This window comes from Phyllostomus hastatus, unplaced genomic scaffold, assembly GCF_019186645.2.
Source record: "Phyllostomus hastatus isolate PE091 unplaced genomic scaffold, TTU_PhHast_1.1 phas_contig_210, whole genome shotgun sequence".
Classification (NCBI taxonomy): Eukaryota; Metazoa; Chordata; class Mammalia; order Chiroptera; family Phyllostomidae; genus Phyllostomus; species Phyllostomus hastatus.
In genome coordinates, this window is record NW_025333737.1 from 35433572 (window position 1) to 35707267 (window position 273696).

Below are 273696 nucleotides of genomic sequence, written 5' to 3' on the forward strand. Positions count from 1 at the left end.
TGCCCCCCCGGGTGTGAGAGTGAGTAACCTGAGTGCGTCTCCTACTCTTTTCACGCCAGGCCCTGTCACCTCCAAGCACTTTAACGGTTTGGGCCAAAATGACAGAACTCCGATATGCAGTCCAGGTTGTCCTGGGCCATCAATAGGGACACTAGTCACAGCGAGTGCACCTGTGAGCCCCCCTGCACGTCCTCTCCCTGGGAGGAGCTGTGACTCTGGCCTCCTTTCGTCAGAGCCCCTTTCAGGAGGTTAAGGTAGAGGGAGGGGGGATCCAACACCACGGACTGAAGTCCCGTCGGTTATGGGACGTCCTGTGTTTTCCTAACTTTGCTGCCTACCTCTCCCCAAGAAGCTGGGGACGAAGGGAGTTGCAGTGTTACTACTACTACTACTACTGGGACAATTTAAGGATCCTCTGGGTGGAAGATTAATACCCAGTCACACAGGACGGTGATCTTGCTGAAGAAATCCTCGTGCTGGAGAAAAGCTACTGTGAACAAGTGGAAACACTACGTCCGGGACCAGGGGCAAGCAGGCAGGCAGTGTGTCAAGCACAAATCACGCACGCCCAATTTCCTGATTAGTTTATTTCCCCCAATCCACTTTCTTCAGTCCTGCTTTCAAGCCAGGGCCCGGGTGGGGGCAGTAGCGCATTCAGCAGAAAGCTTAGAAGGGTTCTACCCCGCTTTAAAAATACCTTTGCTTAAAGACACATATATCCAGTGATTAGCAATTAATATGTGAAAACATTAACTACTTAGTAGTTAAATTCTACAAATTATCAAAAGTTACGGCCCACTGGGACCAGCAGAGTAGCAAGGGGAAGACACACTACATTTCAGTTTTTTTTCTGAATGCTTAACAGGCCTCTTTCAATGGTAATTGCACTTATAACACATTCGTTTTTTCATTTAATCTCCGAAAACTGTTCATTTTTTTTCTTCATTTATAAAGAGGAAAAGGGCCAATCAATCATCTGCCCGACAGTTCTGATTCGATACAGATCCTGCGCAGATCCGTGTGACAGGCGGGCGAGAGGGGGACACGGCTGCTCCCCGGAGCGGGGCGACCTCGCCGCTGGGCGTCACAGCTTGGACTGCAGCGGCTTCAGGTACTTATAGTAGGACTCGTGGACCTGCGGGGGAGGGGGAGAGGCAGTAGTGAGTGGCACGGAGCTCGCGGTGCAGAAGAGCATCCTGTCAACCAAGAAATTATCAGGACCCTTCCTAGATGCTCATCCAAAGAAATCGAAGAGGTGAAAACATTGAACTGAGCCAACTGGGAAAATCTGGACATGGAGTAGTTCATGATATTAAAGAATTACTGCCCTAGCTGGCGTAGCTCAGTGGGTTGAGCGCGGGCTGCGAACCAAAGCATCGAAGGTTCGATTCCCAGTCAGGGCACATGCCTGGGTTGCAGGGCACGACCCCCAGCAACCACATGTTGATGTTTCTCTCTCTCTCTCTCTCTCTCTCTCTCTCTCTCTCTCTCCCCCCTTCCCTCCCTAAAAATAAATAAATTAAAAAAAAAAAAAGAATTATTAATGTGTGTAGGTCTGAGAATGGCATTGTAGTTATGCTTCTAAAAAGAGCCCTTATCTTTTAGAGATACATACTGAAATGTCCATGGATAAGATGATCCTGGATTTGTTTCAAAATAACCCTCGGGAGGAGAGGGTGGGTGGGGCTGCGGACAGGCGCTGAAGCCTGAGACGGGCTCATGGAGCTGCGCCTCGGCGTCCTGAGTGTGCCTCTGTAGAACATGCCAGCCCGCCACCAGTCCCGGAAATGAAGCACCTGCTCACGGAGGGAACGCCCCAGGCCCCTTGTGCGCCCACCGCCTGAACTGAGGGACCGGCTGAGGCGAGCTTTCACAGCCAGACCATGCTCAGAGGTCCTTCCTGTCTTAGTATCCTAATCGAGACTTTAAAAGGTAAAAGAAAAGGCATTGTTCTCTACCTCTGTTTTGTTCAGCGGGGAGGACTTGGCCCACTCGAACAAGTTCTCATACACATTCCCATCATAGCGGCCGAGCACGGAGCCCAGCGACACGTCCTGGAAATCAAACGCATCGACCAAAGCAACAGCATCCGGGCGGATGACGGTCAGCAGCTCCCTGATGCGCTGGTGCACCTGGGTGACCTGAGCGTCTGTCAGGATGCTCTCCTGGAAGAAGCGAGACAAGCAAAGGATGCACGCACGTCTGCGCAGGCGTGGGCGCGACTCGGCTCACAGGCGTGCTGTGACATTCGAATAAAGAAAGCTAATTCCGAGCCCTGGCTGGCGTAGCTCAGTGGATGGAGCGCAGGCTGCGAACCAAAGTGTCGCAGGTTCGATGATTCCCAGCCAGGGCACATGCCTGGGTTGCAGGCCATGACCCCCAGCAACCGCACATTGATGTTTCTATCTCTCTCTCTCTCTCCCTCCCTTCCCTCTCTAAAAATAAAAATAAATAAAATGTAAAAAAAAAAAAGAATTTACTTTATTAAAAAAAAAGAAAGCTAATTCCTCATAACCCGTACCCCTGTTTTCCATACAAACAGCTATAAACCTACTACAACTGCAAACCACCCCTGTACCTAGACAGACAGACAGATTACACGCAGGCGCACTTGTAAAGCAGACCGATTATTTTTCTACCAAAAAAACAAAACTTCAACTTAGGAAAACACTGACCTGAAGAAAATCGCCTGCTTTCTGGCTGATTCCATACAGGGAATACAAGAGACACAAATTCCTTAAGACAGTCTGGAGGGATTTATCTTGGATTTTGAGGAGCTGCTCTGTAAAGAGCTTAACTACCACGTAATGGCAATGGGCCTGGAGGAGAGAAAGCAGCAGAACGTGAGACCTTTGACAAAGATCCTCCGTGCAGCGACAGGGTTTCTGCCCCCCGCCCCCCAAATCGAGGGCGGGCGGCGGCGGGTGGCGTGCAGACAGGGAGACGGCTAGGGCCGGCTACCGACCTCACTTGCTCGCACGAGGTCGATGGAGGTCAGGTTCCAGGCCACTTCCTTGCTTTCTCTGCGACTCACTTCAGTCTGAAGGTTTTTCGCAGCGATTTCCACTAACCTGTTAGCGGAGAAAGAAAGCTGAAGCCGGGAGGAAATGCGCAGTGGGGCTCACGCCTCCCTCTTCCACCAGCAGGCCCGCGCCCGAGGCCCCCCGCGGCGGCCGCTCCAGCCCCGGGGGGAGCTCACCTGGCTGCACGGAGCTTGTACACCTCCGTGAGGCCGTCGGGGCTGCTGATGTCCGCCGAGGCTGGCCAGACTGCCACCTGCTGTGGCTGGATGCGCTGGCTGGGCAGGTCGTTCAGGTAGGACACCATGCCACACACCAGCTTCCCCGACTGCACCTGCTCGTAACTTTTCATCAGGAACCTAAAAACCATGGGTACACGTGCTCTCAGTAACTCAGCTTCTTGTAAAAAGGAAATACAGCCATCTCCAAAAGGCTTTCGGTGATGACAGACGTCCCACCCTCGCTCGCCGGATCACAGGGTGCAACAGTGGGTCACGGCAGGAGGCGAGACGGCGTCTTTAGGAACGAGCGTCACGTGCAGAGGAGACGCGGCGACAGGAGCCGAGGCGAAGGGCTCGAACAGTCTCACCAACAGGTAACGGCAATCCCGAACCGAGACCCTCACCTGGCCGTCTGCAGCATCATGACGGTGTTCTCCCCCTCGAAGGTGCAGGTCGGGGTGAAGGTGACGTAAATGTTGGGGAGCCCGCTGCAGTGCGAGTAGCCGTGCCCGCCGCAGGCCATCCGACAGGCCTCGATGGCGGCGTTCGCGGTCCAGCTGGTGAAGGCCTTCAGCCCGGCGGTGAGCGCGTGAAGCTGGGGGGACGGGGAGCCCGGGTGGTCAGGGCGCCTGCGCGCCGACAGGCCGCGTCACCACGGGGAACCCGGACCCCTCCGCCGGTGCGGCGCGCACTCTCGAAACCGCCGGCCACGCACCTAACGGCAGCAGCACGGCCACCGCACACACCCCACTGAACCAGCCTCCTTGGCAAGGAGCCACCCTGGTGCTCCCTGGATTAACAGACGACCCACACGGCACAGCGCCTCTGCAACTTGAAGACAAAACGCACTCGCCCTCGTACCTAGTCCACTTTCAATCGGAAAAATCTCCGGGTCTTTGAGACCCAGACTACAGAGGCTGTTCAAGAAGCCCCAGGGTGTCGTTCCCTCTGGGCACCACCTGCAGGCAGGCGCGAAAGAGCAGGGCGCCCGCAGGGCACCGGGGCCCCAGGCGTACCTCGGGCAGCTCGCTCAGGTCGCCGTGGCCGATGTCTTCGTTGATCCGATGGTAGGTCTCCTTCATGTACGCGCCCACGAAGTGCAAGGCGTAGGCGGTGGCCAGCAGTGGGAAGAGTTTGTACTGCTGGGTCTGGAAATCCAGAATCTGTGGCTCTGGTTCACTAACGGATACACACACACACACACACACACACAAAGAGAGAGAGAGAGAGAAAAGAAAAAGAAAATTAAACACAGGAACAGAACTCACTCTGTGCCAGGGTCTAGTCTGCGCACGTTGACATATTAACTCATTCAATCCTCCAAGACCCTGCCGGCACTCATGCAGCCAGCGAGGGGCAGATCCTCGGTCCCCAGCGAGGCTACCTGGCTGCAGAAGATGCTTTTAACCACCTCACCAAGCTGTCTCGGGTGGACAGACGTTTCTAGCTGCGAAGTTCATATCTGTCTTTGTCTTTCCAGTGTGACTAAGGAAACTCTATTTTGTGGCAATTACTTAGAAAATCAACGTTAGTTAACTTTATAGGAAGAAGATAATGTTTGTTTTTTTTTTATTTAAAGATTTTACTTATTTATTTTTAGAGGGAGGGGAGGAGAGAAACATAGGTTGCCTCTCGCACGCCCTGAACGGGGGACCTGGCCCACAACCCAGGCACGTGCCCTGACTGGGAATTGAACCGGTGACCTTTCAGTTCACAGACTGGCGCTCAATTTACTGAGCCACACTAGCCAGGGCAGAAGGCAATGTTAAAAATATCTAACCCACTAGCTAGATGGCTGAATACACTATTTATATATTTTTACTACCATTATGGAGAAGACCCAATGCATAAAGTTAAATATCTAAAGACTAAGATCTGCTCTTGTCAATGTCTTTACTCCTTCTTTAAGAGAAAAAGGGTTGCCCTGGCTGGGTAGCTCAGTTGGTTAGAATGTCATCCTGATACACCAAGGTTGTGGGTTCGATCCCCAGTTAAGGCTTTAAAAACAAAACAAAACAAAAAGAGTAAAAACGTTATCAGGGAGTCACGCCCAAGTGAGAGGCAGTAGTAGGAATGAACTGCGGGCACGAACACAACAGGGAATCAAGTTTAATGTCATTGCCCTGGCTTCTGTGACTCCGTGGATCGAGCACTGGCCTGGAGGACTGAGATGTCACCTGTTCGATTCCCAGTCAGGGCACACGCCTGGGTTGCAGGCCATTCCCCAGTTTGGTGGTGTGCAAGAAGCAACCGATCGACATTTCTCTCACATATTGATGTTTCTCCCTTTCTCCTTCCCTTCCCCACTAACAAACAAACAAAACCTTTAAAAAGAAAAGGTAAAAAGATAGACACGTACTTCTTTAAAAAATAAGTTTAACGTTACTTTTACCGTGCCCAATTTGTAGTTGCAATGTTTTGAACATTTCACGTATAGAGCTCAAATAATATTACTGTGTTCTTAGAAGGTTGAAAATAAGAAGGTGGCATTCTCACCTTTCCACCTATGAAAAGGAAGCCTAGGTTCTAAGCAGCAGACCCAGCACACTGCCACCTTAGCTGACTCTGCAGCCAGTGCGTCTTCCCTACGCCGTGTCTGGGCAATTGATATTTGAGTGGGCGCCAAGCCGGGTCTCCAGTAATGCGCCCACCGCAGACCCCACCCTCACCTGGGCTTGATTTCAGACTGGCGCCGCACGGCGCTGTAGCGGATGGCGATGGTACACGCCTTGGCCAGGGCGCGAGCAGACTCCCCCACGAGGAAGGACCTAACAAACACCATGGTCCCGTAGGTCAGCTTGTTGCTCACGGGTTTCACGTAGGTGCCATCAGGCTTCACCTGGAGAAAGGACACGGGACTGATGCTTCTTCCTTCCGTGAAACCCGCGACACCGTTCAGGCCAGTGGCTCTCAGAGTGTGGTCGCCAGAGCAGCAGCACTGGTTTTGCCCCGGAACTCGTCGGAAATATAGAACCTCAGTCCTGCCTTGACCGGCGTGGCTCGGTGCGTTGGGCATCATCCCGCAAAGCAAAAGGTCGCTGGTTCAATTCCAGACCAGGGCACATGCCTGCGTGGCAGGTGTGGCCCCCAGTCGGGGCGTGGACGGGAGGCAGCCGATCTGTGTTTCTCCCTCCCTTCCCCTCTCTAAAAGTAAATAAATAAAATCTTAAAAAAAAAAAAATCTCAGTTCCCACACTGACCTATTCAATTAGAAACTGAGGGCCAAGAAATCTGGGTGTCAGCCAACCCTCCAGGCGACTCTGACGCGCCCTGGAGTGTGAGGGGGCCGGTCTGGCAGACTAGACTGTGCTCTCTGTTCCCGCCAACGGCCTCCAGTTTCATCGTAAAAGAAGCATCAGAGGTAAAACTACGCTATGACCTTCCAGAGACAGACCCTCCTGACCCCGGGGGTACCAGCAGCCTCAGCAACCCCCGAGCTGGACACCCCTGCCCCCGCCCGTGTGCTGACATACCTGGGCGTACTTCATCAGCATGTTTTCCCTGGGGATTCGGTAATGGTCCATCTTCAGGTAGCCATTATCCATCTCGTCATAGCCAAATTTGGGGCCAATGTCGCCAACGGTGATGCCTACCTCAGCAGAAAGGAAAGCCACCAGGCGTTTACGCTCAGGAACCCCCAGCTGTCCCCACTCCCCTTCAGTTGTGTGTGGTGTGTTTCGCAGGAGAAAAGCGCTGGGTTTCAGTTTTCTCCCCAATGTCATCGGGACGATTCTAACCTGGCAGAGGCTTGTGGGTCCCGATTTCTCGAAGGGGCACAATGAAGGCATGCAATCCATAGCACTTCCCCTTGGTGTAGAGCTGGGCAAGCACTATCGCATGATTTGAAGTCTTGCCAACTGCAGCGTCGAAGAAACGAGAGAGAGAAGTGAGCAACCATCCTCCGTGTTCAAAGGACAGGAGCGAAAGAAGGGGGAAGAACGTCCGTGAACCAGAACACGGGCCTCCACCCGTAAAGGGCGCGTGGAGAGCCGGTCTCAGGGCAGCGCCACGCCCTGCTTCCAGGAGCGAGTCCACCTGAGCGGGCAGGTACTGAAACTCGTGGGCTGTGGGTGGAGCGATCCTGATGGGGTAACTACCCAGATACCGGTACGTTCCAGGTGTGCCGCAGGCTGATTCGGCAGCCACCCGTTTGAAAAGACAGCTCTGCTTTCTTCCCTATTCATTTACAGAACATAGTTACAGGGTAGCCATAAGAACATCACTTCCTTAAGGGGGTGCTTTCCAAAAACAGTAGCGACAAGCCACATGGGGCTATTTACATTTAAATTAATTATAATTAACTAAAAGATTCCCTGGTCAGCTAGCTACACTTCCAGCACTCAGCAGGTGTGCACGGCCAGCGGCCCCATGCTGGGCGGCAGAGGGGAGCACGTGCCCACCGCCGCGGAGGGGTCTGTGCGCCGGAGCTGCTCGGGGAGATTTGGGTCAGTACACCCAGAAACACCTGTCTTCTCTGAGCACGCTAGTTTTTTCTCATGAAGACGTAATGGTGCAATTAAAATACACAATGTGAGTAGCAAACTCCTTCAAGCGCTAACTAACATCATCCAAAATATAAACCCTAAGACAATGACTCAGGAGGCAAGATATTAAATAAGTTCCGTGTCAAACTTACTCTCACAATAAAAATTTGAAAATAACTCAAGCATTTTCAGTATGGAAATGACTGACCTAACAGGGAATACAGTTACTTTAGATGGCGACAGTGGGAACTTGCTAAGACACAGAAACGTGCGGACGAAAACCAAGGAAAGCGAGGGAGACCGCTGTCCTTCTGCGCCTTGTCAAACGTACCAATACCCGGAACACGGACCACGAGGGACCGTGAGACGCCGAATAGCTTAGAACGGTTTAACCCCTGTAAAATCATATTCTCACATGAGCTCCACATCCTAAACGTGATCTTATAATGAATCTGCAACAATCCAAAACGGGAAGAAGATTCACTTACGTCCACCAGGCCACCACTTGATGGAGGTCACAGTCGGGCTATTGAGGATAAACTCCTGGGTTTCAGGGTCGTACGTGGCTGTGGTTTCCAAGCCTCGAAGATGAGTTCCTAAGGAAATGAATTACATTTACTTCAGGAAATAGACTATGGGAGAAAGTAGGTACAGGGGGTAAAGGCGCCTGTCCAGTTCTTTAAGGCAGGGGTGTCAAACTCATTTGCACCGGGGACCCCATCAGCCTCTTGGTGGCCTTCAAAGGGCCGAATAATTTTAGGACTGTATACATGTCACTACTCCTTAACCGTTAAGGAGCTGAAATTACATTCGGCCCTTTGAGGGCCACCGTGAGGCTGACGTGGCCCCCAGTGAAAAGAGGTTTGACACCCCTGCCTAAAGGTCCAACGTCTCACAGAATAACACAATCTGACAACAGTGAAATGTTTTTAGATGAGCCACAAATGGCTGAACTAAGATCCATAATTTCCTGTCCTTATGTCAGGTAATATTTACTTAGATCAAGCAAAAGAACATGGGACGGCAACTTAGAATCACAGTTTCACAAGATCACAGGACACGAATTTCGCAGGAACGTTAACTGCCCTTTTAAACCGTCCCTAAGTTGTGAGCATGCCAATTTGAACCCCTCCGATTGTGTCTGCCACACCCACGACAAGAATAAGACAGCGTGTGACGGGGGAAACTCCAGGGAAAGGCCTTGTAAACGGAGAATTTATTGCAGATTGGTTGCCAGAAGGGAAAACAAGATCTTAAAAAGGTGTGACTACGGCAGGGGAAAAGACCTGGAACGGTGACTTTGTCCAGGCTGGTGGGTGTTTATCGAAGAGGGGCGGGGAGTCGTGTTTTAAATTCCAACACAGATCCCACTGAACACTCAAGCTCTGAAACCAGGTGGAAACAGACCAGGCCCATTCAAGTGTAACCAACAACCTGCCCCAGGTGGGAGTCCAGGAAACAGACACTTAGACTCCTTTCACAAAAGAAGCAGTTTTTTAAGAAAACAAGACACCGTTCCCAGAACAGATTATGACAGAATGTTTTTAAATGCACAGACGAAGCATTTAAAATGGCATTCCACTGAGTCTTGAAAACCCTGTAGAGCACTGTTCAGCACCAGAGCTAAAAGCCAAAGCAGCTGTGAAATGAGGATGAAGGCCCAGAGAGGGAAGGAGCGAATGGCAAATACCCATTAGACCAGCTGACCTGAAACTTCCGGGGAGAAAAGGAGGGGCCAAAGCAGGTGAATGGCAGGCACAGACACGAATTCGGAACAGGCCGAGGAGGGCAGGAGGGGGGCGGGAAGAGAAAAGGTGGTGCACACAGATGGGGGCCCACGGCCTGCGGGCGCGGCTCAGCTCCCCTTCCTGAACTCCGGCTGAGCCACCTGCAGAGCTTGACTGCCTTGACTGACTCGGGCACAGAATCACTTCCAGGTATAAAATGCAGCGTATTGTGGCCCAATAAGCCCCTCATTTCCCACCAGCAAATCAAAGAGCACACAGACTGTGAATCTGTATTTCTCCTGCAACTGCTGCAAGTTCCCTAACGGATCAGCAGGGAGGGTACTCAGAGGGTGACGAAGGAAAAGGATGGGGTCGGGTTCCGTACGCACGCACGTTCTACGCAACCTCGGGCGCTCGGAAAGCCACTTAGTAAGGCCTCGCTTGTACTTGACCTTCTGAAGGGGAAGCGATTTGTTTTTTAAAATCAGCATGTATCTCGATAACGGAACCTTTCGTTTTCACTGACCAAAGCAACGTTTCTGCCAAGACTTGCGTGTTGAGGAACCTGGCTTCCGCAGAGAAGCCGCATTTAAACAGCTCACGCGCGGCTCGCGGCACTGCCCTCGCGAACCCGCGGCGGGCGCTCCGTGCGTGCTAAGTAAGCCCGCAGCGCCCCGCCCGACCCAGAAGGCAGACCGAATGCACCGTACCATGACCCATCTCTGTCTGGGCGTAAGTGCCAATGATCTCCAAGTTCCAGGCGGGCATGAAGAAGCGCTCCTGCTGTTCCGGAGTCGCCTGGTGGAGCAGGGTGGGCAGGAACATGCCCAAGTGGAGATCCAGAGGCGACGGCCCTCGGTGCACAAAGCTTCGAAGGAATACCAAAGGCAGGGCGTGAGAGATCAGCAGTGTGGACAGACAGAGCAAGGGAAGAAAAAAAACCCACAAACCTCTGTAAGGACGGGTTACCTGGGTTGACTTTACCACATACGGGAGCACTGACCCTTTCTGTATTACTTTATACTTCTCAGCCTTTTCCGTTTTGTTTTGTTTTTGTTTTTGAGCGGGCACAGAGTATTGTCGCACACTCCTCATCTCTAAAACAATCCAGTTTGGCAGAGCGGGGCTGCCGATTCCGAAGCCCGTGCAGCCAAAAACCATGCGAGCAAGGCAGAGGGTTCCAGGCTTGCCACGAAATCAAAGGAAATGAAAATCTAAAGAGGCTGCAGGGAATGCAGAATTTCGGCTGAACAACACTTCCCTGCGACCAGCGGCCGAGACAGGGCACAGGAGCTGGCTGGGACCTCTTCCGGCCGCGGACGTCCGGCCCGGACCCACCTTCCTCCACGAACTCTGGCCATTTCATTCCGGCTCATCATAAATATCTAGTCACGTGCCTTTGGGACAACTTAATACAAAAACTGACAGTGCTCTTCACCCCAATACATTTTAGAAATTAAAAAGACATGCAATTTCTAGTGAAGACCACAGTAACTACAAATCATAGATTTATGCCTAACAAGCTCTCCATTACAACTTATTGGACTTGTCACTAATGATAATAAGCATCTTAGTAGTCACTTTAATTCCACTTTCTAAAATCATTCTGTCCTATTTAAAATCTGCAGGTGCCTTAGACTTCTGTGTGAGTGTCTTTAATAGGAAATAGATTTGCATGCCTTCTATATGCCCTTGTATTTTTTTATCTTTTATTTTTTAGAATATTTTATTTATTTTTAGAGAGAGGGGGAGGGAAGGAGAAAGAGAGGGGGGGAAATATCAATGTGTGGTTGCCTCCCTCAAATGCCCCCAACCAAGGACCTGGCCTGCAACCCAGGCATGTGCCCCGAGTGGGAATCGAACCAGCAACCCTTTGGCTCACAGGCCTGCACTCAATCCACCGAGCCACACCAGCAGCCAGGGCTGCCCTTGTATTTTTTATGTCACTTGTATTCTATTGAGCTTGCAGCTTTAAGTCAATCAACTCTACATTACTCTTACTCTTCAATTACTCTTAGAAACACTTGTTTCAAGATCTTCCCATCTGTCCCGTATGAGGTGAGGAAGAACATGAGGAAGGCCCACTGCTCAGTCAAAGGCCAACCCAGCCTGTCTTCCAGCTGGGGGGCTGTGCTCTCAGCTAGCCAATCACCAATCACATTAAAAAACAAAACAAAACAAAACAAAACAAAGAATGTGCAACTGACTTATTTTACAAAGAAATCAAGACTGAGATGAGTTAGATGCCTGCAAGACAGTAAGACCATGGCAAAAGAAGGACAAGAACTTGACCGCCCAGCCCTGGCCGGGTAGCTCAGGTGGTTAGAGCATTGTCCCACCACGCCAACGTTGTAGGTCCCCTCCCAGCTTCTCCCCCACCCCCGCCATCAGGGCACACACAAGAATCAAGTCATGAGTGCATAAATAAGTACAACAAATTGATGTTTGTCTCTCTCTCTCTAAAAAAAAAAAAAAAAAGAAAGAAAGAAAAAAAGATTCGTCGCCTGGTCACATCGCCTCATCTGCTGCCACTGGGCCGAGGACAGCAGAGACCTGCCAGACCCGGGCTGCCCCGGGAAGCGCCGGTCCGTCGGGACCACGGGCGGAAACTGGATGAAAGGTCCAGGGCACGGCTCCAGGCTACTGCTGCAACTTCCTACGAATCTGTGATCATGTCAGAATACAAAGTTAAAGCAAAATACATTTGTGGGACAACAGAGTGCCTTTCACTCACACTTGGGAATGCCAATGGTCCCATTTTTAAAAGGATGGTAACTAGGGTGAAAAAGAAATGTACACCTAGGACCCGAAAAGAGAGAAAACTCGTTGAACTAGGACTGAAAACTGCGGCCTGGGCCCGCCCAGCCACGTCCAGCACCGATAATCCGCATTACTAGAAACCGACGTGGCGCCCGGTGACGGGAAGGCCACTGGACACAGCCATCAGACACGCGGGAGGCGCGGCGGCAGTGTGTGGCCCTAGGGAATAGTACCAGGGGTCGACCGCACAATACACGCAGTAGGGCAGAGGTGAAACCACTACAGTCAGAAACTGTTTTGAGACTGAAGAATGTTTTCAGGAGAAAAACGTCTCTGTGACTAAGATTATTCAGAAGTGGATGGAATTTAGATATGTCACAAGGAGAAAGCGACCTAGATAATTTTTTGACTTAAACATTTGTTGTAACAAGTTAGTTATGTAAAGATTCTATATTATGCCCTGGCTGGTGTGGCTCAGTGGACTGAGTGCTGGCCTGCAAACAAAGGGTCGCTGGTTGGATTCCCAGTCAGGGCACATGCCTTGTTACAGGCCAGGTCCCCAGGAGGGGGCGCCACGTGAGAGGCAACCACACATTGATGTTTCTCTCCCTGTCTTTCTCCCTCCCTTTACCTCTCTCTAAAAATAAATCTTAAAAAAAGATTCTACATTAGTATTAATTGATTTTACAATGACAAAGCACCAGCATGTTACTTGGGGAAGAGCTAGAGTGAATTCTTCCCAAACCACGGCACCGAAGGCCTCCCCGGGCTTGCTTTCTGGGTGGCGCGGGGCCGCAGAGGCTGCCCGTCAATGCCGCAGACGTGATTCGGTTAGTGATGGATGAGAAAGGAAGAAACAAAAGTAAAGCCATCACGAACACCTGATTTTAGAAAAGCTGTAAGCTGTTAAGAAAAAAATCATCACTGCATTCTTATGCATTAAAGCCCCTTCAGGTAGAAACCCCACCGAGGAGTTTTACAAAAGCAGGGTCCAGCAGCAGTAAGGCTTGCCTGAGTGTGGTCGGTAGGGTGTGCGAGGGTCTCGCACGAGGTGGACAGCAATCTGAATCTGAAAGCTTCACCTAAAATGTCCTATGGTGGGCTTGAGTGTGATATTGTTATGCCACAGAATTACATGCTTATGATTTCGTAATAAAGGATTTTATTTAATAAAAAAGGGGCATTACTTGTGCCAGACCCTAGATTTAAAATGTGTTAAGTAACAGGATGTTAAAGATTTAATTAGGAAAAAATATATACCTAGTAGGATAAATAAAAGAATACAGGAAAGAAATAGCTAATTCTTGGCTGAAAGGACCATAAAGTTAATACTTCCCAAGAAAACAAAAGGATTTAATGGAATATGGATTCTAAATTCCTGTAGAGTATATTTTACGACCTGACAAACTGAGATCAGAACTCGTCTGGAAGAATAAGTATGCAAGAAAACCAAATACTTGTATCTTGAAATGTCACAATAGTAGGCTTCTCCTATCAGATTGTAAATCTTACTTATCAGATCTTATCAGATCTTACTAAGTAACAATGAGCCCAAGTTTATGATGATAGGAGAAAGCCAAAGGAAGAAACAAATCATTGCAATATATTTAAGATTCCAGAAATAAATGGAAACTATTATAACACTCCACGGGGAGCTAGAAAGAACATAAGAATGGAAAATAGGCTAATCGTTAAGAAACATAAAAACAGTATGGGATTCATTCATCACTCTGCAGCACACACAAGTCAAGGCATTGAAACATGTGTCAAACAGAACTGGTAGGAAACAGAAAACTTACACCTACTCAGAGAAGGATGTGTTAAATACATACAACCAAAATGTTTAAAGAAACAGAAGCCAATAAAAAAATTGGAAGGATAAAACATAATCATATATGATCAACATTCATATTCCATTTAATCAGCACTCAAAGGAAAAAAACTAATTTTACAAGATTTTCCAGTTTTATACAAGATGCAGATAGTAAACCAAAACATGCAATAATATCCAGGCTTGCTAGCATTGGAAAATTAAAACTCTTAACTCTTAGACAGTACTACCGTAGCAAAACCAAATTAGAGTAACCACGTGCATGGGGCCATGGAAATGCGTGTATGCTAACAGTCGCTGAATATGTTAGAAGCTGGGTCTGTGTTTCAGGAAAAGCCTTGAACTATGCAACGCAAGCTATAAGATGTTCATTTCCTTCCATGCACTAATTCCTTTCTGAGACATTCTAAAGACATAACCCTAGAGAACACGGTTGTTTTTCTTTTAATTTTTTAAAAAAGATTTTATTTATTTATTTTTAGAGAGGGAAGGGAGGGAGAAAGAGAGAGAGAGAAAGAGAGAGAAACATCAATGTGTGGTTGCTGGGGGTCGTGGCCTTCAACCCAGGCATGTGCCCTGACTGGGAATCGAACCTGCGACGCTTTGGTTCACAGCCCGCGCTCAATCCACCGAGCTGCGCCAGCCAGGGCAGAACACAGTTTTTGTAAGAAGTTGATATTGTTATTTATAAGAGTGGGGAAATCAGAGTAGCCCGGATACTGGGAGCAGGTCTCACGGGAACCCCGACAACAGCAAAGAGGCTCACCCCGGAAAAGTAGGGGAGCAGGAGACGGCGCAGTGAGGCTACAGGGGCAGGAAGATCAGCGACTTCCGAAGTCAAGTTCACCATTTTTCAAGTTTCAGAGGAAGGAAGGTGCTTTATTTCATATTTGCATATTAGTGATGGGAATTTGCAAAGATACTGCGCCGCCTTCAAAGACGATCACTATGTACTGTATAAGCTCCATTTTCCTTAATGTTAATAACATCAGTAACAACACACATGGGAAGAACCACCAAGTGACCAAAACTCGGAATGATCACAGGTCTGTAAAGACCACACACGCTTACTACCTGCTTTGTGGCCTGGGGCAGGATGACTAACGCTGGACCACGCTCTCGGCTGTCCCTTCAACAGCCAACCCCAGGGACAGGGCGCCTTCCTGGGCCCTGACCTTGGCCTCTGATTAAGGCTCACAGACCCACACACCAGGTGTCAGAATGTGCACGCCCATGCGGACAGGTGCGCTGAGAGGACGGGAGACAATCCAGAGGCAGTGACGGGATCTGAGGATTCCTGAGGATCCTGGAATGAGCATGAGCAAGCACTACAGAGTCCCTTTGCTGCTCAGGGGCTACCCAGAGGCAAGAGTCCCAGCCTTGCCCTGGCGCGGAGCTCAGTCGGTTAAAGCTTCCTCCCAAAACGCCAAGGTTGCGGGTTCGACGTCCAGTCAGGCCACATACAAGAACCAACCAATGAATGCACACATTAATGGAAAAACAAATCAATAAACAATAAGAAAATTAAAAAAAAAAAACAGACTTTTAGGGAAAAAAAGAATCCCTGATTCAAAGTTACAGCCAATGCTGTGAGAACACTTTAGATAATAAAATAACTTCCAAAGGCTCAGAATTTAAATAGTCCAACCTTCATCCTGAACCAGCTGCTCTACTGCCGGCCCCTGCGACGTTTAGGACGTTCTATGTCCTCTGTCCAGGGCTGCGCTGGCACACGGGGGCACTCTCTGACAAACTGACCGCTTCCCCGGGAGGGAACGGCCGCGGAGGACGCAGAACCCACGGCAACGCGCTGGCGAGGTTCCAGCGGAAAACGAGACCCCGCCTGGCCACGCTGTTCTCTGAAGCTGCGACCTCCACCCTCCCACCCCACGGCGCACGCACACTCATTACTGAGGTGCCTCGGCACACCGAAAAAATGTATTTTTTGCTGACTTGACAAAAAATAGTTATATTTTTATTTTCATTTAATCTTTGTTGTATTGTTTCCCATTACCATTAATCCCCGACACCCTCCTCCCCCCAGGTATATTTTTAATTCATTCACACTGGAGGGTTATTGTGTCGGTGGTGATTGTTGTTGTTTGTTTGTTTTTGGACAATTGAAGGGGAAAGAGGTCAATGTCCATGACTTGGCAGGTGTTACGTGTTTTAAATATTCCTGTGGCACACCGGTTGAAAATCTCTGCTCTAAAGTAAACTGTAGAAATTCAGACAAAGTTGGCTCAAACACCAGAAAATATCCAAAAACCAGAAGCAACGGGGAAAGACAGCTCCAACATGCAAACTCGCCCAGAGCAACCCAGGACCTTCAGTCCAAGTTCTGGACTCCGCAAGCCAGTGAAGGTCACGTCTCTACCTCTCCCTTTCTTCCTTCAAAACTTAGGGCAAATACATATATTTTGAACGTACTTTACAAAGAGGGGCAGAAAGATTATGCCAATGAGAGACACACACCAGACCCACTCAGAACCCCAAAGCTATTTCAAGACATTCTCTCTCTCTCTTCCCTCCCACCCCGGCGGCCGCCCTCCTCCCAGACAGAAAGACTGTGTAAATGTGATTTTCCTTCTCTGGGGACTCTTTCCTTCAGGCTCGTCATTGCAACACTGCCCTGCAGCTCCGGTCCTGGGTGTTCGACGAGGTGTTCAGAACACCGCAAGCCAGAGTCTGCAGCCCCGCCAGGGGTTACGACGAAAGGCATTTCCTTAAACCAAGCCACAAATCAAAATGCACCAAATCGAACACAAAAACGGAACTTTCCCGATCCCTGCATCCTTCCCCGTTTCCCTTACTTTCCTCTCCTCTATCTACATAACAGAAGCCACATAATTAGGACTGAGACTGAGCAGCAGGAATGCAAGACACACAAACCCGCCGATGGCCTCGTCCACGAAAACAAACTTACTTCACATCGAGACCGGACGCAAACTTTTCAAGTAGCCAGGCTTTTGTAGGAACAATTTAACCAAGAAGTATTTGTAACGCAAAGTCCACGGACGTGTACAGAGAAGATGTAGAAAGGAAACAAAGAGAATCGTAACTTTTCCCGAACCACCTTATAAGCCCACTGGTGGGCAAAGAAAGGGTAAGACAGCGAACCACTCGCACCCTCTGCCTCCATCAAAACCCACTGCTAACTTCACGGAAGCAGAGGCATCACCGGATGCAGAGGCGTCAATTCTCTCAGGAATTGCCAAAAAAGACTCATAATTTGACACAAGCACAACGGGGCACTTTGGCACATTTCAAAATGGGCGTATGGGAGCAAAGGCAGGTAACAAGAAAACACATTTCAGGCCAGAGTCTGGGACCCATTGACGGGGCGCTGCTGCGCGGGACAAGGAGCTGAATTCTAAGATTGAACAATTAAAAAAAAATAAATTCTTAAATGTGCAGCAGCAGGAAAAAAAAAATCCAACGCCAGGAGTCGTCTGTTCATGGAAGTCCTGAGGGGGGTGACCCACGACCGCCGGGTGTGGACTAACCGTGGCCCAGCTCCGTCTGGGCGTAGGTGCCAATTATCTCGAATCCTCGGGCGGGAGCCAGCCATTTCTCCTGCTGAGCACGGGTGGCCTGATTCAGCAAGGTGGGAATAAACATGGAGAAATGGACGGACACGGGTTCCACAAAATTGATCTTACGGACGCTACAGGAGAGAAAAGAGAAGGGTCTCAGCCTCACTCCGGACACTGCGCTCTACCGCCCCCTCCTGCCGGGCGACGGGGCCTTCAGGACGGAGGTTAGGGAAACTCAAGCCCCTCTCCTGTGAAATTAAATGTACACTGGACCATTTCACCACTTCAGAAGCCAGCAGCAGAATCTGCCCCTTGTCACTTCGGGGCCAGAACTCGTCTTTAAGTCTGTACTTTTTCCAGGAAGCAAATTCTACTTTCATTTTAGCCTAAAAACACCTTTTTGCTTTTGGTTTTGTTGGTTAGATTTTTTTTTTTTTGGAGTGTGTCTTTATTTTTTGCTTTATTTTCAGGTTTTGTTTTAAAAAAGTCAAAAGAATTCCATAGAACACCTGTTTGTAGCTCTGTTAGCAAGAGCTCCTAAAGAATAATACAGGAAGGAGACGTGATTGGGGTGGTGAGCACACCACACAATGTGCAGACAGTGTCTCATAGAACTGTACACCTGAACCCTACATAATTTTATTAACCCAAGTCACCCCAATACATTCAGTTAAAAAATCAAAATAATTTGTAAGCCCTGGCTGGCGTAGCTCAGTGGATTGAGCGCGGGCTGTGAACCAAAGTGTTGCGGGTTCGATTCCCAGTCAGGCCACATACCTGGGTTGCAGGACACGGCCCCCAGCAACCGCACATTGATAGTTCTCTCTCTCTCTTTCTCCCTCCCTTCCCTCTCTAAAAATAAATAAATAAAATCTTTTAAAAATAATAATTTGTTAATTTTTCCTGTATGGTGTCTATTTTAAAAACAGAGTTCTTTTAAAGACACATAATAAAATATCACAAATGCAAACAAGGGCAGGAAGAATAGAAACGGTTTTTCCTGGGCGACCGAGGCCGGCCCCCAGGCGGCAAATGGGTGTGCCAGGCCGGAGCACAGAGGGGTCGGAGGCAGCGTGACCGCGTTGCCCATTTACCGCCGATGGTCTCTACACCATCCCTCTGCGTTAGGGAACTCTAATCATTGGGACATTCAGTCTTCAACTATTTTCTTCTACTAAAACAGAATTTGGGAAATAGTCAAAACAGAAAGGACGCGGGCAGCCTTGGTGGCTGTGCTGCACGGTAGATACACAGGGGTCCACTCTGTTCCATCCACCCACCCGTCGAAGGGCGTGAGGTACAACGTAAGGGATGCCCGTGGGCTCTCAAGGGATGAAGAAGAGGGGGCGGGCCCCCCCACAGTGTATCCGGGTCTGCACACCAAGCAGAGCGTGGATAATGCAAGGACAGAGGGGGTACGCTGCCAATTCACGTTCGCCGGGGCTCTGAAATCGCCCCCCCACGTTTGCTTAGGGTGGCAGGCCGCCTTTCAGCAGCGCCAGGACTGCCCCGAACACCCACGGAACGGCTGGCCAGCCACCGCCGAAGTTCTAGGGTTTTGACAGCAGCATCAGGTGTTCGCTGAAACTGAGTGCCGGGAGGGGGAGGAGGAGCGTGAGTGATCAGGAGAGGTGAGCTGCTTCCCCAGTAACTCGGGCGAGCGGCTCTTGGCTGCGGCCGCCCTGCAGCACAGCACCGTACTTCCCAAAACACACCACCCCGGCCCCCCCCGAAGGGGGGCCCGCGCCCAAGGAGCAGCTGAGCACAGGAGTCCTTCTCAGAGGCGCCACGGCACCCCCCCATACCCCCATCTCACCAAAAGAGGTAACGGGCCTACAGGAGTTTCCGAGAAATACAAGCAGGCATGCAGGCGCTAAACGTGGTGGAAACGGAAGACACCCCGACTTCCACGAGGGAGCCGAGGCTCTGGGTTTATGAGGTGACACGGGCACAAGGTAACTCGAGGACCCGGGGAGGGGAAAAGATGTGACACAAAGGAAAGACGGCCCAATGTTTACGCTCTTCAGAACAAACTGAGATTTCGTTTTGAGGCCACTTGAAAATCCACTCAAGAACAAAGTCGGAGCGCTTGTTTCTAAGTTACGTTTTATCCTTCCTGAAGACACTCTGCAAGAAACTGGCTTTAAAGGCCTAAGAAGGGCTGGTTCTCATTAGAATTTTAAATGAACCCTGGCTGGTGTGGCTCGGTGGATTGAGCACCAGCCTTCAAACCAAAGGGCTGCCGGTTCGATTCCCAGTCAGAGCACATGCCTGGGGTGCAGGCCAGGTCCCCAGTGGGGAGCACATGAGAGGCAACTACACACTGATGTTTCTTGCCTCCCCTTTCTCCCTCCCTTCTGTCTCTCTAAAAATAAATAAATAAAATCTTGAAGAAAAAATTTTTTAAATTAGTCTCAAGAACATTTAGTTTTTTCAATAGGAAACAATATTAATTAACAGACAAAATTACAGGAAAGGAGATCAGGAAAATAACTTTTATGTTTTCTCAACAGCAAGGTCTTCTTTTTTTTTCTTCAAGGACTGAAAAGTTCTTTTGTTGCTCAAGTTGAGAAATTTCAAAGTACTTTACTAGTATTTAGTCAACTTCAAAACCCTCTCACGCCCTGGCTGGCGTAGCTCAGTGGATTGAGTGCGGGCTGCGAACCAAAGCATCGCAGGTTCGATTCCCAGCCAGGGTACATTCCTGGGTTGCAGGCCATGACCCCCAGCAACCGCACATTGATGTTTCTCTCTCTCTCTCTGTCTCCCTCCCTTCCCTCTCTGAAAATAAATAAATAAAATCTTTAAAAAAAAAAAAAAACCCTCTCACGAGAGAGCTGTGTTTGGATGGGAGAAATGGATGTTCAAGAGACCAGCAAATGCTCAAGATCCTCAGACAGAGAAAAATGACTGTTTTCTACCACGTCTAGCACGTCCCCACCCCAATGTTAGCATTTAAGAAATCTGATGTACCTCATCATTTAGGCTATGCCCTAGTTAACTTTCTTAATGTCTATGAAACACGGGCGGGAGCTTCCACTGACAGGAGGCTTAGGCTTGATGGCACTCATACATTGCCAAGGTTACCTTCCATGCCCTTCTCTTAACCGAAGTCCATCTCCCTGTCCTGTTCCACAGATATTGGAAGGATGTCAAAGCGGGTATTGAAGGTCTACCTTATGAAACAACTGGCTGGTGTCCACTCAACTTTGACCCCCGTAAAGGACTTTGTTCTATTTCCTTGTGACTTCGAATGAGCCTGGTCACCCCCCCCCCCACAGATAATGACATCTGCTAACCAACTCTGAACGACATTGCATCAACCATGTTAAAAGCAAAACAAAATAAATCCCTTTTTGAATCATTTTTAGGAATAAAATCTTACTAGTAATTTTAAGGTTTGCAAACCCAACTGGGATTACTCAGAGACATTAATCCAGGAGTTGCTCAACCTCAGCCATTTTCAACAGGTCCACAGAAAGAATTTTTAAAACATGCAATATTTATGCAATTGTTTAGTCAGGGGTCACTGACCTCTTTTCCCTTAGACTGTCAAATAATAAAAAAAAAAAAGCCAACACAGTAACAGCTATCTGGTATGAATGACTTAAAATTATACCTTTTTTTTGTTAGATCGACAAAATATAAGTTTTTTTTGGCGTGCTGCTGAATTTTAGTAATTAGTTTACGTGTGCCATGAGAAGAAAAATATTAAAAATTGCTGCTCTACTTCCATATTCCCACAGCCACGAGTTACAAACTTTAAAAAAAAAAAAAAAAAGAGCTGGTAGCTCAGTGGAGTGAGCGTGGACTGTGAACCAAAGGGTCGCCAGTTTGATTCCCAGCTGAAGCACATGCCTGGGTTGCGGGCCGGGTCCCCAGTAGGGACACACAAGAGGCAACCACACATTGATATTTCTCTCCCTCTCTTTCTCCTTCCCTTCTCCTCTCTATAAAAATAAAGCAATAAAATCTTTTTAAAAGTTTGGAAGTTATTAAGTACTCTGATTTGGGCTACCAAAAATAAATTAACTGGATTTTTATAACTAGAATGGAAGGGAATGCAGAGGGTCGTGCTAAGGGCCAAAGTAAATTCTTTCATCTTGACAACGATAACCAGGTAAAGCTGAAATTACCAGAAACCGAAGGCACTAGAGGCAGTAGCAGTTTGGGAGGGGGACCATCGCTACATAAAGGCAGAACTTCTAATGTGTTCCATTTTTTTTCTTGGCTCTTGAGTATACACAATGCGTATCATTTAATCTTTATTAATGAAAATACTGGAGTTCTAAAAAAATGTTTATTTAAGCCCTGGCTGGCGTAGCTCAGTGGACTGAGTGCGGGCTGCGAACCAAAGCATTGCAGGTTCGATTCCCAGCCAGGGCACATGCCTGGGTTGCAGGCCATGACCCCCAGCAACCGCACATTGATGTTTCTCTCTCTCTATCTCCCTCCCTTCCCTCTCTAAAAATAAATAAATAAAATCTTTAAAAAAATGTTTATTTAGATAAAGGCCCAAACTAAGGGCGTCTTCTTCCAATTAAGACACGAGACTGCTGACTAAAGGTCAGAAAACTGTTCTTGAACAACGATTAAAATAAAATTAGAGGAAAAAAAAAAAGAAACGAGGCTGCTGTGGTGACTGTGGGGGAGAGTCAGGGGGAAAGCAGAGGGAGGATAAATGGTGATGGAAAAAATAAAATGAAGTAAATAAAATAAAATAAAATAAAATACAAAAACAGGACTGTATAGTTGAAACCTATATGATCCCATTAACCAATGTCACCGCAATAAAGTTAATACAAAATAAAAATGTCAAAAAAAAAAACAAAACCCAAGACCCAACAGCAACAAAAATAACAGATGGCCTGAAAAAAGGAAGCACTCCCCGGCACGGGGCCGGTGGGATGTCTTCCCGGGTCTCACGGGCACTGGAGGGCCCCGAAAACTCTGCCGCCGCCGGATTGGACAATGCCGCGTTCTTAGAACACTTCCTGCCCATTCTGAGAGTCCACTAACGAACGTTCTTCTTCGTCCGTCCCCTATGCTCCCTTCTCTAAAACTCAAGATCTACGCCATCGTACCGAAACGTTATTGATCCAAAACCCTTAAATATTTACATTTTGAAAACTCCTCCTGAATTCCGCTTCTAAATGTAGCAGGCTGCCTTCCTGCACAGAGCAAAGGCATTCTGAATTTAAATCACCCCGAGTTGAGATGCCTGGCCGGAAAACCTGTACGGTCCTTCAGAATGAAAATCGCAAGGTCTCCAACCCATTGCCAGCATGCTGCAGTGTCATCCCGCTAAAGGGCTTACGTGCATACAACAGTGAACGTTACTTTCCATACACGTAACTTTCAAGGGGCATGAAAACGTGCCGGCTGGAGACCTCGAGTGCCAGCCAAGCACGATAACACTGCACACCGCGGATTTCAAGTTGGAGCTTGGACCACCGATAAAAAAAAAAGGTCGTCTACGCTTGGGCATACGCACTTTTTAAACCACATGATCTCGTCGGGGTCTGAGATGCCGAACTCCCTGATCTTCTTCACCAAGGTGGCACTCTTCTTGACAGCCACCTCGAACCGCTGGCTGCGCGTGAGGAAGTTCAAGTCCTCGTGCTGGAAGTCGGGGTCGTTCAGAATCAGGTTCTCTGGAGGCGATTAAAGGGCACAGAGAGGAAGACGGAAATTCTGGTCTCGGTTACGCCTCCCTGAATCACAGCACGGGTCCCCGCTCCAGACGGGCACCCCCACCCCCCTCAGAGAACACCCCCAGAATTGGGGATCGCTGCGCCCCGAAAGCTGGGCCACAGCCTAAGGCCTATGCCCTACAGCAGCCGCAGGCTGCGCATCCAGGGAGCCTGGCTGCGGGAAGGAGGGAGGCCCTGCCGCCGCCCTCACCGATCTCTCGGCGGCGCCGGGTGTTCTGCGCACCGCCGTCCAGGATGTGCGTGAGCAGATCGGGGTTGAAACTGGCGGCGGCCCGCTCCCGGCGCAGGTCCGGATTCATCGTGACGGCCAGCGGAGGCGGCGGAGGACGAGACGGAGGCGACGAAGGGTGTCCGTAGCCGGAGTGCCGACCCGACTGGAGGACCGGCCCAGACCCCGCGCGAGGCCCCGCCCCCGGCCCGCCCCTTCTCCGGCGCCGCGGCCAGTCGGCGAGCGGAAGACCTTGAACCTAGTGGCGGCGGCGCTCGCGTGGTCGCAGTGACCCCGCCGACCACCGAGAAGGCCGGTCCCCAGCCCTCGGCCAGGGGAGCCCTAGAGCGAACGCCCCGGCCCCCACGCCGCGGAGCTGTCTCCGGAAAAAGCTCAAGAAACTGGCCGGAGGTGCGGGGAGACGGGGACGCTAGGGGCTCTCGGTGAGTCGCCCCTCCCTGGTCACGTGATCACACGGGGCAGAAAAGGGAAGCCCAGGGCCGCGGGGACGCCCGGACACGGTGGCCGGGGTTGGGAAGGGGCGGGACGAAGATAGGGGAACGTGCGCCTGCGCCTTGGGGCTCGCCGGTCCGCCTCCCTATCGGGGGTCAAGGGGTGAGGCATCCGGGAAGGAGCCTTTGCTAGGGGAAGTCGTAGGATTTCCCCCAACATTCCCACCTTGGATTAAGAAAGGACGACGACGAGACCAGCACTGGGGAGAGGCTCCAGTTATATTTTGTTAAACTGATGGCGTCTCTGCTGCCAGAAGCGTGGGCGGCTTGGGGCTGGGTGCAGGATTGCGGGTGCGCCCCTCGATTGATGGGGTGGGCGCGGATTTACAATGAGACCGAGGTAGCCCTGTGCGTATACCTTTATTTGCCCAATCATCTTCGTCGTCATCAAAGTTGTAAGGTTTACAAACCTGGTTGGTACAGGAAGACTTGTAATAAAAAAAAACAAAAGGTCCCCATCCTCAGAAACAGCCACTGTTAATTAGTTGTGCTCTTAGTTGTGATTCCTAAAAAATTTTGAAAATACTTAAATGCTTTTATTTGTTCCTTTTCGTTAGTTTTTGACTTCATCCCATTATAATAAAGTACACTATTACCATCCCCCTTACATCTCCCTTACTTTTGTAACTTTAATCAAGACACTTAATCCATTTAAAAACAAAAAACAAAAAAACAAAACTTGTCGTAGTAAGGAATGGCCAAACTTGTAGAGAATTTTTATGAGCGTTTATTTGAGTCAAAGTGACGCCGTATTTGGGGAAGCAAGATCTCAGCTGCCCCAGACAGTCACAGTTTTGCAGCACATGAAATTGGGGAGAAAACAAAGATTACGTGGAGGTGGGAAAAGGCGAGGAGGCATCCGATTACAGACGAGGTAACCGGACTGCACTCTGTGGAGGCTGGCTGTGCTTGTTTCAAAGGTGTGTTGACCCAGATGCACTAGAACAGGACAGGGCTGGCTTAGACCCTTTCTCTAACCAAGTTAAAGGTGAGGTCACTGTCCGTAGAACCTTCCCCCCACCCGCTCCACAAAACTATACATTTAATTCTGTGTTCTTTTCCGTACTGGGAGTAGGGTAAGATGAATGAGGCATTCACTCCAACACAAAAATTTAAGCAAGTGCCAAAAAGTTAGCCAAGGTTAATAGTATTTTAATTTGACTTTTTTTAAAAAAATCAAAACTCATGCAGGAAAAATCTACAATGAATAAAATACCAAAAATTTAAACCTAGAGTAGGTCATTATTACCCTTTTTCCTCCAAGTTATTAGAATGTTACAGAGGCAGTAGGCCCCCGGAGTTTGGGAGCCAGAAAGGCAGAGGCGACTCCCTTGAGGGGAAGAAGTGGGGGGAAGGGAAAGACACTGATGATTTGCTCAAGCTCCAGTGTACCTGGGGGGAGGCCCTGTTACTGATGCCGTATTGTTTGGCTACTGTGTTAAGATTGTGTTCCCCTGGTCAAAAGCTGGCTCAGGCTCTGACCAGCGTGGCTTAGTTGGTTGGCAATGGTCCTGCAAAGTGAACAGCCTCTGGTTGATTACTGGTCAGGGCACATGCCTGAATTGCAGGTTCAGTCCCCTGGTCGGGGTGCTTTTGACATTGAGGCAACCCATCAATGTTTCTCTCCCTCTCTATCTAGCCCCCTCTCTCCTCTCTCTCTTATTTATTTAAAAATAAATAAACAAAATCTTTTTAAAAATTAACTGTCTTAACCCTACAAACTGTCTTAACATCGCGTCTCAGGCCGCCCTTTTTCACGTATTCCAGTTCGATAGCAGTTTTCCACCTGCACTGTCACTTAAGCCCATCAATTGTAACGAAAGCCAAAAAAGCTTTACCTCCCAGTGCATCATATCCAGGAGGTGCATGGAGGTTGTGTTTGCGAAGTTTCTTCGCTGACAAGTGGACCCTTTTTCTCTTTGTAATTAATTATTCTGTGGGGAGTTATGTAAATATCCTGTTTGTCATCAACTTGATTAGCACCCACGAGTGATTCTTCTCTGATGTTTTCCTCCGGTGATTGGAACACTTTTCCCTTTTTATTGAATGTAACGGGGTGACACTTGTTAACAGAACAGTGCAGTGTCCAGTGCGCGACCCTACAACACGCCATCCGCACCCCGTGTCGTGTGTTCACCGCGCCCCACGCTGAGTCTCCGCCTGCCACCACGTGTCCCCCCACACCCTCCTGCACCTCCTTCTCCCCACCCCCATGAACTTTTAAACACATAGGAACATAACCCTTTTATTTGCTTACGTAAAAGTCATGTAGTTGAGATCACGTGTAAACTTTCTAAACCCCATGGGATAGAACCCTTTGAGGCCATAGTTCAAATCATGCTCTATAACTCAAAGTTCTCAGGTTGAAGATTGTGCAATACAGGCTTACAGAGAATGGGAACTTGTAAGAGATTAATGAGTTGCTTCTCGCTTGGTGAAATGTGCAAGGGTGCGTGGGAGCCTGCTGCCCTCAGAGGGCGTGGAAGCTCCATGCCCCTTCCCTCATGCTCGCCCTCCGCATCTCTGCCCTCCGGCTGTTCCTGAATTCTGTCCTTTCACGGCAAACCAGTACTCCAGTCTAATTGTGGTGTGGTAAACATACAGTCCTGATTCTTGTCTTCGAGAAAGAAACTCACCTTTCTGGTGGTGAGACCTCCCCATGACGACACGCCTCTCGCTAAGGATCGCCTTCGTCCGTCTCCAGAGGAGAAGAGGAGATACAAGGCGAGGCCCCTGGTGCTGAGCCCCACTTCTCACCTGGTGAGAAGGAAATGCCCGGGATACTGTGACGTCGCCGCCACCTCTCGCTGTGCGCAAATGCAAAGGGCGGTCGTCCTGTGTGCTGGCTGCCCCCCCCCCCATGCTCTGCCAGCCTGCAGGGGGACAAGCGAGGCGAGGCTGCCGGGAGGCTGCTCAGAAGGAGGTGCACTAAAGCACCCCAAATCAAGATGAACGGGAGATTCATGCCACTAAACAACGTTTGGATTAAAATGAAAAGAAAAGAAAAAAGAAAACCTAAAGCTGATCAAAGCTATGAGGAGCCTGGTTACAGGCGCCACTTCTCCCACCCCCGGTCCCACCGCAGAAGTCTCGGCAACGGCTTCAGAAAACAGTGAGAGCCGCGGTCAGAAGGGTTCACCGTCCTTCCTGCACAGCACTTTCAAACTTCCCATTTCTTAAAAAGAAGCCTATTTGTCTCCTTCCTACCAGGGATTTCTCTCCCAGAAGCACCTGGGGAAGTGAAAAGGGCAAGGCCCCTGATGCATGGGCGGCGCTATTAGTCAGACTTCTAAGGAGATTAGCTGGAATCCGCGGAGTCCCAAGAGCAGCTTGTCCTGGCGTGTCTTCTCGGAAACCTTTGGCTGTGTGATAATGGGCAGTAATGGCCTATGGAGCCGGCTGGGCTTATCTTAATAAACGCAGAGCAACTTTTGTTTGAAAAACAAATTGAGGTTAAATGTATGTGTATGCCCCCCAAAGAGTCAACTCTACTGCACGATAATTTTAAAAATTAAAAATAAATGTAATGGCATTGTTCCTTATCGCTTAGCTTATAATATACATGGTGCTCGGGAGGGGAGAAATTACCCTAAAAAAGATTCTAAAATTTCAGCTTTTTGCAAGGTTGGACGGGATGGTCCCTATCATCCCAACCAGGAAGCACAGCAACCTCTTGGCAGTCCTGGAGGGTTTTTTTGTTTTACTTTTTGCTTCTCTCTCATGCCGGAGATGACCAGGGGCTCTGCCTCCCGGCAGCACCCTGCAGTGCGTGTGCACTCCGGGGAGGGGACTGGACCTTGGCCGGCGGCTCCTGCAGCGCGAGCCAGGTGCACCCCGGACACACACCGTGCTGGTTGACCGTGACCTGTGGACCATGACACCCCCGCCCTCGTCGGGAGGCTGCAACCAGTTGTGCCAGATGCTCGGTTACATTCCTCTTCTGGGCGAGGGCTGTGTCGCCTGGTTTCTGCAAGGATCTTACTTGGGATTATTTCATTACCATTTTCTTTGTTCGCGTCTCCACGTTCTCGTTCTGTCAGGAAATTGTCTAAGGTTCTCACCTGGGATGAACCTATCAGGATGCCTTTGTCACTGAGTAATTCTTGCTGAATCCCCACCTTGCTAACATTCTACACGAGGCTTCTCATGTTACAGAGTTGTTCTCTCGCTCTCTCTCTCTCACACACACACACACAGAAAGGTACATATCATATGTACGTGCCTGCTCCTTCTTTTCCTGAGTATATCTTGGAGATCTTGCCGTATGAGTGTGTATAATGCCTCATTTTAAAAAAAGCCTATGAGGAAAAATACAATAAATAGTAAATAAAATAAAATAAGCCTGAGTGTTCCATTGCATTGTTATGACATCACGTACCTAGCCTTCTCTTTCTCTGTTTAAAAAATTATAACAAAAACTTGTAACCCCAGACTAACCATGATAACAACAGCAGACAAATCCAAATTAAAAGTCCTACTACAAAGTACCTGGCCAAGGTACCTCAATTTGCTCAAGGTCATAAAGAAACAAGGGAAGTCTGAGTCCGAGGGGACACAACGACTGAGTGTGATGTGTGTCCTGGGGGGACTCGGACAGGACAGGACATGAGGGGAAACGAAGGAGACCTCGATGCAGTATGGAGCCGCGTTAGTAATGATGTCTGTACGGGTTCTTCAGTTCTGACCAGTGTGGGTCACCTTAATGTAAAATGTTACAGGAAAAACTGGGTACATAGGAATTCTCTGTACCATCTTTACAGGTTTTTTAAAAGAAATAAATCTAAAGTTTCTTTTACAAAACACGAAGACTCCCTCTATGTACAGCTCCGAAAGAACGTCGAGATGCGGTCGTGCAGAAGCCGGTGCAGAACGGCGTGCACCCGTAGCCACAGGGGAGCACACGGCGTGAAGTCCACGCTGCTCGCCGGTCTCTGCGCGTCGTGTGCGAGCTCCTCGCTGTGATGGCAGGGTCGGTGGTCATGACGGAGAGCGCAGGCTGCCACTTGCCCTTTGGCGGGGCCCCTGCTTCGGGGGCCCTGGGAGGGAAGGGCTGCGCAGGGGTTGGAGTAGGGACAGCTCTTCTCCGCTGTGTGAAGGCACGCCCTATCAAAAAAATACTGTTAATTTTATACCACCGCCCACTGGCACTAGCCTTCCAGGCGCTGCGGGTCTCCGGCGTCTTCTGCTAATCTCCACCCCGTTGTCTGCTTGGTTTGTCAGAAAGCTTCAAAAACCCCATCCACCCCAGCTCCTCGCAGGCAGGAGCCAATGACGCTGCCCAAGCCTGGGGTCTACTACTTCCCCTGGGAGGTCCGAGCCGGCCAAGTTCCCGACGGGGGCGCCCTGAGGACGTTCGGCAGGTGAGAACGGTTCTTTCTTCACAGGGTGGGGGGGATCGTTAACTGACCCCCCGCCCCAGAAACGACTGAAAATAGTTTATCATTTTGTCTAATTTTTTAAATGCTAAAAACTTCATATGCCATCACTGTAAAAAATGTAGACAACCCATAAAGCAAGCACAAATCACCTGTGGTCCCACTGCTCAACCACCACTGCTAGCCTTTTGGTGATTGCAGACTTTTCCACGTGTGTGGGTATGTACACATGTGCAAGTAGGGGGCTATGTGTACACGCTATACATGCACACACGTGTATGCTGCATAAGTCATGTGTTGCTGTGTAACAAATCACCCCCAAATTTAGTGGCTGAAGATGGTAATGAAAGCTTGTCATAGTTACTACAGGTCAGGACCTTGGGAGAGCGCTGGTGGGGTGCTCTGGGCTCAGACTCACTCGTGAGGCTGCAGCTACGATGGCGGCCAGGGCGGCTCACACTGACGGCCGCCCTGGGCCTGCGGGGGTCTGCCCGCAGGGCGACTACCCACGTTTGGCGAGAAGGCTCAGGCCCTCGCGGTGCAGGTTCTCCTCGGGGCTGTTTGCAGATCCTCACCACACGGCCGCCTCCCCTGGAAGGAGCGACCCAACAGGGACAGCGAGAGAGCGCCACAGTGCCTTCCTTCTACGGCCCCACCGTGGAGGTCGCTCCCTGTCATTTCTGCGAGATCCTGTTGGCTACACGGGCCACTGCCAGTCAGGGTGTTCGGGACTACCCAGGGACGCAAGTGCCAGGAGGAAAGGATCACGGGGGGGGGCTCTCTTGGAGACACGTGTGCATGCGTGTAGAAACCTCCTCACCGCGATGAGACCGTGTCGCATTACTGGATGGCACCGTTTACTCACTTACTTACTTGGATACGGCAGACCTGGCCCCACGCCTCGCGCACAGATCTGTGTCACCACTTTAAACAGATCCACTTTACGTCATGGCACAGATCTATCAACCTTACTTACCGTAACTGTAATCTATTCACTTAACCAAACGGTGTTGACTTTCAATAAGGACATTAACATGTCTGAGTGCGGAAAGGACAGTTATTTCAGCCAATGTCGCTGGACGACAAATGCTGTCTCATTTCTTTCTCCTGCAATGGAGTACTACCGCGCAACGGGAAAGACCGGAGTACTGGTCTACCCGACAACATCAAGGGTCTGAAAACCTCATCCACAGAGACCCAAAACATGGGTGGGGGATGGGGAGACTGACTTCAGAGGGGCACAAGGGAACTTCAGGGGGGCGACAGAAATGTACTCAGTCTTACTGGGGCGGTGGTTACACTGAGCGTGCATTTTTGTCCAGACTCACTGCACAGGTGTCTTTTCACGCATGGGATTTGTACCCCAGCACTCCAGACTGGAACGGTTTTTCGGATTTGTTGCCACCGTTTTTATTTTGTCTGACCCGAGTGTGGCTGACCACCATCCCTTGGATTTACTGGCCTCCCCACACCTGGTGCGCGTTGTGGTGGCTGTGTCTGCCGACAGAAACGATTGCATTTTCCCCGGCTGCCAGGTTGTGCCTCTACGACGTGACCCAGTCCCGAGCGACCCTGACGGCCCAGCGCGGGTCTGAGCAGCACCAGGTCCGCGTCTGCACCAGGCTGGTGGAGCCGTTCCAAGCCCAGGTGGGCTCCCTGTACACGGTCCTGGGGGAGCTCGAGCACCAGAAGGGTAAGCTGGGGCCTCTCACACGCACTCGTTCACGCCGGCTCCCGAGTGGAGACTCGGTTAGGACTGGGCCTGGTGTCTGACCCAATGGGAGTCCCTCACTGGGGTTAACATTCCTTCCACATCAGCCCACAAGTTCAGGGACTCATGGGAAACAGATGACGGGGCTCTCAGCTAATCTGCCACAGGGAGCTGAGAAAGAGTGGAGAGAAGCCATTAACTTCTGAAGGCCTACAACGTCCAAACCTGGTACCTGGTACCTGGTACCTGGTACCGGCTTTTTGAAACTGCCCACCAGCTCTTGATCTGACCGTCATTCTTGCTAGTTCGTAGATGAGAAAACCAAGGCTCAGAGAGGCTGGGGCTGAAGGGACCACGCCGGAAGTCGGGGGGGGGGCGGGGGGAGCTAGAACACGGTGCAAGCAGCGAAAGCAACCGGGAAGCATCCCTGGCACTGAGAGACGGAGGCTGCTCTTGAACGCCCGGGTCCTCGGGGCCCTCCCTCCCGGGAGCACGCGCACGCCCTTCCTCTGAGGCCTGCATCTCCTAAACTCGAAGGGTCCCCGAGAGACTTGCAGCCAGGGGAGCAGCAGCAACTTGTCCTGGGCTGACCCCCTGAACCGTCTCCAGCACCCCTTTTCTCCGACTTTCCGGGGACCCGCAGCCGCCCCGCCTCAGCTTGTGTCTTTCCTGTAACCTCGTCAGAGAGTCAGAGCAGCCCAGGCCCTGTCACCTTTCCACCTTTCACTGTCCCCGGCCCTGACAGATGTGCTCTCAAAGTCAGAAAGAGAGGGAGGGAGGAAGAGGGAAAGAAAGAAAGAAAACTCCAAGGACTCACATTCTCTGCCTCCTGTCCGGCTGCCCCTGCACCATTTTCCCTTCATATGGGTCACATTACATAACGTTGGATCTGGCTGTTTTGGCTTAATGTTATATCATAGGCATCTCCTCATGTCTTCAAAACTTTTCTAGGTAGAATGTTTAATGGCTGCATAGTATTTTATAGATCAGATGTGTGTTCTAATTCATACAACCATCGGACATTTACATTGTTTCAATTTTTTGCTTTTATGGATGCACTATACATTGATTATTGGTTAAAGCAGTTACAGGAAATTTGGTTGGCGGAATATTATGCAGCCATCAAAAGGACATTTTAAATTTCTATTGACGTAAAAAGAGTTTCACAATAACTTATTAAGAAAACGCTTACAAAATAATAATGTGTATCATGTGATCCCATTTTTGCTTAATATATTTTTACAAAAATGTAAGTTTTTTACATTTCACACATAAAATTTTGAAACATTATTTCCCAAAATGTTAATAGTTGTTTCTGGGTGGTAGGACTGTGGGATTCTTTATACACTTTATAGTGAAAATGTATTGCTTTTTATAGCTAGAGAAGGGGAATCTTTTTTTAAAGATTTTATTTATTTATTTCTAGAGAGGGAAGGGAGGGAGAAAGAGAGAGAGAAACATCAATGTGCGGTTGCTGGGGGTCATGCCCTGCAACCCAGGCATGTGCCCTGGCTGGGAATCGAACCCATGACACTGGTTCACACCCCGCGCTCAATCCACTGAGCTATGCCAGCCAGGGCTGAGAAGGGGAATTTTTAAAAAACCTATATATCTAGATATATATTTAAAATATTGCAGTTAATATCCTCATACACTAAACTTTGCTGTTTTCTGATCATTTCTTTAGGGTAGTTCCCTAAAAGTAGAATTCCTACATTAAAACACGTAAACGTTTATGGTTCTCGATTTCTACCACCAACTTCCTTTCCGGAAGTCGCAGTGATCTTAACTCTGGGTGAAATGCACTGGGAAAAAAGTAATTAAGCGGTGCTCACTTTAATTATGTTTGATTTAGTACAAGTTCATCTCTATTCAGGCTTACGCCTTGGCGTTCACCGAGTCCCTGCCATCCACATGGGCTTGGCAGGCACCCGGAGGAGGGACGGGCCCGGGCCCAAGGGCCCGCACAGGAAGGGCGGCCGGTGCCCGCTCTGGCTGCGGCCCAGTCCCTCCGAGGTTTTCCCTTGCCTTTCCCCCCCGGCCTCCCGGGAGCTCGGGAGCTCCAGCCGCCTGGTGTCCGCACCCGAGGCTGACTGCTAACGCAGGGAGGGGGTGAAACGAAGACGGGACAGCAGGCCGGGACAAGGCAGGACCTGGAGTGGACATTTAGAATCATTTGTAGGAAGAAGAATGGAAGAAACTTCCCAGTATAAATCTGACCCATATTTTTTAAATGTAACGTTTTTATCTCAAACGTACACCGCTGCCGAGTGGTAGAGATCGCGTCCTCGCGGCCATGGTCCAGGTTCAGCGTGACCCGCGCCCCGCTGTGCGGCGTCTCCACGCCTGCGTTTATCTTGCCGGTGTGTTTTAATGCTAATACAAGACATCGCCTCATTCTACTCATGCACACCTCACTGTGACTCTCTGACGCCCCCACAGTCACGCCCAGCAGAATTTTAATAGCTACTTCTTCATATGTGCTAATGCCTTGTTCACGTTTACGACCCCCCAGTTGCCTTAGAAAGAAGGAAGGAAAGGTGAGTTTCCACGCTTGGCTGGCTTAGATCAGGGCCCCGAAGTCCATACATCACGTTTGGGTCACGTGTCTCCACTCTCTGTCCACCTCTGACGGTTCTGTCTTCCTTCTCTCTCTCCTTTTTAAAATGCTGGTTATTGGAGAACAGTCGTTTGTTCTATAGAATTGGCTGGAATTTCCTGGAATCGGGGGCTTCCTTATTCTTTCCTCCTGGTTGCCATAACGTACACCTGTTGCCCCTTCCCGTGCCTTTCTCCTGCCTCTCTCTGTCTGGATTGTATTTGAGGGAAACCAAATGGTTGATGAGGGAAAGTTCTTTGGGAAAGAGTCACAGTGAGTAAATGCAGGAGAGACCATTACGTTTGAAAGTCACCTCTTTCAAAGCCCTGGGGAAAGACCAAGTCCAAGCAACCACCGGTGTCACCAGCTGCTCCTCGCTGGGGCTGGGCGGGGACCCACCAGTGCCCGGGCCTGCCCGGCCCATCCATCCAGTGACGAGGCAGGCGACCGGTCTGCCGTGAGACCCACGCACGGGCAGGTGCACAGAGCCGCGCTGGAGTGTTCTGGCCAAAAAGGGAACACCTGAGCCCACACCCTCCCTCAGACCAGGCCGCTTTCTCCCTGGGCTCTGGCTAGTTTACCGATGCCATGTTAACCTTTTTTTTTGTTGTTCCTTAAAAAAACGTTCCCCACGTTTCTAGAAGTCATACATGCTCATCATTTGCAACTGCCACAAGGAAAGAAAGGCGACCGTGGGGAGGCAGGGACAGAGCACGGGCTGTGCGTGGAAGTGGCCACCCCACCCCCTGCCTGGGCAGGGGGGGTGTGTGGCTGGCCCCCCCGGTCGGGTCCAAACTCCTGTGGGGACAGGGAGGCCAACCAGACACGGGTCATGGCCCGCGCCGGGACGCCGGCGCTGCCAGGTCACCTGCCTGGAGTGTGCACACTGAGAGCTGGCTGCGGAGGTGGAGGCGGTGAAGAAATGCCAGCTCTGTGTCGAAACACGCCGGCTGTGTCACCTTCTTTGGGCGCCGTCCAAAGGCCCCAGGGCTTTCTGTCCAGATACTCAAGTATCGGGGCGCAGCCTCTCCCCACTCTTCCCCAGGGTTCCTAGTAGAATTCGCCTCCAGGCTGGAGACGACTTGCCAGGGCCCGGGGCTGCCCTGGAACTCTCGCCGTGAAGCCCAGACGGGCCAGCCCTCTGGTCTGCTCCAGGGCCCCGCCGTCTCCTCCCCCGTGGGTCCTCCTGTTGTGTCCTCCGGACCTTCCCTCCTACATGCCCGAGCCTCCTCTGCGTGTTTTTACCTTCGCCAGGACCTGCCCGAAGCCTGCCCCCTCCCCGGGCCCGCAGTTCCCCCACCCGCCCTCGCACGCAGAGGCCCGGTCAGCTCCCCGAGCCGCACACCCCACAGAGGTGGCGCCCGAATCCCGCCGGCTTCTCCGGTTTGTCGTTGCACGCCCTTCCCCGCGACCTCTGCGGGCGACCGGTTCTGCCACCGTGTGACCCGTCCCGCCTCTGCCTCCGTCTGTCACCCACAGCTGCTCCCCGAAGCAGCTGCCGCCCTTCTGTCCCCTCTCCGCCCCGCGGACTCGGGGCTCCTCCGTCTTCTCCCATCTTCTCTCATCTTCTCTCTCCTGTTCCCTTTCCTCCCCTCCTGCTGGACCCGCCTATCATTTCAGCGACGTTCCCGGCAGAAGTTTCAAGCCCCTGCCCTCCCTCAGTCCTGCCTGATTAAACCCCAACCTCCCCGACTCCGCACAGCTGTCAGACGCCCACCTGCTAGGCCAGGCCCTACTGGCTCACCCGCCTGTCCCTTCCTGCGAACTGCCTCACCTCCCGCGTCCCAGGGGAGACTGGGGCCGCCGCAGCAGTCCGTCCTCCGACACTTGTCTGCGCCCACGCCCGTCAGCAGCTCCCCCGCCCCAGTCTGGGGCGGAGAAGGGTCCCTGCAGCCCGAGGTGCCCCCGGAGTGTGACTCCGATCCGTGGCCTGCCCTCCGCGGGTCTCTGCTCTCTCAGACGAGCCCTTCACCTACTACCACCGGTCCCTCCCTCACAGCGCATAAAGCACTGGGGCCTCTTCCATTTTAAAATAACGATAATGAGCCCTGGCTGGTGTAGCTCAGTGGATTGAACGTGGGCCTGCAAACCAAAGGGTCGCTGGTTCGATTCCCAGTCAGGGCACATGCCTGGGTTGCAGGCCAGGTCCCCAATTGGGGGCGCATGAAAGGCAACCACACACCGATGTTTCTCTCCCTCTTTCTCCTTCCTCTCTCTCTAAAAACAAATAAATAAAAACTTTAAAAAAAACACACAAGCATCTAAAAAGTAAAAAAAGAAAAAGAAAATAACAATAATGATGGTAGCTGATACCAGGCGGCACCCAGGGAGGCCAAGGGAGCCTCATCTCCATCCAGGCCCTTGTCACGGAACAAGCAAGAATCCAGGAGCACGACAGGAAGGGTTAGTGACGCGCCGTGAACTTATTAAAGCGACAGGACGCATTAGAGACGTGAGCGCAGGTGACCTCGGAGAACGAGACGTGCCCGTGAGTCTGGGTGGGAGGTTTCTATTAAACATGGGCTTCGGACGCTGGTGGGTGACCGCCGGTGTGGCTCACAATTTTTTTGGTTTAGTGTCCCAGGTTCGATTCCCAGTCAGGGCACATGCCTGGGTTGCAGGCCATGGCCCCCAGCAACTGCACATTGATGTTTCTCTCTCTCTCTCTCTCCCCCACTTCCTTCCCTCCCTAAAAATAAATAAAATCTTTAAAAAAATTTTTTTGTTTTAAGACTTTTAAAAAAGATTTAAAAGAATAAATAAATAAAATCTTAAAAAAAATTTTTTTGTTTTAAGATTTTTTTTTAAAGATTTATTTTTAGAGAGGGAAGGGACAGAGATAGAGAGAGAGAGAGAGAAACATCAATGTGCAGTTGCTGGGGGCCATGGCCTGCAACCCAGGCATGTGCCCTGACTGGGAATCGAACCTGCGATGCTTTGGTTCGCAGCCCACGCTCAATCCACTGAGCTACGCCAGCCAGGGCAGATTTTTTTTTTTTGTCCTCTGAATTACAAGAAATTGAGGAGGGGATGGCAGGGGAACAGGTGGCACCTGTGATGCTCCGGCCAAGACAGAGAAAGGGAGGGGCACGGCGGGAGGCCTCTGTCCCCCGTTCCGGCCTGCCTGCCTCAGAAGTAACAAGAACGTCGCGCTGTGCGCTCTGTGCCGGCAGAGCCCAGACCCCCCTTCCCTCCGCAGTCACGCGTCCTAAAAGGCCTGTTCTCCCGATCGGCCCCGCACTGGGGTCAACAGGAGCCAGTGACACACGGGGGACCTCACGTTTCAAACAAACACGTTTGAACCTAATCCTCCCGTGTTGAAGGCTGGTACCTACACAGTCCCATGCCCTGAACTCCGCCCAGGCCACGTTAGGTCAGTAAAGGGGCCCGGACGACAAGGAGCGCTGGGCACGGACTCTGTCTAACCGGGGGGCCTCTCTCTCTCTAAACTGCGTCACAGGAGGACAGGATGACGTCCTAGAATGCTGAGCGTAGTCATGGGAGTGCATAAAAGGGCAGGTGATAGACACCTACTTCTCTGCAGGTGGCAAAGGACAGCCAACAGGCAGTGATCAATGAACTTGGTAATAACAACAGCGAGGGGGCCTGTGGTCTTAGCTCTGGTGGGGTCGGGGGCAGTTCCTGGACTGCAAAGGTGTGTCACCATCATAGATGCAAACAGAAAACAGGCTCAGTCAAGATAGAGACTAGCCTTTGTTAAGGAAACATACCGCGCCTAGAATTGGCCGCGAACGCCCTTAGTTCCTGGGTTTTCTTTTCAGACCATCCTTTGTGGTTACTCTAGGGCTGTGAGTTTGTAAGGCTGCCGCGCAGGCCGCCCCTGAGCTGGTCAGGTTAACGTGTGGCCTCTCTCCTTCCACAGAAGCACGGACCCGGGCAAACCCCAGGTGTCCTTTCTGTTTGGTGTCACTTGCACCTTGGCAAACCTTTCCGTCAGGTCACCACAGCAGCTGCTCCAAGCCCCCTGAGCCCCTGGTCCGGGGTGGGGTGACTTGCCCCTCCCCGGGACCAAACTCTCCCCCTTGGGTTAATTAAATAGGGTGGTTTCTTTGCCCTGGTTTCCATTGCCAGAGGGTCCCAGGATGCCCCCCCTTGGTACAAATGGAACACTGGGATGGCCACTGAGACCCCTGCGCAAGCCCGGGCACTTGGGCCTGCAGAGGAGGTGGCAGGACTCAAGATGACGAGGGAGGGAGGTGGAAGGTACCTCTCTCTGGCCCTTCTCCCTGGAGAAGCGGGATTTTCAGGGTACCCTCTAAGCCCCAGACTCGTGCCTGTAGTGCATGGGGGGCCCAAGTGGACAAATCGCCGGTGCCGCATGTGCTTTGCCAAACTCATCCCGTCAAAACGCAGGACTGAGCTCTGGCCTGGTGGCTCGGCCGGTTAGAGCATCATCCCGTACACCACCGAAACGTTGCGGGTTCGATCCCCGGCCAGGGTGCTTACAGGAGGCAACCGATTGACGTTTCTCCCTCCCACCCCAAATCAATAAACATATCCTTGGAATAAACATGGGTGTTCAGACAAAGAAACTGAGGACTGAGAACAGGTGGGGGGCGGGGAGAACAGCTGTACCAACCCCCAGCCCCGGCAGCGGCAGCCAGCTAGCGTCTTGGTGTTTGTGTCTTTCAGACGGCGGTTCCGTGGTGAAGGCGCGAGTGCTGACTTGCGTGGAAGGCATGAATCTCGCGCTGTTAGAACAAGCCATCGGAGAGCAGAGGGCCTACCTGGGGGAGAGGGACGGCCGCCCGTAACAACGGGAGGCTTCCGGGGACCCTCCCCCACCCCGCGCCCGCGGTGAGCGGCGAGTCCGCTGCTGCGACGGAGGAGGCAGAGAAGACGCAGGGACTTACCCCGGGGATGGCCGTTTTCTGGAGCCTGACCCCACTCGCCCAGGAGAGCACAGGAGGCCGAGCGCCCGGCACCGCGGACTGGGGGCCTCGTGGGGGCGGGGAGGGTTCCCGAAGGTCCTCGGAATAAAGGCCGGCGAGACCTCGCCGCGTGCGCACGTGGTGCAGCGCCCGCCGCGGCCGGGAGGGGGAGCCGCGGAGCCGGCGGCCGCGCGCCGAGGCCGGCGCGGCGCGGGGCTTCTGGTGACTTCTCGGCGCGGGGCCTGAGGGGAGCGGGCCGGGGCGCCGAGTCCAGGTGGGGGCGCGGGACGCGGGGCGCCGGACGCCGCCGAGGCTCTGCCGTCAGGGAGGGCCGAGGCCCTGGCGGCCTGTGGCGGGACGGTGGCTCCGGAAACCCTCGCTGAGCCCGGACTTAGTGTGGCGCCCCCGCCCCCCGGCTGCCCCTCCGGGCAGCTCCGGGCCCCGGACCCCGGCCGCCGGCGCAGAGGCGGGCTGAGCCCGAGAAGTTGGGGCTCTCCTGCGCCCCGTAGCGGGGACCTTGCTGGCGGGGGCTGTGCAGCCCCAGACGGGGGTCCCGGGGCGGGGGGCGGGAGCGCGGGCCGGAGGGGCGGGGCCTGGGGGCTGCGAGGGGCGGGGCCTGGGGCGGGGGTCGGAGCGCGGGGGCGAGCGCCGGGCGCCGTCTGTTTCCCGGGCAGCCGCGCGGACATGGACGTGTTCCAGAAGGTGGAGAAGATCGGAGAGGGCACCTACGGGGTGGTCTATAAGGCCAAGAACAAGGAGACGGGCCAGCTCGTGGCCCTCAAGAAGATCAGGCTGGATCTGTGAGTGCTGGGCCGGCCCCTGAGACGCCCCGGCCGCCCCGTCCACCTTCCTTCTCAGGGTGTCACGTTCAGCTCGTGTGCCGAACGCTGCCCAGTTACACGCGGGTGGCCGCACAGGTCACCGGTCCTCCCGCCACCCAGGCCCCGCCTTGGGCCCCCGGTGGGGGTCAGTGTGCTCCGAAGGAGCCCAGTGCTGAGGGATGGGCCGTCCTGAGGGGATACGGAGCACGGGCGACTCCTCCCGGGGCAAAAGCACCCTCCTTGGCTTCCCGCCTCCACTGCTGTGTCCTCCCTTCCCGCAGGGAGACGGAGGGGGTCCCAAGCACCGCCATCAGGGAGATCTCCCTGCTCAAAGAGCTTAAGCACCCCAACATCGTCAGGTGAGGGGGGGAAGGAGGCGGGGAAGCTGGGCCTGCCCCAGGTGCCCCGGGAGCCGCATCCTGACCCGCGTCCCCGGCCAGGCTGCTGGACGTGGTGCACAACGAGAAGAAGCTGTATCTGGTCTTTGAGTTCCTGAGCCAGGACCTGAAGAAGTTCATGGACTCCACCCCGGTCTCTGAGCTGCCCCTGCACTTGGTCAAGGTACCGAGGGGAACGCAGCGCAGGGAGGACGCCCCGCGGCCGGCCTGTCCTCCAGCCCTGCTCACCCGGCCCCTCTCCCGCTGGCTGTTGCAGAGTTACCTCTTCCAGCTGCTGCAGGGGGTGAGCTTCTGCCACTCACACCGGGTCATCCACCGGGACCTGAAGCCCCAGAACCTGCTCATCAACGAGCTGGGCGCCATCAAGCTGGCTGACTTCGGACTGGCCCGGGCCTTCGGGGTGCCCCTGCGCACCTACACCCACGAGGTGCCATGGGACCGAGGGGAAAGCAGGGTAGCTGAGGCGGAGTCGCCCGTGTCCTCAGCTGCCCCAAGTGATGCGTCTCCTCATCCCCACAGGTGGTGACGCTCTGGTATCGCGCCCCCGAGATCCTCTTGGGCAGCAAGTTCTACTCGACAGCCGTCGACATCTGGAGCATCGGTTGCATCTTTGCAGAGATGGTGGGGGGCAGGGTCCTGCTGGGGTACGGCGGGGGTGGGGGTGGGGCTCTGATTCCCCTGTTGGAGGGGGATTAAGGGGCTGGCTGAAGGACGGAGGAGTGGGGCCTGAGTCCCGAAAGGCTGGGATTCTTCGCATAGCCTTGGGATGGGTCTCGGAGGTGCCTCCCCGGTCTGGCCTCTCATCTGGAATTGGATTCCCAGCGATGGGGGGGGGGGGGTCCCCACACACCTCCTCCTCTTCCCTGCCCCAGATGACCTGCAAAGCTCTGTTTCCTGGCGACTCTGAGATCGACCAGCTCTTTCGCATCTTCCGGACCCTGGGGACGCCCAGTGAAGCCATGTGGCCCGGAGTCACTCAGCTGCCCGACTATAAGGGCAGCTTCCCCAAGTGGACCAAGAAGGGGCTGGAGGACGTCGTGCCCAATCTGGAGCCGGAGGGCCAGGACCTGCTCATGGTAGGTCCAGGCAGGCGGCCAGGCCAGGGCAAGAGGGGCCACCTGGCTCCCGCTGCTGCCGCTCCCACCAGGAGCACCCCTTTTGTGAGCCGGTGTCTCATGTCACCCCGACTCCTTCCGAGTCCAGGCTGGTCTCTCTTCTGACCGCTGCGCACAGCCTGTCCTGGCGCCTGCTGGTGGCTCCGCCTGGAGACCTCGCCCGCCATAAGTCCCATGTTCACCCTCCCTGTTAAACCATCTGCTCCAGTTAGCCCTGTGCTGTGACTCTTGCCCTTTTTCCCTAAGTTGCTGTGTGTTTGGGGTAATTTCCCCTGCGGTCATTATTACCCCATCTTCCTGCAAGCTTGTCCAGGCGGGGACCACAGCTGCCCCCGCGTCAGTATTCCCCACAGCACCTCCCACGGTGGTCGCTCCCCCACAAGGCCAGTCCCGGCCCCCTGGGCCCCCGCCGCAGTCCTTGCTCTCACCCCTCCTGTCGCCCCGCCTTGGTCCCTTGGGCTGGCCCGGACCAGGGTGCCCCCAAAGACTCAGAGACACGTTTCTCCCTTTGATCCGGTGTTGATCGGAGGACGGCTGGGCAGTGTGTTCACCTTCGGGCTGCGCGCCCGGCTTTCCAGCCGTCTGTGTGTGTTTGCCAGCCCGGCCAGCAGGGCGGCACAGACTCCCGAGCAAGGCTTTCAGGAGGTGGGGGGGTCCCTCCACAGCCTGGCTGGGAACCCACCCACAGATGTGCTCCCTGGCCGGTTTGGCCCCTGCCCAGGGAAGCATCTGTCTCGACTCGAGGTTGGCCGGGGCCTGGAAACCTCGGTGAGGAGGGGAGGGACTGACCCGGCCTCGGGAGCCTGCAGCGCCCCCCCCCCCCCCCCCGTGACTCAGCAGGGCTGGGCCGGAGCTGAGCCCCGGTCTCCACGTCCCAGCAGCACCCAGAACTGGCCCCTGAGCTGGGGGGCGGCGGCTTTGTGCAGCTCTGGGCCCGAGGCCAGCAGTCTGGGGTTCGGGGGCCCCAGACGGGGTTCACCTGGGACTGTACTTCCTCTCCCTACGCTGGCCACACCGGGGCCTCCACACCTCCTTCCTCTTCCTCCTTCCTTCACAGCAACTGCTGCGGTACGACCCCAGCCAGCGGATCTCGGCCAAGGGCGCCCTCGCGCATCCGTACTTCGTGTCCGCCAAGACCCCCCGGGCCCCCCACCAGTGCGCGCTGGAGCATTTGTGCCGCTGAGCGCGTGTGAGGCCACCACCCTCGAGCCTCCCCGCAGCTGCTGCCCCGGCCGCCTGCTCACCAGCTGTCCAAGAAAGGAAACGTCTAGGGAGAGAGCAGAGCTCTAAGGAGTTTGGCCTCAGCCACCAGGGAGCTGAGTTTGGGTTAGTCCTGCTGACAAGTTAGCGAGTTGCTGTGTTGTTCGTGGGGTTCGACCGTGCCGGTTCAAGATGGGGGTACAGAAGCTCTGGGTACGAGGGGCATGTTAGAGGCGGGGTCTCCTGGCACTGGGGCAACCGCTGGAGGATGGAGGAGAACGCCACCCAGCAGAGCCCTACTCTGCGGGAAAGGGTGCCCCCTGCTGGCCTCGTTGGGTTTAAAATGTTTTGGAGAAGAGTTGATTTCCAGTTGGAGTCCTCAGTTGAAAGAGAGGGGACGTTTCCCTGTTTCCAGGAGAGGTGGGGGTGCGTGTCGCTGTTCTGGGTAGTTGTCAGCTAGGACACGCTCACGTTTGTTTGTCTCAGGCCTTAAGAACAGGAAATAAAAGTGATGCATTGAGTTTTCCCGTGGTGTTCTGTCGGGGGCACGCCAGGGACTCGCCGTCCTCCATCCCCTTCCATGACTGGCCAGCACGTCCCCTCTCCCTGAATCAAAGGGGCCTCACCCTCGGAGAGCCCCCGGTTCCCATGGGGCCCAGGGGGCACGCTCAGTCCCCACCCGGGCAGTGGTGTCCCTGGTGCTCGTGCCCCAGACAAATTCACTCCACATCAGCGGTCCCCAGTGGGTGTGGTTGGGGGGGCAGGGGGTGGAGGGGGCAGAGGGCGGGACAGGAGGTGAGCTCGGGCGCTATGCATCGCTTGGTCACTTGCTCCCTCCTGCTGCTCGCCTTCTGCTGTGGGGCTGGGGACCCCCGCTGTGCACCCCCAACAGTGAACGACAGGTGGGAGAATGCGTTTATTGGAAGTGCTGGGCTGGGGGGGGGAACAGATCTGCTGGTCTCTGGGTGGTCTGGGGATAGACCCGACTCCACAGTTAGGGGAGGGACCCGACACCATGCATGCTGAGTGACAGGACAGGGATCAGACGGCGGAAGACCCACGCCCCGGACTGGGCCGCTCTGGGGTGAGGGGTGCATGCCTCCTACCCCCACCCCTCACGTGGGGGGCTCCTGGGACTCCTCGGCCCCCTCAGCGCAGCGCGCGCGGCACGGTGGGGGAGGCCGAGCGGAAGCAGCGGTAGCCCTCCAGCGCAGCCGGGAGGAGCAGCAGGCCGCTCAGCGGGTCTCTCCGGCAGCGTGCCATGGCCTCCTTGTAGCTCAGCCGCTCCTTGGAGATGGGGTCTGTCAGCTCCTTCTCGTAGCTGGACTCGTCCCGCAGGAGCTGGGCCAGCTCCTCGCTGATCATCCCGGAGAGCACGGCCTGCGGGATGGGGATGCGGCCCGTCCTCTTGGGGTCGATGAGCCCGCCGGTCAGGTGCTGCACCAGCAGGTGCGGGAGCACGCTCTCCCGGGGCATCCAGCCCTTCTGCACGGCCTCGCCCACCGACAGCCTCTTCCTGGTGACGGGGTCCTCGATGCCGGTGAAGGCCTTCTGGGCGTTGAGCAGCCTCTGCGTGGAGGTGTTCTCGATCAGGCCCCTCTCCATGGCCTTGTGCACGGAGTAGCGCTCCCGGCTGAGGAGGTCCACGATGCCGCCCGTGGCCGCCTGGGCCTCCAGCAGCTTCTGCCCGGTGATGGGGTCCAGCATGTTCTTGGCCATGGCCGTCTTGATGGTGCACTTGTTGTCTGTGGTCGTGTCGTAGACGCCGGCGATGGGGAAGCTGTCGTCGCCGAGCCCCAGGGGGAAGCCGGGGGAGAAGAAACAGGTGTGCTTCTGGGCGGCCGGGGAGACAGCCGGGGACTTGGAGATGATGGAGCCGATGGAGAGCGAGGAGCAGGGCTTGGTCTCCCCGGCCACGAGCAGGGCGAACTCGGAGATGGACAGCTGGCCCTCCTTGTAGAGATGGTACTCCTCCTTGGAGATGCGGCGGCAGCGCAGGGCGGCCTCGATGGAGTACTGCTTCCCGCTCTTGCGGTCCAGGAGCACCGACTCCTCCCCGCAGGGGCCCGAGGTGGTGACCTCCTCCCAGTCGCACTCGAGCTCCTGCAGCTGGAGGTACTGGGCTCGATCGATGACGCCCCTCTTGTAGGCCTCGTACGGGGACATGTCCTTCCCCGTGTCGGGCTCCAGGATGGAGATCTTGGTGGAGAGGTTGGTCTCCCGCGTCTGGGTCTCCTGGTTGAGCTCCTCCCGGCTCACCTTGGTGTGCAGATCCCGGAGGGTCCTCTCCTTCTTGTGGATCTGGTCCTTCTCCTGGAGGATGGCCACCTTGAGCTGCGAGAGCTCCTGGCCCTGCTGGGTGGCCTTGTTCCGCTCGCTCTCCGTCTTCTGGCTGAGCAGCTTCACCTCCTCCTGCAGCTGCAGCACCTTCTGCTGCTTCTGCCTCTCCAGCTCCCGCAGGTCCTGCTGCAGCTGCCTGCACTCCTGGCTGGCCTGGTTCCGGGCCTTCTGGAGCTCGGCCTCCTCCCGGGTCCAGGTCCTGCTCAGCGCTTCGGCCTTGTCGATCCGCTCCCGGAGGCGCTGCGCCTCCTCCTCGCGGCCCTTGCGGCCCGCGCGCTCCCGGCTGAGCATCTCCCACAGCCGGGACCGCTCGCCCTCCAGCACGCGGTCCTTCTCCACCCTGATCACTTCCTTGTAGATGGTCTTCTCCTGCGATTTGGTTTGCTGGAGGATGTCGATCTGCACCTGCAGGTTCTTGCACTCGCGATGCAGCTCCGTCACCCGGGCCTTCTCCCGGTCCAGGTCCTGCCGCAGGGCCTCCGTGGACTTCTCCAGCTCCGGGTCCTTCTCCGTCTTGACCACCTCCTCCATGATGATCTTCTCCTGCACCGCAGGGGGCCGCTTCTCCAGCTCCTGGATTCGCAAGGTCAGCCGCCGCAGCTCCTTCTCCACGGCCAGCTTCTTGTCGCGGTCCTCCTGGAAGCTGAGCAGGCCCTCCTTCTCCTCCACGCTGGCCAGCAGCTGCTGCACCTCCCGCTCCAGCTGCCGCCGCTGGCCCACCTCCTCGTCCAGGCTCCGGCTCAGCCGCCCGTGCTCCTCGTGGAGCTTCGGGTCCTTCTGGGTGACCACCACCTCCCGCACCACCACCTTCTCCTCGGGCCGCCGCCTCTCCAGCAGCAGGTACTTGTTCTGCAGCTCGTAGACCTCGCCCTCGGTGGCCCGCCGCTTCTGGGTCGCCTCCCGCACCTCCTGGCGGAGCCGCTCGGCCTCCTTCTCCAGGACTGGGTCCTTCTCGTGGCGCACCACCTCCTTGCTCACCGTCTTGGTCTCCACCTTGGACCGCTCTCGCCTCCACTCGTCGCGCTCCCCCTGCAGCCGGATGCGCTGCTCCTGGGCCCGCCCGCCGGTGTTGACCAGCTCGTTGAGCTGGGCCTTCAGGCGGTCGATCTCCCTCAGCACCTCCGGGTTCCTCTCGTGCTTGACCACCTCCTGCGTCACCTCCTTGTACTCCACCACGGGCTTCTGGGCCCTCAGGACCGCCAGGTCGGGCAGCAGCCTCTCCACCTCCTCCTCCACGCCGCTCCTCTTGGCGGCCGTCCTCTGCAGCTCGGCCCTGAGCCGCGCGATCTCGCGCTCGGTCTCCGGGTCCACCTGGAAGGTCTCGTGCACACGCTCCTGCAGCTCCACCTTGGGCTTCTGCTTCTCCGCCGCGCTGTGCTTGTCCCGCAGCTCCTGCAGCTCCTTGGCCAGCGTCGCGTTCTTACTCCGCTCCCCTTCCAGGAGGCTCCGCAGCCTGGACGCCTCCTTGAGGAGGCCCGGGTCCTGCTCCACCTTCTTCGCCTCCTTCACGATCACCTTGGGCTGCACGGTGCTGATCTCCCGCTCCAGGTCCCGGATGCGCGCCTGCAGCCGGGCCACGGCTTCGTCCGCCCGCTGCCTCTGCGCGGTGTCCTCCTCGATCTGCAGCCGCAGGGCCCGGGCGGCCTTGACCATTTCCAGGTCCTTCTCCACCTTGACCACTTCCTTCACCACAACCCTCTCCTTCACGTCCGCCTCCTTTCGCTCCAGGGCCAGCAGCTCCTTCTTCAGCTGCTCCAGCCGGGCCGTGACGGCGGTGTTCTCCCCCCGCAGGTGCTGGAGCTCGCTGCTGAGCCGGGCCGCCTGGCTGTCCAGGCCGGGGTCCTTCTCTATCTGGGTCACCTCCTTGGTCAGCAGATGGGGCTGCATGGCCTTCCTCTGGCTCTCCAGCTGGACGACCTTCTGGGCCGCCGCCTCCAGCTCTGCCTGCAGGCTGGCCCGCTTCCTGCCCTCGTCCTCCACCTGGGACTTCACCCTGGACAGGCTGCTCTCCAGCTGGGGGTCCCGGTAAAACTCCACCACTTCCTTCTCCTCCAGCCTCTCCACGGGCCGCTGGGTCCTCAGCCGCAGCAGCTGGTTCCTCTGCTCCTCCAGCTCGCGCTGCACCTGGGCCACCCGTTGTCTCTCCTCCTCCAGCTGGGACTTCAGGGCCTCTGACTCCCTTCCTGCTGGGGCGGGGCTCTCAGACCCCTGCTGTGCACTGTGGGTCGCCCGGATGTCCTCACTGAGCTCCTTCTGCGGAGGGAGAGGGAGAAGGGCGGAGTACTGGGGAGGAGAAGAAGCAAAGGAGCCCCATTCCTCCTCCCACTCGAGACCAGAGACACCCCCTGCTTCCTGAGACCCCTCCCAGTAGGTTTTGGGAGTTGGAGCTGAGGACCTGAGACGCTGGGGTACAGGATTTTGAGAGGACCCTTGAGTCCCACGATGTTAGGATGCAAGACAGGGCTCAGGCCGAGTTTGCACAGAAACGTACAAATAGGACAGGTGTGGCCTTCCAACCTGTCCCCCTTCCCCTTCCATTCGGGCTCCCCAAAATGGGCCCACGCCCCTCTGGGGGATGCTGGAGTAGTCCTCTGGGCAGGACAAGCTGGCAAGTCCCTTGGTCAGCCACCAAGAGTCACGGAGAGCCTCCGGCTCCCAGTCTCCCGGGGAGGACGACCCCTGGGTCCTAAGGCAGAAGGCTCTGAGGGGTCGCCCCCCCCAGGGGACTGACTGCCCAGTGGCTAAGCCGTGGACTCCCTGAGTGGCGTCTCCAGGATCTTACTCTGAGATGGAGACCGGCCTCTGAGGGCCGCTGGGGAGGGCGAGCAGGGGGAGGCAGAACCCCGGGGCTGCGGGTGGTGGGGCAGGGAAAGGCAGACGGCCCCCTCCGCCATGGGGCTGGCTGCCTTGTGCGCGAACGGAGGGGGCACCCCTCCCCCCCACCATACCTTCTCCAGCAGCTTCCTGGCAAACTCCAGTTGGCGCAGCTGCTGCTGGTGCACAGCCACAGCCTTGGTGTAGGCTTCCGTCAGCTGCTGCTCCTGGAGAGGCCAGAGGGGGGTGCGCAGGACGCCACGGTCAGCTCCCGCCTCAGAGGCCCCAGAGCCGGTGCCTCACCGGGTCCCGTCTCACCTGGGCCTGGATGCTCTCCTGCAGGGGAGCCACTCGGGGTCTCTTGGGGGCTGGCCCTGCCTGGGTGGGCTCCAGGGAGCAGCGGTAGGTGTCTGCCTGCAGCTCGTAGTCCTGAGCGGGGAGGAAAGGATGGCAGGCTGGTCGGTGGTCGGTGAGGGAGAGCAGGGACTCACAGGGGCAGGGAGGGAGGGCGGACGGGTGACGAGGGACCCGCCGAAGGAGACGGCTCACCTGGAGGGCCTCCTGCAGGTCCTGGGCGACGCGGGACACCGTGGCCCTGTCCCGCTCCCGGCCCTCGATCTCCTGCAGCAGCCTCTGCGTGGGGCAGGCGAGAGTCGGGGGTCGGGCTAACACTGCTCACCACTCACCGGGGCCTCCGGGGCCCCAGGCGGGGGCAGGGAGGGTTCGATGGGAAGCTGCCCCTTGACCCATCACGGCCTCGGCTTGGGACATGTCACCCTCGCTACCTGGCCACCCTGTCTACTCCGCGGGCCTCGGCTGAGACATTGACTCCCTCCGGGCTGCTTGCCCTGACCCCACACGCATCCTGCCATGGGCTCCCACGGCCCTCCAGCTCCTCCTCCAAGCGCTTGGCAGCATCATGGCCCATGACACGCCCGTCTCCCACCAGCCTGAGCCGCCCGAGGGCCCAGACCCTGGTTCAGGGCCAGTGCGTCGTGGGGGCCTGGCAGGTCCGAGGACGCGGGTGCAGGAGGAGTTGGAACACCGCGAGCATGGAGCCCGCTGCCCAGGGCAGACCAGACAGCGCCGGCCTAGCCGGTTTGTGGAGCCTTGTGGGTGTGGAGTCGGTCGTCTGAGCTGTAAGGCCTTTTAGCACACTGGCCACTAGGGGGCCACAGGCGCCCAGGCGGCTCTCCCTGGGGGAGGGGCTGCCAGGGAGGGGGGTGTGGCCTGACCTGCCCGCAGGTCGCTTGCATCCCCAGCCCCTCCTCACCTTCTGGGCCTGCAGCTTGTAGGCGATCTGGCTGGGCCCGTCGCTGGGCCGCAGCTGGTTGGGGGGCAGGTGCTCCAGCCAGGAGCTCAGGTTGTCCCTGCAGTTCTTAAACTGCTGGTAGGTGAGGCCGGCGTCCTGCAGCACCTTCTCCCTGTACCGCAAGGACGAGGCCCGCAGCAGGGGTGAGAGCTGCCCTCTGGGGACAGCGAGGGGGCGCACAGGGGAGACTGTGGGCGCCTCCCTCGCTGGGAGAGGTCAGCAGGCCTGAGTGACGCCCATGCTGACCCCCTAACTCTGGCCTGGTGCTGGGGCTGGGCATTCCTAGATGGACCTGACACCTGACGTCTCTGCCCGGCCCCACCCTGGGGGAGGGGTGGGTGCTGCTCTTATCCCATTTCAGAGGTGAGGTCACCAGTCCAAGGTCGCACAGCTCGCCGCCAGCAGCAGCTGCTGTGCACGGTGGGGGCGGGCCCCGAGCCCCGACGGCCCAGCCACTCACCTCAGGTCCAGCTGGTCCCCCACGGCGTGGTAGCGGTCAGTGAGGGCCCGCACCCGGCGCTGCTGGCCGGGCAGGTCCTGGCAGAACTCGTGGAAGTTGTTCTGCAGCGCGCTGCACGCATGCTCCGTGGCCTTCAGCCCGCGGTGCAGCCCCAGCACGCAGGCCTGCTGCTCCAGCAGCTCCCGCCGCTGGCGCTGCGGGGGGAGGGAGGGGGAACCGCGAGAGGGATCCCCATGGTTACGTGAGGCGCGTGTGGAGCCCCACCTGCCCCCGAACGCTTGTTCCGGCTGCGGCCCCTTCTGCCAGCAGGCCTCCTGGCCCTCACCTGCAGCTCGCCAACCCTCTCCTGCAGGGCGCCCGGGCCGGCGGGGATGGGGGCCTCCTGCGCCAGCGTGGACTCGAAGCCTCGGATGACCCTTTCCGCGTCCTCGATCTGCCGCTCCAGCTCCAGGGCAGCCTTGGCTCTGCCGCAGGGGAGGCCGGGGGAGTTCGAGGGTCAGCCACCCCCTTGGCCCCACCCCTGCTGCCCCGCCCCTCCCTGCCCCACCCCCAGAGCACTCACTTCTCCCCGTAGAGGTTGCAGAGAACCTGCACGTCGCTGTACTTGTTCTTGACGTTGTCGAGGGCCACGGGCAGGTGCAGGGCAGCCGGGCCCACAGGCCGCGCCGACAGGAACGCCTCGCACTCCTTCTGGGCTGCCTCCTTCTCCGCTCCCAGGCTCTGCAGCTGCTGGGCTGTGCCCTGGGGTGGGGCAGGGGGCGGCGATCTGAGTTCTGGGCAGGTGGGTTTCGCCCAGCCCTCCTGCCGGGTCAGCCCCTAACTCCACCCACGAGCCTGAGAGCGGCGTGGGCATGTGCTCGGGCCCAGGCTGGAGACCTGGGACCGGCCAGGTCCTGTGACTCCCTGTGTGGGTGACGTTGGGCAGGTGGGCCTCTCTGGCCCTCAGTCTCCTCATCTAGGAGGGGTTGCTGGGAGGTTGAGATGCCCCCTCCCCCGCCCCTGTGTGTGTCAGGAGCTCAGCAGTGCCAGGCACATGGTTGCACACCATGGTCTTCGTGTCTCTGTCCTGTTCACAAACCTCCCGTCGCCTGCCCCCTTGCTGATGGCCAGGCAGCAAAGCCCTCACCCAGTCCACCCGGGGTTTGGTTCATTCTTTCATCAGTTTCTCATTTGCATGTTCCGTGAGTCACAGGGCCCGACACTGTGCCGTACCTGCCCCTTGCAGTTTAAGTGGGATTCTCTCCCGTGGCCCCCCAACATCCCTGATGTGGCCCAGGCTGTGACTTCCACGCCCACGGATCTGTGTGGGGACTGCCTGGGCAGTGTGACCAGTGCCGTGGCTCAGGTCCAAGACCCTGACCCCAGCAGACCCAGAGCGTCCCCGGGGGGTCAGCAGAGGCCCTTGTGGAGGCAGCACCGGGCATAACACCTCCTTTGGTCCTGCCTCCTCTCTGGCCCCTTGGGCAGCGACCACGAGTCGCCCTAGCAAAGCGCCCTGCGGGCTCACCTCCGCCCCGGAGCAGGCTCCCGGACCCAGCCTGCGGTGCCCCAGGCCGTCCTCCCCCCAACCCCAGGGGCCCTCCTGCCCGGCCGCCCTCTGACCGGCTGAAATGCCGCTTCCCAGTACCAACCACTGACTGCGCATTGAAAGCCACAAGTGGCGCCACGTGTGAACGACAGGACTCCGGTTTTTAAAGAACCAAACCCAATCAACGCATTTCAGTAGACCCCAGGTTGGAAGGCGAGCACCCAAACGGCTACCCCACCCGCACTCCCAGGAGGAGGAAGGGGCCCTTCATCGTTAGCACCTTGGGGTGCCTTGGGTCACAACCCTGCCTCCCCACCCCCACCCTGCACTCTCCACCCCCACCCCCACCTCCCGGGAGAAACCACCCCGAGGATGCTCCAGGCTTTCTCGCTGCCCTCGCTGCCTCCCACGCCTGGGTGCGGGTCGCAGGGCCTTTACTTTGGGCCCTGCCCCTCTAGAACCTTCCCGGGCCTTATTACACGTGATCCACTAGACAGCCGGATGAGCTGGGTATTGTTGTAGCTGTTTTCAGGGACGAGGAAGCCCGGGCCCAGAGAGGTGACGTGGGTTGCCCAAGGTCACAGAGCAGAGGGGCCCGGACAGGACCCTGTCTGTGCTCCCGCCTGCGTGAGCCCCGGACTGTGCCTTCCTCTCATCGGCCCCGGGCCCCTGCAGCCGTCCCCACACTCACAACCAGCCTAGTTCACGCACCCCCAGCAGGGGCCGCCCCTCATCCCAGCTGCCTGGCCCACCCACCTTGTGGCTTTGTATGCGGCCTTCCAGGTCCTCCAGGGGCGCGGCGCGGCTCAGTGGGGCCCGGGCCCGGGCCAGCACCTGCTTCTCTATCTGCCCCAGGTCCCTGTCCAGCCGGGTCATCTGTGTCAGGAGCTGCTGGGCCTGCAGGTCGGCTGTGGCCGAGCCGGCCGGAGCTGGGGGCACAGGGTGCCTGTGAGGGCCCAGGGCGGAGGCTCCCATGTGGGGCAGGGTGGCAAGGGGCTGGGAGGGGCCTAACGGAGCGGGGGCAGCCCTGGGCACCTGCCACCCAGGAGATGGAATCCCCAGAGCAGATGGCCCTAACCCAGGGCCACCTGTGCCCATCACAGCCCCTCAGCAGCGGCCAAAGAAGGAGTCCACTCCGTCCATCCCAGCGAGCACGCCCCCACGCCCCGGCCAGCCCCGGGTACCCTGCTGGCCAGGCCGAAAGGGCTCTGCAGCACTGGCCCTCAGGCGGCTCTGGACTGCGGTGAGTTTCTGCCTCAGGGCCTGCAGCTCCGAGGCCAGCCTGGAGGGAGGAGAAGATCAGGGAAGGACATCCCTCCCTCCTTCCCCTCCCCACTGCCCACACACACACCAGTCCAGGCAAAGGCTGGCCATGTCTTAGCGCCCCCAGGGCCTGCGTGGGCCGGCAGCCCGTCCCCGGCCCTGGACGCCCCCAGGCAGACTCACTTGGACGCCCTGGTTACGGCTTCGCGGTCTGGAGCCGGGATGCAGAAGCAGGTGGCCGGGGCGCGCTTGGTTTCCCCGCCCGGGCCCTGCACGACCCAGGTGTGTGGGTCCATGTTGTCCACCAGTGTGTACCGCTCACCCCGCAGCAGCTGCACCTGGGGGGTGGGGTGAGAGGCTCGAGAGTAGGCCCAGGGGCAGGGGCCAGAGAAGGGACCAAGGCCAAGATGGGGTGGGGGCTGGGGACAGGGACAGGTAGGGGGTGAGGAGGTGGGGCAGGGGCAGGGGCAGGGACAGGGACGGGCCCAGGGCAGGGCAGGGCTTGGAGGGGACTGGGGCAGTGGGGGCAGGGCAGAGGGGGCTGAGCCTGTACTTCTCCCGTGTCCCAGTCACAAAGGCTGTCCACGTGCACAGGCTGCTGGGGCAGCGTCCTGCGTTGGGGCAGAGGGGCCACCTCCTGGCTCCGCCGCTGCAGGTCCTTGATAGTCTTCTCGGCCACTGCCAGCTTTTTCTCCTCTGCCTGTGAGGTCCCAGGCAGCGGGGGCTCAGGCCTGGCTGGCCCTGTACCCTGCCCCGCCCCCCACAAATAGAGCCAGGGGTCTGGCCTTCATGAGGATGGCCTCTCGGTCAGCAAGGTGCAAGGAGCCCCTCCCTGGGGGCCTGGGGGCCTGGGATCTGCTGGGTGGGCTGGGGGGGGCCATCGCCCAGGCCTCCCGAGTGGGAGCTGCAGGGGCTCTGAGCAACCCTGGAGGTCTTGTTACAGGTGAGGAAACGGAGGTCCGGGGCGGGGAAGAGCTTGCTGGTAACACCGCAGCCGCCTCCTCCTACAGTGACCCCTCCTCCGGCCCTGCTTCTCAGGCCAGGGCTCCAGCAGGACCAGGCATCTGGGAGGGTGAGGCCCAGACACTCGGGCAAGCCCCATTCCCAGGAGGGAGGTGCCGGGGACCAGGCGGGGCCTTCTCACCTCCAGCTGTAGAAGCAGCTCCGTGGGGGCGCCAGGGGTCCCCCCAGGGGCAGGGCCATACTGGGTATCCAGGGCGGCATTGAGCTTTGCCAGGGTCTGGCTGACGGCGTCGGCCTCTCCCTGGAACTGAGGTCAGCGGGTGGTCAAGCGCAGAGCCCAGGGCACGCCCCTCCCCCGCCCGCCAACCCAGCCAACCAGCTAAAAGCAAACCGGCTCAACCCAAACTGCCACTTGTCCCCACGCTGCCAGCCTTTCTCCCCAGGCAGGGGGGCCTGGGGGAGGGGGCGCTCTGCTGGTGGGCCTGCCCGGTTCCGTGGACTGGGTTTCCCCCCGGGCCACAAACACCCTGGGGGCGCCTTTCCTGCACGGGTGCAGGGGGCCCCTCTGCTGCCTCCCGTGCCCGGCGGGCTGGGAGCCGGGCTGGGAGCGGGACGGACAAGCCGGGGGTGTGCTTTAGACAAACACCCCGCGGCCGCGTGGCACTACGGAATTTGTGCCGATGGGCGCGATAGGACTCCGTGGTTACACAGAAAAAGAAAAAGGAAGAAAAAAACGCCTTGGCTTTTGTCTCTCTCAAAGTGGATGAAATGTTTTGGGTGAAAATGACCAAAAAAAGTTTTCTAAGGAGGTAGTTTAGGCTTTTTTTTTTTTTTCTTAATTTCCCCCCATCGCCGCGACCCCACGGGCAGGCTGTATGTTCTGTGTGCATGTCCGTGATTTATGCGTGGAAAGCACGGCACTTTTTTTCACTCATAAGGACCAACTTTCACTCCCTCGGGAGTGACTCCTCCCTGCCGAGAATGTCGGCGTGACACTAGTTTCCCTCTGGGACCTGGCCAAAGAGACACACCTCTGTCGTTCTTGTGAGGTGCCTCATCTCCCACAAGGCGAGTGTGTTCCAGCGGGGGCCCTGGTGGCCACGCCCCCGGCTCCGCCCACCCCAGCAGCCCGCTGGCTCACCCAGCGGTAATCCTCGACGTGCTGCAGGTGGCTCTCCTGGCAGATGCACAGGTTCAGGAAGTTCTGCCACTCCATCTTGAGGGCCTCCTGGTGGACCTGGGGACAACGGCATGCAGCCCTCGAACCCTGGTCCGTGCACCCATCCTCTGTCCCCGGCCTGGGCCATGTCTCCCTCCGCCTGTCCCCAGCCAGCCTCCCCGGGAAGCCCTCGGTCCAGGGAGCAGGGGCCCGGAGGCCTGGGCACCTGGATGGGCCCCACGGCCGGGTGGCCGAGCTCCACCATGCGCTCCCCATCGTCCTCCAGCTGGTTCACGCACTGCTCCTGGCTCAGCAGCTCCTGCTCCTTGAAGTGCTGGGGGGTGGGGACAGGAGCCGGGGCGGAGAGTGGGGAAGCAGGCAGTGAGGATGAGGACGCCGGCCCGCGTGCCCCCCACCCGTCCCACTCTCCACGCCCTGCTGACCTCGTACTCCCGCCGCACGCCCACGGGGTCCGCCATGAGGTCGCTCCAGTCCTGCTGCAGGATGCGCTGCTGCTCCTGGGCCAGGGCGCTCAGCTGGCGCGTGCAGCCCTGCAGGTGCGTGTACAGGCTGCCCAGGCTCTGCCCGCGCCACGACGCCGCTTTCTGCGCTCGGGGAGGGAAGGGGGAGCGAGAGGCACCATCAGGCTGCGCCCGGAAACCCAGGCCCTGCCAAGGGCTCAGGCAGCCGCGGGCCCTGCTCCCAGACCACCAGCCCGGCCCTTCCTCCCGCTCACCAGTAGGTCCCGGTATTGGCTCCGGATGGCGTTCGCGTCCTGCCTCAGCCGAGGGGGAGAAAATGCAGGCCCGGTGAGAGGCGGGTGTGGCGGGGATACCACCCCACGCCCGGGGCCAGCGGGGTCCCCTTTCTCAGTCCCTCGCCCCAGAGCGCCTGGCCCGGGGTCTGGCGGGAGGAAGGGGGCGGGGCCAGAGGCTGCCTGAGGCTCCGGCCCCGCCCCCTGGTGAGCACGGGGACCTGCGTGCCGCAGGCTCACCCACCGGCCCCACGAGGCTCCGCAGCTGCTGCCCGTAGGAGTCGATCTCCTTCTGCAGGATGTTGTGCTCGGCGATCTGCTGCTCCAGCTCCGCCATGCCCGGCCCGTACTGGCCCTCCCGGATCTGCTTCTGCAGAAGGGCCGGCCACTCAGCTCCGCCCCGTGTCCCGGAGCGGGAGCCCTCCCCCGCCCTCCCCACTCCCCAGCAGCCGGAGTGGAGCTGCTGCTCTTGCGGGCGGAGGATGGACGAGCCAGGAGAGTACCCTGGGTGAGTGGCAGCTCGCCCCTGGGGACATGCCACTCTCCAGGGGCCCTCGCTGAGGCCTCGGCATCACCATGACTGCAGTCCCTGAATGCCGCTGCTCCCTGGGGTTTGGGTCTCAGCCTCTGAAAAATCTCCTGCCCTGCTGTCTCCTGGCCCCCGGCTCGGCGCCGCCTGCCTGCACACCTCCAGCCGTGCTCCGGGAGCCGGGGCTGGTGTGGCCCTGCGTGCGGCCTCTCCACTGCCCCTTTGTGGCACCCTTCGGTGTGGCATCAAAGCACCGTTCCTCACTCAGGGCGAGGGTTCAGAGCCCCGGGGGTCTGGTCCTGCCTGCCTGCCCGCCCAGGGAACCCCACCGCCTACCCTGCCCCAGGCTTCCTCTGGCAGGTGCCTCAGTGTCCTCTCCTCCCCACTTCACCCCAACACAGCCAAGCCTTTCCACGTCCCCGAGGCCTCTGAGCCTCCCCTTGCAGGAAGCCTTCCCTGACTGCGCTGTCTCCTCGCTCTCCCCTTCCCAGCGCCCCTGACCCCCTCTGCAGGGCCACGCGTGCTGTGGGGCCCCTGGTGACTCCGTGTGGCTCGGATTGTTTCTGGGTGTGGCGTCCAAAGTTCCCGGAGGTGTCCCCAGAATTGGGGCTGGCCCCTGACCTGTTTCTGCTCCAGCACCCGCGCCCAGTCGACCCTGGGCCCCACGTTCGGAGGCAGCACCACTGTCTCGTACAGGGCGCGGTACTCGGCGCACTCCTGGGTCACCCGCTCGTGCAGCTGCTTGATGCTGCGGGGAGATGGCGGGCAGGTCAGGGCTGCGCCTGAGCGGGGAGGGGGGTGCTCCTCCAGGGAGGGGGGACCCCTGCCATCTCCGTCCTGGACCCCGAGCCCCTGCCACCGCTCCACTCACTCCTTCTCGATCTCTTCGGCCTGCGGGTGCTTGAGCCGCCGGGCCTTGTCCACGTCCAGGAAGAGGTCCTTCAGCAAAACCTCGGCCTCCTTCAGGTTCCGCCCAACCTCCTGCCGGTGCTGCAGGGCCTGGCTCTGCTCGCTGTGCAGCCGGTCCTGCGGGTGGCGGGGACGGCATCCTGGGTGCCTGCCGCTGCCCGAGCCCCATGGGGGGCCCCGGGGGGCTGCACTGGCCCACGCCACGGCCCACGCTGCCGGAGGGGCAGCCCCAGGGCATCTGTGGGGTGAGCTCAAGGACACAGCGGGGCCTGGGCCCCCTCTCCAGCCCCTAGGACCCCCCAAATTAGAAGCTCAGCAGAGCCCTGGCTGGCGTAGCTCAGTGTATTGAGCGTGGGCTGCGAACCAAAGTGTCGCAGGTTCGATTTCCAGCCAGGGTACATTCCTGGGTTGCAGGCCATGACCCCTAGCAACCACACATTGGTGTTTCTCTCTGTCTCTTCCTCCCTTCCCTCTCTAAAAATAAATAAATAAAATCTTTAAAAAAAAAAAGAAGCTCAGCAGAGAAGTGCTGAGCCCTCTTTTCCATTGTGTTTGGGGAGTGGCCAGTGAGGAGCAAAGGTCGTCTGTCTCATCGTCACTGTGACCAGTGGACATGTCAAGGCATGACAGTGGGCCCCCCACATCCCCACCCTGCTCTCTGCCTCCGAGGCCCCACCTGCTGCAGCCTCTTCTGGGTCTCCAAGATGTCCCTCTCCACCTGGTCGGCGTTGGCCTGCATGCGGGTGATGAGCAGGGCCAGCTCCTGGGTGGCAGCTCTGTTGGGGGGTGGGGACAGAGGGCAGTGTGGTTGGGAGAAGTCCCTCTGTTCCCTCTGGGCAGAGGTCTGCCCACCCACCTGGGGTCCCCTTCCCCCCCAGCTCCGGCCCGCCCTGCAGCCAGGCTGACGGCCCTGGAGGGCAGAGTCTAAGCCCCAGGGGGCTCTGGCCTCCCTGCAGGAGGCTGAGCTATGCTCAGGGCGGCCTGGGCGGAGGCGGGGCGGGGTGAGCGCTGCACCGATCAGGGGTTGGAAAGCGAGGGTCCCAGGTGTGTGTGGCTGCGGCGCAGGCTGACCTCACTGTCCTGGCAGTGAGCTCCCGGCTCCACCCAGCTCCCCGCCTGGAGGGCCAGCAGCCCAGGGGATGAATCACAGCTGAGCTGCTAACACCCGAGACAGGGTGGCTGGGCCTTGGGGAGGGGCCGCGGAACTGGCTGGGGGCCGGGGAGCAGCAGCACATGCCCCCCAAATTCCTCCCGGCCCAGCCCTGTCTCGCCCTGCCCCCTACCACCCCAGGCTTTTTGCCTGTGTCCAGGCTCCAACCAGAAGAGCCACGTAGCATTGGGGCATGGGGGTGCCAACAGATCTCCAGGCCACCCCAGCATTTTCCGGATTTGGAGGTTCCGAGCCCAAATCGGGACCTGACCTGCTCCAGGTCACGTGACCAGGAGCCTGAACCGGGTCCCCAGGGTTCTTTTCCACGAGCTCAGCCCGCAGCCTCGACGGGGCGCCGGCTGTGTGCGTGCAATTGCTCCCTGGGGCCCAGAGGGCCCAGGAGACCTAACAAAAGGAAGAGAGGCCCAAGCCGCAGCAGCACGGCGCCCCGTGAGGCCGCAGCAGCCTTGGGGCAGGGGAGCCCTCCCAGAGCCGGGCCCCGCGGGCACAGGGCTGGTGCCGCAGGGACCGGCTGACAGAACTCCGGCCAGACGGCGTGGGTCTGACCCTTCTCCCTCATCCCTGCCCTGTGGCCTCGGGCAAGTTCCTCGACCCCTTTGTGCCCGAGTGTCCCCACTTGCAAAGTGGGGCTTGAGTAACATCTGGCCCGGGTCAGTGGGGCTCAGTTGCTTGGGGCATCGTCCCATAAACCGAAAGGTCGCGGGGTCAATTCCCAGTCGGCACACGCCTAGGTTGCAGGTTCGGTCCCGGCTGGGGCGTGTACAAGGGGCAATGTCTCTCACCTCCGTGTTTCTCTCCCTCCCTCCCACCCTTCCCCTCTGTCTGAAATCGAGGAGCATGTCCTTGAGTGAGGATAAAAAAAAACTTTTTTAAGGAGTATCTGCCTCACCGAGGTAACAGAACTAACCCGTCCGAAGCATCATCCAGTGCAGAGCCTGGGCGGTGTCAGCACCCAGGAAGTGTTAGTTTTCTTTTAAAAACTTGTACTTATTGATTGATTTTGGAGAGAGAGGAAGGGAGAGAGGAAAAGAAACTTCGACTTTTTTGTTCCACTGCTGATGCATTCATTCATTGACTGATCCTTGTCTGTGCCCTGACCAGGACCAATCGCTCCGCCCCGGCGTGTCAGAGACGACACCCCAACCCACCGAGCCCCCCACCCCCGGGCGGGGCTTCGGTGTTAGTTCGTGTTCCACTCGGCCGTGAGTGCCGTGAGGGCGGGACCTGTCGGCTCCGTGTGCGGGGGCATCCCCGGCGCCCAGGATAGAGAGTCTTGGCACACGCAGCAGCGTGCAATAAATACACGTTGAACAAGTGCATCACACGTGAGGGGAAGGAGGGGTGCTCTCCGGGGGGCTGTGGCCAGAGCACAGGGCCACATGGACAGCGACGCCGGCCAGGGGAGCACTGCCCAGGCGGCTGCTTGGGGGAGGTGAGCGTGGGGCCCCGGGCCCCGGGGGTGGGGGGGGCACGCCCCGCCAGGACAGGTCGCTCCAGAGACGGTCTTCAAGCACCGTCTTTCCTGTCTGCCCGGAGTCCGCCCGGGAGCCCAGGCCCCGATCTCTATCAGGGTAATGGCTCTCTGTCTCTACTGTCACTCCCACACTCGGGACCCCGGGGGAGCGGCCGCCTGAGCCGGCAGAGGGGGCTGGAGGCCAGGGAGCAGGAGCAGCGCCCGCTGGGCGCGGGGCTCTGGGGAGGCGGGCGGGGCCCCGCAGGGAGCTGGGTGAGCCAAGGAGGCTCTGAGGGGGTCTGGGGCCTGGAGGCCCTTTCCCTTTCCACACCCCCGCCCCCACAGTAAAGGAATCACCCCAATTCTGACAAGACTGTCAAGGCCAAATGAATAATAAAAGAAAGAAAAAGAATAACAAAACAAAAACAAATTCTGAAGGCCTGTGGTGTGAGCTTCTGGGGACAGCACCCCCCAACCCCCACCAGCTCCCAGCTTCTCTGGCCTCGGGCCTTCTGCCCACCCGTGCCCGGGTCCCCAGGGTCAACCCAGCCCAAGCAGAGCCTTGAACAGGAGCCAGGAGCTCCCGTCTCCCACCTCCCAGCAGCAAGCCAGCTGCTCGGGCCCCTAGGGCTGTCCTGCAGACTCCTGCCTTAACTCCCGGCCCCAGCTCCTCCCAACCCCCCCCCCCCACCCCGGTGCAGGAGCCCCAGGCCATCCCTGGCCTCCCGCCAGGACTGGGACAGGCGCAGAGTCCGCCCCCAGGCCCTTCTGCCTCAGGACACCGAATGCCGGCACGGGGCTGGCCCTGGGCTCCGGCTGCACCTCCAGATGGCTGGAGCCTCTGGGCCTGGCACCAACCAACCCCCGGCCCCATCCCCGGTCCCACTCACCGGCTGGGCTTGCTGGGGGAGCCCTTGCCCGGAGACCCTTTGGGGGACCCCTTCCCCTGGGTGCCTTTGCTCAGCCCCTTAAACATGGTGGTAAAGGCAGGCGCTGGCTCGGGCTGGACTTGGCGGGCAGCGGCGTGTGTCCTGGCTGGCTGGCGGCTCGGCTGGGCTCTGGCGAGGCGGGGCGGCTGGGAACCGGGAGGAAAGGCAGTTTCTGGGAGGCCCCTCTCTGCAGGTGAGGCCTGGCAGCTGCGCATGCACCCGCACTCGCCCACACTCACGCCCGCTCCTGCACAACCAGTTTGGGAGGAAAGGGCCGCGCCAGAGGGCGGGGCGCCCGAGCCCGCCCGACTCCCAGGGAAGGTCTGGACGGGTCACACCCACAGGCTCGGAGGGAGCCAGCAGCTGTCACACCCAGCGGCGGAAGCGGCTGGGCTCAGGAGGCACCAGGGTCCAGACAGACGGACAAACAGAGGCCCGCCTGCACGTGTGGGCTCGGGGACGGACGCCCGGCCTCAGGGCTTGAGATCGGGCTCATACACCCCTCCAGCCAGCGCAGCGGCGGGGCCATCAGGCGTGCCCCCCGCCCCACCCCCGCCCGGTCCCACTATTGCTCTCCCCCTGCGGCGGGGGGCGGGGTGGGGGCCCAGGCTCCCCTCTCACCACCAGGGCGCCCAGGTCTCTGCTCCGTGCTCCCCTCTGATGGGATGGGAAGCCAGGAACATCCACCCCAGGCGACTGGCAAAAGGTCCATTTTCAAAGGGAGACCCCCCCCCCAAGCTGGCTCCTCAGAGTCTGACCCGGCGGTGCTGCCACCTTCCTGGCTGGCTCGGCGCCCCACCTGTTCGTGACTCCGCGGCCAGGTGCAACAGGACGCGCAGACTGGGACCCTCAGAAGAGCCAGGCCAGCCCCGGGGGGCAGGAACTCCTCCAGCTCCCCCCACGCACCCCCAGAGTTAGTCTTCAGGCGCTGGGAACCCAGCCCCTGGGTTCCCGCTGTCTCGAACCCAGCCCGCTGTCTCGAGGTTTCCTGCCTCTTTGACTGGGTTCTGGAAGTGGCCCCTGGTGGCTTTTCTCAGGTCAGACGGAGTGGCTGACCGAGGTGCCAGTTTGTGGGACTTTCCTTCACATTGAGCCCCAGAGAGGCCACCCTGACAGCTGCCCTGGGTCTGCAGGAGGCAGTGCCCCGCACCCCAGGCCACTGGCCCAGCGCAACCAGCCCGTGGTCCACCGTTGGGGTGAGGGGGGCTTGAGGGGGCAGGAGGAGCGGCGCATCGCACCTGGTCTGGGGTGCTGGGACACCCTGGCGGGACTTGCTGAGGACAGAGAGCATGTGAGAGGGGAGAAAGGTCCCCTGCAGGCTGGGGGACCAGAGACAGAGGCCTGAGACTGGCCACAGGCCCCAGTGGGACAGGAAAGGCCTGGGTCCCTTTCGGCTGCTTGTCATGGGTGAGCCGATGAATTGGCCCCTCCCCCCAGGGGAAAGGGAGTCACCCACCCCACAGTGGGGGGTAGGGCCGGTGGGGGTGGGGGTGGGCAGCAGGAAGGCGCAGGGTCTCTGCCCTCTGCTCCCACCAGCCGCGGAGGAGGGAGGGGAGGTGGGGCCCAGAGGCCACTTGGCCGCTGCCCCACCCTTTCCCCACTCTGTTCCTGGGTGACAATTTTCCTCTAACCACTGGTGTCGCAACACCTGCAATCAACCGTCCTCAGAAAAGAGCCATTTGTTTAAATAATTGCAGAGTCCAGGAGCTGGGCCTAGCCCGGGGCCTCCCAGCCCAACCCAGAGTCAGCAGGCAGCCCTCGGCCCTCCGTCCGGCCTCCCCGAGGGCTCCAGGCCCCTTCCTGGGAGGTGGCGACCATGGGCAGCAGAGCCGGGGGCCGTGGTGTGGGGGGGGCGCAGATAACGTCCAGACTCCAGTCAGGAGAGGCCCCGCTGAGCTGGGCAGGGGAGGGGTTGTGTATGTCGTCCCCCCACCCCACCACCACAGAGGGCAGGCAGTGAAACACAGCCAGACCGGGACGTGGAACGTTGGATCTTCGCCTGCCGTCTGCAGGAGCCCTCTGGGAATAAACGCGAGCCACAGGGGCCCTCGCACGCCCCGGAGATCAGGACTAACCGATTCACGGCAAGAAAAACAGGAGCCGGATTCCTGGCGTGACTGTCTGGTGCCCAAGCAAAGCAGAGCCCAGCTCCTCCGGGTGAGGGCCGACCTGCAGCAGAGCAGAGGCAGCTGGGTCTGGGGGGGGGGGCGCCCCTTGCACCCACCCCCGGGGTTCTCCTGCTCCAGTGGCTGTGTCCTGGCCCCCAAGGGACAAAGAAAGACAGGCACAGGGTTTTAAATTGTGAGGAAAAGAAAAAACAAGAGTTGCTCATTTAGAAGGCAGGGTGGACCTACGCCGGCCCGCGAGGCAGCCGCGAGCCCTGCATGACCCTCGAGAACAGGGAGTGTGGCCAGTGCAGGTCCAAGGGCACCACCAGTGTGCACTGCACGCCGGACGTCAAAGGCTGAGTCAGAAGAGGATGTAGAATAGCTCCGTGACGTTTTATATCGACTGCCTGTCAAAATGATAGTTCGGATACACTGAGTGGAATGAAATGTGTTTTTAAAAATTAACTTCACCTGCTACTTTTTTACTTTTTTAAAAAGATTTTATTTATTTATTAGATTTTATTTATTTTTAGAGAGGAAGAGAGGGGGAAAGAGAGAGAGAGAGAGAGAGAAACATCAATGTGCAGTTGCTGGGGGCCATGGCCTGCAACCCAGGCATGTGCCCTGACTGGGAATCGAACCCGCGACGCTTTGGTTCACAGCCTGAGCTCCATCCACTGAGCTATGCCAGCCAGGGCCTTTTTTGCTTTTTCTAATGCCGCTGTTAAAAAAGTTAACACTGCCGACGAGGCTTGTGTGTGGGGCCCACGTGACGGATGCCCTGCCCGAGGACGCCCTGCCCTCGGGAGCCCCCAGGAAGGCCCCGCCCCTGCCACGTCCCCCCTTCAGGCAGGGGGCCCAGCACCACCTTCGTGCCCTGCGCCGCGGCCTTCCGCCCGCCTGGCACTTGCTTGCTGTGTGGACGGAGAGGTTCGCGGTCACTGGCTCCCAAGTCCCCGTGCAGCTCTCTGCCAGCTGTGACTCCCTCCCACCCCCTGGCCTGCAGCCCCCAGGCGGGTTGGTGGGGGCGGCTTGGGGGGTGTTCCAGGGCTGAAGCTGCCCGCACTCTCCTCCAGCCCACGGGGCTCCCGAGGGCAGGGCGTCCTCCCCCTGCTGGAGCAGTGGGGGCACCTGCCGGTTCCTGCGTGCGCCCTGGTCGGCACAAGCTTCGCCACCTCAGGTGGTTGTCCTCCGTTTATACAGAGGCTCTGCCACCGGACCCCGGGGGCCCAGCTGGCTGGTAACCCTCCCTCCTTGGCTCGCTGAGGAGCGAAGGTCCCTCCACCCGCTGGGACGAGCGGGCAAGAGCCGGTGGGAAGGGGAGTGGGAAATGGGCCCCCTCTGTCCACAGGTGCCCGGGGGAGGCAGAGCCAATGGCCCCAGGGACCTGCAGGGTGGTCTGGAGGAGGTGCCCTCTTGGCTGCCGGTGTGCCCAGCGGGTCTGCCCAGCAGGTCTGATCAACAGTGAGGCTGACGGTCAGCCTGGAGAGAAGCAGGCGACCCCGGCTGCCCACCTAGAGCAGAACAGGAGGAAAAAGTGCCGGCCCTTCCTCTTGGGCCTGTCACACGGAGAGCGTAGAGGAAGCAACTCAAAGGGACAACAAACTAACTCTGCCTGCGCTCAGAGAACAGGGCTCCCCGCACGGGGCGGCAGGACGGAGAAGAGAGGGGGTGCCTCAGGAGTCCTCAAGCCCCCAGTCTGGCTGGGAGGGCAAGGGCAAGGCTGCCTGGAGTGCTGGTCCCTCCCCGGGAATGGTTCCCTTCCCTGGCCTTGGGCGACCTTGTGGGCCCCAGTTAGTTCACTGTGGTCCCGGTGCCGGCACAGCCCACGTCTCCGGCCACAGCCCACGTCTCCGGCCACAGCCGCCGCCTCTGGCACCAGCCGCCTCTGAACTCCAGAAAGAAGTCCACGGGCCTCCAGGTCTCCCCAGGTGCCCGTGGGCTCTGAGCCACTCAGCCACCTTGAAGTAGGGCCAGCCTCAAGAGCTCGGTCTGGGGACCTATGGCCCTGCCGTGAAGTTCCGGGCGGACGGAGGCAGCTGACTAACCCACGAGGCCCCTAACAGCACAGCACAGCACAGCACAGCAGCCGGCGGGAGGGCTCCCTCGGCTGCAGAGGGGAGGCGGGGACGCCCCACTGAGCCCTGCTCACTAGTCTGAGAGAGAAAAAGGTTTATAAAATGAACAAATGGAAATAAAAAAAGTACTACCACCAGCCACCATAGACGAATTCCTACATAAGTCTTTATTGCCAGGAAATCAGAAAGCACGGAAGGGCAGCTCCTTCGACTTGGGACTCGGGTCCGGGAGGGCAGGCGGGGAGGCGGAGGGGCTGCTTAGAGACGCAGCGGCCGCTGGGAAGGAAGGGGTCTCCTCACCTCTCAGCTGCCTGGGCCCCACCATCTCAGGGCGGGGCAGCCCGCACTCTGCGGCGCACCGCCCCCCCCGCCCCGGGCTCACAGGGACCTGGGACCTCCTCACTGTAGGGCTGCCGTGCGGAGAGAAGCCACGCCCACAGCTCAGCCCCCGAGAGGCAGGGGCTCCTCCCCGGGGCCCAGGGCAGGGCTCAGGCGCAGCAGGGGAGGGAAGGCAACTCTCACTTGCCCCGTGCCCACCAGGCACTAAGCCTTCTGCACGTTTCTTTTTCTCCGCAAGAGCACAGACGTGCCTGTCCTGCAGGCGCTGCCACCCACCGCCCCTCCCACTACCCATAGCAGCCCCCAGGGCCCCGGTGACCTGCCTGTGCTAACCGCCTCCCTGGGAAAAGGTCAGCCTCATGAAAAGGATGTGGCTCTTGGCTGGTGAGGGGGCGTTCAGCCACGGGCTGAGCAGGAGGACACACGGCTGCAGGTCGTGGGGGTGAAGGGAACCGTCTGCTAGAAGCAGGCCCAGGGACCCAGGCCCCGCTCTCCGACGATGAAAACCGCCTCGGTTGGGAAGAAGCCATGCCCGCCTGCCTGGACTTCGCTGCAGGTCTCTAACAGAGCGGCTGAGGCTGCCGCCCTCCTGTCCCCAAAGCAAAACCAAAAGCAAAAGCACACACACACACACACACACACCCCTTAGGTCCTCAGACCACGGTCCCTTAGCAGCTGGAGAGTGTCAGACCAAAGGTTCCCATAAGGATTTCACTGGTATTTGTCATTTGAGCTATTTTGACTTGCACCAACGAAGAACGCAGCTCGTGACACCTGCAGAGCGTCCCTGTGCCGGCCGGTGCCCGCACGCGGGGCCGACGCCCTGCGGCCAGGGGCTGCACTGGACCCTCCGGCGCCCCCTGCCCCCGCGCCCCCTCCCACCCCCCGCCCCGCACGCGGCATCTCCGTCGTCCCACACGCCGCCGCCAGGCGGGACGCTCCCAGCTGCTGCTGTCAGGGTGTGGGCTGTTGCCAGTTTCCCTCTCAGCTTTGCAGCGTCGATGCAGCGCACAGCCAAACCTGGTTTCTATCTCCTCCGTAGCAACTAGTGTCTTCAAAACAAAACCCTAGAACCCACACATAGTTCTGCTATCTTTGGACATTCTCCCGGAACTCGGACGGCTCCCAGCGCTCCAGGACGGAGACGGCCGCGTGCTGTTTAGGCTCCTGGGATCGGTCGGCTGTGTGTGGGGTGGAGGGCGCCGCGTGGGAAAACCAGCTCCCTGTGCAGGGACGATGGCGGGCAGGCGGAGCCCAGCCCCACCTCCGGTCCCGGGGGTCCAGCTTAGCGCCCCGGCTTTGGGAGCTGGCAGGAAGACGACGGTCCAGGGCCGTCTGCGGGGAGGGGCGCACCGCCAGCCCTCACGGCCGTGGTGGAAGGCTCGGGCCGCCAGCAGGTGCGGGGGCCGGAGGCAGGCCCAGCTGCGTCTCATTTCCAACGGGGGTCTGGAACGCTCACTTTGTTAACGTGGAGCCCAGGAAAGACAGCGCATCAACACGACGCGTAGGGAAAGGAGAGAAGATCCAGTCCCAGCTGCCTCGCCCTCCTTTTTTCCTAAACAACACCCACGAGGTGAAGGGCAGACACACAGATTGCGTCTTCCTGAGCCCACGTTGAGCATTATTATCCTGGTAACGGTGACGGTAACGAATGCCAGGTTTTCGCCACCAACGTTTTGCAGGTCAAGACCATCACAACCCAGCAGGGAGAAAAACTGAATCATTAACACGGTCTGAGAAATACAGAGTGAATTGAGCTTTCCTCCTGCTCTGGGTCAGGGGAGGCAGGAGACCCTTCCTTACGGGAGGTCCCTGCTGTCAGCACCTCGGCCCATCCTGGGGGGGGTCACCCATCCTGCAGGGGTCGGGGCCCAGCCCGCACGGCAGGGAAGACCCCCAGGACACAAAGCGGGTGTCCACGCCCACCCCTCACACCTGGAGACCTCCTTGCATCGCCTGCTCCACGGCAGGAAGAACCACGTGGGTCCTGCGTTTTCGCTCTTGAACCTGCCAGCCCAGGGCCTGACTCCGAGCCTGTTCCCGGGGGAGGTGGAAGCAGCTGCCCACTGAGGACGGGAAGGGGCTCTGCTCCCGGCACGCCGCCCCCCACGGCACAGCCTGCTTCCCGTACAGGGGGCCTATGGGAAGGGGTGCGCGAGCTCAGTGGCGACCTCGGCCCTGCCAGCTGTCCTCTTATCTAAGGATGTACCTGTGACACTAAACCTGTCTTGTCACAGCCTCACCAGTGGACAGGGCCACTCCTCGTCAGAGCAGCCAGCAGGGACACCAGGAGAAAGGGAATCTCTAGCGTGGCCAGGAAGAAGAGCAGCTTAGGAGAGCTGCGACCAGGACGCCCGATGCCAGCGCTCTGTGCAGGGGGCACTCCAGGGGCTGAGGGCGAGGCGAAGGGACACCTTCCCAGAGGACGAGAACAGAAGGTGCTGCTCCAGCCCAGGGCTCGCCCCAGCGTGCAGACACTGGCCCGAAGACGGCCTGCACAGCGGGGCCTCGCACTAGGCTCCGGGCACGGGAGGACAGCCCAGCGGCGGCTGGGGCTGAGGTCGACACAAGGCAGCGAGAGACCTGGAACCTGGACCCACAGCCCTGACGCCGCCCAGCCCACTGGGGAGCTGGGGGCCAGGGAAAGGACGAGAGCCCCGGACCCCCCTCAGCCCCTGAGCCTTGGGGACGAAGGTCCAAGACCACCACCTGAGATCACCTGTTCCGTTTTAGGAGGGAGGGAGGACACCCCTAAACTGTGCGACAGAGGCCACGAAACTCTTTAAAAACGATCACTTCCAGAGGTTCTGACCCAAAGCAAACCCTGGGGGGAGGCGAGGCCCCAGCCGGGAGCACGCGAGCGCTCCGGCGCGGTCGGCCTCTCTCCCACCACTCTCCCCTGGCCTCTGCCCACCCCCCACAGGTCACCGGAGGGGCGCCGTCCTGCCCACGGGGGACGCCCGCCGGCACGACCTTCTCGGGCTGCGCCGGGCGGCTCCGCGCCCGAACCACGCATGGGCTGGCGTTCCCCGGGTGGGCTCCCCTCCCGACGGGTCGTTTCCGCCTCCAGGGGGCCCAGAGGTTCCGGGTCGCACGCTCCTGTGTCCTTGACCCCTTGCTCTCTCACTGGCTTCTCTGACTCACTGACTCTACAGCAGAAATGAACGAGTGACTGAGGAAAAAAATAAGAGGGTAATGAAAGAAACAGATCAGGACGTAATGGCGTCTAACAATTACAGTGTCTCCATCACTCGCTTATCTGGCATCAAACTCGCGGTGCCGGGGAGTCAGGACTCGCCCGGCCCGGCAGGACGGGGCAGCCGGGTCCCCGGGAGACGCCCGGGGCCGGGCGTGAGCGAGGGCGTGCAAAAAACGGGCGCAGTCTCCAACGTCTTTGCCTTTTAATATAAGATTTGTTTTCATCGTTTCTGAGTGTAACACATTTCTTCTAAAAATAGAGCTCTTTGCTTGTTCGGAAACTGCTCCCGGCTGGCGGTGACGGGTAAGGCTGCCTGCAGTTCTGGGGCGCCGGGGCCAGCGTGTCCCGGTCGCGGACGAACCTCCCAGGGGCCTGGATGCTCGCGGCGAGGAGGAGCGCGTTTCGAACCCGGGGTGCTCAGCAGACGCGACGGCCCGTCCCGAACCCCCACCTCCGCCTGGCGCGAGCCTCCTCCCTGAACACCCACTGACCACAGGAGGTCACAGCTCACGCGGGACCGGGCGGCCGTGTCCGCCCCGGGAGCGGTGGACAGCGGGGCCCGCGCACGCGGACCGGAGGACGGCAGGGCGCCCCAGCCGCCGGTCCCGGACGGAGGTGCACACACACAGGAGACAAGGGACGCAGGGCTGAGGCCGTCACACTCCCGCCCCGGGCCGACGCGGACCTGGGTTTAATGTGGCGGAGCTCGCGGGGGTTCCCTCACAATACACACCGAGCCAGAACCGCCCCTGCCCCCACGGGAGAGCCTGGTTAGCTCCGGAACCCGAAGATCCCCTTGATGTAGCCAGTGAGGCCGCTCTTGGCCTTCTGCTCCAGCTTGTCCTCCAGCGGCGGGAAGGCCACGTGGTTGAGGGCCAGGTCAAAGAACAGGGGCTTGCAGGGGATGGGCCGGAAGCCTGGCGGGAAGTGCACGAGGCTGGCTTGCTTGGTGACGAGGGACGGGTCCAGGCAGAATGTCTCGAACCGCTCCACCAGGGGCTGGGGTCAGAGCAGAGGGGGGACCGGGGGTCGGCCTCGGGCGAGCAGCAGGACACGCACCGTGCGGGGGCCACCTGCTCAGGGCCTCCGTGTGCGACCTCACGCGGCGCCCACGAGTCTCCCGTGAGGGAGGGCCCCGCGCCCCCGTCACGGTGGTCTGACACTCAGAGGCTGAGAAAGGGGCGGGCCCCAGACCTCTGCGTCGGACTGCGAGCCAGCGCTCGCCCGTTTGGGACCGTCTCGGGAACGCCTACCAAGCCCCACACGGGCAGCCGATGGGCGTGCGAGTGAAAGAAGGGGGGTGGGGCATGTCTTCAGGACCGAGGGTCCCCTGCCCTACCTGCCCTACACACCCCCCGTGAGCTGTGCCCTACTTCCTGTTCCTCCCCAGCCACAGCCCGCACTCACCTTGTTGTCCTTGACTTGAGAGGTGGTCTCTGTTTGGTGGGAGTCACTTACATCTGAAAGTTTCACAGGAGTTTGGTAAGGACAGGGACTTATCAAACTGGAGTCACAAGTGACACTATCACACCTGTGGGTGCTAAATCCCAAGAGCTGCCCCGGCCGGCGTGGCTCAGTGGACTGAGTGCCGGCCTGTGAACCAAAGGGTCACTAGTTCAATTCCCAGTCAGGGCACATGCCTGGTCCCCAGTGGGGGGCGCAAGAGAGGCAACCACACACTGATGTGTCTGTTCCCCTCTCTTTCTCCTTCCCTTCCCCCCGTCTAAAAATAAATAAAATCTTTAAAATGAATGAATGAATGAATGAACCCCAAGAGCAGAGGCGGCCAACCCGTGGGCGAGTGAGCCCCCCTCCCGGGCCCAAGCCCTGCTGAGAAGCTGTGCAGGGCACAGACGGCCGCCCAGACCGGGGCGTCGGCCTGTGAGGCCAGCACACGGCTGGGAGCTGCAGCCAGGGGCAAGGGGCAGCACGACAGTGTCCCCGAAGTCTCCCCCACAGCGGGATGTCTGGATTCAGCAGAGGTAACGGCAGGGAAAGTAAGACTCTCACAGGCTGACCCGAGCCACCCCCTCCCTCTTCGGAGGGCAGCGCGGGGCGGGGAGAAGGGGCCGCAGCACCCCTGGGGCCGGGGCCGCGGGGCTCACCCAGGATGGCGGCAGCCTGCAGAGAGCACTTCTCGGACCTCACTTGGGTGATGAGCTCGTGCACGTCGGGCAGGTCCTGCAACGAGCCGGAGCCGCGCACGCGTTAGCCAGTGGTCAGCGCGGCACTCCAGACCACCCGCCGCTCGGCGGTCCCACGGGCGTTCTCGTGGGGCTGGACTTTTAAAGCACTTCCCCTCGTGACAAAAACTCCCACCGGCCTGTTCCAAGCGGGAGAAGCTAAGCCACGGATCAAGCGCCGTCCTGGACTGAGGACGACCCTGATCCACAGGCTCACCTGACACTACAGGCCTTCTGCACCGGGCGCTGTCCTGGGCAGTGCACCTCCAGTGACCCCGGGGTGGCCCGCACCCACTTTACAGATCCGACCGAGGGACAGGGCGGCCACAGGATGTGGCCAGCCGCTCTTGCAGGGGCTGCAAAGCTGGGACTCCCCCCAGGCAGCCGGCTCGGACGTGAGGCCACTCTGCTGCCTCCGCCTCCCCTCGGCAACGCTCAGAGGGACCCGGCGAGGGCTGGCACCCCGCACACCGCCATTCCCGGACACGCCCCAGACCCACGGCACGCGAGGTAGGACGGGCCTTTGTGAAACGTCTCTTCCCTGCCGGGAGAGGCCATCACACCTGTGGGCCTCCCCACCGCCTTCCCACACCGCCCCCTCCTCCCCTGCTCTCTGCCTCGGCTCCCGACCCCTCCCCCCGCTCCAGCACTCGGGACAGGCCCTGCGAGCAGGCGGTGGCCCCCGCACACGTCCTCTGAAGGCAGCAGCTGGGCTTCTGCTTCGGCCCCCAGCCCAGGCCAGCGCCGCTCGGAGCAACCAGCCCGAGTGCAAGAGCAGCAGCCTTCATGCGCCGCCCCGAGTCTGTGCTAATGACAGTGTTGTTATTATAACCCTCTGTTTGCTTTCTAAACAGCCTCTGCTCAGAGAAAACACCAGGATCCCTCGGACCAGACGGCGCTCCAGGAACCCCTGCGTCAGCACGGCAGTCCCCTAGTGGGAGCAGCCCGCGGCACCGTCCCTACAAGGAACCACGCCGCCACCGCCCCGGGCCAGCACGCGCGCTCAGGTGCACCCGTCGCCCGCAGGACTTGCTGAAACACAGACTTCTACTCGGAGGGCCTGGGTGGGGCCCGAGCGCCTGCACTCCAGCAGACGCCCAAGTGCTGCTGCGGCTGCGGCAGGCCCTGGCGCCCTGTGTGGGGAGGGGCCTGGGCACCGCTTCTCAGCCCGGCGCCTTCAAGAACCCCGAGCTCACCCCAGGCCCCCACACCGATCAGAACCAGAGTCTCTAGGAGGATGACCCAGACGTACACTCCATCCCCCGCAAAGGCAACAGGTCAAGACAAATGGTGTGTGGGGACCAACGAGGACAGTGGGTGCAGACCCCATGTTTAAAAAACCTTCCCAGGCGACTTCAACACGCAGCTGAGTCTGAGAACACCGCTGCAGGTCCACCGTGTGTGCAGGGACGGCCCCCTTCCCGGAGCCCAAGTGCCCCACCCCTCAGGCCGGAGCGCTGCTGCCCTGCGTTACCCGGCCCGCGGCTCCAGGCACTCGGGGCGCACCACCTCCCGCGGCCGAGCAGGCAGGACCGCCCGAGGAGCGGCAGCCCCCGCACAGCCTCACGGCCCAGCAAGGAGGACGGAGGGACGGACAGACGGACGGACGGCTCACCTTCAGGCTGTTCCTGAAGGCCCCCGCGCCCGAGGTCACTTCGTCCGCGTACTTCAGGACTCGGTCGTACAGCACCAGGGCCTCGCTCCACTTCTTCACCAGCACGTAGGACTGGGCGATAAAGAAACACCTGGCGCAGGAGGGGAGAGAGCCACAGAGTTCCAGAGCAACAGTTCCCCAGCAGCAAGGCGGGTGTCGGGGCTGAGGAATCGTACACTGGGAAGCAGGTTTCTCAGCCTCAGGGTCACTGCCTGGGAGACGCCAGACGGGCCTCGCTGTCGTCCCCGCATCGGAGGCGGCAGTGTGTGGGTCCAGCACGAGCCCCGGCCAGCGCCGCCCACACAGTGGGGTCACAACCGCTCACCTCCGCTCCTCGAACCCCAAATGCAGACCCTCTCCCTAACGGAAGCCGGCCCGCTGGGACCAACAGTCTGGGACCACTGCCCCAGAGGGACAGAGGGGCCCACAGCAGGAGGGGCGCCAGGGCGCTAGAGCCAGAATGAGAAGGGCCCGGTTCCACTGTGCCGGACCCCTTTCTGGCGCACAGCCCCTGGCGCACAGCCCGCAGCCAGGTGAAAACGACACGAGTCACTGAAAAACGAGCAGCTTAGCTTTCTCTCCGTTTTCCCAGCTCAGGTTCGGCCCGGTTCCGCTACCCCACGGCCCTCCCAACCCTCGTGCCCTTCCTTCCCGCTCGGGGGAGGAGGGAAGACATTCGGTGCGTGCGCCCTCTGGCTGCCGGGCCCGCACAGGAGCAAACAAGGGCCACTAGGAACGCCCGCCACAGCCTGAGACCCCTGGCCGCACGGGGCTGGCTGTCCTCCCATCACGGGCCAGCCCCCCAATCTTCTGGGGGCTCAGGGGAGCCCCGTCCACCCGTTCTCACCTGTAGGCCTTGTACACCAGGGTCCGGAGGCCGATCTCTTTCTGGAAGGCTCTGTCCTCCTCCAAGCCGGGGAGCTGCAGCAGCTCCACCAGGTTCTGCACAAAACGCAGAGAGAGAGAGAGGCTGTGAGGAGGCGGCCTCGGACTGAGTTCCCAACCGAGGGCCTTGTAAGAACAGACGAAGGTGAGAAGGAGGAGTCTGAGCTTGGACTAAAGGGGACAACAGTCTGAGCTGAGTGACTTGGCAGCAGCCACGCCAGTGTCCCCTCCACCCTCTCGGACACCAGAGCTCTCTGTCCTATCCGAAGCAGCGTGCACCCCAGCCCTCCCGGGAGCAGCCCAGCCAGAGGCGGCACTCAGCCCTGCACTTCCGTTCGGCGCGGCCCGCCCGTCCGGCATCTGCTCGGATGCCTGTGTGTGCAGGTGCCTCGCGAGCCTGCTCACTGGCGAACTCCCAGTGGCCGAGACAGTGCCGCCTTGGCCTCGTGCGCCACAGCACGTGGGGGCTACACGCAGGCCAAGTCCTCCGGGAAACCTGCGGACTCGCTGGTCTGCCACGTCAACACGTCTGAATGTCAGGGTCACAGACCACTGGAGCGGGACAAGGCCCAGACCCGTGTCTTTTACCAAGACACCAACAGCTGCGTGGCTATCACCACCCTTTCACTACGCAAAGTCACTTGGTGCCCCGCACATGCAAAGGCCAGGCCTCGCTCTCCCGGTCCTCCAGGCACCTGCAGGATGATGTCGTAGAGCCGGATCAGGTCCTGGGGCCGGGGCGCGCGCTTGCTGTCGTCCTCCGGCTGCGGCTGCAGCAGGGCCTTCTGCAGCCCTTTGGCCATGCTCTCGTTCCGCTTGATGGCCGTCGACAGCTTGATGTAAGTCAGGTAGCTGGAATGCACCACATGTCAGCTCACGTTACGCTCAGGACGCTGACGTCCTGAGAAGAGCACGGGACTGCAGGTTGGGGCTGACCTCGGGGAAGCGCGCGCGTGAGGGCGTGTCACACGGCCCAGCTAGTCGGCCTGGTCCTCAGGCTCAGGGAGGCCTCGATTCTAGCTGCTGTTCAGTGGCTGACTTGCCGGGGACCAGCGTGAGACCACACGACTGAATCTGATTTCAGCCACACAGCTCCTCGTCCCAGGGGCAGGCCGCCAGGCGACCACAGAGCGCGAGCTCGTTCCCGGACCGAGAGCGGGCCCACGGCCTGGCCCACACTCACGCCAGGACGGCGTGCTCACAGGACAGCTGCCCCTCCCTTTGGATGACCTCGACCTCCTCTTCTCAGAAGGGGGGGCAGTGTCTCTGGACGTGTGTGTGCACGCTAGACGTGTGTGTGCACGTCAGACGTGTGTGTGTGTGTGTGTGCACTGGAGACGATGCGAGGTGCCCGCTCACTCTACCTGTGCCACCAGGCACACCTCCCTGACACCAGGACACAGAAACAGGGTAACCACTTAAAAACCCGTTTAAGAAGTGTTCAGGCCTCGAGGTCCCCATCCCCCTCTGGTTGGGGGGACCCCCGGGAGAGGACACGAGGCCTGGGGGTGGGGGGCCAGGCACGGTCGAGGTCGAGGACTCCGTCATGAACCAGGGGATGAGAGGACCGCCAGGTTCTGAGTGCTGTCCAGCCTCCCGGCCTTCCTCCCACTCGGCTTCCAGAACAAGGGCAGCCTGGCGTGCCCCGGGATGCCCTGCCCGAGAAACAGGCCCTCCGTAACTCCGGAGTCGGGGTCCTCGGGGGGAGGGGCAGGGCCGCCGCCCGGCAGACCACACGCTCCCCGTGCAGGAGTGGACGAGCGGACACTTACACCCCCGACAAGACAGAACAGGTCAAAACCGAGAGGGAAAAACCACTCAGAAGAGCCGGACTTTGCAGGGAGTAGACAACGTAAGAAAACTGTTACTAATAACCCCAGAAAGCTAAGGGAGGACTTCGTGATTGTAAAACAGCATCAGAGCTGAGGAAGCCCACCCAGGCCTCGGGGGAGAGGCCGGGCAGGGCAGGGCAGGGCGCACCAGCAGCAGCAGCAGCGTGCCGTCTGAGACGTGAAGGTGAGCACCACAAAGCCGTGTTCAAAGAATTAGAAATGGTTGCTTCTGAGAAATGGGAAGGAGGTCACGAGACAAATTTTCTCAAAGCTTAAAGAAAAATCAGACTCTCAAAGAAACTACTGTTCACAAAGTGGTACAGAGATTTAGGTACATCGCCACCGAGTTTCATTAGAATACCAGAGCTACCCAGTTCTGGCCCGCCGAAGCCGGCCCCTAGACCCTGCCCGAAGCCGGGGGCCGCACTCGCGGAGCTGGAGGTGGGAGGAGGGGCCCCGGGCGGGGCCGCAGCCGGGAAGCCCGGAGCCTTGGGGCTGCCGGCGTCCGTCCACCCGGGTTAGGAGGCTGGATCGACTCCTGACTCCGACTCCGTGTGACCGTCAGCCACACGCACGCAGGTCCCTCAGCCTCCCGCAGCCCTGACTTCCTCCTCGGGTTGCTAAAATACAGGTCACCCAAGGGCCACGCCTGCTCAACGGCCCACCTGAGTCATCTGGCCGTCAAGGTGACACCCGCATACTAGCAAACACCCTAAGAGTGGGGATGACGGGAAGGAGACAGGTTTCTGTGGTTCTGTTTTCACAAAAAAAGCGAGAAGGCTGGGGGAAAGCCGAAAAGACTGCCAGGCCCCCCAGCAAGTTAGACGCAAATTTTAATTTCTCAGTCATACAGAGAATAGAATCTGATGAGAAACAGAGTTTTCCCAACTGATTGTATTTCTCCCCAGGAAGTTCCAAAAATGTCATTCTTCCTTCCTCCTTTCTTCTGTGAAACAAATGACCCACTTTTGTGAAAAAATTAAACTTCGTGGCTGATGTAGAAATGTACAGGGCAGAGCCCTGGCTGGTGCAGCTCCGTGGACTGAGCACCAGCCTGTGAAGCGAAAGGCTGTTGCCAGTTGGATTCCCAGTCAGGGCACGTGCCTGGGCTGCAGGCCAGGTCCCCAGTAGGGGCTGTTTGAGGGGCAACCAATAGCTCTATCTCCCTCACACTGATGTTTCTCTCCCTCTCTTGCTCCCTTCTCTTCTCTCTAAAATATAATAATAATAATAATAATAATAATAATAATAGAGTCTTAAAAGAAAGGATAGGAAAGAACAAAGGACCAACGCAGTCAAGATGCACCTGAGGGAACCCCTGGTCCAGGGACCGTGCCCTACCGGACACCGAGGCTTCTCACGGAGTCAGCGGAGAGCGCCGTGCTGGTGTCAGTGTGGCAGGGCTGTGGGCGCAGCGGGGGGCCCCGCCAGGAGCACGGGGCGGGGGGCGTGGGGGGGGGGGGCTGCCTGCAGGGCGGCAGGGAGGCTGGAGCCTGCCATCGCTGCACGGAGCAACCCGGCATCCGCACGGAAAAACGGAAGCAGACCCTCACCTCACTCAGAAAGAATCTGCAGATGGAGCTGCACCTGTTCACACTGAACCGAGACGTGACAGGGACATGGTCACACGTTCGGAGCACAGCGGAGGGGGACCACCCAGGAGGAGAGAGGGGAGTCAACCAGGTGCTTCAAAGCCACCGGCTGCACCCCAGCTCTCACGCCGTTCGAAGGTGTTAAGTTACCCACGGGTCAGAGCCCAGATGCAGTAAATGTGCACCCCGCGGGGGTAAAGCGGCAGACACACCGGTATGATTCACTGTACAGCCAGTTACACATTCACACGCACACACACATCACATGCACTCTTCTGTTCCAGGGACGCACGTCACAGTACTTAAAAAGTAGAAAGGCCGCGGCGCTTACCTGTGCAGGTACTGAAGATTAGATACCTTCCCCGACTCCGCGTCGAGGGTGAAATCTCTCTGTTTCTGCAGAAAGGGAAAGGGAAGGATGGAGCAGCTGACCTCACCCTTGGCCCTGACTGCCTCTCATTCAGTGGTGAGGTCCCCGAGGGCCCTGGAGGGGGTCCTCAAACACCACAGGCTCGCTGGACGCACCCTCGAACGACCGGGCCCCTTAGCGCCACTGAAAAGGGGAATGGGGTGAGATAAAGGGAACTCAAGAGTCGTGGCCGGTACGGCTGCCGGCCCGTGGCTCCCGGCGGTCAGATCCACAGCACTGACGGCAGACACTCCACGGCCCACGGCCCACGTGGACCCAAGCTGGACCCCTCGTGCTGTCTGCCCTGCCCTTTACGAGCGGCTGCGTCAGAACCCCCGAAGGCATGGCAGCGCGGCTCCGGGCCCCGTGGGGCCGCGCTCTCACGGGGAAAGGCACGCTGGAGCTGTGATGACGAGGGGTCTCTGGTTGGGCCCAGGCCGTCCAGCCAGGCCCCAGGGGACCACGGGCTCCTTCTCGGCAGGAGGCGGAGAGTCGGGGATGCAGTCAGAGACCAGGGCAGAGGGCAGAGGTGGGAGCAGAGGCCACGCTGCTGGCTGTGAAGGTGGAGGCCGTGCCCAGGAGCCGGGGCAGGCAGGCGGCCTCTGGAACGCTGGAGATGCACCCTCCCCTGCATGCCCTCGAGCTCCTGAAAGGATGCGTCCCCGAGAACCCATTTCGAATCCCACCCTCCAGAAGCGTCAGTGACTTTGTGTTGTTCGAAGCCACCCAGTCTGCGGGGATGTTACAGCAGCCGCAGGGGCACACCGGGCAGCCCTGTGCCCTCGCCCCCTACGAGGTGCCCCTCGGCTGCTCTGAGTCCCAGGTCGCCGGCGGAGGCTGGGGCTCTCAGAGCACCTGCTCAGTGGACGAAGGGAAGTGTAACATGCACAGCGGCCACTGGGAAAGGGAAGCCGGTGACCTCAGCCTAACAAACGTCCAGTGAACAGTGTGGTAGATGCTGAAGAGAATATATCGTCGCTTTTAAGATACTTACAATCTTGAGGAAAGTATAATAAGATAAATAAATATAAGATAATACACAAAGTATTAAAAGGCAATTCTTGACTAACTATCGAACCAAAATTCTGGCTGTAAGCATGAGATATTTAGGAAACAGAGGGATCTCTGTGGGCCAGAACAGTGCCGGCAGGCTTCTCGGAGGCGGCGAGAGGGCCGGGAGCCGCCGGGCCTTGCGCAGCGGGGGCGGCGCGCACACCAGCTCCAGGAGTCGTGCTCCGTGCGCCAGACCCCGAGGCCGCGGGTGTGAGGGGAAAACTAGGGCTTCTACTCACGTCTACTTCATTTCCGAAACCTTTCTTTTCGTGCATTTCATGTATTACAAGTCAGCTGAGTAACTAGGTACACCTTTGCAAATAAACACACTGATGCTCAGCTTTACTTATGGAAGGGCGTTATCGCGGACGGTCGGGCACCGCTGCTCTAGACCTGGAGTGACCGCCAGGTAAAATCAGAATCAGCAGAAACGGACAAGCAGCGAGAGAAATGACAGAGGGAGAAGAAGCAGGGTTGCTGGCAACAGGGCAGAAAGAGGGAGAAATGGTACCGAGGGTTCCCAGACGCCAGAGTGAACGACAGTGATTCTGTTGGAAACAGGAAGCGCTGGAGACGCCCACCTGACCTTGAGACCAAGCCTTAAAGGGGACACAGGAAGCCGCCAGGAGAGATGGGACTGAGCCAGGACCCTCAACGCAACGGAGCCCCGAGGTTCTGCTGTCAGCCAAGCACTGCACCTCAGAACAGCCGCCCTCAGACCGCCGGGGCCCCAGCTGGGAACGGGACCCTCAGACCCAGGAGGACCCGGCCCCGAGCGGGGGCCAGCGGTCCCGCGGCAGGCCCTACCTGGTCCGGCCTGAGCTCCTCGCGAACGGCCTGCAGGGCGTCCCGGCACTCGCTGAGCATGGACTCGAACAGCCGCTCCTTGGTCTCCTCGCTTTCGGCCTGGGCAAAGGCAGAGCGCGGTCAAGGTTTCCCTCTGAGTGTTCGGACGGGAGAGGGCAGTGGGAGGAGGGCAGAACGGCACCTCGGTCCCTCCCCCCAGTACTCGCCCAGCCAAGGTACCCCAAATCAGAGAGCATTCCATTGCTATTCCGCACCATATAAAATGTTTCCTACAGTCAGAGTCGTCACTTGCACGGAAGCGGGAATTACACGTGTAAGTGAAGTGGACACGCTGAAGAAGCGCCTGCACCACCATCGGAAACCACGGGTCAGGCAACCACCGATGCTTCCAGTTCCTTCCCGCCACGGGACCTCCTACCGCGGTCCCCCAGCGCCGCTGCCCTGCCCAGGCCCTGCACGGCGCCCCTGGGGGGCTGACAGAGGAGGCCGGGCACCGCCGCCTGCTCACCAGGGCTGGCTTTTCCTCTCCCCCTCCGGAACAAACTCTGAAGTCCCGCTGCGGGCCGGCAGAACCGCCCTCACAGGAGTAACCCAACAGACGCGCTGACGCCGGATGCTCTTACACCTGCGCAGGTGATCAGCACCGATCACAGACATGTTTCTCTCCCACGCCTCTCCACCACCGCAACATGGCGCTCAGGGACCCTGTGCGGCTCTGCTGAGCACACCTCTAGGGCGACCCGGCTGAGACCGACAAGCGCGAGGGCGGCCCCCGCACAGTGCGGGGGCTGTGTGGAGACCGGCGAGCTGGGAAGGAGGGAAAGGGACTCATTGCCCAAACAAGCACCTGCCAGACCACACCACTGTCCCGAAGACTCCGACTGCGCAGGTGCGCCTGGGCCAGCGGCAGGGAGGCGGTGACCTGGTGTCACCGGCAGACCCGCTGTGCCACGCAAACGCCAACATCCCATCACATCCGACCTCCCACAGAAACTGACGTCCAGCCCGATCCCCGGACACCCAGCTGACCTCCAGGGACGCCCGAGAGAAACCCAGCACTGCCCACTCCTGAAAGGGACGGGCGGCACGGGTTTGATCTGCTGTTCTCCGAGGACTCTTACCCAGGGTGGAGAAAGGAAACACTTCCTTGTGAACTACCCAGTACAAACCAAACACGCTTTTCTACTTGTAAGTCACCTGCCTCTCCTCCTGTCCCCTAACTCAGGGACGAACCAGGGACGCAGCCGTTCTGTGAACCTGTAAGGGCAAACTCGGCCGCCCTCGCCTCACGGAGGCCCAGAGCAGCGCTGTCCGGCGGGACTTTCCGCGGCGCCACGGATGCTCTGGACCCGCGCGGTCCGATACACCAGCTGGGAGCCACGGGTGACTGCTGGGCACGCGGAATTTTAATTGACGTAAACGTGTGCTCAAGTGGCTCCTGTGCTGGACGGTGCCGCTCTGGAGAAACTCACTTCACACAAACGCGCTGGTGAGCACTTCAAGTTACAGGGTTCTCTGTGACCACTCCACCGAACCTGCTGGCCAAGCTCCTATGGAGCATCCTGTGGGACGGGGCCGCCGCGTGACAGCCCAGCAGCTGGAATGAGATGCGTGAGGAGGCTCGGTGCCAGCCACAGAGCCACGTCCCCAGCACGCAGGACGACTCCGGGCCGGTTCCGTACCACGCACTCCGGCAAATATGCCACCAACACCCTCCTAGAGACGGGCGGGGCGGCGGGCGAGGCCGCAGGTGCGAGAGCAAGAGGAGGGTGCACCTCACATTACCAGCCGCACAGGACCCGCAGGGAGGGCGGGGCTCAGGCAGAACCTGGAGGCACCGCCAGGCCCCTTCACGGCCATGCGCCTCTGCCCGCAGCGCCGCACAGGGCCGAACTCCCACTGCCTCCACACGCCCTCGCCCCACGGCGCCCTCGCAGAGGTCTGGCACCCCAGTGAGCAGACAGCCCCTCTGAGGGACGACATCGCCAGCTGTGCGCAGTGGCGCAGGGACCGCTAACCTCTGGGGCAGAACTCCTGGTTCTCCCTGGGCCGGGCAGGTGTCTCCAAACAGGAAGCTTTAAACATACTGTGCTGCTTATTCCACAAACCTGTCTCAGTTGGCCCTGGCTGGTGTAGCTCAGTGGAATGAGTGCAGGACTGCGAACCCAAAGGTTGCTGGTTCGATTCCCAGTTGGGGCGCATGCCTGTGTTGTGGGCCAGGTCCCCAGGAGGGAGTGTGCAAGAGGCAGAGGCAACCACACATTAATGTTTCTCTCCCTCTCTGTCTCCTTCCCTTCCCCTCTCTCTCTAAATAGAATAAGACCTGTCTTGGAGGCTAAGACAATCCTGAGAGGACAAGGAGGGAGACACAGCCCTGCACCGGGAGGGCAGGCTTCCTCGGAGCCCACACGCGGGCCGCCCAAGGCAGCCCACGGCAGCCGCTGGACCGACAGACGGCGCAAGCTCCCGGGGTCCGAGCCGCGCTCGCCTGGACCTCCTCCCCAGGTGTGCCCGTGACGCAGAGGAACCGCGGGCCCAGGAGGAATGTGTTATTCATCCGTCCTAACACACATATTCCGGATCAACGGTTATGTAACTTCGCACGGCCCAGGATGCGGCTGGAGGTCACCTGAAGGCTGGCCGGGCAGAGGAAAGCCAGCTGCTGATGCGCCGCACCGGAGGCGCCCCTGCTATCGAAAGCAGACTCTCGGGCTGTTTTCACTTGTCCACGGAAACTGCCGGAAGGGGCGGCATGACTAAGAGACCAGCGGGGCCAGTCTGACCGCATTCTCCACCACACCCGCCGGGGGACGGAGGGGACGGGACCGCCCCAGCCCGCCCGCTGAGGCCTAGAGAAAACCGTGGATGCCACCTGGTCAGGGGAGAGACGAGCCTCCCCAGGAACAGACTTTCTAAAAGAGAAGACAAATGGTCTCCTTCCCGCCCCAACGTCGGAATGTGAACCCTGACTTGGTAAGAGTCCCCAGACCCGCAGACCCTGTAAACTCGCCCTCCCCCGAGAGCTGCCTCACCGCACGACCCCCGTGGTGGCCGAGGGGTGACGCGGCGGCGTGGACGTGAGACCTAACGTGAGGCGACACTAGAGACATGAGAGCTCAACGTCTGGCTGAAGAGACTTGGGATTTTGTAACTGGATTTTGGCAGCTGAGTTACTCTTGGCTCCAGCCTTTTCAGCCCAATGTTTTACCTCCCTGAATTATTTCTTCCTTCCATGCTTTTCAGTAAACTTCCATGCTGGTCCAGCACTTACAGTCACAAAAACCTCTGCAAGCGAGCCGTGAGAGTGGGGCTGCTGAGTCCCGGCGCCCGGGCTCCGAGAGGTGGCACGGCCCAGTCAGCACGGCCAGGGGACCCTGAAGTCCGGCCCAGCCGCCGGCCTCCCGGGCAGGGAGCTCTGCACCACAGCCCGAGAACCGGCAAGACGGGCGAGGCCATGTCCGAGCCGGCCCGACCGGCTGACACTGGCACCGGGGGGCAAGTGCTTCTTCCTGGGGTCATCTCAAATGGCCCAAGGGTACTTTCTATATTTAATAACCCATGGTTCCTCAATTCAGCAGACGGTAATCAGCGAGATCTGACATCTAAAGATCTCGTTACCCTTGACACTGTGTTTAATTACTTTATTTACCAGCTGGACTGGGCACATCTGTGACAGAGGACACGAGGAGGTAAACTGTTTTCAGTGTTAAAAGCTGACCAAGATTCTCTGGGGTTGACACACACTTTGTTTGATCCACCTCTTCTCCAGCCACCACATTACTTGGAGCCCTCTGACGCTCAGAGGCGACCCTCACGCACAGTGCCCCTGTTAAAACCAGAGAGAACTGTATTCGCCACAAGCAGGACATCAACTAGGTCATGTGAGGTAACGCTACAGAGCCTACAAACATTAAAATGATAAAGGAATATTAAAATCTTTGTCAGTAAATTAAACGATTTTCATGAAATAAGTTCCTCTGAAAAATAAAACTCCTCCAAACTGACACAAGATGAAACAGAAAATGTGAATAGCCCTGTATCTAGTAAAGCAATTATATTTGTTTAAAACAAGAAAAACACATTTAAAAAACCTTCCCACAAATACCAAGTCATTACATTGTACACCTGAAACTAATGTTATGTCAATCATATCCCTCTAAAACAAAAAACTTTCCCACAGAAAACACGCCATTCCTAGAGTTTCACTAATGAATTATAACAAACATTTAAGGGAAAAAATACCCCTACTATATAAATTCTTTCAGAAAACATAGGAGGAACACCTCCAGAGTTGTTTAATGAAGTATGTATAACCCTGACACCAAACTCTGGAAAAGATATTACAAGGAAAGAAAATCATAGGCCATTATTCCTCAAGAAAATATGCAAAATTCCTCCAAGTAACAAATCAAATCAGCAGTACGTGAACACATAAAGCACCGCAGCCAAGTGGAGTTCCCCCGGACACGCGGCTGCCAGTGCACCGCTGACGTCGGTCAACGTAACCCACTACGCGCTGTCAACAGCCTTCACACATCCTCACCCTTCGGGGCTCGGAACATCCTCGTCCGGTCCCGCCCACCCTCTGACTTCACGCACCATATTCGCACACTCCACTGCATCTCGCGGAGCAGCGACGAGAAACCCACACAGCGGTCCCGGTGCACCTGCACACCCCAGGCTCTGCTGGGGCGGGAGAGTTTCCTGCTGGCCCAACGGGCCCGGGAGCAGCAGCGAGCGCAGGGAACCTGGGCTATGAGTCCTGACCCCCCTGCAGCAGCAAGCCCTGGACCCACCCCCCAGAGACCTGTGCGAAACACGCCCACCAGTGGGAAGAGCTCTGACCCTTGTGTGCAGAAGCACTTGTTTAAAAATGTTTATTATTTATTTATTTATTTATCTTAGAGGGGAAGGGAGGGAGAAAGAGAGAGAAACATCATGTGTGGTTCTCTCTCCCACGCCCCCTACTGGGGACTTGGCCTGCAACCCAGGCATGTGCCCTGATGGGGAATTGAACCAGCAACCCTTTGGTTCACAGGCCGGTGCTCAATCCACTGAGCCACACCAGCCAGGGCTCTTGTATATTTTTAAAATGCATTGCTTTCATGATTAAGCTATGATAGTATTGCAAAGAGTTGTTTATTGAAAAACTGTTTCCTTCTTGATAAGGATCCTAAATACCATAACAAAACATAGCAAAACATAACAAAACGTGATAAAAAAAAACCTATCGAACACATTGAGGTTCTTTTAGTCTCTCTACCTGACTACTTTGCACAGATGCTTAATAATAAACAAAAGCTTTAAACATCTTCTGCATTAAATCAAAATGGAAAATTCTTAATTTAAACAACTTTAATCAGAAAGAGACCAAATATACTGTATTTTGTCATGTATAATGTGCTCCCCTACATAATGCACACCTATGTTTCAGGGCCAAAGTTTCAGGAAAAAAATCTTTTAATTTTTTAATTCAAATTTTAAATTATATTTAGAAACAAAATCAATTATCGTATTCCAGGGCATTCTGCATATGGATACCATTATTGCTTTCTGGAATTACACTTTAACGCATGAGCATAAATAAAAGAATTAAAAACGTTAACATAGATACAAAATTAGTACTACCCATGTATAATGTGCACCATTTTTCCCTCAAAAATGTGGGCAAAAAAGTCCATATTATACACAGCAAAATACAGTATGTTTAAATTTACATGGTATTCTAATTTTAGGCAATTTATGTTAGAACTATAATCCAAAATATGGAAAAACCCATGTAACAGAGATTTGCTACATCATCATTTATAGTTTTGTGACAGCCAATAAAATCTTGAGAATTCTTTTTTTTTTTTAAGAGATTTTATTTAGCCCTGACTGGTGTGGCTCAGTGGATTGAGTGCTGGCCTGGGACCCAAAGGTCACTGGTTCAATTCCCCATCAGGGCACATGCCTGGGCTGCAGGCCAGGTCCCCAGCTGGGGGTGTGTGAGAGGCAACCGAACGATGTTTCTGTCACACATTGATGTTTCTCTTCCTCAAGTAAATATGTTAAAAGTTTTTATTTTTAGAGAGAGGGAGAGGGGAGAGGAAGCGATGGAGAGAAATGATCAGCTGCCGCTTGTACACTCCCCAACTGGGGACTGCACCCACAGCCCAGGCGTGCGCCCCACGCGGGGGTCACACCCCGAGAGGGCAGAAAGGGTAAGGAAGGGCGCGCAGCCCCATCGGAGTGTGATCGCCGGCCGGCTGGCTTGAAAGTGTGACGAAAAGGGCCCCGGCTGGGCGGCTCCGTCGGTTGGAGCTCGGTCCCCTGCACCAAAAGACTGCAGAAGGCAGCCAGTCGAGGTTTTTCTCTCACATCAGTGCTTCTCTTTCTCTCTCTTTCCCTGTTCCTCTCTAAAATCAATAAAAATATATCCTCAGGTGAGGATTAAAAAAACCCGTTTCTCAGGCTTGTAGTGGAAGGGGAAAAAATAAACTTGCCGGTGGTGTTCCAGCCCTCCGCCACTTAGCCAGATAAAAGAGAAACGAGAGGGCACTCTGCAACACAGAGGCTCCGAGGAACTCCATCGCTGAAGGCCGCCCCAACACAAAGCAGCTATTTTGGAACAAGTCTGGATGCTTCAAACCACCAGCAGCACAGCTCACAAAGCACCCCACATGCACGCTTTTGGGGTCAACAGCTCACTGCGGAGTCTCATGCAAGAGACACCACCGGTCCTTGGCCAGGCTGTGGACACGCTGAGCAGCCTGGTTTGGTCTGGTTTCCAGAGGCTCTTTGTCTCACACAGAGGAGGAGCTCTAAGAAGTGCCGTAATCACTGTCCACTTCGTACAAACAAAGAGCACCGGGATCTCACCTTCTGAAACTCACTCGGCTGCTCACACCCTCACCCAGGCACCAATTATGTCAGGAAGCAGCTCTGCACGGACATGACATATATGCCACACGTCAAACGAGATATTCCGGCTTAGCCAGGCTCTCCCTAAAAGGCCCAGGCACAAGAGGCTGCCCCTCAGGGCTAGAAGGCGGTGACACAAGGTCAGAGACAGCAGAGACACAGAGTGACGCTGCTGCACCACCTGCTGGGCCAAAGTTACCCTCGCCTCAAGCCAATCTTTTATTGCCCCCTTTTTTGTACTGCTGACTGTTGCCGTCAATTTCTCTGCCCTTTATCAGAATACCTCCCCTATAAACTTAGCTCTTAAAATAACTTTATTCAAGAGGGCGCATCTTGAGACCGTTACCAAATCCCCAGCAGCATTGAAATGAATTTCTGCTTTGTGACCGACGAACACCAACAAAACACTGCACGTTAAACACTCGTCCCTGCAGACGCAGACCGCGGAGAGAACAGGGGCCCCCTCTTTACCTGCGCGGTGGCCGCCTCGTTGTCCGCCAGCCCCAGCAGGAAGATCCTCACTTTGTCGATCTTCACCGGGACCGTCCTCCCCCTCCACTCCACCTCGCTCATGGTGGCGGCCTGCTTGGCTCGGGTCTGCGTGATGAGGGCCTGAGGGGGGGCAGGGAGTCAGAGCGTGGCCTGCGGGTCGCGTGGCCGGCGCGCAAGAGGGAGAAACCAGCGCCCGCCGCCCTTCTCTACCGGCGCCGTGCTGCCCCTCACAGAGCGTGCGCACATTTACGTTCAAGCTCCTCCCTCCTTGGGTCACTGCATCCTGGCTTACAGAAACTCCCATTCAAAAGGACAAACCAGAGGGTTAAAAAGACCATCACTAAGTTCTGGTAAGGGTATAAGGAGAAACGCGTATCTGTATATATCCCAAGCAGAAATGTAAATTAGAAACTTAAAACTATTTGTCAATATGTGTCAGAAGCTTCCAAAACACTCATTCCACTTTGAGGAACTTATCCTAGGAAATAACCAAGAACGTGTATAAACTAGAAACACAGATGTTCACGGAGACACTGTTTACCACTTAGTGACAGGGGAGCGGTCAACTCAAACCGCCTGCAAAGCACTGCCGTGCACCCACCGAAAGATGTGCAAAGTATGTGCAGATGTACGTACTGAAGTGGAAAAACTGCGTGAGACACTAGGTTTTTAAAGAATGTTACTAAACAGTGTATACTAAGATCCCATTTTTTAAATGCATGCCTTTTTGCCCTGACTGGTGTGGCTCAGTGGACTGAGAGCCGGCCTGCAAACTGAAAGGTCACTGGTTCAATTCCCAGTCAGGGCACATGCCTGGGTTGCCGGCCAGGTCCTTGGTTGGGGGCATGTAAGAGGCAACCAAAATTCCTCTTCCTTTCTTCCTCCCTTCCTCTCTCTCTAAAGTACATAAATTCTTTAAATAAATAATTAAACACACCCCCCCCCAGGACATACAAAAGTCTGCAAGTTATCCGTCATGTTATTAATAGTGGCTACCTCTGGGCGGTAGCCAATGTATTTACCCCCACGCTTTTGTATTTCCTACTCAATAAACCTACGTTGCTTAAAAAGTAAATGTAGCATGGTAAAAGAGTTGAACACTTAAAAATATTAAACGAAGAAAGTTCTTTACTAAAACCACAGACATAACGGTGCGCATATTAGCAGCACCTACCCCAGGTGGGGGAAGTACGGACTACTTCTTTCCCTGGACACCTTCAGACCGAAGGCCCCCACAAAGGCACTCGCGCGAGCTCACCTCCAGCTTCTCGGCCAGCAGGCCCTCGGTGCCCCCGGACCGCAGCCGCATCTGCATGAGCTCGCTGATGGCCGACTGGTCCCCTGAGGACGAGAGCGAGGGGCAGAGTGAAAAACCCGCAGGGGTCTGCTCTGTTCTCCCCACACCACGGGGCTGAACCCCCCCAGCCCCTGCACAAGCGCGTGCAGCAACTGCCCGCCCTGCGGCGAAGCCCGTGGGGGGGGGGGGGCAGACGACGACGGGGAGGAAACGAGAGTAAGGGCACCGCCTTCCGAGATCTTCAGCAGGCTGGCTGGTTGTTCCACCTTTTTCTCTTTGTTCAAATGTGATAATTCTGGTATTTTTTCCCCATTAAGCTCTACCTTCTTCATCAACCAGAGCCCACGTCAAGGATGGACGCAGGGAAAGGGAGGGAGGCACGTAAAGCCGGCCCTGCGGGCGGCACGGCCGCTCACCAATGTTGTACGCGCAGTAGCGGATGTTGGGCGAGATCTCCTCCACGCGCTGCTTGTAGAGCACGGCCTGCTCCTCCGTGAACGCGCTCGCCAGCTTCTCGTAGATGGTCCTGCGCGGGGACAAGCCCTAGGCTGCAGCAGCCGTGCATGAAGAAAACCACCTCCCGAGGAACACGGTGGCTCAAAACCCAACACGGCGCCCGGAGGCCCTCCTACCCACTACCAGAACCGGCTCGTTCTGAGGAGGAAGGGGAACACCCACCATCTCTAACGGGAAGAACGACCAGAAATCGTGCTCGCTTTCACAGACACAGTCACCAACACTCACTTGCACTTGTTAAAAGCCTCAATGGCAGCCTTCCACTCCTGGTGTTCGAACCGCAGCATTCCCGCGAGGTAAGCCGTGTAAGCCTGGGGGCGGGGGCGGGGAGAGAGAAACCGCTTCAGCACCCAAGGACCACTGTTCCAGCTCAACCCTCTCCACCTGCTTCGAGCTTGGGTTTCAAGAGCACAGATACTCGGGTGGACTGTGAAGGAGAAGAACTTCTCACTAATCGGAGGTGAGACACAGGTAATCTGTTGATTCATTCACTTCCCAGGAGAGAACTTCAAGTGAAGGACATGTGTTTTCTTCATTTGACATAAAACCTGCTTATGGCCCTGGTCGGGTGGCTCGGTTGATTAGAATGTGGTCCCGTACGCCAAAAGGCTGTGGGTTTGATTCCCAGTCAGGGCACAGGCCCAGGTTGCGGGTTCAAGCTCTAGTTGGGGCACGTATGGGAGGCAACCGACTGATGTTTCTCTCACTCTTTCCCTTCCTCTCTAAAAATATCAGTAACAACATATCCTCAGGTGAGGGAGGGAGGGAGGGAGGGAGGAAGGAAGGGCTGCCCTGGCTGGCGTAGCTCAGTGGATTGAGCGCGGGCTACGAACCAAAGTGTCGCAGGTTCGATTCCCAGTCAGGGCACATGCCTGGGTTGCAGGCCACGGCCCCCAGCAACCGCACATTGATGTTCCTCTCTCTCCCTCTTTCTCCTTCCCTTCCCTCTCCAAAACTAAATAAATAAAAAGAAATCTTTAAAAGAAAGAAAGAAACATGAGCTGTCTTTAAAAGTTAGACCTAATTATTAAAAACCAAGAGCTCAGAACAAGAGACACTAACTTCACCTTGAAAACCCAAGACCAGTTTTTCACCCCCTGACTACCCACGTACAGCCTAGGAAGCCGTTCTGTCTAGCGGTACCTTTCCGTCACGTCCCTGACCGCCGGACTGGGGCAGGGCTGGCGCGGAGACGCTCACCTGGGCCTCCAACTTGGTCTGGGCGTCCACGCGGTTGCTCTCACACAGTCGCTCCAGCTCCTCCGCGTGCTTCACGGCTTTGCGCAGGCGAGACAGCAAGTGGAACCGTTTCCGGGGCTCGGTGTTGGCCTCCTGTTTGAGCTGCATGGCGTAGCTCCAGGCTCTCTCAGCGTCCATCAGCACCAGAAGCAAGTATCTAAACCATTGGCGGGAACGGGCGGCTGAGCAACCGAGGCCAGGGGCGTCAGGCCCCCGCGCCCCAGGCCCGTCTCCAGCCTCCCGACGCTCCCTGCGCCCCCTGGCTCGCTGCCCCTCCCTCCTCCTCTCCCAGTATCGCTGTGATCCCCAGTCCGCCTCTCCGACCCGATCCCAGCGCCGCCTCAGGTTTCGAACCGGCCACCAGACGCATCTCACTGAGAGCCTGCTCCCACCTCAGACTTGGCGAACCCAGGCCGACCCCTCCCAAATGTCAGCAGACAGAGGCCGGCTGTCCGAGCGCACAGTCTGGCCTCGACTTTCAGTCAACACCTCCTCAACCCTGACCGAGTGAGAAACCAAGGCCCGGAGGGGCCATGCACTGAAGGGGCTGGGAAAGAGGCTCTGGCGTCTGGGTGGACCCCAGCGCCGCCGCTCGCTAGCTGTGTGGCTTTGGGCAAAGCACTGGCCTTCCCGTGCCCGACTCCCACGCAGTGACACACGGAGCACGCTAAGACCAGAGCCCGGCACTTACGAAAATCTAAATAAGTCAGCTACTGTATTGTTACTGCAGTGAATCTGTTCAAACTACTGCCTTTGCTCACCTTCCTTCAACGCCAGCTTCCCCCTCTCCCTCCAAAAACAGGTTCTCGCTATCGTAGGAGACCCTTCCCAACGGGACCACACCGGACTCACGCAGCGCGTCCTGCCCCAGCCCTCCACGGTCCCCGCGCTCTGGTTTTCTGCCCCCGCACACCAACTCCCAGCCTCTCCGCTGCCTGAGCAGAGGCGGGTAACTGTCCAGGGAGGGCGGTGCCCGGCCACCACGGCGCGGCGTTCCCGGCACACCGTTCTCCCTGCCACAAACCCGTCACGGTCCGGCCTGCCCCGCGCAGGCTCCCGGCTCCCTAGTAAGAACGTCACGTCAGCCTCTCCCTCCCCAGACTTCAGAGGCAGCAACACACCACATGGCGCTTTGACTGTCTTGCAGTGTTTCCTGTTTTGCACTTGACCGGCATCTCTCAACAAGGTCACGGTCAGCAGGGGTTAAGAACCGTGCCTCCTAAACTCTTCTGCATCCGGTACTGCGTCTGGCTCAGTCCTGGCCGCATACTAGACCGGGGGGCAGGAGATTTGTTTTTTCATAAAGGACCCCACGGTAAACCTTTCAGACGCTGCAGGCCGCACGGTCTCCGTCACAATGACTGTTACTGTAGCACAAGCAGCGGTAAACAACACTGAACGAATGGTGTGGCCGTGTTCCAGTAAAACTTTATTTACAGGAACACGTGGCAGGAGGACCAATCTGGCCCACAGGCCGAAGTCTGAGGAACTGCCCCGGAGAGCTTCAACACCTGTTGTTGACGGATGACCCCTTCAGCAGATGTTAAGCGTGGGTGCATTCGGCGCTGAAGTACAGAGCTCTTCCGGAGCAACGGACACACAGCCAGACTGCACTTGGATATACTGACTGAAGTAAGGACGCTGAAGTCTGCATTCTGGTTAGATTTCAATCACTGACTTTAACCTTCACCATGCCCCACAGTTCTAGAACAAGCTCCTGGACCTCTCTGAGCCTCAGCTTCCTCATCTTATTATAACACGGCGAGAGCAATGACACGGCGCAGAGGAGCAGAAAAGTCCCACGAGATACTTCGGACACGAGGAGCCCGCACAGCGCCGGCACACCGCGACCGCTCCGTGAGTGCACCAGCACGGAGTGGCCCGTACCTGTTATCAGTCAGAAGATCTTCTGTAACTTTTTTCCCCGTGAACTTGTGTCTGTTCCCCATCTTGAAGTTGAGTGTTTTCCGGAGGCGTCTTTGTCTACGGGAACAGTAGCCCCTGCAAGAAACCACAAACGAAAGGTATTTGGCCAAGCTGATGGCGCCTTCAACATTAGGTTCTGTGCTCAAGTAAGGTCACAGGCTTCACGTGTGCTGCTTACAGTGACTAGAGACACCGCGCATCATGCTGCGAACACTCATCGAGCTAAAACACGCAGGGCGGTCCAACTGGTGTCACAGACAACGTGGAGAGGCAGGGGGCACTGTACCCATTCTCAAACAATGCATACTCTCTCTAGTGGGGGCGGATCGTGCAGCTAAAATGGTAACGAAGAAAACAGCAGGTAGCTCAGTCGGTTAGAGCTTCGTCCTGATACACCAAGGTTGTGTGTTTGATCCCCGGTCAGGGCACGTACAAGAATCAGCCAATGAATGTATAAATAAATGGAACAATAAATCAATGTTTCTCTCCCTTCCCTTCTCTCTAAAATTAATAAATACAATTAAAAATAAAAGAAAGGAAACAAGACCAATGTCAAATTGAATGTGAAGGGCATGAGTAGCCATTCCTCTCTTGTTAATATTTTCACTGGGGCAGACTTACGATGGGTTTTGAAAGAATGAAAAGGAACCTGTTATGCCAAACCTCCCTCTGTGCTCCTGGAGCTCTGTATTCTTTCCTTTTTTAAAATTTTTTGAAGATTTTATTTCTTTTTAGAGAGGCGGGAGAGAGACAGGGAAACATCAATCTGTGGTTGCCTCTCAAGCACCCCCTACTGGGGACCCAGCCTGCAACCCAGGCATGTGCCCTGACTGGGAATCAAACCATCGACCCTTTGGTTCGCAGGCAGCGCTCAATCCACTGAGCTACACCAGCCAAGACCCTGCACACTTCTTTGTATATAAATTATACTTCAGTAAAATGGTTAAAAAATCCTTCTATTAATTTTTTTTAAAAAGGAGAGGGAACAGACACAACAGAAAAGGGCAGAAAGTTTATCGGTGTAGTAAATGTCTGATGGGTTCACTGCACTACCAACTCTACATTTGTTTTTGGAAATTCCCTTATAATTAAAAGCTAATCAAGCCCCAACAGTCTCCTGTTTAACGAGCTGTGCTGGCCTACAGCGCCCGACACACTCTGGTCCCGCCACCCCTCCCACCGCTGCCCACCGTCCTCACTCTGTCCCAGCACCGTTGACCCTTCGCCGCACGGCTGGTGCCTCAGACCCTGAGACGCAGACTGTGTCGGCAGCACCTTTAAAAGTCAGGCAGCCAAAGCCTGCATCTACAAGATACAAGCAGTTGGATACTTCTGTGTCCCCAGTATCGAAGTACGCTACACGTCAAGCATCCATTATAATTTTTAGACTCATATTTAATGTTTTCCAACTTAAAGTCTGTTATAAAAGCTTGCCAATAAATTATAATGATAAAAATTCCCCTTATATGTTTAAAATACTGTAAAGCTTTGCATTTAACTGAAAACTAAATATGGTTAAGTTAAAAATGATTACCATTCATGGCTTATTAGTTTCAGCAGAAGCTTCCGATGTATCTGCAATATTGTGAGGCAACATGGATTAGAAGGTTGGCTCCTTTTATTCGTTACAGAACTTTACATTTGGAAATTAAGTACCTTTCAAGGGTTCAATGTTAAGTTCGGAGCTGGACTTCCTGGGTGCACTTTCTGACACCGCAGAGTAAGTGCAATATTAAGAAAGGCAAACTGGCCCTGGCTGGCGTAGCTCAGTGGATTGAGCATGGGCTGTGAACCAAAGTGTGACAGGTTCGATTCCCAGTCAGGGTTGATGCCTGGGTTGCAGGCCACGGCCCCCAGCAACTGCACATTGATGTTTCTCTCTCTCTCTTTCTTTCTCCCTCCCTTCCCTCTCTAAAAATAATAAATAAATAAAATCTTTAGAAAAAAAAAAAAAGAAAGGCAAACTGAGCTGGAAAATGCCGCAGCGACTTGCACGTCCCTTGCATGCGATACTAACCTGTACCTCTGAAAATCTCCGTGCCGTAGACCATGCTGCTGCTGGGACTCCTTAATAATCTGAAGAACTTGAGCCAAGGTTAAGGAAAAGCTTATGATGGCAAGAATCCAAATAAATCAAAACATGTCTCCATTGGTCTATATTTGTATCAAACCACAGACATCAAACACTTCTGAAAAACCTAGCACATTAACTAGGGACACCTGTTGCCAACATTTTCAATAGCTCTCTTGCCACAGGGCAGGGCCAGGCGCGGATAAAAGTTGATCGGCTTAACTATTACTACTGAACACTTTCAGACTGAAAAAGGAGGGCACTGCCAGCCATCAAGGACCACCGAAACCCAACAGCTTTAAAAAACCTGTCCTGGCTTCTAAATGATGACTGTAAATGGGGTGGTTCTGATTTACACCTGGACCCAGCAATTTACTCAACTCACTGGACAGATTCAGACTATAAATGACCTGTATTTCTCCCTATTTGCATAACCTCCCGCATCTGCCAACTCTACCTTTCCGTAACAGCTGTGACGCTGCATGAGCCTATGGTTGGCACATGCCAACCTAACTGGGTCACAGTTCACATAGAAATAGTGAAGTTTTTCTTTTAAAAGAAGAAACCCTGACCAGACTCTCTTTTTAAGAACCTTAAATATTTTAAGATGATGTACCACATTTTAGAAAGTCCAATGGCCTTTATCTAAAACTTTAGTTGTCTGTCCAAGTTTCCTCAATGCTTCTTTATAAGCATATTTTAAAATACTGAAAACTAAAAGGACTATTTCAATAACTAAAAACAACAAAGAGATAAGAGGTCTGCAGTAAAATCAAGGCTTCCTAACATCCATTTGGAGCTGTAGCAGTTCAAAAAGTAAAACCCCAGCCTCCTGAAAACTTAGCATTAAGATGTCAAGCTAAATGTGTAATTTCAGGAATGCAGCTACATTTTCTCCATTTGCTATTTCCTATCAAAAAGCTACAAACTAGTGTCATCAGCACTCAATGGTGGTTGCTCTCTGATGTAAACTAGCAATCGACTCCTCCAGATCATCTGAACGACTCTCAACAGGATAAAATGCCTACAGACCTAGTCAGGAAATTACACAAGTGATGCCAGAAAGCTACGAGGATGTACATTCAAAATGTGCAACAACCTTTCTCTCAGAGCAGTCCATCTTTGCCTTCATTTCCAGAAACGCAAACTATTTTTTACTATCCGTTCTCAGACGGCTGTCAGGCAAAAGTATTAAGCCAAAACGTCCAGATCGCAGTTTCCTCTCCCCAGTTCAGTAGCTGAAGGTGCCAGAGAAAGAGCCCACTGGCTTGGCCAGAGTGTCACTGCCGTCACCAGCCCACCAACTGGGCAGCTGCGGGGCAAGTGCAGAAATCTGCCCGATATCCTGGTGCTGCCTGAAAGAAAAGGACGTTCCCCAGCCCGGAGACGCGAGGAAAGACCCCTCTTAATACAGACCCTGGAACCCTGTCAAAAAGTAAGGGCGAAAGAGACTGCAACCCTCGGCCTCCCTGCCCAGGACCTGCGGGACCCGCTGCCTCCCCCACCCCCGGCCCGCCAGATCGACACGTAGTCATTCCAAGTTAGGCCCGATTAGTGTAGGATACTCTCCAAACTCAGGCTATCCCCGAATTCTTGGTTTGCCTTCGATCCGGCTGATGGTCGTTCGTTTTCCTTATTTTCCTCTCCTCCGGCACCGCGTCCACCGCCGCTGCCGCCGCCCCCGCCGCTGCCCCCGCCGCTGCCGCCACCAGGAACCTGTTTCTCCGCAGCCATCTTGCCCAGCGCCGCAGAGCAGGACGGGATAGAGGAGGCGTGAAGATCGCGTAGGGAGAGAGCGGGACCTGCTGGACGGGCTGATGGGATAGCGGAGGACTCCACCCGCCCACCGCCCTGCCCGCAGGCGGCGACCACTTGCAGCGCGCCTGCGCATAGGCTCCCGCTTCCCAGTCCCCAACTCCCCGGCTGGAGGCTGGGGGCGAGCTGGCGCTGCACGGATCAGAGCCGCTGAGGTCTTCTCCGGGGCAATCCTACCTCCCGTCCACCAAAGGCAGAGGACCAGGAGATGGAACCCCTACCTCCCTCATTCTTGCACGGAAGATCCCGCTGACTTCCCGCGTACAGAGAACCGCGGGCGGGTGGTTAAGGACTCTGGGTTTTGGGTGTCTTAACTCCCGCGGCTCGGGACGGTGCCCACCTACAGGAAGGAAGCACCAGACGTAGGAACGTTATGAATGCCGGGGACCTGGGCCTTTCTCTGGACTCGCGGGCGAACATTCCTAAGAGAGAGAATTGCTGGGCGAGGGAGACCACGGATCTTTGCTCTGGCTCTGCCGGCTGTGGAGTCTGAGTACTGCCGCTTCAATTTTGGCTCCACGATGCCTGGTTAGGAGATTTGGGGCAAATAACTTCCTCTCTCTCTACACCTTTTGCGTCATCTGTGAAATGAGGATAACGAATTAAGACGGTTGTTATGGACGATGAAACAAACCGGTGCATTTTAAACGAAGTCTCTGCTCCACTCCACTAATCAGTAGGGAAATGCAAATCACGACCACAATGAGAGATAACTTCCTCTCTCTCACACCCATTAAGGGGGTCACTATCTTAACAAAATAATGCATTGGCGGGGATGCGGAGAGAGTGGAACCTTGGTGCGCCTCTGGAGTGAATGTAAAATGGTGCGGCCCGCTGTGGAAGGCAGTATAGTGTTTCTTCAGAATATTAAAGACTCCGGGTATACATCCAAAGGGCTTGGAAGCAGGGCGGAAGTCCTTGTGCGCTCGCGTTCAGAACAGCGTCATTCACAACGGCCTGCAGAGGGAGGCAGCCCAGTGGCCCTTGGGGGATAAAGGAAAGTGGTCTATCCAATCAGTGGGATACTTATTATTCAGCAGCAAAAGGGAAGGCAACTAGCCCTGGCTGGCGTGGCTCAGTGGGTTACGCTCTGCCTGAGAACCAAACGGTCCCAGGTTTGATTCCTGGTCAGGGCGCATGTCTAGGTGGCTGGCCAGGTCCCCACTTGGGGGCGTTCAAGAGGCAACTGATTGATATAGCTCTCATACATGGATGATTCTCTCCCTCTCTTCCTCCCTTCTCTGCTCTCTAAATATAAATAAATAAAATTTTTAGAAAAAAAGGAAGGAAATTATGACACATGCTACCACATAAATGAAGCTTGAAAATATCATGCTAAGTAAGCCAGTTACAAAAAACAAGTATGGTATGATTCCACTTATATGAAATATCTAGTCAAAATGTAGAGTTATTGTTTGTTAGATATAGCTTCAGTTTTACAAGATTTAAAAGTTCTGGAGATTGGCTGCACAACAATGTGAATATACTCTACTAAACTGTACACTTAAGAAAGTTTAAGCCCTGGCTGGTGTGGCTCAGTGGACTGAGTGCCGGCCTGCGAACTAAAGGGCCACCGGTTTGATTCCCAGTCAGGGCACATGCCTGGGTTGCAGGCCAGGTACCCAGTAGGGGGCGCTTGAGAGGCAACCACACATTGATGTTTCTCTCCCTTTCTTTCTCCCTCCCTTCCCCTCTCTAAAAATAAATACATAAAATCTTAAAAAAATAAACCTTTAAAAAGCAAGTCTCCCAAATGTCCATCGATGAATGAATAAGTAGAAAGTGGTAGGTCCACACAACGGAATCTTACTTGGTCCTAAAAAGCGATGAAGTACGGATACACGCTACAACGTAGATGCCTTTAAACTATTACAGTAACCAAAAGAGGCCACACAAAAGGCTACATATCATATGAGTCTATTTTATGAAATGTCCAGAATAGGTAAGTCTACAGAGACAGAAAGTAGTGGTTGCCTAGGGCTGAGAGTGGGGTGGAGGCAGGAGGCTCATCGTTAAAGGGTAGAGGTTTCTTTGGGGAGGAATGAAAATGTTCTGAAACTGATTGTGGCGGTGGTTAAACTGTTACGGAACAGACCCGGGGTGGGGGTGTGTATGAACGATATACTATTACCGAAGGGACCCCCCCTTGTGCTTCATAGGTCCCCCACCCTGTACCAGGTTCGCCTTGCCCCACTGCCAGGGAGAGACAACTCTCAATGCTAGAGATTGGTGAAAAGGAAAGAGATTACTTATTTAAAGAGTTATACAAACTTGTTCGGCTGGTGTGGCTTAGTAGATTGAGCACGGGCTACAAACCAAAGTGTCTGGGGTTTGATTCCCAGTCAGGGCACAGGCCTGGGTTGCGGGCCAGGTGCCCAGGAGGGGGCACATGAGAGGCAACCACACATTGATGTTTCTCTCCCTCTCTCTGAAAATAAATAAATAAATTTTGAAAAAAAGAGTAATACAAACATAAGAGTAATGACTTAATATCTTCATTGAGATCCCAAAGTCCTTTAGAATACCCACAAATGCACAGTCCTTCCTTCCCCCTCTGCCCAGTCCGGGGTACCATATCTCAGGAAAAGAAATAGAAGTCCATGGTTCTTCTCCACCCAAGCCTCGTGGTCCCCAAAAGACACCAAAGCTGCGTGGTCCCCAAAAGATGCCGCATGGCTGCCGCACCTGGGTTTGAATCCCAGCGCCCATCTTCCTCTGCCGCACCATTTTCAACTCCTCCCACAACTGCTATGGCTGCCAGCATCAGTAAGTCCAGTGTGGCCCGGGGGTGTGGGGCCAATCATCTCCAAGCTCTTACACAGGCTCATTGGGGGCCCCCCTTTGGCTGCACCCTGTGTTACATTACAACTCTGTGAATGTCCTAACGAACAAATATAGACTTTAAATGGGTAAACTGCATGGCACATGAAATATATTTCAATAAAGTTTTGTGTTTTTTTTTAAAAGTCAGATTGTGTTAGCTCTTTAGTCAAAACTCTGCAGTGGCCCCTAACTTTACTCAGACTACAAGCCAGGGTCCTTACAATCGAAAAAGCCCCTGCCCTGGCTGGCATAGCTCAGTGAATTGAGCGCGGGCTGCGAACCAAAGCGTCACAGGTTCGATTCCCAGTCAGGGCACATGCCTGGGTTGCAGGCCACAGCCCCCAGCAACTGCACATTGATGTTTCTCTCTCTCTCTCTCTCTCTTTCTCCCCCCCTTTCCTCTCTAAAAATAAATAAATAAAATCTTTTTAAAAAAGGAGAAGGTGGATGTATTTAAAAAAAAAGAAAAAAAAAAGAAAGAAAAAGCCCTGCAGGCTCTACCTCTCACCTCCTCTCCCGCCCATCTCCTTCCTGTTCACTCAGCACAGCCACACCAGCGCCGCCCCCCCAACCCCGGCTCAGAGACCCAGGCACACGCCTGCTGTGGGGCCGAGGCACTGGCTGTTGTCTCTGTCTGGAATGCTCTTCTCCATACCGGCTGACCTAGCTCCCTCACCTCCTTCAGGTCTTTGCTCAGATGTCACCTTCCTAATGAGGTCTGCCTGGCCACCGACCTGGAATTGCCCCGTCACCAGTCACCACCGCTGCTGCGCTCCCACGCTCACTTACCCTGGTCTGCTTGGCCTGCAAGCACTTATCGACTTGTAACAGATTAGTAACTCACTTGAGTTAGGTTTGCTGTGTCTCCCCTGCTAGAAAGGAAGCTCGCGGAGGGCCTTGATCTTCGTAGAGCTCACTGGTAGATCCCAGGGACCCAGGACGGTAACTGGAAAGGAGCAGGTGCTTAACAAACACTTACTGAATAAATGAATGGCAAGCATCTCATAAGTATGAGCTGCTATTGTCTTCCTGTTCAATGAAAAGGTAGGCAGGGCAGGGGTGTGAATAAGGCTTCACTACCCACAAGAGCAGGTAGCTGGGCTCCTGAGGCTGAGATCTTGGGGTGGGGATGGGAGATGGGAGAAGAGGAAGAATGGTCTTGACCCAGGAGCCAAGGAACAGGGCAAGGAAAGGGGAAGCAGAGGCCACGGAGCTACAGAGGCCGAAGGTGGTGATTTTCACACCCAGTGAACTGGCGGTTTTAAACCCTAGAAACAGTAAGGATTCCATGCCACAAAATGCTCGATGATTAATACGTTGAAATTAAAAACAAATATTTAAGTGTGATTGCAACCTAAGCACCCTCCTGGCCATCTAGGAAATGCTGCTGGCGCATGGAACTCTGCTACTTTGTATTAAAGTTTTCCCTTTTGGCATCTCTGACTAGAGGAGCTATTTTCCACCCACGTGCCCCTAGAGGTGTGTTGTGGGTAAAAAATTTTAAAATATGCAATAAGCGAATATTTAGTCAGGGGCACTGACCTCTATTCCTTTAGAATGCCAGACACAAAAATGACAACAGCCGATACAGCCATAGCCGTCTGGTGTGAATGCATCAAAATTGTATCTACTTTTTCTCTCTTTTTTTCTTCAGATGGGCAAAACCTATATACTTTGGTGCGCTGCAGAATTTCAGTGATTAGTTTATCTGTGCCATGAGATGAACACGGTTGAAAATCGCTGGACCAGGATGAGGAGAGGAGAATCGGATTCATTCAGATCCTACTGACCGGCTCCAGGACTCACAGACACATTCCATTCCGGTCTCACCAGAGCCCTCGGGGAAGGTGTTATCCGTCACCCCTGTCACAGCGGAGGGAGCCGAGGCATACGGCCAAGGACAGGGCCTGACACGCAGGAGATGCTCAGCAAATACTATTTATTGTCTGGAATCGGAGGGAGAAACGTTCGGTGGGGGAGAGAAGGGATGAGATGAAGCCGACCAAGTTCCTCATCCCCACCAGAGCTCTCCCGGGTCTCTGAGCTCTTCTGCGAGGCGCGGCCCTCCCGGGAAGTACGAATGGGAAGAGGCATGCAGCACAGGGTTGGGCCGTCCCACTCGCCAATTCTGGATAACCGAGCCCCTCCCCCACCACCACTTTTTAGCACCCGCTAGGAAATCTCTCCAGGACAACCCCCCAGACAGCCCGGGGTGGTCTGGCGTCCCACCAGGCTGCAGGGGAGTGCCAAGGCACGCGGGGTCCCGGGAGGGCCTTCGCGGCAGCACGGCGCACCAGCAGGTCTCCGCGACCGGTCCCTCCACCACTCCAGCGCCTGCCAGGGACGCCAGTTCCCTGCTCAGCCTGGCGCAGCCGGGCTCCGGGGGCTGGAGCGCGCCGACGACACCAGCGGGTCCTGCGCCCCCAGAGTGGGCTGCCTGTGCGGCGGCCTGGACGCGCCAGCGCCGCTCCACAGCCCTTCCCCCCAGCGCGGCCAACCGCCTGGGGGATCAGCCCACCCCTACAGCGGCTCGCTCCTCCCTCTGACTCCAGTGCATCCCCGTCTCCAGCGCCAGACGCTGCCAAGCTCACTCCGCCAGCACCTCCCTGGAGTCGCGCTGGGCGCTGCAGCGGCTGGGCCGCCGGAGCTCCGCGCGCACAAGACTCAGAGGGCCGCGGGAGCCCGCGTACCCTCGGGTTCGGCGCCACCATGAACGGCTCGGGTGGCCCTGGGGCCGAGGACCGGAGCGACATGGGTGGCGGGGGCAGCTGGCAGCCCGAGGCGGTCATCGTGCCCACGCTGTTCGCGCTCATCTTTCTCGTGGGCACCGTGGGCAACACCCTGGTGCTGGCCGTGCTGCTGCGCGGCGGCCGGGCCATCAGCACCACCAACCTGTTCATCCTCAACCTGGGCGTGGCCGACCTGTGTTTCATCCTGTGCTGTGTGCCCTTCCAAGCCACCATCTACACCCTGGACGGCTGGGTGTTCGGCTGGCTGCTCTGCAAGGCCGTGCACTTCCTCATCTTCCTCACCATGCACGCCAGCAGCTTCACGCTGGCCGCCGTCTCCCTGGACAGGTAAACAAGCCCCCCACCCCCACCCCCGCAGCCCAGGGGTGGGTCACCCGGGCCGGGGAGGGACTCAAGGGTCAAGGAAAGATGGGCAGAGAGTAGAAAAGGACTCTAAATTGGCAGAGGGGCTGGAGGGAGTGAAAGAAAGACATGGCAGCCTGTTGGAGAAGGAGGAGTAAGAATGGGGGACCGCGGTGTCCCCTCTGTGCGGTGCGTCCTCGGGGCTGCCGGCTGCAGACTGCAGACTTCAGCTCTGCAGGGCCGCGGGCAGCAGACAAAGCGCAGCGGTTATGGCCACAAAGCGTTTTCCCTGTGCTGGGTCTGGCTGGAGGCTCCGTGTCCGTGTGAGGTCGGGAGGGGTGGGATGACTGTGCCCAACTTACGGACGAGACCGAGTTCATAAGTGACTTGCTCGGAGTCGCCCGCCCAGTCCTGAGCGCTAAGCCAGCGGTTTCCCGGCATCAAACTCAGGCGCCTGCACCTCGCTAGCCTTGAAGCCACGGTTTGCTCTGCGCGCTCCACTCTAGTCCAGACTGTGGAATCTGGGTCCTTCGCGGGGTCCATGCCAAAGTCCCAGCGAGCTCGCGGGACGGCCCCTAGCTTGGCCCCACCCCTTCTGCACCCCACCCCCAGGCGCGGGTCAAGGGCAGGGAGAAGAGCAAGTCCGAGCTTGCTCACCGCCCCACCCCCACCCCAGACGGAGTTTGTAAGGACAGGGGGATGATTCCCTGGGAGGAAACCCGGGCGTGACTGCGGTATCTCCCTGCCCTCCTCACCCCGACGTGCTTCCCACCTCCCTCGGGAAAGCAGCGCGGGGGGGGCGGGGAGGCCACATTCGCGCACACGTCCCAGTTCCACTGAGCGCGGAGCGTGACGCTTCCAAGAGCGTCGGCTTCTGTAAAGGAGCTTCCTCGCGGTGCCTCGCCTGGCCTGTCTCCAGGCCGTCTGCTATGGCCTCAAAGCTCCTGGGTTCTACTTTTCCGGGCACGTCATTGGTGGGTAATCATAGCCTCCCAGAGCCCCAAAGACGGTCCAGCCTCCGGGGTGCCCTCCCGGGCGGAGTCCGACTGTGGTCACAGTCCCGGAGAGGCAGAGGAGCGGCCTATACGCGCGCCTTTCCTGCGGCTGGGTCTCGCCCCGCATCTAGGCGCGGCGGAGAGTGTCCGGGATGCGCTGGGTCGCCCTCTGGGTGTACGGAGTGTGACCGTGCGCTAAGGGCCTTCCTCGAGAGCGGGTATGGGGCTCGGGGTGCAAGGGATCGGGCCTGCACCCGCGAATCCGCCCGCTCAGCCGACGTCTCCCTTCCCGGCCTGACCCGCAGGTACCTGGCTATCCGCTACCCGCTGCACTCCCGCGAGCTGCGTACGCCTCGCAACGCGCTGGCCGCCATCGGGCTTATCTGGGGGCTGTCGCTGCTCTTCTCTGGGCCCTACTTGAGTTACTATCGCCAGTCAAGGTTGGCCAACTTGACCGTGTGCCACCCAGCGTGGAGCGCGCCCCGACGCCGCGCCATGGACATCTGCACCTTTGTCTTCAGCTACCTGCTGCCTGTGCTGGTGCTCGGCCTGACCTACGCGCGCACTCTGCGCTACCTTTGGCGCGCGATGGACCCGGTGGCCGCCGGCTCGGGCGCCCCGCGCGCCAAGCGCAAGGTGACGCGCATGATCATCATCGTGGCAGCACTCTTCTGCCTCTGTTGGATGCCTCACCATGCGCTTATCCTCTGCGTCTGGTTCGGCCACTTCCCACTTACGCGCGCCACCTACGCGCTGCGCATCCTCTCGCACCTGGTCTCTTACGCTAACTCGTGCGTCAACCCCATCGTCTACGCGCTGGTCTCCAAACACTTCCGAAAGGGCTTCCGCAAGATCTGCGCGGGTCTGCTGCCCCGCCCCCCGCGCAGAACCTCAGGCCGCGAGTGCGTCGCTGCGCAGGGCACCCGTAGCGGCAGCGTGCTGGAGCGCGAGTCCACCGACTTGACGCACGTGAGCGAGGCTGCGGGGCCCTCTAGCCTTGCGCCGGCGCCTCCCTGCGGCCGGGCCTCGCGCGGAGTCGCGGGCTCCTGCTGGCGGGACCAGAAGGTCCTCAATGGCACGTTGACAGTTAACGTGACTTAAACGCACTTAGGATGTTAAAGGATCGGAGTCAGAGGTGGGGGAATCGTGGATGGAGTTTCCTCTGTCAATGTAATAAAAAGCGCGCACCATTTCACGTGCAGCGACGTTCTGTGTCCCCATTTATCTCAGAGGCTGTGTGGGAAAAGCCTGTGGGACTTCACAGAGAAGCTTTGGCTGATTGGGTGCCGGTGCTTTCCTGAGTTTACGGGGAAGGAGAGCAACCTGCACCAGAGACAACCGAGTTAAAAATCGGCAAGAAATTCCTAAGTGGGTGAGGCTGGGGAGAGCGCGACCCGCCAAAGCTCTTTGCGCGCGGCCCTCTGAAGGCAGGCGCCAGGTGCGCGCGGACCGGCAAACCAGCAGTCGCCAATGCGTCACGTGGGAAGGCAGGCTGTTTAAGCGCACGCGATCAAGTCGGTGGATGGCGGACGCAGACACCACGGGTGTCCTGGTGGCATTCCAGCGCGGGTGCGCGGTGGGTCCTCGCCTGCTCCCGGTTTCCTGGGGCCCTTTCGAGCCTCAGCAGCCCTGTCAGTGGCTACAGACTTTCAACTTTGCGGTTTCCTTCCATTGCTGCTGCGTTTATCTGGGATCAGGTCTCCAAACGCTCACTGGGCTTCTGCTTCCCGCCAGAAAAGTCGCGCCAGACCACCACCGGTCCTGTTCCAGGGCGCACAGAGCGGCTTTGAGGCCCTGCTGGGCTGGAGCAGGCTGAGAATTGGTGGGGGAACCGGATACCCTGGGGTTTCTTCACGAGTTAGCCGCCCCCTGACGCTGAGTTCGCCCCACCTCTGGAATCCTTGAGCCAAGGATTGTTACACGAAATCGGTTCAGTGTGTAAGGAGATGCAGGAAAACGCTCAAGGGAGTGCCCATCTCACATTGTCGAGTGCAGGGCGCCTTGACAAGGGCTTGAGTTCTTAGCCAGGCAGACACCCACCATAGAAACAAAGGGAGGCCACTGGCATCTGCCCACACCGGAAGGGCCGAGTCAGAGAAGGGGCGGGGCGGCGGGTTCTGTGCTTGCCTGGACTTGAATGTGGCAACGTGTGCCAGACCGTGGGAATGGAGCGGGACGGGGAACCCTAAGCGAGGCGCAGGGTGGGCGGGGCTTGGCCTTGGGTGTTTTCGGAACCCCCTGTGGGGGTGGGGCGGCCAATCCAAGGCTCCAGGGTTGTTGACCAGAGCGGTTGCCTCAGCCATCTGCTCAGTCACCCAGACAAGTGACTGACATTGAGGTTGTAGCTTGGACGCCGCTGCTGCCCCCAGCCCCGCTGTGCGGCCGCTCACGATGACCCTGCAGCTGCTGCTCCATGTCGCCTTGCTCAGACCGGGCACCACTCCGCCCTCGGTCCAGGGCCGCAGTGTCTGCGCACCGGCAGGTGGTAGGTGGAAGGCGTAGATCGTGAGCTTTGGGATTTGGGCCTCAAGGTACCAGGGTGGCCTCCGCCTTCATCCCTCAGCCTGGCCATCCTTCTGTGACCTCAACTCACCCCTGGAGGTTCAGGAAACCATCCAGATCCCGAACAACGGGAGCGGGCCCCTGCAGGTGGACGTGCGGGTGTTAGTGAGAAATGTGTCTAATGTGGTAAGAACCCTCAGGAGGGGGTGGGGCCCAGGTGCCGAGCTGGGGGTGGGACAGGACTGGGTCCCTGGACTGCTGTGGCCTCCTGCCTTTTGTCATGTGGCAGCCACCCGCAGGTGACATGCTGGCCCCTTCCCCAGGACATCCTTCGGTACACAGTGTCCTCCAAGCTGCTGCTCCGGCTGGTGAGAGCCCGGAGTGGGGGCAGGCAGTGAGTGCAACAGGGTGGAGGTGGGGCGGGAGAACCCGCTCTCGGCCCAGCACCAAAGTACCGGTTTTCATTAACCCGCCAAGCTGAGGGGCGTGTATACACGGAGGGCCAGAGCCTCAGTGGGGTCCTTGTGTCCCTGGGCCTGGGTGGACACTGGCCTGGCCTGGAACGTGAGTGTGCACCCATGGCTCGTGCTCACGCTGCCCTGGGAGTCACTGTCCAGGAGGCGGGAGGTCTAGTCCAGGACCCCCCGTGCACGTCCCTGCCCCCACCCACAGCCCGGAGCCCTGGCAGTGCACGCCCTCTCCTGGTGGCCCCTCCGGACCACTGGCAGCCCCCACTGCCCACGCTCCCTCTCCCTCCCGGAACCCCGAGGACTGGGGACGGCAGCCGGGCGCCTGCCCGAGTCTCCCCCCCCGCACCGCCCCCTTCAGAGAAGGGGCTGAGCCCTTGGCCGTGACACTTCTCCCTGCAGGCTCCGGGTGGACTGGCAGGACCAGGGCCCACGGACCCGCGTGGACCAAGGTGGCCATGCCAAGCTCCCCCTGGCCCTCACCACAGAGACCAGCTGCGACTCGGAGCTCCTCCACCTCCCCAGGGACCAGAGGGGCCGCACCCTCCGCTTCTGTGCGCTCAGCCGCCCCTGGCTCCCCCTGCTCTGGCGCAGCCCCACTTCCGTCCTGCCTCCTCCCCCTCAGCCACTGCCCCCAACAGCCAGGGCCCCACCGTAGGGGCTAGGCCGCTGGTGTTAGCAACCGGGTCGCTGCAGCCTCACCCCTGGAAACGTCCTGAAGGCGTGGCCATGCAGTGAAAATACCCCACGGACCTGCTGGGGGGTGTCCAACCTAGTGGGCAGTCCCCCCTTCCCCGCCTCCCTCCCCTGCGGGAAACAGCAGGGCTCCCGCCCCTGAACCCCGGTCCTTCAGACGCCAGACGAGACACAGGTGGGACTCAGTGACCACTCCCCCTCTGCGAGGTGGTGTGAAGTGCATTTATTTCTACAATGAAAACCCGTCTATGAGCCTGTGAAGTTCCTCCCTCTAACTGGAGAAAACTTGGGGGGGGCGACGTGGGGTCCGGAAAGCCCTCTCAGGGGCCAGTTCCATCCCCACATCTGCCCCCCGCAGCCGTCCGTGGTCTCCACCGTCCTCGGGCACCGGCTCGTCCCTGCCCTCCTCCCAAGAGATTTGGGGGCTGTCCTCTCCCCGCCCCTCGCATTGATGGAGCTGGCGCTCCAGGCCCACGTGGTGGATGAGACTGTGGGTGTCAAGAGGGAGCACGGGGTTCAGGATTTGAAAACCCAAGTCCCGCTGCAGCAGCTGGTGCCCTGCTTCCGGGTGACAGTGAGGCCAGAGGTGGCCGCCAGAGGGCTGCAGGGGCATTGCAGATGCAGGGCCAGAGGCAGGACATCACCTTCCTGCCCCCACCTCCTGTGCAGCCCCCCAAAAGCCCCCACTTTCTTCCCGCTGCACCTGAAGAACGCAGACTGAAGGCCATCATGTCGCTGTCGGTACCCAGGGAGGCGCTGCTGTGGGCGCATGAGTACAGGGCAGCTGCCCCTCCAGGCCACGGAGTGCACTGCCCACGAGGTGACCCTGCTGCTGGGCTGCCTGGTCTTCCACTCCTCCCTGGTGCAGGCCCTGCCCCCTCCTCCTCCTGCAATCTGCTGCTCAGTGAGCCCTGCGCCCTCCCCTGGCCCTGCCTCCTTCTCTCCTCCCGGGTCAGCTCCCCCGCACTGGGGGCACAGGTCTCGCCCCTGACCGTTGTCCCCGCCCCCCCAGTGTACGCCCTCACCATCCTGCTGCTGCTGCTCTTCCTCAGCACTAGAGACCATCCCGTTGGCAGGGCTGCTGGCTGGGGACCACCTCAGGGCCGAGAAGAGCCCCAGCCCAGCCCCGAGAAGGGAGTGGCAGGACCGGGAGAAGGGGAGAACGCAGGGCCTAATCCTGAAGGCGGGCAGGGGCTGGCCCTCCTGGGGGCGGGGTGGGGGGAATGGGGCCAGGAGCAGGTGGATGGGGCAGAGCCGGCATGCCGCAAGCCTGGGGCTGGAGTCGGGGGTCGCTGGGCTACTGGGAGGGCCCTCGCCCTCACTCTGCCGGCCCCACTGGCCTGGGGCCGCACCGCATCCACCCCTGGCAGAAGCAGGTTTGTAGCAGGGAGCAGGGCCGGCTTCCCTGGAGGCCTGGCCGACTCCGAACTCCCCGGCGTAACCCTGTGCCTGGGGAGCCTCTCTAGGAGGGTCCTTCTGCAGCTGAATGAAGATGGCCCAGAACGGGCCGCATCCACACCCCGCTGGTTGTGAATCACGGAAGGGGAAACAAGGCCGAGGGTCCCTGGGCTCACCCTCCTGCCCTGGGGGAGGGGCCGGGCTGAGCCCTGAAACTCGGCTCCTCCCCCTGCCTCTCCCCCACAGAAGCCACGGGAGGAGTCACGGGGTCCCAGAGGAGCTGGGCCGGGGCTACCGGCCACACCTTCTTCCTGCGGCAGCACGTGGCAGGGGTGGCGTGTGGCCAGTCCATCTTCCCGGGACTCCGGGTGTGGGTGGCATGCGAGTCCGACCTGGCCCCCAGTGAGGCTGCACCCCGTGGCGGGCAGCCCAGCCCGTGACAGGGCAGGGCCCGGGTGCGGGCCCGAGGGAAGGCCATGTCGGGGTCTCTGGGAAGAGGCGCAGGGAGGTGGACTCTCCCCTAAGCCCGGAGGACCCTGGGCCACCCCGAGCTCTCCCGTCTGTTAGCACGCAAGCAACAAGCGTGAAATGAACCCATCACCCAGTGCACCCTGCAGGGTCTGTCTGCCCGGAGCCCAGCTGCTCATTCTATATAGGTGGGGCCCCACTCCCCCGCCGACCCCCACTCCCCTCAACTCCCACTCCGCTCCTGAACTCAGCGGTGGCCACCGGTCCCCCAGCCGCCCCTCACGCCCCAGTCTAACTGCTCTTCCTGAGGCCACTGCTGCTTGGCCCTGGGCCGGGGGCACGGGGACCAGGAGACGGGCCGAGAGTCACGGGGTGGGGGCGTCAGAACTCCTCTGGATGGCTGAGGCGTGCGGGACCGGAGGGAACGGAGAGTGCGCACTGCTGGGGACAGAGCCCCCCAGCCCCAGGACGTGGCAGCGGAGAGTGTGCTTCCGCACGAAGTCCAAGCGCAGGTCAGCCCTGCTCGTGTCCCCTCCAGGCCCTCTGGCTGCCATGCGGCCCGCGCCCCTCCACCCACGGGTCCGAGCTGAAGGGGGGTGCCGTGTCCTCGGCTCAGGGCTCTGACCGGGGCGGGCGGCAGGGTTGTCCCGCCCCCTGCTGCTGTGCTCCCCAGGCAGCCGTGGCCACAGGCCTGGGTGTCCCTCTCTGTCCTTTCCTGCCTGGAGGCCACCAGGTGGCCCCTGCAGGCTGTGGTCAGGGACACGACGCCCAAGCTGTGCGGGAAGGCGGGCGCCCAGGAGCGCGCTGTGGCGGAGGGCGGAGGGCGGAGGGCGGAGGGTGGGGGCTGCGGGGAGAAGCACAAACCAGGACTCGAGGGCCCAGGCACAGGGCACCTGGCCCGGGCGGCGAAGAAACGCCCCTGCCCCGAAGGACATGAGGCTCACCCGGCCCAGAGGCCAGTCAACATGGGTTTATGTGTCCGGTGGCACGCCGGCCTGCGAGGCCAGGCAGGGGCAGGCGCAGCTCACGCGGACGTGTCGAAGAGGCGGTCGATCATGTCGCCCACCTGCTCCACGCGGTACTTGATGTACTTCTCGGGGTTCTTGGTGAAGGGCACGCTGCTGTACCTGGCCAGGCACTGAGGTTGGTGGGGAGCCCCGGCCCCTCCCCTGCCCCCCCTTAGTCTCAGGCCCTTCTGGGGGGTGCCCCCGAGTGCTGCCCCTGCCTGGCCCGACGCCAACGCCCAGGGCACTGGGCCTGCCCCCCACCCCCATGATGTCCTGAAGGAGAGCACAGAGCCCCAGCTGGGGGGGGGTGCGGGCGTGGGGGGCGTGGGGCTCACCTGTGCAGAAAGGCCCCATACGTCTCCTTGACGATGTGCTTCTGAGCTTGGCGGATCTTGTCCCTCTGCTCCGTGTCGGGAATGGCCCAGGCTTTCTGGGTCTTGCACAGCTCTTCAAGGCCGTCGTTGAAGCCCTGGCCCCCAAAAGGGCGGAAACGGAAACAAAGGTTTGCGTCTGTGTTGCCACAACAGCAGCAGTGGCACCCAAGGAGGGGACAGGATCCCAGCTCACCTTAAAGCGCTCCTTGATCATCTGCCGCTCCTTGTCCCGGAGCTGGGGGCCCAGAAAGCTGTCCTCAGAGAAGCGTCACCTGCCCCGCTCCCTCCCTCAATGCCTGCACCCAGCCCGGCCCTGCCCAGCCAGGCCCCGCCCCCGGCCCCAGCCAGCCCCGCCCCACCCCGCCCGGCCCAGCCCAGCCCAGCCCTCGCTCCCGGCCCTCGCTGCTGCAGCACAGAGGGCTGCAGGCACCCTCTGCTCTATCCTCCCAGAGGGCCTCTTGTCCTTGTCCCTAGGGGCATGACAAAGGTAGCACACCCGCTAGACACCACTGTGGGCTTACCTTGACTCCCGGTTGGAACACAGGTAGATTCTTTTCGGAGATGTACTCCGTCACCTTGGTCCAGCTGCCAGGAGAGAGAGAAAGCAGAGGGCAGCGGAGGGGCAGCCTCAGGCAGCTGCTCCTTCCTGGGCTGGTTGGTTTGTCGGTTTGTTTAAAGCTCTTGATCTACTGCGGGGAGGGCAGGAATCGACCCGGGTCACGACTAAGCAAAAGACACCTGAGGTTTTTCCTTGGGGGTGGGAAGTGCCTGAGATGGCCGCTTTTTAAACGAACAAGAAGAAACAGAGCATTCAATAAATTGAACGAGCCCTGGCTGGCGTAGCTCAGTGGATTGAGCGTGGGCTACGAACCGAAGTGTCACAGGTTCGATTCCCAGTCAGGGCACATGCCTGGGTTGCAGGCCATGACCCCCAGCAACCACACATTGATGTTTCTCTCTCTATCTCCCTCCCTTCCCTCTCTCAAAATAAATAAATAAAATCTTAAAAAAAAAAAGAACAAGAAGAAACGGAGCGTTCAATCAACTGAACGAATGGGGTTGGCTGTGCCCCACGTCAGTGGCGTGGCGAGTTCAGATGAGGCGGGGGGGGGGGGGCCGAGGGCGGATCCGGGGAAGGAAGAGGAGGGCCCTTTCAGGGCAGGACGCACAAGGGGAGAGGCACACAGAAACCCAGGAGCAGAAGAGGGTTGCTCAGCCAAGTTCAAGGGCCCTCGCAACCTTGCTCTTTGCTTGGGCCAAGAGCAAACGCTCCCCACATCTCGGACACTCAGCCCCTGGCCCAAGCCCCGCTTCACCTTCGGCAGGCAGACCGCCCTCTGAGGAGGCCGGCACAGCGCCCCCTAGGGAGCAAGCGTGGGGGGGTCCCACTGCCACCCCGTGAATGTGACTGTAACACAAGCAGAGGGTCCGGGTCCACAGGGCCACGGTTCCCCGTTACTGACCGCATCCTGGCTGGGCCCGGTGTCCTGAGACCCTGAGAGGGGGTGTGAGCGGTGGGCATGAGGGGCGGGAGAGGCCAGCAGAAGGGCCCAGCCTCTCACCTGCGCTGGTAGGTCTGGATCTGATGGTCGATGTGCTCCCGGTAGGAGCGCTCGGCCGTCTTCTGGGTCACGGCCACCAGCTGGATCAGCTCAGACCTGGGGCGGGGCCAGGGACAGAGCAGAGGGGGCGGGGTCGGCTCCCAGGGCCCACAGGCTCCGGGCCTTGGGGCGGCAGCACCAGTGGGGCCCGCCCGCCCCAGTGGACCTTCGAGAGCTCTAAGAAGGCAGCACACACGCCCCCCGCCCCGGGGTGGGGGGCGGCTGCCAACCAGCCCGCGGCCACCTACTTCTCCAGGGCCTTGAGGATGTAGTTGTAGTTGTTGTGCAGGAAGATGGCGCTCAGAGCCGGGTCCTCGTACACCTTGGACTTGCTCAGCAGGTTCAGCTGCAGGTTGCCCAGGACTTTACCTGCATGGGGAAGGATGGGGCCATGCCCACATGGCAGTGTGGCCACAACGACCCCCTCCAGGGACCCACAGACCAAGGCCTCTCTGTCCCTCCTGTCCCTCCCCGACTCCAGAGGCCCTCTGCCCGGCCCCCACTCTGCACTGGAACCAGAACCAGAGGTCAGGCTGTAATTGCAAAGGTCGGGGGGCCGCTCAGTGGCGTGACCCGGGTAGTAGGTAGGAGGGCACAAAACGGGAGAGAGAGGGGCGGGGAGCCAGGGACCAGCCTCGGCCGCAGCTGGCTGGAGCGCACTCACAGATGTAGGTGCTCAGCAGGCGCTTGCTGAACTCGGAGTTGTAGCTGGTGGCTGAAGAGCTGGTCTCTGCGGGAGAGGAGAAGTCCCGCTGCGGAGGCTGCGGGGGCCCACACCCTCGCCGGCCTTCCCGCGGCGGGCCCAGGGGCACCCGAGCTCACGCGGGGAGAGGCCTCTGAGCCTGCCTTTCTCTGGCTGATGGGACAGAAAGGAGCTCGGGGCGGGGCGGGGCGGGGCGGGGTAACCGCTGGGCTCCAGGGCCCCTGCCTGCTGCACAGGGCACCCCCTCGGACCCCTTCTGGAAGGCAGCGCAAACCCCTCTATGGTGACGGGGCGGCCCATGAGGAGCAGGACGGCCGGCAGGAGAGGAGTGGGACACCTCCTGCCCGCCAACCCCGACCTGTGCTGGGGCCCACCGTTCCTACTGGTCAACAGCAGGGCCTCTTCCCCCTGCAACTTCCCACCACCTCCTGGGCCGGCCGTGGGGAACAGAGGGGACCTGCCTACACAGAGTGGAAGGCCAGGCTCGGGGAGAGGAGGGGTGGGGGCAGGGGCTGGGCTGGCTGGAGGGTGTACGCGGGGAGCCTGGGCCACAGGACACCGCCTGGGTAACCTCGGAGACAGGAAGTGGCCGTGGGCGGAGCTGTGAGAGCTGGAAGGCCCCCGCAGGGACCTGTGCGTTCCCCGACCCCCACTCCCCAGTGGGCCCTGAGTCTGCCCAGTTGCCTGTCCCCAGGGACCCTCACTCGCAGGGCTTCGGAGCGGGAGGGTGGGGCTGCAGAACCCCGCCGCTTACCTCGGGGGTCTAAAGGAATATTGTATGTGTCCCCAAGAACTACGGAGTGAGAGGCAGCGCGCGGAGGGGAGGAGGCGGAGACAGAGACGGGAGAAAGATGCAAAGTGCAAACACAGGTTAGAAGCAGCTGAGTCACCCCGAGTCACAGACCACTCCCACGACAGCCAGGACCCAGAGAGCAGCGCACACCCAGGCCAGACCTGCTGCAGGCCGGGGACACCCAGGACAGTGGGGTCAAGCACCCCCAGGCCAGTGGCCGGCGACGCCTGCGCCCTCACGTGCCAACCTCAGGAAGACGCCAGGCTGGCCCCGAGATGCCAGCCTCCATAAGCGCCGGCTGCGTGCGGTTCATTAGGAGGACAGGCAGACACAAGAAGGGGTGGAGAATCCGGACAGAGGGTGGGGCAGGAGGGGCACCTACAAACACCCGGGTGCCCTCCCCAGGGAGCCCAGGGGCAGAGGTCAGCCGGGGACTGCAGCGGAGCCCGGCTCTCCGGGTGCTCAGCCCAGGGGCCCACCAGCCCGCTGTCCCGCCCTGGGCCCACTCCACCGGCTGGAGGCGTTCTCCTCACCAGAGGTGGCCAGTGCCCACTGGGGGGCCTAACCCCCATCTCCAGGCAGGAGAGTGGAGGGGGGCATGGGGCTGGGGGTCCCGCTCGGAGGGGCCAAGTACCTTGGGAGGCCAACATGGCGCCCGCCGTCTCCTGGAAGTCCAGGAGCTGCTGCAGGAAGAGGATGGCCTGTGTGGGGAAAGGGGTCCAGGGAGGTCAGGGGCCGGACCCAGGGGTCAGGCCAGCTCCCACAATGCCCCCCCCCATTCTGGGGCAAGTGCGGGGTCCGCCCGGTGAAAAGGGCGGCTGACAACCTCCCTGTTTCCCGGCTTCGGGTTTGGCCGGCGAGGGGAGGGCCGGTCTGCCGTGCGCCGAGTGCCGCACGGTCCGGTCCTGGCGGCTCCGGGCACCCCCACCCCAGGCGACCGCGGGCAGCACCTACGTTGCTCGTGAGCTCGTGCACGGTGCCGTCCTTGGGCATGTTGTACTCCTTGTCCGGGTCGTTCTGCGGGGGAAACGCCGCACTCCCTGAGAGAGCTCCCAGGAGGCCTCGGACCCACCCCCCTGCCGGGCAGCCTGCTCATGGCGCCACCTCCTGGCAGACAGGTGTCAGGACACGCTGAAGGCACAGAGGTAAGATGGACAGGCCAGGAAAAGGGGGGGCAGGAGGTTCAGGCCTAGAGCCCAGGAAAGAAAGGGAGGCTCTGCGAGCCAACAGGAGACCCCCCCCGCCCCCCGCAGGCTGCCGCACTCGGAGCCCTGCTCTCTGAACAAGTTGCTCAGCCGGGTCACCGGTGGCCCCACCCACAGCCCGCCGGTGGGCGGGGCGCAGGGGGAGGGGCGCACCTTGATGTTGTCGGCGAAGTCCTCCAGCGCCTTGGCGCCCACTGTCTCCATGGAGGCGATGAGGCTGGGCAGCTTGTTCTTGGTGCTGGCGGCTGTGCCCTGAGGAGGCACAAGCCTACGTGGCGGGCAGGCCCCGGCCCCTGGCCCCGCCGGACACCGGCTGTGTGCATGCGGCCCCGTGCCCCGTCCACTCCCCGCTGCTTCTCCCCGCCCCCCACCCATGGGACTGCCTCCTCTTCACTCACAGGACCCGTGAGCGGCTGCCAGCCCCCCTCGGAGCAGAGGTGAGGGGCAGAGAACGTGGTTCCCGGCGGGGAGGCCACGCTGGGCAGGGCGGCAGGACCCCGCGCCCCCCGTGGCCCCCGGGGCCTCCCCGTACACTCACCTGGAGCACCTGGTCGACCTCGGGCTTGGTCTGCTTGAGGTGCCGCAGCACGGGGAAGACGGTGAGCACAGCGGAGAAGTCGTGCCTCGCGATGGCCTTCCGGGCGGCCGACACGATGTTGTCCCCCTCGAGCATGAGCCCATCCAGTGCGTCCTGGGAGAGGGTCCGGGGCGCCGCTCAGGGAGGGGCGGGGTGGTGACAGCGGCTCCCCAGGGACCGTGAGGGCACCCGAAGGGGCGGGGGAAGCCAGTGTGCTTCCGATGGGGAGGCGCCAACCAGGCCCGCCCCCGGGACCGCAGGGTGGGGGTGGGGGGGCAGCTGTGCCGGAGGGCTGCCGACAGCAGGCCCAGCCCCAACTCAAGCTCCTGCAGTGACGGCTCCCGCTGCGCCAGCTGGGCCGGGGCGGGGCAGGACCTGTATCAGGGAGTCGAAGGTCTTTTTCTGGTGGTGCTCCGGGATGACCTCCATCAGCAGCTGGTACTCGCTCTGGGCCAGCTTCACGAAGGCGCTGACGCAGTGGATGTAGGCGTCGGTCTCCACGTCCAGCATGTCGTCTCTCCCTGGGGGGCGGCACGGCGCTGAGCTGCAGGGCTGGGGACAGCCCTCCCCCCGCTGCAGGGGCCTGGGTCCCCCCAGCTCCTGGCCCGTGGCCCCGACCGGCAGCAGGCGGGGAGGGCTGCTCCGGCAGGAAGCTGAAGACCAGCAGGCCTCCCTGGGCCAGAGGGGAACCTGGGAAGGAGCCCAGCGTCTGTCCTGGCTTCACTCTCAGCTCTGCCACGGACAGTGCTTTCGTCCCAGAGTGCCAGGTGGCGGAGGGGGCGGGAGTCGGGCCCCGGGGGAAGGAGGAAACTCCCCTGAATGGACTCCCTGGACGGGGTCTGTCTGAGCCCAGGACCGGGGGTTCTGGAATGGACCGGAGAGAGGGCGGCCAGGGCCGGGCAGGGGGCAGCGTGCACGTCAAGGAGGCGGGCACCTTGAGGTGGACAGGCAGCTCAGACAGTGCTGGGTCTGCGAGGGCAGCTCCCAGCCCAAGCAGGCCTTTCGGGACACACGAGAAGGCCGTGGGCTATGGCCTGCGAGGCGTGAGGTTAAGATCCGAGAAGAGGCAACGTGAGCCCCAGAGCGCGAGGGCCCTTCGGCTGCCAGCCGGCCCAGGAGGAGGCTGGGTCCCACCGCTGGAGGCTGGGGCAGAGGCGCCGGCCGGCAGCGTGGTTCCATGTGCCCCGGGAGCCAGAGCTCTGGCACCGCCTTTGGAGCCGGTGTCGGGGCTCCCTGCTCCCCAGGGAGAAACGTCCCCTCCCTGCCTGCCTTCCAAGCAGCAGCAACTTGTCCCCTTGGCCCGGGCCCTGAGAGCCAGCTGTGCGCTCCCGCCTGGAGAGAGGCAAGGGGACCGTGTTCCGGGAAGAGAGAGTCTGGAGGGAGAGCAGGGGCAGGCCTGGCCCATCCTCGAGGCGGAGCGGCCGGCCGGGCCCTCCGGTGACTGCGGTGGGGGCGGCGGCGGCGGCCGCCCGCGGGCTGGGCTGCGGTACTCACCGGCCAGCGGCCCGTGCTTGTCGTTCGGGGCCTCGGACAGGTGCTTAACTCGGAAATCATGCTCGTGACCTAGCGAGACGTCGGCCGCACAAACACAAGCAGCGTTTATCCAGGGGCTGGGCGGGCTGGCCCTTGGGGTTCTGGGAAGAAGCCCTCGATCTCCAGGAGGGGCGTCGGACGGGATGTCGGGGAAGGGACACTGGGGAGGGCTCCGAGCCCCTCCTCTGCCTCAGGCCACCTGAGGGACAGCCGTTTCAAGCCTGACTCGCAGGGCCCCCGACCGCCCTCGGGAGCTGGCCTCCCCCAGCCCGGAGGCCGGGAGGGAGCTGCAAGGGCCAGAGAGAGGTCTGAGGATTCTGGCAGCCGCAGGGGCCGAGGCCCCACACCAGGGGCTGTCTCCCCGAGTCCGGGAGAGACACCCAGTTAGAGAAATGCCACGGCCAAGCGCAGGAGACGGCCTTCTGCTTGTAGCCCAGCATCGCGCTTGTGCAGGCGGGTCAGGCCCTCCAGGGAGGGGCTGTCCTTCCTCTGACGGGACAGAGGAAGACGCGTGGCTGACCAGGGGCCTGTTGCCTTGCTGCACACACCCCCCTTCTAAAGTTGGGGGTGCGGGTGACCAGGAGGCCTAGGCCCCCTTGGTCCTGCCACTGCCGGTCTGAGCGTGAAAGGGCTGCCCGGGCAAAGAATGTTCTCCGAGTTCCAACGGGAGACGAGGACAGAGACAGGGAGGGAGGTGGGGGGAGCCTCAGGGAGGGCAGAGCCGCCGCCGGCCAGACGGGACCGGGCCAAGGCCACAGCCACGGAACCTGTCCCTGCGCCAGCCGGAGGCAGTGGCACAGGGAACCTGCCGTCCCCACCCCGGGCCCCCTCTCGGGGCTCCCCCCCGAGGCCCTCCTGGGGGGTGGCAGGCTCTGCCCTGCCTCGGGAGCGGACACACGGTGGAGGAGGGGGAGCAGGAGAGGGAACACGGGGTGATTACCTTCCAGAGGAATGAGGTTAGAGCCCCCCTTTTTCCCATCTAGACCATGCTGGGAATACTGTTTCAGAAGGTTCTGAGCCTTACGGATCGTCCCTGTCACCAGAGCCACACAGAGAGGAGGTAAGAAGACCTAGGAAACGAGTGAGAGAAAACAGCAGCGCCCTCCCCGGGCCCCCGGCCCCCGGCCCCCCGCCCCGCCTCCCAACACCGAGCATGCCCAGGCGCCACCGCCCCCAGCAGACCCTTCCCCAGGGCCGCCGGACAGCCAGCAGACGGAGACGAAGGAATGGACACATCCCCCAGATGGGCCTCCTGCTTCTGCTGCTGGCCCTCGTCGCTGAGGACGAGCAGGGGGTGAAGGAGGTGAGGGGCAGAGGTCCACTAGGAGGGGCCAAAATAAAAAGCGGCCCTGTGACCACAAAAAACAAGGGCTGGCCAGGAGGAGCTGGGGACAGAGCCCTCACACCCAGAGGGCAGGGCCGGGGCCAGAGCCTGGGGGAGCTGGGCGCTGGGGGCCCTGAGCAGACCACCAGGCAGAGCTCTCGGGGCATGCTTGGCGCTGGCAGGGAGCCCAACGGTGGTCGGGGAGAAGCAGCCCCGCGAGCCGGCGAGACGGGAAGCGCCTCCCGGGAGGCTTGGGGACCCCGAGGCAGCCTGGCCCCAAGCCCCGGAGGTCCCCACACCACCAAAGCAACAGGAAAAACCTCGCAAGCTGAGCGGGGTTAACAGGGCCGCCTCACGGAGAGGAGAGGGAGGGCAGTGGGAAAGGGTACGTGCTCGTGGCACGGAGAAAATCAGCAGTTAGTGTCACAAGTAAAAACAATGAGAACAAAACCGCAGCGCCCCAGCCGCGGGGTCGGCCACCTCTGCGGGGAGGAGACACCTCAGGACGGGGGACATGAAACAGCATTTCAAACAGGCGAGGGCAGCTGCCTTGTGCTGGCGGAGGGGGGCGCCCGTGCGCAGAGCTCTGTCCCCCTTCCCCGGAGACGGCCGGCCCCGGCCCCCGAGTCCCGGGGCACAGCGAGGCTGCCGGAGTCCTGCACGTGCCCCACAAAAGGCCAGGCAGAGCGAAAGGGACAAAATCTGGAGGGGCTCATTTCCTTCTGGTTGTACCCCGACAAGCTACTGATAACCGGGTTTGGGGGCCCAGCTGAGTGCCTGTATCCTGTGTCCCCGCTAGTGAGTACGTCAGGTCCCTGCCCCACACCCGACCCGGAGCAGATGCGCCTGCCGCCCGGCCGCCAGGCACCCAGCACCACGGACGAGCGTCTGGTGTCTCGTCACCACTCACTGACCGAGGAGGCCTCCCCGCCCCCCTCCCCGAGCCAGGAACTGAGGTCCCCAGGCCCGATGCCCCAGGCCTGGCATCAGCCCCAAGCTCGCCAGCTCCTGACAGCTCCCGAAACCCCACGGAGACCATGGGGACCCTTCCAGAGAGTTCTCCTCTTGGGTCTACAAGGCCAGGACTGATTAGGTCCCCGGTGAGCACCGCCTCCTGGCGGGCCCTGTTCCTGCACGGCCAGCCAGCACTCTGGGGCTGAGCTCATGGGTCCCAGGGACTCCAGGGCCCGTCAGGGAGGGGGAGACCGAGGGGAAGCGAGCACGGACGGCCGAGGCCCAGGTGGCCTCCCAGGCGCAGCCCAGCTGGACACGCAGAGGCACAGGGAGGGACCGACCGTGTGTGGCAGCCAGGCAAGCTGGCGTGGTGGAGTCACCGGTTTTCTGGGTGGGCAGCCGGGGCACCCCCACTGGGGGGGAGCACTCAGTGCACTTCCCTCCAGAGTCACCAGCCACCCTAACGCTCCCCTCGAGTGTGCCCCCTGGGCAGCCTCTGCTCTGCCACGCCTCCGACCCCGAACACAGGCGCTGGGAGGTGGGGGGGGGGTGAGAAACGGTGCCTGGGGACCTGGCCCCAGTGTGAGCTCTAGGCCACAGGCCACGCCCACTGAGGGCGACCTCTCTCGGCGGCGGCCAGACAGAGCCAGGCCGGCCAAGCCGCAGCCACACAAAGGGGCACTGTTGGCCCACACAGGCTGCAGTCAGCTCCCGATACCCCAGTAGCGAGTGGGGGCCGCGGGGACCGGGAGAGGGACAGACAGGGCGCTGTTCGCCAGGGCAGTCACCACGCATGGCCCAGGCCGCTCCCCCCTTCACCCCACCCCCCTCGCCCCCAGCCCCCGCCCAGCGACTTCCCCACCGCCAGGCCCCAGCGCAGTGCGGCCTGAAAGCCAGACGGACTTCTTCCTTTCTGGACCGACTGCGGGAGTGGCAGCTCTCCCCACGGCACGCCGCCCTGGCTCTCTGGAAAGTGAGGTCTGCCCTGTCCCATCCCACGGCCTTGGCCATGGCAGCACGCAGGCCTCCTGGCTGGACAGCGGGGGGAGGGAAAGGGGCCCAGCAACTGGCTGCGCCCTGGCACCCTGTTACCCTGCCCCCCCCATCTGTGACTCCTCTCCCTACTCCAGAGACACTGATGTAACCCCCCAGACTCTGCTGAGCAGAAGGGAGGGCCTCACTGGGCGGGGGCCTGCCGGCTGCTGGACACTTGCTCTCTGTCCTGCGCACCTACAGCTGGGGTCGCTCCCACAAGCTCTGGGGTTGGGGAGGGCTGAAGGCAGTGCAGGTCCCACACCACCTTCTGGCCGGTGCTCACGGGGCCGGGGCGGGGACCCACCTGGCCGCTTGACAGGCTTCTTGGTGGGCGTGTCTTTCCTCTTGTTGGGGATGGCCGGGGAGTAGGGGACCCCAGAGGCAGAGGTGCTCTTCCGGAAGTGCTCCCTCAGGCCCTTGATGGAGCGGTCCAGCTGGCTGGAGCGGATCTGGTAGTAGACGTTCATGAAATCTGGGGAGAGAGGGGCAGCGGGCTGCTGTGGGGCGGCCCGGGGTCCCCGCCTTCCCCGCCAGGCTGGCTCCACAGGGCGGCAGCGGCGCCCACTATTTCTTCCACTTGCGAATCCTTCCCGGCATCCGCTCGGGCTCACCGCCACCCACGGGGACTCATCCCAAAATCAGGCAGACTCTTAAAGGAAGAGTATACCCCAATAGGACGGATCATTTTTAAGTTTTGAAGCTAAAGTATTTTTTAAGATAAAAAATATAAAGCTAACATCCAATTCAATCTGGTAAGGAGTCAAAGGGTGTGAGCAATTCGTAGGGGGCAAAGAGACAACAAGTGTCGGTGAATGAAAACACACCCCATCTTTAGCTGATCACAAAGTGAACATTTAAGAAAATAACCGGAGGGGCCCTGACTGCTGTGGCTCAGTGGACTGACCCCCCAACCTGTGACCCAAAGGGCCGCTGGTTTGATTCCCAATCAGGACACAGGCCTGGGTTGTGGGCCAGGTCCCCAGTGGGGGGTGTGTGGGAGGCCGCTGATCAATGTTTCTCTCCTTCTCTTTCTCCCTCCGTTCCTCTATCTCTAAAAATAAAAAGTCAAATCTTGAAACAGCCACCAGGGGACTGTGACAGCCCAGGGAGGAAAGAACAGCGGTGGGGCTGTCAACAGAGCTGCCGCGTCCCCATCTACCTGCACAGGAGCTCGCTACCTGACAATGGCACCTTTGAGAAAATGCCCCGAAGAACTCCCTACCTAAGAAAAGCAATTCGCTCGGGCGTGCTCAGAGCAGTGCTGCTAATCAGCACTGAAAAGCTGGGAAACCCCAAAACGCAAATGAGTGAGGACAAGGGGACGGACTCCCGGTGCACCTCAGCACCTCCCCACAAACGTGTCCCAAGGAGCCCAGGGCAGAAAACAGGCCAGAGCAGGGGGGCTGTCTGAAGGGCCTGGACACGCCCGCGGGCCTCCCTCTTATCCCAGGAGGTCCGCCAGCTCCGCACATGCGCCATGGCACGTTTGTGTGGGCAGTACAGGGCGGCCGGAGACCCGCCACCAGGGGGTGCGCGCGAGAAGGCCGGGACACCGGCGACGCACACCAAGAACTTAGCGCTCGCGCACACATACTAACAAAGCGTGGTGGGCTAAAAAGCTTAAAACTGAGTATTCATTGGAATTTTTGTTTTCTGAAATGTTTGCTTGGTTCGCAGTTTTTGGTTTTTCAATCCGAGGGCTGGCGAAAGAAATGATGGCACTGCCACGCCACGGAACACGGGGCGGCCGTTAGAGGAGCCCAGAGCAGGCGCGCGGGTCCCGGTAAGGAGTGCGCACGGCCTCTCGGAAGTTCCGGACAGAAAACCACGGCGGGACTCGCGTTCGGGGCGCTGCCTTCCACTCGGGAAGGAGGAGAGGACACGCACGCACACCCACACACTCGCTGCTGCAGGAGTTTTGGGGAGGGTGTGAATCAACCCCAACAGTGCTCATCTTTGGGTCCTGATGTTGTAGGTATCCAGGGAGTGAGGAGGCGGACTTCTGCTTTCCGCCTGAGGCTTTCAGTACCATTTGAGAAATTTTTTTCAAAGATTTTGTTTGTTTATTTTTAGGAAGGGGAAGGGGGGCAGAAAGAGAGGGAGAGAAACATCAGTGTGTGGTTGCCTCTTGTGCGCCCCCTACTGGGGACCTGGCTGCAACTCAGGCCTGTGCCCTGACTGGGAATTGAACTGGAGGCCCTTTGGTTAGCAGGCTGGTGCTGGATCCACTGAACCACACCAGCCAGGGCTGAAAATTTTATAATTAATCCGAAATAAAAAGATAGAAAAACAGGAAAGTAAGGTATATAAAGAAAAGCTTGGATTTGGCTAGACTCACAATTTGATACACAAGCTGTAGATTTATTGCCATATTATTTCCTATTAAGCTTTTTATAAAAAAAAAACACAAAAACCCAGGACCCCCACCCGGCCCGGGCCCTCTCACCTTGGTTGCGCCCGTACTCCACCAGCCAGCGGGAGATGCGGACCACGTCCAGGAGCACGCCCTCGGGCAGGTGCTCCAGGGGCACCTCCTCCTGGACCTCCAGCTCCTCCTCCCCGCTGATCAGATCCAGGATGAGCACTGGGGAGACGACCTTACTGTGCCGGGTCATCAGGCTGCGGAACTCGGACTCCAGAGACTCCTTCCCGCGCTCAAACAGCAACTTCTGCAGGGGCCGAGGGAGGAAGGGAGGGAGGGAGGGAGGGAGAGAGTCCACTGCTGCCGTGTCAGCACTCGGCTGGCCCTCACCTCCCTCCCCTCTGCCTCCACTTCCTTGAACCCAGAAAGGAAACGCCAGGGAGGTTTCCTTGATTATGTCTGCACCTCGTGTTCCCCCAAACTGTGTGTTCACAAGTGAGACCCAGGCTTTCATAAGCAGAGGCTTTATAATGTTGGCTGATTATTTTCTCACTGCACGGTTCACTGGCCTTCTTGTTAGAAAAGGGTTTGCAAAAGAAAAAAAAATAGCTACATTGAACTATGTCACATTAGAAGCTTTTGTGCTGCAAATGATACCATAAAAAAAAAAATGAAAAGACAACCCACAGAATGAGAGAAAATATCTGCGAATCGTCCGCCTGACGAGGGGCAGGCATCCAGGGCATGCGAGAGAACTGGAAACATGCTCACACAAGAGTGTGCGTGCGAGGGTTCACAGCGGCACTTTCCACAGGGGCCAGAAGGTGGGCACCCACCCAGGGAGCACTGACATGCATACATGATGGCATGCGTGAACTCTGCAAACGTTACATTGAGGGAAAGAAGCGAGACACGGAAGGTCACATGGTTGCGTGATGCCACTGATATGAGAAGTCCAGAGCAGGCCCGTCGACAGAGACAGAAAACGGACTAGAATGGCCAAGTTCACAGAGACAGAAGGTAGAACAACGGTTGCCGGGGGTCGGAGGGAAAGGAGAGAGGGGAGCTAGGGCACGATGGGTAGGAGGCTCCATCTGGGCTGCAGAGGAGCTCCGGGGGTGACGGCGGTGACGGCTGTGCAGCCCAGGGAAGGCACCCCGGGCCGCAGAGCTGCGCACTGGAAGGGGGTTGAAATGCGGGTGGACCCAGAGAGGGGGGTACGCTAGGTGAAGTCCGTCAGACAGAGGAAGACAAGTGCCATATGATTTCACTGATATGTGGAGTCCCAAAAAACAAAATAAATGAACAAACAAACAGAAATAAACCCACAGGTACAGAGAACAATTGGTGGTCGCCAGATGGGCAGGGGTTGGAGGGACAGGTGGAAAAGGGGGCGGGGTTAAGAAGTGCAAATTGGAGTTACACAGATAGTCACAGGGGAGTAAAGTGTGGCAGAGGGGACACAGTCAGCAACGCTGCAATAACTGCGTGGTCAGATGGGCGCTAGACTCATTGGGGCATCCCGTCATAGATGTATCCGTGTCTAATCATGGCACCTGAAACCAGTAAGATGTTGCATGTCGACTACAATTAAAAACCAAATTTTAAAAGATGTTTAAATTGATACATTTTTATATTGTGTGCTTTCATCACTGTAAACAAAGCACAAATGCATGTATAAAAATCAATGTGAAGTTTATATTGTATGCGTGATTTATAATTGAGTTAACTTGCACAAAAGCAGTGCAAAGGCACCCCTGTAATTCCTGAGGCAGAGGCCTCGAGGACTACAGCCCGTGCGCTGCAGTGCAGACTGCCGTCTGTCTGTCCTACTGTGTTCTCCTGCAAGCGGCTCAGTCTCTCATGGGCCCAGGGCAGGGACTGGCGGCCCCGGGCCCCTCGCCTTACCCTCTGGCCCCTTACCACTTTGTTGAGCTCTGGGCTGTCCGGGCTATTGTCCTGGAAATACTCCACAGCCTTCTGAATCTTGGCCATGCTCGCCAGGTACTCTTCCAGCCTACCTGTGGGGCTGGGAAGCAAAGGGGCCGTATGAGCCTGTGTGGATGGAAGACGAAGAGGAGGAATGGCATTTGGAAGGGGAGAGAAGAGAATTAATACAGAGGCTCACACGTACGAGTATTCTACCCCTCCCTTCCAAGGCCTGGGGCCGCCAGTCCAGGACACGTTAAGAATGAGACCCTCTGGCCCCAGCTCACCCCTCCCTGATGATCTTCTCTGTGTCACTGGCCACATGGTAGTAGCTGATGACGTGGTCCAGGCAGGACAGGGTCTTCTCAACATTCTCCTGCAGCCGCTGCAGGTTCTCTGTCTGCTTGTGCACGGGGATGATGGAGTTCTCCAGCTTCATCAGGCGGCTCTCGAAGGACGACAGGATGGACACCTGCGGGGGGAGGGGGGCCCGGGCTCTCAGGCCTCATGGTTGTCCCAGCACTGCTGCTGGACGCCCACTGGCCTTCGGCATCTGCTGCCTGTCCTCTGGTTGTCTAGACAATACACTCTGTAAGGGAAGGGACAGGGGCGTAGCTGTTCGCCACTGCGTCCTCAGCACCTGCCCTGGGCCCGACACACAGGTGGTCCAAACGAATTGGCTGAGGTTTGATTTGAAGGCAGTCCAGGCATCAACTGAATCCCTCCTAAGATAATCACCCCAGGATGGTTTCCCTTTCACCCTTTGGAGCCGAATCTCAATTTCTGTTCTTTCTGAGGCTTTCCTAGGCTGATCAGGAAGCAGTTTCACACGGAGCAGCTGCAAACGCATTGCTGGCATTTTCAGAAGCTTCTCTCTCTGAGGGTGAATCTCACGAAATGAGGACTAGGACCTCATCCTCGTGCTACCAAATACATGCCCAAGTTTGTATTTACTCAATTGTGCTTCACAGTCTCCTCTGGGAATAAAGAAGAAAACCCCCGTTTTGTTGAGCACCTATTATACACCTGGTACTGTACAAGATGCGTTCCCACGTGTCACCTCCTGTGACCTTCACCGCCACACTGGAAGGCTGGCATTCTCTGTTTTATCAGATGCGTTCACTGAGGCTCGGAGTTACCTGTCCGGCGCCACACACAAGTAAGTGGAGGGTGAGGACCAGCTCCCCATCTGACTTCAGAGCTCATGCTACCCAGAAGCCCTCTGGGGGTGATGGCTGGGTCCTGTCTGCTTTCAGGGATCTCGGGAGTGCTAACCCCGCCCTCCATCCCCTGCGACCGCCCACTGAATTGAGGATGACAACGAGCAACACCCAGCCCACCCAAGTCCGTCTCACAGGTGTCTGCGGAAGGAGAGGAGGAAGGATGGAGAGCTTGGACAGAGAGCAGAAAGTGCAGGCCAGCGGGGGCAGCGGCATCTTCAGGGAGGAGGGGGGCACGGGGAAGGGAGCTAGGTAAGCGACAAGCCACACGGTTGCTGAAGAAACCACCCACTACCGCCATCAGCACCCAGGCCAGAACCCCCGGCCTTCTGGACCGGAACCGCGGGTCGCAGGACTCTCTCCCCTCAGGATCTGGGGGCCTGTTAGCTCCCCCCGGCCGGGGCGTCACTCACCATGTTCTTGGTGAGCTGGTCGCTTTTCTCCAGGCTGTCTCGGATGAAGGACAGCGTCTCCTCCTCCTGGGGGAGCGCAGGGAGGGCATCACCAGCAGCCCGGGCCGAAGACCACCGCGCCGCGGGCCCATGGCGCGGCCGCCCAGCCCAGCTCGGTGCAGGGAGTGCCCGGCTCACCCCCGCCTCCTCCCGGAGTGGACGCCGCGGCGCGGTGTCCGGCCCTGGCGCCCCCGGCCCCAGCCCACCTGCTTCAGCTTGTCCTCAATTTCCCGCCGCCGGGCGGACGCCTCCTGCGGGGGGATCATCCTTACGACCCCGCGACTCCCACTCCCAGGGTTTTGTGTCAGCAGTGTGCCTTCTCGGCTTCCGTCCCTGTCACACCCACTTCCGCCCTCGGCCCCTCCTTGAGTGCGCCGCCGGCGGCCGCGGAAGTGCCCCTGCGCGGGGCAACGGGACAGCTGCGGTCGGCAGCCATCTTGGGTGTGGCGGGGAAGTGTGGCTCCGCACCGGCCCAGAGGCCTCCTTCAGCACTTCTCTGCTCTGAACAGCAGCCAGCCCGGGAAAAATACCGCTAACGTCTTGCTCTATAGGCCTCAGGAAGGGGCGTATCTATGATTGTGAACAAAATCTTTGAACTTTGTACAATGTCATTGCACTTTTGTAAATGAACTAAATACAAGGGGAATTATCTCCTCGTATGTATCACCTAAAACCCAGAATTATCTTCTGGAGGGCGAGCCCCTTGTAGAGCACACCTTCCCCCAGCTAAGTGAGTGTTCTAGGAACCCTTCTGGATTAGTGCACCAGCTGGCGTTGTTGTGAGAGGCTGCGTTCGGTTTCAGTATATTTTTTTTGTGAAGACTCTTTCAACATGTCTGCCGATTTCACAATGGGTGATAAGAGCGCACCTGCCCACACAGCGCTCAGTGTTCAGCAGTTAAAAAATTTTTAAAGAAGATTTTATTTATTTCCAGAGAGAGGGGAAGGGAGGAAGAAAGAGAGGGAGAGAAACATCAATGTGTGGTTGCCTCTCATGCCCCCTACTGGGGACCTGGCCCACAACGCAGGCCTGTGCCCTGACCAGAAATCCAACCCCCTGACCTCTTGATTTGCAGTCCCGAACTCAGTCCACTGAGTTACACCAGCCAGGCTGTTCAGCAGTTTTTAACTGAAAACGGCATGACCCTCGTGCCCCATCCTCCCTACTCACCTAGTCTCTCCCTGAGCACCTTTTTTTGTTGTTTGTTTCCCTGGATGAAAAATGTCCTCACAGGGAAACATTTTGCTGATATGGAGGAGGTACAACAAAAAATGGCAGAATCACCAAAAGGCACCACAACCGACGAGTTCAAAAATGTTTTGAGCCGTGGACAAAACATCTCCCTAGGTGCATTGCTTCAAACGGAGAGTACTTTGACGGTGACTGAAGTTTAAGCATGTGAGAATAAATACACAATTTTTAAATAAACAAACTCCGTTTGGGGGGTTCCCACATGTGTGTGCTGTTTTGTGTATCCTCAAATTTCTTTCACTAAGTGTGATTTGGTAGCCAGCTGCGGTGTACTAAGAGCCTTCTGTTTGCCCACCTCTGTTACAAACGCCTTCCTTGCTCCTTATCTTGTCTAATCCTCACAATACACTTCCGAGAGCGGGGCACAGCTGAGGAAGCTCAGGCTCTGCGAGGTCAGCTGCGCTAAATCAACACAGCTGGGCAGCAGGTGGGTTCTCTGCTCCCCTCCCCCGGGCTTGGTCGCTCAGGAGGTTGGTTGGTTGCTATGCAAAGCTGCCAATCTGACTTTCAAGAAAATCCACTGTGAAAAGCAGGCTATGTATTTGACAGCCACATCTAGAAAAATGTAGTGAGAATGGAAACAGGAGTTGAAACTGTTTTCAGCCCCCAAAGCAGGCCCGCAGATGCAGTACAAGCTGTCATCCCCAACTAGCCTGAGTACAAGCCGCTGCGGTGAAAGGAGCAAGTGGTGTGTCAGGTGCAGTTTCAGAAGACTTCTTTCTCTTTCACAAACAGGTGCAGGACGCAGGTGCCATTCACAGCCCAGCCCCGCTGCCAACCGGCAGAGATGCTCTTTCCAGAATGGGGGAGGGGGAGGATGAGCTCCCTCCCCCAACAGTGTTTTGGGTTTTTTTAATGGTAATTTCCTGATTCCAGACTTGGTGTTTCTTCTGAGGCGTCAGGTGTAACACTCCCCCAACATAGTGTTTCCTGGCCCTGCAGCCCTATAAGAGTGTGTGCACTGTGACGTGGGCAGCCTCTACGATAGTCTGTTCCCTGGACTACAGCCGCTTAAAGGGACGGGCGTGCTGCAAACAAACAACCTGGGGAAACACCGCGGAACACGAGGAGGGTCAGTTGAGTATAAGGGCTGCTCTGTTTTTCTAGTTTCTAAAGATGGTGAGTTTTACTTATCTTCCTATGAAAACGTTTCTAAGAAATTTTCCTTTTTTTGTAATGATCGAAAATAGTCTTTTTTTTTTTTTCATTCAGAAAGTACCAGCCATCAACAGTGCACCTGACAGGAGGGCTCAGGAGGGCTTCTTCCCCCTTGAAACCCTTCTATGTCTAAAACAAGAGAAAGGCGTGCAAAGCCCAGGAAGGCACAGCCTGTCGTGCGCTTTCCTATCAGGAAGAGAGAGCAAAGGAAAGATCTAGTGTGCTTCCAGTCACGTGTGGGCTCAGAATGAGAGCAGTTTGCCTTTAAGACAGCTTCCAAATTCCATGTGGTTCTATTCAAACTGCAGAGAAGGTAGGTAGTAAAACACAAACAGCGCGCTCCTCCGCTGCCTTGACCCCCAAGCATCTGTGCTCCGGAAGCAACCCCAAATCCAGGCATACTATACACAGAATAAGCTCTTCTTTCTTTTTCTTGAAGAAAGCAAACGCTGTCACGTTAAACATTTTCTCGTCGCCGGCGTGTTCACTTAATAGCATACCCTGATCAGCTGTCAATACTGACGCTGGAGATGTGCTCCCCTGTTCGCCCAGACTTCCACCCACTGGATCACAGAGTGGTCCTCCGTCAACGGGCACTTGGGTTGTTTCCAGGTTTTTTCCTGTTGGAGACTCTGTCTCATGTAGGTAGCTGGCTCGTGCATGAGCACACCTGTACAGACATCTAGATATTACCAAATTAAAACACATATATCTCTAAAATTTCTGCAGAAATGCCCTGGCTGGCGTAGCTCAGTGGATTGAGCACAGGCTGCGAACCAAAGTGTCGCAGGTTCGATTCCCAGTCAGGGCACATGCCTGGGTTGCAGGCCATGACCCCCAGCAACCGCACATTGATGTTTCTTTCTCTCTCTCTCTCTCCCCCTCCCTTCCCTCTCTAAAAATAAATAAAATTTTTAAAAAATTCTGCAGAAATATGCAAATTGCCACCCCAAATGGTTGAACTCATCTCTACTCCCGATAGCAAAGTATTATGTGCTGATTCCTCTACACCCTAACTCATACTACGTATTATTGACTTTAACATTTTTGCCAAACTGATCAATGAAAAATGGCATCTCACGTGCAATTTTGAACTAAATGAAAAGGAAAATACAACGTATCGATATTTGTGGGATGCAGGGATAGCAGCGAGGAGAGGGAAGTTTACTGAATGCATACGCTGTGGGGAAACCAAGGTCCAAAACGAGTCATCTGAGTTTCCACCTTGGAAAACTGGGAAAAAGCAAAAGCCAGCTCTGGCTGGAGTAGCTTAGTGGATTGAGTGTGAGCTGCAAACCAAAGTGTCGCAGGTTCGATTCCCAGTCAGGGCACATGCCTGGGTTGCAGGCCATGGCCCACAGCAACCGCACATTGATGTTTCTCTCTCTGTCTCTATCTCCCTCCCTTCCCTCTCTAAAAATAAATAAATAAAACAAGAAAAGAAAAAAGTAAAAGCAAATTAAATCCAAAATAAGCAGAACGAGAGAAATAAAACTTAGAGCAGAAATCAATAAAACTGAAGGCAGGAAATTGATAGAGAGAAGTCAAGGAAATCAAAAGTCGGTCCTTTGAAAAGATCAATAAAATGAATAACCTCTAGTTAGGCTAATCAAGAAAATAGAAGATACCAATTACTAATACCAGGAATGAATTGGGAGCATCATTACTGACCCCCATGGACATTAAAAGGATGCTACAGGGGTATTATAAACAACGCTATGTCCTCCAATTTGATAACTTAGGTGAAACAGATCTATTTCTTGAAAGACGGAATTTACCAAAACTCACACAAGGAGAAATAAATAATCTGAATAGGCCTATAGCTAGTACAAAAATTGAATCAATGAATAAGATTCCAAAACAGAAAGCACCAGGCCCAGATGGTCTCACTGATGAATCCTACGGGACATTAATGTAGTACACAGAAGCATTTCAGAAGACAGAAGCAGAGGGAACCCTTCCTAGCTCATTCTGTGAGGTCGGCATTACCCTAATCCCAAAACTAGCAGAAGACATCACAAGAAAAAAACTACAGACCAATATCTCTCATAAAAACAGCTGCAAAAATACTAAAAATATTAGCAAAGTCGATTCCAAAGATGTATAAAGAGAATTACCACAACTATGTGGGATTTATTTCAGGTATGCAACACTGGTTCAACGGAATCGTATAACTTAATTACACACTTCATGTTCAGTATTTCCTTCTTGGCTTTGAAAAAAAACAACAACAACCAACCAACCATAAGCCTCTGATTTTGTTTAATTTTTTTTTTTTTCTGATGGGCTTTAAAATCATTTTCACAACTGCAAATTGAACTCAGGTGCTCCAAGAGGCTGGGGGGGTGGGGAAATGTCGCAGGGATCCACGCCCACTTCCGGGATGGAGGCAAAGTGTGACCCCGGGAAGGGAGGGCGGGAGGCTGCCCAGGGCCCTCCCGCAGCAGCTGCCGAGGCTGCCACAGCGGGGAGCCGGAGCTCCGGGGCAGGGGCTGCAGCGCCGCCGAGGGTGGATCAAAGGCAGGCAAGAAGCACCTGGTCTTCACAGAGGAGCGATCGAGTGAGGGGGTGCTGGGCCTCCAGGCAGGGAGGCATCATGGGGGTGCAGGCAGACCTGGGCTGCCTCTCTGGTACCCGACCCGACACGGAGGGTGCCCACCAAATCTGTGATGGACAAATAAATAACTAAGTGATGGCGGACCAAGGGGTGGACCTGGGTGTGTGTCGGGTATCCAGAGTCGGGGACCAAGGGGAAAGCGGTCGGCGCGCCGTTGGAGACCACTGGACCCTCTGCGCCCTGCACATGACAGCCACATACATACTCACGAGGAGCAGCAGCACCACACAGATGTGGCTGAGAAGACGCGCTAGTGCCCTCTGCCCCTCTGTGCCCCCCCAACCCCCGCTCCTCATCCCCCCACCCCAACTTGTCACTGACGCAGGACAGGCCCCAGGGACAGGTGGGAGTCTGGCTTGGGATACGTGTTCCCCTGGGAGTACGTTCCACGTGGCAGCTCACTCCCGTCCTTCCTCATCCTGCTCTCCCTGGGGCATCTTCCGTCTCAAGGTTTCTTCTTTAGGTCCCGTCCTTTGCTTTCCAGAAACCTCTGAGAGTTTTGAGGACGCGGCTGAGCCGCCGGGGGGCGCGCTCTCCCGCTAATTTGCTCCGGAGCTGAAAGCCCAGCGCAGGCCGCGAGGGCGAGTGCTCCCGCCAAGGGGGCCGCGAGGGGGCGCCCCGGCCAGGAACCTCCGAGAATGGCCAGGGGGGCAAGGCCAGGGAGGAGAGGCCCAAGAGCAGTGGATGGATGGAAACAGAAAAAGGGGGGCCAGAGGGGGCCCTGAAGAGGAGTGGAACACGGAGGCGGGAAGAAAGCCAGTAAACGCGGGGAGAGGGGCAGGCAGGGAGGAGAAACCGTGGGGCTGGAGCCAACGCTCCCGGGCTTTCTTCCCGTTCCCCCCAGGCCCCCCACCCGCCGGGAAGGAGGTCGAAGCCAGCGGGCCGTGACGACGTCGCCGCTGGCACCGCTGGCACCCGCGCCATTTCGGCCGTGTGGCTCCAGGCAACGGAGGACGCCAGCGGCCGGACAGCCCTCCGCGGAGGTGCCCGGCCACTGCGCCCCCAGCGCCGCCGGTCCCGGCGCGCTCCCGCAGCTCCTCACGGTCGGGCGAAGTCCCGCAGCCCGGACGTATTCCCACAGCCCTGCACCCTGAAGGCCTGGCTTCCCTGGGGGCCGCTTGCCTTGAACTTGACTCAGCGCTTTCTCAGTACACGGCTTCAGAGGGCCCCACACTGGCCATTGTGGGTTCGGAGCAGGGGGACCTCAGCGGAGGACTGGCCCCCACACATGCCCTCCCTCTGGGGTGAGGGAGGAGTCCCATCATTTGTTCATGAATTCGAGGGTGCTGACGGAGGACCTACCGTAGGCAGCAGGAAGAGGGAGCAGAGCCCCCCTCAAGGGGCAGACAGATGGTGTGGGTTGGTCCAGAGCCCCCCTGCTAAGTTTGCAGATAAAACGATAGTCCTCTTGGAAAACATTGGGAATTTGAGGGGCACTGCAAGCCTGTGGGATACAGGCCACAGAGGGACAAAGGGCTCTGGGCCTGAACTGGGGAAAATAGCTCTATAGTCACCTGGACAGACCAGGGAGGCCTTGGGAGGCACCGCTGTGTGGACTGGATGTGGAGGGGTGGGGAGAAGAACCCCAGGAAAATGGCCAGCTTCGGGGCCGCTGGGAAGTAGGGGACGGGTCTAAGTATCCAGAGAGGAGAGAGGTGTCTGCCTGGAGCAGTCAGGAGGGGAGGAAGGGTGGAAGCACGAAGCAGACAAGGTTGGACTATATTTGGCGAAGAGCCTTAGCAGGGTGGCCCGGGACAGGGACACTAGGGAGCAGGCCGCCACAGTGATCCCGGCGATAACTGGAGTGGACGCAGGAAGACGGTGAACGGCCTTGCTCAGATGGGAAAACACAGGGGAGGTTCTACGGCTGCTGGCTGGGGGGGAGGGGACACAGGGAAGTCCTGCCTGGAGGTGCCCACCTCGGTCATTGGCGTCAGTTCAACACCAACAGGAACCCCGCTTTGGGACGTGGTGAGAAGGAAACTTGGCTCAGTGCAAAGCAGCTCATTTGTGCTACAGCGCTGTGGATACCGCGGGTGAGAGGCGGCGCTGGGTCCCGGCCGCTCTGCCCGGCTCCTCACTGGTCAGCTGCGGGGGTCAGCTGTGCTCTGCGCCGCCCTGCGCAAACACGACGTGTTCAGTGATTCAGTTCAGCCAGGGGGAAAAAACACACACACCTACCCGACTTCAACAGCAAGGGAGAGTGGACTCCCCGAAACTGGTGCACACAGACAGAAATATTGGCTGGGGGTCCCTGATTGGTTCATCCTCATGCAAATGAGGACTCCAAATCCTCGTAGTGTGGTTGGTCCGAAAGGCACTGTTCTGAGAGGTCTGAAACGAGCTGCTGATTGGTCAGTAAAGATGTTGATGGGCGTGTAGCTGCGCAGCTCCGATCGGAAGGGGACAGCGTCAGGCCCAGGGCAGGCTCGGAGGGCAGAGACACGGTCGGGACAGGTAGTTCAACGCATGTTGCCTCCTGAAGTGCAGGTTGCGGGAGAGGCCCCCCTGCGTGGAGATGGCTGCTAGGCGCCTTTTTTTTTTTTAATAAAGATTTTATTTAGCTTTCAGTGAGAGGGGAACATCGATCTGTTGCTTCTTCCACGCCCCCAACCGGGGACCTGGCCCACAACCCAGACGTGAGCCCTGAGTGGGAATTGAACTGGCAACCCTTTGGTTCACAGACCGGAGCTCAGTCCACTGAGCCATACCCGCCAGGGATTTAAAACAAAAAAACAAAACCATCTGAGCCCAGTTAGCCACCAGGAGCCCTTCTTAGTAGGTATCTTCTTTCTCAGCGTCCACAGGGCCGGGCCTTTCCCTGACACTGAGGGCGGAGGGATCCTGCCTCTGTGGTGGGAAACGGGGAGGCCTCCTTCCCGGTTGTGGCAGCTGCCCTAGGGCAGGGGACCGAGTGAGATGACCCTGCCTGGGGCTGGTGTGTGTGTCCGCGGGCTCTGCAGTGCACTCGTGGGGCCCACATTGTCATGCTCTGCTTATTTGGTCTTCTGGGGTGTGCATGTCCTCCACACCCGTGGAAGGAAGCGCCTCCCCTCTGACTGTTTGGTGAATGAATGAATGATTGAGCGGAGAGACGCCAGTGACGGGTGTGTGGGGTTCTCAGCGCACTCGACCTGCAGCACGCCACACAGGGTTAGATCTTTAGCAAGGGGCTTTTCTTTCTTTAAAAAAAAAAAAAGATTTTACTTACTTATTTTTAGAGAGGGAAGGGAGGGAGATAGAGAGAAACATCAATGTGCAGTTGCTGGGGGTCATGGCCTTGTAACCCAGGCATGTGCCCTGACTGGGAATCGAACCTGCGACACTTTGGTTCAAAGCCCGCACTTAATCCACTGAGCTATGCCAGCCAGGGCTAGCAAGGGGCTTTTCAATGAGGCCAAGGAGGAGGGCTGGGCTGGGAGGGGAGGCCTGGGGTCCCCGAGGGCGGGGTGGACAGGCCCCAGCTGCCTTCCCCTGGCTCCCCACTGTCTGCCCGGCTTAGAGCTCTGACTTCTGGATCTAGCTCTGCCAGTGAGTCACGGAGCACGGGGCTGTGCCCTGCCCACCCCCCCCCCCCACCCCCCGGCCCATTCTGCCATGCTCTGTGGAGCCCACACCACGTGCCAGTCCTGACTCCCGGCAGGTGTCGTGGAGAACCGGGCATGGCCCCTGCCCTCCTGGAGCTCCCAGTCCAGCAGGAGAGACTCACACACTGCCACTGTGGTGAAATAAGGAGCACTTGAGGCCTGCAGGGAGTGGAGAGGTGACAAAAGTCCAGATGAGTCCCCATCTAACATCACACAGGAGAAGCCACCCTTGTCTGTGCTGACAGCCTTAGCGCTGTGCCTGCTCTCTGTGCCCCGGCGTGCTCATCTGTGGGTGACGCTAGGAGGCCCCTAAAATCTCCTGCGGGCTCCAAGTCCTCGCCGAGATGACGGTGGGCCTTTCCGCTGCCCCTGCCTCCCGGAGAGCGTGAACAGACCTGCGCCCCGGGAGTCCGGGCCTTTAGACCGGGGTGTCCACCCTGCGGACCCCAGGCCGCATGCAGCTCAGGTGGGCTGTGAATGCGGCGCAACACAAAGCTGTAGATTTATTTAAAACACTATGAGATTTTTGTGTGTGTGATTGTGTGTTGCAACGTATGTCACATGTGGCCCAAGACAACTCCTCTTCTTCCAGCGTGGCCCAGGGACACCATAAGTTTGGACACTCCTGCTTTAGACCACACTGGCGCCCAAGGTCTGCCAGCAGCCCCGTCGGCTGGTACGGCAGCTGCTAGAGTTCAGGGCCCAGCCCCGGGCCTCCTCCGGCAGACCTGAACCCCGATGGCAGCTGGGAGCCCCCAGTGGGCTGCTCACACTGGCCGCAGGGAAAGGGCACTCACGCGTGTCCTCTGACCTTGAGTCGGGAACGGACTGCTGGGGCAAAGCAGGGAAAGGGATTCTGACGGAGGTCACCCCCCAAACCAAGTTTCGATCCTGCAGATGAAAGGGCTCAAGGTCGGGAGGGGACCGTGGGCCACTCAGCAGGAGGCAGAGCAGGTGTCCGGGGACCCTGCTCCAACCTGCCCCACCCTTCCTGGGGGCTGTGGCACCGCGGGTGCTGACACTGATTTGGGCGCAGCCCGGGGTCCTGACGTGTGCAGCCGCCGCCTTCTCCAGCAGGAGTGCAGACAGGGTGGGCCTGCGTGTTTCCGGGATGATGGCCTTCTGTCCGCGGGGCCACGGCCGGGGACTCGGACCTCAGGACCCTGGAACTAAGTGGTAGAGGGAGTCACCCAGGTGAGGGGAGAGTGGGAGGGTGGGGAGAGACTCTGGGTGACAGGTCACGGAGGGACCACGGGTAAGTGAGAAGGCGAGTGGCGGCCGGGGCGGACCTTGACCCTGCTTGGAGGGCCTGAGGTTCTTCTGTAGGCGAGGGAAGTCACTGCCGTGTCCTCAGCAGATGCGCAATGTGGTCAGCAGTGCCCTGGGGAGGTCGCCCTGGCCCCTGACCCTCCCCTGTGCTGAGCCAGCCCCATGGGTTGCCACCTCGGAGTTCCACCCGTTCCCTGTCTCCTGCCCACGACTCCTCCCTGCGTCCTGCTGAGTATCCGTGCCGACTCTCTGAAAAACACACACTCCCCTCCCAGCACACGCCGGCCTTGCCGTCTTAGAGAACCTCCCCCGGGGCCTGTACCCACCGCTGCTCACGCTCCCCTTCCTTTCTCCCGATGCTGAGCCCGGGGCGGCCGCCAGCCCAGGTGCTACCCTCGCTGTGCTGGGGAAATGTCCCCTGGGAGGCGACTGCCAGCTTCCTCCCTGAGGCTGCTCGGGCGTGTTGACTCCCCGGGCAGGCTCCTTGGGGCGGGGCCTGCCTGCCGCAGGGGCGTGTGTGTGTGTGTGTGTGTGTGTGTGTGTGTGTAGGGGGGACGGGGGGGCCCTAACCGTGGCCCTTTTCCAAGGCTGGGTCCTCGGTCCCTCTTTTCTTCTCCCTCACTTTTCGAAGAGTCTGGACTCGAGCTGTGACTTCCATCCTGGTGGCCTGGGACCACGCACCTCAGCCCAGCTGTGTGTCCTTCAGGTCCGTGGCACCCACTCACCCTCAGACTCCGCTGCCTGACCTGGGTGGACCTTCCGAAGGGTCCGCTCCTCCCCTCCCCACACTGGGCTCCGCTTCCTTTGCTAATTCATGCGGTCATTCATTCGCCTGTGAGTTCAGCAAGTATCCGTTACGCGCCTGCTCCTCCCAGCTGTCCTGGAGGTCTGCAGGCTGGATCAGTTTTCCGCTTGGAGCTGCGCCTTTGGCTGCCCCTCGTGGCCGTCTCTTCTCTGAGGCTGGAGCTCCCCTTCCCAGTGGAGTTCCCGGTGGAGGTCACCACGGGTCCTCCAGGTGGAGGGGTGGGTCTGGGAACCGGACTGGGAGTTGGGTGGAGGTCAAAGTTCAAGCCTAGTGTAGGGGCTGCTGTCTCTTTGGGCATCGGCTGGGCTCTGACCCGGTCAGGCCAGGTCACGGGGACACTCAACACCAGAGTTAGGGACGAGGCGGCAGAGGTCAGTTCTCTCCTCCGCAGACTGAGGGGTTGGGCCAGCTCACTAGTCCATTCCACACGGAAACACATGTCATGGTGGTCCCAAAGTTTTCATCAGACAAGAGGTCTCAGGGCCAGAGGGCCGCAGAGCCCTCGAGCTGAGCCTTTGGGCCGGGGCCGCGGTGGCAGCGTCTGCTCTTCAGGACCCGCCTCTCTTCGCGGAGGTGTGATAGTTGGGCCTAGTTGGTGATTTCTCTTTCTCCCCTGCTTGGACTCCCTTCAGGGCTGGGAGACCCCCCCATGTCCCACTCAGCCCAATAAAACCCACCCACGACATAGGGAGCCTAGAGGGACCTAGGGAACGTGGATGGAGGTGTAAGTCCCGGCCCACCGTGAGGTTCCCCACCCCCTTTCTCCAGGGCTGGCCTTGAACTGGTGGTCTCCACCCTGCCCCGAGGCCCGGGTTGATTTGTAGCCAAGTGCCAGGCTCCGGGGGCTCTCTCACCCCCCCCCAGATCTCCCCCCTCATCTCAGAGCCTGGGCGTCAGGGCTGCCGGGGCCCCCAGGGCCCATCCTGGTGTCCAGTGCGGGGTGGGGGGACCAAGCAGGGATAGCTGTGCCGGGCACAGCTCTGTCCTGGCGACCTTGCAGTTAGGGGGCAGATAGGTGAGAGGCCTGTGTGCTGGTCCTGTGGGTTTCAGGGGGGCCTCGAATGCCAGGTTCTCCACAGCAGCCCTGCCTCTTGGCCCTCTGGGACCCCCCTGACAGACAGGGCCCGGGCCCCAGGGGATGGGACCAGAGGAACAGATGAGGTGAGGAAGACCACACCTCTTCCACCTCCTGACATCCTTTGCTCCTTGTCCCATGTGCCCTCTCCTTCCTCCACCTGGCTCGCACCTGCCACACGTCCCACTCAGGTTCAGCTGGCACTCAAAGCCCCACTGTCTCTTTTATTCTCCCCCCCCTACACACACACACCCCTTGTTTCCAGAACAGGGCAGCCTGGGGCTTTCCCCAAAGAGCCTGCTGGCCTGAGCCCTCTCTGCCCGCTCTCTGCAGCTCTGGGCTTCCGGAGCCTCCGCAGCCCCGCTGGCTGGAGGCCCCTCCGTGGTCACTGTGTGCGTGGAATCCCGCCAAGGCTACCTGGCTGTTTCTCTGCCCTTCACCCTCTGCCCAGGCAGCTCATGCACTCACTCACTCACTCACTCACTCATTCCCTCCTTAGGAGGTCAGGCCCTGTGCCGGATGCCGAGAAGGCAGCACTGAGCAGACGGGGAGCTTCTCTGCACGCAGGAGTCTGCAGACTCCCGAGCTCCTGAGGCTGAAAGCTTGGGCGCAAGGTCTGCACGGCCCCCTCCCCACCTGTGCAGCCCACCCCCCAGCCAGGCCCAGCACAGTGCGCTGTCAGCAAATTGGACACGGCTGGGTGTCCAGAGTGAGGCAGGAAGCAGGGCAGGGTGTCTGGACCAGGGGCGAGAGCGCTCGCTCGGTGGCCTCCCTGCTTAATTCCCTGGGCAAACAGCTGGGAGGGCTGCGGGCATTGGCTGCAGCTTCAAAGGGCCCTGGGGGCCACGGGGGGGGGGGGCGGCGGGCTGTGTGCTCGCGGCCCGCCTTCCCCAGTTCCTGGAACTCATGCTTTCCTGTGAGCTGAGCGGGCTGCTTCCTTCCAGGGGAGGGGGTCTGCCCTCCCACACGGGCTGCCCTCCTGCCCTCAGAGCAGGCGCAGGCAGGGCGAGGGGCTGTGGGAGCTGGGGAGCAGGGCATCAAGACCTTCATCCCTGTCTGTCACTCCCCTCTTGGTTAGTATGCACCCTGCCTCTCCCTGCACCCCCGCAGGTTGCTTGGCTTCTGGGGGCCAGTGCCCTGCAGCTGGTCCCTGCCTGCCCCTGAGTCACACCGGGAACCATCCAGCCCCGGCATGCCCGTTACACGGCTCTGATCTGTCCCTGTCTCACCTGGAGCCACCGAGTGGTACAGACACCTGTGCCCCAGGAGGGTGGCGACCCCCCAGGGCTTCCACGTGCCAGCGCAGTCCCAGCAAGGGCGCCCTCACAAAGCCAGCCCCCCACCGCCCCAGGGTACCTGCCCTCCCTCGTCACCTGTGTTGTCTCCTCATCATTACACAAGAATGTGTCGGCGGGACCCGGGGCCACTCCACCCCATTGTTAGTGCAGGCCCCTCCCCTCACCTCCACCCCGGACAGGCCCGGGCCTGCCCACTGCCCCCTGCTGGGAGTCCAAATACACCTGTTTACCTCTGGGCCTCCGCCCAGGATGGAAGCGCACCTGATTCCCGACCACCTCCCGCCCACCTGCCCTCACACCCCTTCTCTCCCGCCCTCCAGCTCAGCCCGTTCCTTCTGAAAGCCCCTGTCCCTGCGTGCGTGTGTGGGGGTGGGGGTGGGGGTGGAGAGGGATTCCTGTCGTCAGCTCAGCTCTGCAGGGGCCTGGCCACCTGCTCCAGGACAGCATGGGATGGGGGGCTGGGGGGAGTCCCGGGCGCCTTCCAGACGGCCCGAGAGTCGCTGGAGCCTGTGGTGGCCTGCTCGGTGGGATGGGACATGCTCTGGGTGTGGGTGGGGAGGGCCCCCAAGGTCCAAGCTCCTGCCCTCGCCCCTCGTCCCCCTCTGGGCTGAGGATACATGGTGGGGGGAGGATGGGGCAAAGGTGGCCAGTTAGGGGACAGAAAGGTGGCCTTTTCTTTGGGAAGGCCTGTGGCTGACACCCAAGAATGAAATAGCCGAGCGGCTTCTCATCACACAGTCTCATCACAGAGGTGGGGGTTCAAGGAGACAAGGAGCCTGCTCAGGGGTCTTGGGTGAGGGCCCCAGAGCACCTAGCTCACAAGAGACAGGCCCTCGGCACCCCTCGTCATTCGGGCCGGGGTGCTGGGTGGGGAGGCGCCTCGGTGGGGGCCAGCTGTGACATTGGAATGGGGTCTGAGGTTCGGGGGCCACCAGGTCAGCGTCAACTTCCTGATGGTGTTGGTGGCGCGAAGCTCAGGTGGGAATGTTCTTGCTCCAAGGACGCATGCCCGGACGTGGTTTGTGCCGATGGGCGTCACTGTGTCTGCAACTTACCGTCCGCTGCTGCAGAGTGCGCTGTGGTCGGGGCCACAGGGAATTGTAAATAGACACGAAGCAATGAACACCCCTCCAAGGCAGGGATGAGGGGGTTCTGAAATGCAGGCTTTCGCTTTCCCGGGGCTGCCTGCTCGGGGGCCTGGGAAGGCCTGTGCCCCAGCGCCCTCTTGGCTTTGGTGATATCTGGGGACCCTTAAACGATGCCGATGCCTGGGCCCCGACCCCGGACACGCTGGCCCTGGGCACAGAGGTTTTCGGAGGCTCCCGGTGACATCCACTGCAGCCAGGGGCGAGCCAGAGGCTCTGCTCTGCTCCCCGGGCAGTTCTACCTGCCCCTGACCTTGCCCTTCTTCTGGGCCTAGGCAGAGGGTGAGGTGGGGGAGAAGGCGGCACGCCCTACCTGTCCATCCAAGGTGTGACCCTGTTGGCTGGTGGGGGCTAGTACAGAGTTAGGCTGGTGAGTGGTGGGTGAAGGGAGGGAAGATTTGCTTGGAGCTGAGGGAAGTCTCAGAGAGAATCTTTGGGGAGGGGGGCGGGCTGGCTTCTGGGCTCAGTGAGGCCTCAGCCCCCCCACCCCCCAGCCCTGCAGCGAGTGTGCCCTTCTGAAATATTTGGAATAATTAGCAAGTGAAAGCAGCAAGCTAGCGAGGGGCATGCCAGGCTGGCCTAGAGCCGAGCTTCAGTGAAGGGAGAGAAAGGGGCCGGGGGAGCGTGGGGTCCAGGCGGCTGGGCAGGGCTGCGTGGGACAGTGCCCGTTTGTGCTGGGGGCGGTGTGTGTGTGCGGGGGGGGGGGGGGACTGTGCATCCCCAGGGGCTCTGAGGGGCGGGGGTTCTGGACAACGCTGGGACACAGCATGGAGAGGTGCCACCGTGTGTTGCTCAAACACACGATGTTCTGAGCCTCACTGTCCCCGTCAGAGCCCTCGGAGGCTGGCTCCTCCCAGAGCAGACCTGCCAGTAGGAGTGGGGAAGCAGGGTCTGGGGCCTTGGGCTTCCCTGGTGGCCTTCCTCCTGCTCCGGCCTGGGGCGGGCCCGGGAGGGAAGGCACTGGGCCGAGTGGACACGTGCCAGGGTGGGACGTGGGGGCCCTGGGGCTGGGGCCTCTGGCCTCACACTGTCCCCTCTGGGAGGGGACCGGGGGAGGGAGGTGCTGGAGGTTGGCCCAGGCCAGGGACAGCAGATCCAGGCAGGCAAGCCCAGGCAGGCCCTCAAGGTGGGGGACGCTTGAGCGGAGCCCTGGGCGGGCCAGGCCTTCGTGGGTCCTCAGGGCCAGGGAGGGGACTGAGTCTCCCTTCTCGCACCCCCAGAGCGCTGTGGGTGCAGTTCTCCCCACTGCGCAGGCGGAGGCACTGAGGCCCGGGCCGCAGGCGACACCCTGGTGGCCGCCTCTCCCTCCCTCTCCTTCTCCCTGGGGACACAGAGGTCACTAGGAGTTCACCGGGGACACTCTTCAGGCCTTCGGTGTCCCTCCCCCCCCAGCTTCCTCCCAGCCATTCCCCCTTGGCGGCAAAGACAAGGCCCTCCAGTCCGACACTGGCCTTCACCTTTTCCCCAAGAAAGTTGCAAGCAGGTCCAATGTGCAGATTTTTTTAAAATTTTATTTTCAAAAAATTTTTATTGCAAATAATTTTCCATGAAAAAGGTTAAACTGCCCCATGGGGCAGGAGAGTGGATTCGGGACGCCGCAGCCTGGGGTGCTCTGGGTGGAGCTGCGCACCCCCTCCCACAGCGCAGGCAGGGGCCCGGGGCGACCCCCGCCACTTCTCGGTCCCGGTGGCTCCGGGAGGATGGGCGTCCCTCCCTGTTAAAGCTCAGCTACGCGCTACGCCCGCTAGGTTAGTCTGTCTGTGCCCGCCCCGCCCCCCACGGCTCGGCTGCCTCTGCCCCTAACTCCCCCGAACCCCAACTCCTTGCTGCTCTCAGCCTCCAGTTGGGCTCAAAGATTAGGGATTGCTACCCTCTGCCCCGCCGCCCCCCTCAAGAGGGGCCAGGAGGGGACTGCAGAGACTGTGAGAACATTTCCCCGCCCCAGCAGGCACCTGGCCTCCTTGTGGGCAGCTCGTCTGCCCTCCCCTCTAACGCCCGCCCGTTCCTCCCCAGCCCCCGGGGAGGCTTTGCCCTGAGAGGCCTCCAGGGGGTTAATTTGCAGTCACCTAATTAGCATGTGTTGTACCTGGGAACTTTCTCTGGATAGAGACCTGGGGAGGAGAGTGGGAGAGGGAGAATCTTTGAAGCTGAGGTGCTCAGGGACAGGGGCCCTGGTCCTCTAGCTCCCCAGCCTGGCCAGGGCCCCTCCAGGTCACACGGCTGTCACCGTGCGGGGCTCCTTAGCCGGTCCCTGGGGCCTGGAGAGGGGGGTCGGTGGAACACTGCGCACGTGCGGGGCTGGGAGGGGAGACAGCAGTTCTGGTCCTGGGCCCCAGCTCTCAGCCTCCGGGGCTGGAAGCAGAGGGCAGCCTGGGCTGGGGGGGTGGGGTGTGTGGCCTCGTGGGGCCAGCCTCGGAGACTTGGCCCAGCCTCCGTCTGGGCAGTCGGGTTCCGTGGGCCTGTGTGGGGGTCAGTCTGGGCCCTGACTTGGGTGCTGTCTGGAGGTGGGGCGGGGCCTGGCATCTTACAAGAAGGCGCCCACACTGGCCCAGTCTTGCAGGTCGGCGGCCAGGGTGGCGTCCCCGGCCTCAAACAGGGGCTCCGGGGGCAGGCAGCCGCTGCCGTTCTCGTCCCAGGGGTGCTGCAGGAAGGACGTGGCCAGGAAGGTCTCGTCGAAGTCCAGGCTGTCGGCGGCCTGCTCCACGGAAGGCCCCCAGGTGGCAGGGCAGTTGATGTGGTGGCCGTGGACGGTGAGGTCCACGTCCCCGTGCGAGGCGGGGCTCAGCGGCGGGCTCAGCTCCAGGGCCTCGAGCGTGCCCAGCTCCCCGCCCAGGGCGCCGGCGTCGAACACGGCCTCCCAGTCGAAGTTGCCTTTGAGGGGCTCCAGCTCGCCCTGCTCCTCCTGGGTCAGCAGCAGGGTGCTGGGCGGCCGCGGGACCTTGGCCACCCGCTTGGGCAGCGGCTGTTTGCGCTTGTGCCCGAGCCTGCCCTCGCCCGCACCCCAGCCCGCCTCCCCCGTGGCCTCCTCAAACTCCCGCAGCAGCTGCTGGGCCTCGGTGTTCACGGCCAGCGGCCCGGCCCACGGGGCGGCGCTGGGCTTCTGCGCGGCCTGGCGGGCAAAGGCTGGGTGGATGTGGACCGGGGTCAGCCGCCGCTTCTTGAAGGCCCCGCTCAGCAGGCGCTCGGCGTACTGGGGGTCGATGCGCCAGAAGCCCCCCTTGCCGGGCTCGTCCTTCTCCCGGGGCACTTTGATGAAGCACTTGTTGAGGGACAGGTTGTGGCGGATGGAGTTCTGGGCGCAGGGAGAGAGCAGACACACAGAGGACCGTGTGAGCGGGGAGGGAGGGTCAGCGACCCGGCAGCGAGTGCTCCCGCCTGTCCTCCTGCCACCCTTCCTCTGAGGGGGGGAGGGGGCAGGCTCTGGGACCCCGCCACAAGGCGCGGGGAGCCAGGAGTGCCGTCGGGGGCTTTTGTTCCCTGTTGCCGGGATATCTGCCTGCTCAGTCATCCGAGCCCCCGAGCCGCAGGGCGGCTCTCAGTGCCACCCTGTCCTGCCCTCCCTCCCTCCCTCCCTCCCTCACCCCGCTGCCTGCAGCCTCTGGCCAAACTCTGCAGCTCCCCCAGGGCCTGGCCGGCCGTCTCCCTCCGCCTGGGCCTGGCTGGCTTTCTCTGTTTGTGAAGTGCGTGGGTTGGGGTGGGCGGCACTGGGGGGCCGAGGGTGTGCGGGTGCGAGTGTGCACACGCACGTGTGCATGCCTGCCCAGGGGGCTGTGCAGGGAGATGAGCGGTGCCATCCGACGACTTCCCTTGGTTGTCGAGCCAGCGGCTGGCCTGGGCTCTGACTGCCCCCCTCACCCCCCCCGCTCCCCGCCTAGGCTGTTTGGCCTCCGTTGATTATTACCCAGCAAAGGGCATAGCGCTCATTCCTGGGGCCCGTTTCCTGCAGCCTGAGCTTCCCGGGCTTGGGGGTGGCTGGGGGGCTCTGCCTTCTCACCAAAGCTATACAGATGGCATTGCCCCCGCCAGGGCCCGGCAAGTGTAGAATGGCTGGGGACTGTTGTGACAGGCGGCCTGCTGCCTGTGGGCGCCCCAGGGAAGAGTCTGGGCGGCCTCAGGGCCTCTGTGCCCCTCCAGTCCCCGCTCCTGATGGCAGAGCACGCCCAGGGCAAGGTTTGGTCACCGTCCTGCCTTGCCTGTCCCTAGGGGCGCAGTCTGATCAAACCATGATGGGGGTAGGGCCAGGGGCCTGGGGAGCGGGACGGAGGGGTGGGGGATGCCCCTTGGCAAGGCTGGGATGTTTACGTGGCAGCCTAGCCCCTTGGCTGCTCTGGGCCAGGTTCCGGAGACGTGGAACGTGAAGCCGGAGCTGGAGGCAGAGCCCCTGTGGAAAGCACCTGGCTCAGGTAATTGTCCCCCCTGGGAGGCCGACTGAGAAGAGGAAAAAGGTTAGAGGCAGAAAACTGGGGAGGGGCGGGAGCGGGGGCTGAGACAACAGCTTTCGGAAGGCCTCGCAGCCACGCCACCGAGACACAGGTGGCCTTCACACCCCACGGCACCCCCACCCCCGCCCGCCTGCCCTCCGCCAGCCACCTGCAGCCAGGCAGGTGGACACCGCTCCTGCTTCCACCTCGGAGTCAGGTCCTGACGAGCTGCCCTCGGGCAGGGCTGTGTCTAGGAATTTTAAGACTTGGGACAAAAATGTATCCCTCATTTTGTCACCTTTGGGGGGAGCTGTGTCCACGGCAAAGGCTGGCCCTGCCAAGTCTTTGGACTGAGCTTCTCGGATGAGTGGCAGGTGCTTGCACCTTGCCCCTCAGCACCCTCACGCCTAAAGCCCTCGGAACACCCTTCCTCCTCCCTCTCCAGAGTCAAATGAGGGGCATTTCCAAGCACTGGTCTCCCTGGAGGTCCTTCTTCCAGGGCCTTTCTGCCGCGGGCCCCTGGGTGCACTGCACCTGCCTACTTGACCTGCAGATCTGAGAGGTGAAGTGAGCCCAGTCCTCACAAGAGTGCAGAGGGAGGGAGGAGTTTGGGACAGAGCTGCCACAACCCACGCCTCCCCTACCTGCCAGGTGGGATCAGCATGGCGGAAGTAGCAAAAGTTGTCCGTGATCCATTTGTAGATGGCCGACAGGGTGATCTTGGTGGCCTTGCTCGCCTGCATGGCCATGCAGATGAGCGTGGCGTAGGAGTAGGGTGGCTTCACGTTCGGGTTCGTGGCGTAGTCCACGTCGTCGGGGGGCGGAGCCTGGAGCCCAGAGGGCGAGCTCCCGGACGTGCACGACGACGTGGGCTTGCCTGGCGTGTGCGGCTGCCCCAGGCAGGCTGGGTCTGCCGCCAGGGGGGACCCTGGCGCGGCCGAGCCTGGTACCTGGTGGTAGCCATGGGGGTCGGCGCCCCCCGGGGGCAGGGCAGGGGCCTTGGCGTTGAGAATGGAGAATTCCTGCAGCCACTGCAGGCTGGTCAGGCTGTCGTCCAGCGCATCGGGCTCCTCCAGGCCGCCCTCCGGCCCGGCCCCCTCCGCTACCCCTGCTCCGGAGAGGCGTAGCCAGCTCTCCGCCATGTCTGCACCGACTCTCCGAGGGGGCGGTCAACGTCCACGGCCGAGCCCACGGCGGCCCGCAGCGCTCTCCGCCCACTGACTTCCGCGGCTCCAGCTACACAGCCTCGGGGACGCGCGTTTCCATCCTGCGACCCCGCCGCCGAATACCCGAATACGAATGGGGGCCCTGCGGGGAGCACGGCGGGAGCTGTGCGCTCTTCCCCACCTCCGAGGGGAGGGGGAGTGTGGGGGTGGGGGGGAATTCCTTTAAAATCGTCCCCACAGCTGGGAGGACCTTTCAGTGCCCGGGTCTGGGAAACAGAAGCCGGGCCCTGAGGCCCGACCCCCGCAGGGTCGCCTCGCTCTTCGTCTCCTCTTCGATACAGGACGGGAGACTTTATTAGCCAAACCAGGGAAGACGGTGGGGGCATCCGAAGCTATTCCCTCCTCCCCGAGGGCGGGAAATCAGATACCCCCACCCCGCGACACCTGGGAAAGGGGCGAGGGAGCCCAGGAGGGCAGTCCCGGGGTAGGGGTGGGGAACAGGGGAGTTCGTATAACCTTTGGAAAGGGATATCAGGATGGGAGGTCACGGGGAAGGAGGGGAACAGGACATATTCTTAGGCGGGGCGGGAAGTGAGGTACCCCAAACTCCGGACATGTCTGTTCCCGGGCCCACCACTTCCGTCGGGACGGATAGGAGAGTGGGCTGGGACCAACGCTCTCGCTTCCCCGGCCGGCAGCCCTCCCAGTACCTTACCTGGCTCAGAGCGCAGCCCGGGCCAAAGGAAGGTTCTGGAAGAAGTTACCCTCACCCCCCGCGGCTGTCTGCCCTCAGCTTGAGGGCCTCGCCAGCACCCCTTGTCGCGCCCCCGCCTGACGGTGCCTCTCTGAGCGCCCGCGGCCCGGGGAACGGCGTTAAGTAGCGGCTCCGAAGGCTTCTCCGGCTGCCATGGCGACGCTCCGCCCCCATAAACAGCTTTCGCTTCTGCCATTGGCCATCAGGTTTCCAAGGTGACCGCGGGCTCTGGCCACTCTGTCCGGCGGTAACTCTCTTCGAACTCCCTCCTTTTGCACCCCTCTCCCGCGCCACCCAGCCCCCTACCCGCCACCGCGGCGGGGCCGCCCGCATTCCCGCCCGAGGGCCGCGCGCAGGGCTCGGAGAAGCGCGCGGCTCGGCGCTCCCGCTGGGGCTCGGCCGCGCAGGAGAGCCGTTCGCCCCCGGAACCGTCCTCCCGCCGCTCCCTCTTCCTGGCCCCGCTGCGCCGAGGCCTCGATGGCTCCGGGGACGCACAGCCCGGGGCGCGGGCGGTGCTGAGAGCGGGGTTTCATTTCCTCTGCTCTGGGCTGCGAGCGGCACTTGCTCGCGCTCTGCGGCCCGACCCTCTCTCCCACCCTGGGTGTCGGCCCTGGTGCCCGCGGGCAGGTCTGCCTCTCCGATGCCGCCTGCCGCTCAGGACCGCTCGCAGACCCTCCAAGGCGGGTAGGGCAATCCAGTTTCCCGGTAAGCGGCTGCCTCCCTACCCACCCCACCCCCCGACATTCCAGAGGCTTCTGCGGAAGTGCACTCCCTCCTTTCCAGAAAGCGAGGAGGCAGAGCCAGGGGGTGAAACTCAGAAAAGCCACGGATCCGCCAAATTCTCCTAGTGGGGTCATTTGCCCCATTGTCAACCTTTCAGTGACAGGGACTGAGGGCGGAGGGACCGGACACGGGGACGGCGGCCCTTCCTCTTCCCCTCCCGTCCCCAGCGTTCCTGCTCCTGAATTATTGAGCAGCGTTGGCAGTTCTCCGGTTTAAGGCCAACGGTGGGGCCGAGGGCTCCTTACTCAGGCCTCTGCCCAGCAGCTGCAGGGCTGTGGGGGGGAGCCTGTGCGGTGGCCGGGAGTGGGGGGCACCTCAACTCCAGCCCAGCAGTCCGTCCTCCCCTGCCCCTTGCCCTCCACCACTCCTCCGCTCCCACACCGTCTGGAGCAGAGGCACAAAGGGCAGACGGGAGTTTCCACACACAAGCCGACTGCAGTCAACAGCCCTCCTTCCCTTGCGAACAGTTTTATTCAGTTTTAAGAATCATGCAGCAATCCGTAAATATTGCATCCTCGATGTCCCCACTGTAGCGTGCCCCCGAGCGTCACTCCAGGGAGGGAGAGGGGCACAACAATGCACACACACACTTGCACACGCCAGGTGTGCAGATCCTAAAGCGAAGTGAGCAACAAGCGTGCCGGGATCAGGTGGACAGGACAGAACTCCCTCCAGGTGAGAGGGCCTCAGGTTCACAGGCCCGTGCCCCAGAGGCGCTCCCGCGCCGGCACAAACCCTGGTGGGATGGAGCTGGGGAGGAGGAGGGGGAGAAGCAGCTTCGTGGGGCGCAGGGAGCCCCACAACATCTGGAGGCCATGGGAGAGCTCCGACCTGAGTGTGGCAGGGAGGAGTCACCGGCCTCCGGTCAGTCAGTGCCCTCGCGTGTGAGGAGCCGGGCCATCCACTCTCTCCAGGTCAACTTGCTTACGACACGAGTGTCCAGATGATGGGCGGGGCGGTGGGGCTGGCCGCCGCCCTGCTCCCTGGGCAGGCTGACTGAGGGCCAGCCTCTTTGGACAGGGTTTTACTGTTTGCCGAAGATCTAGATGAGAATAAAGAAGCGGGGCCGGGGCAGGGAGGATAGGAAGGGTCTGAAAAACAAGGACTGAAGGGCCTGTTCTATAACCAGGTGTCTGGGGGATGGAACCAAGCCCTAGCAGAATCTCCCTGGGAGAAGACACAGACCCCCCAGGAAGGGTGAAGATAATGGCTTCCTCCTAGGGTTCCTGGCCGCTGTGGCTACTGTTTACCTGCACCTCCTTCGTCTCAGGTGACACCACACCGTGAATACTACCTGCCGGGAGAGCAGGTGGGTCTGTGTCCCGCTACCCCAGGCTAAGGGACGCTCCTGTTCCCTGATGTTTCTGGGGCTCAAACTGCAAGATGAGGGGAGTTATTGCTCAGCTTGTAAATATGAATGGGACTGAAAGCACACGGGGCGGGGGGAGGGCAGGAAGCGGGCCTGAACCCGCAGAGTCCACTGCAGAGGTTGGGGAGGGGGTGCCGGCAACTCAAGAGGGCAGCCGAGAGCCGGGCTTGGCTCATGCCACATCTGTCATGAACGGGCCTCCCCCTGGACCAGGGCAGAACATGAGCCACGACCACTAGACAGTGTGAGGGTCCCCCGCCCACCTGGTGGTGCAAAGGATCCCCGGGGCCCTGGGCTCTCTGCGAGGTCCTGGAAAGGGCCCTGAGAAACTCTTCTCGAGGGACACTTCCCAATACTAAGACAAGCCATCAGGATGGGGACAGCCCAGGCTCCATAGTTCAGCCTCACAAATTGCTGGACCCAGATTTGCCTCCTGGTCCCAGGCTCCACTGAGAAAACCACCTTTCCCGAAAGCCAGTGGACAGAGCATCTGCCCGAGAGCTATGAGGGGTCCACAATGCTGGGGACTCAGCGCAGAGAAACACCCAGCAGCATGCGGGCCAGCGCAGCCTCGCCGTTGCAGGCTTCTGTTCGCACGCCCTGCACGGGGCCGGGGTGGGGTGGGCACCTGATGCAAACAGACAGCGTCTCCGAATCTCGAATGAGCTGGTGGAAGGCAATGCCTCCCCCTTCTCCTGTCGGGCTCAGGAACACGGGAAGGTTGGGGAGGGGTGAGTATGGGGGGTGGGGAGGCTCCCAGCCCACTGCTGGCCCCGGCTTGGTGCTTTCTACCACTTCCTTTGGGGCTCCGGGGTACCAGAGGCAGGGGGATCACTGGTCCACTCCTCTTGCGGCCTATTTCTTCAACTATCAAACTACTGACGGCAAGGGTGGAGACGGGGCACCAGGGGTAAGAACGCCGCCCCACAGGGCCGTCGTGCTGACACAGCTGCCCACACACGCCCCTCACACGGAGGTGGTCGAAACCACGGGCTCTGAAATGCTGCCTTAGGGTGGAGTCCCAGGCCTCCGTGGATGCGCCCTGATCCTAAGAAACCCTCCTGTGGGGTGGTCATTTAGGGGGTATTCTCCAGTTCACGGCCCCCTTCCTAAACGGACAGACACACGGGGCGCGAGACACCAGCTCACGTGCCAAAAGTAAGAACCGTTTTTTCCATCTGTCTTCTCTGTTGCCACCGTCTCTCCTGTCCTCGAGGACCAGGAAACTCCACTGAGAGTGCCATGGGGCTTTCCCTTTGCCCAGGAGTCATCCCCAACTCCCCCTTCCAACAGGAGGGTTCGAATGGGTTACGATGTCCCAGAAACCGAAGAATGCCAGGCGGATGTCTGCTGTGAAGCCACGAAGACTCCGGGGCTCTCGGTCTACCCCCAGGGAGAAGAAGGATGCTCAGGAAGCAACCAGCCTGTGGCCCTTGGCTCCCCCAGAAGGCCGAGATGCAGTGGGAACATTCTAGAGAGTCTCTCCGCAAAGGGTCTCACGAGCTGCAGCTCCTCAGGCGGTTTCAGGCCGCGAGGAGAAAGGAGGCTTCCGGTCCGTCCTGGGAGGGGCAGGATGGCGGCCGTGGAGGGAGGCGAGGCTGGGAGCAGGAGCGGGCTGATCTCCACACCTGGCTTCCGCGTGGGTGTGCAAGTCTCCGTGTGTCCTGCTGAGGACGCCCAGGCGGCCCTCGGTCCCTTGAGGCCAGGACGGGACTTGGGGACAGGAGGGAGCTCCGGCGCGCGGGGGCGGGGCCCTCAGACGGCCAAGGGACCCCAGACGCAGGGCCTGTTCTCGGCGTCCTCCAGGCTGCTGGACGACAGGCGACGGCGCTGCATGTTCCGACAATTGACCACGTTGTCGTCAGCCTGCCAGGGGCCTGTGGGAGAGAGAGGGCGGTTACAGGAGCTGGACCTCCAGCCGGGTCCAGATGGCGTCCCCAGAGGGGCGGCCCAGAAGCTCAGCATGGAGGCTGGCGGGACGCTTGTCACCTGAAACTCCCGTGCCAGCCGCGGCGTAAGCGCACGGTGGGAGAAGTGCACGCCGCCAGGTGCCGGGGCTGCGCCAGCCCCACGGGGCTACCTACAGTCACGGCCACCGTGGCCCCTGACAGAGGGACGCGCAGGGCGCTCCTCGTTTCGTGGACTCGCCCTGGGACCCGCTTTTGTGCCTCGTTAGTTCTGAAGTCGGCCTGCGTGTTGCGGTCGGACCAGGGGCAAGCAGCGGCGTCCAGCTGCGCTCCCCCGCGGGCAGGAGGCAGCGGAGCGGAGGGGGGACAGTGTGTTCCTTTGGGCCCCCAGATCGCCCTGCAGCCGGGGCGGGGCGGGAAGCGACTGGCCACCCAGCAGGGTGTGGGGGACGGTGCCTCGGCTTTGACACCCCACCGTCCCCCACCCCTGCTGCTCTCCGTCTCCTTCCGGCCCAAGCAGCCCGCCGAGGTGTGCTGTCCGCTGGGGCCATCGCCTGCAGCAGACACTGGCCTGAGAATCTTGGGGGCCCCCAGGAGTCACCTACTAACTGCCTCGCCCGCCCCCAAGTCTGGCCGCCAGGCTGGACCGTGTCCTTTCCCTTCCCTTCGTGCTCTGCGTCCGTCCCACATTCTCTGGTTTGCTCACTTCCCCGGGTGTCCGATCTGTCGTTGTCGTCGGAGCCGAGGGGCTCCACCCCCGGGTCCCAGCGCGCTGACTGTACGGGCGTGGGCAGGTCACGTTCCCACGCTAACTCTCGGGGCTGCCGGGAGGACTGAATGGAGTCACCCAGGAGCGTGCTGACCGGGGCACCCCCTGGCGGAAAGCGCCGGCACCCCAGGCTCTGCTCAGGCTGTCCCCGTCTCTCTCTCCACCTCCCCTTACTCGCCCTCCCAGCCCACTGCCTCGCTCCGCCCACCGCGCCACCCCCTCCGTTCTGGGGAGGGAGGCCGGGCCTCAGCCGCCCACGTGCTCGGGAGGAAGGCCTCCCTCCGCTGGAGCCCCCCACGCCCTGCCCTGTCCTGCCCTGCCGGGGGCGGCCCGGGGGGGCTCTGAGGGCGAAGGCTCCCCCAGCAGCCTACACGGCCACCCCTTCTTCTCACACTGTGCCCTGGCCGCCTCCACGAGACCGGCAGCTCGCCCGGGCGGGGCCGACGGCTCTGGAGGGCGGGCCTGAGGCTCGCTGCGTTCACACTCACAGACGCGTGGGGTCTAATGGCAGAAACACCGGGATTAAGGGCATAAACTGCTCGTTTCCCAGAAACGTCCTGGTGGGATAATCCCTCTAAGGCTCTAGTAACCGTCTGAGGAGGGGGACCCCGGGGGAAGAGAAGCGAGCAGAAAAGGAAATGCTGCGGTATCTCCCACTCCCCGCAGCAGGGACGGGGTAGGGGGAGGGAGCTCTGGCCCCTGGGGTGTGGTCAGCGGTGGGTTTTCCCTCACTCTTGGGGGGAGGGGACAAGGGGAGGAGCAGGCAAGGCTGCCCCCCCCATCAGGAACCCCACAGTGACGTGAGTGGCGTGTTCGTGTGCACAGTCGGGTAGGTCTCATACCTATTCCTCAATGTCTATGGGGCAGGACTCCGGAACTGCGGCTGTTCGGTGGGAAAGACCAAAAGCACATGGTAAACAGGAGAGAAGACACACACGCATGCACAAAATAAAACCACGCCGCCGCCGCCGCCGCCAGCTCACCGGCGGCCCGCCCGGACCGAGTTCGCACATGCGCCCTTGCGGCAGACACGGCCGTTCCGGGATCGGTAGCCAGGCCGACACCCCGTTCCTCCTGGGGCAGCCTCGAGTCCCAGCTCCGACGCCAATGTCTGTTCTCCCTGGCCCTGACACCTGTGCTCTGGGGCGTCCTTCCCCCCCCAAAGAATGCTGACGCGGGCTCACCAGGTCAGGGGCCAGCCTGGCCACGGAGACGAGACCCGGGAGGCTGCGGAGAACTCCTTGAGCCAGCACTACCCTACCCTCCGGTCCTGCCTGCGGCCAGAAACCGCGGCCCGGAGGTTTACAACCCTCGCAGGGAGACAGACTAAGGTGCTTTCCATTCAACTCCCATTTCGGGGAATCAGACGCAGGAGAGTGAAGAGACCTCTAGAGGTAGATTTTGGGAGCACATTTAGGGCCCTTCCTCGCGCCCCTTCCCTGGGGCTAAGTTTAAGGGCTACAGTAATAATAGCTCAACGGTGTTGCAGAGTTTCTCTCCGGGGGGAAAGACAGTCATCGGCTGTCCCCTTAGCGCCTCTGCAGCACCGACTTCCCCTGGAGCATCTCAGCCTGGGGCCGCTCGCTGCCCTGGAGTTCCAGGAGTCCGTAAGTTTTTTTTTGGATTTCGTTAGATAGGTCCCCTGGTGCTCCACGCAGTCATTTAAAACTGTATTTGCGTTTCCACTACTAAACCCAAGTTATCTTTGCTCTCTTCCACCAGCACCCTCCCCAGAGGCTCTGCACGGAATTGCCACGGGTCCCCGGACCCCGTCCCAGGTGACGGTCCATCAGAGACCACGAGCGCTTAGCATGGTCCGGAAATCCCGATCCGTCCGCCCTCCGCCTACACCTGTCCGCTGGGATTCCTCCCCCTGCAAACCTCTCAGAGCAGTCTCAGAACACACCCCCCACCCCCTTGGTTTTGGGGCCCAAGAACACCCAGAAACGTCTTAGGGGAAGAGGGCTGGAAAGACCCAGGTGCCCTCCCAGAGTCACTCCGACAAGAGTGGTGATGATGAGGACCTGCATGGTCCTTGCCACTCACGGGCTGGGCCTCGGCCTGGGTCCCCCCAGCCCACCCGTGAGCATGGGGAGGGGGATGCAGACAGGGGGCCTGACGGTCCCCAGGCTCTGCCTCTCGCTGGCCATCCGGCCGCCTGGGTCAAGCAGAGACCAAGGGCCGGGGAAGTTGTCCTGAGGCCGCAGGTCAAAAGGAGCCCAGTTGGCCGGCGGGTACCGAAGGCATCGGATGGAGGTTCGACCTCGCAGCTGAGGGAGAAGAGGCCTCTATTCCTTCCCCAGGACCTACCAAAGTGGGTACGCCTGTCGCTAGCTCAGCGGATGCTTCCAGAGAGTTCCCCAGCAGTTTCCCACCAGCATATGCTAACAGCAGAAGCAGAGAACATTCTATCTCGAGAGCTGAAAGGTCCCCCCTGGAGACCTCTGGTGAGGGGACAGTGGGACACTTCGAGCGCTTACACCCGAGTCCCCCTCCTGACAGTCGTCACAGGCGCCTGGTTCAGGTCTGGCCTCACTTGTGAGCCCAGCTTCATCTCAGGTCGGCTGGCTGCCTCCCACCATCAGCTGGAGGAGCCCCAGGGGTTCCTCGCTCCTTCCAGGTCTCAGGCCCTTCCTGCGGCCCCACAGATGGAGTACACGCCAACCAGCGGGCTGGCTGGAGGGAGTTGGGGGAAGTAGGAAACGGAAGGAATAAGCTCAAACTTCCACCAGCATGGTGGGCTAACACAGTTTCCCTCTGCCAGGAAATGGGGGTGGTGGGGAGCCCCTGGAGGGGGGCAGGAACCTGGGTTCTCTCCTGACGCCCAGTGAGCAGGCGGTGGTGCGGCTGCCGCAGGCACGGGGCGGGGCCAGGGGCGGAGCGAGGGCGGAGCCGCCCCCTTTGGCCGAAACCAATCCTTCCCTTCACCCTTGCACAGAAGCACCCCCGTTTTTCTGGAACGGGGGTTAATGTATCCTCGCGCATTTTTTTTTCTCCGAAAGTCTTTGCATACAGAGCACGGGCCCTTGGCAGTTAGGAATGGGACCCTAAGCGAGAGCCTCTCGGAGGCGCGCAGGCCCAGCAAGCGCGGGCGCGGGCGCAGCGCAGCCGGGGCGGGCAGTGTGGGCGCGGAGCGAACATGAACTTTCAGACGGAGTCCAGGTGACGGGGATGAGTTGAAAAATGAACACACCAGACAGACAGATTTACGCTTGGCACACAGACGTGGAAAACGGACGGACAGACAGCAGCGAGGTGGGGAGCAGGAGGCAGGAAGAGCAGTCCAGACCTGACTGGGTCAGCGCCAAGCGGGACATGACCCACGAGCCCTCTGAACGGCTGGAGGAAGCGTCGCCCGGGAGGCCCGGCCCTGGCCGCAGCCTGTGCGGGCGGGGCGCACGAGGACCCGTGTCTCTCGAGGGCGGATGGAGCATGGCAACCACAGGAGGCTGTGTGGCTCCAACGCCGCGGCCACTTCGCTGAACGAGTAAAGCACTGGACCCGTGATGGGACGGGGCTGCTCTGAGGCTGACACAGGTCTGCATTTCGGGGGTGCCGCGGAGGCTAGGAGCACGTGTACAGGACAATGCCGTAAAACCGGGAGGGTAAGTTGGGCCTCGCCCACTCGGGCAGGACTTGGCTTTGGAGCAGTGGCTTGCGGGGCCTGGGGCGGGCACGCGGGGCGGAGGCAGCCAGGGGCGGAGGCAGCCAGTGCCGGACACGGGGTCAGCAGCGTGCCTCTTCTGTAGGAAGTCAGCCGCGATTCGCTGTAGTGTGGTGGGAGGGAGTAAGGGGCACACTGACAGCCCCGGTGACATTTAAAGTTAGGGCTCCAGGGAGCCCGGTCACCCTCCACCCCTGACCTGACCTCTCCTTCGGGTTCCAGAGCCAGCGAGTACAATGCAACTGGTCACCCGTGGGCAGCCTCCTCCCTGATGCTCTGAAGCGCATTCCTTGGAGGGGCCTCGGGGGCCCTTTCCAAGGGCTCTCGGGCCCTTTGCAAGCTGGAGAGCTGTGTCTGCCTCACACTTCCTGCTGCTGAGGGCGAGACCAGGCCACCCGCCATGGGATCACCAAGATCGCGATGGAGGGGGCCGGCCAGGCCTGGTGGGAAGGACCGGAAGAGCTCTCCCTTCTTCCTGTCCTAACACTCTCCCCCGGGAACAAAGCTGAGGCCTGTCCCGAGGCCTCCTTGCTTCCTTCCTTTCCGCAAAGGGCTTCGGGCATCTCAGCACAGCCAGGGGCTCCTGCAGGAGCTGCAGGGCAGGAGACGGGGGGCGTCCCAGAGTGAGAGCAGGGGGGAGTGAGCAGGGGAGTGTCTCCCACCAAGTTCATGTTCAGCAGACTGCCACTCACCGGGTAAGCAGACCTCAGAGCACAGCTTATTGTCCAGTGCTTTCACGCTTGCGATGTCAAAGTCATTGTTATTGTCACACTCCATACCTAGAAATGCGCATGTCCTCTGGCCTGTAATGGAGTTAATGCAGTTAGACAGGGGCTGGCTGGATTTTTCTCTGCTTTGCTGTCCTTAAAATAAAAGTCTTAAGGATGGAGACAAAAAAAAAAATAAAATCATGTGTTTAAAAAAAAAGACAATAACTAAGTGGGTAAAGAGTGGACAATAATAGGAATCAAACTGTGCAGGCAGGTACGTGTTCTCGAGTTCTCCTGCTCTGTTCCCCTCATCGGGGCCCTTCCAGCTGCCGATCCACAGCAGGCCAGACCGCTGGGGGGTGGGGCGGGGGGCTGCTGACGGGGTTGCAGGCTCCTCAGGGCACGTGACCCACGCGGAGCTCTGCCAGAGGCGGGGACCCGCTGGGGGACCCGCTGGGGAAGCCGTCCTGCCCCTGCCTGTGTCTGCCGGTGCTGTGGGGTGTGCTTAGCACCAGAAGGCTCTGCAAATGCTAAATGCTAGAACCAGAACCACCACGGAAGGTCTTAAGGTCCATAGTTTTGCATATCCAGTCAGAGTCAGCACGTGCACAAAATTATGATTTATTTGCTTTGGAGGATTACGAAATGTGTTATGTCGAGTACGTTTTCACGGACTGACTTGAACCCTACGGACATACGAGAGGGGAAGGGGAAACTTTTAGAAGTTACTTTTTCCAAGCTCCCTCTTTTTTTTTTTTTTTCCTTGGTGAACGGGAGAGGAGGAACCATAACCCGCCGTGCGGGCTGTGGAATGTGGGGCGGGAACACCGGCGGCCCCGCGCCTGTCGGAAGCGAACACTCTGGGTGGGGGGGGCGCAGTCCCAGAGGGGGCCTTGAGCACCGAGGCCGTCACTCTGGTCGACGAGGCGCCCGGCGCCGTCTGGGGCTGGCGTGCGAATGTGCGGCGGAGGCTCAGCCGGGGCGGCCATGCCCTCCTTCAGGGCGACTTGGCCAGGCCGGAGTGGTCAAGTCCGCATGCACGCCCCTGAACTCCCAAGCAACGGCCAGCGCTAAAGCAGAAGCAACTAGGATGACATCTGCGCCCCGGCCGGCGTCCGGGTCCAGGTCTGCTTTGGAGGCGCCTTCCTGCGGGAGGCGCCTCAGAGCAGCGGAGGGAGACGCTCTGGTTCCTGGAACCCGTCGAAGTCCATCCCCAGGTGGGACATCCCCCGGTGGGACGTTCCCGGCCCACCCCTCCTTCCTACTGGCCTTGCTCCGGGGATCACCCCTCCCCTGCCAGCTGTACTAGAAACAACGTTCTTCCGACGGAGGCGCTGAGTCCTGCGTGAGCGCAAGGACACCACCGAAGCAGCTCCGGAACACTGGACACTGGCCCCTGCCCCTGCCCCTGCCCCTGCCCTGCCTTCCCTGCGCCGCGGGCTCCTGAGGCCCCGTTAATGGGACGCCAGCCGCTTTCTCGGCTACAGCAAAACCGCACCGGCAGCCTGGCCGTCCTTCCCCTGCCACTCAACGTGGGGGCTGCACAGCCGCGGCGGGCAGGGAGGCCTCGGGAGCTGCCCGAGAAGCTTCGGGGCCCGTCCGGTGTAAACGGAGAAGTGCGGGGTCGCCCGCGGCACCCTCCTCCGGGCAGCCTTGGCGCGGAGCCCAGGAGGAGCCGGGAGGCCGCTGGCGCCCTCCGGCACCCTGCGGGCATTGCTGCTCCAACAGGAAGACGACCCTTCCCCAGTGGCACACCGAGGAGGGGTGCCGCCCACGCGCGCCAGTGCGCCCCCTGCAGGACCCTTGGAAGAACACCCGGGAAAGAACAGAACGAGAGGGGAGGGGTGCCGCCCACGTGCGCCAGTGCGCCCCCTGCAGGACCCTTGAAAGAACACCCGGGAAAGAACAGAACGAGAGGGAGCAAAAGAGACCAGGTCTTTTACCATCTTCTTGGGTGGGGGATCCATCGTCTTCCTCCATCACGTCGTTCCCCTGCAATGGAAGGAAGGCGCGGTGAGTCTCCCGAGCCGGCGAGGGAGGGCGGTCGCCCTTGGACCATGCGGAGGCTGGGGCGCCGACCAGCCGCACCGTCGGAGGACGTCCACGGGCACTGCCGTGGGCCCTCTGCGCGCACGCTCCGGGGGGCGGGGGGCGGGGGGCAGGCTGAGGACACCGCGGGCCCTGGGGCCACGCGGCGTGCCCTGTGCTGGTCGGGGCTCGGCTGCAGGAGCACTGTTCTCAGGCTGTTGGGACGTTGCTTCCACATGTACCCTCTATTCGGCTCAAATAAATTGTTATAAAAATTTAAAAATGGCCCTGGCTGGCGTAGCGCAGTGGATTGAGCGCGGGCTGCGAACCAAAGCGTCGCAGGTTCGATTCCCAGTCAGGGAACATGCCTGGGTTGCAGGCCACGGCCCCCAGCAACCGCACATTGATGTTTCTCTCTCTTTTTCCCTCCCTTCCCTCTCTAAAAATAAATAAATAAATCTTTTTAAAAAATTTAAAAATGGAAAGGCCCAACTGTATATTCATGGGCTGAAGGCTGAAGGAACCCTCCTGAAGAGGTTTCACTCCAGGGCTGTCAGGCAGAGGCAGGCCCGGCCCGGGAGGCCCGGCAGGCTGGGGGAGACCAGGTCCGAGGCGCGGTTAGCGGGCCCGCCAGGCGTGTCAGCAATGGCCTGGGTCGTGGTTTCACATGTCCTGCTTTCTCAGATGGCGATAAAAGGCCAGTGAAAAAGCAGAGAGGGGGATCTGAACACTTTCTGGAATCCCCGAGGGCTGCGAGCCCTACCCAGACACTCCTGTGAGAACATGGGGCTCAAGACAAAATTCTAGAGGAAAAAAGAAAAAATTCTAGAGCTTTCCCTGAGGGCTGGGCATTCCACGACCCTCCACACACCTGGGTCAAGGCACTCCTTGGCTGAATTGTGACCAGTCTCCCCGCCCCCATTGGTACAGAGGGTGGGGGGCAAGCAGAAACCAGGTCGCTTTGCTGGCCCCGGTGCCAGGAAGCGCCCGAGACACAGCCATCCTGTGTAAACAGTCACTAAGTGACCAAGGACAGACCCAGTGTCAGGCCCAGGGTCTGGAGGGTAAGAGTTCCCCCCTCCCAACTCCCTCCAGGCATTAACTGAGACCAGTGCCCCCTGCTGGCCGGACGCGCCATCGCCGGAGCGTGCAGCTGCCCTGGTCCCCTGTACCACCCGGGATCCAAATTCCACCTGGGACAGCCCCATCCTATCTGCCTCCCCAGCCAGTGCCGCGGCCCCCGGAGGCGTTACCTCTGCATCCTGCTCTTCTGCGAGGCCCACAAAGTTGCTGTCTGCAGATGCCGCCACCTGCAAAGGAGTGACAGGGTGATGGCACAGACAGACACCCTGCTGGCCTGGCAGCAAACCCAGCCCCCCCGCCTCCAGCCAGAGGTGCAACAGAGGCGGGTCTGAGGGGGGGCCTGGGGTCATATACCCCCTCGTTGCCATGGCTCCCCTCCCAAGCATGGAGTCCGCAGGGGTCCCCGGCAGATGCCGCAGTGAGCTGCCTGGGACTCCTCGCACAGGGTGGGCGGCCCTGCACCCCCCTCACCTCTCCTTCCTCTGAGGCGGCCCTGCTGTCGGCCAGCGGGGAGGGGAAAGCCTCTCCCTCGTCCTCGGTGCCGGTGCCGGTGCCGGGGGCGATGTAGGAACCCGACATGGAGGAGACGGTGTCGGTGCTGATCTGGGAGTGCCGGCTCTGGGAGGACACCATGGACATGACCGATTGGGCCAGACTGCTGCTGGCGGGGTCTTTGGAGACAGGAGGTGGAGGGAGGAGACGGAGGTCAGGCACGGGGTCTGAGAGCCGAGTGAGGAGCGCGAGCGCTCCCTGCACCGCGCAGCGAGGGCCACGGTGGCCCGGCCTCGCCCTCACCTAAAAGGGTTTCAGGTGTAAGGTTTCCCACGGTTCTGCTCCTTCTCACTGAGAGCTCAGAACTCCACCTCGGGGACCGGGGTCGGCGGGACTGGGAGTGAGACAGCTGCCCGCCCCCGCCCCAGCTCAGTGACACGGCCACCCCCATCCCAGGGGAGGGAGCCCCTCTCTCTCTATGGGGGGCCTACACCTCATGCAGCTGGCTTAGGTGTTAACAAGCGGCCCCCAGGTCTGTCTCGGGGAACCGGGCTGAGGGGAGAACGTGAGGTCCCTCCCTGCTCCCACGTGTACCTTCCGGGGAGGAAATGGTGGAAGACAGAGGTGTCCCCGTGCAAGACGACTGGTCAATGCCTCCTGACGACGACAGGGTCAGGTTCTCGCTGTCCGGAGTGACGCCACACTCCTGGGGGGGGGGGGGAAGGCGGGTCAGACACAGTGGAGGACAGGGAAAGGGCAGGGGGCATGGGGAGAGGGGAGAGGAGAGGGGGCCCTGGGAGGGACTCGGGTCCCCACTGGCACCACATCAATGACACCCAGAGGCGGGCAGTTTCTCTTCTGTCCCTGCTGCTCTCCGGCCCTGGCACGGCTGTCTCCCAGGGGAGGTGCCGCCTGCAGTCGGCACGGCCAGCCAAGGCACAGCGTCTGCTGGGGCCACACAAAGGCAGCAGCTCAGGTGACATAGGTCACCCAGCAGCTGTGACATGGGCACACCCCAGGTCTCCCTGGGATTAAAAACAGCTTTTCTTCTGAAGGAGAAGAATACAAAAGCGGCAGAGGCCGCCAGGCCGGCTGGGCGCCTCCACGTGGAAGCCGGGTTAGTTCCAGCCCAGTGGGGCAGACACAGCACCGCCCTTCCCCCAGCCCGCCCCTGGCAATGCCGCCCCCCACATCAGTCACCCCGGCAGGCGACCTCGCCCCAGCTGGGCAGGCGCCCAGCCTTCCGTGTTCTGTCTCCACGGCCCATTCCTTTTTGACCTTACACCCGGCCTCGCCTCCGCCTGGGCTCCTGCAGCATCTCCTGGCTCAGCCGGCCTCACCTTCCCCCCACCTCCACCCCCTCCACCCCCTCCACCCCCACACTGCCCACAGCAGGGCCTTCAGGACACGGAGCTCTCCCGGAACCACGGACCTGCTCAGAGCCCGCACGCCCCCTCCCACCCCCAAGGTCCGGCTCGCCTCACCTCGGTCCTCATTTCTCAAACTTCTGAGACTCGGCTCCGAGTGGGCTCTCCCTCGCACCTTCTCCTGGTTTCCTGCATTTGACCTCTGCTGCCCCCCTGCCGCCGCACTGTCTGGTCCCTGGCTGGGGCGCACTATAGAGTTCAATTCACGCATTCGACAAACACCTAACTGAGCCACCGCTTTGTGTGCCAGGCACGGTGCTGTCCTCTGTGCACTGGTCCTGCCCCTGCTGGACGTCGAGTCCCTCAGGACGGGACCCTCCCTGTCACCTGTGCGTGCTCCACGGCCCCCAGCTCCCTGCCTTGCCGGGAGTGGCTGTAATGACCCCCTGTTAACTGAAGTCTTTGAGGGAAGCACCTGCCCCCCACCCCCCGCCGCATGGCCTCCCGAGGCCCTTCTGCCTGCCGGGCCTGCGCCCCCGGCGTCTGCAGAGCTCGCTGTCACGCCGCCTCCAGTCTCACTCACGGGCCGCTTCTTAAAGACAGCCACCCCACCTCTCGGCCCGACACCCGCTTTCTCCCCTATCCGTCCAGTGACCCACAGTGCCCTGCACGTGAGTTTTTATTTACTGCCTTTTGTCTCCCTGCACCCTGCCCCTGCCCCGTGACCAAGAACAGAAGCACCGTGCCCTGGCTGGTGTGGCTCAGTGGACTGAGCGCCGGCCTGTGAACTGAAAGTCTCCAGTTCGAATCCCAGTCAGGGCACATGCCTGGGTTACAGGCCAGGTCCCCAGTAGGGGGTGCCTGAGAGGCAACCACACACTGATGTTTCTCTTTCTCCCTCCTTTCCCCTCTCTCTAAAAATAAATAAAAAATCTTTTAAAAATCAGAAAAGAATGTAAGCACCGCAGGCGGGGCTTTGGCAACCTCCCCACTGCCACTGTCCTCAGCCCGTGGAACGGTCACAGGTGGAGGACACAGGCCCCACCGTGAGTGAGCGAGCAGAACAAAGCCTTTGCTGCCGGCGCAGAGAGCGTTCAGGGACGCTGGGGAACGAGCGACTTGCAGGAGAAGCAAGTACTGGAGCCCGACACCCAAGCCAGGGAGGGCCGTGCGGTTACCTCTTCGAGCTGCTGAGCCGACGGCCTCTGAGACAGGTGCGTCTCCGATTCACTGCAGGAACGCTCATCCTCCTCCTCCCGCAGCACGGAGGAATTCTGGGAGACGGACCTGCAAAAGCCCGAGGGGCTGGCAGTGAGCCCGCAGCCCCCAAGAACGCCAGAAAAGGAGGGCGGCAAGGGAGCAGGGCGGCGCGGGGGCCCTGGGCAGGGACCAGGACCTCTGGGTCCGGTGCAGGGAGCGGGGGGGGAAGGTGCACAGAACACCTGCATTTTCTCTGCAGCTCCCTCCGTAACTTGTGTCTGAACTTGAAAATGCCACTGACAGTTTTAGTGTCTTAATATTTTTGTCTATAAAATGCCTTCCTTGGGCCCTGGCTGGCGTAGCTCAGTGGATTGCGCTCGGGCTGGGAACCGAAGCATCGCAGGTTCGATTCCCAGCCAGGGTACATTCCTGGGTTGCAGGCCAGAACCCCCAGCAACCGCACATTGATGTTTCTCTCTCTCTCTCTCTCTCCCTCCCTTCCCTCTCTAAAAATAAATAAATAAAATCTTTAATAAATAAATAAATAAAAGATTAAAAAAATGCCTTCCTTTATCACGACTTGTGCCTAGCTGGACTTAAGTGCTCTAAAGAGACCGGTTGTGACTCAAGGTTGCTCTAGTCTTCAGGCTGAAGGGTGCTCCCTGTCCCCGCCCCCACGGAGAGAATGCATGACACGCTTGTCCATCTGGATCCCCCCAAGGGCCCGAGTGCTTCTTGTTTTCCTCTCCCGAGGGGCGGGACCAGCTACCCGCAGGTGTTGGCCCCAGGTCCTCAGTGAAACGGGAAGCTCTGGGAACAGCCCAGAGGGTCCACCTGCCCTGGGCCCCCAGGACGGGGAGGCCAGCGCCAAGGAGATGAGGGGTGGCGGGACGCCCCCCCCCCCACCAAGGACCCCGGGCCGACACGGCCGGGCGCCGGCCACTCACTTGGAGAGACTCCGTTTGAGCTTCAGTCCTTGGCTGCTGCAGTCGGACAGGCGGTCCAGCGGGGAGAGAGTCCTGACGGGGGGCAGGTGGCCTTCGCTGCCGTAGGCAGGCAGCATCCCCGACAGGTGGCCGTCTCCAAGCACGTGGAGCGGGGGGATCGCTGGGGAGGGCGTGAGGGGCCCGTTGAGGGCCTCCAGGAGAGATACCACTTCGTAACCGGGCGGAATGTTCTCCGAGGACTGGGGAGCAGACGGGTTGAAGAATGAATGAAAGGCTCTTCGTTTAACGGAATGATGCATTTCTTACTCTGCACTGGAAAAACGTCTTTTTTTTTTTACATCGGGTCTGGGGGTCTGTGAAAAAAGCTTCGGTACTAGAGGCCAGAGCAAGCTAACATGCCAAAGGACCCCATATTCCCAGCTTCTGCTTATAGAGCAACTTCTAAACGTTTGTTTTTTTATCATAATAGAAATATACAAGAAACGTTTGTTACAAGAAATCTGGAAACTACATAAAAGTAGAAAGGAGGGGGAAACCCATCAATAATCAAATCACCCAAAAGAATAACCTTATTCGCATCCCCCGTACTTCCCCAGGTTTTCCTCTCCCCTGTTCACACAGGGACAGACCATCTGTCAGTGACAGTTTTGTGACCTGCCTGTCTCCCCAAACAGAAGCATTTTCCTTCACACGTGTCCCCTTTGCAAAGACAGTGAGAGTCCCTGACGGTCCCGCCGGCGCTGGGATTCAGCTGTGCCTGATACTTCTGACTGTGAACATTCTGAGGAGAGTTCTTGTGTGTAAATCTTTTTTTTTTAGATTATTTTCTTGATATTAAATTCGTGGACCTTAGAATACCAAGTATAAATGTGTATAAGGCTCTTGGTACATATAGTTGTTTTGGTGTTTTTTTTCAACGATCTTTCTAGTTACACTCCCAAGAGCAGAACGGAAAACCTGAAAAAGGTTTTCCAATTTGAAAGGTAAAAAATGGCATCTCATCTTAATTTGCATAGTGCAGATTTTTAATGGGGTTGACTTGAAAAAAAAAAGCGACTGTTAACCCACTATGTTTCCTCTTCTGAGAATTTTTTTGGTTATTCGTTGAGCCTTTATCTGCTGTTCACATTCCCACGAATCTACTCAACCACCTACAGCGAAGCTCTGCGCCTCTGCTCTGATGGAAACGCCGTGAACACATTTTTTTTTCTTTAAAGGGTTGGTTGGTTGCCATTTGACTTTGTCATCTTTCACACCTCGGAAGCTTCACAATTTTTATGCAGTAAAATCTGTACGGTCTTTTTTTCCTTTTAGGCTTAGAGAGCCTTTCCGGCCCAAAGTCCACCGGAGAGTCACTGGTAATTTATCCCAGGCTTTTAAATGTTTTGCTTGTTTGCTTTGCCTGTAACATAGTTCACTCGTTGCTCCACGTGGAATTCGTTACCTGGTGAGCAGCAAAGCGCTAAACGGAGGACTTTTCCTCCCCAAACAGCTAACGGATGACGCTGACACCACTTCCTGGCTGGCAAACCCTCCCACTGGTGTGTGAATGGAAGGCAGGCTGGCATCTGCCGGGCTGTACCCACAAGGTGCCTCCGAGCCTTCACTCCGCCATCCTGCCTTCGCTCCGAGGCCAGGAGAAGGGTTTCATCTGCTCAGCTCCCAGCCCCTGAAGCCGTGAACTGGGATAAAGAAAAGCGCCCCCCCACCCCCCAACTTCGAGGATTCCGATATGGACAGTAAACAGCATTCCAATCTGAAACAGCGCCCCCTACCGTGTCTGCATGGGCACGTTCCAGAGCGGCCCCATTGGGGGAAGGCCGGAGGGCTCCGGGCATGCTCAGTGCCGGCCGGACGCCAGGTTCCCAAGCAGGGCAGGGGTGCGACGAGCAGCGCACTCTCTCCCTGGCGATACAGCTCAGTTCCAACGAAACCTGGTGGCAGCCAGCTTACTAACTCCCCCCGCTGCCAGGTCTGATTACTTGCTGCCACGTCGGGTACCCCCCCCGTGAGGGGACACAGTGCTGGCCCGGCAGGGGCCGTGCTCCTGAGCCAGACTCACCGAGTGCTCTTCCGAGTCGGACGTCTGCGAGGAGATGATGGGGTTGAAGCTGGTTGGGGACAAGGGGCCCAGTTTTTTCCTCATGGCTCGGATCTGAAGCAGAGCCCGGAAGGCTGTGCGGCAGGAGAAGGACCGTCAGGAGGACAGCTGGGGGCGGGAGTCGGACAGACGCTGTGACCCCCTCCCCCCAGAGCCCCCGCTGCGCCCACCCTCGGGCGGGGGGGGGGGCTTACGCAGTCGGCAGATGGGGCAGTTGTTGGCCTGGTAACGCAGCGTGTCTGCGCAGGTGTTGCACAGGCAGAGGTGGCGGCAGGGCAGGATCAGGGTGTCCCGGACGTCCGAGAGGCACACCACACACTCCGCGCTGTTGTCGCTCACCTCGTCCTCCGCCACCTGGCCGGGGGGGGGGGGGGGCGGGGCTGGTGAGGGAGACACGGACTCTGTGCGCGAGGCGGTCGGTCTGCCGGAAGGGCTGGGGCGGGCCCTGCACGTTCACGCACCCCGGGCTCCTGGTGCACCGAGTGCGTGCGTTCACAGACTCGAGCTCACTGGTTCCGGGAACTGCCCTCTCGGGCTCCTCCTATGAGTCTCAGGTCTGGCTCCCTCCGGCCATCGGAGCCGCGGGGCCCAGGAGACCACCCAGGGAGAAGAGGGGTTTGCTGCTCAGTATCCAGAGAGCCCGGCCAGCAAACGCGGGCACGGGGTTTGCATTTCCCAAGCGACCCAAGTGTGGCCGTCCGGAATGCGGAGCGGGGAGCTACCCTGCCAGGGCCCAGCCGAGTCCGGGGCCTGGCTCCCGACATCCCCGGACCCCCGCCTCCTCGGAGGTTTTTCTCACTCTGCCCCTTGGGAAGGACACATTATGGAGAATTTCGGGCAGAACTTGCCTTGGACTCTTGCGTGTTGTACTTGTTTTCAATCCCATAGATCTCCTGGAGGAGGTAGCTGACCCCGTCTACCTGAGAGCGCACAGAGAGGGAAGTTGCAGGGCCGCCGAGAGATAAGGGTGGGAACCCACCCCCACCCCCCCACCCCCCCACCCCCCCACCCCCCACCCCCCCCCCACCGCCCTTGGACCGGAGGACCCCAGCATCACCACGAAAAGACAAGCGAAGGGTGCTCTCATTCACTTGGGTTTCCTCTTTGAGAGGAGAAAGGAAATCGGGGGCTTAAGTCCCCAGCGGGAAGCACAGAGGCTCACGGGCACAGCCACACCTGTCCCGCCCTCGCTACTGCCGACAGTTCGGAAAGGCGCAGGCTAGAAAAAGATGGAAGGATCTGCCTCAAAAGATGACATCAGCGATGACACCAAAATTGGGTTTGGGCATCATAAAAATGAAGGAACAGAAGGGAAAGAAAGAGGAGAAGAAATGGGCAAGGAAAAGAGGGGGGGCGCCCTTCACTGCCACGGAGTTTCCACCACGTGGCCAAAGCCCGCCTCTCGGCCTTGTTTCCTGAAGCTCCGACGTGGACCCCCAGTGTCGCTGCCGTGGATGGGGGCCGCGTGGGCACGAAGCTGGCCCTCCCCTCGTTTCCTTACTGGGGGGGCTCTCCACTCCCCTCCTCTGCTGGCCTCTCCCCCCACCCAGCCTGTCACCGCTTTTGTAACCCACTCTCCAGGATGACGAAGTCTGCGAATGCCATCTAGCAACGGAGACAGAGGAATCACTTTCCTCGGGCGAGCCCAGCCGTCGCCCACCCTCTCCTGGCCCCCTGGGGAGCTGGGCCTCCCGCGGGTGCTGGCCTCCCCAGGCGGCACCCTGGGCTCAGGCTCTGTTTCCTCCTCTGCCTCTCTTAACACCCCTTTTAACTCAGTGGCTACATGACAAAGGACATGGGCAACCGATGTACAGGAAGGTGTGATAGACTACTAGTGACCTTGCTAAGAGGGGACAGCACTTAAGCACCAAAATGGAATAATGCAGGATTTCACATGCCCCATCGCCCACGGGAGGTGGCCTGCCAATGTCACGGGCACCCACCGCCCCCGCCTCAGCCTCCATGACTCTCCTCCTTTCGCAGCAGCGGCAGGCGGGCAGTGAGGCCCCAGCTGGGCAGGGCCCCTGGCAGACGCCCGCACGGCTTGCTCATCGTTCTGGAGGGGCGGGCGGCCAGCACACTCTGACTTTTGGAAACGCGCTGGTCAGATAAATTAAGCCAAGGGCTCCAATTGGCCCCGAATCGGACACGGGCATTTTATCCTTTAGCTTAAAATGTGTCAGGCCTGGCATTTCAGATAAATGGGGCTTCTCCCCAAACCTAATGCCAGGAGACAAATCGGGTCCTTTCACTTCGAGAGGCCTTCGCCCAGATAATGGCTGACTCCACACCAACCGTCCTGGGACAAGAAAGGCACCGAAAATTCAGCATTCCTTCCAGGCCGCCCAAGCAGTTCCTGACATATAAAAGCATACCCTTTTGTCACTCTTTGATTTACAAAGGCGGGGGGGTGGTTGGGAGGGAAAGAAGTGTGCTTAGTGAAGAGTAAATGAGAGAGAGAAGGAAGGGAGAGGGAAGGGAGGGAGGGAGGGAGAGAGGGAGGGAGGGAGGGAGGGAGGGAGGGAGGGAGGGAGGGAGGGAGGGAGGGAGGGAGGGAGGGAGGAAGGGAAGGAGGGAGGGAGGGAGAGAGGGAGGAGGAAGGAACTGCCAACAGTCCCGGCCTTCCAATACTCACTACTTGTTTCTGTTTGAGGGGCTTGACACAGAAGGTCCCGTCCGTGTGCTGGAATGAGAACGGGACAGTTGTGACAAGGGGGGAGGCCAGAGCGCCCGGCTGTTCACTGTCACTTCTCCCGGCTGGGCATGTTCTGGGACACCCGCCGCGCGGAATTACAGACCCCCACCCCGGGGCTGGTCAAACCCTTCCCTTTGAGGAGGGGGAAACGAGGCCCACCGGGTTGAAGGTCACGCGCAACTGGGTGGCAGAGCCGGGGCTCAACCCCGGCGTAGCCCCCAGCCTGTTCCTTCGACACCCCCAACCCCAGCCTCCTGGGCCCCCATCTGCTGAGCTCTGGCGGCCGGCGACAAGGGCGACTCCCGTCCTCCCACGGAGGGGTCGGACGTGCCCACGTGAGGCCCGCGGAGCCACTCGCGTACCTTTTCAAAGGTGCCCAGCAGCACGTGACAGTGGCCAAAGTACTCTGGAAGAAAGAAGGGCGCGTGGGTGAGGGAGGAAACCGAACGATACACTTGGATGCCCGCCGACCTCCCCGGCTCCCCGCCACCCGGCACACGTCCGGAGCTCTCGCGCGTGACAGGGGCACGGTGTGGGACCCGGCGGTGGTCCTGTCACCCGAGGGCCCTGGGGACTCGAGTGCGGGGCAGGGCTGTGTGGACACTGCCCAAGCGGCCCCCACGGAGGAGACCACGCTGCCCCGGGCCTTGCGCCACGGGAGGGCAGGGTGTCGGCAGGGGAAGACAGAGGGCCCCCGTACCGTCTCCTTCGTCCACTACTGCGTGCACCACCAAGGGGTAGACCTCCCGGTCCAGATCGAAGCCGAGCTGGAGAGAGAGAGCGGAACGTAAGAGCGGAGAAGGACTTCTGCGTTCAAGTGGCCCAGGAGCCCACCGGAGAGCGGGGCACTGCGAGACCCTCATCTCTGCTCCTCCTCCGGCCACCACGGAGCTGCCCGAGCCCCTCGGACGGACGGCCCCAGCTTCTTTTTAAAATGTCACAGACGAGCCCTGGCTGGCGTAGCTCAGTGGATTGAGCGTGGGCTGCGAACCAAAGTGTTGCAGGTTCAATTCCCAGTCAGGGCACATGCCTGGGTTGCAGGCCATGACCCCCAGCAACCGCACATTGATGTTTCTCTCTCTCTCCCTCCCCTCTCTAAAAATAAATAAATAAAATCTTTAAAAATAAAAATAAAAATAAAATATCACAGACGGCAGCCCCGGAACCCCCAGGTGCTCTGAGCGTGGGTCTCCTGACACTCCCTAAGGGGCTTGGGGGCGAGTTTGGATAGAAAAATGACGAGGTTAGGTGTATGTATCCTTTTACGAGTGTGAAGATGTTACAAGGCTGAAGGTGAGCATGACCTTCGAGCACCCGGGCGGTCCGTGCGCTGCGGGCCGTGGTCCTAACCAGCTCCCGGGCCCGCCCAGGGGTCCCCCTTCTCCCAGCAGCCCGCCCCCTGCGGCGGCGGCAGCTCACCTCGTCCTCCGCCCACTCGGACAGGTCCACCGTGTGCGAGGGCAGGCAGAACTGCTGGCACACGCCCCGCTTGAAGTGCACAGTCTCCGACTGCAGGCTGTTGTCTTTGGGGATGTAGCTGCCAGAGCAGGAGGCAAAGCCAAGTCGGCACGCGCGGCCCCGATGAACCCGCCCCTTTGCGCGGCCCCGAAAGGACCCGCCCCTTCCCCCCTGCTGGTGCGGGTTCTCAGTGGTCCGCGGGCCCGGGGCATGGAGGCGGCTAGACCAGACCTCCTTGGTTTCGGTTTCCTTCGCTTCTGCTTGGTAGTGCCACGCAACCTATCCACGCAGCCCGCTCGGCCACGCAAGGGCGGCTTAGCGGGGCTTTCGAGGCTTCTTAACGACCCGAAGGGCTGAGCGGCCATCCGCCGCCGCACCCACGTGGCTCAGTTGAGAGGGAAAAGGCGCAAAGTGGGTGGGGCTCGGTGGGGGGGGATTCAAATTCGAGAGCCAGGTCTCACCGGGCTGCAGAAAAGGAACGTTGTCCTCCCCAGCCGAGCACGCAGGGCGCAGGCCCCGACCTGGCTGGGAGGAAGGGGCTGGCCGGCCTGTCGCCCGTACCTGGCGATGCCGTTCTGGAACTCCTCGGTGGCCTGGTAGTAGATGGTGATGGCCACGCGGGCGTCGGTGTCAAAGGTGAACTCCACGTTGTAGTGGACTTTGGCCTTGCCGGCCTCTTCCCCAGGCGTCTTCACTTCCTCGGCGCACCTAGGGAACCGGGGAGACGGCGTTGGGCGCCCAGCAAGTCACTGTTTTAAAATGTATCTTTTGGTTGTTTTTTTTTTTTAACTTATATTGTGGGCTTCTCTCCGTGACCCCGACCTCTGGCCTGCACCTCCCCCCGGGGACGCCCGCGGAGGACTCCACGGCGCTGCCTGCCCTGGGTGCTGGGTGCTTTCTGACATTCCACGGCGCTGCGGCTGACGTCCGTGCGCACCTGCCGGGCTTTGTTTTTAGTTTTCATTGTGATCGCCATTACTGGTCACACCATTTCAGACTCCCACTGCCAATAGCCCGTCTTTCCACAGGCTTGCTGAGGTAGCTGCAAGATTCACTTTTCCCCTCAATAATTCTTTATTTGTTTGTTTTTTAAATGCATGAAGTAGAGCCGACAGTGACTCTTCCAGGAAAGGAACGTTCCCCACAAGCACAGGCTGTGCTGTGCAGTCTGACTGGCCCAGACGCAGAGAGCCCCGATCTCAGTGGACGCGGTCAGGCTCGGCACCGGGCACCGCCGTTCTGGGGGGATCCTCTCTAAGGGGCGTGGCTGCCCCTGCCCACAGGAGGGCACCCGCCCCTGGCGCCTGGCCCGAGCGCCGGGGACTTACTTGACCAGCCTCAGCGTGTCCTTCCGAATGTTGATCAGGCTTCTCAGAGTCTTCACGGGCTCTTGGGGCGGGGGCGCAGCGTACGGAAACTGCCGGAGACAAAGCGGGAGAAGGCTGTGTGTTTACAGAGACCGGTGACTGTCCCTCGCCCGTACAGGGCTTCTCGGGTGACAAAGAACAGCCTTGCGAGGCGGGGTGGGCAGGCGCCAGTCTCCCGACGACGGGAGGACAGTGACGTCTGACCTGTCAAGCGAGCTTGCTCAAGGTCACGGCTAGGAGAACTGGGATCTGAACTGGCATCGGAAGAGCGAGATTTCTCTGCTCCCCCAGTTCCGTGCAGCTCACCTGAGTCAGCGCTCAGAATGTGGGTAACTAATACGGGCGCCCACTGCAGTCCCACATACCGACGACACACCGTGGCCGCGTTAATCACGAAAGGCTTTTGCTTCTGACTTTGGATGGCGGGGAGCCAGAGCAAGGTTTGCCCTTCAGTGAGACCACGTGGGGTCTTAGGAATTTGGGGGGCTGCGAATGAAACAGCTGGCCTGCAGCAGTCAGGGAAAAGCCCACGCTCCCTCGGCTGACCGTGGGCAGCAGCAACCTTTCACACGCGAGCCGAGGGCCCTTCTGGCGCCATCAGAGGTTTGGGGTTGTCCAGCATGTACCTTACACGTTCACTCTTGGGGCTCTGAGTCGCGGAGGTTGAGGACATAAGAAAGGAGAACCGGTAACAAATTGAACCGGGAATGGCTTTCGGAAGATCAAGAATGATGTAGAGCGTTCCCAGTATCGTTCTGAAGGTTTGGGGGACGATAAACGATCTTTGCCTATAATTCAGGGAAAGCCCACGAGTCTGTGTGCTCCTTCGGGCGTCTGTCTACCTCCTGGCACTGGCTGCAGGGGCTCCAGCACCCGAGTCTCACCCCCGTGTGCCTTCCCCGGCGTCTGCTGAACGTGGCTCTTGTGCCGGGAAAACACAGCCTACAGCACCTGCGGTTTTCGGGACTCAGCACGACCGCCGAGACTTCACGGGTATGGCTGCGGCCCTTAGGAAAATGCACCCAATCTAAATCGGCAGGTGGGCGTCCAAACGACCCACTCTGTGGGCATCGAATAGCAACATTTCATTTTGTTCACTGATCCATTAAACTTGTATTCTTATAAAATGCATGCAGTTGGTTTCTCTAATGACAAAGTCATACACATGCAAGCAGAAAACTTGAAAAACACAAAGTGCAAAATTGGCCATAATGTCACCACTCGGTGACACCGCGGTTGACGCTGGGGAAGGTCTTCCCCCCCCGGAACTGGGCCTCCACCCCCTGCAGCCCCCCTGCCGCCCCCACCCCCTCTCTGCAGCTACACGCCGGTTCCAACTGCGTGCCCTGTTTCACGGCCTCTTTGTCCTTAGAAAGGCGTGGCGAACATTTTTAAAGTCTGTAATTTGACGACACGACCACACACACTAGCAATAGGAACATATGTGCCTTAATCCGTTCCACATTCTTCGATGTTTAACGTGCATTGGTTTTGCTTTTTTATTTTATTTTTCCGCTGCTGTAAGTGTTGTGGCGAGTGCCTCGCTCCCACATTTCTGCATGCTGGTGTGATTCCCTCCTTAGGACAAAGTCCGGGATGTGGAGTTACTGGATCAAAGAGTAAGCATATTTTTGAGAGCCTTTGAAAATATTTTTGCCAAGCTGTTCTCCAGAAAGCTGATTCCAATCTTCTCTCCTGCCAACAGTGTATCAGGAGGCTCTTACCTGGGCGGGCCGAAATCCCGGGTCACCCCGCATCTGTGGCCGATCCCCCCACCCCACCGGGCTGTCACACTGAAGGAATTTAAAACAATTTTAAAATAAGCTTAAGTAAAAAGTAATTAGGCAGGAAAATCTGACATAAATGCTAGTCTATTCTAAAGCCAAAATAAATGACTTTGGGATTAAAATCTTTTTTTTTTTTCTGGAGTAGCAAAGCTAATCATATACACTTGCACAGGTACTTGGGAGTGAGCCACAACTCCTCCTGAGTGAAAGAAAGGAAAGAAAAAAAAAAAAAGGAAAAAAAGGGTCCTCCACACTCTCCAAAACAAGAAAAACAATCGGGAGGGCAGGGTGGGGGGGAACAAAACCTGTGTTCTCAGCCTTCCGTTTACACTGTTGCCCGAGCCTTAACCCTCTGTCGGCAAGGCTCAGGCGCACACGGTTTGGTCCGCGAGGCCCGGAGCCAACCGCCTGCCTTCACTATGAAAAGTGAAATGGAATTCTAGAAGCTGCACTTAGGTGCCCTTCAGAGCTGCTGAGTTGACTCGCTGCAGAATGGCGTCCGGGAAACGGGAAGACACCCCACAAGCCCGTAGACAGCGGAGGCGGGAAGCCAGGACGTGCCCCAAGGCTTGGCCGCCCCCTCCAGGTGTGGGCCGGGGGGCGGGCTGTGCGCGAGAGGGAGGAGACTGCTTCTTCCCATCCCCCGCCTGCACGTGCCCGGCGCTGGCACCCGGAGCAGCGACCCCCGCTGGTCTTCCCGGGCTGCGCTCCCCCGCCAAGGTGGTAAGATGTCTACCGAGTGCCCACTGTGGGCCAGGTTTCACGCTGGGCTCTAATTTAGATCTCTTTTTTGACTTGACTTTATGAAATTAAGGTAACATGCACGTAGCACAAAATTTGTCACCTTGACCATCGGAGGCACACCGTTCGGTGGCATTAAGTACATTGGCGCGGCGTGCGCCCCTCGCCACCGCCCAGCTCCAGTCCAGATCCGCCCTTATTTAACGTCCCCCACAGGGACACGCGTGTCTGCTGTGGCGGCCGGGCTCTGGGCCCCGGGAGGACGGCCGGACACGCGGGAGAAACTCAAAGACATGCTGGTTCACTGGAGAGACGGAGGTTCTTCAGCATTAACATCCCCGTTCTGCGTGTAAAGAAGCGGAGGCTCATGTCGTCGCCGAGGGTCCCAGGGCTCAGGAGCCGCAGCTCCAGGGTTTCCACCCAGAAGCCACGCCCCCTCCGTCGCAGCCCGCTCCACCGGCTGTTCTGAGTCCGGGATGGTCTGGAAACGTGAGCCGGACGCGGAGGGCCTGATGGTCGCTGCGAACGGCCCGGAAGCCCGTGCAGGTCCCTGGAGCTAGCCCGGACCCTCTGGGTGGCACCGTCTGCTCGACGGCAGCACACGCGGCGGGCACCGGGTGCCACCCTCCCCCAAACGTGAGCGGGAGAGCCTCAGGCCTCCTCAGAGAGGAGCTTTCCTGGAGCACGGCACGACAAAACCCTCGTCTGTGCGCCCCAGCGGCACCTGCAGAAGACACAGGGGGACATCCCAGAGGAGGCAGTGTCAGAGGCCACCGCCGGCCGCCACAGCGGGAGTGGTCGCCCTCCGCCTTCCGCCTAAGATGCGCGCACGCGTGTCACTGATGGACGCGGAGGAGTCTCTTCCAAGGTGTTTTCAGAGGGGGACCCCACCAGGAACACCCCCCTAGTTCCGTCTGCAGGGGGCAGAACTCGGGCGGCTTCCACCCGGTCCTCTGCACGCGCCACAGCGCCCTCCAGGGACAGGCCTGCAGCATCCGTGCTGAATGAGCCCAGATCTCAGAGTGACTTAAATCCCGAACGCCTCGAGCCCAGGATGGGAGGACAGTACGGGTTCAGCCAGATGAACTCCTTCTAGGGGCCCCCGGGGGACTTGCCAGTCGAGGCTCTGCGTGACACTGAGCGAATTTCTCTCCAGCCTTTTACCACCCGCCCCCGCCCCCGCCTTCATCAGTTTCCCTTCACGTGGGCCTCACACTGGCAAAGTGCCACCTGGTGACCAAACGTGGAACTGCCACTGTGTGTGTGAACTACATACACACTTAATGTATGCATATTATGAACCATAAACCCTAGATATTCTTGATTTAATCTTTATTGTATTTTCCCCCACTACTATTCGGTCCCCTTATAACTCCCTCCCCCCAGCAGTCACCACCCTGTTGGCCATGTCCCTGAGTCCTTGTTCCCTCCTGCTCAATCCCTCCACCGCCGAACCTCCCCGCATCCCAGATATTTTCAAACCATTCTAATTTCAACTATTTTGTTAAACTACCCATACAAATGCACTCCCATTCTTGTTGTAGAAAATATGGCCACAGTGCAAACGAGACAGTAGGGTATCTTATGGGGCAATTCCTATAAGTCTATCAAAAGGACTAAAATCCACTCAAAAAAATAATTCATTAAACAGTCTTTTTTTTTTTTTTGCCTGGCTGGTGTGGCTCAGTGGATTGAGTGCTGGCCTGAGAACCAAAGGGTCACGGGTTCGACTCCCAGTCAGGGCACATGCCTGGGTTGCAGGCCAGGTCCCCAGTAGGGGGCGCATGAGAGACAACCACACATTGATCTTTCTCTTCCTCTCTTTCCCCTTCTCTTCCCCTCTCTCTAAAAACAAATAAATAAAAACCTTTAAAAAAATCCTTTAAAAAAAGTTTTGTGGAGAGTATATAATTTGCTAACATCTGCTATTTGTTTCCGGCTGGATCGTGTGCCTCTCCCACCCCCGATCGGCCCCTAGGAGCCCCCTCAAGGGACGCCCGCGCCCTCTGACCCGCCCCAGCACTCTCCCAGCACTCCCTTGCTGTCGGGCACCGCAGGGAGGCCCGGGGTCACTTTGGGTTCCTCCTGTTCTGTCCCTGAAGCCACCGTGCCTCAAGGAGGCAGGGTGGGCCCCGGACCGTCCTTTGCTCACTGGGCCTTGCTGAACATGTGGCCGTTTCCAGGGTTTACCATGAGAAACAATGATGCATGAACGTTTCTTGGAAGGAATCTTAATTTAATGGGGGGGGGGTTAAAAGAAAACAAATTAACACGCACCAATGCAGTTGTGACTTGGCAAACAGAAAGCTCCGAATGCCAAAACTCTGCTTCCAAAGAGGGAGAAAATTATTTTAGACAATTTATAATTAGAATAGAAAGGCACTCATTTTCTACATTTGCAGACGTGTAGTATTTGTGCCAAAGAACCAAATGAGAGTTCCTGGGTGGGATGAGATCTGGGTCATGTGAATAACTCATTTACAGCACTACGACACCCTTTCTTTTATAGATTTCAGGGTTTTTATATTTAAATTTCAGTTCCCTTTTATTTGGCGCCTGGTTATTTTCTCAGCTTTCTCTACTTCCTCTGTTCTCAGAAACGCGGTGTGTCCAAGACCTGCTGGTGGGTATTTTTAGACTGGCGATGCTTTAGAACGTTTTCTGAGATCCGTGTCGGGGGAGAACAGTTCAGCCTCTGCCTGAAGGCTGCAATGCAGGCAAAAATCCGCCTCTCCCACCAGCTGTGGCCCCCGGGGCCGGCTGCACCACGCCTGCCGCGGGCCGGAGCGTCAGCGAGCTATATTTACAGCAGAAAAACCCCCTCTCGCTCATTTTCCATCCAGCCCTCGTGGGGAGTTAATCACCAGAGCAGAGAGGTGATCGCAGAGCTGACGACACGCAAGATGTGCTTTCCACTCGAATCAAAGACATGGGGGAAACACCGAGAGGTGACCTTCACACAAGGCTGCTCGGTGTCCAGGTTCGGTGACCAAAGTTTTGGACCAGGAAGGCGGTCTGTGTATAGTCTGCTAACAGCTCTGCTGGGTCCCCTGGCAGGGAGAACACAGGACGAATGTCATGGCCATGTGACATCATGTCCAATGTTGACCCTTTCCAACACGTCTGAATCCCCAGCATGAGTATGCCCAATGCACCAATTCCCCCTGTTCGCCTCAATCGGTGATAAGAAAGGAGCGACCGGTCTGTTGCAGAATAAAGCGCCGTCATAAGATGGCACGTCTCTCCACCCACGACCTCGGCAGACCCACTGCCCCCTGTCCTCACAGACGCAGGGGGGCACTGAGGCCCAGCAACCCGCTGGATGCCGCTCTGATGCCAAGTGCACCCGTGGGGCCCTGCGTGCTGTTTCCATGACAAACGCAACCTATGGGGCTTGGGGTCCCTCACCGAGAGGGGCGCCTCCCAGCAGGACAAACCCCCGCCTCAATCACACGGTGCTGCTACAATAAAAGTACCTTCCTCGAAACGAGCTGTGTTTTGATACAAAGGGTTTTGCCTACCAACAGCTAAGTTTAAGGAGAGTTAAAAGGGAAAAGAAGCGGAAACAGCCATCTTTTCCCTCTAGCTAGTCAGTAAACACCACAAGCATGGGGACCCCCTTTCAGACGAGCACCCCATCCCAGATGCCCGGCCTCGGGCTTGCATCTGCTTCGAGGTTCATCCCACGGCTCACAAATACGAATCCACCTGTACGGAAGATTTTCAGGTGCCTGCTACTGTGGCAGAGAACAAGCCCAGAGAGGTCAGCACCATCTCAGTCACACTAGGCCTTTTAAAACATGCACCACACACTGTTTGTTCCAAAGAGGCACAATGTAACTATTACGGTCCAGACGGGGAGTCTCAGAGACCAAACACCCGCCACGTGTCCTGTTCGGAGGCCAGCTGCGAGGCTCGCTCACGTCACCGGCAGCTCTCTCGCCCTGGGCTGCATCCCCAGCCTCCCTGCCCTCCTACCTGAGACCTCTGCCTCCCTCCACGTCTGCCACCGACCGCCTCTCAGTCCATCCTTGCGAGTCTCCCTTCCTGAGCCACATCCTCCAGCTTCCCTGTTCTCCGAGGCCGCCTCTGAATGGCTCCCCTGCTTCTTACTGATTCCCTGCCTGCGACGGAGACCCTGGGCTTCTGGTCGTCTTTCGGGGCTTGTCAGAGGTGACCCCAGGTCATGAAGGGCAAACAGGTGCCTGAGCACTAACTTTCAGCTCTCTGAGACCAAACATACCCAAGTGCCAAGTTTAAACACGGTGCCAAGCAAAGACGGCGCAGCAGCAGACAGTAACTCCCCAGGATGCACGTGCGGTCGGATCTCCTGATATTGATGGTCTGGCTCCTGGCCCCGTGATCTTAGCCTAGTGGTTTGAGCACTGGCCTGCAAACCAAAGGGTCGCTGGTTCAATTCCCAGCCAGGGCTGCCAGTCAGGTCCCCAGCAGGGGGCGCATGAGAGGCAACCACACATTCCGTATCTTTCTCCCTCCCTTCTCCTCTCTCTAAAAATAAAAAAGAAAGAAAGAAGAAAAACAAAGATTCTAGTTAATCAGGCAAGAAATGGTCAAGGTCACCACCACTGGCCTCTGCACTTCCTCCACCCAGTCCAGGGAAGCTCTGCGGGACATGTAACCGGACATGTAACCGGTCCATCTCAGAACCAGCACGGTCATGAAGAATAAGGGGAACCCGGGAAACGGTCACAGACCGGAGGAGGAGGCGGAGGAAACGGGGCAAAGGTAACGAGGGGTCCTGGATTAGACCCTGGAACGAAGCAGTGACAGCAGTGGGAGAACTGGTGCCTTCCTGATAAGGTCTGCGGTGTCTTAAAGCATAACGCATCCCGGCGAGTTTTCAGTGTGGACAGTGTACCGTGGCTATGGAGGGTGTCAGCGTGAGAGGAAGCCGGGTGACGGGTGTGTGGGAATTCCCTACTATCCTTCTGCAAGGAGGAAGTAGGTTCTGGAAAAATAAGTTCAGCCAGACAGATGCGGAGACAGACCGGCCAGCGGGGGACCTCCAAGGGGAAGGTGTAGATCTCAGCTCCCGTGTGACTGCAGGCAGGGGGCCGGGCCCTAACAAGGCTCCACCTCCCTGCCCATGTGACATGCTCAGCAACAGCCACCTTGTCGCCTGCACAGCGAAAGGCTTCGTCAGTCCAGGACCAGTCAGGGAAACGGAAAAGCCACACCAGTTGTTTTCACGGAGAGACTTGAACTTGAGGGACTGATTAAGCGGGCATGGGAGGACTGAAACACCACAAGCGGACCCAGGGTGGCAGAGGGTAACAGTGGGAAGCAGCCATCAGCACGGGAGCTCAAGGTTACCAGATCTTGAGACCCCACTCCCCACCCCGAAGCTGGGACTCAAACCTCCAGCCAGCAGTCGCCTGGCGCCCCCTGTTGGCAGAGCCTGGCAGGGAGCCTCCGGCCTTGGAAAAAGGCGGTCGCTGCAGGCACAGCCCCGGCTGCATGGGGACCCCAAGTTCAGAGGGTGTTTTGGGGCAGGCAGACACCAGCTTCAGTGTTAACTGTGAAAGAATTCGAGTGTACACGTCACCCACTGGTACTCGTTTCTATCACAGAGGCTATTAAGTTCCTGGACTAACTGTCCGTTCCCCCTTGCTTCCTGTTAAAACTGTGGTACAGCATGGATTTAGTCAAGGAGCTAGGCCTCCGGTGCTTACAGCAGTGAAAGTGTTAATAAACAGGGAAATAGAGCTAGGGACCCTGCTCGAGTCTGTAACTGTAACACCTTCACTCATCAGCTCTGCCTTCCAGAGATAAGGCCCGAGTCTGGCCCGTTTCTGTAATAATTGGGGTGCCTGTGGCAAGGTGGTTGGTTCTAGGAAGGGAGGGAGTGTGCCGCTTCCCCGTAACCCGCTGTGAAGCTGCCCGACCCGCAGGTCTCTGGCTTCTGCAGGCTTTTGTGGAACAGTTTCATTACACGTGAGGGCCACAGGCGTGTCTTTAAAGGCTGCAGAAGTTAACCAAATTTTTCTTTGAAATGCAATACCACTAAGTACAGTTTCCCGTAAGTGGGGCATGCAACAGGAAACGGAGACGGGAGTGTGTGCCCCGGGTTTCAGGGTGTTTCGGAGACATTTCGAGGAAATCCCTCCGGTGCTGGCCTCCGTTTCACCGGTGAACGCCGCCGAGTCCTCTGTGCCCTCGTGTGTGAAGCAGCGCAGTGTGACAACAGACCAAAGGTTCGAGTGTTTAGTGGCATTCTCCAGGTCAGCAGGACGTGGCCACCAAGTTCCTCTCTCCGAGCTTCCGTGAGACCGTCTACACTTCACTGGCTTCTTCCCCTGTGTGTGTGTGTGTGTGTGTGTGTGTACGCGCCTGATCTTCCCACGAGATTGGGAGCTTGAGGGCACTTCCACGTGACAGCCGCCTTTGCGTGACCCAGCGAGACGAGGCCGGCGCGGCGGAAGGCGGGGGATGTGGGGGCGGGGCTGCAGGACGGACAGGCAGAGGAGCCCTTCGGATCAGTGCAGCACGCGCCTGCCGTGACCCCTCTGGATTCTGAGCATTTGTCCCTCAGACTGAATGACAGGCTGGCACCACGAGCGCTCACAAAATAACTGCACAACAGCCTGCTGTGGGGTTTCCAGTCACGGGTTTGAGGAGGAGCGGGGGTGGGGGGGGGGACACCCTCTGGTCCTGCCAGGGAGCTGTGCGCATGCCCGGAGAGGGGCAAGGAAGTGACGTAACAGAACTGGCACGCCGGCAGGAGCTGCAGCCTCCCCACCCGGACGGCGGGATCTGCAGCCCTGGTCCGCCTCGAGGGGCGGTGAAGAGCAAACAGAAAATGCCTGTACAATCATACAGACTGTGCGAACACAGGCGATCGTTAGTGGTATACGCTTACTGTTGGCGACACTACCTTCCTTAAGGAATTCCACCTGCACGAGGTTCTGAACACTTGGGCAAAGGACCGTGCATGTGACACAACGGCAACCAGACAAGCATCTCTTATCTACGGGCACCAAAGCACTTGGCGTGAACAGGGCTGGGACCCAGTGGGACTCCTGTGAATCCCACCCCCCAACACACACTCTATTGGAAGTTTTTCCCCTTGGCCCCCTCTCTGCCCAGTACCCCCCTTCCCTCCAGCAATCCCCCCTTCGTTCATGTCCATGGGTCATGCATAGAAGTTCTTTGGCTTTTCCATTTCTTATACTGTTCTTTAGACTCCCCCCCCCCCAACCCGGTCTATTTTGTGCCTACCATTTACGCTTCCTAATCCCTGCACCTTCCCCCCCATTTCTCCCCTCCCCCTCCCGGCTGATAACCCTCCATGTGACCTCCATTTCTGTGACTGTTCCTGCTCTAGTTTGCTTAATTTGTTTCGGGTTTTGTTTTTGGAAGTTAACCTCTTGGGCGCAGCAGCCTCCCACGGAGCCCCACAAACCCTCAGCTCGGTGACAGAAGGCTCTCAGGGAGTCTGGGTTTACGGAAGACGCCGCTCAAGTCAAGTGGGAGTGAAGCAACGTCTGCAGCCTCCTGTCTGCGGTGGCCTAACACGCAGGCGCCGAGCGGGCTTGCAGCGCAAAGCCTGTGTCGGGAGGGGTCGCATCTGTCCTGCAGGGGAGCCCTGCGCACTGCTGGCTGGGGCGGGGGATCCACGCCTCTGGCTGAGGGCCACCGAGCACCGTCACGCTGGCCTGCCAGCCCCACGGCCACACGCACACGGCGCCTGGGTCTCTCGGTGGCATGTGCACGCACGGGGGCTCCCGGGGCTCCGTGGCATGCCTGTGGCCCACCCCTTCTTCCCAAGAAACGTCCTCGTTCTCTTTTTCTTAAAGTCAGTGTAATCTACAGCCAGTAAAGTTCGCTCTTTGTAGCGTACAGCTCCATGAATTCCGACAAACACAGATAGCTACGGAACCAACACCGGAATCGCGGTACAGGGCGTCTCCATCACCCCAAACGTTCCTACGCGCCCTCTGCAGTCCCCGCCCCCACCCCATCCCTGGCGACTCCTGACCCGCTTCCTGTCCCGCTGGCTCCGCCCTCCCCAGAACGCGAGGCCGGTCACACTCCTCACAGCGCTTAAACGAAACAGCCAAGGGCCTCCCCAGCTCGCAGAGGCCACCGCGCGCCCTGAGAGCCTCTGCGCCTGTCGGGAGGAGCGCAGAACCCAGCGGGGGAGGGCTGCACAGGGCGGCACGAGTCCCCGCGGCCGGAGGTGACTCTGCCAGCTGCGCCCAACGCGGAACGTGTCCCAGGGAGGCATGAAGCCGCTCTTTCCATCCACAGAGACCTGTTTTGCTTTGTTTTACTCATTCATTCATTCTTTCATTTTAAATGGAATTTATTGGGGTGACATTGGTTAATAGAATTATCTAGGTTTCAGGGGGGCCATTCTGTAACATATCACCTGTAGAACGTATCGTGTGTTCATCACCCCAAGTCAGGTCTCCTTGCACCACCACTGACGCCCCGTTCCCGGTGTCCTGCCTCCCACCAGCCCCAAGGGCCCCCTATTTTAAACTGTGCCCTTATATAAGTACCCTGCTTCCCTTTCCCCTGACGGCATTGCACCAGACACAGCCAGATTTCCTTCCAGTTCAGGTGAAATTTCGGTGTTAAAAGGAAACATGAATTAATGTGGCTAGGACTGATCGCAGGTTCGTAAGAAAACTCGGTTTAACTAAAAAGCTTGAGTTTAATAGAATGTTCTCCCTCCTGTCAGGTTGGGCTTGACCTCACACTGAGCTATCCTGTGCCCAGCAAAACAGTGAGGCTTCGCTGAATTCTGTAGGAACCCCTCAAGCGCCCGCTGCGTGCGGCCCAGGTGGGCACACGGGGAAGCCCAAGCGACTCCGGACGCGCAGAGGGGTGGTTCAGAGCTGTGCGCGCGCCTCCCGGGCGCGGGGACGGCAGTCACCTTCTAGCACAACGCAGGTCGCATTGCAGCCATTTCGAAAACACTTTTAGATGTTTCCAGAAGGAAAACTCTCGTAACGGCAATACCAAAGCTGAAATCGCACTGTTTATTCAATCCCTTTGTACTCTATGTAATAAGTTCTTTACACAAGTCATCGGGAAACGGAGACTTAATTCTCTGCAGCCACCAGAATGGCTAATATAAAAAAGATGGAGAATAGTAGGTGCTGCGGGCTCCACGGCCGGATGGTGGGAGGGACACCGGCACCATCGCTTTTGAAGAACCGGCCAGCGGCCCGTCCTCCTCCGCGCCCGGCAGTGCCTCTCCCGGGCGGACCCCAACAGGGGCGCACGCACACGCTCACCCACATACAGGTAACAGGCCGGTCACGGCCGCGCTCGGGGTCACGGCGACAGCGCTCCGAACGACAGAACGCGGATGCCACCCAGGCCGGGGCGGGCGGCGGCGCGCTCGCCCGCGGGACGCACGCCGCACGGGGAGGAAGGACGGGCGCCGCGCGCACGGAGACGGACATCTCACCGACGCTCTGAGTTCAGGAACCAGGCCCGGCCGGGTGCGCGCAGTTCACGGTTCCGCTCGAGTCTCGCGCGAAGCAGGAAAGAACTCAGGCTCCTGGTCACCTCGGGTCAGAGCTAGTGAGGGGAGGGGGGGTCCGAGGGGAGCTCCTGGGGGGCTGGCCATGGGCTGTATCCTGATCCGGGTGCTGGTCCCAGAGTGTGTGTCCACTTTGTCAGAATCAGCTACACACGTGTGCTTTGCTGGCTTTCAATGTATCTGTTACAGCTCAATAAACGAGTTTAAAAGCGGACAAGCCAGCCCCATGTAAGTGAATCTAGAACGATCTCCAGGACACACTGTTCGAGTAACAAGCAGGGGCAGAAGCGCCGATGGGGTGCGCAGTGACGTGGGGACTCCTCCCACCGCGGAGCATGCTGGCCACACCCAGCCCGTCGAGGCTCCTTCTCCGTGGCTCCCCCGCGGGGAAATGAGGAACCAGGGCCACCTGGTCCGTGCCAGTGGCTGAGTCCTGCTTCTTCATATCGCCACCAGACAGCCGACAGCCAGTGACTCACGGATGGGGTGCACCGCAGGCTGGCCCCTTACCTCACCATGGGGTGACTCTGTACAGGCTGTACCCAAAAGTTTTCCCCAGGGGCCAGGGTGACTGGCCTGGGCCAAGACCACGCTGTTGCTTAGTGCTGCCCCTGACCCCCGTCTGACCCCCAACACCCGCTCCCCTGGGGCAGCGCCCCTGCCGCAGGGCGCTTTCTCCGATGTGCTTCCCTGAGAGACCGACCTAAAGCAGCTGGTGCCAGAAGTCGTCTAAGGAAGCGGTGGAATGCGGGGGGCGGGTGGTCCGCAGCCACAGGGCAGTGAGGACCACCACTGGGTGTGGCCCCTGGCCTGCGGCAGTCGTGTGACTTGGGGCAGGTGTGCAGTCCCTGGTACAGCAGGCCCGGCACCAACGGTCACACTCGGGACTGGAATGGGTGGCTGTTAGGAGCTCACTGAACATGGAAAAAGACAGTCTCAGATGCTCTACCGACCATTTAAAGCCGGGAGGACGGCTGGCCGACCTCCACTGGGAACGCTCACTGGAAGGAGCGGCAGTGCTAAAACTCTCGGCCCCCGCAAGGTTCGGAAGCCAAAGTCGGGGGAATCAGGGGAGGGGAGGGAGTGCATGCTGTGGCTGGAGATGGGGCGTCTGTGCAATTACCTGGGAACCACAAACCCAGGGTCCCTGGGCCTGCAAGGTGGGCGACCCCTTCTCCCTGTACGACAGAGGGACCCCCGCCCCTTGCTCAAAGACCATGCCGTCGTCTGAGACAAGTGCTTACAAGACAGTGCCCTCCAGAGGCCCCCTGCCCCGTCTTCCCTCCTGCCCACCGGACCGAACTGGGGGTCGAATCTCCGCATTGCTGCCCGGGGGCCTGCCGGGCCTGCCCGGAGAGGAGGGGGTATCACAACAGCCAGAGCGCCGCGGGCCCAGGCTGACACTCGCACTGGCGGGGACGGGCGGTGCGTGCGGGGTGGAACGTGAGGCTGAAGGAGAAAGAGCCTGTTGCAATGGGGACATCCTCTCGTGACACAGAGTGAACACCTGGGCAGGGGCGCTGGGTCTAACGCATGCTGGGGGAGGGGGCCTCTTGGGAGCTTGGAAAAGCCACGGACTCCACGGACTTGTAACTGTCCCCGGCCTCTTTGGAAGAAGAGATCAGCTTAGAGGAGCAGGCGTGGCTCAGCCACAAGCCACAGGAGAACCCAGTAGCTGGCCACATCCTTTGGGGGGGTGCACCTGCGGCCTCTGGTGACCAGAGCCTGGACGCTGCTGCTCGCCCCGGCTGCCAGCACGGCGCTGCCTCGGGGATGGAGCCGCCCTCTTCATCCATCCCTCCTGCTCCCCGAGAGCGGACTCCCGTCAGCCCCCTCCAGACAGCTGGCGCTCCTTCATCTGTCCTCACGCCCTCCAGTCTCCGCTTTCTCCGCTGGGGTCAGCCTGAGTGATCTTTCGCGCTGGGTATCGCGTGGCCGCCGGTTCCACACCCAGCTGCAGCGTCCGGCGCCCACAGGGTGAAAGCCCACGTCTAGGCCTGGCCCCATGGCCCCAGCTCTGGACCCCACCCCCCACCCCCGACCCGCCCGAGTCTCCAGGTTCTAGGACGTGTTCCCTTGGGCAGGGACTGCCTTTTATCTGTCTTCACATCTCTAGTGTGCAAATTAGCCCGGAGTAGCGCAGGTGTTCAGTAAAATGAAGGGATGATAGAAAGAGCCCATCGATCCACAGTTTGCGTAATGGGAGGGGTGATCCACGGTGGGCGTGGCCCAGGGATGAAGAAAGGAAGCGGTCTTTTCGACTCCCACAGAAACCAAATTAAGGTAAGAACAAAGCAGAAATCATTTCCTCCTCCTCCTCTACTTCCTTCTCCCAGCGCAGAGTTTTATAATCCGAAATGGCTCTGAAATTTGTAAATGGAGAAGGGAACGCGCCAGGTTAACAGGGACGGAGAACCTGCTCCTACTGCTCGGTGCTCTCCAGCCGAGCTTCTTCCCCAGAGACTTTCTTTCCGCATCGTTTCAGGTTACACCGCAACCCCTTCCTCTCACTTTAGTCCCTAAAGCTACACCCCAGGCAGGTATGCGCCTCAGGTCTCACGGCCATGCCGTGGGCCCACACACCTGTTCTGCTCACTCACCTCAACCAACGCAGTGTCTGTGGCTAAAGAAAGGAGAGGAGCAAGCTCAAGCTCATGCTTTTTGTATAAAATAAAATAAAAACAAAGGATCTAGGCAGTAGTTTCTAATTATCTTCCCCAAGATACTTAACTACAAAGGGAAAGATGGTCACCACCGAAATTCAGTCCCTGTGAATTCTATCTCAGTAGGGCTGTTACTTAACGCAGTAGCACCACTGGGATGGCGGGGGCATGGGAGGACCGCTGGGGTGCTGGCGTGTTCCATCTTGGTCTGGGTGTGGTTACCAGGGTGTCTGTTCACAGTTTCTTAAAAATGCAGATATATGGTGTAGGTACTTACAGATGAATATTTTGTAATTCGAAATTAAAAAGTAAAAAGAAAAGGCAAGAGAAGGAAAACTAAAAGCAACATAAAAATACAAATGAACTTCAAGCAGTTGTTTCCTGTTTTCCAAAGAGAACGTTAAAAAGGAGGGGACAGTTCATCTCTTGGGGCAGGCCTACTCGGCCCGGGGCTGGGGGCTGGGGGCTGAGGCGTAGCTTCACCAGCCTCTGTCCCCCAGCTGGCGGTCCCCCGGGGACCCCTGTCCCTGTGACGGGCCACCGACTGCAGACACCCAACTCCTCCACAAAACCGAGGTGTCAGGGTAGAGAACCCTCAGAACGGGAGCCACATAAAAATCCTCTGTGCGTGGGCGGCCAAGTGGCAAACGTCCAGACCCAGCTGGCTTCTCAAGGCTGTCTTTTTCATGCTGTAACTTGTTTTCCAAAGGTGTGGCGAACTGTACAATTACTGTGAGGTCTCCTACGTTATGCTCTTATCTACCGAACAAAAGAAGCTATAGTGATCTCCACACACAGGTAACCGGCTTTTCCATGTTATCTTCGGAATCAAGAAAGAGTTAAAACTGCCCTGGCTAGTGTTGCTCAGTGGGTTGAGCACCGACCTGCAAACTGAAAGGTTGCCAGTTCGATTCCCAGTCAGGGCACATGCCCAGGTTGTGGGCCAGGTCCCCTGTTGGGGGTGTGGGAGAGGCAACCATGCATCACACATCAATGTTTCTCTCTCTTTCTACTCTTTCCCCTCTCTCTAAAAGAGTAAACAAAATCTTAAAAAAAAAGGAACAGTTGAAATTAACTCTTGAATAAAACCTACAACTTGGTTATGTGGAAATATGATGTTATCTCCATGCTGCAAAAAAAGTCTTTGTTTACAAATTCAGTATTTATTCCCTAAGTGGACCAAAGCAACTTTCCCTAGAAGAAAGCATTTGAAATAATTTATTCTTTTTTATCAAGGATAAAAAGTAACATAGATGGAATAAGGGTTTATATTTTAATTTTTAAAAATATGTTTATTGATTTTAGAGCGAGAGGAAGGGACGCAGAGAGAGAGAAACATGGATTGGTCGCCCCCATATGTGCCCCAACTGGAGATTGAAACCACAACACAGGTTTGTGCCCTGGCTGAATCGAATCCCCAACTTCCTGGTGTACTAGGTGTACTTGGTGTATCGTGCAGATACACCAAGGTTGTGGGTTCGATCCCTGGTCAGGGCACGTGTACAAATCAACTAATGAATGCATCAATAAGTGGAACAACAAATCAGCCTCTTTCTCTCCCTCCCCTCTTCCTCTTGCTTTAAACATCAATAAATAAAAAAAATGCTATTTTTAAGAATGGAAGGGAATTCTGACTCACGCTACAACATGAATGAACTTGAGGACACTATGCTAATTGAGACAGCCACACACAGAAAGACCAAGACCAAGGACTCCACTCAGGCGAGGCGCCTAGACGGACACTCACAGAGACAGGAAGCAGGAGGGTGGTTCCTGGGGGGGGGGGGGCACGAGGAAAAGGGGGACCGAACGCCCAGTGGGTACAGGACCCTTTTACAGGGTGCAAAGAGCTCTGGACGCTGGATGCACAGCGACCTGGACGCACTGAGCACCACGAACGTACACTTAAAATGGCTAAGAGGTCTCGTTTCAGGTGACGTGTCTTTTGTCACAATAAAAGAAAAAGACAACGCGCAGGTAAAAGGCTGAGAAGACCACGCACTGAACCAAGCAGGGAGGTCAGTCTGGGGGAGCCTACAAGCAGGGAGACGTGTGTAGTAAAAACGCTGTGTTTTTTTTTAAGATTTTATTTATTTATTTTTTAGAGAGGAAAGGGAGGGAAAAAGAGAGAGAGAGAGAGAGAAACATCAATGTGCGGTTGCTGGGGGCCGTGGCCTGCAACCCAGGCATGTTCCCTGACTGGGAATCGAACCTGCGACACTTTGGTTTCCAGCCTGCGTTCCATCCACTGAGCTACGCCAGCCAGGGCAAAAAAAAAAAAAACAGTTTTAAAACCCTTGAGCAGAACCGTCTGCAAAGCCCTAAACCACCTAGAAAGCAGGCATTCTCATCCCCTGCCAGGCCCTTCCGCCGTCGGGGTTCCCTTTCACTCCCGCCTCGCTCCGCAGTGGGCACGGCCGCTCCGAGTCCAGCTCTCCGGGAGGAGGAGCCTGGCCCCCCCTCCTCCCACGGCCCTCACTCTGACTTCCGGTCCTTCTCCACCGCCTCCGCCCACTTCCCGCCCCCACCCGGTGGGCCACGCCCTTCCTGCCCCGTCGCTGTAAAAAGGACACCTGTTATTTTAGGAACTACCTTCATTTTCCTACGTCTGTATACTCGCCTAGACATCCTTCCTTGCTCTGCTCGGCAGCTGTCCCGTCTCTACATTTTAAGAAAGTTCCAATGCTTTTAATTACAAAATGAAAACGTGCTCAGGGAGGAAAACGGACACGACGTACGGAAGAATTCGACGATGCACGCAAGAGCCACCACTGTGTGTCCTTTCCTGCACCTACCAATGCAAACGCGTGTATGTACACAGAAGCTGCCACCCACTGCTACATCTGTCACACGTGAACTTGGACTCTGTATATAGCAGCTTGCTTTCTTCCGTAAGCGACGAGGTTTTGAGCGCATTTGCATCTCAGTGGATACAGATCTGGCTTATTTTTGGCTGAATACCAGTTCATAGCTGGATATACTGTACAAGAGGAAGGACTAAAAAAAAAAAAACGGATTTGCAAAAAATTGTGTGCTTATTCTCTCATGTTCAAACTTCGGCCACCATCCAAGTCCTCTCTCTCGGATGCAACACACCTGTCGAGACGGTTTTTCCGCCGCTCAGAACAGGTTTTGAACTCGTCAGTTTTGTTGCCTTTTGGTGCTTCTGTTGTTTTTTGGTTTCACCTCTTCCACATCAGCAAAACATTTCCCTTCGAGGAATTTTTTTCATCCGGAGAAACAAACATAAGTCACTCGGGGTGAGATGGGGTGAATTGGGAGGGTGGGGCGTGGGGGTCACGCTGTTTTTGGTCAAAAGCTGCTGAACGCTCAGCGCGGTGTGGGCAGGTGCGCTCGTGAATCACCCGTCGTGAAATGGGCAAACGTGTTCAAAGAGTCTTCAAAATAAATGCGCCGAGGCCGAACGCAGCCTCTCACAACCACCCCGGCCGGTGCACTGATGCAGATAGGATCACTCACCTGCTGGGGGAAGCCGGTGCTGCAAGGAACCTGCCTCCAGGAGATAACACTGGTTTGTTTTTTCTGTTGGGTCCCCCCTTGTAATGTATCTAACAGTTCCCGCCTGATGTATGCAAAGCCCACCCAATCCTAAATTCACTAAAGCCTCTGAATAACAGGGATTTTAGCAGCAATTCAACTATAAAATAAGATCAAACACAATACAGAAGCAAAAAAAAAAAAAAGCAGCCCCAGCTCTTCCGCCAGTCAGGACAGGGAGGGGCGGCCTCTCTTTAACAATCGATGACTGTGCTGTCCGCACACGATGACCTGACCCCCCGCACGGGGGCCAGAGCACAGAGACCAGCAGAAGCCCTGTTCACCACTGGGGACTGTTACCCAAAAACCAGCGAGCCCTCTCTCCACCCAGAACCATCAGCGGCTGCAGAAACCGCCGCCCTGAAAGGCTGGCAAGTCTCCCTACCACTGCTCCAGGCTTCTTGCTAAGTGGCAATGTCAAGGCGCTTTTTCAAGCAGGGCAGTCCTCTGAAGGCAGGCTCCTCTCCCTGAGCAGCTGGGTGATTTGAGAGCCCGAGCGACGACCAACTTGCCACGGTTGCCACGAGTTTAACGCTAAGATGCAAAAACCCCTTGAAATCTCGGTTCCAACCTCTCCTCGACCATCCAGCTGTGCAGAAGGGCAAAGCCAGCCCCACTTGCTACTGTGGCACCTTTGCCGAGTAGGCCTACAACCTCGTGAAACGTCGCTGCCATTGTACTCTTCCGGGCTGATGTCCCCGGGACTGGAAATTACTGGAAAGCAAGAACAGAACCGACCGCTCTCGACAGCCGCGGGCGGAGGATAACATCCGGACAAACTGCAGGCTCCTGTTCCCACGCCCCAGCAGCCCAGGGGCCACACCACAGCACCCCCACCCTTTTTTAATCCAATTATAACCCAATAAAAGCTCAAAGCCCCCACCTCCCCCCCCATTGCTGGCGTATCTCTCCCCACTGTGACCCCCCCCCCACACCTTTCTGGGAGAGGGAATAAAAACTTGACTCAACACTTTCCTCTCTTTGTGAATTCTCTCACAGCCAGTGCCACCGACCACCCTCACCCTGCGTATACAGACACTCTAGTTCTTGAACTCTGACCCTTGAGACTTGATGGAAAATCTGACTTCCCCGGATTCTCCTAAGTGGGAGCTCCAGGAAAAACGACGGGCGGAGCGATGGCCCATCACACGGCGCTGTTTTCGGTGTGACCGCTAGGAAATGCCGGGCAGGACCCCAAGTCCCAGCAGCCAGGGCGCCTGCGGCCCCTCCAGTCTACAGAGCAATTCATTTCAACCCCGTCTTCCCGCCCCTCTGGGAAGAGGGGCTGCCCCGGCCTCGCGCTGCTGGGCGGCTTTAAAAGGCCGTCCTCTTTCCTCTGCAACAGCCCGACACGCGTGCGGGCTGACGCGGGGGGTGAGTTACCAGAGGGTGGACGTCAGTGCTTCAGCGCTCAGGCCGCCCGCTCTGCGCTCTGCAACCCCCGGGCCTCCCGCTGACCGAGCGGGGCGCAGGTCGGAGGATGGAATGACGCACCGCGAGGATGAGCTCAAGAAACAATCCGAGAGAACGCGTCGTCGCCACTCGGTCTACTTTCAGCCATCGCCCCATGTCTCCCCGGGTGCACGGAGTGGCCCCCACTCCGGCCCACAGACGGGAAGCGGGCAGAGCCCCGGGGGCCGCCTGGCCGGAGCGCAGACGTGGCCCAGGGGCCGCTCCACTGGGCTCGAGTCCCGGCGCGGGCACGCACGGGCTGCGGGGTCTGCGTTTACACGCTCCGTGCCTCGAGCTCCTCGTCTGTCACGCGGGAACCTTCCTCACTAGGGTGTGGGGACAACGTGCCTGGAGCTTAGAACACCCAGGCCTGGCAAACAGTAAGCGCTTCATAAATGCTAACCACTCTCATTATCAAATAACCTAGGGAGAGTGCGCTCCCTTCACTCTGTACGCTCTATCGCTACCCACCGACGCGGCATTGCCTGGCTCGCCCGCTCTCCTTTTCCAATGTTATGTTTCCGTTACACTTGACATTTCGGTATTATTTCGTGTTGGTTTCAGGTGCACAGCACGGAGGTTAGACAGTCAGTCACCTAGTTCACAGAACGACGTCCCAGTGTTTCCGGGAGCCGCCTGGCCCTGCAGGCAGGTACCACAGTGTCACCGGCTGCATTCCCTAAGCGCTACGTGCCCCCGACTGTTCCGTATCTGCTTTTTTTAAAAAAGATTTTATTTATTTATCTTTAGAGAGGGAAGAAAGAGAGAGAGAGAGAAACATCAATGTGCGGTTGCTGGGGGCCGTGGCCTGCAACCCAGGCATGTGCCCTGACTGGGAATCAAACCTGCGACACTTTGGTTCACAGCCCCACGCTCAATCCACTGAGCTACGCCAGCCAGGGCCCTATCTCCTTTCTTAACGTGAAGTTTTGATGTCCCTGGAAAACACACCTGCTCTGTCCACCGGGAAGCATACTGGATGATCACCACATGGAAACGACGGCAGAAAGGCCCATGCCCATGCTCCCCGGGGGGGTGGGGGGGGTGGAGAGTCCCACTTCGGGCCTAGGCTGCTCGCCCGAGCTCCGCAAGGAGCTGGGTCGCCCCGGGCTCCCAGAGAGGCGGGGACTCGGCGACGGAACCCTGGGAAAGTGCGCCGGCCGGCACAAGGCTCGACCCGAACCCAAGCAAGCAGGGACTCGTTCTAAAATCATCTTTGTGGCCTGGAAAAGGTCAAAAGTGTGAAGACAAACCCACAGACGAAAAGCTGTCCTGACCCGAGACGAGGAAGAAGGAAGGAAGGAACTGAGGGGAAGGGCGAGTCCACGTGGGAGGAGGAGGAGGGCTGCTTCCCACGCATGAGCTGGCCTCGGCGGGGACGAGAAATTCTTACCTGGCTCAGTCGGGAGAAAAAGGTCTTTCTTCTCCGACGGCCAAGGCTGTCGGAGCAAAAGCAGCGTGGACATCTGATAAGTCTCAGCGGGCGTCACTTACTCGGAAGCCGGAAAAGCTTGGTGTTTTGAAAAGTGCTACCGGACTGAGGGTTAGAAGAGGGGCCGATCCAGGCAGAAAGGAAGAAGACGATAAAGCCACCAACAAGAATGCTTTTAAATGACAGCTCAAGAATGGAAGACCACCGCCGGACTAACCTCTCCGAAAAGAAGTTTTTAACTTGCCTGCGGTATATGGTCAATACTCCCCACGGCCTACAGGACGGAGCCAGGACCCTGTCCCGGTAACAGAGCCCCCCCCTGCCGCCTCTCCAACCGTGTTTCGATGTCGGGGGATGTCCACTCCCGCCAGACTGGCTCCCTTATTCATTCCAGGGGGAAACACACCACGCTCATCTCAGCTTTGTGCCCCAGCGCCAACCACACAGTACTCGCTCAGGGAACGTTTGCTGATACAACAAAAGCATAACGGTGTGTAGGCCTGTTCGCTGCGCCCCGCTCCTGGAGTGCCCCTTCCCCAGCCCGCTGCCGGCAGCCCGGCCGTTCCCGGGGGCTTGCTGGCCGCCTGCCACCTCTTCCCAGCACCGGCACCCAGGCAGTCTGCCCTGGCCTCCTCTGCTCCCGGCCCCCGGCCCACAGACTCCTGCAGGCCCTCGGCGCTGGTTCCTGTGTTTTGTCTACTGTTCGTATGTTTTGTCTGCGCAGCTGAACTGGGAGATTCTAGAGGCAGGCGGGATATTCTGAAGCGGTGAGAAGCAGTGGAAAGACGGGTTATTGTTCTGTGGCCTGGCAGCCCTAGTTACGGGACTTTGGGAAAATTCCATGTGAAACGCTGAGAACGGTACCGGGCACGTGGTACGCACTTTGCAAATGCTAGCTACTGCCATTCCTCATCTCTCAGAACCTCCATTCTCTCGAGTACAAAACGGGGTTCATAATAACTCCTCTGAAAAAAATAAGTATGTAAATAAATACAAAAGTAAATTCAACAAAATAAAGGAAGATAAGAAGTAATGTCTGAAGTCTCTAGGACCTTCCTTAGCCGCTCTGTAGCCACGTGGCAGCCATTATTATAAACTTCGTGCTGTAGGCAGAGACAATGCTCCATAAAAGTGTGTGGAATGAGCCCTGGCTGGTGTAGCTCAGTGGATTGAGCACAGACCTGCATACCCAAGGGTCGCTGGTTCGATTCCCAGTCAGAGCACATGCCCAGGTTGCGGGCCAGGCCCCCAGTAGGGGCCATGTGAGAGGCAACCACACATAGATGTTTCTCTCCCTCTCTTCCCCTCTCTCTAAAAATAAATAAATAAAGTCTCTGTGGAGTGAGCTGAAGGAACCAAGAGAGACACAGCCTAACATCCACTCAGACCCAGTATCAAGGGCAACCCTTCCGTCACTCATTTCAGCGACCTTTACCAAATCCACATTCTAAAGGGGCAAGACAGAGAAATAAAAGTTTCTATGGTGTGAAGCGCTAGGAAGAAGAAACAACATCAGGGAGAGAGCAAGCTACTGGAGGCTGGGGCGGGGCTGCCTGCCCAGCCGGTGCTGGCACTGGGCAGAGTCTGAACCCTTGGCAGAGCTGGCATTGGGGGGCCGGCCTCCCCCTCTGGCAGACTCTGGTAGCCTTTCCACCGCTCGGATTCCGGTGCCAGAGGCCCAGCTCTGTCGGAGGGGTGGCCATCTGCCTACCAGGACCCCACTCCACTCAGACCAAGCCACAATCCCTGCTGAGCCAGCGATGTCAGGAAGGAGGTGGCCGCTCGGCCCCACGCAGAGGAAGCACACGGAGCGCAGCCGTACCGCCACGGGTCTGTTCCCCAGGAAGTTCAGATCGCTGTTCTCGCCAAACAGGTAACCTTCGGGGTGGGTCGAGTCGAACTTCTCTCCTCCCATGATGAAGTGGCTGGCAAAGTAGCTTCCTGGAGGGGGAGAGACAGAAAGATCAGAACCAGCCAAACGAAGCCAAGCGAAGGTGCCAGTTCGAAGAAATGTCAGCCCTTCAAACAAACAACGAGGGCGCTTGCTAACCCCCGGAGAGCTTTCTCCTCTTGATTTGGGACAACAGCGCAGAATAAGTGAGCGAAATCACACAGCGAGAACAGAAGATGCCGAACGTGAAACAGATCGCTGTTCTCCTTCGGACGTTCTTTATTCAGCCCTTGCCGTGACCCGCCTCTGACGCCATCAACCGGAACCCCAGAAGGCGCCCCCCACGATGCACAGCAGTGAACATATATACATGCATTTCGCTCCTGACTTTCCCCCTTAAACCGGAAGTGGGGATTCTCTGTCCTCCCCGTATCCCCGAACCTCAACCACAGGGATCGGCGTGTGCACACACATTCCTCTGCCTGGTTGCCATGGGCCAGCCCGCCCCCCCCACGTGAAGGAGGCTCCGTGCCCCCGACACCGAGTGCAGCCTTCCACAGCGCAGGCTCCTCATGTCTCATACGTGCTTCAGCATGACCATGTAACGGGAACACGCGAACGTAAACGACACAGCCGGCGCTGACTGCCCTGGCAAGGACCACGCAGGTTACCGAGTCCGGCTGGGCCACAGGTCAGTGCTTGGAAAGACAGCCACGCCCGCATGCCCGCCGTCTCAGACTCGCCGACCGGGCCGAGCCGAGGGCCAGGGCTGCCAGGGCTGCGGTGTGAGCGGTGACGGGCCCTTCTGCCCCTCGAGGCAAAACCCAGACGCCGCCAGGGGTCAGGGGTCAGCACCCTGGGCAGCCTCCTCCAGACCCAGCCAGGCACTGTGCCGGCACATGGTGGCACTGACCGGTCACCTCAGGAGGCTCAGGTGACTCTGCTGAGTCCACCTGGGAATTCGTTCCGACTCTGACCGTGAAATGAGGCCCCTGAACCCGGACGTCCGCGCTCTCACTCTCCCACGACAGGGGACGCCCCAGGGGCGGGGCTCACACCTCCATACGCCTCATCCACCCTCCCAGGCACCCGACTCTCGCCTTAATACAGAGAAATTATGAAACGGCCACGGGCTTCTTGCTGGGTTGCGTCAGCTAGGATGCAGATTAAACTCCCTAAGTCGGTTTTAGTCTTTGTGGAAGGTCTGCAGCAAACTCTAAAAAAAAAATCAAACGGGCCCTGGCTGGTGTAGCTCAGTGGACTGAGTGCAGGCCTGCAAACCAAAGGGTCGCCGGTTCGATTCCCAGTCAGGGCACATGCCTGTGTTGCAGGCCAGGTCCCTAGTTGGGGCCACGTGACAGGCAACCACACATGATGTTTCTCTTCCTCTCTTTCTCCTTCCCTTCCCCTCTCTCTAAAAATAAATTTTAAAAAAATCAGACGGGACGCTTTCAGCCTGGGAAGGAGCCCCATAGGAAGGAAGACGGGGACAATTCTAACAGAGAAACTGACCCAATACTCAGTTTTTGGATTCTCTACATGCGAAGCTTGAGTCTGGGAACACTTTTTTAGACAAAACAACGAGGATGAAATCAAGGCGAGCTCCTGCTGGTCACCCGTCAAAACTTAAAAACGCAAAGGGCAGCCATCTGCCGGGAGGCAAGCGAGCAAGTCCTCGTTTAGGAGAGCCTAATTCTCAATTATTTATGTCCAGCGCTTGCGGGCCCTATTTTCCGAGTGCATAATTTATAGAAGGGGGAGGTGCCTGGCTGCCTCCAGTAGAAACAGCCACCTCTGGCCCGGAACATCAGTAAACTACATTCTCTGCACATTAGAAACGATGTATTTATTCTACATTCGGTGCAATTAGAAGAGGCAGAGAGTTTGCATCGCTGGGCGGCTTGCCCGAATCGTGAATAAAGGATGGTGACAGGCAGGTGTGGGGCCTGGCGCTGCAGAGAGTGAGCTCGGTGTGGGGCACCCAGGGGTCCCAGCACCTGTGAGCAGTCGGGCGGGGGGTGTGGGGACAGCAGTACGGATGGATAAGCCGCTGACACAGTCCTCACAAGAGAACAGCACCCATGGCTGAAGGGTTAAGGAAAGTACCAGGGCTCTACTGGAAAGGCCCCCCTTTTGCTACCATATTAAAAGAAACGATCGAGAAAGTGGTGTTAGAACTCACTGCGGTTTTTGCCTTGCATCAGAAACCAAGAGCCCAGATACACAAAGACCAAACATTAGGGTCAGCAATTCACGGGTGAGAAAAGAATTTTTCATTTCAGGGGAAGCGTTGACGCCAAGTTCCTTTAAAAAGCTGATCTCCCCGGGCCACTTAAAAGAATGCCTCATCACTCAGAAGGAAGAATAAACTGCACCAAAAGTTTGCCTTCTCCTTTCTTTGAAAGGGACCCCTCTAAAGACCTGCCCCATGAGACCAGCGAGAAGCAGCAAACCCGCCACAGGCGGACTGGGCGGAGCTTTCTGGCCATCCGAGCCCCGCCCCCCAGAGGCACCAGCCAGTGGGACTGAGCTCGTGCTATCACCGGACACACCCACAACTCCTGAAAAGGTGCCTTTTAAACCACGGGCGCCCATTCTTCACAAGAACTGCGCTCTGAAATGCTAAATGACACGGCGGGGTGGGGGGGCGGGGGGGTAAGAACTACACCAAAATACTTCTTTATCTATTTGCTAAAAGGAAAAAAATATTTATGACTTATAAATAAAGGACAAGTTTTCCATTATTTTTTAGCTGTAATTCTTTTTCTTTTTTAATCTGCACCTGAGGACATTTTTTCATTGCTCTTAACGAGACAGGAAAGGAGAAAGAGAAATATCAGCCTTCTATATGCACTGGCCAGGGGACAGTACCCTCCCGGACTAGGGATCGAACCTGCCACCTAGGTATGTGCCCTGACCCGGAATCGAACCTGCAACCCTTCAGTTATAGGACGAAACTCCAACGGACTGAGCCACACCAGCCCAGGCTTTAACTATAATTTTTAACCCAAATTCATATTCAGAATTCTCTGAGGGCTTTAAGAAAACATATCTTGTGGTGATCATTTTGCAAGATATATGTATGTCACATGATCACACTGGACACCTTAAACTTACACGACGTCGCGTCTCAATGATGCCTCAAAAATGCCCGGAAAGAAAGGAAGGCACGTCATCCCAGATCTCCAGAATTATATTTAGAACAGAAGGTGCAAGTGGGAGCGGGGAGGGGGAATTAGCATTCAGTGGGTCTAGATTTTCAGTTTTGCAAAAAAAAAGTGTTCTGGTGATCTTAACACTACTGAACCATATACTTAGAAATGGCTAAGATGGTAGGTGTAATATGTATTTTCCACCACAGTAAAAATCAACATCAAGGAAACAATCCTACAAGGAGAGGCCCAGAACGACCAACACTAACGCAAGCTCAGTATTCAGGGCCGCAGGAGAAGGCGGAGGTGGAAGCATCCCTTCGAAGGGCCGGTTACAGAAACAGTCCCGGGGCCGTGAGGCGCAGCCCCGCGAACAGCCACGGGATTGTAATGACTGCATGTGGTGGCACGTGGGGGCTGGACTCACGGGGAGGTCACCTCATAAGGTGCACAGATGTCTGATCACTGTGTTGTACACCTGAAGTTAGTATCATATGGTATGTCAACGCTAATTTTTTCTTTTTAAAAAAATACGGAACAGTGCTCGAATTTGCCAGTCATCCTTGTGCAGGAGCCGTGCTAATCTTCTTTGTGCTGTACCAATTTTAGTGCACGTGCTGCCAAAGTGAGCACTAAAATAAATACATTTTTAAAAAGTATTAAATAGCCCTGGTGTGGCTCAGTGGATGGAGTACCAGCCTAAAAACCCAAAGGTCACCGGTTCGATTCCCAGTCAGGGCACGTGCCTGGGTTGTGCCAGGTCCCCAGTAGGGAGTGTGTGAGAGGCAACAGATTGAAGTATCTCTCACAACACTAAGGTTTCCCTCTTTCTCCCTCCCTCCCCCGCTCTCTAAAAGCAAAACAAATAAAATCTTTTTTAAAAAACAGTGTTAAAGAAAAACAGGCATCCAGGCAAAAAATTCAATTACTTTTAAGGAAAGAAAACGACACTAATACTTTTCCTCCAGATCGGTGCTGTCCAGTCAAGACATCATGCAAACCACATCACTGTACATGGCCTGACAGCCATGGTTTCAAAGAGTAAAAATAAACAAGCAAAGGTAAGTTTACTATATTTTATTTATCCCAATATTGGACATCCCAATATGTCCAAAATATTATTTGAACATGCAATCAATATAAAAAGTTATTAAGAAGCCATATATATATATTTGGGGGGGTATGGAATGGAGTCGTCAGAGTCTGTCACGAGATAAGCCGGTCAGATAAAGACGAACACCGTATGATTTCACTCACGCGTGGAATCTAATGAGCAAAATAAACCACAAACAAAACAGAAACAGACTCACAGACCCTGAGAACAGGCTGACGGCTGTCAGAGGGAGGAGGGTTGGGGGTGAGTGAAAAAGGTGAAGAGACGGATTAAGTAAAAACAAACAAAAATCCATCCCAGACACACAGACAACTGCGTGGTGCCAGCGGGAAGCGGGGGTGGGGTGGGGGGGCGGAAGAGGGTCAAGGGGGGGATAAACGGTGGCGGAGGGAGACTTGACTTGGGGTGCTGAACACACAGCACACAGACGATGTGTCATGGAGCTGCGCCCCTGAAATGTACTTTCAGTAACCTACGTCGCCCCCACAAAGGCAGTTAAAGAAGCGATAACCCAGCCCGGCTCCGCGGGAAGTCGCTCCACCATTCACACGCGGTCTGAGCCGCCCGGGTTTCCTGCACACACGTAAACGTAAACATTCAGGCTTTCTGATTTGCCGTATTTTGTTTTTAACCTAACTGGGGCATTATACGCACTGGCCCGCAAAATGTTTTATTTTTCCGCCTCATGTCCGGTAGGTGCCCTCCCGGCCCGGCCGCGGGAGCGGGCCCCACCCCCACTGCCCACGCCACGACTCCAGGCCAGCACTGTGCCGACCAGTCCCCCTCGGCTGCTCCTCCCCACGGCCGGCTCACGGAGGGTTATACCTTCTCCTTCTTATTTTACAGGAAAGGAAATAAGTGCACAGAGAGTGTAAGTCATTTGTCCAAGGCCACACAGCTGCTAAGAGGCGGCGCCAGGCCCCGGAGCCAGCCAGCTGTTTTTACTCCAGAGCCTGTGGGTGCTCTTGGCCTTGACCCTACGGCCCCACTGAATGCCAAGATAGAATTTTTTTTTATTTGAGTGTTTTAACACCTGGAACTTGCCCTTGTGGATTACGTAGGATCAGGATTTAAACATTTTTTTTTCCAAATAGGAAACTTGACTAATACCATTTTCGAACATTATCTGAAACGCTAGTTTTATCATGGTCTGCGTACCTCGATCCGGGCTCTGGTCTATTATTCGGAACCAGCACGAGGTAGTTCGCCTGTTACCTCCACAGTTTTCAGATCGAGGCCCGCGACGGTGGGCCCGACCTCTCCCACGCTCCCGAGTCCCCGGCCCTGGCCCCGCCTCCTTTCTTCTTGGCAGCGCTCCCTCCGCGCCTTCTGCGCCTTCTGCATGTCAGGGGCCCGGCCCCTTCCAGCGCGCCTACCTCTCCAGCCGCACTTCCTTAGGTCCCAGGAAGGAAGGTGCTCTCCGCTCCAAGGTTCACTTCTCCACCCCAGTTCTCATTCCCGCCTGCCTCCGCCTCCGAGACCTCAGCCACCTCACCCACCATCGTTTCTCCGTGTTTCTATCCCCCTCTCCCGCTGGCTTTTCACCTCCCTCGTTGTACAAGCATACTCTCTCTGCAACTTAAAAGCAAGTGCGAAACAGTTCCAACGCCCATGCCTTGATATCCGCCCTCCCGCCCATCCATCCATCCATCCGTCTGTCCACCTGCCCGCTTGCCTGTCCGTCTGTCCATCTGCTCCCTTCCCACATCCAGGAACCCCTCACACCTTTTCAGCAGTCCCCACCACTCCACCGCAGCTGTTCTCGGAAACCCGTGCCAGTCCAGAGCCCCTCCCTCGCTAGCTACACTTTCCACCCTGGCTGCAAACGGGACGTGTCTCAGGAGCTCAGGCCTTTCTCCCTCAGTTCACTCTCATTCATTCTCTCTCTCCCTCTCCCCCGCCTTCCTCCTTCCCTCCCGCCCTCCCCCCCTCCCCTCCCCTCCCCCCCGCCCTCCCCCCCTCCCCCCCTTAGATTCAAAGCAAAGGCCTTGAGCTGAGACAGAGCTGGAGTTGAGGCTGACGTTGCCTTCTACAAGCGGCGTGACCTTGAGGACGTTGTTTAACTCTTCTGAGCGTGGGTTTCCTTATCTGTAAAGTGGAGACAACGCCTCTTTCACAAAAGGACCATTGTTGGGACCGAGGCATACGCCGCTGGCTGGGCACCACGGGCGAGGAGTACATGCAGGCTTCTCCCTTCTCATAGTCGACGGCTTCCAAACCTCTGCCTCTCCTCCTTCTCTACTTTCAGTCCACATCTGGAACCACCGGCTCTGACTTTTCACCTGGATACCCCATCTTGGCCTGAAACTCCACGAGTAATCTTTCCTTCTGGAAGGAGATGGAGTGGAGCGCATTTTATCGGAAGAGCTGGCCCCAGAACTCCTCTGGGGGAAGGCAGGACCCTTTTCTGGGACGTACCTTGTTAAACCACTTAGATCGGAGGGCGGCACCAGGCACATGGGCACTTTCGCTGCTTCCTGATGGAACGCAGACTGCTTTGTAATTTGTTTTTCTTCGGAGGGGGAGGGGTGAAGAGTCCCAAAAAGGGGGAGTTAAGGGGACAGAGACATTAAAACAGAGAAAGGCTGGGGCAGCTGAGCTCTGCAGAAGTCCCGGTGAGGAGAAGGATGCCAATTGTTCCTTCGCCTGTGTTTCTGCAACGTAAGCCCAAACTTCTTTGGTAAATCTACACTGTGACTACGTGCCGTGAGTGGAATTTTTTGGAGAAAGCGACAAAGGCACTGATGTCACCTTTGCAGTGGGGAAAGACAGCAAGCTGGTGCTCACGGCCCAACTCGGTCAGAACACGAGTCGCGTGGGAGCTCCCAGAAATCTTGGTGGGGGGCACTGGACGTCCGCACTCGGCGATCTGGGGGAACAGGTGGGTTTCTGTCTCGTTCACCCAGATCCTGAGGCGCAGTAGCGCCCCTCTGACATGTGGGACTCGCTTTAAAAGCAGCGTCTGCCCCAGGTTCCCCGATTTCTGTCAAGGGTGCCCCAGTCCTCGGGTCCCCTGGGCTGAAAGCGTCGTCGTCACCAAAGCTCCGAAGACCCTGAACGTGGGCTTCGTGGCAGGGGCGTCCGACCTTTTGGCGTCTCTGGGTCACACTGGAAGAAGAGTCTTGGACCACGCATTAAATATATCGTGACACATAATCACACACACACACACAAAAAAAAACTCATGTTTTAAGTAGAGTTACCATTTTGTGTCGGGCCGCATTCACAGCCATGCCAGGCTGCAGGCCGGGCACCCCTGGGAACACATCCTCGTCCAGACCCCCGGCCTTTCCAAGCTCGATCACAGCGGGTTCCCGCGCTACAGCTCCCGCGGGAATCTCTGTGCACCCCGGCTCTCCCGCTCCAACCTGCATCTCTACGAGGTGAACCGTCCTTAGGACACCACGGGGTGTCCCTCTCCATCTCGGCTGCTACCTATCTCCTGGGCTTATTTCTCACTACCTTTCCAGAACTCTCTGCCTCCACCGACTAGCCTGTTGGCTATTCTCTAAGTCCATCAGGAACGCTGGCCACCTTCAGGCCACTGCTATCGCAGTTCTCCGCACGGCACCGTGTCCGAGTTCCGTTCTGCCTTCAGAGCCACCTGCCCCCGAGAACCCCACCCTCGGCGACCCAGTTCTACTGTTTTATCCAGCTGTTCTGTCCTTTTAAACAGCTTTCTTGAGCTTTCACACGCATAGCATAAAACCCATCCAGTGTATAATTCAGTGCCTTTGGTCACTGTCACCCCGAGATGTTCCCTCCCGTCTGTTTGCAACTAAGCCCCGCCCCCCCCCCTCCAGCCTCCGGCGAACACGGTTCTGCCGTCTCTCTCTGCCAGCTCGCCTGGCCTGGCCTGGCCGCTTCCGCCAGACCGGCTCACACAAGACGCAGTCCTGCAGTCAGCTTCTTCTCCGCGTGCTGGCTTGGGGGTTAACCCACGCTGTGCCGCACGTATCAGCAGGTCCCCCTTTTACATTGCCGAATGGCGTGTCATTGTATACGTGCCCTCCGTGTAGTTAAACCGTTCACCGGTCAATGGCCATGTGGGCTACTTCCCGTGTGGTGACCATCAGGAGCGATGCCCATGTCTGTGCATTCTCACCGGCACTCGCTGCTGTCTTTACTTTAGCTGCCCTCGTGCTGGTGGAGGGCTGTCTCTCTGCCACATTAGTGGCACCTCCCGACAGCCGCCGATGGCGGGCATCTCTCTGTGTTTCTTAGCCGTGTTTCCATCTTCACTGGGGATGCGTCTGATCCACTTCCTGCCCATCTTTAAACTGCGCTGTCTTCTTGCTGTCGCATTGTGAAAGTTCTGGATGTTCTGGATACAAATCCTTTACGTGCTTAGAAGTATGTTCTTTCAGAGGATGGGTTGGTTCTCTTTCATCATCTTCTTTTTTTATAAAGGCAACCTTTTTTTAAAAAGATTTTATTTATTTATTTTTAGAGAGGGAAGGGAGGGAGAAAGAGAGAGAGAGAAACATCAATGTGTGGTTGCTGGGAGCTGTGGCCTGCAACCCAGGCATGTGCCTTGACTGGGAATCGAACCTGCGATGCTTTGGTTCGCAGCCCAAGCTCAATCCACTGAGCTACGCCAGCCAGGGCTCTTTCGTCTTCTTAATGTTGTCTTTTAAAGCAGAAACATTTTCAGTTTTGCAGAAATCCAATTTATCAGGTTTTTTTCTTTTTACAGATTATGCTTTTGCTGTTGTATTAATGAACTCTTTGCCCAATTTGAGTCAAATAAATATCTCCTCTTATAGCTTCTTGTAATGATTTTATAGTTTTAGCTCTTGGATTTAGGTCTATGGTCCATGTAAAAATCAGCTTCATTGAGATGTAATTCACATACCGTACAATCACCTAGTTCAAGGGTGCCGTCCGGTGTTTTTTTTTGTATATTCACAGAGTTATGCAACTGTTCGCCACCATCTAATTTTAGAACATTTTCATCACTCCGAAAGGAAACCCAGGAGCAGTCACTTCGCTCTTCCCCTCCCCCAGCCACTGGCAGTTGGTAATCCACTTTCTGTCTCCACGGATTTGCTTCTCCTGGGCCTTTCATATAAAAGGGATTATATAATTCATGAGGTTGCTCCAGAAGGTATCCAGTCACACAATATGAAAAGCACAGACACTTACTGAAGAGACAAGATGCAAGAAACATTGCCCACAGGACAAGGAGGCCTCCGTCCCCTCCAAAGTAGACACCTTGGGACCTCATGCAGTTCTCCCAGTCGCCATCAGCCACCCCGTCCTGTTTTTCCGAATCTCATCAAAGGCCTGAAATCTCTTCCCTTTCAAAGGTGATTTTAGTTTTGGGAAAAGCCAGAAGTCGCAGGGCAACAAATCTGGGCTGTTGGGGAGGGGCGAGCGGGGCTGAGTCACCGGGGTGATTTGATGTTTCACCAAAAACTGCACGAGGCGTGATGCATGAGCGGGCGCATTGTGCTAAAGCTGCTGCCAGTCACCAGTTGCCCACAGCGGCAGCCTTCTGAATCGTCTGACTAGTTTCCGAGGAAGAATGTTCAAGCCTAAAGCAACATTTGATGCAGATTCATCGCTCTACTTGCTCAGTCATTTTGAATACGACAGCCACACAGTACACATGCTCACTCAATGGCATCTACTGCCCCCACTGACTAGTACAGTGAAGTTGTCATTGTTCACACATGCGCATTCCAGTCCGCTCTCCTTGGATGCCAGGTCACATCACATCACCAAGACTGTTCTTGTGACACTGACAATGGCTGAACTTTTTCCAACATCTGGCCATCTCTGACTTAGTATTAGTGTTTTCAAAGTTCATCCACAGGGTAGCAAGCACCACTACCTCATTCCTTTTTATTGCCAAATAATAATATTGCACTGTATGTGGATTTACATTTTATTTATTAGTTGTTTCATTCATCAGTTGACGGACTTTTGGGTTATTTCCACCTTTTAACTATTACGAATAATGCTGCTATGAATAAGCATCCATGTACATGTTTTGCTTTTATTTTTGTTTTTTGTACATGTGTTTTGGTGTAGATGTTTTTTCTTTTTTCTTTTTTTTAAGATTTTATTTATTTATTTCTAGAGAGAGGGGGAAGGAGGGAGCATGAGAAACATCAATGTGTGGTTGCCTCTCGTGTACCCCCCCACTGGGGGCCTGGCCCACAACCCAGGCACGTGCCCTGACTGGGAATCGAACCCAAGACCCTTTGGTTCACAGGCCAGCGCTCAATCCACCGAGGCACACCAGCCAGGGCTGGTCATGGCACATTCTGTCTTCTTGTTTATCTCTGTATGAGTGCATTTTGCCTCTGACCGCAGATAAGCTCTGAGATTTTGGAAGGTGCGTAATTTTTAAATAACAATTTTTAAACACTGCTAAAGTTTGTTTTTTAAAAATCATTTTCCTGAGGCAAGCACTCAGTCTTTCGGCAACTGAAAATTCAAGCTTAGCATTTAGGTAGTGAGAATAATTAGTTAAAACGGAAGCCAGTACGTTCAATTTCATGTGTCAACTTGGCGAGGCCAAGGCTCAGGGGGAACACACAGGGTGCTAGCTTTGTGGGGGGGGGCGTTAATTATCAAGGGAATAAGCCCTGGATAATGTGGGTGGGCTTCCTCTAAATCAGTTCAGGCCTTAAGAGCAAAGACTGAGGTTCCCTGCGGAAGGGCGTCTGCCTCAAGGCTGTAACACAGAAATCCCGCCTGCGTCTCCAGTCCGCCAGCGTCCCTACTGACGTCAGACTCAGGACCGCAGCACGGCCCGACGTCTGAGCTGCCCGCCTGCCCGCCGGCCCTACAAGTTTGAGAGACTGGCCGGCCCCCGCGATCACGTGAGCCAATCAATTTTATGTGCATTTTTGTATTCTCTTTCCCTGGACAACCCTGACTCACACAGCCACCAAACACTAGGTGCCGTCCATACTCACTCCGGGCCCGGCGTCCTGAATGACAAAGCTGATTGGAGGGCTCTGACCTGCTGCTCGCCACGGGCATCGAACTCGCTGGGCGCAGGACCAGAGCCCACACGCCGGTGCACGGCGCAACGCGCGAAGGGGGCGGGCGCCCAACCAGGGGCATGGACGCCAAGAGCAAGGAAGAGAAGAGGGACGCCACAGAACAAAGGAGCATAACCGCCATCGTTGGGGGAAATCGGAGGCCCTAAGTCTCACGACAAAATCAAGAAGTGAAAGCGGGCAATTTGCTCTCAATGTAGTAACCTACACATAAGAAAAAAAAAACACTGGAATTTTCTAAACTAACAGGATGACCACCTTTGAAATCTTTAAAAAATAACAGTGGCATTTGAACTCTTAATCCTGATGACTTCATCATGAAAGAGAGTGACATTTTGGGGGGTTTTTGTCTGGTTAGATGCATTTACTACAAATTTCAGGAACCTACTTAATTGTAGTGGAAGTATCCATCAGACTGCGGTGGAACTGAATAAGTCTTTATTAGGTAGCCAGTTCCATATTTTTAAGTCCCTCACTTTACAACTAACACTAAACTGACGCTCCGCCAGCAAAGGTGTACTCCAGTGTAACGAAAACTGGGAGAATAATGCTGTTAGCTGCTCAGGATTCCGATAACCATTCTGAATTTTTATAAAACGTTTACTGCTTCACCCTTGAGCCAAGTTCATTCCTCCTAGTTTTCAATTTGCTCAGACACGTAGTGGGGAAGGGACTGGACTGATCAGGTACGGCATTAAAATGAATTCAGTGGCCCTGGCTGGCGTAGCTCAGTGGATTGAGCGCGGGCTGCGAACCAAAGCGCCGCAGGTTCGATTCCCAGTCAGGGTACATGCCTGGGTTGCAGGCCACGACCCCCGGCAACCGCACACTGATGTTTCTCTCTCTCTTTCTCCCTCCCTTCCCTCTCTAAAAAATAAATAAATAAAATCTTAAAAAAAGAATCCATTAAAAATTATATTTAAAAAAATGAATTCAGTGGTCTTTTTTTTTAAGATTTTATTTTTATTTTATTTTTTAGAGAGGGAAGGGAGGGAAAAAGAGAGAGAGAGAAACATCAATGTGCGGTTGCTGGGGGTCATGGCCTGCAACCCAGGCATGTGCCCTGACTGGGAATCGAACCTGCGACCCTTTGGTTCGCAGCCCGCCCTTCATCCACAGAGCTACGCCAGCCAGAGCTTGAGTTCAGTGGTCTTTACAGCAGTCCTGTTGCTTCCTGGGCAGAGGAAACAGGCCTAATGGTGGACTGTCAGCGGCACAACGCCCCTTTCAAAAGATGGGCGGGCGGGCATTGAAAACCACCGCCTCGGCAAAGCCACGCGCCCCCGCTACGAGCGAACGACCCGTGGAAAGAAGCGAGGATCTGAGGGGAGGACTTGACCGCCTGGGTGGGTCCTGACTCAGAAATGACAAAGACCGACTGCGGGCCGTACAGCCCTCTGTAACAGCTTCCTGTGCTAAAGCAGAAACACTACAGAGAAACAAACTCCCGCCACACCTTCTCTGACTTGAATGACGAGTATTCCTAGATGTCTTAACAAATTAAAAAAAACGCCTGAGAATATATGCGTAACATTAAGTATTGCTGCGTTGTTTGTAAGAGGAAAAGACCGGGGAAAAGAACTCCCACATATGCATCAATAGAAGACAATGCTTAAAAAAACTAATGGCATGTGCATACAAAGGAGTATTATACAATTGTTCAAAAAGAACCAAAAAAAAGCCCTGGCTGCTGTGGCTCAGTGGACTGAGTGCTGACCTGTGAACCAAAGGGTTGCCGGTTCAATTCTCAGCCAGGGCACGTGCCTGGGTTGCAGGCCAGGTCCCCAGTGTGGGGGGGCATGAGAGGGAACCACACATTGATGTTTCCCTCTCTTTCTCCTTCCCTTCCCCTCTCTAAAAAGAAATAAAAATTTTTAAGACATTGAAAAAGACATGATCATTTATCAATGAAAAAGACATTTATCATTAAAAAAAATAAAAAGAACCAAAAAACTCTCCAATATGGACATAATATAAAAATATCCCTCAAAGTGGAAAACACAAGGTGTTAGCACAGTCTACACAGCACGCTGTGCTCATGTGCCCACCAGAAATTCCGGAAGAAGCCAGAAGCAGTTACACAGGGATGGGGGGGCAGTGGGGGGGGGGTGAGCAGAACTGGGCGGACAGACCACCCCAGTGAGGACAAGACCTTCGCAGGATGCTTTTTCCCTCTTTCAGACCGAACCATGTGACTACACTGGGCATTCAAAAAAGTAATTCTTGCCCGGGCTGGCGTAGCTCAGTAAGCTGAGCATGGGCCTGCGAACCAAAGGGTTGCTGGTTCAATTCCCAGTCAGGGCACGTGCCTGGGTTGCAGACCAGGTCCCCAGTGGGGGATGTGTGAGAGGCAACCACACACGGATGTTTCTCTCCCTCTCTTTTTCTCTCCCTTACCCTGTCTCTAAAACTAAAGAAATACAATCTTTAAACAAAAGTAATTCTAAATCATTTATGCTATTGTATTTTTACCTATCTCTATTAAAAAAACCTACAAACCCAAGTTCTGACATGAAATCGGCTGTTCTCGATAATTTTTCAGTGTTTCCAGGTCAACGTACATGCAAAACTAAGGGTTTCCTTTAAAAACACAAAGTAAGGGGAAGCCACTTGTGCTGGGCACGGTGACCACCATTGAGGGGGCAGGCGACGGCGCTGGTTTCTAGAGAGGCTACCACTCGGGCCGCGGAGACTGCCGGGCCCGGCGCCCGGCACCCGGAGAGGGTGGCGCTGCTGTGGGCTCTGCCCTGTGCCAGGCCCCACGGGACGGAGGCCTGGAAATCAAGCCAGCTTGATTCCTCAACAGGGCCAGGACGCTGGGTTTTGTTTCAGCTCTGACACAGAATAGCCTCCGTTCCCCAACCATCAAGGGCAAGTTCCAAATCTACTTCCCCGTGAGAGGCAGAGGCTCGGGTGGAGTAGGAAGGGCGCTACTTACTTCCCAGGTGGCCCCGGGCAAGCCAGCGCACTCCTCTGAGCCTCCGTTTGCTCGCCGGCGAAACGAGTGGGTCTTGGGCCCAAGTCTTTCAACGGTTCCTTTCAGGTCTAACATACTGTAAGTCCATAAACAGCCAAGTCCACGTGAAGATCAGAGGGAGAGAGAGAGATGCCGCTGGCCCCATGCGTATTCGTACGTGCAAGTTCACACCAAGTTCACACGAAGCTCCCTGGCTGGGACGTGAACGTTCTGATTCTTATTTTCTGTGTTTTACCGTCAGTAGAAATGATGCAAAGACGTCTCTGACACAAAATGTCCGATTAAAATGAGGAACAGCCCTGGCCGGTGTGGCTCAGCTGGTTGGAGCAGCAGCCTGTCAACTGAAAGGTCGCTGCTGGATGCCCGGTCAGGGCACAGGCCTGGGTTGCAGGTTCGATCCCCAGTCACGGCAGATGCGAGAGGCACCGGATCGACAGATGCTCCTCTCTCGCACATCGATGTTTCTCTCCGTCTCTGTCTCCCTCCCTTCCCCCTCTCTAAGATCAATCTGCCTGTTCTTAGGTGAGGATTTTTTAAATGGGGAAGGGGGAACGAGTAACAATCAGGTAAAACTTTAAAAAACTGGTAACGTGGAGAGGATTATTTAAGACTGCAGGTACTGAGTGTGTAGGCTAAAAAAAAGTTTTAGTTTGGTCCATTACCCTTTCGTGATCACCATCCAAGATTCATACTTGTATCAATATCCTTTGGGGAACAGCCTTCCGGTGAATCACCCCCGTGAATCCCCATCCGCGCAGGAAGCGTGGATGCATTGCAGCAGGCAGAACTCTGCTGAAAACTCCAAGCTCAGCAAGACCGCCTCCATATCCTGATCAATAAAAGCTAAGTGATTCCAGAAAGAAAAAAAAAAAAAACACTCGCAAATACGTGTGCATATGTTCATCTACAAAAAAGCGAAATGCACGCTGCCCTAGCACCGGTTTCCTACCGTCATAATTAGCTGGAGCTCGATTAAAGCTCGATGGACCCCCCAGCTTTCTGTCAGACTGTTCTGCAGGGGCTCTCGGGCGGGCATACTCCTGCCTGCGAGGAGTCCTGCTCTGGCACCGCGGCCGTGAGAAGCTCTGCGCCGGCAGACACTCCGCAGGGGCGCGGGTTCACTGTCTGGTCCCCGCGTCCACCTGGCACAAGGAGGACGCGCTGCTGGGAAGCTGGCTCGCCCCACCAGCATGTCTTTATTCCAATGGCCAGTTCTGACACCTCTCCAGAATTACCAAAAGCCCCACCAGGTCCTAAGCCAAAGAGAAGGCGACAGTCATAGGTCCCCAGAAGCCTTGAGAAAAGCAAGGAGCAGACAATTTGGTCATGCACCAGGCAGGCAGCTCAGAATCGGCTGGCGCTGGAGCTGGTGAGCCTCTCTCCTTGGCTGTCCAGAACCTGCTCCGTCTCCAGTGCCTGTGCCGCAGCCTGGAGGCTGGAGACATTTCTCTTCTCCATGACTCTGAAAATAAACACGACGCTTGTATCCATTTTAAACACCTGCGTCCAGTCCCAGGGCTATCCCCATTCCAGACCCTGGGCTTGCTGCTACGCTGGCAAAGGGACAGCCTGGGTGACTCCTACTTCCACTCCCAAACCTTCCGGCTAAACACTTCTTTTTCCTTCTGGCAGCCCCTGGAAAAGCATCAGCCGTGTAAATGCATTTTCTGCCTCCTTCCTCTGGCAGTCGATGCGAGCTGGCCCCTGAGAAACCGAATTCAAACCTGCGCCTGTTCCTCTCTGGGGCCTGATGCTTCGGCCAGGGCCCCCACCTAGCACAGGTGCGTGTTTCCGATGCCGGCCCTCCTCTCCCGGCCCTCGGCTCCCCAAGGGAAAGGGGGCCCCGGCGAGAAAGAAAGGGACCTGGCGCTGCGGCCCGCAGACCCACCTGCGCCCGTGGCACCCCGCCCCTCGGGAGCCGCAGTCCCCCGGGCACAGGTCTCTGTCACAGGGCAGCCTGAGCGCAGGCCGATCTGGTCCTCCGGCCCGTGGCTGGCCACCGCGGCGACCCCGCCAAGGCCCCTCGAGCACCCCCGCACTCCTCCCGCACGACCTCCCTCCCTCCCTCCAGATCGCTCTGCAGCGACCTGGAGCGCTCGGTCCCTAGGACCCCCGGAGCCCCCGCCCAGCAGCGTCGCGACCACCTCCCCAGCCCGGGTGGCGCCCTCACCGGACTTGGGCGGGTAGCGGTACACGGAATTGGACGGGATGTCCACCTCCTCCACGCCCGCGTGCTGCCGGCTAGTCAGGGCGCCCATGGCCGCCGCGCCCGCGCCGCCCTGGGCGTCTTCACCGGGGCCGATCGCCCCGCGCCCGGAGCGGGGGTCGGCTGCACCGGGCTGCCGGCTCGGCCTCGGCGTCGGCGCTGCGGGCCTGGCGGCGGGGAGCCCCCGGCGCGCCGCGCACCATCCTCTGCCGGGCCCCGCCGCGGCGCCTCTGCGTCGGGGGCTGCGGGTGGGCCGGGGGCGCCGCCGCCGCCGCCTCAGGCCGCGTGATGTCAGCGGCGAGTCCGCGCGGGGACCGCGGCGGCCACGGCCAATGGTGCGGCGGGGCGGGAGCGGCCGCGCGGCGCCAGCCAATGAGCGGCGGGATGCGGCGGAGCGGCAGCCAGGCTCGCGGCGGGGGCGGGGGCGGGGGCCGAGGGCGCGTGGCCCGGCGGAGCCAGCTCCTGCCGGCTCCGAGGACCGCGCGGCGCTCGAGGCCCCGGCCGAGGTCGCTCCCCATTGTCCCCCAAACCCGCGGCGGCCCGGGGCTTCCCGGCCGGGAGGCAGCCCCCTACAGCCCAGCTCGGCATCTGCAGAGCCGATGGTCGGAACCCCGCAGAGGGGCGCCCACACAGGCTTACGCCGCTCTGGCATCCCTCACCTCGCAGTGGGCGCCTTGGCTCCGAAGTGCTCTGCCAGTCCCACCTCCCAGGAGTCGGGGGCGTGAGTCCGTGATGATGACCCGCCGTCCCTCGCGGGGAGCAGCTTTCCAATCTCTGGTCTCTACGGACGCCGTCTGTGCGTGGGGTCCCTTGGCCAGCTCCCGCAGCCCTGAGCTTAGGAGAGCACCAACCGAGATAAGATCCAGGCGGTCAGCCTCCCATGGCACCTTCTGGAAACTTTGGAAAGGCCCGATTCCCAGAGTCAACTCAGGGCAAAGCAGGCAGAACCGGGTGGGGCGGGCTGGGGGTTGCGAGGGGGGCGCTCTTTTTGATAAAACCCACACCAAACAGCGCGGAGCTTGGAGAGACAGAAGCCGTCATTCCAAAGCTTAATTACAGACACCCGTGTCTTAAACCTTTTATTTTATCTGTGGGTCTGGTGTGTGTTGTTGTTTTGTTTTTCTAAGACGGTGGACTGATCAGCAAAAACTTCAGCTGCTGGAACGTGACCGCGCAACTCCTCAACAGGATTCAAGGTCCAGCATGGAGTGCCTGGTCTCCTGAATTGGAGTGCCTGGTCACCATTTTACAGAGTCTCGCCTTTTCCTGGGGACATGTTGCCTTTTCCATCACCCTGTTTTCAGCAGCAGCCAACAGACCTGGTGCCGAGGTGGTCCCCAAGGCCCCAGGAGGGCAGAGGCACCTCTCTGGCCATTGACAGCGACTGGCGCTGAGCAGGCTGCACAGCGGGGCGCGTCCCTGGCTCAGACGAGCTGACGGCAGCGTCTTCCAAGCCCCAGAGCTCCCTGGCGGAGCTCAGAGGCCTCCCTCCAGACCCCGGCCCTAACCACTAGAAAGCTTTCAGACATCCCTTTGGGTGGGAACTGGTGTCCACTTTGATACACCTTCCGCCACCCACGGTCCTACCTGTAATTACTGGGTGAGGGTGAACTACAAGTCCTGGAGAGCCTCGAGCCGCCCCAGAACAGGCCTGCAGCGCGGCACGGAGTCAACGGCAGCCTCGTCCCCGTGGGCTCCGTTCAGAAGCCTTTGTTCTCTCCGCCGTCAGCACCTTGAAAAGGGGGTACCGTCTCCTTTAGGGGTTTATCCGTGCTGGAGGGTTTCTTCTTCCCAGCCAGGGCCAGGCAGGGATGGGGCTCCCTCAGGCCGCTCCCGAGGGTCCGTTCTGGTCCCAGCGCCGGCGGCTCTCAGCCCCCCAAACCTGTAACTCGGTTTCTCTTCCCACGAATGAGGCATGAGTCGGTGCTTGGAACGGCCGAGGGAAACAGCAGAGCGTGATGACATTGGCGGACCCTTATCAGACACGGTCAGTGGGAAGGAAAAAGCCTCCTTTGGAAACCTTTACACACACGGAAGCTTGCATCCCTCATAGCATGCAAGCGTATGCTGTCAGCTCCCACGTGTTATGTTTGAAAAAAGTGAGGAGAAAGCAGGGCGGAGAGCAAGCCCTGTTTTGTTTTGGTTTTTAACATTTTATTTTTTAGAGAGAGGAGAAGGGAAGGAGAAAGAGAGGGAGAGAAGTATCAATGTGTGGTTGCCTCTCACATGGCCCCTACTGGGGACCTGGCCTACAACCCGGGCATGTGCCCTGACTGGGAATCGAACCAGTGGCCCTGTGGTCTGCGACCCATGCTCAGCCTGCTGAGCTACACCAGCCAGGGTAAGCCCTGGATTTTGAGTTGGACAAATCAGCACCCTAACCACTGTGTTAACTTTGGGCTCAGTCTGAGTAGCAAGTATCAGTCTGCAGAATAGCCCAGCGTTCAAGCAATAGTTGAACGCAGGCTCAGTTAAAAAGGAGAAGAGGAAGAGGGACAAAGAAAAAGAGGAGGAAGAAGAAGGAGGAGAAGAAGAAGCGGTAGCCAGCTGCCTAGGGTCATGAGGCAGAAGAGAAAGGCATAGGGGATAGAAAATTCTAGATCAAAGAGACTGTGAACTGAGTTGGAGTCCCACTTTCTACAATGCAGCCACACAGTGCTACGGTTTGGGGAAAGGGAACTTCAGCCAGCGTCCAGGGCAAAGGGCAGACAAAGCTGCCAAACCCTTGGAGCGGCCCCTCCGGGCAGCTGGCCCTGCATTCCTCTCTGGTTCTTCCTGGGTGCCACTGGGCTCCCTTGCCAGAGAGCTGGGCCAGGGTTAGGGCTTGAGGGATGAGATGGCACAGACAAGAGGGTGAAAAAAAAACACAACCCAGAAGCGACTGCCCTGGGGAGAACTATAAAAATGCCTCTAACTTGAATAAACGGCCCGGGGAGGGGAGCACAGCATGCATGTAGGGAAACTGCATGCAAACGTCATGCAAACATCATATGCCCTTTGCGTGAGCAGCCTCAGGGCATCCTGGGCATTCCCTGGCTGTGGGTGCAGCCCTGGGAGAGTCCCAGCGAGCACCCAGCGTTAAGGGTCTCCGGGGTTTCCTCTAAGCATCCTCGGAACACAGGGAGGCAAAAGCCACGTAGCTCACTGGGTCCGAGCCCTTCTCAACCTCGGGCCTCACGGACAAAGGAGAAGCGTGTGGGGGACGCACATGGACGGATAATTTCCAGGCCAGCTCATCCCTTTGGGCTTTTAATTGTGTTCCTTTTGGCTGTCCTGGTTTCGGCTCACCTTTGTAACACATCCACGCGTCTCAAGGATTCGCATGAGTTCCTTGAGTGGGAAGGACAGAGTCTGCAGGGCAGCGGACAGCCCTGCCCTGCGTCTGTAGTTCAGCATTCACCAGGCCGCTGGGTGGGGGCGCCCAGGGGCTGAAGGAGCAGAGCCTGGCCCCTTGTGGCTTTCAGCTCGGCCTTTCTGCCCTGCAAAGGGGTAAGGAGGCCGGAGCCCTGGCTGTTCTGAGTCAGCACAGGGTTTCTGCAAAAGATGGAGCCCGGGCAGCAGCCTCTGATCCCCCTCCCAGTCCCCAGCCGTGGCTTCAGCGGATGGAAGCTGAAACCTCCCACAGAGGGCTTCTTGCCGTCCTGCCCCAGGTCAGTGAGCTGGAGGAGCCGACCCCAAATGCTTCGGGAGCCTGCAGATGGTTCCTCTGGCAACCTACGGTCACGCTGCGGACAACAACCTTGCCCTTTGGGAAACCGGCAGTCGGCTTTCCGAGGTCGCTGCTGGCCAGAAAGCCTCACTGTTCGTTTCCTCCTCAGCTGCGTGCCTCTAAACAAAGGGACCTGTTCAGAGAGCTGCAAACTTCAGCCACATTTGTAGCTTCTTAATCTACGGTTTCACGTGAAGACCCAAATGGAAGACAGTGTTGACACTGACCAGCTTGGCCAGGCCCAGGGGGAGGACCGTGAGTGCCTGGGGAGTGACCTTGACATTAGCGCTCACTCTCAGTGTCCGGCAGGAGCCTCACATTAACCCTATTCAAGGACCGGTTTGAAGAATTCGTCCGTTCTCTTTGCCTTCATCCGGCCCCGAGTCGCTCCTGGCAAGCACCGGACCCTGTCAGCCGCTCTCTGTACACACGGTCATTTCTGCCTGCTTTCGGTTCGGCGCTCAACCCCACACGCTGCCGGATAAAGTCGCTGTGAAAATGCACCACTCCCGTTGCGGCCCGGGAGGCACAGATCAGCTGCCTCTCTGCCACTCTCGGCCAAACAGACCGGGCAGGCGAAGAGCCCAGTATCTTCCTCCTGCTGCCCGGAGAAACCAACATGGAGCGGGGGCAGGCGGGGGGTGGGGGGGTGGGCAGGGCACCCTCACACCGCTCGAACAAATCAGAGGAAGAGAAGGAGAATGAATTCTCTTCCTTCTCCCAGGGCTCCTCGACACTGGGTGTCCTGGCTGGAGGTTCAGATCTGGAAGAAGCCTGAAGGTCACCGAGCCCAGACCCCTCCCCAGAATGACGGACGCAGCAGCTACAGCTCAGACGGGGGAGGGGCGCGGCATCCAGGCCCCGGGGAGCCCAGGCTGCAAGCCCCGGGCCTCAGGCTGTGGGAAACTCGCCCGGCTGGTCCGGTTTCTCTTTCTTGCGGAGAAGGCTGTCTCTTAGGGCCCGGGTCAGAGCGGACAGCGAGTCCAGGATGAAGCTCAGAAACCTGACGCGAGTGCAGTGCCCACACGCAAGAATCGGTTCTTGCGTGGAAGTGATGGTCGCGGGGCTCCAGCTGGCGCCAGCAAGCCCCACGGCTCTCGGAGCTACAGGCTTCCTCCCCCTCCCCCACCCAGCTCCTCTGAAACCAGAGCTGAGGTCAGCTAGCCACCCAACTCCTCCCAGCAGCGCAGGCACCTAGGGGTGAGGAGGAAAAATGAGTGCCAGCCACCGGGGGGTGAACCAGGTTCTCAGCAAGTAGGTTACGAGTGTCACACACACACACACACACACACACACACAGTGTGTCTCTGCTAAAGTGTGAGTCCGGGCTGAAGTCCGCCACCTGCCAGCAGTGCAATGACCTCATTTACAGTGACACATTTATTTCTGGGCTAATTGCCTGTCTAGTTAAGTGATAACCACTATCCTCATTAGGGAGCCTGACGGAGTAATAAACAGAAACGCTCCCCACTGTTGTGGTTCCCACAGTAAACTGTTGGACGCCTCAGATCTTCTTAATGCAGCACGAGGCATACGTTTATGATATCGCTCAGCCGTATACTGTTATCTTCCACATTCCGAGCTAAAATCTGTGGCTGCGGAGAGGTCTGGCAGTTCCATTAGCTTCCTCTCTGGTTTTCCTGCCTCTCACCCATTCTACAGAGCACTCTCACCCTGGCTGGTGTGGCTCAGTGGATTGAGCTCAGGCTGCAAACCAAAGGGTTACCGGTTCAATTCCCAGTCAGGGCACCTGCCTGGGTTGCGGGCCAGGTCCCCAGTAGGGGGCGTGCGAGAGGCAACCGATGCATATCTCTCTCGCACGTGGACGTTTCTCTCCATTTATCCCTCCCTTCCCCTCTCTGTAAAAATAAATAAATAAAGTCTTTATCGAAGACCACTCTCAGGTTAACTTTCCTGACATGCAGCGGTTCTGGCGTTCCTCCCTTGCCCGTCCACCTTCCGTGGCTCCCTGTTACCTCACGCCAAACAGATGCTCCATCCCTGGACCCTGTCCTCCTCCCTCTGCGTCCCCAGAAGCTCCCACTTGTACCCCGAATGCAGCCCTCAGTCCGGCGCTGGTTTGCTCATGAAACACCCTCCCACGTACACCCCACCAACTCCTGCGCGTCCAGGTGAATCCTACCAAGCTGAGGTCCAACCTTTTCCACGAAGCTGCCCTCAGACCCTGGCCCTCCTTCCCCAAAGTCTTACTGCTGGGTAATGTTCTGCATAACTCCTTCAGCACTTACACACGGGCCATCCCCAGCCTCCGACGGCAAGGGGCGCACAGGATCTGGAGCCGAACAGCACAGGGTTCAAACCCAGCGGTTTCCTCGTTGCCTGCGCATCTTGAGAAAAGTTCCGCGATCTCTCTGAGCCTTAGTTGTCTTGCGTATAAATGGACGTGAGAGCAACAAAGATGGCTGGAACATTCAGTTAGACGAGGCCCGTGAAGCCCTAACGTGACTCCCGGCACACAGTAGGTGCACAATAAATGCTAACTTTTTTTTTAAGAGGAGGCAAGAGATATCTTTGCGTGTATTAGTATGTATTTTGTATTTATTTTATTTATTTATTTATTTATTTATTTATTTATTTTTAGAGAGAGGGGAAGGGAGGGATAAAGAGAGGGAGAGAAACATTGGTGTGCGAGAGATGCATTGATCGGTTGCCTCCTGAGCGCCCCCTACTGGGGACCTGGCCTGCAACCCAGGCACGTGCCCTGACTGGGAATTGAATTGGTCACCTTTCAGTTCACAGACCGGTGCTCAATCCGCTGAACCACAGCAGCCTGGGCTAAATGCCAACTGTTTTAAATTTTTTAAAAAGTTGTTGCGAAGTGGTTAGGCTCCAAAGATAAGTTTGAAAAGTTCACGTTCCAGGACGTCAGAGGCAGGATGCGCCCCGCAGACCCCGCCTCCGTCGGGCAGGCCGGATGCCGAGAGGTGTCTGGAGGCTGAGCCCAGGGGTGTGGACCTCCTGAGATGTCATCACGTCGTGCCCACTGGGCCTCAGAATGCCAGGCACACACGACCACTGTCACGTGCGTGTTGGCTGCTGGATAGCCAGAGAAAGAGCCAGCCTCCCCGCTTCCTTCTCCCCAGAAGCGCAGCCCACGCCACTGCAATCGAAGGGAACGTCACCCCTGAATGAACAGCCCCCCCGCCCCTGTGGTCTGCATCCTTCTGGAGGAAGAGGGGGATTTGTGAGTCACCTTTAACTTTTCACTGATTTTCGAGTTAGAAAGGGAACTCCTTGCATTGGGGCCTTCTCCAGAGCTGATTACGCAGGAATTTTGCCAGCTAGTTGCTAAACTGTCAGTACCTCGGAACAGGCAGTGATGGGACTGTTTACACCACAGAAACCATCGAACACAAACGCAGTGAGTCAGGATTCCCCTTCCCCCTCCCCAGAGCCCGGCCCCGGCCCCAGGAGGACGGGTGCGCCCCTTACAGTAAGGACTCACTAAATACAGGGCTAGTTAAATGGTAAGGAGAACAATCATGTTGAGCAGGGGCTCCACCCGAACTCGTGTGAATGCAGGATCTCATTTAATCTGTAAAACCACCCCGAGAGATAAGCGCGACAGTTGTCCCCATTTCCCTGATAGGAAACTGGAAGCTCACGCCCCAGGTGCAGCGAGCACAAGCTGGGCTGAAGTTCATCTGAGTTCAAAGTCTCAGGTCTTACCTGAGTTTACAAGCCAGATTGCCTGGCTTACAAGCCTAGGAGAAAACCTGCCGAACCAAGCCAGTGGCAGGCGCGGGGTGGGGGGTGGCGGGGTCGGTGGGGTCGGCCGTGGTGGTTCTGTCTGCAGAGGCGCCAGAGGTAAAGCCCGCACCCACGGGGACTTCTCCGAACCCCCGCCTACATCTTGCCTCCCTGCAAATTTAATCTGCCTTCCTTATCCTACCCACTTCCTTCTGCAGGATCTGCTTGTGTGAGCCAGGGCCATTTTTCAACCAGCCCTTGACCCTCCATCTCTTCTCGTCTCTGGAAATCCCTGTGGGCTTTACACGCCACCCGGGGAGCTCTGGCGGATGGATAACTGGCCTCCCCGCAGGCACTTCATAAGCCTCGTGCTTTGTAACTGCCTTCAGGCCCGGACGGACGCCCCGCCTCCCTGCGCTACCCGTTCTGACCACTGGGCTCCGCCCCCAATCGGGTCAGGGGGCAGCTGGGGCCCGCAAGCCCCCAGAGGGCAGGGCGCGGGATGTGCTCTGATCAGCCAGGGCCGAGCCCCCCGGGGCGCGGATGTTTACGCTGGTGGTTTCCCGGCGCGGCTGTGCGCAGCCCAGTGAGCTCATTCTCAGTAAATACTTCCTTCCTCTTTAGGAGGAACACGGCCCCGTGCTTACCAACGGGACCCGAGCGTGTTGGGCCGCAGAAGGATGAAACCTCAAGCAGCACCTCATCAGAAATGTCAGACTGTCTCCAACATTCCTCTCTCTCTCTCTCTCAGCCCTCCCGGTGGATGTCGGTGCTTTCTGTGACTCAGAGATGTAGAGACCAGCACCGCAGACCAGGCCGGTCCGACTGGCCCCTGTGGAGCGTCCGCGGATACCGCGGATACCAGGGGGTCGGTCTGGCTGCCCCTGGGAGTTAGGAGCGGCCACACGCTTCTCGCAGGCAGTAAACTGTGGACAGAGCGTATCACTCCCCGGCTAAAGCATGGAACTGCCTGCTGGCTCCTTCCCAACCGTGCAAAGGCCAGACGGGAACCCTTTCAGGCTTTGTGGTCCGTACACAGCCCAGCCGCTTTGCTCTAGCACCGGAACCCTCACAGACACTACATAAACAAACAAGCCTCGCTACGCCCGCATAAAACTTTATTTACAAACACAGGCAGCAGCCCCAGGGCCGCATTTTGCCAACTCGGATTCACTGGACCAGGGGAGCTCCTGCATACGGTCTGAATCATTCGGTCGCCGCCCAGGGAGCAGTTTTTCTTGAGAGTCACCAGATTGCAGCGAGATTTGTTAGGGGGAGACGTAGGACTTCAGGATTTCGTGCCACCTGAGCATAGCTGAGCCTGCCCTGGTTAATTTGGGGAGTCTCCGGGCCACCCTGAGAAAGCACGGGAGGTTTCGGCTGTTGTCCTGGTCGTTGATAACGGCAATGGTGCTCATCACTCTGCTCCCCGCTGCCCAGAGCAGGTCCACTCCGACCCTGGGCTACCCCAGGCTAGCATCCCCCACGGCCGCGGTCCCCTGACACACGCCCTGAACGCACCTTGCCATAAACCTGCTTCTAAGGTGACTCCGTGCTTTGGTATCCGTCATTCTTGCTTCCAAAAGTTCCCTTCTTCCTCCTTTCCGTCTGCCCCATTCCTCCCCGGCGTCAGTGCCCCGAGCAGCCTTCTGGGACTACCTCCTGGTGACCTAGGGTTGCTACCTGGGTCGGAGCCGCCGCCTGTGGTCATGGAAAAGGAGCAAGACAGCCCTCGCCGCCGGTGACCCATGCTGGCAGGGGGCCTCACTCAATGGAATCGGTCTCTCACACCCACAGCGCCTTGTGCGGAGATACGCACGTATAGGATTATGTGACAAAGAAAATTGAGGGAATGATTAATGCAAATTTACAATCATGAGTTTTTCTGGGGAGGAAAGAATACATATGTGGGGAGGGTCATGTGAGGGTTTTCAAAGGTCCTGGTTTTGCACTTCTTTAATACAATTTTTTAAAGATTTTATTTATTTATTTTTAGAGAGGGAAGGGAGTGGGGGAGAGAGAGAGAGAGAGAAACATCAATGTGCGGTTGCTGGGGGCCGTGGCCTGCAACCCAGGCATGTGCCCTGACTGGGAATCGAACCTGCGACACTTTGGTTCGCAGCCCGCGCTCAATCCACTGAGCTATGCCAGCCAGGGCAGTTTTGTACTTCTTAAGTTCTAGGTTGTGGCACGGGTGATTTTTCATTCGTCTTCAGACTGTGCATAGATTGTACATAAACTCTGGGTGTCCGATCTTTTCCTAAGGAGAAGAGGGCGGTCAGGTGGGAAGGCTGCCTCAAACTGGGAAGTTGGCAGCTGCCGCAGCAACAAGCCTCCTATGGTGTGGACGCAAGGTGGGGCCCGGGAAGCCCAGCTCCTGGAGGATCCATTCCTGTCCCCTGAGAGGCAGTGGCTGGGAACCCGGGTGCCAGCCGAGAGTCGAGGACTCCTGAGAAGGAGGGCCCTCCTTTGAAAGCTGTCGCTCTGCCCTGCCTGTCTCTTCCCCTGGGTGAAGACCCGCCCTCTGGCATTGCCTTGAAATGACTGCCCGAGACTCACCTACCCCAGGTCACGCCCGGCAACTGGAGGCGAGGCCGCCTTATCACCAGGCTGGCAGGTATGGGACAGCGTGTACAGCCCACCCAGGCTGCTTTGGAAAATGGGATTAACTGCACTGGGAGTGGCGTGGCCTTTGTCCCTGGGGAGATATATGACATTTGGTGAAAATGTAACCTCCTATCAACCAGCACGAACTCATCCCCGGGGGACCGCCTTTGACCTCCAAACAACACAGACAAGCTTTTATATCTTTCCAGTATCACCGAGGGAGAAGATAAGGTGGACTCAGGAGGAAGGCAAGGCTAGAAAGCAGAATGGAATATTTAAGAGCTCCAGTTCTGAGAGCGACCACAGGGGCGTGGGTTCAGATCCCAGCCCCACCCTGAGCTAGCCGGGTGACTCTGAGCAAGCCACTTAACGCCTCCGACCCTGCTTTCCTTGTCTGTTAATGCGCAGTCTCCACATCGCTGGGTTGTTGCATTAATGAAGGTAATAATAATAAAAACAGAATTTAGCACAGCTGGGTTCATAGCCCGTTCTCAGCAGACACGCACCTGGGATGCCACAGAGCACGGCTGGGATTGGTTTGCCTGGCGTGGAGAAGCACTCCGCCTTAAGGAGAATGACCAGGAGGAAAGGGGGTGCTTCCAAAGTGGCGGGTCTGCCCACCCAGCTTCTAGTGGAAACGGCATCAATCCGCAGTGAAAAGGAGCGATAACGAAATGAGGTCGCACTGAACGCAAACAGTTAGCGACAGCCTCGGCAGCCCACAAGAGAGGGGGGCCGCCCCACCGGCCAGCCCCCCACCCTCCAGCCGCCCCCTGCGGGGCTGGCCTTCAGGGGGCGCTGCCCCTCGGGCCTGGGTGCGGCCTCTTCTCATTCTGTCTTCTTATCGGGCGCCTGCATCCTTCCCCATCGTCCTCCTGTTCTCTTAGTGTCTTTCTGCTTCTCCCAAACACACTGTTCTTTTGTCTGGGCATCTTAAAGCAACAGGGGGGAAACTAAAGATAAGAATTCAAGGAAGGGGAAAAGGAAGGAGTGTGGAAGGGAAAGGAAGGAGGGGAGAAAGGAAATGAACTCTCGCATCAAAGCTGGTCTAACCCACCCCACCCCACGGCGACCACAAATTAGGCAGGGCTGTGTGACCTTGAGTCGGTTTGTGCCCTCTCTGAGCCTCAGGTCAGCTGGGAGCTCCGAGTCGGACATGCTGTTGGAGGGTATGCGAAGCTTCACAGGGAGCCTGCCCTTCACTTCCCCTCAGCTTTGCTGGGTCCCTGTGGGTCAGCGGAGTACGAGATAGAAAGGAGGAAAAAGGAAGAGGACTCGAATGCCCCGCAGAGAGGAGGTTGGAATGACCAGTGTTCCACCATCCTCCATGACTGCCCAAGGCAGCCGGTGCCCCAGTGCCCCATGCAGGCTCACTCATTGTCAAGCCTCCAGGGCAGAAACCATCCCGGGGCCCTTGATGGCTCTTATTTGCAAGGGGCCCCGCGTGAGCCCCACTGAGGCAACAAGTACAGCAGGAAGGACGGTAGCATGGGGTAATGGTTAACCACGAGGTTCTGGACGCACGCTGGGCCGAAGCCTGACTCCACCACTTTCTGCCGTGACCTTGGGCCGCCTCCTCCCGCCCTCTGTGCCCGAGCTGCCTCCCCTGCGGGGCGGCACTCTGGGCTGCTGTGAGGACTGAAACGAGTTGACTGATGTTCAAGTGTGAGCGCCGGGCTCACAGGAAGTGCTTGGTAAGTGGCAGCTGCTAGTGAGGGTTCGGTTACTGTTGCTGGTCTCAGCCCCGGCCCAGAGACTTCCATCTGAAACATCCTTGTCACCCGATCCCCAGGAGACTCCGGCTGAGACTGCTTCTCGCCTGCAGCTGCTACACCCCGGCTCGTTCTGCAGCCTGGACCTCGGAGGCGAGGCGGGTTTCATTCCTTCGGAGGCCACTGCTGGGTTTTATTTGTTGTTAATGGACATGTTTTTATTGCTACACATTGTCCTCGGCAGATTAAAATAATAACCCCTTTCGTTAATAATACCTTGCATTTAGGGAGTTGCTTTTGTCCCCACAGCTCAAAGCCCTCTACAAACATGACCTCATTCATCCTCCCTGTGCTCCCGGGGGAGGGGGGGGCACGCCTACCTCAACCTGCCTGGGTCTGATGGGGACTCACTCAGCCCGGAGTGACCTGCGTCCACAGAAGATAACCGTAACCTGAGTCTCTCTGGCTCAGGGGTCTCAGCTTCCAGGCCTCCCCCAGGTGCCCAGAGCTGTGCCCTGCAAATGGTAAACATTAAATAAACCTTTGGTAGGGGTGGGGGTGGGCTGGGCTGGGAGTAAAAGACAGAAAATTGTACTCGAACAACAATTAAAAATTAAATAAATAAATAACCCTTCAGGATAGCCTGCCTCAGTTTTCAGGAGACAGTAGGTCTGGCGCTTTTGGCCAGGCTTCCTTGAGAACGTCTTAATTAACGCCTAAGGGCTCCGCTGGCCCCAGATGGCTCTCTCGGCCCAGGTGGACCCTGCCACTCGCGCGGCCCGGCATGTGTGACATCTGCGTGCCCTTGTGGAGACGGGAGTCCCACCCCGCCGGCACTTCCTCGTTCTGGGGCTGCTGGCGGCCGGCCGGCCGAGCTCGCGGGCGGCATTAGCTGCTCGTCGCTGTGGCTCACTTGCGTTTTCTCCTGGAAGTCACTGGGAGGGAAGCGCCGCGCGGGCTGTGCTCGACTCCCCAGCCTCACTCCGCGGGCGTCAGCCCACGCACTCTCTGCGGCGTAATTATGCCAAGAGAACCGGGTCTCAGCAGGCAAAACGCTGACTCCCGTCCCTCCAAAACAAACAAACAAACAAAGGGCTAATTCAATGGGATAAACTCGTGATCGTGTCCGAGGCTGTTTTTCATCAGTAATAAACACTGGGTGTAAATTTCCCCCCTATTTATATTCTATTTTTCATATGGTCGAGTTGTCTTCAGTGGAGAGTTAAATCCACGTTGGGCAAACTCAAAATAGAACCATGGCTGGCTTTCTTCTTAGCTTCAGAATACACGCTGGGATTGGCATTTCAGACCCAAAACTTAGTTTTTCAGAAACAGATATTCTAACCGTGAATCCCTGGAATGATCACCTTCCTAACCTCTCTGCCCCTTCTTTTGTCTGCTTAAAATCCTAATCTAGAAAGTGGCTGCTACAAACAAGCTTTGTTTTCAAATTGAGAGCCAGTATCTGTATAACACTCATTTAAAAAAAAAAAAAAAGACAGTACAAACTAAATATTTGGGTAAGTCATCAATTTAAGAAAAAAAAATCTGGGTTTAGGAGTTAGTGACTGAGAAAGCCTTATTTTTTCCCTTGCAGTTATATTTAGTATACATTAACATTTGGTTTACATTCTCAGAGCGCAAAGTTTTGGTCTAAAGACATTAAAAAAAAAAATGCCCTGCTTGGCCTTGGGGGTGGGTAGTGACTGGAAGGAGGCGTGAAAGGGGTCCGTTATTTTTCAATAAAAGGCTAAAAAAAAGTAGAGCTGCTTGAATGATTTAAAAAAATAAACAATCTTGGGACTTGAGCAGCAACAAAGGCTCTATCTGCTTTCTATTTTGATCGTTCTGTTTCTCGAGATGACCACATCTTTCAGAGGAAATGAGTCAAAGCCACTCTGTCTTGCTTTTCCAGCTGAGCATGTTCAGTTTCAATGAAGTAATGAATGAACTTGGCCGCACCACCCCCTAGCCTACAACACCAAACACAGGGGCCTTGTCCAATCAGCAGGCACTCAAGGTTTTCAAGTTGAGTTCAAACAGGCCCACGGGAGACCAATCAGCGTGTGCGGCTCCGCCCCAAACGCCGGGCCGTGGCCAACCACGAGCCCGGACGAGCCAAAACACAGCGGCTGGCCAATGCGGGGGCGCCCCACGGAGCGGACCTCCGCCAATGGGCACGGCCGGGCAAAAAGAGAAACAGTGCGGGTCCTCAGGCCGCAGGATTCGAACCGAACGTCCGCTCGGAGCCGGGAGCTGGCCGAGCGGCGCGGGCCAATCAGCGGCGGCGGCTGGCGGCCCCCGAACGTTGGGACACAGCCCCGCCCCGCACTGTTGTTTGCGTGTCGGCGGCCGCGGGAGCAGGACCACAACACTCGCCGGGCGGGCTGCGGGGCGGCGAGGGTCCGGAGGCCGCGGGCGGCGGCGAGCGCGAGCCGAGGGCGGCCGGCCTCCCGCGGCCGCCGAGCTGGGTTGCGCGCCGGCCGGAGCCATGTCGGTGAACACGGATGAGCTGCGGCACCAGGTCATGATCAACCAGTTCGTGCTGGCCGCGGGCTGTGCGGCCGACCAGGCGAAGCAGCTGCTGCAAGCGGCCCACTGGCAGTTCGAGGTGCGAGCGGGCCGGAGCGCGCGCGGCGGCCGGTCCCGGTTCCCGGGGTGGGGGCGCGGGCCGGGACGCCCGGCCGCGCGCGACTCGGGGAGGCTCTATTTATATCGCCCGTAAGGCGATCCGCGGCCGCGAGGTAGGTCGCGGGGTTTGGGGGCGGCCCAGAGGGTCCTGCCGCCCGGTACCCCTGCGCGCGGCCCGAGGATGCCGGAGGGGTCGGGTCCGGCGGCCTGAGCGCGGCGTCGCGCACCCTGCGCAGGCCGGGTGGCCGACCCTCGGGCTTCCGGCTCCGTGCCGGTTAACCGCCTCTCCACCGTTGTGTTTGTCCGCAGACCGCCCTGAGCACGTTTTTCCAAGAAACCAACATTCCCAACAGCCACCACCACCACCAGATGGTAAGTGCGACCGGCACCGGCGGGAGGGTGGGCCTCGCCCCGGGGCCGCAGCCCCCGGGGGCCCGGGCCGGGGGCCGGGGACCGCTGTCAGCCGCCGGCAGTGACAGCCATGTTGCCGGGGAGCGCCGCGCCGCGATGTAAACAAAGAGCCAAAATGTCTTCCAGGAAAGAGCGGCTCCCGGCCGGCTGGCTCGCCCGCCCAACTTTGTGGTCCGGCCTCCTGAGCCGCTTAGTCTCGACCTAAAGCCATGTGCCCGGGGCCCTCCCCGGGGCGAGGGGTACGAGGGGTACGAGGGAGGTGAGGGTGTCAGGGAGTGGGGAGGGGGCTCGGATCAGAAGTAGACGTCAGGGGACCCTGGCGTCCAGTGTAGGGAGGGCCCCGAGGGACCGAGAGCTGGGGCGTCTGTTTGTGGGGAGGCCCCTCTTGCTGTTGGACCGGCAGCCCCCCATCCAAACCACTTAGCTCTACGGGGAACAGGAAAGGGATAATAAATCCACCCCCGCGCCGGGCTGGGCTGGACCCAGAGAGGTACGTTCGCTTTCCTGTTTAAGGAAAAGGACATGCCCTGAGCATGGAGGACGTACAGATTTTGACAAGAAAATGCCAAGCATTTGCTTTTAATCTCAGTGTGTGAACACATGTAAGTGCAGGAAGCAGAAGTGACTCGGCCCCGGATTTGCTCTCTTTCGTTTCCCAGCTGGCCCCCGGGCACGAGCCTTTGCCCTCCTGGCAGTGGGGAGTCCTGCTTCCACCCGCCCAGGCTGTCCGGCCCTTCTGCTGTGGAGGCCGGAAGGCTAGTCCTCCCCGCCCCCCCTAGTTACCTATTAGCCTTGCTCAGGGAGAAGGGACTGTCCCAGCCCGGAGTTGTAACACATTATTCCCAGGAGATCCATTGTGGCGTCTTGGGTGCACTCTTGGCGTTTTTGACTCTGGTGTCCTTGCCCACGGCTCCCTTTTCAGAGCTGCCGCCTTGCCTGGAGCAGCTGCAAACAGCCCCTCTGCTGGGTCTAGGCGCCCCATCTTCATTTGGTTGCAAAGGACAAATAGAGAAGGGCCTGTCTTGACCTTTTAACCAGCTTTGTCTTGGAATGGCTCATGCTGTATACAAACAGAACAGTGAAACCGCATGGGAAAGTGATAGGAGAATCCTGCGGATTGCGGGGCTGTGGCTGCTGGGGGCCGGGCTCTGCGTGACCCCCGGGGGTCTGTCTGGAGGAGACCCAGCCCGAGCCAGGCCAGGGGGGAGCCCTGGCTCCCGGCTCCCACCTTGCACCCAGAGCGCCCTGCCGCCCTCTCCTCTCAGAAGGGCCTTGGTTTGCTTTTGGGTGACCAGGATCAAGAGCCACTATCTGCATATAATTCACTATTTATGTGTTTTTTTAAACAAAAGGACATTAGAAATCATTACTTGGTTAGGTCAACCAATTTAAGAGGAAAAAATTCTGGGCTTAGGATATTAGTGACTAAGAAAGTCTTATTTTTTTTCCCCTCGCAGTTATATTTAGGGTACGTTGACATAAGTTTACATTTTCAGAACACTAAGTTTTGCTCTAAAAACGTTAAAAAAATAAACAGTCTGCTTGGCCTTGGGGGTGGGTGGGGACTGGAAGGCTCGGGCCAGAACTGGGACTGCAGGCCCCCGGAGGTCCTGCTGCTCCTTATCTGCGAATCCCAAGGTATCGAAATCCTGCCGAAGCGTCCTTCCCTCCAGGCAGGTGTTGGGTTGTGTGACAGACCTTGCAATCAGTGTATCCATCAGCGCACGGGGCCCAGGCAGAGAACCCCTGCGCGCTGGGAGCCAGTCACTTTCGTAGGGACAGGAAAGCAAAGGGAACGGTTGAACAGAAACAAGAGACCAAGTGTGGCCGCAGAGCCGTGTCAGAGGGGACTCGGGGCATGAGGAATCAGTAAATGGCTGTCCTGTCGGTCACTGTACCCTCACGTGGCCAGAGGCGGCACCTCAGATCAGCGGGTTCCGGGGGCCAGGAAGGGGAGAAGGGCCCACAGACTGGAAGCCACAGGGCACCGGGTAGGTGCGGCGGGCACGGCCTGCTGGAGAGCCCGCAGGCTCCACCCGGAGTCCTTGGAAGCCCACACTGGAGCAGTCTCCAGGGCACCGGGTCTGAACCCCGGGCTCCCAGGCCCACGGGCGCAGGAACCTGCCCCAGCTCACTCCGGCAGGCAGGCGGGCACCGGGCGGCCTTCCCGGAGACCGGAGACCGTCCACACGCCGCTGGCTCCCTCCGTGAACTGGGGAAGTTGGTCACGATGCTGTGATGCAATTGGCTCCTACTCCCCTCACCCCACCCCCATTCATTGTTTCCTGCTGCCGAGAAGTCGGCCCTGGAGGGGGGGTGGGGCGGCGAATATTGCCGGGAGGGAAATGGGCTGGGTGAGGCCAGGCGAACGGGGAGCCGGGCGGCCGCCCCTGAGGAGGACAATGGTCAGGGCTTCCTAGCTCCCGAGGCAGCCGGCCCGGCTACCAGCGCGGGGTGCTGCCCCGGCCCCTTCCGGCCAGTCTGTAACTGCAGAGCTGGGAAAGCTCCCCCGCGACAGGTGACGAGTCCTAGAATCTTGTTCCCACACCGGGCCTGCGGGAGGGGCCGGTGTTGCTAAAATTAGGAGAAATTCAAACATGGGCTTCCGGGGAAAGGGAGAATCTTCGGTGAGATCGGAACCAGCCGGCTTTCGTGTTGGCCTTCTGTCCTGTGTCTCCCCCGAGCCCTTGGTGAGGTGCCCCAGGTGAGGTCAGGGTGGATGGCACCTCTCCCCTGCCCCCCGATGCTACAGGGTTGGGGGTCCGCAGTTTCTGATGTTCGCAGGGAATCAGTTGTAGCCCCTGCCCTTCCAGGCTGGGGTCCCCCATCAGAAGTGGTGGGGGACAGTGAGGAGTTGGGGGAGCCCCGTCCCAGGGTAGTAGCAGAAGACAGCAGTTGACGGGATATGTGTGGTTACCCCGGGAAGCGGGCAGAGGGGGACTGGACTGGACGGACAGACTCTGCCAGCCCCTGGCCAAGAGCAGCGGCAGGGGCAGGGGCGGGGGGCGGTGCTGGCTAGGGACTCAGGAAACTGAAATCCCTGGGTTTGTCCTCGGGTCGCCCAGCGTGAAGTTGCACTTGACCTGACCGTACGTCGGATGAAGCAGGCTCGGGAGAGACTAAGAACCTCTCGCTTGAGCCCTGCTTGGGGGGCGTTGTGGTCCAGTGACTTGAGCTCTGGGCCGCAGCTCCCTCGCGCGCACCCAGGGAGGTGATGGAAATGCCCTAGCGGCGCTGGGGGCGGTAAGACGCGCGCCGGCTGGTTGGTGGACGTGGAAGGAAGCCGATGCTGAGAGAGGGGGGCTCCTCCGCGGCTCACCCAGGGGACAGACCCTGGGCCCGGCCACCCTCCCTGGACCAACAGCCTCGGAACATCTGAGGAGGGTGGGTTACGGGGGGGCCAGCTGGTGTCTTACCCGGGGTGAGGCCACGTGCTGGTGTCCCGGGCTGCTCAGCTCTGGTCGGAGTTAACCATCTAATTCTGGCACTCCTGAGGGTCACAAAACACTCTTTGGTTTCCATACAAATTGTTGGGTTCGTCTTTAGTTTTTGTTCTTACTGGCTCAGGGCCGGGGTGCTTTTGCCTCATTGGGGCTGCTGTGGACCGGCCAGTGGGAGGGAAGGAAGGAAGGGTTGGCCAGTCCCCTGGGTGAGCTCCCCGGAGGCTCCCTGGGACCATGGAGTGGGGCTCGGAATCGGGGGGCCACGGGGACAGCCCTCCCGACACCTGTGTTCTCTCTGAGCAGATGTGCACCCCCAGCAACACGCCGGCCACGCCGCCCAACTTCCCGGACGCCCTGGCCATGTTCTCCAAGCTCCGCGCCTCCGAGGGCCTGCAGAGCGGCGGCGGCCCCATCACGGCCGGGGCCTGCTCCCCTCCTGCAAACTTCAGCCCCTTCTGGGCCTCGTCCCCTCCCAGCCACCAGGCCGCCTGGATGCCACCCTCCTCCCCGACGGCCCACAGCTTCCACCACCTGCACCACCCACAGCCCACGTGGCCCCCCGGAGCACAGCAGGGGGGCGCACAGCAGAAGGCCGTGGCTGCCGTGGATGGCCAGAGATGAGACTGGACGCCACGGCGCTGGGCAGTCGGGGGTCGTGGGGACAGAGGAGGGTCGGGGGCCGGGGCGGGGCGGGGTTTCCCGGAGATCGCACTGGAAGATTTTATAAAGGAATTTTGGAGGGTGGGGGGCAGTATACCTCCTGGGCCACTTGGGTCCTTCAGGAGTTTCTCTTCAGGCAAGTTTTTCCTGTTTAATATATACCTATAATATATAAATGTAACTAATGTGTGTGAGTGGGCCGGCCGGCCTGGGGTCCGAGGGAGGGTCAGGAGACCCTCCCCTGTGGTCAGCACCCCTCCCTCCGCCCCAGTCCCGGGGCCGGGTGGCGCGACAGCACGGGCACCAGGTGCCTGCCCGCCACCTCCTTTCAAAGGGCGTGGCTACCGGAGGGGCCCCCGCAGGTACCTGGGGGTCCACGGTGTGGGGTCTCTGCCTTCACGGGGCAGCCCCACCCCTGCGGGCGGCCGGGACTGAAGAGCCTGCTGGGGCCAGAGGCCCAGGCTTCGCCCCTCCCACGGCGCCCAGGCGCCCAGGCCCTGGCGGAGAGCTTGCCTTTGGAGCTTGTCGTTCCCAAATCAGTCGTTTTACCAGGGTGACGTTTTAATTTTAAGATTTAAAAGAGACTTTTCTACCTTCCCTGGTTTGCGGTGCCTTTATTTGCGTTGGAAGGGAAAGCTCCCTCCTTGGGAAGAGGGGGAGCGGGGGCTCCAGACTGCTGCGGACAGGGCCCCGGCCGGGTGGCTGGTCCTGATTGGGTGCTGTGACCCCCTCTCCTCTTTGACCTCCCTTCGTTGCTCATCACAGATGGGGCCTGGCCACTGTCGGGGGGTGTGGGGGTGGGGGCTGCCCTTCCCACCCAGGGGCCCAGTGGCGGCCCCCGCCTTCCGCCCGGCGTCCTGGGCCTTTCCCAGTCTCCGCTGTTCCTGCCCTCGGCCTCCTCCTCCTCCAGGGGGGCCTGTCCCTGTGTGTGCGGTGTGGCTGTGACCCAGAGGTCCACGGGGCTGTCTGGGCGCCCTGGTGACGGGGTTCTCCCCTCTCCCAGCCTCTGGGCATCAAGACCGGGCAGGAGGCAGCTCCTGGCCCCCAGGCCCTTCTCCACTTCTCCCGCTCGGGCGGTCCGTTGGGTGACGAGGAGCCCGGTCACTTGGCGTGGGGCTGGGCCCAGGGTTGGGATCCTTCCCTCGGGCCCGAAGTGCAGCGACGCTTCAGAAGGGCCCTGCCGAGCAAGCCAGCCCACCCCTCGGGGCTGCCCCAGTGCCCTGCACGCGATCTTGTCTCGAAAAGGTTGGGTCTGCCCTTTCAGTTTTGTTTCCTGGTTGGAAACCCCTGAGGCCCCTCCCACCCTCCCCCTTGACACTGCCCACCTGTGCTTTCCCATGCTGGAAGGGACAGCCCCTTGGCTGGGGGGTGGTCACGCTGAGCCTTGTTCTGGGTCCTTCCCCAGGGTGGGCGCAGCCTGGTGAGGGCCAGTGGCGAGCCCAGACAGGGGTTTGGTTGTCCGGGGCTCTTTGGGGACTGTGGAGCCTTGTGCTTCCACGGGTGTGAGGGAGGGCCGGCCTGTCCCTGCACCTGCTCCTCCCTGCCGAGCTGGGGAGTGTGGTTTCCAGGCCAGGGATCTCGGCATTCCCAGGGAGGGAGATGGGCCTGGCCCTGCCCCCGCCCCCAGCAAGGCAAGGGCACCCCAGGGTTCAGGTGCTCCTCCCGCCACCTGTCATCACTGCAAGATGAATGGGGCCTGGCCCTGGGGAAAGAGTGGGGGTGCCCCTCCGCAGGGAGCACCTGGCTGAGCGAGCCCCACCCTCTCCTGCCCGCGTGGGACGGGGCCTGGGGAGAAACCCTTCTCAGGGCTGTTTCCTGCCGCACTTGCCTCTGTGACTCTTGTCACCCTGCCCTCACGCCCTACAGCAGGCCTCCTGCCCCGGACGCTGCTTTCCCGTGGGGGGGGGAGACCGGGCTGGGGGCGGGGGATCTCCACCTTTGCGGGGGGAACCCGTGAGAACAGGCCTGGCCACAAAGCTGCTTCCGAGACCCGAGGCCTCAGGGTGGGGCGCGTGCCCCACGCTCACCGCCCCTGCCCGCACAGAGCTACACACGTGGTCCCCTGTCCCTCCAACCGGCAAGGCCTTGAGCACGGAGGACTCGGCAGCGGGCCCTCTTGCGTGTTGGGGACCCGTGGGGAGAGGCAGCCGGAGCTGCAGGGCCTGGAGCGGGCCAGGCCAGGCCTCCCGGGGCCGCACGCTGGTCTCCATCTCTCGGGGCTGGGCGCAGAGGGGACAGGGCGGTGGCCCAGCACTGGCAGACCCTGTGCCTGAGCCCTCCCGCCTCAGCGGGGGGCCTCAAACAGAGACCTTCCCAGGTGGCTGGTGGCAGTGCACCCTGACCACCCAGGGCTGGGCACTGCCCTGGGCCAGCAGCAGGAGGGCAGCGGGCAGCTGCCACCCTCGCCTCTGCCCCAAGGGCACAGCTTGGTCACACACACTGGGCGTCCCGGGAGAGGACAGCGGGGCTGCAGCCAGGGAGGGCAGCAGCCTTGGTCTAGCCCGGGAGGCACCGGCAGCTGTGGGAGTAGACCCCCCCTGTGGCCAGCCCGAAGCCCCGGCACCCTCTGGGAATGACTTCCAGTCGGTTTAGGGGGTGCCCTGCTCTAGTGCTCACGCTGCAAGCCAGCCCCCCCCGCCCCCCCAAGAGGTCTGCCCCTGCACCTGGGGCCCTCCCTCCGCTCCACCTTCCCAAGCCGGGGCCAGAGAAGCCTCGCCACCCAGGAGCTGCTTCCTTGGCCTTTATTCAGGGCTCCGCTCGGTCAGCAGCGGAGGACCTCGGCCCGCGGGTGGGCTCCTCCAGCCCCTCCCCAGGAGGCACTTCCAGGCGCATCTCGGACCCCTCCTGGGCGCTGAGCGGCTGCGAGAGGCGTCCCTGCGAGGAGACCGGCCTGTCCGTCCGCTGGCGAGGAGAAGCTGCAAGACAGGAGGCATGGGGAGGGCTCTGCCTGCTCCCTGCGCCGGCGCCTGCGGCTGAACCCCGGAGCCTGCGGGGGCTGCTCGGGGGACAACAGGCCGGCGAGGGAAACTGCTGGGGCCGGGGGTGCGGTCCTCACAGGTGCCCTCAGCAAAGCTCCGGGACGACCGCTGAGGAACAGTGAGCCCCTTACTGCCCGCCAGGAGCCCGCCCCTTGGCCACGTGTCCTCCGTGAACAGGGGACTGACTGTTCGGGCAACAAGCACAGGTAAGCGCGGCGGTTTCCCGAACACTGTCCTCTCGCCGACTCCCACCTTGCTAGCGCCCCCAGCCGGACAGTGGGGTGCCGGGGAGGGAGGAGCATGGCACCCCCTGCTCTGTCCACCGCGGACAGCCTGGCTTTGAACCCCAGCACTGCTGCTTCCGCCCCGGGTGGCCCTGGGCAGGTACCTGGCCGGCGCTGGGCCCGGGCTCCCTCCGCCGAGAGCGAGGGAGTGGGGAGCCGAGTCTGCGCAGGTCGGCGTGAGGCCAGGACCGCGCATGCGCATGTGTGCGTGCCTGCGAGGCGCCTCACCCGGGCCTGACCCCCACCGTCGCCAGCCCTCTCCAGCTCCCGCGGGCTACCCCCCTCGCCCCCAGGCCGGAGGCCCCGACCCTAGAGCCGCTGCGAAGCACGTGGGTTGGTGACTTCGCCGGAGCGAGGGCAGCGCCTTTCCTCCGGGTCTCGTGGGGACCGGCACGAAGCAGCGCTCGGTGTCCCTTTTACTGACGGGTGAGGGGGACACTTGCAGAGTGCAGGGGCACACCTGGACGTGGCCTGGCCTCCCGGCTCCAGGCCGGCGTCCGTTTCTGGCCCCCAGGTGCCGCCTCACCCCGGGAGGCCCTCCGCCCTCTAGTGTTCAGGCAGGACGTAGCCCCCCGGGGGACAGCAGAGAGTCCGGGGACCTTCCAGAGCTGCGGGCAAGGAGGGTCCCCTCCACGGGCAGGGCCGGACGGCCCAGCCGCCACCACGCAGAGCCCGTGAGCGCGTGGGAGCAGGGACAGGCTCCGGCCGGAGCCAGAGTCTCGGGCTGCCCCCTGCCGCTGTTTCCTCTTCTGGGCGACAGGGGGCGCCACGGGGGTGCTCGCCCCACGGACCTGGGGTGCAGCCGGCCCGCAGCAGCGATGGGTGCCTCTCTTCCTCCTCCCACCCATGCCCCCCGCCCAGCTCCCAGGCCCCTCCTCTCCCCGGGGAAGTAGAGGCGTGTACCAGCCACGCGCAGGAAAGGGCGCTGGTGCAGCGGGGAGGCGGAGCCTGGGGCAGGCCCGAGGCCTCGGGAAGGACACCGCACGCGGAGGGCCCCTACCTGAGCTGTTGCCGGCCGGCACCTCGGCGCTCTGCGGCCGCGAGGGCAGCTGGCCGCTGTCACCGAGGGACGACGGGTGCCGCTGCACGTGGAGCAGCCGCGACAGCTTGGCCTTGTGCCTGGTGATGCTCGAGCCCGACGGGGACGCTGGGGAGAAGGGTCCGCGCTGAGACCCCCACCCTCCACCGAGAGCTCTGTGGGGACCTGGGGTGGGGGGCCGAGGGCCTGCCGGGCACAGCCCGCCCAGAGCGGGGCCGGACCCTGGCATCCTGGCTGAGCAGCAGAGCCTGCCCAGCCTTCCGCCGCCTGCCTGCAGCGGCCCGGGGCCTTTGGAGACTGCCCGTCTGGATGCGGGGAGGCAGGAAAGGAGACAGCCAGGCCCCGCGGCCCCAGGGAGCGCGGGGCGGGTCCCAGGGGCCTGAGCAAGAAGGGGCCGGCGGGCCGCCGGACTCACTGTCTTTGCTCGGGATGCCAGGCAGCCTTGTGTCCATCCGCCCCTTGTAGATGTGTCCATCCAGACCCAAGATGTCCACCTCGTGCTGTGGAGGTGGGCAGGCGTCCGTCACCACGTGGCACCCAGATCTTTCCCTCTGCCCCTGTCTCCACGCGGGCCTGGGGCACCAGGGAACAGCCCTGGGGTGAGGGGCGGGGGAGGTGCTCTCGCCCTCCGGGCCGCAGGTGGGGGCTGCACGCAGCACCACCACCGGAGCGGGCGGGGCGTTCCTCTTCCCAGAACCTGAGGCTTTAACTAGGTCTGAGCCACAAACTGTCTCAAGGCAGAGGGCGGGACAGGGTGACCTTGGGTGGGTTTTCCAGACGACTCGAGGACCTGGGGCTATGTCGGGGTTCCCCTCCCGGGCAGCACCCGCCCAGACCTTCAGGGCGAGCTGGATCTCCTCGGGGTGCAGGCCCTGCGGCAGGTGCTGCAGGCGGGCACGGCGGTAGGGGTAGGTGAGCGTGTGGCTGCCGCCGCAGGGCCGGGGCACCGGCGAGTAGGCGTAGTCCGACACGTCCGGCACCCTGTGGGGAGGAGTTACTGGGAACAGACGCGACCTGGGCCACCTGTGGTGGGGCCGGGCCCCAGGGAGGCGGGGGGCAGCTGTCTGCAGGGGTCTCTGGGGTCCAGGGCAGGAGTAAGGGACAGAACGGGCAGGGGAGCGAGCAGAGCAGCCCTCTGGCCTGCCGGCTGGAAGACCACACACGTAAACAGGCAAACCCCCCTGCCCCGCGCCGCACCCCCCCCAGCCCCAGAGCTTTCCCTGGTCCGGGCAGAGGTGTCTCCAGGGCCAGGGGCTCCGGCTGGGTCGTCCTCCTGCCCGCCTACCGTTTGTAGCAGGGGGAGCTGAGGCACTGGGCCTGCAGTAGCTCGCGGATCATCTGGCTGCTGGCCTTGACCGAGCCCCCGTAGTGGATCTGCACCTTCTCGATGTCCATCAGCATCTTGGAGTGCATGGAGTGCAGGCGCCCCACGCTCCGCTCCAGGGGCGCCAGGTCGGCCCGCAGGAAGGCGCCGCTGCCCAGCTTCAGGCTGCGGGCGCAGGAAGGAGGTTGAGGCGGCCGCAGAGGCGGGGCCCCGGCCCGGGCCGCACCCTGTTGGGCCCCCGGCTCCGCGGGACCCAGGGCGGGCAGGAGCCCTTCCCACGGTCCCCAAGGGGGCGTGAGCAGGCGTGTGAGCAGGAAAGGGTCCCTGAGGCGGCACAGCGCAGAGGAGCCCCCTGGAGGGGAGCCCGGTTCCCCCAGCTAACCGGGGTGGTGGCACTGGCCTCTCCCTGTCCCCGCGTGTCCAGTCCGCAGGCCTGGAACCCCTGGGTTCCTGAGCGCAACGTAAAAACCACCCTTCCCCCTGAAGCTCGGGGGACCGGAAGGCTGCAGGGAGGTGGGCTGGAGCCCGGAGCAGCGTGAGACCGCAGCCCACCCGCGTCCCCCACGTTCGCCGAGCGGCCCTCTTGCTGAGCGACGCTGGTCCCCCCTCAACCCCCCTCGGGTCCCATGCCAGGACTGCTGAGCCAGCCACAGGGCCAGGGGGTGTGAGGAGCCAAGGTGGCCGGCACCCCGGGCGAGGTCCCAGCAGGACCCCCTGTGGGACTGAAGGCGGGTGATGATCACTGGTCCTGCCTCTTGCTTCCCCAGCGCCCCAGGAAGTGTCCCGGCGGGGAACAGGGCCCCCCACGTCGCCTGTCTGTCCGGCCCCCCTGGGGAGCCCTTCGGAGGACCCCGCACGTGCCTGCGGCTCTGCTGCCGGACCTGATCCAGCTCGAAGATGGTGTAGGGGCGGGTGGAGCGGCTCCCCGGCAGGCTGGGCCCCACGGGAGTCACGGGGATGGGTCTGTGCAGGGACAGAGGGGAGCAGTGTGAGGCCTCCCATCGCCCGAGTCCACCGCCCACTCCCCTCCCCCCACCCGTGCCGCCTGCCCCAAGGACCGAGGGGCGGGCAGCTGTCCAGGCAGACAGACAGGTGCGGAGCCGCGATGGGGGGCAGGGAGAGGACGGCGCCGGAGGCGGGGAGCGAATGGAGGAGACACACAGCCCTACCGTGCCCGCCCCGTGACGGCCACCCGGCTGGGTCGGCCCCATGTGGGCACTCACTGTCCAGTCACAGGAGTCTCCAAGGGACGGTCACAGGACAGGCAGTGGAAATGTGCCAAGAGCTGCCTGTGAGGAACGGGACACGCGGAGGGTGAGTGCCCTGCCCAGAGGGTCTGGAGTGGCAGGGGAGGGGGAGAATCCACCTGGTCCCTGCTCCCCTGGAACTCACGGACTCACCGGCCCACACCTGGGCCAGATGCAGCCCGGGCCTGCCCTAACCCACCTGTCCCTGGGGGATGCTGTGTGGGCCTCGGGCGCCCTCTGGTGGCCAGCAGTGGAAACCCCACAACTCAGGCTGCCTCAGCCAGAGTCCCCTAAGAGTGGTCTCAGCTCTGGGGTCTGGGGACTCCCTCCCACTCCATTCTCACTGAACTACGAAGTGGCCTAAGCTCTAAAATACTGCCACTCCTACCGTGGGGCAGTCCACTCAGGATTAGCCACTCCCCTGAGCACGCCGTGTGCCCGTGGGAGCGGCGCATCAGGGGCCCCTGCGGGGCGTGCCGGCCTCCCCCCAGTCCGGGCCGCACCTCCGCATGCAGGCGGCCTCGTCAGCCTGGTAGAGCGGGGAGCGCTCTTTGAGCTGCTGCCGCAGGGACTTCCACCGGTCCTCCAGCAGCTGCTTCACAGGGTCCAGCTCCAGGCGGTCCAGCTGCGGCGGGCAGGGGTGGGGCCGGGCGAGCGGGGTGGGGGGGAGAACCAGGTGAGCAGGTGGGGGCCGCAGGGCCTGGGGGAGGTGGCGCCGCCCTAGTCTGGGGGCCTCGCAGCGCCCTGCGGCCCCCTCACCTTGCTGTCCATCTCCAGCAGGAGCCGGTCCAGCATCTTCTGCCAGTCCTGCTCCTGCCCGCTCATCTTGGCCACCAGCTCCTGCATCATGTGATTCAGCTGCTCCGTGGTGGCGTCGAACTGCACGCGGCTCACTTTGCCGGCCAGGGCGCTCTTGTCGGCTTTCTGCCGGGAGAGAGGAGGAGGCGCCCCCCGCCACCCGATGGGAGAGAGCCACGGACGGTGCCCTGAGGGGTCAGCCCTGACACTGAGCCCACATCCGCCCCCCACCCCTGTGAGCTCCCCTCCACTCCTGGCCTTTCCAAGAATGCCCAGTGAGGCCCCCCCCGGGGACACCGGCGGCCCCTCGGGGCCTGCCCCCTACCTACCACGTCAATCTCCATCTCCAGGTGCTCCCGGTTGGCCTTCTCCCTCTCCAGCTTCTGCAGACCCTGGTACAAGGCCTGGGGGCGAGGAGGCGGAGAATAGGGAGCGAGGAAGTGAAGGGCGGGGGCGGCCAGGGTCCCGCCTCACCCCTGCCCTGGCCACCCTGCCAGCGGCTTGGCTCACGGTGATGTCCTTCTGCTTCTGCTGATGGTCGGCGATGAGGTTGCTGGTGGTGATGTTGAGCTTCTCGCAGTCGCCCTGCACCTGCAGGATGGCCCTCTGCACGTGGCCCAGCAGCTCCTCGTCCTGTGGCGACAGGGACAGAGGCAGGCTCCCTGAGGCCGCCGCAGGGCCCTGCAAGCCAGCCCTTACAGCGCCACCCAGCAGGCGGGCCCACTGCAGGCCAGTGCTGGTCTCCCCTTCCTTGCCTCCTCCACTGCCCGCCGACAGCAGGAGGCTCTCGGCTCTTCCTGTGAGCACCCCCCCAGGGGGCCAGGGGTGCAGTTTCCTGCCTCCTAGGAGGGACCAGCCCCGGGGGACCCGGTCGGCCGGGGTCAGGGGTGTGATGGGCAGAGGCGATTGAAGCTCAGGAGTAGTGAGCTGCCCTCTGGTCCCCGAGCGTCGGCGTGGGGGCTGCGGTCTGCCCACCCGCCCCGGGCTGGATCAGCATCGCATCCTAGAGCCCAGAAGGCAGGGCTCGGGCCCGGTGGCTGCCCCAGCCCCACCAGCAGACCCACCCTTTGGTGGGGGGGGCATCGGGCAAAGGTCTGGAAGACTGGCGTGAAGGAGAGTCGGTGACCCCTAAAGCTATCCCAGCATCCCCAGGGCGTGTGGGGGGGCTCTGCTCCACCCTCAGACCGCTGTGCTTTCCCAGCCCATGGTCCCCCCACTCCGAGAGCTACTCGCCGTGACCCTGTGGAAGGACCAGGCGCCTCTGAGAGGTCAGGAAGGGCTCCCCCATGGAAAAGCGGTGCCCGGGGGCTCTGCCAGCCACTCCGGGCTCCGTGCGCCTCCCCGAGGGGCCGGGGGCAGCTGCAGCGGGAAGGAGGCCGGCAGGCGTCACCTGGCTCTGGAGCTTGGCCTTCTTGGAGGGCCGGGAGGCCGCCAGGCCGTTGACCATGTTCTGCAGCTGCTCGTAGCGCTGCACCAGCGTGCTGACCTGGTGGCCCAGGTCCAGGCTGCAGGCTGGGCAGGTGGCCCCAGGGTCAATATGGCCGGGCGTCAGGGTTATCGGGGTCTTCTGAGGTGCTATGCTCATGGTCAGCAGCGTGGAGGAGGAGGCCAGCATGCCCTCGATGATCATCCGGAGCTTGTCTAGCTGGGGGCGGGCGAGAGGGCGGGCGCAGGGCCATGAGCGGGGCCCGGCCAGGTTCCGGCCACCGTCACGGCCGGCCTGCGCTTCCCGCCCCTCGCCTGCCGGGACCTGGGCAGCTGCTGTCCCCTCAGTGCCTCGCAGAACGCGTGGCCTGTGGGAGGCGCGAGACATCTGTCCATGAAACAGTGACCAGGGTTCTCGGGGAGGGGGCATCAAAGCTGAGGGAAGCCCACGCAGGAGACCTTTCTCCAGCCAACCCGCTGGCGCCCTGTGAAGGCATGGCTCCTCTAGCTACACCTGAGAGTGGTGACATCTGTCAGAGGCCCCCCAAGGACACACAGGCCCGGCTCCCGCCCGGGGACGGGAGGGGCAGCCTCACGTACGCCCAGTCCTCACCCAGCAGGCACGCCGCCCGCAGTAAAGCGCTGTGGTGAGTGTCGCCACCACTCCAGGGCGCTCTCGTGGGCTGGGCGGGAGCAAACGCCTTCCACCGACCGGCCCTCCTGCTCTCTGCCGTTCCCCACGGTCCTACTCTGCCCCCCACAAACGATCGGTCCCGGGCAGGCGCCCACCCGGTTCAAGGGCATCCAGTCCCTAGACTGGCCGAAGACCTGTGCCACGTTGCCGGGCTCAGAAGGAGGGGCGGGGCCCACCCGAGCGCCCCCTCGTGGACATGTGTGACACAGCGGGGCCGGGGCAGCCACGTGGGAGCGTGCGTGAGAGAGGCAGAAGCTGCCAGAGCAGGACGGGAAAGAGACGTGAGAGTGTTTGAGAGCAATGGATGAGGAAAGAGACTCGGGAACAGACACGCACCAAAACAGACAGACAGACAGCGAGCGGCCTGGACTGGCCTGGGCCTCGGCTTGGACGTCCCTCTGTCTCCGGCTTCCTGCACGCGCACCTACCGCCAGCCTAGCCCCGCTTCGCCTGGGCCCGGTGACCCTCCCTTGCTCGCACCCAGGAGAACCCGCACTCCCCTGGAGAGTCCAGAGAGCCTGTCGGTGGGCCCTAGGGCTCAGAGACGGGGTTAGTTCTCTCTAGGAGACCGGAAGATGCTCCCCAAACCACTGGCATTTCAGCGGGGTCAGGAAGAGTGAGAAGTGGCCGTCCTGGAGGGGCAGCAGAGGGAGCCCCGGAGGCTGGGGGGTCAGGGGTGGGAGGCGGGGCCTCGCTGGCGCTGCCCCAGGAGGCCAGGCTGCCCCAGGGGGGGTGAACCTGGGAGGACCCTGGAGGTGGCTGAGCTCAGACACGGGCTTTGGAATGACAGGTGACTCGCACACACAGTGACCTGCTCTGGGGTCATGGGGTCACACCCCTGTCCCAGCAAACCTGGGAGTGGCCCAGAATGGGGCCTCGACGCCCACGGGCCCCCTCGGCTCAGCGGGCTTTCCCATCGGCCCCTTCCCGAAGTGCTCAGAGGGCTGCTCCCGGTCCCGACACTCGTCCGCAGAACATTCTGGGTGGCCACGGCTGGCCTCGCCCAGGACTGAAAAGCAGACACCAGCAGGAGTGGGAAGAGACAGCCCACAGTGTGGGACAAAGTACTTGCTCATCACACACCCAACAACAGTCTAGTATCCAGAATAGATAAAGAACTCTCAATAGGCCCTGGCTGGCGTAGCTCAGTGGATTGAGCGCAGACGGCAAACCAAAGTGTCGCAGGTTTGATTCCCAGCCAGGGTACATGCCTGGGTTACAGGCCATGGCCCCCAGCAACCGCACATTGATGTCTCTCTCTCTCTCTTCTTCCCTTCCTTCTCTAAAAATAAATAAATAAAATCTTAAAAAAATAAAAATAAAAATAGCACAATATTAAAAAAAAAAACTCTGAATAGCTAGACGACAGAAAGACAACCCAATTTTCAAATGGACAAAGGCTTTGAATATGCGTCTTTCCCAAGAGGATACGCGAACGGCCAATAACCACAGGAGAAGATGCCCAACATCATTAGCCACCGGGGAAATGCAAACCACAACCGAAATGGGACACCACGCCGCACCATTAGGCGGGCTCTGACCAACCAAATGCATGAAAGGAAAGTGAGTGTCCGTGCGGATGGGGGGCTGAAACCCTCGCGGGTGGCCGCTGGCGGTGTGAACGGCGCGGCGGCTGTGGGAGACACTTCGGCAGCCGCTCAGAACGTCGGCCGCGGAGGGAGGTTCCGTGCAGCCCAGCCCCCCCACTCGCCGACACGCAGCCAAGGGAAGTGAGAACGCGCGGCCGCGCAAAAACGCGCAGATGCGTGCTCACGGCGTCCTTATCCAGCGGAGCGCAAAGGCAGGAACACCAGGTGCCCTTCCGCCGACGGCGGGATAAACAAGATGTTTCCGCAGAGCCGGACGGCAGGCCACGGCGCAGCCATGGCACCGACGGAAGTCCACGCCGCGGCAGGCAGGAGCCCGGAGGGCCTCACGCCGCGTGAGAGGGGCCGGCACAGAAGGCTACGTGCTACGTGAGATGCCATTTACGGGGCACGCCCAGGACGGGGGTCTCCCCAGAGACGGAGCGCCGCCAGGGGCAGGGGTGACGGGGGGGCCGGGCGTGGCTGCCGACAGGGACGGGGACTCCTTCCGGGGAGGGGGGGCGGGCCTTCTGGAATCCGATCCTGCTGATGGCTGCACACCTTTGTCATTGGACCAAGAACCACCGCGTTCACTTTGAAAGGGTGAGTTCAAGGGGGCGGGAGTCACCTAATTTTGAAAGATGGGGGAACGCCTTCATGGCGGGCGGGCGGGCAGGCAGGCCTTGACGCGGGCCTTGCCCCTCGTGGACCAGGGGCCCCTCGTGGACCAGGAGCTGGTTCTGGATGACCAGAGGCTGAATCCTAGGAACAGCCCTCTCCCCCACCCCCCATCCCCATGAGACACACACACACACACACACACACACACACACACACACAGAGGAGGAGCTGGTGGGGACTGATGAGGCTGCCCCCTCCTGGGCAGCCAACAGAACGGCCCGGCCCCTGTGCTGAGCTGGGTGGGTGCCTCACCTGATCCTGCAGGTAAAGGGAAGCTTCAGAGACTGAATGCTCCAGGCTGGCCTTGCCCCGTTCCTGGCTGTTCCTCAGCTCGGCCAGCTCCTTCTCGATGTCGGCCATGGTGACTCTGCATGCGCAAGAGACGGCCTGGCCACAGCGCCAGCCCAGGGGCCCGGGCCCTCCCCCGCCCAGTGCTGGCCCCCGCCGTCAGGGATGGCGGCCGGCGGACCGGGCCTGGTTCAGCCTTCCCAGCAGGCTCCGCCCAGGGAGCCCAAGGCCCTGCCTGTGCTGGGGTGGGTGCCCAGGGTGCCTCCAGCTGGCAAGGCCGGGCACTGTGCAGAGAGGCCTCAGAGGGACTCTAGCAAGCACTCTCAGCCCCGGACTGGGCACAGAGTCTAAGGGGCCTTTTTGAGAGGTAGGGGAGGAGGGCTCTTTCAAAACCCTGGTGCTGAGCTGGTTTAGGAACTTGGGGAACCTCCACCAGCCACTTGAACTAGACTCGGGCAAACTGAAGAGTGGCCGTCACCCAGGTCAAAGGCCAGCATCGGGCGGGCCAGAGCCGCTGCCGCCTCCCTGGCTGAGCACGGGTGAGGTCAGGGTGGGGGCAGCTACCTGAGGAGGCCCAGCTGCAAGCTCAGCTGGCTGCTTTTCACCTCCTTCCCCGTGTCTGGGTGCACGTCGCCCTCCAGGATCTTCTGTATCTTGTCCATCTACAAGACCGAGGGGGGGGCGGCCAGGTAGGCTGGAGTTCTGGGCTTCCTGAAGGTGCCGCTCCAGCCTGAGCCAGCCCCTCCCCCAGTCCTTAATCCTCGTCCAACCTTCGTGCATCCACTCATCCACCCCGGGGAGGTGGACGGGTGGCTGTGACCGCTGGCCCCAGACGGCCCCGGGGCCTAGGCTTTACTGGGAACACCTGCGGGCACCTGGACATGCTTGGGCCACCTGGTCGGTGCAGCTGCGCCCTCGCCGCTCCGAGCGTCCGGTTTGCGATCGGGAAACGGACACGGTGATGTCCGAGGGCCTCTCCTACCCGACGGGACTGTCGGGACCCAGGGGGCCCCACGAGTGCGGGACAGGGCCGCGTCAGGCATCCCAGCGCCAGGGGCGCGGGGGACTCCTGGCGCGGGGTGAAGGGGGCCACCCTCCCTTACGTACTTTCGCTTTCTCCTGCCGGAATTCTTTGGTCAAGGCCTTTATGTTCTTTGTCTGCTCCTGAACTTCCGGCGGGATGGTCTTTTGCACTACGGAAAACGGGGCCCCTCGGGTCAGAAATGGTGGGGTTCCCAGTGGGCTTCCCATCCCCATTTCCAGCCCCCATGAGGAGGCTGCCCTGGAGAACACAGCCCCGCGGGGACGGGATGGGAAGACAGGAGACAGGAGTGTCCCTGGCCCGTAAGAAATCCACCTAAGGAGCCCCGGCTGGTGTGGCTCAGTGGATGGAGCGCTGGCCTGTGGACCAAGGGGTCCCCGGCTCAATTCCCAGTCAGGGCGCATGCTACAGGCCAGGTCGCCAGTAGGGGGCGTGTGAGAGGCAACCACACATTGATGTTTCTCTCCCTCTCTTTCTCCCTCCCTTCCCCTCTCTAAGTAAAATTATTCTGGACCTGGAGCTGTGAATGGGCAAAGTTAGGTTTGAATCCTCCAGTCTCTCCTGCCCCCCAGCGGACACTGTTGGTGCCCCCTTCCCCCTTGTCTCCCGGCAGCTAAAGGCTTAAGACGCTGCCTCATTCTGTTCCTGAGGCTCCTTTGCTCCTGCTGGTTCTACTCCATCTTTTAAACCCTGAAGGCTCTCGGAGAACCCGGAATGACCAAGAACAGACCCGTTCTATGTCCTGGGACTCGGAGGAGGCCGGCTGCCAGGGGTTGAGGTCGGGGGTAGGGGGGTGAGGGTGGTGTGGGGCCGGGAAGAGATGAAATCCATTCAGAACAAAGACTGTGGCCCCTACTCCCGGCCGGCGGTACCCACCCATGAGGGAGAACAGGTACTGGATCTTCTCCAGGTCGGACTGGCCAGCCTTCTTCTCGTCCAGCTCCTTCATGGTCTCCTTTAGCTCCATGTAGAGGGCGATGAGCTCCCCCATCATACGGAACGTCTCCACTGCCACAGGGAAGCTGATGGCCACTCTGTCCAGTGAGTCGTGTCTCTCGCCCACGACACTGCTCCTTTGAGGTGAGACTTGGTCGACATGGTGAGGGGAGTCTGTATGCCTGGAAGAGGCGGCATCCTGGCGTGGGGTAGTCTGGATATAAGTCTCAGGTTGATTTGGATCCAAAACGACTCGGACATACTTATTGCTATCTGGGTATCCCAGGCCACTCGGGCCCGGGTACGCGAAGCCCTGGGCGCCCGGGATAGAGGGTGTGTGGTCACGCTGATGCGGGCCACGTGGGGCCAGAGGCTGCTGCTCTGGGCGTGCAGGTTGCATACCTGTGCTTATCGGCATCGGACCACGCTGGTCTGTGCCAGGGGGCATCAAACCCTGTTGATAAGTTTCTGTTGGTGCCAAACCTCCTTGGACTGGACCTGGTGACATCAAACCTTGCGAGGCTGGAAGTGCTGACACCTGGGTAGGATGATCTGTGCTACGAGGCACCACCCCGTGCTGATACGGGCGTGATGGTGTAAAAGGTGGATAATCTGAGGGGGACGGGAAGCCGCGGAACTCGGTGCCTGGTGGTACCAAGCCTTGGTAATCTGCACCAGGTTGGCTCAAACCACCCTGATCCGTCCCAGGCTGCATGGAATCAGGACGATATGCACCACGCTGGACCACACCATGGGGATAGGCCCCTGGCTGGACCAAACCAGGTGGATATACACCACTCTGAACCAAACCCTGCTGATCCATTCCAGGTTGGACCAAATCAAGTTGATCTGCACCAGGTTGGACCAAACCAGGCTGACCTGCACCAGGCTGACCTGTGCCAGGTTGGACCAAACCAGACTGAACTGCACCAGGCTGACCAGCACCAGGTTGGACAAAACCAGGCCAGCTGGCACCAGGTTGGACAAAACCAGGCTGACTTGTGCCAGGCTGACTTGTTCCCGGTTGGATTGTACCAGGCTGACCTGTACCAGGTTGGACAAAACTAGGCCAACCTGCACCAGGTTGGACAAAACCAGGCTGACCTGCGCCAGGCTGACCTGCACCAAGCTGACCTGTTCCTGGTTGGATTGTACCAGGCTGACCTGCACCAGGTTGGACAAAACCAGGCCAACCTGCACCAGGTTGGACAAAACCAGGCTGGCCTGCACCAGATTGGACTGCACCAGGTTGGACTGTACCAGGCTGACCTGCACCAGGTTGGACTGCACCAGCCTGACCTGCACCAGGCTGACCTGTACCAGGTTGGACAAAACCAGGCTGACCTGCACCAGGCCGACCTGCACCAGGCTGACCTGCACCAGGCTGACCTGCACCAGGCCGACCTGCACCAGGTTGGACAAAACCAGGCTGGCCTGCACCAGATTGGACTGCACCAGGTTGGACTGCACCAGGCTGACCTGCACCAGGTTGGACAAAACCAGGCTGACCTGCACCAGGTTGGACAAAACCAGGCTGACCTGCACCAGGCTGGCCTGCACCAGGTTGGACTGCACCAGGCTGACCTGCACCAGGCTGACCTGCACCAGGCCGACCTGCACGAGGTTGGACTGCACCAGGCTGACCTGCACCAGGCTGGACAAAACCAGTCTGGCCTGCACCAGGTTGGACTGCACCAGGCTGACCTGCACCAGGCTGGACAAAACCAGTCTGGCCTGCACCAGGTTGGACTGCACCAGGCTGACCTGCACCAGGTTGGACAAAACCAGGCTGACCTGCACCAGGCTGACCTGCACCAGGTTGGACTGCACCAGGCTGACCTGCACCAGGTTGGACAAAACCAGTCTGGCCTGCACCAGGTTGGACAAAACCAGGCTGACCTGCACCAGGTTGGACTGCACCAGGCTGACCTGCACCAGGCTGACCTGCACCAGGCCGACCTGCACGAGGTTGGACTACACCAGGCTGACCTGCACCAGGTTGGACTGCACCAGGCTGACCTGCACCAGGCTGGACAAAACCAGTCTGGCCTGCACCAGGTTGGACTGCACCAGGCTGACCTGCACCAGGTTGGACAAAACCAGGCTGACCTGCACCAGGCTGACCTGCACCAGGTTGGACTGCACCAGGCTGACCTGCACCAGGTTGGACTGCACCAGGCTGACCTGCACCAGGTTGGACAAAACCAGTCTGGCCTGCACCAGGTTGGACAAAACCAGGCTGACCTGCACCAGGCTGACCTGCACCAGGTTGGACTGCACCAGGCTGACCTGCACCAGGTTGGACTGCACCAGGCTGACCTGCACCAGGTTGGACAAAACCAGTCTGGCCTGCACCAGGTTGGACAAAACCAGGCTGACCTGCACCAGGTTGGACCAAACCAGGCTGACCTGCACCAGGCCGACCTGCACCCGATTGGACTGTACCAGGCCGACCTGCACCCAGGTTGGACAAAACCAGGCTGACCTGTTCCAGGCTGACCTGCACCAGGTTGGATAAAATCAGGCTGACCTGCACCAGGTTGGATAAAACCAGGCTGACCTGCGCCAGGTTGGATAAAACCAGGCTGACCTGTACCAGGCTGACCTGCACCAGGTTGAACAAAACCAGGCTGACCTGCACCAGGTTGGACCAAACCAGTCTGTACTGCTCCAGACTGGACAAAACCAGGATGAACTGCTCCAGGTTGGACCAAACCAGGCTGAACTGCTCCAGGTTGGACCAAACCAGTCTGTGCTGCTCCAGACTGGACAAAACCGGGCTGAACTGCTCCAGGTTGGACCAAACCGGGCTGAACTGCTCCAGGTTGGACCAAACCAGTCTGTACTGCTCCAGATTGGACAAAACCAGGATGTACTGCTCCAGATTGGACAAAACTAGGCTGAACTGCTCCAGGTTGGACCAAACCGGTCTGTACTGCTGCAGGTTGGACCAAACCAGTCTGTACTGCTCCAGGCTCGACCAAACCAGTCTGATCCATTCCAGGCTGGACTAAACCAGGATATGCACCAGGTTGAACCCAACTAGGTGGATAAGCACCAGGCTGGACTGCACCAGGCTGAACTGCACGAAGCTGGTCCCCAACATACTGCTGTAAGCCACGGTGTGCGAATTCAGGTGTTTCCACGCTGAGCTGTACAGAACCTTGCTGGTCTGCGACAACTTGCATCAGACCAGCTGATCCCAGAACATGCTGGTCTGTAATCAGGGGAACCAGTCCTTGTTGATCCATGCCAAATACTGCAAATCCCTGCTGAGCTATGCCAGGCGGCCCCACGCCACTCTCGTCCATGCCAGCCCATTCCACACCACGCGGGTCTGTGCCAGGAAGTCTCACACCTTGTTGATATGTGCCAAGTGGAACTACACCAGGCTGCTCCACACTAGGTAGTGCCAGTCCTTGCTGCTCTGTGCCAGGTGCCCGTGGTGGCACCACATCCTGCTGACCCATGCCGGGGATTACTGATTCCTGCGTACCCATTCCAGGCGGCATCATACCCAGCGGGCTCGTGCTGAAGGGGAACACGCCAGGTGGGTGAGTGCTCGGCTGTAGCAATTCAGGCTGATCCAGGACAAGTGGCTCCAACTCGTGCTGATCTGGCCATGCGTAGACTTGACCCGGGCTGACCTGCACCGCCCTCATCGGGTCTGGGTGCACGGGACGACGCCCGCCCCTAGCTGAGGCTGAGTCCTCTGGCGCGGGGCCAGGGTGTGCGAAGCCGGACTGGTCTCGAGGCTCCGCTCTGAGTTGGGACTGAGGGGGTTGCTGGGTTTTGGCCAGGCTGGCTTCATCACGGGCCCTCGGGTGCTGTTCTTTCCCAGGAAACCCAGCGGCAGAGGCGAGTCTGCCTTGTTCCCTGCCAGGCACGCCCTCAGATGGGTGTCTTGACCTGCCGGTCCCTGGTGAGGTCTGATCTGGGCCAAAGGCACCAGCAGAATCCAGAGAACCGCTCGGACCCATGTCATTTGATGTTAAGGACGTCTGCCTTAAGCTTCTGCGTTTCCGAAGTGCTGTTGTTGACTCCGAGCCCTGGTCGAAGAGGAAGAAAGCAAGCAGAGGCAGCAAATAAAAGTGTTGTAAGGGTCAGAGGGGAGGAAATCCGGGCTCTCTGAATAGGAACACTTAAGGCCCCTGGGGGGCAGTCCCCGCTGGTCCCCAGATAGAAGCTGGACCCAAAGGAAGACTTTGACACCCTCGGAGGGCAGTTCTGCAGACTTTTGAGGATCTGCACATTTGCAAATGGCATCGTAATCTATAACCTCCCTCCTGAAAGACGGGGGCACCACAATACGCAAGGGGTCCGCGCCGCAGAAAGAACACGAGTACTTAAGTTTCAGATACGAAGTCCGCCCTGCAGTCGGCCCACTGCTGACGGCAGCAGTGTGCACTGCGGAGCAGCTGACCCGCATATTTAAAATGCAGACGCACAGGCCCTTGGACCCAGAACTTGCACAGACAGAAGTGTTCTCCACCGACGCTCACAGAAGGCCGCCCAGGTGCGGGTACGAAGACTGAGCCTGTGGCATTGTTTATAAAAACAGGTTACCGATAGGGGACTGATGGAGGACGTGTGGTGCACCCACACAGGAGGACACTGAAAATCTGTTTGAAAAGAATGAGTAATGGACTATCTCCACATCCAACCCAAACGGAGCCACAAGGACTGCCTTTGCCCTCCTTTCTGGAACAACCAAAATCTGAAACCCAAAACCAATGATGAGACAGTGGATTTCTGGGCCCTGGCTGCCAGCTAACGGAGCTCAGCCGTTCCCGGAAGCTGGGGAGACAGACGACGCGAACCACACCGCCGCCTCGCCTGGGGCTTGGACGGAGTTTCCAGGCTGCAGTGCGGGAGGCAGCTCACGGGGGCCCAGCACACTCCCTGAGCCGGGGAGAAAAGCCGAGCGTTCGGGAGGCGGCGGCCACGGGACCAGGAATCGGAAAGCAGCAGCACAGAGATGACTCGGGAGGCCTGCGGAGGGTCCCCCTCGGGCGCCTGCGCAGAAGTGGCCGGCCCACCCGGGAGGAAGCGCTCTGAGGCCGAGAGAGGAACCCCCGACAGGGCCGGAGGGACCAGTGCTGGGATTCTCACGAGGTCGGGCGCAGTGCCTGCTCCTGCCGGCCAGCGTGGAAAACACCCAGAATTTGCGGGGCAGAGTCCCCAGCAGGGGGTGGCCTCAGCAGTGGAGAGTGGTCAGCTCTACACAGAAAACTGCTGGGGACCCACTAAGAAAATAACTAAAAGATATACGGACAAAAAAGAAAAGAACAATAAAGAATATGCAGGCAAAGAAACAGCAAGGGGTTTCACATGGTACAATACTAGAGGAGTGGAGGGACATAGAAAACATAGCAAAACGGAAGGGGTGGACTCAGTAATTAAACACTCCAATCAGAAGGCAGAGGTTGTGAATGACAATTTAAAAGAAAACAAAGAGAGAAAGAAGGAAAGGAAGGAAGGAAGGGAGGGAGGGAGGGAGGAAGGAAGGGAAGAAAGAGGAAGGAAGGGAGGAAGGAAGGGAGGGAGGGAGGAAGCAGAGGTTGGCAGGCTGGAGTGAAGAACGTGACCCCAGGGGGCACACAGGGGTGAGCGCCAGTGGGCGGGGAGGCCGGCCCTTGGGGAGGAGGACGGGGAGAAGCCCAAACCCTCGAGAGGCCTGCATCCCAGCCCTGCACCCTGGGGTGCTGCTGACCACCTGTGCTCTTGTTCTCGGGCCAATTCAGGAACGGAAGGACAGCGAGTACCTGAAGGAAGATTGGAGAACCAGGAAGTGATTAATAACCAGGAAGCGACTCATCACGAGTCGGCTGTCCACGCGAAAATGAGGCTCGAGAGCCAGAAGAGTCTGCGTCCCGAAGCCCACAAGAACAGAAGATACCGCCTGCGGGCTCATCGGAGAGGAGCTGTCAAACTTCACGGGATCCCAGACTTTGACAGGAGCCTGGGCAGACACCTGTCATCACCTGGGCTCGTCCTCTAGCTTTTTTTTTTTTTTTTAAAAGATTTTATTTATTTATTTTTAAAGAGAGGGGAAAGGAAGGAGAAAGAGAGGGAAACATCGGTGTGTGGCTGCCTCTCACGCGCCCCCTACTGGGGACCTGGCAGGCATATGCCCTGACTGGGAATCAAACCGGCGACCCTTTGGTTCACAGACCTGCGCTCAAACCACTGAGCTACACTTAACCCCTAGCTACTCAAAAGCTTGTGGCATTTATATTCTCCCTTGCTTCTGGAGCTGTTCACGATTCTGAGAACTGTCAAAACGCTGACACTTTTTTAGCTCCAGGAGGAGCGGAATGTCTCCAGGTGCTTATGTGGGTGCTTATTTACAGCCTCGCAGGTGCCTTCTGCCGGCTCCCTGAGAACATGTGGGCTCACTCAGAACACACGACCGTGGTATCTGTAAATCAGCTTCAGCTTTGTAAGAAATGCAGCACGGAAAAGCCTAGTCACTGTGTCGTACACCTGAAACTAATATTGCATGTCAACAGCAATCAAAAAAATTTTTTTTTGAATTTTAAAACAGTGAAAGCGGAGGCCGCCTGTTCCTAGGCCGCCCCTCCCGTTTGCAGACTCCTCTTCCAAAGCTTTTTGATGGTACTTTCCTCCAAAGATGGGCCCGGAGTTCAGAAAACCGCAGGGTGTCTCGTGTCTATTGTACGGAAATACTTGTTGCACCCCAGATGGCCATGCGGTGGCGCCAAAGGGTCCCCTCTCCTCCCCTCTCCCCCGTGTTTCTGCATATCTATCTGCGTGACCCTTTTTGAGGGACCCAGATGCACAAAGCCAGGGGTAGGAAAATGTCAAAACCACACATCAGCTGGCCCTCGTCCTGGATGGCCATGTAAACATCCCCATTTTTTTCAGGCAAAGGAAGGACGGGGCTCGAAAAGGACCTGGTTACCCCGGCGCCTCTGCGCAAGCTCCCCCGTCAGCGAAGGGCCCCTTCCCTGCAGAGGCCTTATTGCCGCGGCTGGTCCACCTGTGTCCACCGACGGCGAAGGGACCTGTGCATGCCAGGACAGGCCGCGAAAGGACTGTGAAACACCGCAAAAGTAAACCAGGGGCCCTTTTCCATCCACATGGGTGGCCAAGCTCCAAGAACCGGGGGCCTTGAAGACAGCGCTGGCGGAACCGCGAGGTGAGACCCCTTCTCCTCCACGGCTGGGGGCGGGGCCTACGCGGGAACCCCACCCACCCACCGGAGGCAATTAGCCGAAAGCCACCCAGACCACAAACGCAGACTCCATTGCTGGGAATTCGCCCTCTGCGTGTGTCCACTCGTGGAGCGCTGTTGTAGCCCTGGGGGAGAACGTGAAAACCAGCCCCAGTGGGAGACTGTGAAACCAACTACGGATGTCCACGCAGCGGAACCCTGCCTGACAGCAAAGAGGGAGAGAGGCTCGGGGGAGACCGCCGCCACACCCCTGCCCCCTATGGGATGTGTTCACCCCTGGGGAGACCTTCCAGCCGTCGGCGATCGCTTGCTCCAGCTCCTCCCAGGTGACCATGGTGACTTCTTCCCCAGGAGGTATCAAAGTCAGCTTCCGGCTCAAGGGTTCCTGACGGCGACAGACAGCACGGGGCTCCGTTAATCCCAGGACGACAGACAGCACGGGGCTCCGTTAATCCCAGGACGACAGACTGCACGGGCTCCGTTAATCCCAGGACGTTTGAGGAGCAGGGCTGAGCTGACGGGGGGGGGCCTGCCGCAGCCCCAGCCCCAGCCCCAAGGAGATGTCACTGGGAGTCTCAGACCACTGGCTTCCTGCCTCATGGGGGCGCTGGTGGAGCACTGGGCAGGGATGGGAGGGCTTTCCCTTCAGCCCCCGGGGGGCAGCACCTGAGAGGCAGAGGGCAGAGCTCGTCCTCCCTGGGGGGACACAGACGTCCGGGGCAGACGCTCGGAGGTGCCAAGAGGGAGCCAGGCTGCGGGCACCCATCCCCCCCCCCATCCTGCCCCTTCCCGCAAAACCGGCGGACGTTACCAGGACTTCATCCCGGCTTCTGACTATCCGCTCTATTTCCTCGATCCGTTGCAGAAGTTTCTGGAAGAAGGGTGCAGAGGTGGGGTGTCAAAGCAGGCCCTCCTGTGGCCCCTACACACACACACACACACACACACGGGTGAGGGGGAACCATGTGTGAGCCTTGAAGGAACCAGGGACAGAAGACGGGTACGCAGACAAGAGGAGGGGACATGGGGGGTGGCGGGGTGGCACTGGGGACAGCTGTGCCAGGGGCAAACGCTAAATGCTGGCATGGGAACCTTTGGTCCTAGGACCCCCTTCCGACAGCCCACCAGTGACACACTGCCGGGTGCACAATGGGGCTGCCCTCGCTGCCCACGGACAAGCGTTAGTTACTGGGGACTTGGAGGGCGTCTGTGGCGCCATGTTGTTTCAAAGCAAATCGCTGGAACTGAAACCTTCTGCCCGCCTTCAGAATCTAAGACTCTTAAAGGTAAATAAAATGTCTTCTCTCTGAAAAATAAAACAACCTAACACCCCCAAACACCTCACGATCAAAAGCAAAGCTTCCCAGAGCAAAAAATGAGCCCCGCTCCGGTTTCGAGGCCTGGGATGACCCAAGTGGGCGGAGGTTCCCGCCCCCCCAGAGTCTCAGCCTCCCCTTTCGCTCCTTGGAGCCTCTCCTCTCCCTCAAGTCTCTTCTCAGCCTCTTGCTGCGCCCCCCCTCAGTCTTCAGCCCCAACCCCCCCCCCAGAAAACAAAGAGCCGAATGAAGGTGTTGCTGCGCTTGCAGCCGGAGGTTGGGGGACTGAGGGGATGACCCAGAACTCTCTCCGTCCCAGCCCTGGCTTGTCTCCCAACACCCACCACCTTCTTTCTTTACGCTTCAGAGGAAACTCAAAGGATTACTCTGAGAAGCCGTCAGCGCCCCCCCCCCCGCCCCACCCCGGGTGGGTTCAGGACCCTTGGGTGTCTGATACTCGAGGGTGAGCCTCCATGCAAACCGGGAGAGGAAGGGCGATGCGGGGCGGGGGAAGGGGGGGTCCCACCACCCTCACAATTGGGGTCATCTCCTGGGCTTTCTCCCGGCCTTCCTTCAGCTTTTTCGCGTCGTGCATGATGGTCTGGAGCAGCTCCGTGGTCTGCAAGGTGGAGTGGGGGCCTTGTGGGTCTAGGCTGCACCAAGGCCTGGCACCCCCACCATCCCAGCACCCAGCACCCGCACCCAGCCTGTACTGGCCTCCTCCCTGCAGGGGTGGGTGGTCGTGGGTGCCCTTGGGACTCAGCCCCAGCCTGGGCTGGAGGGCGGTTTGGAGGCACCTGGCGTGTTCTCACCTTTGGTCTGTCCTTCCACATTTTTATCAAGCCCCTTTGCACTTTCTCGGGCACCAATGTGGCCGTGCCGGGCACTGGTATGGCCGTCTCAGGCAATGCTGAGGATGCCCCCAGCACAGGCGTGGGCATCTTGGGCAGTGGTGTGGCCGTTACCAACTTGGTCTTCTCAATAGTGGGCGTGGCCATATCGCTAGTAGGCGTGGTCATATCCGTGGTGGGAGTGGCCATCTCCTGAGCCAAGTCCTTTTCCATCTCCTGGGTCTCCGGCCACTCCTGGGCGTCCAAGTCCTCTCCGCTTACCAGGGCAGTGAAGTATTGCATGTGATCCAGCATGGCCTGCACCTGGCTGTCCATGGTCTTGAACTGCCGGCTCAGGTCCTGGACCTGCCCACCCAGGTCCTTCACCTGGCTATCCAGCGTCTGGGCCGGCACCCTGGCCACGCTGCTCCTCCGCTTCTCCTTGGGCACACCCACCTGCGGGGTGCTCAGCGAGGCCCGTGCGCCCTCCAAGGAACGACTCGGCTCAGGCGACAGAGTCTGGAAGTCCACCCGGGTGTCCTGCAAGTGGAGGTTCTTGAGCATGGCCACGATGAGCGTGTGAAGGGCCGTGAAGTTCACGGCGCCCACCTCCGGGGTGCCGATGGCCAGGTCGGCCAGCTCCCGGAGGGAGACCTTGTTGGTGGCCGTCGCGGGCGGCATCGTGCGCGGTCTCCGGCGGTCAGCTCCGGCGACCGGACCGTTGGCCACGCCCCCTCACTGTTCACGGCCACTGTGGGCTTTCGAGGACCCTGTGGGGTCCCGCGTCCTGCCCTGCCTCTGGGCTCTGTCGGGAGTCTGCCTGGAGTTCAGAGACGAGCGCCCCGCAGCCGCTCTGCGCTCCCGGAGCCCGGTCGGCGCCCGCCTCCCGGGCGGGTCGGGGGCCCCTCCGGCCCTCCGCTGGCTCCTCGCAGTCTCCGCTCAAGCCCAGCGCCGCCCCCTCCTCGCGCCGGGTCTCGGCCAGCGGACGTTTGAAAAAAGGCGGGGGCGGGCGGCGACCCAGTGGCGGTGGCCCCCGCGTGCCCGAGGGTTCCGCGGAGGGGCACGCCCCCAGAGGAGGACGGCGCCCGGGGCGCAGGAGTCCGCACCTCGCGGGACCTGCCGAAACTCACCCGGGGACCCTTTCCCACAGGGACCCGGGGACGCCTTGGTCACACTCCCGGGCACCACCCGTTTCTGTTCTCAGTGAACGCTCCCGAGGAAAGGCGACTCGGGGCTGTGCCAAGGCATTTTTATCGGGGAACAAACACCTCGGCTCCGGGAGGGGGCGCGTCCGAAGGCTCACCGAGCCTCCCGCCGGCCCTTAGCCAGAGAGGCCCACGATTCGCTCACCCTCGGAGGCCGGTGCGGGCCCGGACGTACCGGGCACCGCGGCACCTACGCTGCGCGTCCGTCCCACTACACTGCTACCCTGAGCAGTGGCACAGACCTAAGGGCGCAGTGCGGACACCCCGGCCGCTGGGGGGCAGTTTCCACCTCGTTTTGCACCGCGGAAGGGAGGAGGGCTTAGACAAGACCACTCCCCGCCCACCTGGTGCCAATTAGTTACCAGGCGACGGAGCTTCCCCGCGCCGCGCCGGCCTGGCTCACGGCACACTCGAGCGCCAGCACTTCGGCTCGTTAGGGTGGGCCGGGGCCGCCAGTTCGGCGCTCCCCAGAGACCCGACTGCCCCCCACCGGGTCCCTCCAGAACGTGGGACACACTCGGGGACGCTGAGGAGAGCCTGGGCACGCAGCTCTGCTTACTCCTGTTTTACCGTATTTGTGGACTGTAAGGCGCACTTTTTCTCCCAAATTTGGGGGGAAAGGGGGGCTGCATCTTACAGTCTGAATGTAGCTTACCTGGCTCGCTTTGGGTGGGGGGCGGCAGTGGTGCAGTGGGGTGGGGGGTCACAGGTTATTAAATATTTTACATTTTTTGCTTCAAAAATTTCCCCCCTAGTTTCCTCCTCTAAAACCTAGGTGCGTCTTATGGTCCGGTGCATCTTATAGTCGTAAAAGTACGGTAACTCCTTTCAGCTGCAGATGTTGTTTGGCCTGAGCTGGTGAAGTGTAACTCGCAGGAACCCTGTGTGTGTCCCCCGCCCCCCCAGCAGACCAGCGTTCCCTGGGAACCGAGCCCAGCCCGAGGCGGTGACCTCCGGGAGGCTGCCTCTGCAGACCGGCTCCCCCTTAGCTCCCCAGCACCAGGCACACCGGCCTTCGGGGGGTTGTTGGTATCTCCAGGGGAGCACAGTCCTGGTCCTCCCCTGTGCGCTCCCCCGCTTATCTCACGGAATGTTAAGCCAGACCACCAAGGTCAAGTTAAAGCCTTGGGATCGGGCATCCGCTGTAGTGATGGCTGCGGTGCGAGGGTGCATCGGCTTTCTCAGGTCTAAGTTCAGTGACTTTCCACAAGGTTCCCGCGACCACACTAGCCATGGCCTGCATGACGGCCCCCAGAGGCCCCCCCCACCCCCCACTTTCACACCCCCGAGGCTTGGGGTCCCGCCGGGCAGGCCAGGGCCCTCTCTGAGTGCCGTCGGAAAGGGACTGCTCTAACGCACGCGCACTCCAATCCCAGGAGGTGCACTCTGTCACGTGCTTCTGCTGAGCGCGCACCCTGAAAACTCCTGGCTCCGGAGACGCGGGCGGGGACCAAGCCGCGGGCACAAGTGGAACTGGGGGCGGGAAGACCTGAGCTTCCGCCCCAAACCTCCCCTCTCACCACCGAGGGCAGAGGCCTGGAAGGACCAGCAGCCTGCCCGACCGGTGAACAGGGACTGGGGCTCCCCAGGAACGTCCGTGGCTCTTCCTCCACCTCCTTTTAATTATAAAAGGAGTTGCTCATCCTTTCATAATTAAATTCTTTGCTCAAAATGCCCCTCCGTGGCCTGCTAACCCAAGGCAACTCGCCTGTGCGCTGGAAGAGCTCACGTGCTCCGCGCCTGGCCTGCGGGCGGGGGCCGGCCGCACTCATTCGGAAGGGGCTAACGGTGTCCGCGGGGCCTCCCCGAAGAGAGCTGCAACTGCGCAGTGTGCGAACTGTCCTTTATTATTTCTCAGGAACCAGCAGAACCCGTAAGCAACTCCAGGCCACTGCACGGCAGACGTCCCTCCTCCTCGGACGACATTCAGCCGCGACCTGGATTTGCCTCGAAGGCACAGAAAGTTTGTACCTGATGACTGGGGTGTAAGAAAGAAGTCTGATTCTATAACCCTAAACGGGGGGCAGGAGGGCCGAGTGCAGTCCTCGGCAGTGCAACAGACACAAGTGTCGCCTACAATTGAAAGAGGCACAATTAGTTCTTTTTTTTTGTTTTTTTTTCTGCAAACTTAGATCCTAACTATATTATTCAACGTCAATGCTTAGAAAGGGGTAGGCCCTGCAGAGGGAGACGTGTTCAGGGACCGGGGCCAGCCAGGCACCCCGCCATCCTTCGCTGTGCAGCCCGCACCCCCGGCAGAGTTGGGACCGGGTCAGCCACCAGGGGGCACGACAGTGGCGTCTGCGCAGTGGTGTGAAGAGGCGAGCATGGCAACAGATTCTTTTACTTGCACTGAAGAGCCCTGCAGACGCCCAGAGAGGGGGCCCTCCTCTGACCTGGCGCCCCTGCGGGGGGGGGGGGGGGTGACACCACGAACGCCCTCGGCCCCAGGGCTGCAGGCGCAGCAGTCCCTCAGGGACCATGCCATCCCCAGGAAAGTCCGCGTGAGCGCGGCTGCAGGGAGGACGGCTGGAATGGAGGTGGTGCCAGGGCGCTCTGCATCCCTGGGCAAGGCCAGCCCCCCGCGCACCTCCCTGAGGCCGAGCCCACCGGAAGGACATTACAGAGTTAGAACTTGGTCTGCAGTGAACTCCTCTCCGACACTGAAAGACTTTCAGACTCTGTTCAGGAGGGTGCCTGTGACCGCTCCCTAAGGGGCAGAACGACAAGGGCACACGGTTAAGGCCAGTGATCCATTAGCCGGGTCTCCCTCGTGACCACCTGCACGCCTCCTGCGCGCCAGACGCACGCGAGAGCCCGAGTGACCCCGTGCTGGTGCGCACGGCCGGAGGCCCGGTCTCCGCCGCAGCTCCGGGGCCAGGGCCACCGCGGAGCTAGTCGTCCACGGTGATGTTCCGGAAGAGGTACGCCATGGACTCCCCGTTGTGGATTCTGCGGATCGCCTCAGAGAGAATCAGGCTGATGTCCACCGTCTTTATCTTGGGGCACTGCAGCTTCTGCACCTCGTGGGGGACGGTGTTGGTCACCACCACCTAGGCACGGCAGCGAGGGAAAACACACAGTTGCTGGCATGTCCCGCGTGGTCACTCGGGAAAGTTTTCCCAACGCCCAGCGCCACAGCCCAAGTCCCACCCCGCCGACCCTCACTCCACCGAGTGCGGTTTTCACAAACGAAACTCAGCCGACTGCACACGAGGGAAAGGTTTCGTCCCCCACCCCCCGCAGGGCCCCCGCAGGGCGGGGGGGGGGGCGGGTGAGAGGGGGCCTCTGCGCAGGAGCCCCGTGTGGTCGGGGAAGACGTCCAGTCCTGAGAGCAGTGCTGCCGCAGCGTCGGGTCGCATGGAAAGACACGTTCCCCTGGGGCACACGAGGCAGACCCCACGGAGAGAGACACGCACTCCCCAACCCGTCTCCCCCACGCACGCCGGCCACGCGGGCGCTCTGCAGAGGGGCTGTGGGCCAACGAGCCCCCCCCACCCCCCAGAGGAGCAGCGTGCGGACGGACCTCGTCGATGGAGGACTCCTCGATGAGGCGGGGGGCCTCTGCAGACAGGATGCCGTGAGTGGCCATGACGTAGATCTTGTAAGCGCCCCTCTCCTTCAGGATCTCCGCGGCGGCCACGAAACTCTCCACGTCGTCGATGATGTCGTCCTGAGGAGACCAGCGTGGCTGTGAGGGAGCCGCCCCCACCCACCGGCCCTCCTGCGTGCCCCGCTCTCAGAGGACAGCTGGCCACCACCCGGCTGCCTGCGGGCCAAGGGCCGCGCCCCTGGCGATGGCGGCAGAGCTACGAAGCCCTGCAGCCGCGTGACATTTGCGGCCAGAGCTTGCGACAGCCGGGCTCGCCTCCCGTGTTGAGCTCCAGGCTGCTCCCAAACAGCCGGGGCCCCGCTCACTTTTTCGAAGAGAAAGGTAAGCGACGGGAGCAGAGCATGACCGACAGCCTCTCCGAAGGACAGCCCTCCGGCCCAGCAAGGCCGTCCGGGCCGGGCGCACCCGTTGCATTGAAACAGGAGAACAGGGCTTGGGGGCTCGTCGGCGGGAACGGTGCAGCCCCGCTGGGGCGGCTGGTGGACCGGCTGGCGTGCTGGGCCCACCACCCCCAGACCAAGGCCCCCCTCGGGCTGCACTTCCGCAGGGCACTGCGTGCTCGCTGCACGCCTGCCGGCTGTGACAGGCCCCGCTCGCCTCTGTCAAGTCTCTGCCTGTCCCTCGGGGCTGGGGGAGGAAGGGCGGACAGGTCCATGTACAGCTGCCACGGTCACGGGGCGTGCAGCGGGGAGGACAGGCGCCCGAGAGCCAGAGGGGCCGCCTCTGCCCGGGCGGGAAGACGCGCGGCCGTACCACTATGATCGCGATGCTCCCGCCGACGTCCCCGACCACCGTGATGGGCGGCTTCTCCTTGGCCATCATCACTAGCAAAACAAAACCCGAGACAGGACCCCGTCAGCGGGGCACCACGGAGTCGAGGGGACCACCGGCCGCCTCGCCCTCTGCGGGGGTGGCAAGCCCGGCAGACGGACAAGAGGCAGCAGACCCCTCAGGGAGCCCAGGGCTGACACACTGAGCACGCCGCCCCACAGGAACGAGGGTGACACGCATGTCACTGTGCATTTTCCAGTGACCACATCAAAAAGTAGAAACACACTGGGAGAATGAATAGGTTTTACTTTACCCAACAGGTCCAAATATTACGGCTATTTTTCTGTGTATAATGTGCTCCTGTATATAATGCACGCCCACATTTTTGGCCCAAACTTTCAGGAAAAAAATCTTTTGTTATAATTTTTTAATTCAGTTATTTATTTATATTTAGATACTTGCTTTTTTGTATTATAAAGGAATTTTAGCATTCATTTATTTTTAAAGATTTTATTTATTTATTTTTAGAGAGGGAAGGGAGGGAGAAAGAGAGAGAGAGACACATCAATGTGCGGTTGCTGGGGGCCGTGGCCTGCAACCCAGGCATGTGCCCTGACTGGGAATCGAACCTGCGACACTTTCATTCGCAGCCCACACTCAATCCACTGAGCTATGCCAGCCAGGAGCATTTATTTTTTAACATATTGTCATACAAGAAATTCTATGTAACAGTCACAAAACACAAGAGCAGGCACGAGGTATTTCCAGCACTACCTGTGTATAAGGTAAAGTACGTCCTTATTTTTCTCTCAAAAGTTTGGGCCAACCAGGGTGCATTATACATGGCAAAATACGGTGTTTGCATATGCAGTCACCATGCAGACGTGCTACAAGGTTTCACGTGGTTCTCACGCCGCGTCTGCGGTGTCTGGAGCGCAACCACGCACGCAGCCCTTCTTAGTTGGGACCAGCCACGCTCCTCGAGCGCGGCAACGGCCGTGCGTGGCCGGCAGCCGGCAGTGTGTCACCGCCAGCACGGGTGCGGGGAAGGAGCAGCCAGGAAGCGCCCTTGGACACGAGCGCGGACGCGGCCCTGCCCGGCCGCTCCACACACACACACACACACACACACACACACACACACACACACACACACACACACACACGTCCGACTCTGAGGACCGGGCGGAAAAGCGGCGCCACTGGGCGGAGACTCGCACGGGGCGGGGCCGCGGGCGGGCGGAGAGCCGGCGCTGGCGCCCTTCCAGAGTGACCTCGGCTGGACAATGCAACCTGATTACCAGACCACGACGCCATGGACATAATCAGAGCTTCCTGAAAACACGGAGCCCGAAAACAATGACCACGAGTGCACCGTCGTTTCCTGCTTCAATCGCTCCTCCAAGACGCGGCTTCTTATCTCACCGCGGGCCGCTCTGGGGAAGGCCCACGGCGCCCAACCAGCCCACGGCTCGGGGGAGGGAAACGAGGGCGCACCCGCAAACGGAGGGTGCAAACCGAGATGAGAAAGCAGACTTTGGAAGAGTAGGCTGAGTATCCCACGTTTTTGGAAAGCCTTTAAATTATTTTTTAAGATTTTATTTACTTATTTTCAGAGAGGGGGAAGGAAGGGGGAAAGGGAGGAAAAGAAACATCCGATGGTTGCCTCTCACACACGCCGGAACTGAGGACCCAGCCCACAACCAGGGCACGTGCCCTGACTGGGGATCGAACTGGTGACTCTTCAGTTCCCAGGCTGGGACTCAACCACTGAGCCACACCAGCCGGGGCACTTCCGTCAGCTTAAGATGAGAAACAGGCACAACCAGGACTGAGGTTGACCAAGGCTTTTAAAATCAAGCCCTGCTCCCCATAGGCTCACTCCCCGCTCCTAACTGCCTAAAACTGAGCACATCACTTGACGGCTACTAAAACACACAGACAGACTTTACTATAGGGGCAACAGAAAAAAACAGCACCTGACAGGCTAAAAAAATGCCAAAAATTTTCCAGTGGAGCTTGACCAGAAAAAAAAAATGCCAAATTTAAAATTTTCAGTGAAAGTAATATATGTTTTTTCTTTTTTAAAAGATTTTATTTATTTTTAGAGAGAGGGGAAGGGAGGGAGAAAGAGAGAGAGAAACATCAACGTGTGGTTGCCTCTCACACGCCCCCTACTGGCGACCTGGCCCACGACCCAGGCCTGTGCCCTGACTGGGTATTACACTGGCGACCCTTTGGTTCACAGGACTGCACTCAATCCACTGAGCCGCACCCGCCGGGGCGGAGCGAGTAACGTACATTTTGAAGGTCAGGGATACGGGATGCTTACACTACCTTATGTTTAAGATTCTATTCTCCTCCATTTTATCAAACAAAACCCAATCTGTTTAAGAATAAATGAATTGTGTATCATTTACTTGTGGCCAGAAATCACTGTTAAAACTACATCAACTTATTGCAGTAAAAATGTTAATGTAGCGAATATTTTCCAATGTTCCTATGAAAGAAGAAGAAAACATGGTTTGCTTTTAAGGTTAGCATTTCCAAGTAAAATAATGCTGTATTTATAACCATCCTTAGATCTTACACACACACAAACACACACTTTCCACTCTTTTCCCAACTAACCAAACCCTTTTCTCCTAAAATAAAGAACAAAACAGGAATATTCATTCCTTATCCGTTTTAATCTTGGTCTCTTGCCAGTTCAACGGAATGTGAAACTCACTGTCCGACTGACATTAAAAAGGGATGAGAAATAAGGTAAGTCTCCAGTAGAACTGGAACTGAAAGTATCCTCAAGCGCATAATTCTACATGCAAACAAGTCAGAATTCACATTTAACAGACGCTCACGGGCAGCGAATGTCTGTCTCACTTTCACGATGAGAAGCGCCCTTCAACCCTTCAATATAAAGCTACCGAGCCGGGAAAATCCAGCCAGAAAAGGTGACTTCCCGCCCTCTCCGTGGCCAAACAGTCGCCACCACAGCAGCGACCCCGAGCACAGTGCGGGGACCACCGACGCCCACCCTTGCAGGTCCGTCCGAGGCCTGGCCGTAGGGGAGGCCCGGCTCCACCTCATCAAACAGGAGCACCCGCCCAGCTTCACATTTAATCAGTCACTCTGAAAAGGCCTCCCCACCTCAGCACCACCGACGTTCTGGACCGGACAGCTGTCCATTAGGATGCTCACAGGGGGCCAGCAGCACCGCAGCACCCCCACCCCGGGGCTGAGGCAGCCAGAAATCTCTCCAGATGCTGGCGAACCCCCGAGCGCCAGAGCCGCCCTCGGCTGGGTGCCAGGGCTGCTGCGGAAGACTGGGCTCTAGGAAGACACACGGTTCATCCTCCTAAAAGACGCAAAGACTCCAAGGGCGAGGATTTGCATTCCTTTGGCTTTTTCCTGACACCTAACGCCTTCATCTCCATGACTATAAAACTACCGAAACATTAATAAATAAATACGAAACATATCTAATTTAGAAGGTTCAATTACACCTACAAGAAATACCATTTCTTCAGAGTGCTCTTGACTAAATCTCTAAAAGGGAACCACAGAAAAATGACCCACGGCAGCTCCAACACGCGGACGCGCACCAGCGCCGCGCTGCACCAGCGTCCGGGCGCTGGAGGGGTCGGCAGGAAAGGGGCGGCAGCAAAGGGGCGGCGTGCTCGGAACACAGCAGCTGGTGGCGGTGGTGGCGGCCGGGGCGGGCCTGGCAGACTCCCACAGGCTTCAGAGGGCCCCGCGGGGCAGGTCAGTGGTCGGAGCGTGCATACCGATTTCAGCTCCCAACAAGCAAAAGTGTTGTTTCTGTATTTTAACTGGGCCTTTTTCTTTAATTCAAACCAAGGAGAACTCCTCAGATTTGTTTTAGAGACTAAGAAAATAAAATATTTTCTTAGATGAATGAAAGTTATACTGATGTTTTAATTGGATGCTGTTTGGGAAGGATTATCAGATCAAAATTCTATCAAGTATTAATGTGCTTATGGTTGTTCTGGGTACTACTAAAAATAAATGATACACTAGTTCACATGTAAAGAAAATAACTATACAGTATTGCTTTAAAATATAATGTCAGTGGAATTTATAAGCCGAACTTGAGTTTTGATTTTGTGTAACTCATTATAAAAGGTATTTTGTTTAGATCTTGAAAAAAAAAAAAAACCCACCTCTGACCCAATAATTTTACTTCCTGGAATTTATGCTATAAATATATTCAGCCGCTTACAAAAGAACGTGAGTCAAGGTTAGAGGCGGTCCAGCGGGGGGACCGGGTGCACACGTCAAAGGAACACTGGAGACAGTTTACAGGTTCTCTTTGGCCGCGTCTGAGACAATCTGAGCATTAAAATAAGAAGTAGCAATGGATCAGATCAGAACACACTGAACAAGACAAGATTCTGAGAACCCACACTGACACGAATGAGAGAACCAGAGGGGAAGAGGGAATTAGAAAAACCACCATTTGACATCCATCGCAGTGAGAAATGATTCCACCTAATCACAAGGAAACAAACATGCCCCAATTATGGAATATTCTACAAAAAATAAAACTAGCTTGTACCCTTAAAAATATCAAGGATCAGCCCTGGCTGGTGTGGCTGGACTGCAAACCAAAGGGTCGCCAGTTCGATTCCCAGTCAGGGCACATGCCTGGGTTGCGGGCCAGGTCTCCAGGAGGGAGTGTGTGAGAGGCAACCGCACAGTGATGTTTCTCTCCTTCTCTTTCTCCCTCCCCCATCTCTAAAAATAAATAAATAAAAAGGATCAAGGATCAAGGTTGTAAGAGACACAGAACCAAGAAGCCATTCCAGCTGAAATGAGACTAAGGAGAAATGACCACTGAGTGTTATCTCAGACTGGACTCTAGCCCAGAAACAAACTTTGTCCTGTCGCTCTGAAGGACACTGGCTGGACGACCGGTGAAACACGAGTGAGGGCTGAAGAGTGGGCAACAGCGTTACAGCAATGTTAGTTTCCTGCCTCTGATCATCAGAAACAGTGAGAGCGTTCACCCCTCAGGCAGGAGGCTGTGTGAGGTGCCACATTCTCCTCTCTTCCCACCTGCTGGTGTCTGTACGTTTCTAAGGCACGGCAAAGAGAGACACATTTTTAAAAGAAATAAGCTCTGAAAGGTATATGATATATCTTCCAGGACAGAATGCACTCAAAAATTCCTTGGGAATCAACAGCCTCCCCACTGCCGGGTTGACTGCAGGTCTGGTGTTAGGTCGAACAGCCGTGTTGCTAACCCCGTGCACACAGCTGCCCAGTCAGCAGAGCCTGGTTTTGATCAACAGTGGTATCACCCAATGTAACAGCTTACGATTTCACGACATCACACACACACACGTTCCCACTAAAGCTAAAAGCACCTCACACTCCCCGAATGCTAAGTGCTACCCAGAGAAGGGCAAACGGCCTCAGAGGCTGCAAACGCACACCCCACCGCCTCCTTCCACGGGGGCGGGACCGACACAGCACCCGCAGGTGCTCGGACACCGCACACACACCGTTCGTGTTACTCGGGACTCTCTTCCGTTTACAAATGAAGGGAACAACAGAGCGACTCTTACGTGGCAGCTCCAGGCCGGGGTGCACAGTGGCGTTTTTGACCATCGGGGGCGAGTGGCGGCCGTCGTCCATGTCCAGCTCCGCACACTGAGCCTCCCCGTGGATGACGGCCAAGCCCAGGCGGAGCCGCTCGGCGTACGACTGGGCCCTGCGAGAAAGGCGGAGGGACACGGTGGGATTCAAGGGAGGAACAGCCACGCGTCACGATCCCATCATTTTACTAATCACAAAGTGGACACGCCATTCGACCGCTCAGGGGCACGCAGGGGGATCATTCACGCACAACGGACCGTGGGGCGCGGGCCAGCGCGTCAATGCCTCCGGTAGCGCACAGCGGAGGCGCGGGCGAGCACCAGCACCGACTGCGGATAATCTCGGTGCTACCCTCCGCCCGGCGCCCTAACACCCAGCTTCAGAAGAGGGAAGTCTGCTGGAAAAGGGCTCCCAGCCCTCCTGTCGCCCTCGCCCTGGGGCACCGAGGGGACAACAGCGCTCCCTCCCAGCAGGACACTGAGCGGCTCAGACCGCCGCCTGCAGCTGGAGACCAGGCGAGGCGACGCTGCGGTGCGGGGCAGGAGGAGGGCCCGGGAAAGCGCGGCCCGTGAGCCGCCCGAGGGATGCCAGGCCCCGGACCCCACACAGCTCGTTCTGACTTCGGGGGGTGCCCGCAGGGGACTGCTGTGAGTGTCTGCATGGTTTACCTTTTTGCAGCATCAGGAGACTTAGCCACAATGACTGCGTTTCTGTAGTTTGGGATCTAGATTTGAAGGAAAAATAAGAAAACGCTGAAAAATTATGCCTGGATGCTAGTATCACATTTTTTCCTCTTGCAATGCCTATCTATACTAGCAGTTACACGTGCTGGAATTTCACTCACACATTGCAAAAGTACTGTTACATCAAAAACATAAAAAGTGACTAAAAACCTTAACTTTAGAATAAACACAAGCAAATCGCTACGAATGCACAGAGGGCGCCTGATTCAGTGTCTCTGAGACGGGCGGCCCTGCCTGGCTGCCTCGGCACCCGGCCCGAGGGGCCAGACCTCTGGCGTGCCCTCAGTGGCGGAGTCGGACACCACAGAAAACTGCGCAGGGTGGTTCTGAGGACAAGGGGGGGGGGGTGCTGGCGGCTCCTCACTTCTTCCTGGATATACTGAAGCAGGAAAGGGGAGGCTCTGAGGTTGTCCACAGGAAAGCTGAAAAAGCCTTGAATTTCCTTTTGATGGAGATCCATAGTGATAATGTGAGTTAAACCTGAAATTTTAAAACAGAGAATTACAAGTTCACCCCTGCAAGGTAAGGGCCACAGGGGACAGACCAGACTCCCAACTCCTGCTTCCTCACGAGAGACCGAGGCTGGGGGTGAGGTCGCCCAGCACATCAGTTCCAGACTTCACCTTTAGCCTCGACAGAGCTTACTGAGCTCAAGCACGCGGCCAACCTAACGCAAAGGGGCCTGCGGCCTCCCACGCGGACAGAGACCCGAAGCCGAGAAAAGTGCTCTCCTCCGCTACAATCCCTAGCTTAGGCCTCAAAATCAAGAAAAGAAAATTCAGATCGAAGCAAAAATATGAGGATGGCATTAATAAATACTGAAGCAAAAATCGATGTAAAATATAGTAAGGTCTTGATTAAAAGATTTCGGAAGAAATGTTAAAAGCCTGTGGCTAAGGCTGAAGGAATAAGAATGCAAAAGCGAAGTAATGTACACAGAGGAAAAAAGAAAGTCACGTAACACAAAGATCAGATGCGGCAGGGTTTGGAACAATTTCTGCACGTTGTAAAAGGCTGGGTCAAGAAATATCTTCATGGAAAAACAACGAAGACAGACTGATACAATCACCAGGGCTAAACCAAGACCATGCACGTTTCTGAGGACGCAACTACGTCAGTGATGTTTTGTTTTGTTTTGGGGTTTGTTTTTTTTTTTGGGGGGGGGAGGATTAGAGTTTTAAATAACTGTCAGGCAAATGTAACTCCAGTAACCGGGCAGAGTTACTGCACGTGACCCGCAGGCCAGAGAGTGTGTGGCGACTGCACACGCACAGAACAGAGGCAGCGAGCGCGGCTGCTCCGCGGCCGGGTGGCCGGGAGGCGCGAGCGCGCGTGGGCCGAGGAGCAGGCGCGGGAGAACCCAGTCTGCAGCGTCTGCGCACACAGGACACGGTGAGCGAAGGCCAACACCTAACTCTAGGCCCGACACTGGAAAGGTCGCACCCCACCGCCAGGACGGCCAGGACCGCCAGGCGACACGGGCCGACGCGGAGATGGAGCGCGAGGGAAGCGAACGGGACGACGACGAGGGCCGAGGCTGGAGCGGAGCAGAAAGCACGGAGGCCGAGAAGGTCCCTCTGAGGCGGAGAGAAGAGCGCCAGGCGAGAAGGTACACCTGGGCCCCCGCACCCCTAGCCAGCGCCGCGCGGAAGGACACGAGAGAACGCCGCCAGCGAACGGCGGCTCAGAGACGAGAGGCCCCCCCCCAGCAGACAGACAGACAGACAGACAGACAGATGGGTGTGGGCTCATCTCGGGCGGGCAGAGCCCGGAGGCCTGCACTCACCCGCTTTGGCCAGCATGGACGCCAGCAGCTTGCACACGATGGAGCCCCGCTTCCGCATCTTGCTCTGCTTGCTGTAGGGGAAGTAGGGGATGACGCCGATGATGTTCCTGGCACAGGCCGTCTTCAGCGCGTAGGCCATGATCAGCAACTCCATCACCGCCGTGTTCACGTCTCTGGACGGGCAAAGTGCGCGGTCAGCGGTCAGCGTCGCTCGCCAGCCCCCCGAGAAGGTCTCGACTGCCGCCTTCTCCCGGGGGCCGCCCAAGTCAGACGGGGGCCGCCCAGGTCAGACGGGTGGGTGCTGGTGGCCCTCCGGGGTGTGGGGGAAGCGGATTAACTCCTTGTGAGCTACGTGAACGCAGGTTTTCACCCGTGGTCCCTTAAACCCTCAGCTTGGTTACCCACTGTCACCTTTGCCTGGGCGTTCAGGTTAGCGACACAGTCACCGCGGTGGTGCGTGAAGCAGACATCAGCTGCTGGAGACCAGAGTCAGCCAGCACCTGCAGCCCCACCCCCGGGGGTCTGGGCGCAGGCCAGCAGGCCGGCCCCTTGTCCCCTGTGGATGCCCAGGGGAGCCCACCTGCCCTTCTCTTTCGCCGTTCATCACAACTGAGTGAGGTTTACATGCCCCGGCTGGTGTGGCTCAGTGGTTTGAGTGCCAGCCTGAGAACCAGAAGGTTGCTGGTTTGAGTCCCAGTCAGGGCACATGCCTGGGTCCCCAGTAGGGGGTGTGTAAGGGGCAACCACACATTAATGTCTCTCTTCCTCCCTTTCTTCCCCTTTCTCTAAAAATAAATAAATAAATAAAATCTTTTTGAAAAGGGAGGCTTACAACTTTTTTTATGCATTTGAAATTGAGGAGGGACGATAAGGAAGGTTACCAGAAAGGGTTTGGTATCTTTCTTCTTTTGGGGGTGAAGGGTAGGGCAGGGAATGGGAAGGTCTTAGACCTTGAACTTCCCCATCCCTTCTCGCCTTTCACTACACCGATTCCTAGCAAAGGTCGCCCAGGTGGACACGGAAGGAAACATGGATCTGAAAGACGTCCAGAGAAAAGGCCATTTCCAATGTCAAGGAGTAAGGATCGCTACCCTTTGCAAAGCTGACCGAGCCTAAGGTGGGCTCTGTCCTCCGAGAAGACGCCCCCCTTCTGTGTCAGGCGCGCACCCCCCGGGCCCCCTCCCCAGAGAGGCCTCTCTGATGTCACCCTTCCTCGGAAACAAACAGGGCACTCTCCGCCTCGCACTGCCGGCGTGAGCGACGTCCAAACCTGTGGGGAATTTCTGTAAATTGACTTGAGCCAATCCAGAGACAACTGCCAGCAGCAAGATTTCAAATGTTCTGGAGGATAATACTGCAGCTTCTTTTGTGCATTTGACATTAAGGAGGGAAGTAAGGAAGACTCTAGGGGGGTGGGAGGAAAGCAGGCTGGGACCAGGTTAGAGGGCTGACCAGGTTTTACTTCGGCACCTCAAAGGCGGCCGCCTGGACGCACAAGAACAATGGGGAGGGCTGGCTCAAAACCCTTCCCGAAGGCCTTCACGGGCCTGGGGCGCGACCGCCCCCCTGACCTGCTGCTCAGGACTCACGACTCAGTACCGCAGGCGCCCTCTCACCGTCCATCACACTCCCAAAGCAGCAACATCCCAAGTCAGGCAAAATACGGTCAGAGGACACGCAACCTTTCTCTGTAATCGGGGCTTTCAAAGCACTGAGGAATTCGTGACATTTGCTCGAATTTAGGTCATCCGTCCATTCAACAAAGACCTGCTGAGCGACCTGGGCCGGGCACCGCAGCAGGCGGGCGGGGGGGACCAAGTGGCCCCCAAGGCCGGCCACAACCTGGGGGAACGCCAGAGACCACACTGGGTCACTCCGGGGGTAGTCTCTGGCCCGAGAAGGAATGCAGCTGACTCGTGTGAGAAGTCCCCTCACCAAACACTTGTGCACCCCCCCTGCCCTCCCCGTCCCGCATCAGGCCACCTAAAGGGACGCGCCGTGGGTTCTGGGCGTTAAGCAGGAAGCCTGCACAGCATGCGCAGGGCAGTAGGAAGCAACTCCACACCCAGACTAAGCACCAGACATCACTTACACCGCAGCAAGGGCCCCCGTCCACACAGACTGCCTGTCGGCGTCGGAAGTGCACTGGGCGCCTTCTCAGCCCCCGCCATGGGAGGCTGTGCAGCCCTGGAAAATCTCCCTGGTCTTGGTTTCTTCCCAGACCCCAGTGCCAACACTGCGTCCGGGGCTGGAGCTGACGCGGCCGGTCCCGGAAGCCCCCCTGTGCAGGCAGTGGGTGTCAGCTGGCTTTGTGCCGGCACGTACGACACGCAGCCGCAGCACAAGGAGGCTAGGAGAGCACACCACGAGGGCGGCCCGGGCAGCAGGAGGGTGACGCCACGGAAAGACCACCTCTGGAGGCGCCCTGGTTTCAGAGGCCCTTTCCTTCCATTGATCACTAGTCTGGCCCCCGAGGTTCCCAGTCCCCTCTTGTTCCTCTCCCTGAACACCTGTGCCAAGCGGTCAGCAGCACCCTGCGGCCCGAGGCGAAGGAAGGCTTCCACGCCCCTCTCCTCACTGGACTCCACCAAAGGGCCCCTGTCACGCTGGCTTCCCCACTCACGGAGGGGCGCGGCACCAACGGGACCCCAGGCCCTTGCGCTGCGGGCCGGCGGCCCTGCTTTCTCTGCTCCCTAGGACTGGTCCAAGTGCACCCGGGCTAACCCTTGTGGTCTTTGCATCTGGGTAGGACACTCTTAATGCTTACCAATTAAACGTTTTCCCTTTCTGTAAGAGAACGATATCCTGTATTAAACTTGGCCCCTTTGATGGGCAAACAGGAGTGAGCGGCGAGGAAACAGACACAGTTCACGCACATCAGTGGGACTGCCCGGGACGGCCCCCCGACCAGCCCCACCGGCGGCACTGAGACCCGCCGACGGGCTGGGGCTCACCCCGCCCCACCTCCCACAACGAACCATCTGCAGCAAAGAAGCAGTCAATGGCTCTGGCTGGTGTGGCTCAGTGGCTTGAGTGTCAGCCTGAGAACCAAAGGGTCGCCAGTTCCATTCCCAGTCAGGGCACAGGCCTGGGTTGGGGGCCAGGTCCCCGGTGGGGGCGACGTGAGAGGCAACCACACACTGATGTTTCTCTCCCTTTCTTTCTCCCTCCCTTCCATTGTCTAAAAATACATTTTTAAAAAATCTAAAAAAAAAAAAAGCGGTCAATGTTCTTTTTGTTCTTTTAGCAAGTCTCCTTACCACCACATACCAGAACTTGTAACATAAACATAAAAGTCGTCCTTGAAAAGTTACTTTGTAACTTTCCTATCTCCATTACTTAAAACCTCAGTACCACAGCGCGACATTGTGATTTACAGCAAGAAATACATGTTTGGTCTTCCCATTTCTGGCAGAGAATCCCCAAACCACTGGAACTTCCTAAGCGGTAAGAACAGTAAAGATGCTTCTGGACGTTAACGAGGCGACTCTGGACTGTGCCTGCCGGCGGGGGCTGGTGGCCGGGAAGATAAACCGAGTGTGATGAGAGGCTGGAACCTTCAACCCCCCCCCACCCGGCCTCCCAGGAGTGGACTTGAAAATCGGCACAGGCCAATCTGATCAACCGTGCCTCTGCAATGAGGCTCCCGTGAAAACCCACGGCGGGGGGGAACGTGGGGAGGCTGGGGCTGGAGAACACACAGAGAGGTGGGGCGAGGGGCGCCCTCGGAGGGTGCGGAGGCTCCGGCCCCTCTCCCACACACCTAGTCCCGTGCGTCCCTTCCATTGGGCTGCCGCTGCGTTATACTGTGAAACCCTCTGACAAATTAACGGAACCAAAGCAGGGGTCTCTGGAACCTCCAGTCAGTCAGTCACTGAGTTGGAGGGTCAGAAGCGAGGTGACCACCTGGACTTGTGATCGCTGTTTGGGGGGTCTGCTAGGATGGAGCCCTAACCTGTGGGATCCGAGGCTGTCTCCAGGCAGACAGGGTCCAAACTGAGCTGGGTGTGTCAGAGAACCGCCTGGCACTGGGGGGAAGAGCACCCCCACCCACGGGAGGGGGTGCAGAAACAGACAAACGTTTCAATGACTCGACCTCGTCACATCCAGCATGGCTGTTTGCTCTTTCCAAACACTAGTCCATCCCCAGCAAGCACAAGTCTCCCGCTGCTGGACGGGCCAAAAGAAATACGCCGCCCGTCCCGAAGGCGGTTCCGGGGGACGAACCCCGAGCTGTCTGAGCGACACGGGGCCGGAGCGGGCTGCGCAGCAGGCTGTGATGGAGCCTGGCAGGGAGGGCCGAGAACCACGACCGCGTCCTGAACCCCCGCCCGCACTGCTGCCGCCCAGCAGACGTCTGACTTCGGACTGAGAATGAAGAACGTTCGTTAGAGTCAGCACCGCCCCGTACAGCTGAAAAACAACTCGGCTCACGCACACCTGTCGAAATCCCGTCCTTGACTCACTCACACCAACAGGAAACCCCTTCCTTCTCTCCGTGTGCCCACCCCTCCCTGCCCCACGGACGCCCTGCCCGCAGCCCCCAGTCGGAGCGCCGCCCGGGTTTCTGCCTGGGCCGGTGCCTCCCGGGCGGCTCTTCTCTCGGACCACAGGTGAATGCCAGCTGCCTCTCGCTCCGGCCTTTCTGTGTTTAGGTGAACACAATAAAGATCTGACGCACCTGAACTGAGCAGTGTTCGACCAATGGGCTGAAGTGCCCAAGTTTTGAAAGCCGAGCCAAGGCTGAGGAAGGCTACAGCGGCCCGACCACCCCGTGCTCCCGGCGCTACGGAGAGCGCGTGGCACGCAGACAATCGTGCACGGGGCCTGCCGGCTGCCGTGGCTCAGCGGGCTGGGCATCGTCCCGCCAGGCAAAGGGTCACCAGCTCGGTTCCCGGTCAGGGCTCATGCCTGGGCTGTGGGCCGGGTCCCCAGTTGGGGGGCGTACAAGAGGCAGCCAACTGATGTTTCCCTCCCTTCCTCTCTCTAAAAATAAATAAATAAAATGTATGTTAAAAAAGCCCACCTGTGTGACCTCAGTCTGAGGGCCGGACGGCAGTCCCAGAGGAGTGCGGGCACACGCCCTGAGGGCTGTGCGGGGCGGCAGCAGGGAAGCCCCTGGCCGTGGGCCTGCGCGCTGAAGCATCTGGGGGGGTGGGGGGGTGGTGCTTCAGGCTGGAAGCTGCTCTCAGACGGCTGCACCACACTGGCAAGTTTTTTGAAAGTTTTTGATTGAGTCAAAATACGAATTTTTAAAAGACGAGGCAGCTCTTTATGTGCTAATACAGTACACTGTTTTATTTTTTAAAGCTCAGCACAGAGTATACTAGACTACTTTTATGTATAAACTAAAAAATATATATGAGCAATTGCTTGAGTATGCAGTCTCTGAAAGAACACCCAAGAAATGGATAGCAATTGCCGCCCAGGTGGGAGATGAGTGGCTAGGGTCAAAGGGCACAGGGGCGTGTCTTTATATACTCTGAAACTTGAACCATCCAGATAAATTACAATTCCTTGTATTTTGGTTTTGAGCCTCTATGTGTATACATACATAAAACACGGAGGAACAAACAACTATCTGAAGTAGTTATCTCAGGAGACTGGGGAGTGGACGAGGGCTGGGGACTTTTACTTTCCAATACACATTTCTACAGCATCTATATTGTCAGTGATGAACGCTGCGTCTATAACCAGAAAAAAGGACCCGAGGTAAAGCACGTGGGAACCACCAGCTGTCACTGCGGGGAGCTCTGTTGCACGGGGGACCACACAACTCGCCCCACGACCCGACGGCCCTCAGCCCCCTTGGGACGGCATCCCCGAGGGAGGCCGTGCGTCCGGGACACTGAGGACTCCGCCCCCACCTGTGTGTGGGCTTCTCCCCCGTCGAGGCGTTCTCCAGACCTCCGGACACCAGCTGGGTGTCCTAAAGTTCCACTCCGCTCCGACGCGACCTCCTTGGAGAACAGCATCCGCCCCCACAGGCTGCGCTGTCCCTCCAGACGGCACCCCTTCCCCACTTCGGGTGACAACCGGGCCCGGCCGTCGGCCGGGGCTGTGGCGGACCCACTATGAACCAGAGGTTCCCGTCACCCCTCCTGGGGTTACGAGTTTGCTGGAGCGGCTTCCCAGAACTCAGGGAAACCGCTTAACATGCAAACACATTTATAATTTTATGTGAAGTGAAAATGAATTACACCAAAGTACTGCTAACCCTTACCTGGGTATGGTCTGTATAATGAAAATATCTTGGCCACGAACAGATTCTTTTATTTCAACTCTTGTTTCTGAAAAATAAAAAATGACCTGTACCTTTAAGAAAAGCACCTCGTGATGCAATAATCAGGCAGTTTCTGCCCTGACTGGAGTGGCTCAGATGGCTGGCTGTCGCCCCACAAAGCTCAAGGTCGCCGGTTTGATTTCCAGTCAGGGCACAGGCCTGGGCTGCGGGTTCAGTCCCTGGTCCGCTGGGGCGCATGCGAGAGGCAGTCAGTCAATGTCTCTCCCCCACATCAAGGTTTTTCTCCCTCTCTTTCTCCCTCCCTTTAAAAGTAAAAAATAAAATACTAAAAAAAGAAAAAACCAGGCAGCATCTGAAAGGAGTCAAGATAGTCTAAACCAGCCAGCACTTCACTCAGTCCATCAAAAAACCTCTCAGTAGACCGCACAGTGACAGTCCCCCAGGAAACCCGCAGGGCAGTGGGAGCAGGGCGGCCGCCCCGGCCAGGGCCTACAGAACCCGCGAGACAAACACAGAGGCCTTTCGGGAGGCCGCCACTACCTACTACCAGATGGCTCTTGACGCCGTCTGATGACCTAACGAGAGAGAGAGAAGCAAGGAGTATTTACCAACACAGAGAAACTTTCTCTACGGTTCTCCTTTTTAATTTCCAAAATGAGGAAAGGAGCCTTTAAGGAGAACAATGAAGTAAAGCTTTACCCCTGGCTGGTGTGGCTCAGTGGACTGAGTGCTGGCCTGCAAACCAAAGGGTTGCTGGTTCGACTCCCAGTCAGGGCACACGCCTGGGTTGTGGGCCAGGTCCCCAGCAGGGGACGTGCAAGAGGCAACCACACATGGATGTTTCTCTCCCTCTTTCTCCCTCCCTTCCCCCTCTGTCTAGGAATAAATAGAATCTCAAAAAAAAGGTAAAGATTTAAAGGAAAGCATAAAATGATGACTTATATTTCTAATGTTAAAGAGAAAAGTATTTCTGTATTAAACATAATATTTGCCTTTTAAATGCACGCCAGCCAATTAAATATAGTTTAGAGAGCAAAGGATATTTAAGAAATAATTCTAACTTTACCTCCATTGGTCTCTTGATATACCACAGACTTCCCCAACTCAGCACCAAGACGCCTATGAGGGGAAAATAAAAGGCAATTAAGAGCACTCTTTCTTAAAAAACTCCAGTTCATACGCATAAATTTAACGCAAAGACTAAAATAACCAGACCGGCATTCTTTCCCAAAAAAAAAAAAAAACAATGTGCAAAGTTTAATCCATGAAGAACTAAAACTCTGTTGTCAGGCCACAGGCAGCTTCAAGTGCTCAGCATTTTGTGACGCGATGTTTTACTGGGACGAGCCCACAGCCAAAGTTTAATGTCTAGATCACTGTTTTATGAGTACTTTTCTTGGAAAATCACTCCCAAACAAGTACTTGGTTACTAGCTATTAATTCCCAAACCGTAAGCCAAAGGCAAATGCCTCAACTGTCAAAAGCACAGAGACTTCAGTACCATTGAGCGGAATCAGAGTGACCCTCACTTGGGTCCCGGCTGGACAAATCAAGTGTAAGAAGCCCTCTTTGAGACAAGCGGGAAAAGAGGAATAGGACTGACACTACATGATGCTAAGGAGTTGGTGGTGCTGTATTTTCTGTTGTTGTTTCAGTTCTTATCGGCTGGTACGACCATTCCATGAGTGAACGACGACATGATGTAAGGTTGGAATCTGTTTAAAAACACTCCAGCCAAGTGTACAATGGAACATTATTCAGCCTTAAAAAGGAATGGAATTCTGTTACATGCTACAACAGGCATGAATCTTCTTTTTTTTCTTTTTTTGGTTTACATAAGGCTTTTTTCCCCATTTTCTCATTGTTGTTCCAGTACAGTTGTCTCCATTTCCCACATGGATGGATCTTGAGGAAAGTCTTATAATAAAGAGGAGCCAGACACAGGAAGGCCGACGCCGCATGACGCTCTGCAGGCGGGATCCAGAGCAGCCGAGTTCACGGACGCAGAAAGTGCGGGGAGGGGACCAGGGGCCCGGGAGGGGCCGGGGAAGTCAGTGCCTCGTGGGCACAGAGGTGCGGTTTGGGGCGACGACGACAAGGAGCTCTGCGGACGGACGGACGGACGGACGGTGCGGTGGCTGCACAGCACTCAGAATGCAGTTAATGCCGCCGAAACGTGCCTTTCGAGTGACCGAAGTGGTAAACTTTGTCATGTGTTATCTGACATTAAATACTCCAGCCACAGAGGCGAGGGGCAGGTGGAGCCGAGGAAACAAGATGAACACAGCGCGGAAGCTGGATGAAGGGTGCGGGGACTCATCAGCGCCCCGTGTCCCTTACACACAGCCTGGGAGTGTGACTGCCCCGAACTTCTCCATTGACTCTGGCACGTCATCATGGGGGGTGAACACATGGTACATGTTCATATAATACATGGTTAATGTATTTTACTGGCACACCTGCAACCTCCGTAATTTCACTAACAAATGCCACCCCGGTAAATTCAATTAAAAGATACAAGTGCATCATAAAACAAAGTCTGCAAATCCCTGCCCGACACCGAGATCTGAACGGAACCGTGGGAATGTCATAGCCTCAGGGGCCAGTCTTGTCTAAGATCTTCAAACTCTGCTAAGTGGGACAACCGTTCTTTCAGATAAAATCTTACTGAGAAATTCAACATATGAAACAGATAAGAGAAGTAACCACAGGTATTCATTATTCAGAGCAACCTTAAACCTTTCGGGATCAAAGAGCAAAAGCCAGTGAGGTTTTCCGTGTGTCCCCCTTCCTGCTTTATCTCTGCAAGGTCAGCGTGATATAAACCTGCCCAAACAAACAGACGTGAGCTGTGCAGCTCACGCTGCTGCTTTAGCTGGCCCCAGAAAAGCCAGACAAAAAACCTGGGCTTAGAAACAGACCTAGCAGCAGACTGCAAAAGGACTGGGTTTTTTTTGTTTGTTGGTTTTTTTTTTACTCTTCTCTCTTAAAATTCTAACTGAAAAGAAAAACATTACTGAGAAAACAAGACTCAAGTTTCCCCTTTCTTCTACATTCCCGTCTAGGATTTAAAAATATAGCCACGCCTTTATCTATCTACTCCGGAAAAATCCAGAGGGACGCTAATGTAAAATTATTTAAAATGCGGAAACGACTTTAAGTGTGAAAATAGAAGCGAGGCGCCCTACGCCTCCCACCAGCCACAGGTTTGTTCCGAGGGCTCCCGGCTCTCCTCCCGGCGAGGCCAGCAGAGCAGCGGCCGTGCAGCGCGCGCCCTGAACGGGCCCGGGGGGGGGGGGGTCTCTGCCCCGCGAGATGCTCGGTGGGCATGCTTTTGTAGCTGCTCCCAATATTCTTGCCTAGTCGACAGAATCACCCCTGTTTTACAAATGCGGTTCTGAACCACCACGACCCTCGCCCAGCGTCACGGAGCTGCTAAGTGGCAAGCCCAGGGAGGCATTTCCGAGCTGTCGCCAGGCCCCTGGAGACCACGGGCGTCCTGGGGTCACACAGACACGGAAAGACATGACTTCAGACGGCTGCTGCGGCCTCAAGC

The 273696-nt window shown here is 58.5% G+C and overlaps 13 protein-coding genes and 1 non-coding gene across 22 annotated transcripts in view; 5 read left to right on the top strand and 9 right to left on the bottom strand.

Moving 5' to 3' along the window:
* Positions 1 to 567: 567 nt before the first annotated feature.
* ACOX1 (acyl-CoA oxidase 1) lies at positions 568 to 23638 on the bottom strand. Of its 2 annotated transcripts, none has more exons than XM_045835647.1 (14): positions 23484 to 23638; positions 23074 to 23233; positions 10163 to 10320; positions 8214 to 8321; positions 6979 to 7098; positions 6715 to 6830; positions 5911 to 6080; positions 4258 to 4420; positions 3646 to 3836; positions 3200 to 3379; positions 2966 to 3071; positions 2676 to 2819; positions 1959 to 2165; positions 568 to 1135 (listed from the first exon to the last, which is right to left on the bottom strand). In XM_045835647.1, exons 1-14 carry the CDS (start codon positions 23590 to 23592, stop codon positions 1085 to 1087), a joined length of 1983 nt encoding a protein of 660 aa, XP_045691603.1. In that variant the 5' UTR covers positions 23593 to 23638; the 3' UTR covers positions 568 to 1084. The 2 variants fall into 2 exon arrangements, with proteins under 2 accessions (XP_045691603.1, XP_045691602.1); XM_045835646.1 differs by lacking the exon at positions 10163 to 10320 and adding an exon at positions 17550 to 17710.
* A 167-nt stretch (positions 23639 to 23805) lies between these two features.
* Positions 23806 to 38715, top strand: TEN1 (TEN1 subunit of CST complex). Its single transcript, XM_045835649.1, has 4 exons — positions 23806 to 23944; positions 29234 to 29373; positions 30924 to 31081; positions 38352 to 38715. Exons 2-4 carry the CDS (start codon positions 29282 to 29284, stop codon positions 38471 to 38473), a joined length of 372 nt encoding a protein of 123 aa, XP_045691605.1. The 5' UTR covers positions 23806 to 23944; positions 29234 to 29281; the 3' UTR covers positions 38474 to 38715.
* A 555-nt stretch (positions 38716 to 39270) lies between these two features.
* CDK3 (cyclin dependent kinase 3) lies at positions 39271 to 42644 on the top strand. Its single transcript, XM_045835648.1, has 7 exons — positions 39271 to 39390; positions 39693 to 39770; positions 39852 to 39972; positions 40066 to 40236; positions 40329 to 40430; positions 40682 to 40885; positions 41982 to 42644. The coding sequence occupies exons 1-7, from the start codon at positions 39275 to 39277 to the stop codon at positions 42105 to 42107; spliced, it is 918 nt and encodes a 305-aa protein (XP_045691604.1). The 5' UTR covers positions 39271 to 39274; the 3' UTR covers positions 42108 to 42644.
* A 383-nt stretch (positions 42645 to 43027) lies between these two features.
* EVPL (envoplakin) lies at positions 43028 to 59948 on the bottom strand. Its single transcript, XM_045836555.1, has 22 exons — positions 59670 to 59948; positions 56832 to 56931; positions 56118 to 56272; positions 55868 to 55994; positions 54962 to 55087; positions 54700 to 54738; positions 54407 to 54568; positions 54190 to 54297; positions 53946 to 54041; positions 52986 to 53111; positions 52395 to 52541; positions 52025 to 52179; positions 51763 to 51860; positions 51335 to 51507; positions 49613 to 49791; positions 49376 to 49514; positions 49051 to 49244; positions 48552 to 48702; positions 47828 to 47911; positions 47597 to 47707; positions 47413 to 47505; positions 43028 to 46717 (listed from the first exon to the last, which is right to left on the bottom strand). The coding sequence occupies exons 1-22, from the start codon at positions 59921 to 59923 to the stop codon at positions 43274 to 43276; spliced, it is 6261 nt and encodes a 2086-aa protein (XP_045692511.1). The 5' UTR covers positions 59924 to 59948; the 3' UTR covers positions 43028 to 43273.
* Positions 59949 to 67617: 7669 nt separating this feature from the next.
* On the bottom strand, positions 67618 to 94054 carry SRP68 (signal recognition particle 68). The gene is made up of 16 exons (XM_045837101.1): positions 93857 to 94054; positions 92238 to 92304; positions 90182 to 90295; positions 88256 to 88451; positions 87284 to 87366; positions 86956 to 87065; positions 86501 to 86583; positions 85222 to 85362; positions 77848 to 77946; positions 75910 to 75974; positions 72850 to 73006; positions 72117 to 72211; positions 71231 to 71360; positions 69538 to 69613; positions 68840 to 68892; positions 67618 to 68431 (listed from the first exon to the last, which is right to left on the bottom strand). Exons 1-16 carry the CDS (start codon positions 94023 to 94025, stop codon positions 68204 to 68206), a joined length of 1866 nt encoding a protein of 621 aa, XP_045693057.1. The 5' UTR covers positions 94026 to 94054; the 3' UTR covers positions 67618 to 68203.
* A 5542-nt stretch (positions 94055 to 99596) lies between these two features.
* Positions 99597 to 102194, top strand: GALR2 (galanin receptor 2). The gene is made up of 2 exons (XM_045837227.1): positions 99597 to 100006; positions 101322 to 102194. The coding sequence occupies exons 1-2, from the start codon at positions 99639 to 99641 to the stop codon at positions 102115 to 102117; spliced, it is 1164 nt and encodes a 387-aa protein (XP_045693183.1). The 5' UTR covers positions 99597 to 99638; the 3' UTR covers positions 102118 to 102194.
* A 1198-nt stretch (positions 102195 to 103392) lies between these two features.
* ZACN (zinc activated ion channel) lies at positions 103393 to 106525 on the top strand. The gene is given in 13 exon segments (XM_045836759.1): positions 103393 to 103501; positions 103580 to 103704; positions 103842 to 103885; positions 104052 to 104138; positions 104388 to 104552; positions 105126 to 105281; positions 105398 to 105448; positions 105450 to 105556; positions 105559 to 105585; positions 105694 to 105736; positions 105738 to 106061; positions 106148 to 106203; positions 106287 to 106525. Coding segments are annotated over 13 exon segments (1512 nt in total). The 5' UTR covers positions 103393 to 103407; the 3' UTR covers positions 106520 to 106525.
* Positions 106526 to 106767: 242 nt separating this feature from the next.
* Positions 106768 to 123956, bottom strand: EXOC7 (exocyst complex component 7). Of its 6 annotated transcripts, XM_045836278.1 has the most exons (21): positions 123823 to 123956; positions 123578 to 123643; positions 122232 to 122416; positions 121939 to 122044; positions 120100 to 120322; positions 117958 to 118125; positions 115281 to 115373; positions 114302 to 114370; positions 113183 to 113328; positions 112769 to 112921; positions 112384 to 112482; positions 111980 to 112042; positions 111660 to 111726; positions 110987 to 111025; positions 110194 to 110259; positions 109778 to 109898; positions 109491 to 109586; positions 108450 to 108513; positions 108122 to 108163; positions 107890 to 108023; positions 106768 to 107674 (listed from the first exon to the last, which is right to left on the bottom strand). In XM_045836278.1, the coding sequence occupies exons 1-21, from the start codon at positions 123880 to 123882 to the stop codon at positions 107572 to 107574; spliced, it is 2163 nt and encodes a 720-aa protein (XP_045692234.1). In that variant the 5' UTR covers positions 123883 to 123956; the 3' UTR covers positions 106768 to 107571. The 6 variants fall into 6 exon arrangements, with proteins under 6 accessions (XP_045692234.1, XP_045692236.1, XP_045692235.1 ...); XM_045836280.1 differs by lacking the exon at positions 114302 to 114370 and having other exon boundaries at positions 106769 to 107674; XM_045836279.1 differs by lacking the exon at positions 110987 to 111025 and having other exon boundaries at positions 106770 to 107674.
* Positions 123957 to 139332: 15376 nt separating this feature from the next.
* Positions 139333 to 144251, bottom strand: FOXJ1 (forkhead box J1). The gene is made up of 3 exons (XM_045837086.1): positions 144125 to 144251; positions 142888 to 143551; positions 139333 to 141114 (listed from the first exon to the last, which is right to left on the bottom strand). Exons 2-3 carry the CDS (start codon positions 143383 to 143385, stop codon positions 140347 to 140349), a joined length of 1266 nt encoding a protein of 421 aa, XP_045693042.1. The 5' UTR covers positions 143386 to 143551; positions 144125 to 144251; the 3' UTR covers positions 139333 to 140346.
* Positions 144252 to 145405: 1154 nt separating this feature from the next.
* Positions 145406 to 207913, bottom strand: RNF157 (ring finger protein 157). 3 transcript variants are annotated; one of them, XM_045836431.1, is made up of 20 exons: positions 207574 to 207913; positions 191076 to 191194; positions 168065 to 168153; positions 167298 to 167444; positions 166698 to 166815; positions 165979 to 166045; positions 165641 to 165684; positions 165219 to 165266; positions 163432 to 163503; positions 162778 to 162937; positions 162545 to 162657; positions 160483 to 160721; positions 159514 to 159622; positions 157563 to 157674; positions 156948 to 157147; positions 156647 to 156703; positions 155309 to 155357; positions 153348 to 153458; positions 149834 to 149874; positions 148058 to 148192 (listed from the first exon to the last, which is right to left on the bottom strand). In XM_045836431.1, the coding sequence occupies exons 1-19, from the start codon at positions 207659 to 207661 to the stop codon at positions 149834 to 149836; spliced, it is 1983 nt and encodes a 660-aa protein (XP_045692387.1). In that variant the 5' UTR covers positions 207662 to 207913; the 3' UTR covers positions 148058 to 148192. The 3 variants fall into 3 exon arrangements, with proteins under 3 accessions (XP_045692386.1, XP_045692388.1, XP_045692387.1); XM_045836430.1 differs by lacking the exon at positions 149834 to 149874 and having other exon boundaries at positions 145406 to 148192; XM_045836432.1 differs by lacking the exons at positions 149834 to 149874; positions 207574 to 207913 and adding an exon at positions 205365 to 205956 and having other exon boundaries at positions 145406 to 148192.
* On the bottom strand, positions 194823 to 194929 carry LOC123817837. The gene has a single exon (XR_006785537.1). It is a non-coding gene; the product is annotated as a U6 spliceosomal RNA (small nuclear RNA).
* Positions 207914 to 221560: 13647 nt separating the features above from the next.
* UBALD2 (UBA like domain containing 2) lies at positions 221561 to 226678 on the top strand. Its single transcript, XM_045835638.1, has 3 exons — positions 221561 to 221959; positions 222289 to 222351; positions 226137 to 226678. The coding sequence occupies exons 1-3, from the start codon at positions 221840 to 221842 to the stop codon at positions 226452 to 226454; spliced, it is 501 nt and encodes a 166-aa protein (XP_045691594.1). The 5' UTR covers positions 221561 to 221839; the 3' UTR covers positions 226455 to 226678.
* A 2550-nt stretch (positions 226679 to 229228) lies between these two features.
* Positions 229229 to 250840, bottom strand: QRICH2 (glutamine rich 2). The gene is made up of 21 exons (XM_045836760.1): positions 250366 to 250840; positions 248825 to 248895; positions 248300 to 248398; positions 243482 to 244864; positions 242430 to 243420; positions 240756 to 241694; positions 239945 to 240030; positions 239402 to 239499; positions 238802 to 238916; positions 235554 to 235808; positions 234674 to 234796; positions 234493 to 234567; positions 234125 to 234289; positions 233869 to 233990; positions 233342 to 233407; positions 232980 to 233081; positions 232080 to 232283; positions 231631 to 231775; positions 231210 to 231294; positions 230756 to 230902; positions 229229 to 229408 (listed from the first exon to the last, which is right to left on the bottom strand). Exons 1-21 carry the CDS (start codon positions 250838 to 250840, stop codon positions 229239 to 229241), a joined length of 5916 nt encoding a protein of 1971 aa, XP_045692716.1. The 3' UTR covers positions 229229 to 229238.
* Positions 250841 to 253190: 2350 nt separating this feature from the next.
* PRPSAP1 (phosphoribosyl pyrophosphate synthetase associated protein 1) overlaps positions 253191 to 273696 on the bottom strand; it is a 21522-nt gene continuing 1016 nt past the window's right edge. The window contains exons 2-10 of the mRNA XM_045837397.1: positions 271207 to 271259; positions 270120 to 270186; positions 263897 to 264069; positions 262475 to 262590; positions 262036 to 262091; positions 261337 to 261482; positions 255731 to 255801; positions 254891 to 255037; positions 253191 to 254417 (exon numbers count right to left, since the gene is read on the bottom strand). Coding sequence (XP_045693353.1) covers positions 254259 to 254417; positions 254891 to 255037; positions 255731 to 255801; positions 261337 to 261482; positions 262036 to 262091; positions 262475 to 262590; positions 263897 to 264069; positions 270120 to 270186; positions 271207 to 271259 — 988 coding nt within the window. The 3' untranslated portion in view covers positions 253191 to 254258. The remainder of the gene's footprint in view (positions 254418 to 254890; positions 255038 to 255730; positions 255802 to 261336; positions 261483 to 262035; positions 262092 to 262474; positions 262591 to 263896; positions 264070 to 270119; positions 270187 to 271206; positions 271260 to 273696) is intronic.

Excerpts from the sequence above, each read along its gene's own strand:
- EVPL (XM_045836555.1), bottom strand. The coding sequence starts at position 59,923 with ATGCGCAGCTGCCAGGCCTCACCTGCAGAGAGGGGCCTCCCAGAAACT. Across the intron at positions 54,042-54,189 it reads CGGCCGTGGGGCCCATCCAG|GTCCACCAGGAGGCCCTCAA; the intron begins GTGCCCAGGCCT and ends CGTTGTCCCCAG. Across the intron at positions 51,508-51,762 it reads CTTTCGGCCTGGCCAGCAGG|CTCCGGCCGGCTCGGCCACA; the intron begins GTACCCGGGGCT and ends CTGTGCCCCCAG.
- EXOC7 (XM_045836278.1), bottom strand. The coding sequence starts at position 123,882 with ATGATCCCCCCGCAGGAGGCGTCCGCCCGGCGGCGGGAAATTGAGGAC. Across the intron at positions 109,899-110,193 it reads CCTGCTGAGCACCTACATCT|GTAAAGTCCTGGGCAACCTG; the intron begins GTGAGTGCGCTC and ends TTCCCCATGCAG. Across the intron at positions 108,514-109,490 it reads ATCCAGACCTACCAGCGCAG|CTGGACCAAGGTGACGGAGT; the intron begins GTGAGAGGCTGG and ends CTCTCCTGGCAG.
- GALR2 (XM_045837227.1), top strand. The coding sequence starts at position 99,639 with ATGAACGGCTCGGGTGGCCCTGGGGCCGAGGACCGGAGCGACATGGGT. Across the intron at positions 100,007-101,321 it reads GCCGCCGTCTCCCTGGACAG|GTACCTGGCTATCCGCTACC; the intron begins GTAAACAAGCCC and ends CCTGACCCGCAG.
- ACOX1 (XM_045835646.1), bottom strand. The coding sequence starts at position 23,592 with ATGAATCCGGACCTGCGCCGGGAGCGGGCCGCCGCCAGTTTCAACCCC. Across the intron at positions 7,099-8,213 it reads CAAGTGGTGGCCTGGTGGAC|TTGGCAAGACTTCAAATCAT; the intron begins GTAAGTGAATCT and ends TCGACGCTGCAG. Across the intron at positions 3,837-4,257 it reads ACCTGAGCGAGCTGCCCGAG|CTTCACGCGCTCACCGCCGG; the intron begins GTACGCCTGGGG and ends CCGTCCCCCCAG.
- UBALD2 (XM_045835638.1), top strand. The coding sequence starts at position 221,840 with ATGTCGGTGAACACGGATGAGCTGCGGCACCAGGTCATGATCAACCAG. Across the intron at positions 221,960-222,288 it reads CGGCCCACTGGCAGTTCGAG|ACCGCCCTGAGCACGTTTTT; the intron begins GTGCGAGCGGGC and ends GTTTGTCCGCAG. Across the intron at positions 222,352-226,136 it reads GCCACCACCACCACCAGATG|ATGTGCACCCCCAGCAACAC; the intron begins GTAAGTGCGACC and ends CTCTCTGAGCAG.
- TEN1 (XM_045835649.1), top strand. The coding sequence starts at position 29,282 with ATGACGCTGCCCAAGCCTGGGGTCTACTACTTCCCCTGGGAGGTCCGA. Across the intron at positions 29,374-30,923 it reads GCCCTGAGGACGTTCGGCAG|GTTGTGCCTCTACGACGTGA; the intron begins GTGAGAACGGTT and ends CCCGGCTGCCAG. Across the intron at positions 31,082-38,351 it reads GGAGCTCGAGCACCAGAAGG|ACGGCGGTTCCGTGGTGAAG; the intron begins GTAAGCTGGGGC and ends TGTGTCTTTCAG.
- FOXJ1 (XM_045837086.1), bottom strand. The coding sequence starts at position 143,385 with ATGGCGGAGAGCTGGCTACGCCTCTCCGGAGCAGGGGTAGCGGAGGGG. Across the intron at positions 141,115-142,887 it reads ATGCTGATCCCACCTGGCAG|AACTCCATCCGCCACAACCT; the intron begins GTAGGGGAGGCG and ends CCCTGCGCCCAG.
- CDK3 (XM_045835648.1), top strand. The coding sequence starts at position 39,275 with ATGGACGTGTTCCAGAAGGTGGAGAAGATCGGAGAGGGCACCTACGGG. Across the intron at positions 39,391-39,692 it reads AAGAAGATCAGGCTGGATCT|GGAGACGGAGGGGGTCCCAA; the intron begins GTGAGTGCTGGG and ends CCCTTCCCGCAG. Across the intron at positions 39,973-40,065 it reads TGCCCCTGCACTTGGTCAAG|AGTTACCTCTTCCAGCTGCT; the intron begins GTACCGAGGGGA and ends TGGCTGTTGCAG.
- QRICH2 (XM_045836760.1), bottom strand. The coding sequence starts at position 250,840 with ATGCCGCCCGCGACGGCCACCAACAAGGTCTCCCTCCGGGAGCTGGCC. Across the intron at positions 232,284-232,979 it reads GTCCGGCAGCAGAGCCGCAG|CCTGAAGCTGGGCAGCGGCG; the intron begins GCACGTGCGGGG and ends CTGCGCCCGCAG. Across the intron at positions 231,776-232,079 it reads AGCTCCCCCTGCTACAAACG|GGTGCCGGACGTGTCGGACT; the intron begins GTAGGCGGGCAG and ends TCCTCCCCACAG.
- RNF157 (XM_045836430.1), bottom strand. The coding sequence starts at position 207,661 with ATGGGCGCCCTGACTAGCCGGCAGCACGCGGGCGTGGAGGAGGTGGAC. Across the intron at positions 166,816-167,297 it reads TTCCAGAACGGCATCGCCAG|CTACATCCCCAAAGACAACA; the intron begins GTACGGGCGACA and ends CTGCTCTGGCAG. Across the intron at positions 148,193-153,347 it reads CTCTGAGGTCTGCTTACCCG|GCCCCTGGCAGGCTGACGAC; the intron begins GTGAGTGGCAGT and ends TCTCTCCCACAG.
- SRP68 (XM_045837101.1), bottom strand. The coding sequence starts at position 94,025 with ATGGCTGCGGAGAAACAGGTTCCTGGTGGCGGCAGCGGCGGGGGCAGC. Across the intron at positions 87,367-88,255 it reads AGACCAAGTTGGAGGCCCAG|GCTTACACGGCTTACCTCGC; the intron begins GTGAGCGTCTCC and ends CCCCGCCCCCAG. Across the intron at positions 68,893-69,537 it reads GCAGGCTGCCGCCATCCTGG|ATGTAAGTGACTCCCACCAA; the intron begins GTGAGCCCCGCG and ends TGAAACTTTCAG.